The sequence below is a fragment of the Podarcis filfolensis genome (assembly GCF_964270895.1).
Source record: "Podarcis filfolensis genome assembly, chromosome: 4".
In the NCBI taxonomy this organism is placed as follows: Eukaryota; Metazoa; Chordata; class Lepidosauria; order Squamata; family Lacertidae; genus Podarcis; species Podarcis filfolensis.
In genome coordinates, this window is record NC_139607.1 from 87,971,900 (window position 1) to 88,260,257 (window position 288,358).

A 288,358-nucleotide genomic window follows, 5' to 3' on the forward strand; every position below is an offset into this window, starting at 1 on the left:
GAAGTTGTCCCACGTTAAAGGAATGTGCTTGAGGCCTGCTTGGAGATTTGATTGTCATTTGGATCCTTCCTTTTGTCCATTGTGGAACTTAAAGCAGAATGTTTGTGGTTCCATTTTGGCTATGTAAGGAATGGCACTCCCGTCCTGAACATCAGAAATAGAGAGGACAAGTGAGACCGGGTTTTAGCCAGCCAGCCGGCAAGGTCTTGTGCCAGGAGTCTCCGTTCCATTCTCCTGATTTTCTGTTCCCCTTCTCTCTAACAGGCAGCTAGCAACCACCATACCTGCCAAGTTTGCACTGCCTCAATTGAGCAGTGTGGGTTCCTCATTTTTTTTTCTAGTTCTGTAAACTTCCGAGGTCCCCCAAACCTGCTGCCACCTCCCTTTTGGCTGTAGGTGGTGGAATTTCCGAGACCAAAAGATTGACCCCTGGAGAGTCAGGTTCTCTGTTAGGTTAGGGTATGTGTCTATAAGCAGAAGTCCCATTTGAGTCTCTCATTTAAATTGCTTCCTGTCCCCTCTCTCCAGAGCAGGTGGATCTGCACAGCAGTCAAGTATTTTGGAGGAAGGTAAGAGGCTGGGTATAAATAATTATGTCCTCCGTCTCTGGAGATTAGCTGGAAAACTTCAGATGCCACAAGCATATGCACAATTATTTCACACAGACCACACGGTGCATCTGCCATGTGCGTTTTCAAAAAGAACCCTACTACAATCGACCTGAAAAGCCCAGGATGCCTCACAGCAGCCATAAAAGTGATGCTCCTTCAATTATAACGATATGCATAATTATCTGCAATAAATAGGCCAATTAGCTCTCAATCCACTGTGCCTGCAGCTGCTCAGGAACCTCGCTTGAACTATTGTTCCTGGCAATGAGTCCTGTCAGGGCTGACAGGCTTCCAAATTTAGAGGACCTGCTAGACGCAGTTTCGAAACCTATGTCGAGAACAGATGTTCCCTGCCTAAGACTAATGCAAAATTACCGTATTTTTCGCTCTATAGGATGCACTTTTCCCCTCCTAAAAAGTATGGGGAAATGTGTGTGTGTCTTATGGAGCGAATGCAGGCTCCGTGGCTTCAGCGAAAGCAACACGAAGCTTCAGGCGGCTATCCCTGAAGCCAGGAGAGCAAGTGGGATTGGTGCGCACCGACCCCTCTTGCTCTCCTGGCTTTGCTGGAGAGGCGCTGCGCAGCTTTCCCTCTCTGCGCAGAGCCCCTTCAGCGAAGCGGGAGGAGAAACAGGCTCCATTTCTGTCACTTCACTGAAGGGGCACTGCGCAGAGAGGGAGAGAATGTTTTTTTTCTTGTTCTCCTCTAAAACTAGGTGCGTCTTATGGTTGGGTGCGTCTTATAGAGCGAAAAATACGGTATCTCTCTGACTTGGTGTTCTGTGTTTTAAGGAGATGCCCTGGATCAATAATGTGTCCCCCACATACAGGACTCGGCACTTGCCATGGCAAGTGTTGCAAAATTTAGATCGGGGTGGCCACCCCCCAGTTGGGGAGCTGGTCGTCCCCACAAGATCTCACTTATTTTGGAAGCAACAGCAAAGAGAAAAAAAGGTTAAAGTAAACACATCCCTGGAGTTCATGCAGAGCCCTAATAGACAGTGCTGTTTTTCTAGAAAAAGGGGTGCTGGAATTTGCCATGAACGCCTCCCTTGTTCTCTTACATAATGGCAATGGCGCCCACCTGAGAGGTGCCGGAACTGAGTTCCGATGGGTTCCAGCTAAAAAAAAAGCCCTGCTAATATCGATGCAAATCATGTCTTCCCTGAGCATCAGATGAGCAGAGAGGGGGTGATAAACCTCAGCTGAACTGCATGGAGGCTTACAAGCCAACCAAAAGTATATTCTCCAACTCCAACAATAACTGTTGTCAGTTTTTTGGGGGGGGGATCAGTCTGTATGATGAGTCCCTTCTAATTCCTGGACTCCTGGATTCAGCAAGGGTTAAAAATCTAACAGAGGATTCCATTGCAGAATTAGTTAGGTGAGCTTCTTTGTGAGAGAATGGCCATAGCTGCCACTTGAGGGCCACCATTAGGACAACAAAAGAAGTGATGGTGCCCTGTGGGGCATCCACACCTGGCTGATACTCAGAAGGGCAATAGCTTGCTTCTCTGTGACTCTGCTCCATTCAACAGCTGTAATGTGCCTGCCTTTTAATTGCGTGGACAGGCGGAGTCCCCCAAAACCCTGGGCGGCCCCCGTGTGGAATAACGACTCAAGACAACGTGCTATGGGATTAAAATTGGCCACTACTTTATTATGTTTCAGATGTGGGTAGACCTTGGCTCAGGCATTGGGCGTTTATCCCTCCCAGTCCCCCGCCAGGGATCTAGGGAACAGCAGGGTTATCCAGAGTGTGGGTGGGGGGTGGTGGGAGGGCTGGCTCTGGAGAACATACGTTCAAGCAGAGAGAGTCCACCCCCGTTACGCCGCCGTCGCAGGGGAGAGCAATGACGACCTCTCGGCGTACGGCCAAAGCCTCCCCTCAAAACAACCCCTTTAATGGGGAACCCTGGTGCCGCCGCCACAAAGAGAAGGGGGGCGTGAGTCACCGCTACACGCCCACCCCCAATTTAGGGAAGATAGACTAAAGGATTCTGCCCAAGGCCTGATACCACCAAAGTTGTTACGTTTTGCTACGGGAAAAGCAAACCTGCCGATGCAGAAGAATTCCTTTCCGGCCCTTCAACAGCGACCCTGACGTAGCAGTTCCCACGTACCTGTGGAGAAGAGGTTAACCTGCAAAAGAAGTCTTAACTGAGGGTGGGTAGGGTGGGAGAAGCTCTGGAGCCAACTGATGATTCCCAGGTAAGATCCTCCCTCTATTGTGTGGGCAGGGTGGTCCCTCCCCCTACCTGGCCTGATCACCTTGGCAACGCCTCCCCAGGCGGGATTGGGCAACTGGCTGAGGTAGGCGGGGACCTCCAGGTACCCCACCGGGGGAAGGCGAAGCCAAACCTGTGCTAATGGTGCTGCATAGGGTCCAGGGGGCTGTGCGCGACCAGGCAAATCCCCCCCCCCATTTAATGTGAAGAGCGGTCATTCCTGAAGGAAGAAATTCCTCCCCCCTTGCCCACAGCCTCAATTCCTTCCTGTTTATTATGGCTTAACTAAATTCACTGGTAATAAAAATAATATTTCATGCTGCATTCATTAATTTGCCTGTTTTACCTCTGAGACAATAAAAATGCCAATAATCATTGATAGTTCTGCCAACATTTGACTGCTTTTAACAAGCTGCTCTCTGATCCTTCAAATTATTTCCGGTAATAGATGGGCTCCCCGCTGTCAGCACTGATTTCATCGTGAAGTGTATTAGTCTAACCGATGTAGGCACTCAAAGTAGGTGCCGTTTTGGCAACAGAACAACTGGCAAAACCTTCCGATGCGACCAGATTATGTTTGGACATCCTCCTATCCCTGCGAGGCTTGCAGAGGACAAAGTAGTAAGATTGGCATTATCCCTAATTTCCAAAGACTTCCCTGAAGTTGTATAAATACAGTTCTCACCTCAGTTGATGTTGAGCTTTTAACCGGGAAAGGAAGCAGGGAATTCAGAGGGAGAAAGTGAGCCAGGAAGAGGAGTTTGACTGCGTTCAGTCAGCATTTTATTCCAATGCCTGAAAATTTCCACATTTTATGTGTTCTTTCACATGTCATAAAAGCCACTTCTGGTAATCTAGTAGTATCTAGTGAAAGTTTACATGCTCATGTCACACACACAATGATTTTCAGTTTTATACATTTCAATAATTATACTATCATCTTAACATTTCAAAACTTGATTTCCTTCCCCCTCTTTCTGCAGTTACTTAAATTTATTTTTAATATTTTCTGCATATCCAAATTAACTTAATTTGCTTGTTTATTCATCTACTTTAAATATATACTCTTATAAAACTGCAGGTTATTACAATAATCCTGTCAATGTTCTTAAATGTTTACAGTTTGTTTGTAAATATTCCATAAACCATTTCCATTCTTTTATAAAATGTTAGTTATCTTGACTTCTTATTTTTCCGGTAAGTTTCTCCATTTCTCCACATCCATCCTTCCTTTGCTGGGACTTCTTTCCATTTTGGGCCAAGTAACATTCTTGCCACTGTAGTCACATACATGAATAAATTTCTATACAGTTTGGGGAGTTCTGTCCCTATAATTCCCAAAAGGAAAGCTTCTGTTTTGCATTTTTTTAAACAAAAGTTATTTTAAACATCTTTTTCAATTCATTATATATCATTTCCCAGTAAGCCTTAACCTTACTACAAGGTTTAACCTTACTGTAAGGTCACATGTTCATTTCAATGCTGTTTCCGGCTGGGGTCAGGAAGAGAGCCATTTGCAACCAAACCCTGAAACTCAGAAAAGTATATGTGTTTTGTGTTGTAATTTCACATAACGAGATTTGGGGTGGTCTCCTGGCCTAAAGTTCTTTCCCACCATTTAAAAGTTAGCAAAACACGGTGGAACATTGATCCCATAACTCAACAGGTACTATAAGTGTAAAAGGAATTCAAGTAGGTAGCCGTGTTGGTCTACATAAATCTGAAGAAGTGTGCATGCACACGAAAGCTTATACCTAAAACTACTCAGTTGGTCTCTAAGGTGCTAGATTATAATTTCTAAATTCTTTTGGAAGGGTTCTTTTAAAGACTTTCTTAGATCATATAACTTTTCTGAAGACTTGATTCTTTTAAGAGAGATTTTAAGAAGTCTTTTTAACTATCTTTTTAAAGGATTGTTTTAATTTATTGTAAAAGGAATGTTAGCAATTGGGCCAGAAATGCTATCATTGCAACCAGTAATAACCAGTATAACCTAGTAAAGCCCATTGTGGTACCCTACAAGCCCTTCCAGGGCTGTCCACTCTCAGCAGCTGTGATCCCAAGTGAGGCTCCATAACTGATTTTCTTAAAAACCCTCCCCAAGGATCACCCCCTCCCCTCATCAGCTGTTGAGCAGAGCAGTCGACCCCAATTTCTAACCTCCATTTCGCACAGGTGTGAGTGAATTTAGGGTGACAGAGTGGCATATAGGTTATGGTTACCAGACGTCCCCGTTTTCCAGGGACAGTCCCCGGATTTACAAATCTGTCCCCCGGAATGGCCCCAGATTTCATTTAATGTCCCCGGATTTATTTTTTAAGTGTTGTAGATTTATTAGTAGGGAATGAATGTTCCGTGATTGGTTCAATGGCACGAAACACAACATATGGGGACTTCCAGCAAGGCAAAATGGTGGGTTGCACGGCAGCAGGTAGCTCCTGAAGCCAGCCAGAGCCAACTGCGCCACCAGGCTGGCTCCGGGCTGCTGAGACTGCCACTGGGGGAACTACTGACACACACACCCCGTGACCCAAATTGAGCCGGGAGCGAGAGCGCCCGGTCACCCGGCTGACTGCCCAGTGTCGCTACGGGGCCAGGAAAACCCCAGAGCCAACGCAGGGAGAAGGAGGAGAGGAGAAGGAGAAGGAAGAGAGAGAAAGAGGAAGGAGAAAAAAGAGGAGATCCCCGATCTTGCCACGTTGCTGCCACTGAGGAGAGGTAGGAGAGCACCGGGAGGGCAAGAACACATGGCCAAGCCCAGGTCTGACCCTAGTCCATGGCGGCTAGCCCTCCAAGAGAGCAGGCCAGGGTCCAGAGGAAGGACATGTGACAGAGGAGACCACAGAAGTTGTCTTTTTTTTTAAAAAAAACCACTTTTTAAATAACTTTTTTCTCTTTTCAATAAAAAAGTGTCCCCGGATTCTTTGAAAAAAATCTGGTAACCTTAATATAGGTACCAAAGTGAGAAAGGAGCATTAGAAATGGGAACAGAAGCACTGCCATTATAATTAGTAAAACGAAATAAATGCCATGCTTGGATGCAGTCTTAGCGAGCAGGGAAAGAGGGAGGTCCCAAACAGAGGGAAGTTGGTGTGGTGGGAAAATCGGAAGCCGAGTGAGCAGATGAGCATTTGTGAGGGGAGAAAGGTGAGCAGAGATGCGGCGGGGTACCTATAAAGCACTTTAACCGTCATGGCTTTCCCCCCTCAAGGAATCTTGGGAACAATTGTTTGTTACGGATGCAGAGTGTTGTTAGGAGACTGCTGTCTCCCTCACAGAACAACTGTTCCCAGAGTGGTTTAACAAATCTATCTGCCTTCCTAAGGAACTTGTTAAAAGAGCAAACATAGTAAAAATATTGAAATATTACTTTAAATACATGTTTGTTTGTTTATTTAGCAAACTTTCTGTCCCACCTGATTGCAAGAAAACCTCAAAAGCATTTTTCTTCTCACTGTGCGCATGACGTCAGGGTAAGTTTGCCTAACCAAAAATGTTCTAGCAGGGGTTTACAACCATGCAATGAAGACACCTGCCTAATATCAATAGGCAGGAAGTTACAGAGAAAAAGCATTGCCACACTGGTGAGGAGAAAACCTGATTTCCTGCAAACGCAATCCAAACCTTGTTTTCACTGAATGTCTTAACCAGGTTAAGGCAACAAATCATGGCTACGTATGTGGCCCGCACCAGGCCAATGATAGTGTTACAGTACTACTTCCAAACAAAACGTGGCATTTCCGTACACAGAAATTGCATATCCGAGTTCAGCATAATTCAATTTTCTGCCAATTTAAATGACACAGCAGCCCTCAAAGAATTGCTGTTTGGTGAGGCTGTTGCAGCCTGCCTGTTAGAAATCCCCAGCCCTCCCCTTGCTGGCTGTTCCAACAATACCCCGTGGAAAATAAAATTACTATTAACAATTTAAGTCTGGGGTGTTTAGATAGGTGTGCTGAGGATGCCAAGAATTGCACGCTTCAAACTTCCTAGAGGGCGCCAACAGTCAGGCAAAGCACCATTGCGCCTTAACAGGCTCGTACGACGTGCTTCTTCCGCTTCAACATCAATTCTTAGCCTTGGGGCTCCCTAATATGACGTTCTTTCTCAGCTATCCACAGAAAGAGAGAAGCAAATGTGTGTTAAAGGGAATCTGTCAAAAGCAGCCTGGTGCTTTTGAGCTGGAGCCCAGACTGCTTATTTTCTCAGTTTGTTTTCCATCTCTCTCTCTAAGCCTGAATGTAAAGGAACTCCCTTTAGTCACTGAGGGAATTTGCGTGGCGTTTTTCATGCCAGCTCCAAAGTTTCCTGAAGACAGGGCCGGCCCACCCATGAGGAAAGGTGAGACGGGTGCCTCGGGCGGCAGAATCCACTGGGGCAGCAGATCCAGCCTCCAAGGAATGCCTCGCCTGCTGCTGCCACTGCCGTGTGCTCCTTGGGGGGCCGATTCTGCCCCCTCCTCAGCAGCCCCCCCTCCCAATGCCGCCTCTATAGCAGCGTCTCCACAAATAGGAGGTGCTGCTGGTCTCCCCCGTAATAAACGAAAATCTGCCCATATTCCCTTATGGGGGACACAAGAGCCGTTTTAGAGTCCTTTGCAGGTTCTCCATCGGTTGGAGAAAATAACAGAGGCCAACCAGAGAATATTGAGAAGCAAAGCAGCTTGTAAGCCTGATCTTTATTGAACTGTCCAACAGGGTGCCCCCTTCACACACAGGAGAAGAAAGAGGACCCAGAACCCAGGTGTGCCCGCCCTTATATAGACATTTTAAATTGCCTGCCTTGGAATCCAAAACCACCCCCAGATACATCATACCTACCGTAGTTCCTGAGCCAGATCACAGGCTCACCCTATTCATACACAGACATACCCTTAAGACAGGATTTGTGAATGAAAAGACAACGGGAAGGCTTTTCCATTTTCCTTTGACTTTGCAGAGAACATTTGGTCAGTTTGGGAGTCAGAATGGTTCCAGGGCTGTTTTCCTGTGCTGCTTCAGACATGTGGTTTATATATTTATGTACGAGTTTGCTTGGTACATGTATGAACATTTATTATATATATAAGACCTTAATTTATTTATTTCACCCCCCCTTAAATGAAATGGTGGGGGCTGCCCTCTGGGGACTTCTGGGTTTTGAGTCCCACTTCAACCATCAGGTAAAGTTGATTTGATCCCCCGCTTGTTCCTGAGGTAGAACCTCACTCACCTCTTCTTCCCTGGCAGGGGTGGCACTTTTTTGTGGTTTGCCTCAGGTGCCAAAATCTATTGGACTGGGAATGTCTACAATACAGGCAGCGACTGTTTTAGGTGTGTACCAATAGGCATATACTGTGCACATGAGCCTTGTGCCGAACCTGGAAGTGGCCAGAAAACGTTACAAAAACAGGTCGGACAGGGGCTGAACAGGGCAGGGAGGCCTTACGTGGGCTCTGCCGATATCTGTAGGGGTCCAGAACGTAACCCCCCTATACAAAACCATCACTGCCTGTATCCTTTCTGTTCTTCCTTTTTTTTTGGTATTTATTTTATTTATACTTTTCAGATTTATACATTTCACTGATTTTACAATCATTTCGACATTCCAAAACTTGACTTCGTTCCCCCTCTTTCTGCGATTCCTTAAATTTATTTTTTAGTATTTATTTATTTTTAATATCTTCTGCATATCCAAATTAACTTAATTTGCTTGTTTATTCATCTTTGAATATATACTCTTATGAAACTGCAGGTCATTACAATAATCCTTCCAGGGTTTTTATCTGTTTACAATTTATCTGTAAATATTCAATAAACCATTTTCATTCTTTTATAAAAAAAAGTTTGTTATCTTGATTTCTTATTCTTCCAGTAAGTTTCGCCAGTTCTGAATATCCCATAAGTTTTTGTATCCATTCTTCCTTTGCTGGGACGACTTCTTCTTCTTTCCATTTTTGGGCGAGTAACATTCTTGACGCTTTAATTGCTTACATGAAACTTATTAATGTATTCGTGTATCCATTCTGTTCTTCCTAATGGAATGGGAGTCATTGTATGAAAGCGCATCATGTGGAGGTATTCATGAACAGCAGGACATTTCAGCATAATCTCTTCAGCAATTGCCCTGTGTGCTAAGTACCGGTATATCCAGTACTGTGGCATTTGTGGGGTGGCTGCTTATCAGTATATTTTCTCAAAACCAAGCTTTGCAACATGAACAGCGAAATCCAAAGCAAGGCTGCTTGGATGTGAATCCCACAGAATTCCATGGGATTTACTCCGAGGTAAGAAAAATCACAGGGGAGAAATCAAAGGTGCAAACCAATACTCTGCCTTCCCTTGAAATTCATATTTTTTCGAATTTTGCCATGCAGTTCTCTGGCAAATCAATGTGTACAAAAATGCATATATTTACGCACATTTTTATAACATGTAGAAGTGCATTATATGAGGGGAAACTCCTTTGCAAAAAAATGTGCAAATCGGGCAAAATTGCGTACAAAAATGTGTAGTTAGGAGGAATCTGCAATAAAATGCTGATGAGTTTTCATGAGGGCTTACCAAAAAAAAGGCAAACTGATGAGGAAATGTGGAGAAACTGAACTTAAGACTCGAAAAATGAAAAATGGAGAGAATCAGAAATTGTCAGATTTGCCTATCTCTACTCTAAAGTAAGCTAGTGTGGGATCGCTGCCTAATTAGATTACTTTCACATCAGTATTCTGTGCTGCTAACACTTTACCCTCTACACAATGAGAAACTAAGGCGGAAGGGAATATTTTTTTCTGCGCTTAATAAGGTCAGCAGTCTGTGAAAAAACAAAGATGGAAAAATGCATCACTTTTTATGTACAGAATTCCACTTGAGCAGAAACGTGTCATTGCCCCCCACCCTGCATTTGTGTATTTATAGAGTTTACCATTTGGCAAAGAAACAGCATTAAAATGTTTTTCTGTGCAAATGTGTTGCGGGGCCCTGTATACTGGTGGAGTTGTGGGTGCCATTGACACAGTGTTGTTGTCGTTGTTTAGTCGTTTAGTCGTGTCCAACTCTTCGTGACCCCATGGACCAGAGCACGCCTGGCACTCCTGTCTTCCACTGCCTCCCGCAGTTTGGTCAGACTCATGCTGGTAGCTTCGAGAACACTGTCCAACCATCTCATCCTCTGTCGTCCCCTTCTCCTTGTGCCCTCCATCTTTCCCAACATCAGGGTCTTTTCCAGGGAGTCTTCTCTTCTCATGAGGTGGCCAAAGTATTGGAGCCTCAGCTTCAGGATCTGTCCTTCCAGTGAGCACTCAGGGCTGATTTCCTTCAGAATGGATAGGTTTGACCTTCTTGCAGTCCATGGGACTCTCAAGAGTCTCCTCCAGCACCAGAATTCAAAAGCATCAATTCTTCAGCGATCAGCCTTCTTTATGGTCCAGCTCTCACTTCCATACATCACTACTGGGAAAACCATCGCTTTAACTACACGGACCTTTGTTGGCAAGGTGATGTCTCTGCTTTTTAAGATGCTGTCAAGGTTTGTCATTGCTTTTCTACCAAGAAGCAGGTGTCTTTTAATTTCGTGACTGCTGTCACCATCTGTAGTGTTCATGGAGCCCAAGAAAGTAAAATCTCTCACCGCCTCCATTTCTTCCCCTTCTATTGACACAGTAATGATGTGTTAATGGTGGATTTGTACTAGACCATAGTTTCACTATGGTGCTTGCTAGTTGATGGTTCCCCACTGTTATTGTATTATCTTGCATGATTGGGGTGGCGGAGAATAAACCGGAAAATTAGTGGTAGGAAAATTTACAGAAATTCAGCAGGAAGTTGCAGGGAATGAACCAACTAGAAACGAGGCAGTATGTTCACCCCCAAACCTTGGTGGAAAGTACTGAAAACTGGATCGCCTATAAGCATCCCAATACCATTGCATGTACAAATTATCATGAATGCACAATAAAAAATACATCTCTGGATGGGCCCTGCTTTGTATTGGTTCCCCTTCTTGCACTCTGCTTATTGGAAACTGGAACACACTGAAATCACTGGGGGCAGGAAAATGCCCATTTAAATATCAATAAACACAATGTATTTTCATTTTGTGTCCATTCCATAATCCCAGTGGCGTGTTTCAGAGCATGGATAATATATGCAAGCTAGTTAATTGGACTGAGTTTGCTGCCATGACTTAAGAAAAAAGGGCATTGTGATTTTGCATGGCATGCAATATTTTTTTATTTTTTAAAAAAAATTATAAACCATTCCTGTAGGAAGTAAGCCCAATTGATTCCAATGGGATTTGCTTCCTAGTGATGATGCTCAGAACTGCAGATTCTTTGCGTAATTGGCTCTCTCCCTAGCCTCCAATTTTAACATGAAACTGAACAGTGATAGGCAACTTGGGTGAGAACTATAATTTAGTGGGGTTTTAGAAAAACATATATTTTAAATAAGATAACAATCAGCTGTCTGTAAACATGGTGTGTTGTGTGTTTCTGTATAGTGTAATTATAAGAAAGACGTCCATAAAATGCAAGTAAATAACGTTTTTGGATAGATTTGTACATGATAATCAAGACAGTCCATCACTGGGGTTATGCCTGACAAACTAATGGATGCCAAGGGGCTTCACAAAAGAACATTAGTGTTTCTTGATTATGGGATATCTCTCTCTCCTGCCTTTGGAATGTGACACCCATCAGAGTTTGGAGGAGGGACAGAAAGCAGTCATATATTATAACTTGTCTGGTGTCAGTATCTGTTAGTTCCTAATACTGAAAAGAGATGTGTGGTTATTTGTGCATTTGTTTTGGATGAACTCTTACATAAAGGTAAAGGGACCCCTGACCGTTAGGTCCAGTCGCGGACGACTCTGGGGTTGCGGCGCTCATCTTGCTTTATTGGCCAAGGGAGCCGGCGTACAGCTTCCGGGTCATGTGGCCAGCATGGCGAACCAGAGCAGCGCACAGAAACGGTGTTTACCTTCCCGCCGGAGCGGTACCTATTTATCCACTTGCACTTTGACATGCTTTCGAACTGCTAGGTTGGCAGGAGCAGGGACCGAGCAACGGGAGCTCACCCCGTTGCGGGGATTTGAACCACCGATCTTCTGATTGGCAAGCCCTAGGCTCTGTGGTTTAGACCACAGCGCCACCCGCCTCCCAAGTGAACTCTTACATACTAATGACTTTTATTCACTTCAGTTTTAATATGCTTGAGAAAATTTGCTTTCCCCTTTTTGTATTTGTTACAAATACAATGCATCATGTTCAACAACATATATACAACTTGCCATGTCTAGCCAATCCTAGGGTTGCCATATTTCAAAAAGTACAATTCCTGACACCTGCAAAGTTGTTGAACTTTTTTTAAGGTAGACCCCAACATGGTTGCTTTTCTTTAGAAACCCACCAAAATTGTTGGGTTTTGGCGGGGAACAGGCCCAAATTGTTGAGCTTTTTGGGCAAAACCTACCCCAAAAAAGCAATTTTAAGCTTTTGGAGCTGTTTCTGGGTTTTCCCTGACATTTTGCCACTTCAGCAAAATTCCCCCCAACACCGTTTTTACACCCGAATACCAGGACATGTCAGGAACTTTCCTGACATATGGGAAGCCTAGCCAATCCAGTATTTGCCTTCTAACCTGTCCATTAGTGGGGGACGCGGGTGGCGCTGTGGGTTAAACCACAGAGCCTAGGACTTGCCGATCAGAAGGTCAGTGGTTCGAATCCCCGCGACGGGGTGAGCTCCCGTTGCTCGGTCCCTGCTCCTGCCAATCTAGCAGTTCAAAAGCATGTCAAAGTGCAAGCAGATAAATAGGTACCGCTTCCGTGCGCTGCTCTGGTTCACCAGAAGCGGCTTAGTCATGCTGGCCACATGACCTGTACGCCGGCTCCCTCGGCCAATAAAGCGAGATGAGCACCGCAACCCCAGAGTCAGTCATGACTGGACCTAATGGTTAGGGGTCCCTTTACCTTTACCTGTCCATTAGTGGGCTTCCTCCTCCCTCCGGAAATCTGCTTAGATCAGTGGTGGCCAAACTTGGCCCTCCAGCTGTTTTCAGACTACAATTACCATCATCCCTTACCACTGGTCCTGTTAGCTAGGGATGGTGGGAGTTGTAGTCCAAAAACAGCTGGAGGGCCAAGTTTGGCCACCACTGGCTTAGGTGAACTGCAAGAGACATTGCCTTAAGGTATGCAGTTTTGCCTAATATGCGCATTTTTTTTGCAAAGCAATTTCCCCAAATGCATTTTCCTGTGTTATTTCCCCTTCATATAGGAACTGAATCAAATTTCTCACCAGTGCTACTATCCAGAGCCAGTCTGTTATGTACTGAAGTTCTCACCCTGGGCCAGCAGGGGGATACTGTAGATAGTTTTCACTCAGGTCCGCATATGCAAATAAGGAATTGAAAGTGACATTCAGTGATTGGATAGTTTCAGAAAGTTGTTACTGTTGCTTTGTAGCTGAGCTCTATGTAAGCAGGTTGGCTGAACCCTTCAGTTCAGTTCTGTTCTGGCCTGTGAATAAACAAGAGCTGTCTGAAGAATCGTTGTGTCGTCTGATATGTTCACCCACAACTTAACACAGCCCACTGACAAGGCAGAGTGAAGGACCTGCCTCAGGTGGTAGAAGTACAAGAGGCGGTGCCACACCTGCCGTGCCCCTTCTGCTACAGCTGGAACATTCCCCTCTCACTGGTGAGAGGGAGGCGTTCCGGGATATGGCATTGCCACTCGTCTTCCCTGCCCTGGGACAGAGAAGGCAAGTGGCGACACCTTGTGGGATGCCCTGTCTGTCATTTGGCAAGGGAGGGGGCATTTTTCGGCCTCAGATGGCAATATGGGGCACCACTGGGACAGCCCTCCCTTGCTACTCTCTACCCCTACTCTCACCATGGATATTAGACATTGGTAGTGTCAGAGCTACCCTAGGTCCCAGCTCACAAAGGACCAACGCTGCTTCGTTGTTAAGTACAAAAGTCTTTATTGAAGTTCAGTTTCACTTCCAGAGCCGCAGCGCGCAGCCCTACGTCTCAACTGTCAGACCGCTGATGCTCCATCTGAGTCTCCTCCCCCTTGACACCAATTTAAGATTCTAGCCTTGCTCCACCTTTTCCGCTGCTCTTTCCTCCTCTGGGTCCGCCTGCCCGCTGGGGTCTCGCCCCTTCTAGCCTCCTCTGAGGCTGATTCCCCTGAGCCGTCTCCCTCCCTCTGGCGGGCTTTAGGAGCTGGTTCCCCATCCGGGTCTCCTGCTGTCCCGCGCGCCTGCACATTTGAACTTGGCGCGCGCGCCCAGCCAGCAGCTTTCCTCCTGACCGTTTCACTGCTGCTGTCACTGCTTCCCCCTTCGGGGGGGCTAGCTGCAACTGACCTCCCTTCCGTTCCTCCACTCTCCGATGGAGGCGTGGTCAGCCCTGACTCCCTCTCTGGAGGAGACGCTGGCCCTGACACATGTGACTCTTCCCCCCCACTACGCTCTGGTGGGGAAACTGGTCCCGATCCTCCACTGCTGTTTTGGGGTTCCCCTCTGGCTCCTTGTTTCTGGTGCGTCCCCCCTGGGACCCCCCTTGCCCTGACCATCGGCGCCCCCTTCTGGGAATCTTCTGATTCGCTGGAGAAGCTCATGGAATCTCTCGGGCCACTGTCATACTCCCCTACGCTGCCCTCGGATTCTTCCCCTTCGCTCTCCCATTCCTCTCTCCCCATTGCTCCTGCTCCTGATTCCCTGACAGGTAGCCTTGTCCTCTACAAAATTTAATATCTACACAACTCTCCGCTTTTTCTTTCTCCTCCTCCTTCCTTCCCACTTTTGTTCCGACATTTTGCCTGATGAAGACTTCTTCGGGACTCAAAAGCTTGCAAACTTTATTTCGTTTCCTTTAATACACACTTCCGAAATTAAATGCAGGGCAGCAGCTGTAATTCATTTCAAGGTTTTAGTTAAAGACAAGGTTCCTCACTCCTCAGCCCTGCATGAAAATCTCAGGATGGAAGTAGTTCAGACATGCTGCAGATTTATTACTTGTAAAGTAATAGAAAATCCTTTTCACATTAGATTCCATCAGTATGTAAGTTCCCCGAGAAAACCAATTATGTAAAACTGATTGCAAGGCATTCTTTGGGCTAGGAAATTAAATCCACTTGGACTTCGGCAGAACTTCCTTGCTGCATATTTCTGATATTTTATCTCTCGTGGAAATGAAATTCAGGGCATGGAAGTACCCCCAGTTGCAAAATCAAATCCTGTGTGTCTCTGAAAGGAATCGGGGACGTGTGGTTAGGAGTTTTAGTTAGCATCTTGCTCAAACAGGTATAGGCAACACCTTGGGATGCCGAACTGGAATGTATTTGCACATCCCCACTGCTTTACACAGAACCACCTGGGACCCGTACATCTTAGGTAGTCTAGTACTGCAAAGATATGCTTGTTTACATGGGAATAAATCCTACTGTGAGCAACATGGGTGCTTACTCCCATGTGCACAGGGTTGCATCTTAAGCGCAGGGCTTGCATATTTCTTCCCAGATGTGTTGTGCATAGGACACAGTGAGTTGACTGTGCATTTTCCTTAATTATAGCTGAGCTTCCAGATTCCCGTTTTCCTTAGCCTACGTGAAGTCTTGCTGCAGGCCTGTGCTTAGTGCCCTACCAGGAAGCTATAAATAGCCGCCTTAGTCAATTTGTTTCATTATCAACACACGGGAGGAGTTTGAATTAAGGATATGGGAGAAGCCCTGCCATTCCAGATGGAGGAAATCTACAGTCAGGTGTCCTGTTTCCTACAATGGCTAACTAGATGCCAATGGGAAGACCACAGGCAAGACATGAGTATAATAGCTCCTGGTTCAGCAAACCACGATGCATGTATATTTCCTGTCTTGGGGGAAAGCTTAGCACTGCATCTTATTCCTTATGGACACTGAAGAGGTAGAACTTCCCTTTCTGTGTAAAGGTGTCAATAACCACACTAATATGACTCTCCTAGCCTTTCTTGCTGGTGGTCGGCTGTCACCAAGTGAATACCATTTTCCAGCAGAGAATGCAATTTATAAATGCCCAGACTGATTGACAGAGACATTTTTAAGCATGCACCTAAGAATAAAGCCAAACAATGCATTTGCAAACACATGTATCCTGCAGGGTCTGCCTCTCAGAGAGTCATACTGTATAAACCAGCCACAAGAGCCATGTTCTATTGCAGATGTTAATATTTCACAGCATGAAGTAACTGGATGCATAAAACAGACTCCTTCTGGAATAAAACATTGCCTAGACCCATGGATATTGTTCAAAACTTTACTTGCCCAAGCTTCTTCAAAAACAGGTACAAAACCATCAAAGACACACCCAAAATATTTCATAAGGTAATGTGCATGTCCAGCATAGTTTCATCTTCTTAGCAATAAAAGACAATTCCAAACAAACCTAGAAGCAAAGGTCTCTCTCTCACACTCCTTACTGCCTCCATTTTGCCTGGAGCGGTATTCATTAACATATCTTTACTCCCACAGAGCCTGGGAACAAAAGCCCAACTCCGCAAGGTGGCGATTTGCAACTCAATAGCCTCCCGTGTGATTTAAGGTTAAACACTTTGTGACATCTAGCAGAGAACAATAACAGTTTATTATCAACCAGTTAAAGCTCAGAGAGCACTTATTATAATGTAATGGGGAAAAACTCCAATGTTAGCAATACACATTTAGCCATACTCCATTTCAGTGTCGATTAAACAATTGTATTTAAAATGTTCTACCTCAACAGTCATCCTGGCATGTGATTCCCAGCAAATGGCATTCAGAGGCATACTGCTTGCAACGGTGGAAGGAGAACACGCTATGCTGCTGGATGCCTCCAGGATGTACGTTACCATCAGCAAAGGATGAATTGACATTAGGAGAATCCAGTTTAAAGAGAGGGTCTGGACCTTGTGAATGCAAAAGCCTGTTTGTAGATGAGATTAAAGGTAAAGGGACCCCTGACCATTAGGTCCAGTCGTGACCGACTCTGGGGTTGGGGCGCTCATCTTGCTTTATTGGCCGAGGGAGCCGGTGTACAGCTTCCGGGTCATGTGGCCAGCATGACTAAGCTGCTTCTGGCGAACCAGAGCAGCGCACAGAAATGCCATTCACCTTCCCGCTGAAGCGGTACCTATTTATCTACTTGCACTTTGACGGGCTTTCGAACTGCTAGGTTGGCAGGAGCAGGGACCGAGCAACGGGAGCTCACCCCATAGCGGGGATTCAAACCGTCGACCTTCTGATCGGCAAGTCCTAGGCTCTGTGGTTTAACCCACAGCGCCACCAGCGTCCCATAGATGAGATTAGGTGTCACCTTAAAACGTTTCTGGGAAAGTAAATACAGTACTTAAAAACACTAGATTTATTGTTAATTCATGTATAGCGGCTATTCGTTTCTCAAACCAGTGCTGCAAGTTTTCCTTTCTTGCAGCTGTGATTTTGAACACTTAGGGACATTTACTATGGGCTACCCAGTACAGGAATCTATCTTGAGCGGTAGTTGGAGGAGTTGGTGGGTCTTTCTTGTTTGAAGAAGAATGACAACCTCCTGCAAGTTAAACCTGTTTTGAAATCCGGAAATCTGCTTCAGGTGGAAGTGGCGGCTCAGGACTCCATGCAATCAGTGCCATGGCACAAAGGAAGTGCCTTTTTTTGGTGGCCTTTTCTCCGGTTTTTGTTTTTACACCGATGCAAAGAGAGGGCTTGTTAATCCTTTACACTCATCCTGGTGGCAGTTCCCCCACTGTTCTGCCAGACAATGCGGTTTTGATTGCTTTTGCATCCTGCCAGGCTTCCCAACTGTAAAAAATGCATAATCAAAAACGAAAAGACACGTCCAAGACATAAAACCGGAGACGAATGCATTGGGGGGAGTTATATATGTGGATGTCTGTTTGCAGGTAATTAGGGACCAGTGCCTATGAAGGAAATAAAATGAGGGCACTGCATAAAAGCTTTGATTAGCGCGGCAGGATTATAAACGGCTGCTAAAATAACACGGGGATAGAAGGAAAATGGGGGGGGGGGAGGGAATAAAACTTAAATTAGGAAAGGCTAAAACCATATGATGCAGCTTACATGGATTTCCATTTATAGGAAAGGCTCTTGAAAGAGCCTTTTCATCCGGCACAGAAACAAACATGAAATATTTCCCTGTTAACAGCTGCAGTCGATAATAAGAGCACCTGAGCAGACTCCTTTCTGCTGCTTTGGCCTGTTGCTGTGATGATCATTACGCGCTTTTGACCTCGAGCTAATGAAGCAAGAAAGAGAGGCAGAGCCACAGGGAAATGCCAATGATGGAATTAATAATAAATTAAAACGCGAGAAAGCTGGCACTCCTTTCTTTGTGACCCGCATAGAAAGCTGAAAGAATGCTCTCATGTGTAGAGATGAGGGAAGGGCCACGTGGCTCGGTGGCAAAGCGTCTGCTTTTTATGCAGAAGGTCCCAGGTTCAAGTCCTGCCAGAGATGTAGCGTGGGGGGTGCCATGGCCCAGGGCACAATTTTGAGAGGGGGAGCAAAAGGCGCCCCTACAGCAGGCTCCTGTTGGGTCTGGGGCCAGGGATGCTATGGATCAGCGTTTCCCAAACTGGAGTCTCCAGCTGTTTTTGGACTACAACTCCCATCATCCCTAGCTAATGGTCAGGAATGATGGGAATTGTAGTCTAAAAAAAAAACCCGGCTGGAGACCCAAGTTTAGAAAACACTGATCTGGCTAGAATGTGTTCTTGAATTCTGATAATGCCTCTTGCCTGCCTGGGTGGGAGACCGATAAAGGCTTGTGTAGAAACTCGCCTACTGTACGAAGGTAAAAAAATCCCATTCATTACTCCGCCCACTTTGGCCTCTGGCCACGCCCACCACTGGCATGTGGCCCCTGAAAGCTCTCGCAGGTGGGAAATGTGGCTTAAGGACTGGCTGGTGGCAAAGGTAGCCAGCTCATGTAAGCAGCCCCTCTATCAATCCTGGTATGCCCCGTGGAGGACCTTAAGGTCCACAAATGACAACATTCTGGAGGTCAAAAGTCACAACGTGGTTAGGTTGGTCTCAACTAGGGTCAGGGCCTTTTCAGTACTGGCCCCGACTTGGTGGAACACTCTGTCACAAGAGACTAGGGCCCTACAGGCCTTGACATCTTTCCGCAGGGCCTGCAAGACAGAGCTGTTCCACCTGGCCTTTGGTTTGGACTCGATCTGACCCTTATGTTTCCCTCCCCTTATGGTTTTGACTTTTAAAATGAGGCTGCATTTTAAATTGCATTTTAACCTGTATTTTATTTTTTTTGTTTTTCTTTTTTTTCTTATTATGTTTTTATTGAAATTTTATTGATGTTAGCCACCCTGAGCCCGGCTCTGGCCAGGGAGGGCAGGGTATAAATAAAATTTATTACTATTATTATTATTATTTACAGATCATTCATATTTGGTCAAGGCCTGTCCCTAAGAATGGAAAAAAACCTGTTGTGGATGGAGATTTATATTACGCGGAGGCTGAATTATCACGGCTGAGGGAACGTCAACCTATTGTTCCTTCTGGAGTCAGCAAACATGCTTTAAACATTGTTGTTGTTTAGTCGTTTAGTCGTGTCCAACTCTTTGTGACCCCATGGACCAGAGCACGCCAGGCACTCCTGTCTTCCACTGCCTCCCGCAGTTTGGTCAAACTCATGCTGGTAGCTTCAAGAACACTGTCCGGCCATCTCGTCCTCTGTCGTCCCCTTCTCCTTGTGCCCTCCATCTTTCCCAACATCAGGGTCTTTTCCAGGGAGTCTTCTCTTCTCATGAGGTGGCCAAAGTATTGGAGCCTCAGCTTCAGGATCTGTCCTTCCAGTGAGCACTCAGGGCTGATTTCTTTAAACATAGAAAATAACTAATGAGGGCACACTGTTTGTATTATGTACTGAAGTTCTCACCCTGGGCCAGCAGGGGGATACTGTAGATAGTTATGCAAATGAAGGATCGAAAAGTGGCGTTCAGTGATTGGATAGTTTTGTATGCAAATGAAGGATCGAAAAGTGACGTTCAGTGATTGGATAGTTTTAGAAAATGGCAACAGTCACATTGTTCTGGAGCTCTATATAAGCAGGCTGACTGAGCTCCTCAGCTTAGTTCTGTTCCAGCTTACAAAATAAAGAGCTGCTTTGGAGAAATCACTGTGTCGTCTGCTATGTCAACCCACAACTTAACAGTTTGGTTGTAGCTATAATTAATAGTGGAGCAGGGCACCTTTTTCTGTCCCACCTGTTCTGCACACTTAAATTGCTGAGTACAATACTAAGGACCATAATGGTCATTAGGCGCCAGGGACTTGTTTTTCTAGCTGGGCCTACCTATCGTTATGCTGAGATTACAATTAGCCGCATGATGTCCTGTTAGTTTTGCTCTGCTGCTTGCGCTGAATGGCTGGCTTGCTGGGTTAAAAGACGAAGGAATCGACCTTCCAGCTCTGAGATCCTTACCCTCACCAAGTGTCAGAGACCAGCAGGACGCGGATGAGTGTGTATTGGTAGAAGGGGAACTGGAATCTGACTTGGGAGAGAGGGGTCAGTGATTTGTGGGGAACTGTACTACCCAGGAGGCAAAAATCAGGCAAGGGGACCTTCAGAGCTAGAGGAAGAGGAGGAGGAGGCAGGTCAGGCAAGTGAAGATCCAGGTTCTTTCCCACCCTCTCAGACCCTCCAAGTGTCCCTATTTTTCATGGAAGTCCCTAATTTACAGAAGTTGACCCGGTTTCTGATTTGATCCCAGAATGTTCTGCTTTTCCTTAAAGGTAAGGTAAAGGGACCCCTGACCATTAGTTCCAGTCGTGGCCGACTCTGGGGTTGCGGCACTCATCTCGCTTTATTGGCCGAGGGAGCCGGTGTACAGCTTCTGGGTCATGTGGCCAGCATGACTAAGCTGCTTTTGGCGAACCAGAGCAGTGCACAGAAACACTGTTTACCTTCTCGCCGGAACGGTACCTATTTATCTACTTGCACTTTGACGTGCTTTCAAACTGCTAGGTTGGCAGGAGCAGGGACCGAGCAACGGGAGCTCAACCCGTCACGGGGATTCGAACCGCCGACCTTCCGATCGGCAAGTCCTAGGCTCTGTGATTTAACCCACAGTGCCAGCCGCATCCCTCCCTGCTTTTCCTTAGGATGTCCCTATTTTCATAGGAGAAATGTTGGAGGGTATCGAGTTATCCGACCCACCAAGCCATCTGAAGGCAATCCTGTATTGGAAAAGTGTTTTTTATGTTTAATGCTTTATTATGTTTTTGTATATGTTGGAAGCTGCTCAGAGTGGCTGGGGCAACCCAGTAAGATGTGTGGCGTATAAACAGTAAAATTATCATGATGGAATGGGACGTCCCTATTGTCACCGGAGAAATGTTGGAGGGTATGCCCTCTCCTGCACCACTGTCTCCCAGAACCAGGAGGGGATTGAAAAGGGACGAGCAGAGGAAGTTTCCAAGCAGGCCTAGTCTCTGGCTGCATGTGTGTAGCCAGTTGGGAGAAGGTACATAAACTGGCAGAGGACAAGTGGTCCCCAGTTACTGCAACTGCTCTGTAGAGCGCAGACCTGGGAATAGCTGCCTGGACTCCACAGCAGGTGCTTACCAAAGGAGGTGTGCTGGTCCCGGGGGGTTACCGTGCGGCGTGGTCCGAGTCCAGTCCAAGGTCGAGGGTGTGGTATGGAGGCTGTCCATCAAGGCTGAAGCGGGGTCCAAGGCAAGGAGTCGGGTGTGATCAGGAACTCTGGCAGAAGAGCAGGACAGCGTGCCTGCAGGAACAGGTTGCCAACAATGTTGCTCCCGCAACCTGGGACTGGGCTGACTGGCTTTTATCTCCTTTGAGGCATAGGGCGGTCCCAGTCCACAGGTGACTCTCCTCTCCTGGCCTGGAGGTGAGCGCTCCTCCTGCGGGAACTTAATTCCCTCCACCTCTCTGCCCTGAGCCTCTGCAGCTCAGGAGAGGCTGGAGGGTTACTGGACCCAGAGGCAACCTCACCTTCCCCTGACGGGACTGAGAGTGGAGCACCTGCAGGCAATGGGTCCTCGGTCACCTCCGGAGCCAGAGCAGATTCAGCTGGTGTCTGCTCCTGAGGATCCGGCACAGGTGAGGGCCCTTCAGGTTCAAGTCCCAGCCCCGGCTCAGTTGGTCCTGGAGGCAGGGACTCCTGTGCAGGCTGGGATTCCTCAGGTTCAGCCTCTGAATCTGATTCCCAGGCCATCACAGGAGGGAGGCAAAGCTGCAAAGAGGGCAGCATGGTGCTAAAGCAGCAGTATAGCCAATCCAGTGCTCTGGACAATGCGTTTGCACCGCGCCACCCTCCTCCCTTCCTTGCCTTCCTCTCCTCTTCCACTCCTTCCCCCTGCCAAACAACCAGTCAGATGGGCAGGGTATAAATAGTAATGTTGTTGTTGTTGTTGTTGTTGTTGTTGTTGTTGTTGTTGTTGTTGTTGTTGTTGTTGTTGGACATCCCCATTTTCATCAGAGAAATGTTGGAGGGTATGATACACGTCCAGTTTTAATAATCAAGGAAATAGTTCACAGTCTGCGAAAAGCTATACAGTGGTACCTCCGGTTACGAACTTAATTCATCCCGGAGGTCCGTTCTTAATCCAAAACTGCTCGTAACATGAGGCACGCTTTCACTAATGGCGCATCCCGGGGCAAAGTCCACAACAAGGGGCATCTACTTCCGGGTTAGCGGAGCTCATAACCCGCAGCATTCGCAAGGAGGTACGTAACACGAGGTTCCACTGTACGATGTAGAGCCAGCGTCGTGTAGTGGTTAAGAGTGGTGGACTCGTAATCTGGTGAACCGGGTTCGCTTCCCCACTCCTCCACATGCAGCTGCTGGGTGACCTTTGGCCAGTCACACTTCTCTGAAGTCTCTCAGCCTCACTCACCTCACAGAGTGTTTGTTGTGGGGGAGGAAGGGAAAGGAGAATGTTAGCCGCTTTGAGACTCCTTCGGATAGTGATAAAGCAGGATATCAAATCCAAACTCTTCCATGATGTGTTCAAGCTCACCTTCACCCCTTTGAATGTCCACTCCTCTTTCATTCTGCATCCTGCCCCCTAAGCAATGCATTTACCGCCATTGTTGAGCCAAGCTTGGAGAGAGCCACTTGTGTTGAACTTGCCGTGGTGATAAAAGAAGCAGAGGCCAGTCTTGTTTCATTTCCACGGGGGAACAGATCAGTTTACTCATCTGAAAATTGCTGCCGAACGCAAGTTTTCCTCCGTGCCAAGAAAATGGCTCGGGGGTTTGTTTCTGTTTTTCTGCAAGAAAGCAGGCCAGTTCGCAGTTGCGAGCTGCAGAGCGACTGGGCCGGCGGAGAACATTGATACTAGCTTTTTAATAGCCCGCTTGCTGCACAGTGAGCAATATCCCGTTCCCACAGTGCAAAGTAGCCTACAGTCATACTTAGCGAGGTCTAAGACACCTTCACGCAAAGCGCTGGCTGGCTAACTTAAATAAACTCTTTGAAATTTAGAATGCTGCCTTTTAAGGTGTTTCAGCCATCTGAAACAGTCTTCCTACCTACCCAGTTCCTTTAAATCTCTTGTTCCTTCCCGGCTCAAGCTGCTTTTCAGATGTGAGGGAGGGCAGGACAGTAGTCTGGCTAGGCAGCTAGGAATCAGGGTTGCTGTTTGGCCTTGAAATCAAATCCAAAGCTTAAACCCTCTCTAAAGTCCTCATAAAAATTCATTGACGTCTTAGTTCAAAGTTCTCCTAATATATACAGTGGTACCTGGGTTACATACGCTTCAGGTTACATACGCTTCAGGTTACAGACTCTGCTAACCCAGAAATAGTGCTTCAGGTTAAGACCTTTGCTTCAGGATAAGAACAGAAATCTGCGCAGAAGCAGCAGGAGGCCCCATTAGCTAAAGTGGTGCTTCAGGTTAAGAACAGTTTCAGGTTAAGAACGGACCTCCGGAACGAATTAAGTACTTAGCCAGAGGTACCACTGTACATTCTTCTAAGCTAGTTTGCCTAATATATAGATTTCCCCCCAAAGCACTTTTCTCTGATACAACACATTTTTATAGGTGTGAAGGAAATGGATTGTTTAAAAAAAAGGACCCTGTATTGTGGTTTGTTTGGGGATTATGGATTTAACTTGTTGAATCTTGTTAGTTCAGGGACCCCCTTCTGACTTGTTTTAAAAATGTTTTTTATAGAACCTTTCAGCATGAAAGATACATATCCTTTGTATCAGGATAGGGAGCCCCCAGTCTCTTGTCCTTTAATCTCTGTACAATGCTTTTTAAACATGTGGTGCTTTACAAACGAATAATAAGAATACGGTGCAGCCGCTTAAGAGTTTATTCTGGTACTTGGTACCAGAGAAAAGTACCGTATTTTTCCGTGTATAAGACTAGGTTTCCCCCCTAAAAAATAATGTCCAAAATGGGGGGGGCGTCTTATACACAGATAGATCTCCCCCCCATTTTCTTAAATCGGACTCTCCCAAAATAGGGAGCGTCTTAAACATGGGGGCGTCTTATAGACGGAAAAATACGGTACCTCTTTTGCTTCTCTTACCGAGTTGGGGGCTACAGCATTGCAATATTCAGAATTTTCCTGTGGGTGGGGACATAAATCATGAGTCTAAACTCAAATAACTGACCTTGTTTGAAAATAAAAAAAATGTGGTATTGCATGCCACATGTTCTCGAAGCTACCAGCATGAGTTTGACCAAACTGCGGGAGGCAGTGGAAGACAGAAATGCCTGGCGTGCTCTGGTCCATGGGGTCACGAAGAGCTGGACACGACTAAACAACTAAACAACAACAACAACAATTGCATGCCACCCCATTCCCTGAGTGGTGCGAGATTCCAGGGGTTCCGGGAGCGTACCTGGCGTTCGGTTTCTTTGGAATGAGTGGTATCTTTAGATACATGGATTTTTCATATGTATATATATAGCCTGAGTCCAAGATGGGGGAGCTCACAGCATTAACACCGCAGAAGGTCTTGCTTCTCCCATAGCTACAGTGGTGTGCAGTTCGTGGACTAGGGGAACTAGGCTAGTCCCCTAAATGTTCCCCTGGCGCCTCTTTCCCAAGCCCGGGAAGCTTCTGCCTGGCTTAAGGAGGAAGGCATGATGCTCCGGCGGGTCCAAGAACCCTTCTGCCACCTTCCCAAAGCCCACCCAGCAATGCTCACACCTGCGACGTCGCCCTGTTTAATCGCCCTTGCAAGCTGGCACCTCTGACCCTAACTGTTCCCCTACGATTCCAGCAGAAATCAAGCATTTCTCTCCCTCTCAGGCTTCTGCCTGCAGCCTGCTTCTAGCTTCAAGCACACAACTCTGGCTTTCCCTCCTTCTAATTACCAACCAGTTAAGGGAGGGAGGGGTGATCCATTTGCCCTCTGACACAGGGCCACTTCCTTTGTTATCCTAAAGACCCATACTTCGGGCCCTTAACCATGAAGCTGGTCTGCCTATTCCAACAACTGAAACCTTGTAATAATAATAATAATAATAATAATAATAATAATAATAATAATTTATTTATACCCCACCCATCTGGCTGGGTTTCCCCAGCCACTCTGGGCGGCTCCCAACAGAATGTTAAAACCACAATAAAACATCAAACATTAATAACTTCCCTAAACAGGGCTGCCTTCAGATGACTTCTAAAAGTCAGATAGTTGTTTATTTCCTTGACATTTGGTGGGAGCGCGTTCCACAGGGCGGGCGCCACTACCAAGAAGACCCTCTGCCTGGTTCCCTGTAACCCCACTTCTCGCAAGGAGGGAACCACCAGAAGGCTCTCGGAGCTGGACCTCAGTATCCGGGTTGAATGATGGGGGTGGAGACGCCCCTTCAGGTATACTGGGCCGAGGCTGTTTAGGGCTTTAAAGGTCAGCACCAACATTTTCAATTGAGCTCAGAAACGTACTGGGAGCCAATATAGGTCATTCAGGACTGGTCTGGATCCAGGAATTAGAAGGGATTCAGGCATACAGCCTAACCCCCTCTGCAGACTCACAACAGTGAGATTAACTTACTGTTGTGCTCCCCTGCTGAGTTTTGCGCAGCGGATGAATACTAAATAGGCAAAGAGCGCGAAGTCGTCGCGACCGACACTTGTAAACTTCTTGTCTGAACATCTGTCCGCAATCAGATAACCGCAGATGATGTATGGTCCGGGTGAATAGTACTTCCTCTTCTGCTTGGCATAGTGTTGTTAGCGGAAACAGTTCCAAGTACTGTAATTGGGTCTGCATGGATATATTCAAAGCTGCATGTGCCGTGCTCTTTCAAAGGGGACGTGTGGAGAGGCGATGCAAGATTCTGCAACAAGAGAAACAAACTTCCACACCAAACAGGTTCTGGATCCTGGAACCTGGCTGCATCACACAAATTATGCATGTTTGCTTATTTTGTATAGTGGGTTTTGATTCTGCTCGTTGATGGCAAGAAGCCATGGGAGGGTGTTGAAATGTTATCTGCCAACCGCTTGGAGCTCTTACTCATAAGCCTTTTTGAAATTTTATCATCTGTGGTGTATATATATTCTGGGAAATCTCTGAGGCCAAAAGGACTCGAAACTTGCATACAAACAACGTGTGTGAGAAAACAGGTTCTCAGAGTGAGGAATTTAGGAGAAGGAAAACTCTGATCTTAAACCTCTGCCTTATGGGTACAGTGGTACCTCTGGTTACAGACGCTTCAGGTTACAGACTCCGCTAACCCAGAAATAGTACCTCAGGTTAAGAACTTTACCTCAGGTTGAGAACAGAAATCGTGCGGCAGCAACGGGAGGCCCCATTAGCTAAAGTGGTACCTCAGGTTAAGAACAGTTTCAGGTTAAGAACGGACCTCCAGAACGAAATAAGTTCTTAACCTGAGGTACCACTGTATACTCATTCATGAGAAACGCTTTGGGAATAAACCCTGAGGAAAAACCCACACCCTCTGCCTTGCGGGACATCTTCAGGAAAAGAAAAGGCTAAGGAGTAAACCTTACAGAAATGCAGAGTGGAGTCCCTAAGACAGTTGGAGGGTGCCTTGTACGCCTCCTTCCAGCAACTCCTGCAGCCAAGCTGGTGCCAAATGTCTTGCTCTGCTTTCCTTCGGACAATATCAGCAAGGTCGAGAGGGGGTCTTGTCATCTGGGCAGCCCAGGACCTCCACACACACTGCCCAGGTTTGCACCCCGGGGAGGTCATTGTGGTGTGGTTTGACTTCACCTCTAGAGGAGCACTCTCAAGGCAGATGTATGCCAACAACATACAGTCAAACCTCAGGTTACAGATGCTTCAGGTTGCGTTTGTTCAGGTTACGGACCTGCCAAAACCCAGAAGTAGTGGAACGGGTTACTTCCGGGTTTCGGGGGTCGCACATGCACAGAAGCGCTAAATCGAGCTTTGTGCATGCGCCGAATCGCAACCCGCACGTGTGGAGACATGCCACTGCGGGTTGCAAACGCTGCGGGTTGCGAACATGCATCCCACACGGATCACGTTCGCAACCCGAGCGTCCACTGTACACACATACACCAACGTACAGAATACTTCTCTTTAGAAAATGTGCTGTTGAAGCCTCCCCCCCCCCCCCCGTGTCTGGTATCAGGGAGATAAAGGATGCAGTACAGTCGTTTTTAAGGCTGTTGGTTTATTACAATTAATGAACTCACTCGCTCTTGATGAACTCCTCATTGAAAGACAGTGAACTCAGTGGGACACCAGTTTAGGATCAGGTGGTTCACAGTGTGTCTATTCAGAGGCAAGACCCATTGTCTCCAATGGGGATTGTTCCCAAGCAATTGGGCGCAGGACTGTGGCAGCCAAGAAAAATCAAACTCTTACATGGGGGAGAAAAGGCAACAGTCAGCTCCAGTGCTGAAGACCCAAAATAGAGAAAAGAGGATGAGAGATGTCCTGTGATTTAATCCTCAGCATAAAGTGAGTCCAAACAGAGCCTCTGTGTTTTACAAATACAGGTTGGCTACCCTTCAAACCCCCCCCCCTTTTTCCATTTTTATTGACAGTACAATTATATCTGTATAGCTCATTCAAGTTTTCCATGACAACAGCCTGCACTTCTCCATATCTAGCCAGTGGTGTTCCAGAAAACAAAAAGTATAAGAATACAAAGAAACTCTCATAGCAACAGCACAACAGTAAGAATTTTAAGGAGGCAAAATTAGGTAACACACAGAGCTGTTCACGTAGGTAATTGTATTAGCATCAACCGAGCGCAACAATAATATCTCCTCCGTAAACACAAATCCCTTGCATGGCTGGTTTCCCCCCGCAGGTTAAATGCCTTGAATTTTGCCATTCCTGCTGTTGGGTTTCTGAAGAGGCAACACCTACATGAATATATGCAGAGAACATAGAGAGATGCCCTACACAGAGTCAGGCAATGGTCCATCTAGCTCCATACTGTCTGCACTGACTGGCAGAAACTCTCCAGGGTTTCAGACAGGGGGAGGGATAGAATCACAGAACTGTAGAGTCAGAAAGCGCCCCCAAGATTCATTCTAGTCCAACCCCCTGCAATGCAGGAATCACAGCTAAAGGCAGCTGGCCATCCAAGCTCTGTTTAAAAAACCTAATGAAGGGGCATAGGGACGCGGGTGGCACTGTGGGTTAAACCACAGAGCCTACGGCTTGCCGATCAGAAGGTCGGCGGTTCGAATCCCTGCGACGGGGTGAGCTCCCGTTGCTCGGTCCCTGCTCCTGCCAACCTAGCAGTTCGAAAGCATGCCAGTGCATGTAGATAAATAGGTACCGCTCCGGCGGGAAGGTAAACGGCATTTCTGTGCACTGCTCTGGTTCACCAGAAGCAGCTTGGTCCTGCTGGCCACATGACCCGGAAGCTGTACGCCAGCTCCCTCGGGCAATAAAGCGAGATGAGCGCCGCAACCCCAGAGTCGGTCACGACTGGACCTAATGGTCAGGGGTCCCTTTACCTTTAATGAAGGGGCAAGTCTCAATGGTTTTAAGTTGCATGATACTGCTTTAAATGTATATTACAGTCATACCTCATGTTATGTCCGCTTCATGTTACGTTCTTTCAGGTTGCACCCCGTGGCGACCTGGAAGTACTGGAAAGGGTTACTTCCGGGTTTTGCTGCTCGCGCAAGCGCAGAAGCACAAAATGACATCACGCGCATGCGCAGAAGCGGCGAATTGCAACATGCACATGCACAGACGCGCCGCTGCAGGTTGCGCTCTTTTCATGTTGCGAATGGGCCTCCGGAATGGATCCCGTTCGCAACCAGAGGTACCACTCTATTATTATTATTATTATTATTATTATTATTATTATTATTATTAATTGAATTTATATACCGCCCTATACCTGGAGGTCTCAGGGCGGTTCACAGAACAAAAGTGCATATGGGACTCAAAGTGGGCATTGCAAAACAAAATGCACATTTTTAAGAGAGATAGTAGGCTTCTGATGGCAGTGCGCCTTCGGGGGTGAAGTCGAACCACTGCGCTAGCAGCACCAAAGTGACCTCCCCAGGGTGCAAGCCAGGGCAGTGTTCGTGGAGGTCCTGGGCTGCCCAGACAACGAGACGCCCCTCTCGAGCTCTCTGGCGTGGTCCAAAGCAGAGCTATGCATTTGGCATGAGTAGCCGGAAGGAGGCATACAAGACGCCATCCCACTGTCTTAGGGACTCCACTGTGGATTTCTTTACCCCTTAGTCTTTTCTTTTCCTGAAGGTATCCACAAGGGAGAAAAGGTATGGCTCAGAGTTTGTTTTCCTTCTCCTAGATGGGCTACCTTCCCAGGTTGATGAACCCCATCTGCCCCTCATTTCCCTCTACAGCATTTGCAGAAATAATAATAATAATAATAATCATCATCATCATCATCATCATAATCATAATCATAATAATTTATTATTTGTATCCTGCCCCTCTGGCTGGGTTTCCCTAGCCAGTCTGGGTGGCTTCCAACAAAGATTAAAAATACATTAAAATGTCACACATTAAAAACTTCCCTGAACATAGTTGTTTATTTCCTTGACATCTGATGGGTGGGCGTTCCACAGGGCAGGTGCCACTACCGAGAAGGCCCTCTACCTGGTTCCCTGAAACTTTGCTTCTCGCAGTGAGGGAACCGCCAGAAGGCCCTCGGAGCTGGACCTCAGTGTCCGGGGTAAACGATGGGGGTGGAGACACAGTCATGGTTCCTCCAAAGCATTCTGGGAGTCGTAGTTTGTGAAGGGTTCAGAGAGTTGTTAGGACACCATCTCTCTTCTTTGGCGATCACTCGTAGCCGAGTAAGATTGTCTTCCATGAACACGGTCTTAACGGTGTGTCCGTAAGTGACTGTGGAGGCCAATTCTGGATCTGCACGTCCTTCCACAGTGGGGACAGAGGTTTCCGGGCAGAGATCTACAATGACCTGAGTTCCCTGAGAAGAGGGATGACTGTTAATTTGCTCTGAACATTGTCTGAAACAGACAAAGCAGCAAAGTGAGGAAGGGAGTGCACAAACCCACATCTTGTTTCTGAACCTTGTTGCCAGGTTCTTCTAAGGACACCAGACACCAGACTAAAACTGCATTCTTGTGCTTTACCCAGGAAGGTCTTCAGTGGCGACACAGCACTCTTAGAGATGCAGCTGCAAAGAAGGTGGAGAAAATCCATCAGGCACTGTCTGGAGAAGCATTACTTGCGGACCTCATGGGATAACTCTGTGGCCCCCTGAGGGGTCCGTGGCTCGCAGGCTGGGAGTCAATACTCCACAACACCAAATAATGCAAGCAACTCAGCAGGCATCCCAGAGAAGCCAGGAGAATTAAGTCTTTAATAGTCTATTTATTGCATCTAGGCAGAGACGGGGAAAATCTAAGTTGACCCCGTGGAGAATGTTCGCTTATTAAAGGCCAGACGCGGCTCTGTTTATGTTTCATAATTGAAGATTGCCCTAGTGTCACACAGACGTGTTGACACAAAATCTATGCAATCTTCACCTGAATGTTCAATCTGCCACGATAAGAGCGAAAAGTCGTCATAACAGCCCAAGTAAGAGATCTTTTTTCTCTCTCTCTTTCCTGGGCAGCCTTTCCTGCTGTTAAAAAGAACTGCCACCCATTTTAGGAACACGGGAAGCATCTCATACAGAGTCAGAGCTCTGGTCAGTCTAGCTCGGTCCTGTGGCGTTGTCACATGCATAAAAACACTGGCCATTTTCTCCAGAATGACCACCCCTAATATCACTATGAGAAGAACTAGCAGCTTTCAAAAAGAAACCAGCCTGTAAATTGTAGGCCTGCTTTCTTGGGAGAGAGACACAATAAATGCAACAGGACTTGATTTTGAATAGAGATATACCGGTATATAAGTGACACGGGTGGCGTTGTGGGTTAAACCACAAAGCTTAGGACTTGCCGATCAGAAGGTTCAAATCCCTACGATGGGGTGAGCTGCCGTTGCTCAGTCCCTGTTCCTGCCAACCTAGCAGTTCGAAAGCATGTCAAAGTGCAAGTAGATAAATAGGTACCACTCCAGCGGGAAGGTAAACAGCGTTTCCGTGCACTGCTCTGGTTTGCCAGAAGTGGCTTAGTCATGCTGGCCACATGACCCGGAAGCTGTACGCCGGCTCCCTCGGCCTATAGAGCGAGATGAGTGCCGCAACCCCAGAGTCGGTCACGACTGGACCTAATGGTCAGGGGTCCCTTTACCTTTTATACCGGTATATAGGTCTGCCGTGTTAACTCCTAGAAACAAGGACTACCTGCTATGTTCTCTTTGGATTTTGATGTAAAAGGAAGGGTTGTGTTTAGATAGATGATAGATAGATAGATAGATAGATAGATAGATAGATAGATAGATGATAGATAGATAGATAGATAGATAGATATAGATAGAATAAAGACCTACCTGGCCAACTGAATGATGGAGAGGGGTAGTTAGGATACTGAGATAAAGATGTTGGCTGCACAGCCTACTCTTATCACTTGGGCTGTTTTCCCCAAGCTTCTGATGGAATATAACAAAGAACTGCTATGAACCACTGTCACCCATGTGAACCTTTTTTTAAAAAAAAACATTCGACATTTTATTGAAAATTTTCAGTGAGAAATAATAAAAAAAAAAACCAAGAAGAAAAAGAAAACAGATACATTACAAAATATGGGTATATAAGTAATACTGTTATTCCAACTAATAAAAATCAGTAAAATGTTTTACATTTTATAAATGCATTCCAAATATCATTGTACTTATCAATGTACAATCTGTGCCTAAAAGCAATCTGTCCATATGTTGCGAGAGCTGTCATATCCTATGCAGTGCTCAAAGGGGGGCCATGGTATTATCTTTCCAACGAATCATAGAATCATAGAGCTGGAAGGGATACCCAAGGGTCATCTAGACCAACCCCTTCAACACATCTTTTGCCCAACGCGGGGCTCAAATCCATGACCCTGAGCCACTGTCAAACCCCATATAGTTGGTATGGGGTTTAAAATAACATTATCAATTAAAAATTTCAATCCCCTCCCTCGGCAAGTAGTATTTTTATTTTATTTTATTTTATTTTTTTAGAAAATCTTTATTAATTTTCACATAGACAAATATACATAACATATAATACAAAAGACAATACAAATGAATAAAAACAATAAATTTAGAAAAGTTAGAAAAACAAACAAAAAATACAATATATTACACTTGCATAACAAATTAAAATATGTAACTTCCAATAATTCTCATTATACTACTTATGTTATCTGTATTCCTTGCACAGATTTGTATTATTTTATTTTGTATATAGATATATAATCCACTATTACATTTTGAATAATTCTTGGTTATCGGTATCACTCTATTTCTGCAAGTATCTTATTGTTCGTACAGTACATTTTCAAGTATTCTTTACATATTTTCCATTTCCTAAATACCTTTTGGTTTGACACTCCTCTAATTTTTCCAGTCAATTTTGCTAGTTGCAGGTATTCTATCATAAGAACTTGCCACTCTGTGATCGTTGGTAAGGTTTCATTTCTCCAATTTCTTGCCACTATTATCCTGGCTGCCGTAACTGCGTACATAAACAATGGTCTTATATATATTTTAATTTCCATTGGTAGTATTCCTAATAGAAAAATTTCTGGGTTTTTTTTTAGAAACGTAGATTTGAATAGTTTTTTAAATTCACTATAAATGTTGTTCCAAGTAGTATTAATACACCCGAAACCTTCCCCCAAAATTTCGTACGTGTCAGAGACATACAGCAAACTCCGAATAGCTCAGTTGGTAGAGCACGAGACACTTAATCTCAGGGATGTGGGTTCGAGTCCTGCGTTGGGCAATAGATTCTTGCATTGCAGGCAGTTGGACCAGATGGGCCTTGTGGTCCCTTCCAACTCTATAATTCTATGATTGCGTAAACATATGCTTCAAAGAGGCATCATTTGTGATAATGCCTTAAGAGGGGGCACCAGAGGACTGCCCTTAATGGGCACTCAGTTATGTGATGTGAGCCAGTGTTGTGTGTTAAGAGTGTGTGACTAGGGCCTGAGAAACCCAGGTTCACATCTGGCCCTAACTTGGGTGACCTTAGACCACTCGCAGTCTCCCAGGGTGGCCTACCTCACATTTTGCTGTGAGGATAAAATGGAGAGGAGTACAGTGAAAAGCAGAAACATCACCTTGCCGACAAAGGTCCGTGTAGTTAAAGCTATGGTTTTCCCAGTAGTGATGTATGGAAGTGAGAGCTGGACCAGAAAGAAGGCTGATTGCCGAAGAATGGATGCTTTTGAATTCTGGTGCTGGAGGAGACTCTTGAGAGTCCCATGGACTGCAAGAAGATCAAACCTCTCCATTCTGAAGGAAATCAGCCCTGAGTGCTCACTGGAAGGACAGATCCTGAAGCTGAGGCTCCAATACTTTGGCCACCTCATGAGGGAAGACCCTGATGTTGGGAAAGATGGAGGGCACAAGGAGAAGGGGACGACAGAGGATGGGATGGTTGGACAGTGTTCTCGAAGCTACCAGCATGAGTTTGACCAAACTGCGGGAGGCAGTGGAAGACAGAAGTGCCTGGCGTGCTCTGGTCCATGGGGTCACGAAGAGTCGGACACGACTAAACGACAAGAGTGGTACCTTGGGTTACAGGCGCTTCAGGTTACAGACTGCACTAACCCAGAAATAGTACCTCGGGTTAAGAACTTTGCTTCAGGATGAGAACAGAAATCACGTGCTGGCGGCGCGGTGGCAGCGGGAGGCCCCATTAGCTAAAGTGGTACCTCAGGTTAAGAATAGTTTCAGGTTAAGAATGGACCTCCAGAATGAATTAAGTTCTTAACCTGAGGTACCACTGTAAAAGCATGCCCATCACCTTGACTTTGGGGAAGAATGCTGGGATGTAAATAAAATAAATGTGAGGTACCAACAAGAGAGAATACTTAAAGGTGACTTCTCTTCCCAGGTAGGTCTAACAAGCTCCCTTTCTTCCCAGTTTTGGATTCATGTTGCACCTACTGGACACACCGCTAAGACGGTGTTCATGGAAGACAATCTTACTTGGCTATGAGCGTTCGGCAAAGAAGATGAAGAAGATTGTTTTATTACAGTGAGCATTTTATAAGCAATTTCTGTGGTTTTAACAGGCTCCCCCCCCCCGCTGGTTTTTACTGCAGCTGTGGGTGGCTCTCCCCCCGCAAAAAAAACCTCGCTATATTTTTAAATATGTTTATTACTAGTATATTTTTATTTGGATGTGCCATGCTGCTTTGATTGCTTGGGCAAAACGCGGGATATAAATAATTCGAAAGGAACAGAAGTATTTTTAGATCCCGCGTTTGATTTCCTCTGCTCACAGGTTCCTTTTTGAAGTTGGTTCTGTGTTCAAATGTGCGGGGTGGACTTCAAAAAACAAATAAATCTATTCCTCCGCTTTAACATTTCACGCGAAGCGCCTTAATAAAGACCAGTGGGTGAGAGGAGACCGGAGACGGGTCAGGAATCTAAAAAAATAAAACAAAATCCCTGCGTGTTTCTTCTTCTTCTTCATACCTCTCTGCCTAAGACACCGCGATCGATCGCCTGCAAGTTTAAATCTTGGTGGGGAGCGCAAATGCGTTTTCCGCCGGAGGCTTCCCATTAAAAGAGACTTGGCGATCGTGCGCTTGGAGCAACAAGGAAACCAGGAGGAGGCGAAGCTTGCCAGACCAGAGCAGGCGGCCGCTCAACGCAGCGCTGGACTCGCTTGGGCAGGGGGCGCAGGCGGCGCTCGCTCGGCAGAGGGCGTCCCGCTTGCGGCTTCGAGCGGAGCCGGGAGGAGCCTCGTCCGTTGCGCGCCTGGGCCGGGGAGGAGCTGCGCCACCGCCGCCGCTTGTGCCACGTCCATCGGGCTGAGCCGAGCCGGGAAGCGGCTGGAGCGCCCGCACGTGCGCGCCGGTGGTGAGTCCAGGCGGGGTGGCAGGAGCGCGGCGATCTCCGTTCTTCTCTCCTCCTCCAAAAATTTAAAAAGGAGCCTAAGACCGACACCCGCAGCCCCGATCGCTGCCTGCCCGGGACTTTCTTTCCCAGCTGTAGATTCCGCAGTCGGCGTAAGTCGTGGGAGGGGAGCGCCTGTGCATGCTGGTTACTCACGAGTAGGAGCCGCGCCGAGCCCAGCAGCGCACTTTGCGCCCTGCGTAAAAAAAACCCCGATTGCAAGCCTCCCCAAAGCCTTTGCGCCAAAGGAGGTCCAAGTCCGGGCCCCGGGAGGAGGGTGGGGGGAAGAAAGTGCCGCCTGGGTTTGTAGCTCGAGACTACGTGGCGCGCTCTACTCGAGAGTAGAAGGTCGTCTGAACTCGTGCATAGGGCGCGCGCGTAGGATTTCACCCCGGTGTTTACTCGGCGGAGACTTCCGCGGTGCCGGCGAAGAAAAGCGTGCGTTAGGTAGGATTGAAGCTCCTTTTTTTGGAGGGGGGAGCCTAGGGGGCGCAGGAAAAGTGGCGCGAGGTTTCAAAACGCGTGGAAATCGGAGGGCAGAGAAAGAGTTTTGTGTGTTTGGGCGGGATGAGGCCTCTTTCGGGTTGCAAGGAAGGCGAGAGGCGGGAGTCCAGTTGGAAACTTTGCAAAGCAAAGGGAAGAGGCGTGTTTAAAGCTCGGAGGGGAGGTGGGTGGAGGGGAGGAGAGGGTTAAAAGGGGGTCGCGGATCAAGTTGCTGCCCTGATCGCGACCCGGAGACTAGTCCCTCCCTCCACCCTTCCTTTAAGTCAGTTTCCAGACGCGCAGCTGCTCGGCTTTGTAAGCGCCCTAGTAAGCGGATCTCCAAGAGACTAGTTGCTGTGTGGATCGAAATGGGGAGTCGTGCAGGCTGCAACTTCCTGCGCAACTTGGCCAGGACTTCCCCAGCCCGGATTGGGGGAGAGAGGAGGATCCGTACACGTAACGCCGCTTTGCTGCTGATCCAACAAGAAGCCGTCCCTCTCTCCTTTCTACCCCCACCAGCGTGTTTTGGACTCTGTTGCATGTCTGGGGCGATTTTCCCGGTCCCTTTTAAAGTAGGTCTTGGCTGCGTTTTGTGGGAGCGGAGATCAGGGCTGCACCTTGCTTGGGCAGGGGCGTCTCATGGGTGTTTTCCTCGGAAGTAAGCCCAGCTATGTTCAGCGACATATGTTACGCCTACTCGCGTTGCAATCCTAAGCACCTTTAAGATTTATTGCAGTTTTGGGGAGCAGAACTTGAAACAAGAGAGGTGATGAATATAGCAGCGCTGCATGAGACTCTGGGAGCTGTAGTTCTTTTAAAATTAAATTAAGCCTGGCCCTAAGAAATACGAGTAAAGGGGAAGAAGTCGCAGCGTAACAGCCCAATAAGTTGAGGTTAGTGGGACACCAAAGGGAGCTTTATAATTTTCGCTCCAGTAGCTGTGAAACTGGCGACTGCTTTTGATCTTTGGACACAGTGACATTCGTCAGGCACACATTTCTTCGGTTAATATTATGCTCAAGGTGTATGATTTTATTTATTGCATTTATATCCTGCCCTTTCTTCTGAGGAGGTCAAGGCAATGCACATGGTTCCTACTGTTTTATCCAGACAACAGCCCTGTGAGGTAGGCTACGCTGGGAAAGAGTGACTGGTCTGAACTCTCACAGTGAGCTTTGTGGTTTAGGATACAATCCTATAGCAAACTCCACCTGGATGAGTGGGTTTGGGGTTGAGCCAGGAAGTTCCTGGCACAGCTGGGCTTTATCTTCCCCAATCCCAGCTCAGCTTAAGCCAGCTCTGAAAAAAGGGGGCGTTCGGGGTTGTGAGGTGGTGGCAGGAACAGAGAGGGATCTTAGGCAGGATCCCACGCCACTTCATCTTGGTCACATGACCTGGCAACCCCAGCTACCTTTGAAGGTGACTCAGAAACTACAAGTAATCCAGAATATGGCTGCCAGACTGGTGACTGGGAGTGGCTGCTGGGACCATATAATACCAGTCCTGAAAGATCTATGCTGCCTGCCAGTACGTTTCTGAGCACAATTCAAAGCCTTTAAAGCCCTAAATGGCCTGAGTCAAGTATACCTGAAGGAGTGTCTCCATCCCCATTGTTCAGCCTGGGCACTGAGGTCCAGCTCCGAGGGCCTTCTGGCGGTTCCCTCACTGTGAGAAGTGAGGTTACAGGGAATGAGGCAGAGGGCCTTCTTGGTAGTGGCGCCTGCCCTGTGGAACGCCCTCCCATCAGGTGTCAAGGAAATAAACAACTATCTGACTTTTAGAAGACATGTGGAGGCAGCCCTGTATAGGGAAGTTTTTAATGTTTGGTGTTTAGTTGTGTTTTTCTATTATGTTGGAAGCCGCCCAGAGTGGCTGGGGCAACTCAGTCAGATGTAGTAGTAGTAATAATATAATAATAATAATTTTAAACCGGCCAAAAGGGCAGTGTCACTCAAAAACTACTTTAAAGGCTTGTTTTGCCTCTGCCAGGCTCTGCCACCCTAAAGCAACCCCGTTGCTGATCGGAGTTTGGATCTGCCAGCTTAACTTCCACTGACTTGATTTACATCAACTTATTGTGCGAAAGGTATTGTTCCTGTGGTGTGGATTTGAATTCGGGCATTGCCACCCTTTTTTGGCCCATGGGCACATTTGCACACCAGAGAATCTGTTGTGGATGCACCCCACTTCTCTTGCACACCTAGACAGGCGCTGCAACCTGTTCTATTGCCTATGCAGTAATGTAATGCTACTTTCAAAACTTTCCTGGTCAACTGGTGGGGTGAGAGCGGGGGTACCAGGAGGGCATTAGGGATGGCCTTAGTGGGCACATAGGTGCTATGTTGGCAATAATAATAATAATAATAATAATAATAATAATAATAATTTATTATTTGTACCCTGCCCATCTGGCTGGGTTTCCCCAGCCACTCTGGGCGGCTTCCAACAAAGATTAAAAATACATTAAAGTGTCACATATTAAACACTTCCCTGAACAGGGCTGCCTTCAGATGTCTTCTAAAAGTCTGGTAGTTGTTGTTCTCTTTGACACCTGATGGGAGGGCGTTCCACAGGGCAGGCACCACTACCAAGAAGGCCCTCTGCCTGGTTCCCTGTAGCTTTGCTTCTTGTAGCGATGGAACCACCAGAAGGCCCTTGGTGCTGGACCTCAGTGTCCAGGCTGAACAATGGGGGTGGAGATGCTCCTTCAGGTATACTGGGCCGAGGCCGTTTAGGGCTTTAAATGTCAACACCAACACTTTGAATTGTGCTCAGAAACGTACTGGGAGCCAGTGTAGAGAAGGCAACCCCTTCTCTGAGCATCGCCCCATTCTGGTTTGAAGGAGGGAAGCCTGCAGCTGGAAAAGAGAAGGGAATTTGTCCGTTCCCATTGACCTAAGAGTTATTTTTAATGTGCCGCCTGTGTTTTTGTACCAACGTTGTGTTTTTCAGTTGGGGAACCTGTATTGCATTGTGCTCGGGACTGGTTTCGTTTGGGGAGGTGGCAGCAGGCCCCTCATCCCTCTTTGCACAGCCATGATGGAAGTTCCACCTGCCTCCTCTCCCTACAGGCCAGGTGTGAGGAACCTTTGGCCTTCCAGGTGCTGCTGAACTACAACTCCCATCAGCCTCAGCTAAGCATGGCCAACCAAACAGTCAGGGATGAAGGGCATCCCACTTCTTTTTTCAACCGTGCTTTTAATTAAAGCATCCAATAAAACAAATGCAAGCTTCAAGGGAAAAAATTCAGCATCTGGGAGGCCAAATGTTCCCCATCCTTTGCCGAAAGTGTGTTGGGACATTGCTTCTCCAGGTCCCTGTTTTTCAGGCTATGTGTGGGAGAGGCGTGGGAGGCAAGCAAAGAGAATGTAAACCTGGCACCGAATACTTTATAAAGCTTTAAGTACAGGCAGGGCTCTGAGCTGGCAGCAGGAAGGAAGCTGAGGAGCAGGGGCATTTCAGAGATCTGGGAATAGTTGGCCAGGGAGCCAAGACACAGCCTCTTTTCAACATCTGAAGGGCAGAAGGCGGAGCAGACTTTTGCTTCCTGTTGTTCAAGAGGGCAGGGCCAGGATCAGACGGCTAGAAAGTCGTGTTTTTCAAGGTGAATTTGGGTTCCTGAAATTCGTTCTGATTGTGCAGCTAAAATACAACAGATACAGTGGTACCTCGGATTACATAGCTTCAGGTTACATATGCTTCAGGTTACACACTCTGTTAACCCAGAAATAGTGCTTCAGGTTAAGAACTTTGCTACAGGATAAGAACAGAAATCGTGCTCCGGCGGCACAGCAGCAGCAGGAGGCCCCATTAGCTAAAGTGGTGCACTTCAGGTTAAGAACAGTTTCAGGTTAAGTACAGACCTTCAGAACGAATTAAGTACTTAACCTGAGGTACCACTGTAGAATTCTACAGGCTGTGTTGCTCTAGCCTGTGGAAACAGTCCGGGTCCAAGGATCTCCAGGCATTCACTTCCAATGGTAGAGACGTCAGCTGCCATACTGGGCATCTTCACTTGGTCGCAAATGGCCAACAGCCAGGTGCAAAGTGCGCCTGTCACCGGGTGAATTACAATCGCTGCTCCAGATGTTTTGAACTTGCCGTGGCTGGTGCTGATGGGAACCGTAGTCCAAAACATCTGGAGGGTGCCACATTGACGATGTTCTAGAGCTGATGATGTGGCCGTGGTGCCTTTAAGACCAGCGTGAGTCTAAGGTTCTTGGCTCCCTGGCCCTGGTTTTATTGGACGCTGGGCAGCTTGACAACAGCACGTTAACCATGATTCAGGATTTAATCAAACCCTCTTTTCTCACTTCCTTTTTTAATTTCAGTCATTCGGCTAGCACCCCGTGGGGCTCCGCATTAGGGAACATGGGGAAAACAGTAGCCTCGGATTCTTGGCTGCCATCACTAACACAGATTAAAAACCCCACAATTTGCTAATGAGAATGTGGGGGGGGGAGTGGGCAAATCTAAAAGGCAGGCAGGTACTCCCTCCCAAAGACATTTACCTGGCTGCTGAATCCAGCACCCGTAGACATTTGGCAACCCGGGCAGTTGCACAGTTGGCCATGTGGTTGGTTTCACTCTTTAAATATTGCATATAAGGGGAACTCTGTTGCTTCTATACCTTTATTGAAGCATTGTGATCCGAAGGAGCTAATTATGGCCTGGAAGTGGAAGAGAATTTCACATACAGTGGTAATTTGGTTTGCAACCGTTTTGGATTACAACCATTTCAAATCCTGAAGTGTGTTTCCCTTTTTTTGGATTACAGTGGTACCTCAGGTTAAGAACTTAATTCGTTCTGGAGGTCTGTACTTAACCTGAAACTGTTCTTAACCTGAAGCACCACTTTAGCTAATGGGGCCGCCCGCTGCTGCCGCGCTGCCGGAGCACGATTTCTGTTCTCATCCTGAAGCAAAGTTCTTAACCTGAGGTACTATTTCTGGGTTAGTGGAGTCTGTAACCTGAAGCGTATGTAACCTGAGGTACCACTGTACAACCCATTTTTTGGGGGGGATTATGACCAATTCTTTTTGGAGGCCCCGTTGGCGAAAGCGCGCCTTGGGTCACGACCAGTTTTGGTTTATAACCGGACCTCCGGAACGGATTATGCTTGTAAACCAAGGTATCGCTGTAATTGCATTTTGAACATTGCAACGGAGTCAGATCATCGGCCCATTGTGCTCAGTGCTTCAGGGGTTTCCAGACTTTTTAGGCACCACCCCCTTTGTTCCCTACTCTCCCCCCAAAGACAGAGAAAATGTGTATGTGCTCCCTTTGCTTTTTCAAGAGCTCCGAGTATAAGATCCTGTAGATTTAACCTGAGCCTTGGAAAGCACATAGAGTTGTAAAAGGAAGTGGGAAAGAGGGTCACTCTTCCAACTTCCTGTTTCAGCACTTTGTAATTTTCAAGGGAGAAAAAAATGTAGACACCTCATGGCCAAGGGGGCAATGAGTTCTTCCAGCTGTTTTGGACTACACCTCTCATCAGGCCCACCCAGCATGGGGATTGTAGTCTAAAAAAGCAACTGGAGAGCCCCAGATTGGTGAAGATCTTGGAGAACTTCTAGATGTTGGAGAACATTGGTGGCAAAGCATTTTTCTTGCAAGCAGAAGGACCCAGGCTCATTCCTAGCCTCTTCAGCTGTGTCTGGGAATGTCCCTCTGTCTGAAACCCAGAAGAGTCACTTCCAGTCAGTGTTGACAGTACTGAGCCAGATGGATTAAGGTCCAACTCTTGTCTAAGATAGCATCCTGTGTTCCAGACCCGTTGCTTAAGATGAGGTTGCTAATCTAGCAAGCGTGCGTAGATCTGCTCTTTAGCTGTTTGGCGGTACAGTTGCCGTCGTCCGAAAATAGTTCTTAAGTGCTTTGAAGAGATTAAGCCGGGCGTACTTGGGAAAGAAAAAGAGAGCTCCATTGTTAGGCTTTAAGAATTAAATGTCCTAAACCGCCAGAATTGTTGTAATTGAAAAGGAAAAGGGAGGAGAGATCAGAAGGCTCCTATTAACACAGCCTACTAAAGAATGTCGGGAGATTATTAAAAGGAGAACCCTAATTATTGGCAGGATAATCTGCTCTGAATATGAGCAGTGCAGCTTTGCTTGAGTTTCTAGGCACAGTTTGGCAGTTCGAAGGGGGCACAGATGTGAATTGTTTATCGAGCCAAGTTTAATTTACAACTTTCCCTCCTTTTAAAAAATATTCCAAGTTTGACAGCTACCTGCACGAATGAAAAAAGAGCCCATCTTTTTTCTTTTTGTAAATCGCACACTTCCTTAATAGTAACAGATCTTACCCACCCGCCCCAATAATACTTCGGTTGTGCCAAAAGCCCATCGCAAAACATCCGGCCTGTTGGGTGAACATGAGTCCTTGTAGCTTTTAATGTCTGAAGGAGTGATATTGTCAGTAGCGCCAATTCCATCTGTTGTTGGATGCTTGCTTTGAACTGGAGGTTGATACTATCCGGGAGATTAAGTGTCTCTTGAACTCATAAACTTGAAAGATGTGGCTGAGTGCTTTAGATCTGAAAAGGAAATATGATTTGGTCCACTTGGGATACATAGTGGCTTAGGATTTGACTTACACAACTTGCGGCCCATCAAGTTGAATGCAGCAGCTGTCCAGCGTTTACTGCCAGGTATATGACAACACATGCGCAGCCTGTGTAATAATAATAATAATAACAATAATAATAATAATAATAATAATATACATTATTTATATGCTGCTTATCTGACTGGGTTGCCCCAGCCACTCTGGGCTGCTCCCAACAAATTATAAAACCACAGTAAAACATCAACCATTAAAAACCTCCTGATACAGATGTCTACGGAAGGTCCTAATAATCGTTTATCTCCTTGACCCAGAGGGCGTTCCACAGGGCGGGTGCCACTACCGAGAAGGCCCTGTGCCCGGTTCCCTGTAACCTCACTTCTTGCAGCGATGGAGCCGCCAGAAGGCTCCCGTAGGCTGCATTCAGTGTTGGAAATTAGCCTGGCGCCTTTTGCACCTGGCTGTAGGCAACTTGCAACAGTCAAGATCCAAGGATCTTGGTATGCATGAACCTCCAGATGATGGAGATGTTGGGCGCCAGGTTGGAACTAATCCCACATCCTGTGGAATTCTGCCTGCAATGTTTTATCGGAATGAATTTCAGGAACCCAATTTTTCTTTTCAGTACTAGAAACAGGGAGTAGCTCTAACAAGCCCAGCCTTGTGCTTCTGTTGCCTTTGGACCGCAGTGTGTTACTGAAGCATCAGAGAGGGAAGGCATAAGTGGAATGTGCCTGATCTACCCTCCCAGTCACTTAGTCGGGCGCTGCTTGTGTGTGCTTGGAAATGCAAGGACTGTTATTGTGGTGGAATGAGCAAAACAAGATGTGGGCTAAGCAATGTAATTACTTTTCCAAACACTCAAGGCCCCGGTTAGCTTGCTGGCGGGAACATACCTAGAAGTGTTTGTCATGCATCAGGCTCTGAGACGACGAAATGGGATCTTCTTGCCCCTAGATGAAAGAGGCATGCAAATGAGGTGCTGTGCTCAGGTGGACGCAATGAAGTGCAGTCTCCCCTTTGCTGTAGGCATCCCAGATAAGGACAATACCTGTGCTTCTGCAGTTGCCGTTTTGGAGTTGCTGAACTCATTCTTCTGGACTCTGTATCTACAATAGGGCGGCAGGTGTTGCAGCAAAGAAGTGTGTTCAGCGTTAGAAACTCAGGTATAGGCGTCAAATGGCTCCTGAAACCAGGGTTACAGTCACCAAAACAGAATGTCTAGTTGCAGTTTTGGGGCCAGACGGCTCAGAAGTCATATTTTTCAATACGACTTTTTGGTTCCTGACATTCGTTCTGATTGTGCAAATAAAATATCACGGGTAGAATTCTACAGGATGTGCTGCTAGTGTGTGAAAACGGCCCAGATCCAAGCATCCCCAGGCAGGCAACTCCAGCCGGTGGAGATGTCAGGATTGCCCTGCACACTACCATTTGGTAGCCAAGCTCCAAACCCAAAAGTCCTGTTCCGATGCATTTTGTCTTGCCTGCTGATGACATTGCTGATGCCTTTGCTCCTTTCGTTTCATGCCTCTTCTGGTTCTGCGAGACCAGGTGGGAGGGGAGCTTGTTACAGCGGGAAGGGGAGACACCTTGTCTTCTTCACCAGCTGGACCCATCTCTGCTTCTTGGCCTCCCTCCTCTTCTGCTTCCTTTTCTACCTCTGATTCCACACTTCCCTCTGCCACAGCCTCTTCCTGCTCACTAAAGCCGGTTACCTCTTCAGCTCCTGACACCTCCACTCCCCAGCCTTCTCCGTCTGACCGGTCATCGTCATCCTACCACCACTTCCCAGGATCTGAACCTTCTTCCCTTGGAGGTTTCCCAGCTGGTTCCTCCCATCATAACTCTGCATCCAACCAGTCTGAGACAGTCCTATCAGCAAACTCAGGAGGTGAGTGCCATTAAAACACAGGAACAATTTTCCAGGCTGAGGGCTGCATTCTAGAGGCCACTCCTATCTGGGATGGTCGTCCTCTTCCACTGAGTGCGCAGCTTAAGGAGGGACGCACATGGAGCGGTGAGGGAGGAAGGGGACACCCGCCTAGCCAGCCAGATCGGCCGAATCAACCCTGGTGATCAATGGGGTGACAGATGTCGCAGCCAGATCGCCCTCACATTACCTCACATGAGATCATTACCCCACTCTTACTTACCATCCCAGGCCGCCCATCTGAGGCCACATTGTTCTTTCTTTTATCAGATCAAAATGATCAGACAACAGCAAAGGTTGCTAGGTTTATCGAGGGTGCAGTGAGATTAAGGGCCACTATCTGAACGATAACCTTGGTCATTTAATTGCCCTGTTTACCCACTGCTGTTTTTTTTATTTGTATATATTTTATTTGTATATATTGCTTGTTTTATGTTGCTATGGCTGTTGGCTAACGTGACATAAAGTCTATCTATCTATCTATCTATCTATCTATCTATCTATCTATCTATCATCTATCTATCTTTTAGAGCTTCTGCCAACCTAGCAGTTCGAAAGCACGTCAAAGTGCAAGTAGATAAATAGGTACCACTCCGGCGGGAAGGTAAACGGCGTTTCTGAGCGCTGCTCTGGTTTGCCAGAAGCGGCTTAGTCATCCTGTACGCCGACTCCCTCGGCCAATAAAGCGAGATGAGCGCCTCAACCCCAGAGTCGGTCACGACTGGATCTAATGGTCAGGGGTCTCTTTACCTTTACCTTTACCTATCTTCTAGAGGCTACATGTCAGAGGTGGGCATGGCCAGAGGCCATAGTGGGCAGGACAACAGGTGAGCCTCTTAGCTTTGTGCATCAGTTGAATCCCTGACTAAGGACAGTGGAACCCCTGCACAAGGACTTTTTCTTGTGCAATGGGGGCTTCCCCCCATCCTCCCCCCTGCACCCCCCCATGAAATTAGTTCTGTAGAGGACGCTGGAGAAAAGCAGAGATCCAAACGCGAACAGTATTATCAAAGCATCAGTGACAGGGACGAGTCTTGTGAGTCAAGGAAAGAGATGTCTCTATGAGATATCCGAAGCGGCTGGTGGATACTGCTTCACTTTAGAACGTAAGTAGAGTTCTGTGCTGGATCAGGCCAGTGGCCCACATTCTCCAGAATCCTGTTCTCACAGTGGCCAGGCAGGATCTTGGCGAAAGCAGGGCACACTCTCTGTTCAGATTTCTTGGCCTGTAGACAAGCCTCATGGCTTCCTTAAAAAACAAAACATCGAGACCAATGACCGTCACTACCGTAGCAAATTAGATAAGTTAATTAAGACCAACTTGGCCCAGTTCTTCAGCGAGGCTGTGTTTCAGCCATCTGCAGCTTGCCTGCATCTCCGTAGCCATCTGGTTAACACATTTTGTTAATCCTTAACTCCTCTCCCCTGCCTTCTGTTTAGCGTGGATTGTAAAATCTCTGAGTGGGGACTGTCCGGGATGCGGTGCCTAGCAGTTGGTTCGTACGTGGGTAAAAGCGCCTGGCAATCCCCCCTCCCATGGGTCTCCCTATTTGTTTAGATTCAATCATTCCTCTCTGCGCAAGAACATTTCCCTCGGCACGTCACGGAGCTCCTCGCGTGCTGTTCTGGGATGCCGTGCCAAAACCAATTGTGCCGAGAGCTGTTGCGGTTGCCTGCAGCGCCGAGGGCTTCCAGACTGGCTTGAGCTTATGAGTTATTTTGGAAATAAATTAGCCTCTCGATGGCTGTCATCATGCCTATAGCGAGAAGCGATCGCAGGAGAGCCATCAGAATCTACGGGTGGAGGGACAAATGGCAAGTTTCCGGGCCCCGTCTGCATTATATAGTTTGTTAAGGGTGCCAAGAGTTGTCAGGGAGACCACCAACTGCATCTTGTGGCAGTGAGTGCCATAGGTCCCCTATCCGTACAGTGGTACCTCAGGTTACATACGCTTCAGGTTACATACGCTTCAGGTTACACACTCCGCTAACCCAGAAATAGTGCTTCAGGTTAAGAACTTTGCTTCAGGATAAGAACAGAAATCTGGCTCCGGCGGCGTGGTGGCAGCAGGAGGCCCCATTAGCTAAAGTGGTGCCTCAGGTTAAGAACAGTTTCAGTTTAAGAACGGACCTCCAGAACGAATTAAGTACTTAACCCGAGGTACCACTGTAATGTGAAAGTCATCCTTAAGTCCTGAGTCCATTGTCGACCAGCTTCAATGAGCGAACCAAATTTTTACGGTTAGAGAAGGGAGAAATAATTCCTGCGTTCATTGCCATTGTTAATCTTATAGATCTTTGCCATATCTCCTTTCAGACGCATTTCCCCCCAACCCCCTCCCCCTTAAAAGCTCACAGATGCTTTACAGTCTTTCCCTTAGGGAAGACGCTCCAATCTTTCTATCATTTTAGTTGCCCTTAGAACAACACCAGGAAGCTGCCTTAGACCATTGGCCCATCAAACTCCGTTCTGCACTGAGCCAAAGTCTGCAGTTCCTCTCTGCCCCCCCCCCCCTTTCTGCTAACAAACTTCATAGAACCAGCTGCATGGAATTATCAAATAAATCCTTAATCTGCAGGCTTAAAAAGTTTCTTTCTAAACGGATAAGATTATCAGAGACTGGCAGGGAGGAGGGATAAATTCTGTGGCAGGTTGAAGCAAAGTACACGGGGAGTGTGGGTATGGGTGCATTTTGCAAAAAAGCCTTAAGGGAAATGCTTTAACATTTGTGGTGAGATCCCAAGCAACAAGGCTGGAAAACATTGCAGCCTGAGACCTTGAATAGCCACTACCTGTTAATGTAAGCAGCTCTGGGATCTGTGGGCCAATGGTCTAACTTAAACTTAGGCAGAGCTGGTGCACATATTTTGTGCGCGTACAGACATACATCTTCTTCTTGGTAAGCCTACTGCGGATTTTTGCATATACCGAAGATTCATGCCTTGCAGGGGGTCAGACTAGATGAACCAAGGTGTCCCTTCCAACTCCGCAATTCTATGAAATCAGAAGTGCCCCTTCAGCTTTTGTGCTGCCCTGGCCGCAAGGAGGAAATTGGAAGCTTCCGCTTCCTGCCGTTTAGGGTTTGGATGAAACCCTAAGTCGTGTCTAGTCTTAATTATGGTTTGTTAGAACCACCTGCCGCCTGGGGTATTGCCCCCTCTTCTGGGTGCTGCTGTTTCATAAAAATATTGACGCACTGGAACATGTCCAGGAGAGTTTGACATAGTTGGTGATGAATTGGGAGATGGGAGTTCCATGAGGAGCACTGGGGATGTTTAGTCTGGTGAAGAGGTTAGAAGATAGTGTTTCTCATATATGTGAAAGCCTGGCTCAGAAGGTGGAGCAAGTCTTGTTTTCTATCATGGGTAGGAACAGGGCCGGATTTAGGTTTGATGATGCCCTATGCTACTGAAGATAATGGGGCCCTTTATATCTCCAGCTGTCCTATGTCAACAACAAATTGTCACTGTTTTTTTGTGTGGAATATATGCTATATGGTAATTTATGGACCTAATAGGTATCTAAAGCCATTTGCACATAACAAAATATGTATTTTCTCAAAGTAATTTGTTTTTTATCTTATATTTTGGAAATGTACATCCAGATTTTTTCCCCTTTAAATTTTTTGGGGGCCCCCAAGAGAGTGAGGCCCTAAGCTATAGCTTGTTTCGCTTATACAGTGGTACCTCGGGTTAAGTACTTAATTCGTTCCGGAGTTCCGTTCTTAACCTGAAACTGTTCTTAACCTGAGGTGCCACTTTAGGTAATGGGGACTCCCGCTGCACCGCTGTGCGATTTCTGTTCTCATCCTGAAGCAAAGTTCTTAACCTGAGGTACTATTTCTGGGTTAGCAGAGTCTGTAACCTGAAGCGTCTGTAACCTGAAGTGTCTGTAACCCGAGGTACCACTGTACATAAATCCAGCACTGGGTAGGAACCAAACCAGCAAGTTCAAATGACAAGAACTCTCTGATTGCACGAGTTGCTCAATAAGAGTGTACTGCCTTTGAAAGCAGCAGACCATTCTTGTTTAGATTTTTTAAAGCAGATTCTGGATGGCTGTCAGCAGGCACCAGGCATATTTCGCACCTGTCTTTCGACTATAATGGTACCTCTACTTATGAGCACCTCTGGTTACGTATCCTTCGGGATACGCATGTGGCAAACCCGGAAGTATTTTTCCAGGTTTCGCCGCAGGCGCAGAACAGGTACCTCCGGTTGCAAAAACCTCGGGATCCGACTGGAGCTCCGGTACGGATCCTGTCTGCAACCGGAGGTACCACTGTATTTGTGACCAAGTGAATGTGTTGCTCCAGACATCACCGCCATTTGGTAGCGTATGCCTAGGGATCATTGGATCTGGACTGTTTTCACACACTAATACCCCCATCCTGTAGAAATCTATCAGTTCTGTTTTACCTGCCCAATCGGGATGAATTTCTGGAACCAAAATGCTTTTTCTGTGCAGCCTCAGCAGGAGCAGTCACCATTAAGAAAAAGAGGTCGGAATAGGCCAATCTATATGTGGACTGTCCCTGGGTCAAGTGACTTTTCTTCTTTAAGTTCTCAAAGCTCTTAACCTAGCTCAAGGTTATCATCTGAACCAGCCAGATGTTTCACTTAGAATCAACCACAGTCAGTCCATCATTTGAAAAACAAGACTTTCAAGCCATCTAGCCCCAAGATGGCAACTAGACCAGGAGTAGGCAACCTAAGGCCCATGGGCCACAAGCGGCCCACGTGGGTTGTTTAAGCGGCCCACGACTCGCTTCTGCGGTGCCAGAAATCGCATCTGCGCAGACACCGGAAATCGCGGCCGCACGTGCGAAATCCAGCCCACGGAGGGATCGCCGCTGGAGTGAATCGGCCCAGGCGAGGTAAACCTTGCTGACCCCTGAACTAGACATTCCGTTTTGGCAACTATAACCTTGGTTGAAGAAGCCATTTGGCACCTAGCTCCTATATCTTGAGTTTCTAATACTGGCTGTCAGTCAGGGATTCTACAACATGGATTTCCTACATGATCAGGGAATCCAGCATCATAAAGCTGCGGTCAATTGAATGCAGAAGTGAAAGCCTCTGAACTCTTTGTGCACTGAGGGGACAGCCAGACACAGGCAGAGACCTCGGATGATATAGGTAGTCAGTAGCCTTTGGTTTAAGTGTTAGACATATTTAAAGAATATATTGTCTCGTGATATTATGGAATTGAATAAATCAGCCGTTTTGAGTCACAAGTAAATAAAATATGTAGCTTGTATTCACCCGAGATGTCTCCTAGCAAACCTACTTGACTCTTAAATGTCTAATTTCTTCATTTGCAGTACAAATTTGATGTACTGCGTTTTTTCCTTCTGAGAAAATGGCTATAGAGAGCCCAGCCCCTCACCATATCTCCCACGACAGTATAACTTCCCTGAGAACATTGGATACAAATTCAATAAATAATAATATTAATAACGAAAGCTTGAAATGCGGACTATTATTTCACCATTGCGGGGAGGGCTGTGACCAGCTGACCGGTGCACCTGATCATAGAATTGTAGCGTTGCAAGGGACCCCAAGGGCCATCTAGTCCAAACCCCCACAATACAAGAATCTCCTGTCCAAAGTGGGACTCGAACCCACAACCCGGAGATGAAGAGTCTCCTGCTCTATTGACTGAGCTATCCAGCCACAGCGCAATCAGTATGCATGGGTTGCCTCTAAGGACATGACATGCAAGTCCTAAAAAAAGCTGCATGAGCTTGAGAAGTCCCTTACACCCCTGGTCCAACCTAGCTCAGTTTGAGGGCATCTCTCCATGGATATTGACAGAGGACTTCCCCACTTCTCCCATCTGAGCTCCTTTCAACTCATGGTATGAGTGATACGAACCTGAGTCCTCTTGCATGCAAACCAGGTGTTTTACCACTAAGCTACATTCACCTCCTTGCCCGAGATCCTTCTGAAATATCTTGAATGCCTCTTGAGCTTTTCTTTCAGCGTGGATTAAATTGTTTCCCCGCTCAGTTTTCTTATAAAATTCCATTTTCTGCCCGCTAATTGTATTTCCACCCCCTCACTCCCCACCTTGGTTTCATGTTAAGTTGTCCCCCTTTCCCCAAGTGCTGCCTATTAGCCAGTCTTGCTCAATTTTTTTTGAAACGGCTAATCTCACGGTTTCTGCGGCTCCCCCCCCCCCAGCGTAGACTCTCCCCGTCTTAATTTTGTTTAGACTTCGATTTTAGACTTCGATTTCTTGCCTTTCATCTCCTTTATATATATACATTTCGACCCTCCCTCCCACTTTCAACTTTCATTCTCTCCCAGGGAAGGCACTTGTACTTCTTTGCTTTTAGTGAAACTCATTTGCATTCTTGAGACTCATTGTTTATGGCAGAGGACTAGTAATTTCTGAATAAAGCGTTCCCTTTTCTCTCTCTCCCGACACCACGCGCCCTCCGAAGGCTTTGCTCAAATTTTTCTCTGTTTGCACAAAGAAATCGCAAAGAATAAAGAGCGGTACTAGATTTTATTTATCTTATTTTCAAAAGGGTAAGGAGGAGGAGAAACGGTCTTCCGCCTCAATCAATGTGCTGGAAGCTTTGTCACTGGGAAAGCAGGAATGCAATAACTCGCAGTCTGCCTGCTCCCCAAATGATTTGATAGGGGTGGGAGCAATGCAGGAATATTTCCCCCCAGTTTTGGCTTCCGTGTTTTCATCCTGAGTTTGGGTTTGGAGAGTGGTAAAATTTGGGATAATTGATGTAACCGCATCTTTCCCTATTTTGAAGTCAATACAGTGGTATTGGGTTACATACGCTTCAGGTTACAGACTCCGCTAACCCAGAAATAGTACCTCAGGTTAAGAACTTTGTTTCAGGATGGGAACAGAAATCGTGCTCTGGCGGTGCGGCGGCAGCAGGAGGCTCCATTAGCTAAAGTGGTGCTTCAGGTTAAGAACAGTTTCAGGTTAAGAACAGACCTCCTGAACGAATTAAGTACTTACCACTGTAGTTGTTGACTTTTATCCTCCACTGTATTTGGCATGTTTGCAATGTGTGTATGGAAAAAGTGGAGTTATTACTATATTGTTGTTGTCGTTTAGTCGTGCCCGACTCTTCATGACCCCATGGACCAGAGCACGCCTGGCAGTCCTGTCTTCCACTGCCTCCCGCAGTTTGGTCAAACTCATGTTCGTAGCTTCGAGAACACTGTCCAACCATCTCATCCTCTGTCGTCCCCTTCTTGTGCCCTCCATCTTTCCCAACATCAGGGTCTTTTCCAGGGAGTCTTCTGTTCTCATGGGGTGGCCAAAGTATTGGAGCCTCAGCTTCAGGATCTGTCCTTCCAGTGAGCACTCAGGGCTGATTTCCTTCAGAATGGAGAGGTTTGATCTTCTTGCAGTCCATGGGACTCTCAAGAGTCTCCTCCAGCACCATAATTCAAAAGCATCAATTCTTCAGCGATCAGCCTTCTTTATGGTCCAGCTCTCACTTCCATACATCACTACTGGGAAAACCATAGCTTTAACTATACAGACCTTGGTCAGCAAGCTGATGTCTCAGCCGCTCTCTGACAAAGAGATTGGGCTGGTATATAGTAATATAATACAGTGGTACTTTGGGTTACATATGTTTCGGGTTACATATGTTTCAGGTTATATACGCTTCAGGTTACAGACTCTGCTAACCCAGAAATATTACCTCAGGTTAAGAACTTTGCTTCAGGATGGGAACAGAAATCGTGCTCCGGCGGCGCAGCAGTAGCGGGAGGCCCCATTAGCTAAAGTGGTGCTTCAGGTTAAGAACAGTTTCAGGTTAAGTATGGACCTCCGGAACGAATTAAGTACTTAACCTGAGGTACCACTGTATATTACTATATACCAGCCCAATCTCTTTGTCAGAGAGCGGCTGCGTGCTTCTCAGCCCTTTCCAGTTCCTACTCACCAGGGGAATTTAGAGGAGCAGAATGCAATTACCGGTGTTGAATTGTAGGCAATCGTTGATCAATAGGTATTTTCCTTATAATCAGTCAGATTCTCTTGTTTGCCTTCGTCTTGTGTGGCTCAGTCAGCGACAGGCTCCAGTACGGGGCAATCAAATTGCAATCTTGCTAACTACACTGTCTGTGCCACTCGCTGTCCGTGCTGTTGGGTTATCAAGTATTTGGGAGAAAGAAGTGCTAACTTTAACATCTTCAAGTGCCTAAGGTGAGAAAAGATGTGTTTTGCTGGGCTGATTCATACCCTAGTTGTTCGTTTGCAAGCATGATGCAGAGGTGCGTGTTTCTGAACGTGCGGCAGTTGTGCTTCTGGCATTAGTGATTTCTGGCACATGGCCACGAGCCTGCTTGAGAGGCACACTTCCTCTTACAGTCATACCTCGGGTTACAGATGCTTCAGGTTGCGTTTTTTCGAGATATGGACCGCCGAAACATGGAAGTACCAGAATGGGTTACTTCTGGGTTTCGGCGGCCGAGCATGCGCAGAAGCACTAAATTGCACTTTGCGCATGCGCAGAAGCACTGAATCGCAATCCGCGTGTGTGCAAATGCGCCGTTGCGGATGTGCATCCTGCGTGGATCATGTTCACAACCCAAGCATCCACTGTAGTTGGATATTTTCTGGTGTGGAATGTACCTGTATGAATAATGTGGACATTCCTGCTGCTCTAAAAGTACAGATTCATACTTGTGGCAGAGTGGCCATGTTTGCACAGCACAGTAAACCAGGGTTGCTGGCTAACCATGGCTTTCTGGTTATGAGCAAACGTACAGGCAGTGTTAGAAACTGGGATAGAAAAGCGAGGAGCCAAATGGCTCATGAGACCTGGGTTGTGGGCACCAAAACAGAATATTTAGTTGCCAGTTTTGGGGGGAAGTTGGCAAAAGACTTTTTATTTATTATTTTGATAAGCATGAACTAATACACAATTAACATAAGTGACAAATTGTTCATATCACGTTTTAAACAGAATTTGTTAATACATGTTTAATTCAGTGTTTGCAATAAAAAAAATTGGTACCATACAGTCATACTTCATGTTACGTCCGCTTCATGTTACGTTCTTTCAGGATACGTCCCACGGCGACCCGGAAGTACCGGAAAGGGTTACTTCCGGGTTTTGCCGCTTGCACATGTGCAGAAGCGCAAAATGATGTCATGCGCATGCGCAGAGGCGGCAAATCGCAACCCGCGCGTGCGCAGATGCACCGCTGTGGGTTGCGTTCTTTTCATGTTGCGAATGGGCCTCTGGAACGCTTCGCAACCAGAGGTACCACTGTACTTCAGTTTTCAAAATACTTTAACTCTTTATTCTTAAACTCCTTAACATATACTTTGAGGCTTCAGAGCACATAGATTTCAGTAATACAGTGGTGCCTCGCAAGACGAAATTAATTCGTTCCGTGAATTTTTTCGTCTAGCGAATTTTTCGTCTTGCGAAGCACGAAATCCCATAGGAATGCATTGAAAATCAATTAATGCGTTCCTATGGTCAAAAAAAGTCCAAACAAAGCCAAATTTGGTACAACAAGAGTTTATTAAGTGCTCTTTAAAGTCACACATACTGTAAAGAGCATTTCAAAATTCAAACCCAGAATTTTTTTTAAAAAACAGCAGAGTGGCCCAATGGTCACAGAAAATCATAAAAATGCAGAAAAAAACACACAAGCTTCCAGATTCTTGCAGACCCCTCCCCAACACCAAGTCCTTGAATTCCAAACACCCCAACCCAAAATCCAACCCCCCCAAAAAAAGTTTTAAAAGCTTAACTTACCAAATGGCTGCAAAAGAAGTTTTGGAAAAGCTTCAAAAATCACCAAAGTCTTTAAAAACCTCAAAAAAGGCTACTATGTACACTGCGTTCTATGAGTTGCTCCTCGAAGTCAAGTCGCAACTGTATTAATGGTGTTAAGAAAAAGGAAACAAACTTGCAAGACATTTTCGTCTTGCGAAGCAAGCCCATAGGGAAATTTGTCTTGCGAAGCAGCTCAAAAAATGGAAAACCCTTTCGTCTAGCGAGTTTTCCGTCTTGCGAGGCATTTGTCCTGCGGGGCACCACTGTACTTGAGTGTCAGCCAGGTGCAAAAAAATGGCACCCTGACTTTTGGAGGTACTCGCAAATGGAGAATCTTTAGGTGTGAAATGCTCCTGGTGCCCTGCTAATTTCAAACCCTGCCTACTGGTGGACCCTGCTTGGCTCTTGCTGAGGTATAAGTGGAATAAACTGACAATGGATGGCTCAGTGAGTGGAGCGTGAGACTCTTAATCTCAGGGTTCTGGGTTTGAGCCCCACATTGTGCAGAAAGATTCCTGCATTGCAGGGGGTTGGACTAGATGACCCTGGTGGTCTCTTCCAACTCTACAGTTCTATGAAATGCCGTTTACCTCCCCGCTGGAGCGGTACCTATTTATCTACTTGCACTTTGACGTGCTTTCGAACTGCTAGGTTGGCAGGAGCAGGGACCGAGCAACGGGAGCTCACCCTGTCTTGGGGATTCGAACCACCGACCTTCTGATCGGCAAGTCCTAAGCTCTGTGGTTTAACCCACAGCGCCACCCGCGTCCCTGCAACAACTCATAGCAGAACCTTAAAGTTGGCTGGGGAGCAAATTGGTAACTTGTGCAGCAGCTTCAGGAAAGGTGTTACATGTGTGTGAATGGGTCATAGAATTGTAGAATTGGAAGGGGACCAGAGCGTCATCTAGTCCAACCCTTAGCAATCTTTTTGCCCACTGTGGGGTTGGAACGCACAACCCCAAGCTTAAGAGCCCTGTGCTCTACCAACTGAGCTATTCTGCAGTAAGTAGCCCAGCTATGGCGTTCTGCCCTGGTTGCCGTTCCCAAACCAAATCGACAAGGGCAGCGTCACACAGAGACCAATTGCGTTGAATGATCTGTGTGGCTTCTCTTGTAAGAACACTAGATTGAGAGAAACACTTTCTCTGGGAGAAAAAGTGGCCTTTGGTCCTGCCGGGCACAAGCTTGAGCGGTCAAGTGATAACTTGCGCAATGGGTTTCAGATCATTTGGAAACTCCGTTCAGCTGTTATCGACCTTCCATTCAGCCCAAACTCCTGAGTTTAGTGCAGAAATAAAGGAGGGGAGATGGTGTTGTCTGTTGTATTACGATGACACAGCTGGGTGAATCGCTAGAAGATGAAACTCTCAAAGTTTGACCAGCGCTTGCTACCGAGAGAACATTGTTTCTTCAGCTGCAATGAGCCTTGAAATACCAATTGCCTAGTAAAATGAAATAAAGAGGTAGAATTTGTATCGTAGACAAAATAAGAAACACTTGAACGCGGGCTCCTTTTTAAATAAGATTTGTGAAGAGGATTTGCGTCTTGATCAAACATTTATATAGAGTGTTCATTAACTGCTTCTTATTGAAAGAATGCGGGGTGGGGTACAAAAGCATGAATAACAAGTAATCCCGCCCCCCTCCGCAGCATATTAATGTAATTTAAAACCAGCAAATAACTTTTAACAAAGTGCAAGAAGACAAAAGCAAATTAAAAATGCCAAAAAAACAACCCTTAAAGCAGGCATGCTCAAAGTCTATTATGGGGGCCTAATCTGGCCCTCTGGCTGGTTTGATCCGGCCCCTGCGGCAGTTTATTTATTGGGGTTAAATCCCAAAAAAAGCTCAAGAAGTTCAATCCTAAAAAAAAAGCTCAGCAACCTTGGTCGGCCCTCACGTATGTTCAGTTCATCAAATCTGGCCCTCTTTGGAAAAGTTTGGGCACCTTTGCCTTAAAGTGAAAAATCGGGCAAACAACTAAGGGCAGTATTCAACTAATTTATTGCATTAGTAGGGCGAGTACTAACACTAGTGCAAGAGGATTTCCCCCTCCAAAGAATCATGGGAACTGTAGTTTTCCCCTCATGGAGCTACAATTCTCAGCACCCTTTACAAATGGCAGTTCCCAGGATTCTTTGCAGGAAAGCTACACACTTTAAGTGCATGGGTGCGCATGCGGCTGTGGGTTGCTAATCTGGAGCAACAGCTAGAAGACTGCTGTTTCCTTCATTCTGGCAAGGCCAGCCCTAACAGTGGGTCGAATGAGGCGCCTCAGGCGGCAAATGCAGGAGGGGAGAAGCACAGGTGAGGGGTTGGTGTGTATGTGTCACATAGCTTGCCCCGTGCCCCACAAGCAGAGGATGTGGTCTTGTCGCCAGTGTTGAAGTAAGGTCCAGCTCCGTCCAGTTTGCTCCAGATACTTGGGCGTCATATCCTCCGCCTCAGGCAGCAAAATGCCTTGGACCAGCCCTGTTCCGTTTAGCTGGAGCTGCCCTTTTGGGAAGGGATCAGAGCTCTGTGGGGCAAAGCACACGGTTTGCATGTGGAATGGGTTGTGGGCACCCCAAAAAAATACCCATTCCGCAGAAGGAAAAGCGGGCGGTGCTCAGAACCCTTGCCTCCAAACAGGCAACACATCTACTACACCACACTTGAAAACAGATGAAACAGACCCAAAAAGCAAGCAGCATCCCTTAAAACAGGCAACCTTCCCAAAAAATAAAAAATGCAGTTGTAGAAAAATGAGAGGGGCAGACAGAACCGGAGGGCGCCATGGCGTTTTGTTTTGCAAGTGGGATTTATGGACCTTAACCCACCCCACCCCCCGATGCTGGTGGCTGTTTTTTTTGCTGAAAAGCACCTTAATTTAGAACGCTGGCTCCCTGCGTCGGAAAACCTCATCAGTATACACTGGGCAACTGAAATCGCCACAGGAGCCTGGGATAAGCCTGTCCTCCTTTAACTCCAGAACAGTGCCCATGATTAATATTTATACGGAATGCTTTCATGTTTCCACAGCAAAATTGTCTTTCTATCAAAGGAAGTGGTGACTTTTCCCTGTTGAATCTGGGGTGTGTGTTGGGGGGGGGGAACAGGGGGGTGGAGAAGGGATGAGATCCTTTTATATATATATAAAAAATGGTTTTCTGTATCTGAGACAGACATCAAGCCAGGGAGGGGGAAAACACACACATACCAGGCTTTTCTCTAATTTGGTGTTTCATTTTGTGAAATTGCCTATGCGGAGAAAAATAAAGCATTTACATGTATATGAACCAATGTTCACCAGCTCTTGGAAGGATGCCAGCACTCCCCGGGCCCCAAGAATGCTCTACGCTGAATGAGTAATAATCTACTGTTGTCAGTCCTGATTTATGGAGGGCTAGGCGAGAGCAAGTGTTTGCCGTCTCAAGTCGTCCCGCGCTTGGCGCGTCATCTCTGCAGTGCTGGCTTTCAAAAGTAGGAACTGGGAAAGACCCGGATATGCTTCTGTAGAGCCAAGAGGTAGTTACAGGGAACTGATTTCACATGTGCATGTAACGCAACAAGGTGAAGCTGTGCATGCCAATTGCCGCTTGCTTGGAACAGCCTTGCGCCTTTTATTTGTGTTATTTTGCGTGCTTTGTGGGTACGGATTTTTTTTAGCAGGGGAGAGCGGCAGACATGTGCTCAGCATCAAAGAACCCTTTGGGATTCCTTTTGAGGACCAGAACTGAACTCGCAGTCCTTTCTACACAAAAAGTTCCTCGCCAGAGCTTTCTCCATCTCGCCTGAAGAATTGGAGGAAGTGCTATTGTTTCCGTAGCGAAGCAGTTTGGAATCAGGTCCTTGCCAGCCTACTTCAAATCACCCAGAGTTCCTAACCTACCTTCTGTTTTAAAATGTGTTCTGAAAGCCGTGAGTCATAGCCTGTGATAGTCATGATATTAAAAATCTGCCTGTAGTAGCTATTTTCACACATTCGGGATATCACTTGTGGATAATTATTGAGTAATAAGCTGACAGGTGTCATGACTCGCCCTTAGAAATAAGTTCTGTTGGAATTTTAATTGTTTCCTTTGTTTATAATATCTCCTTTTTGTGTGTGTGTTCAGCCCCCAAAAGTCCCTCTGTTGTCTTTCAATTATAAGCATATATAAACACACACACAGAGACACACACACGGTATTATGATAGAGCCATTTAATACACACTCAGAAGGAAACAGAAATTTGATTCAGATCAAATGCCTGGCAGAATAGTAAACCTGCCCATCAAGGATGAAGCTAGCTGGAGCTTGCGAGGAAGGGTGTTGGACCATCTTGGGTCCCACAACAGAACAGGCCCTGTTCGGAGTCCCAGCCCACTGTGCCTCTGAAGGTTACAATAAAAGTCTCAAATGCAGAATGCAGTGGGTTGTTGTTGTTGTTTAGTCGTGTCCAACTCTTTGTGACCCCATGGACCAGAGCACGCCAGGCACTCCTGTCTTCCACTGCCTCCCGCAGTTTGGTCAAACTCATGCTGGTAGCTTCAAGAACACTGTCCAACCATCTCGTCCTCTGTCGTCCCCTTCTCCTTCTGCCCTCCATCTTTCCCAACATCAGGGTCTTTTCCAGGGAGTCTTCTCTTCTCATGAGGTGGCCAAAGCATTGGAGTCTCAGCTTCAGGATCTGTCCTTCCAGTGAGCACTCAGGGCTGATTTCCTTAAGAATGGAGAGGTTTGATCTTCTTGCAGTCCATGGGACTCTCAAGAGTCTCCTCCAGCACCAGAATTCAAAAGCATCAATTCTTCGGCGATCAGCCTTCTTTATGGTCCAGCTCTCACTTCCATACATCACTACTGGGGAAACTGCAGTGGGTAGAAAAGCTCATATGAAGGAGAAGTGGTCCTTTAGATATCCTGGTGCCAAGCCGTTTAGGGATTTGTGGATAGTAACCAGTTCTTGGAAACGAACTGAAAGCCAGTGGTGTGTTGAACAAAACTGGATCAATACACTTCAACCAGTGCTGTTTTCCAAGAAAAAACAGGTGCAGGAACCCACTGTGAAGTTGTTGCAGTAAGCCTGCGGGTGACTTGGGGAAGACCTTGAACAGATGCTGGTTTGACAACAGCCACGTTCACCGCCTAGCTGGTTTGGGAGTCGCCCCTGGTTCTAGTGAAGGCCAAATCAATGTGTCCCCAACTCATTCTCTTAGATTTGGGTGGATGGCTAGGGCACCTCAGAATGGCCATTGTGCAAGTGCGCACATATGCAACAGCAGAGGCCTGCCTGGAAAGCTTCAAGCCCACCACTGCTACATGGGAGACGGGTGGAAGAAAAGGAAATATGAATTGGCTCCATCCTGTAGCTTGGAAAGGAGCAGCCAGGAGCAAAGTGGAGTCCTAGATTTTGAAAAAGTGTAGACTCGCACACACTGCCTGTTTTGACTTGGAATGCTCGTTTTGGGCTTCTCAGAAGTTTGTAAAGGCAAGAATCAGACGGGGGAAGCACCTGCCTGCAATGGCACCTACCTGCGAGGTGCCGCGACTGCGTTCTGGTGCGCTGCAGCTGAAAAAAAGCACTGGTGGCAGCAACGCCTGAACATAACCCTGTGACTGAGCGCATGCTGTATAATCTAAACTGGATGTGACCTGGAAATGATGAAAGTCTTAAGTGTTAGCTGCAGGATAATTTTGATCAGATGAAATATTGGCGCACTGACTTTTGCCTGCTTTTCCACTCTGGGCAGCTTCCAACAAAATATTAAAATACAGTAATGCATCAAACATTAAAAGCTTCCCTAAACAGGGTTGCCTTCAGATGTCTTCTAAAAGTTTGGTAGTTATTTTTCTCTTTGACATCTGGTGGGAGGGCATTCCAGAGGGCAGGTGCCACTACCGAGAAGGCCCTCTGCCTGGTTCGCTGTAACTTGGCGTCTCACAGTGAGGGAACCACCAGAAGGCCCTCAGCGCTGGACCTCAGTGTCCAGGCAGAAGGATGGGGGTGGAGACGCTCCCTCAGATATACTGGACCAAGGCCGTGTCCAGCGTGTTGTTGGAGAGAGATCACAAATGATGGGTGGAATGTTGTTGTTGTTACACTCTCCCCCCGCTTTCCAAATACATTTGCTGTGCAAGAACCTATTGATTTGGATTATTTTATTTTATTTTTTTAGAAAGCATATTGGTACTCCCACCTGGGTGATGATTGCAGCCATTTCAGATAACCGCACTATCCGAAAGCAGCTTGTGTTTTAGCACGTTGCCACAGAGAGCCAGATCAGAAACGTGTACTGTTCTGGCGTGCATCTGCGTGTGTGATGCAGAAAACCTATTGCCTTTTAAAAAAGGAGAAAGGCAGCCACCCTCATTTCCATGCCTGAAGCCAATTGGATGGAGCTGTTCTGATGCCTCTCCCCTGTCAAGCACAGGATTCCACCTGGAAATTCCAATCCTGGCAACAGATTACCTCAGCAACCAACTATCCGTAGCTCAGTCTTTTTTGCATCCGTTAAGAGTCTCTTCATTCAAATTCAGGATAAATCAGTCGCGCGGACCTCATGTTCGCTGTAGGTCAGTCTATATCTGCCTTTAAATATATCCTTGTATTTGGCAAGGTTTGAGGTGTTCCCTGTGCCAGGTAGCTCAAGCCCTTGACACAAACACCCGAGGAACTAAAAATATTATTTCCGTTCACCTCGATATATAACCGGTTTGCAAGGCAAGGTTGAGGGAGAGTTCTATATCTGGCGCAGCGGTTGAAGCCGCAAAGCTTTTGGAAGACACACTAGCCCAAGGAAGATGTTTCCTGTCAGCCTTGGCTTAGCCTTTGAAGCGCTGGGGATTTATAGCAGAGAAGAAGTGCTTAATAAATGCGCCCTTGTTTTTCCTTTTAACGAGGATTGTGCTGGAATAGAAACAAGAAAAATCGCCGCAGGCCGTGAAGTGATTCAAGTGTGACACTGTGAAAAGGCAGAACAGAAATCCTTAGGTCAGCTGTGGGAAACTTTGTCCCTTGGGATATTGCTGAACTACAACTTCCATCGTGCCTGGCAAGCATAGCCAATGGCCAGGGATGATGGGAACTGTAGTTCAGCAACAAAGGTCCCCCATGCCTTCCTTAAAGGTTAAGAGGCCTGGAGAATGTATTGTTGCATTAGTGCAGGGTTTGCCAAACTTGTGTCTCCAGCTGCTTTTGGACTACAAGTCCCGTCATCCCTAGCTAGCAGGACCAGGGATGATGGGACTTGTAGTCAAAAACACTACTAATGGCCTTAACATACACATGCAAGCTATGCTTTAGGTTAGGAGTAGCCGACAGGGTTCCTTCCAGAGGCTCCGGGCTAGAACTCCCACCACCCTCTACCAGTGGGAGTTGTAGTCCGAAACGCCTGGCGGACAACCAGGTTGGCAAAAGCTGGCTCAATATCTGTGAGCTGAGGAGCCGTTGCTGCACAGCCAGTGGGAGGTAATTTTCTTTCATTGGTACAGCGACAGGGCGGACGGAAGAATGAGCTGCGGGATTTTGTTCCAAGCCTGCTGCTGTTCTTATTAAAGGGCAATTATGTCTCTGCCTTACCTGTCTATACCAGGCAGAGTCCTGCTGCTTGCTTATTTTTTCTTCTTCTGAGAAAAAGGAATGAATTTCAGCAAAGGGGATTCGGTTTCAGTTTTTGATTTAGTTTTTTTTTTTGTTCTGTACTGTCTTTATGTGTAGGATTAAGAGAGACTGGCAGGGATTTGATTGGCCACCTCCCTCTTTTTCTCTCTCCCGGTGCCCCCCCAAATCTGTTCTGGGCTGGAGGACCCCCCAATCCTCTGGAGCAGATTTGTGGGGCATGGGGCAAGGGGAGAAGAGAGTAAGAAAGAAAATCTTGTTGCACAGGTGGAGGTCTGTACACCTGTAGATGTGGTTGGAAACACTCCAGCCTAATGTCTGCATTAGATTTCCCCCTCCCCACTCCCACCCCCAGCCAGTTTCAAAGCATTGGCATGTCTCCAGTGCTGTATGTGTGGAGTTTCACTTGCATGGCGGGTCTCCCTCTCCTCTCCGTGCAGGCCCCCAAAATCTACTTTGCAGGGTCCCCATACCCTCTGGATTTTGAGGGGTTTGCCAGGGGGGGCTGCAAGGGAGAGGAGGGGCCAGTTCTGATGCTCTAGCAGAACAGCACTGGGTACTACCCACTGCTGCCCATATAATAATAGTGACAATAACAGTAGTATACCCCACCCATCTGGCTGGGTTTCCCCAGCCACTCTGGGCGGCTTCCAGCACGTATAATAAAATGTCAAACCCAGAGACCCAGCTCTCTTTCCTGGGTCGATGATGCTTAGAGCCAAGCTACACATGATGTGTCTGAAGCAGGCATAGGCAGACTCTGGCCCTCCAGATGTTTGGGACTACAATTCCCATCATCCCTAGCTAACAGGACCAGTGGTCAGGGATGATGGGAATTGTAGTCCCAAACATCTGGAGGGCTGGAGTTTGCCTATGCCTGATCTAAAGCAGGGCTTCCCAGACTTGGACCTCCAGCTGCTTTTGGACTACAACTTCCATCATTCCCTAGCTAGCAGAGCCAGGGATGATGGGACTTGTAGTCCAAAAACAGCTGGAGGTCCAAGTTTGGGAAACCCTGATCTAAGGTGTGATGTATATGCAACCTACTCTGTCTGTCTAATAATGTGTGGAACTGGTAATTAACAGAATCCAAGCAGGTGTGGAAGGGGAAATTTAAGCCCCTGCCCTCCACACCTGCTCTGATCCCATTTATTATCAGCATCCTTACCAGCCGATGCAATAATAGGCATTTATAAAAACGAAACAAAAAACACCTATTTCCAGCCTTTGAAGTTGCATTATTTTCCTGCTGATAAATTGGCTGCTTAATTTGCTTTAGAACCAAACAAACACTTTTATTAGGTCCTTTCCACGCAGGCTCGGGGCAGGGGAGAAAGATGAGCTTCACCTCTTCCTCCTTAATAAAGCTAAACCCCGACATCTCCCCTGCCAATCTGACAAGCTGGAAGAGACTAATCAAACAAGCTTTCCTTCCAGTCGGGAAGCTCCCTGCAGGCAGCTGCCTAGGCATCACTTGGTAATTAGGGCTGAATTCCTCCGTCTGCTCACAGAGGAAACTCCTATCCAGGTGAATCTAACCGTTCTTCTTGTTCAGTTCTGCTCTCGCCGGCCTGTTACGTGTGGAGCAGGAATCAGGTGGCCTGCATTTCTGTGCCAGTCTCCAAAAGTCCTTCTCCATAGATGGCGCTGAGCTGCCCTTGGCATGAGTGCATGGGAAATAAAACTTGAATTAATAAGGATGAGATTCTCCTCCATCGTGTACAATGTTCGAAATCAGACAGGCGTGTTTTGCAACCGGCGCATGACCAGTTGCGACTGTGGAGATCTCTAGATGTTATGTATTTCCACCTGGCTGGTGCCCCCAGCTTTCTTAAACAGGTAAGCAGAAGAGCTTATTCATTGCATTTACCGTATTTTTTGCTCTATAAGACTCACTTTTTCCCTCCTAAAAAGTAAGGGGAAATGTGTGTGCGTCTTATGGAGCGAATGCAGGCTGCACAGCTTTCGCAGAAGCCAGAACAGCAAGAGGGATCCCTGCTTTTGCTGCGCAGCGATCCCTCAGGTTGTTCTGGCTTCTGAGGTTCAGAATATTTTTTCTTCTTGTTTTCCTCCTCCAAAAACTAGGTGCGTCTTGTGGTCTGGTGCGTCTTATAGAGCAAAAAATACAGCATCTCCCACCTTTTTCTCCAGGGAATCCATGGTTCACCCCCCCCAGTTAATCCTTACAACAGCCCTGTGAGGTAGGTTAAGAGCAGGCATAGGCAACCTCGGCCCTCCAGATGTTTTGGGACTACAACTCCCATGATCCCTAGCTAACAGGATCAGTGGTCAGGAATGATCGGAATTGTAGTCTCAAAACATCTGGAGGGCCAAGGTTGCCTGTGCCTGGGTTAAGAGGCTGCGACTGGCTCCAAGGTCAGCCAGGGAGCTTCCTGACTGAGTGGGGATTCGAACCCCGATCTCCCAGGTCTATACCATAAATTAAGTAGGTAAATAAATCCGGGGAAAGCAAAATGTCAAAGAGAAGGAGCTGAAATATTTTCCTTGAAGCTTGGAATTGGTTTTATTCTGGATTGTTTTATTTGATGTTTTAATGTGTTGTAAACCACCTTGAAACTTTTTCTTTAAAATACAAAGAGACATAGAAATGAAACGAATAATAAAAATAGAATTAATAAACCTCACTGATTTATTTATTTTTATTAAAAAAGGCGCGTAAACATTCTGTTTTGGCGACCGCAACCTAGGTTTAAGGTGCCATTTGATGACTAACTTATATATGTGAGTTTCTAACTGCTCAGTGTACCCTTTTCCCCTGGCATGCGAGCAGAGAGAGCGATTTCAGAAACCAGTATCATCAAGGAGGTTGGGAACATCTCCATAAGGCAGGGATGGGGAGCCTGTGACCTTCCGGGTGTTTCGGATTATTTGTGTTGCCAGTTAGGTACCGGGCTAAGTTCAAGATGCTGGTTTTGGTACACAATTTGGTACCAGGATACCTGAAAGGTTGTCTCACCCCATATATACTACCTAATCGATCATTGTGCTCTGCTGTTGAAGGCCTCTTAGTAAAAGTAAAGGGACCCCTGACCATTAGGTCCAGTTGTGACCGACTCTGGGGTTGCGGCGCTCATCTCGCTTTATTGGCCAAGGGAGCCGGTGTACAGCTTCTGGGTCATGTGGCCAGCATGACTAAGCCGCTTCTGGCGAACCAGAGCAGCGCACGGAAACGCCGTTTACCTTCCCACCGGAGCGGTACCTATTTATCTACTTGCACTTTGATGTGCTTTCGAACTGCTAGGTTGGCAGGAGCAGGGACCAAGCAACAGGAGCTAACCCGTCGCAGGGATTCGAACTGCCGACCTTCTGATCGGCAAGTCCTAGGCTCTGTGGTTTAACCCACAGCACCACCCGCGTCCCTGAAGGCCTCTTACAGGTGCCCTTGTACCTGGAATCGGGCCTCTAGCGTTGTGGTATCCATCTACCCTTTGCAATTCCCTCTCCTTGAAAATCAGACAAACATAGTCTTGGTTGTGTTTTCACTGTTGGCTGCAGAGCTCTCTCTTCCAACCAAGCTTTTATGAGTTGACCTCTTTCCCAGACTGCATCTGTATTGGAATTGCTTTAAAGAGGTTTTTACAGTTGTTTTATCACTTGTTGCCTGCTACCCTGGGCTCCTTTGGGAGGGAGGGTGTCTCATAAATGCAATAAATACATGACTCAACTCCCCATCATTCATGACCTGGCTGGGGCTGGCGGGTGGTGGACTCAAACTTCATCCAGAGAGCAACAGGTTAGTTCCTTTTGGCTGTAAGGAAAGGTTCTTCTAGTGCATTTTTCATGGAGAAGCCTTCCAGCTTGCAAACTCTGTGCCCTACAGTTTGCAGTGGTGCGATCCAGGAGCGGTTTCACCAACCTGTGCAATGGGTTTGGATAAAATAATTAGCTTGGGGCAGTCACGCAACCCACCCCACAAAAAATAGATGGCTGTCTTAAGTTGGCTCTCAGTCCAACTCTTTTCATGCTGTCTGGATTAAATCGGCAGTGGGCAGTTTCTTAAAATGTGCATCTGTTGGCCGGAATTTATGTAGACTAGGATATTGGGAGTTTGGGGTGGTGTGCAGGAAGAGAAAGGCAGGGCAGGGGAGAATGTGGGCAGCCCAAGATGGGCCAGAGCTCTTTTGCTGGCTCTCTTGCCCTAAAGTCCTGGGGCTTGTTTTCGTACTGCTTTTCTTCCGTGCCAGAATCCCCTTTGGTTTTGTGGTTTTAGAATTAACAGCCCGTTTCTGCTGTGGGCCTGGTCCTGCCAAGTCCGGAGCCTGAAAGGGAATATCTGTGCCAGGATTTTAATGACCAACTGAGATCAGAATCAAAAGCGCCGATGGTTCTTTATCTGTGCTTTTTCCCTTTTTTGCAAAACCATGAAGGCAAATGAGGCCAACAAATTCCTTGCACAGATGCTGCATTGCATAGGATGAAAGAACTGGTATAGCTGTGAAAGCGTGTGTGTTTGTGTGCATTTTTGCAGATATGTGGAACCAGACGGGCGTTTTTGTCTAGGCTGCTTGTTCCCTTATCTCCAGTGCCCATTTCCATCAAGTGTGTTATCCAGATCTCCAGCGATGTGCTACAGTTCGCATGCATGCCTTGCCCGCTTCCATAAATGCTGTTGGGACAACAGTTGTCTTTGTTCGGGTGAGCAGGAAGCTGCTGGGCCAGCAACTTGCTCACGAGTAGCCCAACCAATAATCAGCTCAGCCCAGCTGGTCTGCAGGTAGACAAAGATGGAGCTGATGAGAGGTTGCAGGCTTTCAAATTCCTTCTAGTGGCTTATAAACCCTCAGAGGGAATCTGGAACATAGGGTGCTGCCCTATAGGGAGTCAGACCACTGGTACGTTGTGTAATACCTACGGTACCGCCTCTCCTGGTGTGCCCCATGGAGGACCTTAAAGTCCACAAATGACAACATTTTGGAGGTCCCAAGTCGCAAGGTGGTTAGATTGGTCTCAACTAGGGCCAGGGCCTTTTCAGTACTGGCCCCGACTTGGTGGAACGCTCCGTCACAAGAGACTAGGGCCCTGCGGGACTTGACATCTTTCTGCAGGGCCTGCAAGATGGAGGTGTTCCGCCTGGCCTTTGGTTTGGGCTCAGTCTGACCCTTATGTTTCCCTCCCCTTACGGTTTTGATCGATGGGCTACTTTTAAAATGAGGCTGCATTTTAAATTGCATTTTAACCTGTATTTTAAATTGGATCCCCCCCATTATGTTTTTACTGTAATTTTACTGGTGTTAGTTGCCCTGAGCCTGGCTCTGGCTGGGGAGGGCGGGGTGTAAATAAAATGTATTATTATTTATTATTAGTAGTAACTCAGTTGGTAGAGCATGGGACTCTTAATCTCGGGGTTGTTGGTTTGAGTCCCATGTTGGGCAAAAGATTCCTGAGCTCTGACCTTCCTAGCAGATATTGGTCAAGTACAGACAATTGTGTAATTATTTGGCAAGTCACACTATTCTCCTCACTTTATGTAGACAAATACTTTTAAATGATGGCATGTCTCTTCCACACACACACCCCTTTTGTTGCTGTCAGTCATAAGTGGTTTAAGTGTCTTTTGCTAAGTGCAGTGGTTTGGTGGTATTTTGGTGGTTGGTCATCTTCGCCCCCCCTTACTTTTGAGACACTGAGTGAATTTGAGCAAATAACTGCACCGTCGAGACAAATTGCTCTTTTTCAAAAGAATCCTTCACAGTTGTTGTAGATTTTAAACTGGGAAGCACTGACAAACACGTGATCCCCGAGTTGTGTTTGCATCGCGTAGTGGGTGTCAACGTGACGCCTTGCAATTTAGACTTAATCATCACAGGTCGATAGCAAAGTGCAAATGGTTTTCCTTTCCTTTGCAGCCCCTCCTTTAAAGCACACCTCCCCCCCTTAAATGCATAGGGTTTTGTGGGGTATATAAGAAAGGAAAATGTTTAAAAGCCAAGCTAAACCTGCCCTCAATGGTATCTGCATCCCCCTGCCTTCTGCCCATGAAGCCGTGCGGTTTTAATTTGGCGCAAAATTGCACCAAAGCCTAAAAAAGTATAGATTGTCAGGCTTCTGCATTCTAACGACTTCCGAGCATCACATTTAGGAATTTCCAGTAGAAGTGGCTCAGTCTCCAAGGGAACAAACAATATCCATTCTCATGTAGACGTCCCTCGTGGCTGCTCTGCACCTGTTTTTCTACATAGAAGTGGCATTTGTGTAGAAACTGCGCACATCATTAGCACATGACTTACGCATCATTCCCCCTTTAGAAGAGCAGAGTAGCTTGTTGTGAAGTAACATGCTTTTAGGATCGTGGCCCTGATTTTTGAACAGGTGTCTTGCATGTGAATGTGCAGAGTGGGAGAACTGGGATGGGGAAAGATAGGCCAAAGGGGGGGGTGTTGAACACATAGGGAACGCTTTTTGAAAAATTGCTCCCCCACCCCAATTTATTAAAGGGTCCTCCAAAACCCACAGGGGCCAGGGACTGTACAGGTCGTGACTGTAGAGATCTATGCATGCTAAGTGTCACGGTCCGGTCTACGGGCGATTGAAGTCCCGGCTGAGGACGTTGGGACCAGGGGCAAGATGGCGGGGTGGTAGCAGGAACAAGAGTCCAGAAGCCAGGGCTCCGAGGGTCAAGAAGCAAGGAGTCACAAAGCCAAGGTCCGAGGATCAGGAAGCAAAAAGCCAACCACAGCAAGGCAGGGAACGTGTTGCTGTGGCAAAGAGCCGAAGGGAAATGCTGACTTTATATCCCTTCCCAGCTCTTGCCACCAGGTGCAGCAAGTTACCAAGCGGCCTCACCTGTGCGGCCGCGCCTTGCCTCTCCAGAACAAACTTAGGAAGGCCCCAGTCCTGCGAAGCCCTACTGGTCCCAGGGTCTGGCTCCTGTACGCACTCCTGACGCACTCCTGACACTAAGGGCCTGTATAACTTGCTGTTGAAATGGAATACACAGGATGAGACGGTTAAATCAGCTATGATTAAATGGGCACAAGACATTGGTCATGACATTATGTTTGCTGACTGGGAACAGTTATGGACTACCGGTATAAAGTTTACGGCATGTAATGCCTTAAGAGAGAACATTATGAAAATGATTTATAGGTGGTACATGACCCCAGTCAAGCTTGCAAAAATCTATCACACGCCCAATAATAAATGCTGGAAATGTAAGGAAACTGAAGGTACTTTCTACCACCTTTGGTGGACGTGCCCAAGGATCAAGGCCTTCTGGGAAATGATCTATAATGAAATTAAGAAGGTACTTAAGTGTACTTTTCATAAGAAACCAGAGGCCTTCCTCCTGGGCATGGTAGGCCAATTGGTGTCAAGGAAAGATAGGACGTTCTTTATGTATGCTACAACAGCAGCAAGAGTTCTTTTAGCAAAGTATTGGAAGACACAAGAACTACCCACGCTGGAAGAGTGGCAGACGAAGGTGATTGACTATATGGGACTGGCTGAGATGACTGGCAGAATCCGTGACCAAGGGAAAGAGACGGTGGAAGAAGATGGGAAGAAATTTAAAGTTTATCTTAAGAACTGTTGTAAAATTATTGAGTGCTAAAATGTTATGGGTAATGTAAAATAGAATTGCAGTGATAAGTAATTGGATAAGAGAAAAAAGATCAGAAATTGTATTACAAGTATTGAAATTAGGGGTTGCTGGGAAAATTTAAAACAGGGATGCAGAAAAGGGAGGTATGGGGAAGTCGTTGAAACAGGGTTTAAGAAAGAGAGGTTAAGAAATTATATGTGTTTATATGTTTGTTTGTTAATGTGTTATGTTGTGAATTGTTAGTTGTCTTGTGTGTTAATATATGTTGTAAAACCAATAAAAATTTATTATAAAAAAAAAAACTAAGGGCCTTACCAGCAGGTGCGCTGGGATTCAGGTGGAACGGTGAGCAACTGCTTGCATCCTAGCCTGGGTCCAGAGCAGAGGGAAGGAGTTGAAGGCATGTTATTATTTTTCTGTATAGGCCCATCGGTCTCCCGGTTCCTGCCCCAAGGAGCTTACAATTTAAAAGTCATTGTAGGGAAACAACAGTAGTGGTAGACTCCCCTCCCTTGCAGCATTTTAAGCAGAGGTTGGATGACACGCCTGTCCTGTACGATTTCTGCATTGGACTTGGGTAAAGATTTGATGGTGAATGTGTTTCACACACTTATGCTTGTGCAAGGTTATTTCAGTGTGTTCATCAGAATGCATAGGAACACCAGGAAGCTGTACTGTATGGAGTCAATCTAGCTAAATATTGTTTGCACTGACTGGCAGCAGCTGTCTGAGATTTCAGACAAAGGCGTCTTTTCCAACCATACCTGGGGACACCAGGGATTGAAACCTGCATATTTTGCAAGTAAGGCATGTCATAACCTTTCGCACAAGTGCTGTGTCACAGAGACGATATACGTGTTGAATTATAGTCAGGCATCCCTAAAATTTTTTTGGGGGGGTTAATTAAAAAAACAAACTGCAGTATGACAACAGTGCTTTGAACCAATGCACACACTATGCATTTCAAATAAAACATATTTGCAGATTGCATTTCATTGCAGAGCAGAAAAGGAATGATGGTGAAAGAAAGCTTCGCAGAAGCGCTCCACAAATAAATTCCCAGTTGGAACGCAGAGTTCCTTTTTTCTCTGAAAGGTATCACAGAGTGCTTCTCCTTGCTGCGAGCTCGCAAGGTAAATCTATTTCACAAATTCAACGGTGCAGTTCAATTTTAGCCATCTCCTTAGATCTTTTAAGGTGTCTGAAAGGTCTTTTTAATGTTCTACTTGCCAATTCTAGTCCGGCAATCTCCAAGCCCGTGCCGATGTCTTTCCGACAAACGTTTCAGATTTTGTAGCAGCATCACCACGGAATTCAGAATGAGCCACGAGGGCTGTGCGCCCCCTCAGCTGTTCAAGTCAGTACAGTGGTACCTCGGGTTACAGACGCTTCAGGTTACAGACTCTGCTAACCCAGAAATATTACCTCGGGTTAAGAACTTTGCTTCAGGATAAGAACAGAAATTGTGCAGTGGCAGCGGCACAGCAGCAGCAGGAGCCCCCATTAGCTACAGTGGTGTCTCAGGTTAAGAACAGTTTCAGGTTAAGAATGGACCTCTGGAACGAATTAAGTTCTTAACCCGAGGTACCACTGTATGCATCTGAATGCCAGTGGCTTGGAACTGCAAATTTTAGCTGAGATCCCTGCATTGCAAGGGGTTGGGCCAGATAATAATAATAATAATAATAATAATAATAATAATAATAATAATTTTTTATTTATACCCTGCCCATCTGGCTGAGTTTCCCCAGCCACTCTGGGCGGCTCCCAATCAATTGTTTAAAACAATACAGCATTAAATATTAAAAACTTCCCTAAACAGATGATCCGGGGGGGGGGGGGGAGGTCCTTCCAACTCTACAATTCTATGATTTTATAAAAGCGCTCAGGTTCTGGTTTTGGGCTTCCCAGAAGCATTTTTCTGGCCACTGTGAGCGCAGGATGCTGGACCAGATCGGCCACTGGGCTGATCCACCAGTCTCTTCTTGGTTCGCAGCTTGGGGAGGTGGGGGCACCTTGATCCAATTTGGAGACTCGTGGCCCAAATCACCTCTGTGTCAAGGAGTGCCTTCTCCCAACAGCCTGTCAGCTGCAACCATTCCTTGCCCAGAGTAGCCTGATCTTCGTGGTCCATGCATTGGTTGCTTCAAGACTTGATTACTGTAACACACACTGTGTAGGGCTGCCCTTGGAAGCTGTAACTGATGAATAGCTTACTGGTGACACGTCACTCCGTTGCTGAGAGACCTGTTCCGGCCCCCAGTAGGCTTCTGGACCAGGTTCCATTTCCTTGTGTATAATTCACAAATCTCAAGGTCGTGGATTCAAGCCCCACACCGGGGCAAAAGGTTTCTGCGTTGAACCTCGTGGTCCCTTCCAATTCTATAATTAATTCTGCAACGTGGACCCAAAGTATCTCAAGAGTTACCTGATTCTGGCAGGTGGAACTCCTTGCCAATGGAAGTATGGCCGGAGTTAATCCATGCCGTCTTTTATATGTCTTTTGAAAACTGTATTATTTAGGCAGGGCTTTGAAGCATGATTCCCTCCCCCCCCCCCTTTAAACCAACTAATGTTTATTGATGTTTTTATTTATGATACTGAAATGTTGTGTTTTATGTTACAGGCTGCCTTGTTATATTTTTTATGAAACTGCTGTATACATATTTGAATAGGTAGAAGGTTCCCTGTTATTTCTATAATATTCTTCTCCTCAACTCCCCAAATATAGGATTTTTTAACAAAATGTGACCACAAACAGTTATCGTATTCTGCATTCCTCAAGGCACACTTCTTACATTATTGATCTGCCCTGATTTTGCAGGCGTTAAATAATGTCTAACCCCAAATTTTATGGAAATTTCCTCTTTTATAATTGTGGCAGTTGGGGATTGCAAATTCATCCCCTATAAATCCCTACTTGGAGACTTATTTTGATGCCTTGCCTGTGAGCCCATAAATCTCTGTGTTTGATTAGCGGATTATTGGCTGTTCTTTGGATTTGTAAACGATATACGTTGCTCAAGAGACCCTCGGACCCTCGATAATACATGCAAAGGTTTTATCAGATAATGCCGGCTTTCTGGCAAGTTCCGTTTGTCTGCCAAGCATTTTTTTTTAAAAAAGGAAGAGAGCCTAATTTGCAGGAGTTGATAAAGGGTGGCCTTGAGATTAATCGTGAGACATACATAGTTATAAGTTATTAAATTATTCCTGAGAAAGAAATCACAGCATAGCACTTTTCATGCCTTCAATACATGCATCCCGTCAACCAGTGGGAATTGAATGGGGCTTTAGAAATGTAGGTCAGGGTGGAGAGATTTGGTTCTGTTTCATGTGGCTGACCATACCTGTAGCATTCAGAAGCCCTTCCCCACATTCCACAGGCAGTTTCAGATTTATAAGCCAATAACCACATTTCAGATTTATAAGGGAATAACCAAATGGCACCTTAAACCTAGGTTACGGTCGCTACAACGGAATGCCTAGGTGCTGTAATAAATGAAATTTATTACAGTGTTGTTATTGTTCATTTCATTTCTCTGCTTTATTGTTCAGGTTCATTTCTCTGCTTTATATTTTAAAGAACAAAATACCAAAGTGGTTTGCAACGCATTAAAGCAGAGCTTTCCCAACCTTGTGTTGCTACACGTTAGCGTAGGGGCTGGTTTAATCTCTGTTTCGCTGGTAAAACTGTAATTACCGCATCACGAAATGATGCGTGTCTACAAAGTGCGTCACTAACACGAAAAGTTTGGAGAGCTCTGCGTTAAAACATCAAATAAAGCAGTCCAGAATAAAACAAATTCAGACTTCAAGGAAAAATATTTCAAATCCTTCTCTGAGGGACATTTTGCTTTCCCCATATTTGTTTTATCTATAGCTGCCCCAGAGCAGAAGTACTCTAGGGAACCCGGGTGCTGTAATGGTTAGAATATCAGACCAGGACCTGGGTTCAAATCTCCACTCAGTCAGGAAGCTCCCTGGGTGACCTTGGAGCCAGTCGTAGCTTGTTAACCTCACAGGGCCGTTGTAGGGATTAACTGGGGGGGGGGGTGAACCATGGACTCCTTGGAGAAAAAGATGGGAGATAAATGCCATGAAAATAAGCTCTTTTGCTTACCTCAGGCATCCCCAAACTCGGCCCTCCAGATGTTTTGGGACTACAACACCCATCATCCCTAGCTAACCGGGGACCAGTGGTCAGGGGTGATGGGAATTGTAGTCCCAAAACAACTGGAGGGCCAAGTTTGGGGATGCCTGGCTTAGAAAGAAAGCTGGAACGGCCAGCCAGGTGGAGATGTCAGTCGCCTACTTGGCATTCAGAGATCTCCATGTGGTCGCAATTGGACCCCCTGCCAGATGCAAAACGTGCCTGGCCCCTGGCTAATTTCCAACACCGTTCTGTTGGATCCATGGAGAGAGTAGGGTGGGGATAGGACCAGTCCTGCGCTTTTTTCCGGACAATTTTTGCTTACCAGAAACCTAACTCTGCTTGTGCAAACTGGGAAGGAAAGAGCGGGAAAGTTGTATTGCTTTTCACTTTTCATAATACAGTGGTACCTCAGGTTACAGACGCTTCAGGTTACAGACTCCGCTAACCCAGAAATAGTACCTCAGGTTAAGAACTTTGCTTCAGGATGAGAACAGAAATCGTGCTCTGGTGGCAGCAGGAGGCCCCATTAGCTAAAGTGGTACCTCAGGTTAAGAACAGTTTCAGGTTAAGAACGGACCTCCAGAACGATTTAAGTTCTTAACCTGAGGTACCACTGTACTAGGTTCTGCCATACGTCCGGAATTTCCCAGATAGAGCCGGGATCCGTCTGTCGAAAATGGCGTCCGGGCGGAATTTTCGAAAGGCGGCTAAAATGTCCAGGGAGGCCGTGGACATGGAGACTCGGCTTGCACCGTTAGCGCCCTCCCGACTCGTGAAGGAGCCTTTTTAAAGGCTACGGATCGGGTGCCGGGGAGAAGCGTGGTGCCTTGAGTTTTCTGCTTCCCCTGCTGAGCGAAGCCGCATGCCATCCGGCGGAGAGCGCTGACTTCTTCCATTGAAAATTCGGACTTTTCAACAACAACCCGTGAGTAAATTTGGAAACCGGGCTCAAAAGGAGGAAAAAAAATTTTTTTTTTCGAATTGGATACGAGCGGGGGGGATCCAAAAAGGAAGTCAGTCCCCTCCCTATTGTAAACTTTCCAAAACAAGGACGGGGAAACCAAGACCCAAAAAGGCTTGCATTGCTGATAAAAATCCAAAATTTCACGATGGGGAACTACAAGAACTGTGCTGGAGGAGGAACTGGAGAAGGGAAACGCAACCCCCCCCCCTGGGAACCGGGGCGACTGAAGAGAGAGCCTGGTGAAAGGAGTCGGAGATTTTGACAGCTGTCAAAATAGCTGTCAAAGTCGAAAAGCGGAGTGGATTTTATTATGAGAACTTGGCTGGTTAAATTTGATACAATTTGCTACAACTTGTTAAAATTTGGATACAAAATGGCGAATATGGATAACAAATTGACTTTTGGATCAGAGGAAACAAAGTCACAACAATCCCCCTTGAGGAGCTTCGGGACATTACAAGGATTGGGAAAGTGGAAAAACACCAATGGAACTTTACAGGACTGGTTATCTTCTGGGAAAGCTGCAAAACGGAAATAACATCTCGTCTTCAGGGTGTTTTTTTTTTTGTTTTTTTAAAGGAGACAATAGATTTTTCTATTGAAGAAAGGAAGGGACTGAACGTAAGGTTTTGCCCCTGAATAACAACCATCCCTGCAGACTTACCAAACTTTCGAATTACAACGTTTTAGCAGCGGAACAAAGGGAAATTAGACTACAACCTGGAAAGAACAATGGAGGGAGTTCTATTACAGTTTTATTAAAGACTGAAGTTAAAGTTTTGAAAAATAATGATAATAATAATAATTTTGATTTTCAAAAAAATTTATTTTTAATTTTAAAAAGAAATAGCCAGCAAGGAGTTGGGGAAAAGTTGTGATTTATGGCCTTAAGAATTCCAGGCAGACACTAGGGGTTGATGGTCAGGGGGAAATTAAACCGGAGACAGGGGGGGGAGAACTAAAACTCCAAAGGCTTGCCAACTTTGTTATTTTTTGCTGAATTGGTTTATTATTCATTATATTTTTTTTTTATTTTCTACCTTTTTTGTTTTTATTATCTGGGGTGCTTTTTTTATTAAAAAATGGAAATTGTGGAATGACATGGGGTGGGTCTTGGGGAAAGAACATTGGGTTTTTTTCTTTTTTTTTTTTTATTATTATTAAGGGTAAAACAAATTAAGTTTCAATTTGAATGGGGAACTTGTTTGGCCAACAATATGAAAGGGGAATATGGTAGGGGTGGGGGAAGGGGGGAGTCCCGTAAAGTGATATTTTTTGTATTTTTGAAAAATTTTAATAAATATTATTTAAAAAAAAATAAAATGTCCAGGGAATCCCAGGCGTATGGCAGCCCATGTTGGCAGTGTTTGATTTGGGGGTGAATTTCCTAAGAAACACGTAAAAAGAACTTCATGGGGGGGCAGGGAGATTTTGCAATACTCAACAGAAAAAAGGTTTTCTTAGGGTGGCTCCCTCCCTGTGCCATTCTCAACCTATTCCCTGTAAACAGACGGTTTCAACAGCAGAGAGGAACCACATACGCCATGGAGTATTTCCTTGAAGGAAAAAGATTCCTGCATTGGGGTTGGACTAGATGACCCCTGTGGACTTGTAAAAGTGTAAGAGTATTGGGAAATAATTTATAATGAATTGGAAAAAATGTTTAAATGTACTTTTCCAACCCCAACCCCCACCCAAAAAAACCCCAGAGTCCTTTTTGTTGGGGATAATTCAGATAGAAATTCCCAGGTGTCAAAAAAGGCTATTTATGAATGCCACCACTGCAGCCCGTGTTTTCTTACCCCAAAAATGGAAAACGAGCGAGGTCCCTACTAAAAAAGAATGGCGACTCATAGATATTACAAGCTACTGTATTTTCCGCTCCATAAGACACACTTTTTTCCTCCTAAAAAGTAAGGGGAAATTTGTGTGCGTCTTGTGGAGCGAATGGCGCTGCGCAGAGATGTAGAGAGGTTTTTTTCTTGTTTTCCTCCTCTAAAAACTAGGTGCATCTTATGGTTGGGTGTGTCTTATAGAGTGAAAAATGCGGTAACTGCTTCTCAGCCTCTTTCTCCCCCACCTGTAATATGCAGACCATAATAATAGCGGCTTACCTTACAGGGGCGTTGTAAGGGTAATTGAGATAATATATGTGAAAGTGCTTTGAGCACTCAGAAAGCTGTAATGCGAATGCTAAGTAGGGTTACTGCATATGTGATGGCCGCAGGCAGTGATCAGGGCAAAAAAAATATCTTCTTCCTTCATCCCCTGCTATAGAAGAGATGTCACCTGTGAAGTAGTCCCGAGACACTTGGAATTATTAAAACCTCATTGAAATAGCTCTTTCCTCCCTTTTTCTTTCTTTCTTTTTTTTACTTCCTGTCATTCTGGCAGAATGTGGAGATTATTTTCATTTCTTCCAAATGCAATCGGAAAGCCCGGAAACTTTCCGAGCCGCACTTAACTGTAAAAAGCGATGTTTTTGTTAATGGCAGGTCAATTTTGATTTAGGCCTGTAATTTGGCGGGTGCGGGTGGGGGGGGATACCTATCTCCCGTCTGAAGGATGGCAATTTCATGTGCTCTCCTAATACTCCTAGAATTGCCGTGCATATAACTAAAAGCTTTTTACCCTTGAAAATAACGGAACCGGGGAGGGTGGAGGTGGGGGGGGGGGAACGAACAGATCATAATACTTCAGTGGTATGTAATGGGCTGCCGGAAATTTCTGTGATATGCTAGAAAATTTTTCTTCATGCACTAGAGGAAAGTTTCTGCTCTGTGTTGCAGTGCAGACAGAATGCTAACAGCCACTCAGCCATTTTTAGGAATTGGGGAGTGTGTTATGGGGTCTTCCGCTCCCTCCTACTTCCTTTGCGGTTCCCTCACTGCAAGAAGTGAAGTGACAGGGAATCAGGGAGAGGGCCTTCTCGGTGGTGGCACCCTCCCTGTGAAACACCCTCCCACCAGATGTCAAGGAGATAAACAATTATAGGACTTTCCTTAGACATCTGTATGATGTGTCAACTTTTTTTATAAAAAATTGCATTTTATTTATTTGCTAACATTCTTACATTGGTAAACGTCATATTACATTACAGGACTTACTATAATTTCCAACATGTATACAAAAATTATATACAAATTTTATATACCTAGAAAAAAAATGAAACAAAAAAAAAGAACAAAGAGGAAAAAACAAAAACAAGCCCCACCCCAAATCATATACACACTAGACTTCCTGTCTTTCCTGTTGTATATTCCTTTTTTTAACAAATGAATGTACTCTTATTATTGTATATTTATTTACATTTTATTTAATACATTCCTATATCAATATGTGCTCTTAGTCTTATTTCTCAACTCAGTGTCACTCCAACGTCAATCAAATGCTAGCATAGATAGCAAACCTTTACTGTATTTTTGAACATACGTTTTATATCTATCCCATTTTTCCATAAATTTTTGTTTTGTATTGCCTCTCAGGGTATTTCTTAACTGCGCCATTTCAGCAAATTCTTGTAGTCCGAGTCATGTGTCAACTTTTAATGGTTGTTGTTTTACTGTGGTTTTATAATTCGTTGGTAGCAGTTCACAGTGGCTGGGGGCAACCTGGTCAGATGGGCGGTATATAAAGCATAAAATTATTATTCTTACAAATTCCCTTTGTTAAGTGTGGTGCATTATTATTACACCTGAACCAAATGTGAAAGGGCACAACATAAATGGCTTCTGAGAATAGGTTTTCCTCCCCCCACCTCTTATAGGTATAATTCTTCAATACATTATTTTTAAATGATGCTTCAGATACATTTTATTTTTTAAATCCAAACCCTACTGATCTTGATAAACAAGAACGTTGTAAGTATTTTTTTTTTTTTAGAAAGAAAGAAAAAGTTCAGTAGCATTCAACGCAGTGACTTGAAAATTACAAGTATCTGGTCTTTTAAAAATGCATAGTGGAACTACTCAAGGACAGTTCTTTATTTTCCTGGTCATTTATTTCCTTTCAGCATTTGCTTGTAGACTGAGCCAGCTTTGGGGATAAAATGGAGCCGCTGGCATCAAAAGCTCCTTTCTGGGTTGTGAGCACTTAATAAAGCGAAGGAACGTCTAGCTTAGAAGTAGGCTTCATCACCACCAACCTTGTAAGAGACAAGACACACACAAAAAGCTGCCATTCTGACAATTCCAGGGCTTATTGGCACTTTGCAATACCTTCGAAAGTGGTGAATTTCATCCATTGTGGGGCTTATAACCCTCTTTTTAAAGCCTTCCATATTGGTGACCACCACTAGGTCTTGTGATGGCAAATTCCATGCATGGTCTTGGGTAATCCAGTAGTTCCTTGAGGGAAAGACCTCAAGTTATGGACCTCAAGTTAGAGAGACACTGGAGGAGACAGTACTGAGCTGCATAAGGCAGTTTTTTCCCTTATAGGAAGGGCCATAGCTTAGTGCTAGAACATCTGGCCTGCATGTAGAAGACCCCAGGTGTAGTCTTTGGTATCTCCAAGGTAGGAATGGGAAATGTTCACAGTCTGAGACTCTGAGCTTGATGGAGCAATCTAAGGCATCTTCCTCTGTTCCTCTGTTTTGACTGCTTCATTTTCTTCTCCAGTCTGATTTCCACTGTATGTGTTGGAATCATAGAGTCTTAGAGTTGGAAGGGATCCAAGGGTCATCTAGTCCAATGCAGGAATCTCAGCTCAAGCATCCATGGCAGGTGGCCATCCAACCTCTGCTTAGAAACCTCCAAGGAAGGAGAATCCACAACCTCACGAGGGAGTCCGTTCTACTGCAAAACAGCTCTTACTGTCAAAGTTTTTTCCGAATGTTTAGTCGGAATCTCCCTTGTTGCAAGTTGAAGCCATTGGTTTGAGTCCTACCCTCCAGAGCAGGAGAAAACACGCATGTTCCCTCTTCCATTTGACAGCCCTTAAGATATTTGAAGAAGGCTATCATATCTCCTCTCAGTCGCCTCTTTTCCAGGCTAAACATACGCTGCTTCTTCAAGCATTCCTCATAAGGACTGGTTTCCAGACCCTTGATCATCTTGGCCACCTTCCTCTAAACACATCCCAGCTTGTAAATATCCTTCTTAAATTATGCTGCCCAGAACCGGACACAGTATTCCAAGTGTGGTCTGACCAAGGCAGAATACAGTGGTACTATTATTTCCCTTGATCTGGACACTAGACTTCTGTTGATGCAGCCTAGAATAACATTAGCTTTTTTTTGCTGCTGCATCACACTGTGGACTCACATTAAGCTTGTGTTGTGTTTCCATACATTGCAAAATAAGTATAGCAACACCGCAGCTGACTTGGAACAACCATATTGCAAGTCTTGGCGCACACATGTGCAAACTCCACAGAAACTGGCTTTGCTCTACTTACGAAGCAAATCCTTTCATGGTCTCTTTTCCTCACGCAGATCCCTCCTTTCCATCTCTTGGTTTGCTTTCTGCTATCTAGATAACAGCCATGCGCCAACTGAGATTTGTTTTTTGTTTTAAAGAAGCTTTCTCTAAAACGGTGATTTTTTTTAAAAAAAGTAACTCAGCCATATTCTCTCACCCGGTGTAGATTTCTGCGCAACCATCAGGCATCCGCTGATGGCAAGAGTAACATTGTCTCCCATAATATGCTGCCGGGGCGGGCGGGAGATAGAGGTATTTTGACAGTAGGTACAGTTCCTTCTGAGGGACACAGGTGGCGCTGTGGGTTAAACCATAGAGCCTAGGGCTTGCCAATCAGAAGGTCGGCGGTTCAAATCCCTGCGACGGGGTGAGCTCCCGTTGCTCGGTCCCTGCTCCTGCCAACCTAGCAGTTCGAAAGCCCGTCAAAGTGCAAGTAGATAAATAGGTACCACTCTGGCGGGAAGGTAAACGGTGTTTCCATGCGCTGCTCTGGTTCACCAGAAGTGGCTTAGTCATCCTGGCCACATGACCCGGAAGCTGTACTCCGGCTCCCTCAGTCAATAAAGCGAGCTGAGCGCCTCAACTCCATAGTCAGCCACAACTGGACCAAATGGTCAGGGGTCCCTTTACCTTTACCTTTACAGTTCCTTCCAAAACCCTTGGTTGAACTGAGGACAAACCCCTTCTCCATTCCAAGACTGAGAGGAAGGGAGAATGCATGCCTGTTTGATACAGGAGCGTGCATAGACACCTGTATCTGCTGCATTGTAAACCTTCCAAGTTTGGTATGGCAAGAGGCTCTGAAGGGATCGGCTCCCTGGTGGTGGTGGACCCGACACAGACAACTGGGAAACACTTGCCTGTGAGCGCTACAACTGGAGAACAATCTTAACCAAAGCTGTCATGGGCTTTGAAGGTGCTTGAACTCAGGACGAAAGGGAGAAACGTGCTAAGAGGAAGGCACGCTTGGCAAACCCTCACCGTGATCAACTCTCGCCCAGAAACCTATGTCCCCACTGTGGAAGGACGTGTGGATCCAGAACTGGCCTCCACAGTCACTTATGGACTCATTGTTAAAACCATGTTTATCAAAGGCAATCTTACTCGGCTACAAGTGATTGCCGAGGGAGAAGAAGAAGAAAAAGAAAAAGAAGAAGGTGTGGACGCAGCCCAGGAGATGTGGAGAGCTTGCCAACATTGCAGGAAACACTGACAGAAGGCGCTTGCTTTGAATTCTTTCAGGAGCCTTTGTGTGGATTCTTTCCTGCTACGTTCTTTCCCCATATGAGTCCAGAATATTTGCTTACTCCTTTACAACTTTTCCATTTGGCCTCTCTCACTGTTTTGATGCTGCTTAACAAAAATTATTTAAAAAACAATGTGCTGCAAAAACCAGCACTTTGGGGAGAAGAGAGCGGGGAGCAAGCTCTCACAGCCAACCGCAAGCTGCAGATCCAAACCACAACACTGCTCAACACCCCAATTTGGACTGCCAGGGGTCCCCGTTCTGCAGTGGGAACTGCACTGAGAACTCATTCTGTGCGTGAACAGCTCGCGATATATCTGTTTGGCCACCGACTTCTCAAAATCGTGGGCGTACGACAGCGCATTCTGCAGATACACAATTATGGATGCTGTGCGAACATGTGAGCCAATGAACACCCGATCCCGTGTCTACATCTGTGAAATTTTCCTGACAAAGCCTGTTCTCTTGAAACTCCAGGCGTGACCATTCTTTTGCAGCAAGCTTTAATTCTCCTGCCCTTGCCAGGGGGGGAAATGAGCTAGGTTTTGAGCTGTCCACAGAAAGCCCTTTGATTCCTGCTCCTCCTGCCTTCAGAGATGATGAATGCACCTTGGGTCTGAATGCAGTGAGAAAAGATCCATGTTTCCTCCTTGCACCGTCTGCCTTGCATATAAGCAGAAGGCTGTGGACCTCTGGCTGGGACCTGTTGTTCAAGATGGCAGCCGAGGGCCCCGTTATCGACAGGACACTTAATTCTCCTTATTGCCATCAAGCCCTTAGCTGGTGTTATCTTGTTTGTCCGGCTGCCTGGAATGAATGGGGTCCTGCCTTGTAGCTGAATTAAACTCGGCCACAACTTTGGTGGCCTTGGAGAAGTGTCTGCCGCATGATGAAGTGCTGTAATTTTTTCACAAGGAGAGCATTGTTACGGCTGCCTGGGCCTTGGTTTCCCAGAGAGACAGCCTGGCTTTTTAGGAATGCTTTGGGTAGAAGCTCCTGAGCTATTCTAGGTATTCACAACAATGTCGGGGGGGGGGGGATTCGGGTGAAAGGAGCACAGGGCTCCTATGATTTCCTTAAAAAGAAAAAGAAAAGTCATGTACAGTGGTACCTCAGGTTACATACGCTTCAGGTTACATATGCTTCAGGTTACATACACTTCAGGTTACATACACTTCAGGTTACAGACTCTGCCAACCCAGAAATTGTGCTTCAGGTTAAGAACTTTGCTTTAGGATAAGAACAGAAATCATGCTCCGGCAGTGCGGCGGCAGCGGGAGGCCCCATTAGCTAACGTGGTGCTTCAGGTTAAGAACAGTTTCAGGTTAAGTACGGACCTCCGGAACGAATTAAGTACTTAACCTGAGGTACCACTGTATCGGGAAGTTTTTTATTGTGATGTTTTATTATGTTTTTATATTTTACTGGAAGCTGCCCAGAGTGGCTGGGTAGAATAATAATCATCATCATCATCATCATCATCATCAGGGGAAGACATGTTTAATTTACTGTTACTTATTTTGCAAAGCCAGCGTTATTTTACAAAATAAAGTGATTTGTTTGTTTTACATATTGTACAAAGCCAGCCTTCGCCAGCATGATGTTGTGTACTACAACTCCCATAACTGTGCTGGCTGGGACTGATGGGAGTTGTAGTCCCAGGAGTGCACCTGGGGGAGAAGGCGGCTCGTAAGTGATGTATAGGCAAAGGAGATTTAAAACCTGAACGCAACCAATGCAGACGGTTAATGAATCAAAATGCACCAAAAACACGAAAGAAAAGGGCTTTCTTTTGTCCCCCTGTTGTTCAACAGGAGCATCAAAAAGTCTCCCCTCTTTCCTCCCCGAGAGTTAGGCTGCTAAAATGAAGAAATCTTTTGGGGGGGCACAAGAATGGGAAACCCGGAGTAGATTTTGCTGAGCTCAGTTTGGGTGCAGAGAACAAATTCTCGGGACGAACATGTGCTCAGTTTCTTAATTCTGGTTATCTGCCCCTACTTCCCAAACCACTAGTTTTCACACGACTTAGGGTTCATGTTGATCTCCACAAGCCTCACGTCTGCCCAACCTTCCTGTAGAAAAAAAAATCAGTCTAGTTGTGATTGTAATGCTGTGTTTTATATGGTTGCGACCTCCCCTGGGACACTTGTGGGATGTGCAGGGCCTTTGTGGGATGTGAGCTGGGGGGGGTTAGTTCCAAGGGCCAGACAGAGCAGCTTTGAGGGCCGCATTCAGCATCTGGGCCTGAGGTTCACCACTCTCCCCTATAAAAGCATTTACTCCTTGTCCAACACAATGGATGGAAGAACCTACTATTATCCAATATGGAGGAATGGTGCTGGGAACTAACAGAAACTAATTAATAACAAGAAAAATTTGGGATTCCCTCTTGGGCTTCTCGTGGGAAGAAGAAGTGAATGGCACTTTGACTATAGTTGAACAGAAAGTAGAAAAGATGGATGGACTTAAATAATCATCTTAAATAAATATCTTAAATAATCATTTTCTAATGTAACCGGCAGATGGAAAAGCAGAAGTCCCCACCCCCTTTATCTTTAATGTTTCTTATCTCTCCTTTCTTCTTTTCCTCTGTTTTCTTTCTCTCTTTCCCCTCTTTCTTGTCTTTTGATTCTATCTGTTCCAGATATTGTATTGTGAAAACCGTAATGAAATTTTTTAAAATCTCTCCCGTCCTTGCCTAAGAATCATTTTTTCTCTTCTGTTTCTTTTCCAGATTTTAAATACAAGAATTCCTCGGAATCGGGAGGGAAAGAACTTTTGGCTCGAAGAGGCGCTTCTTGGTTCGCATCCCGGCACAACCTTGATTCCCGTTTGTTCGTTTTGGCTGATTGACGGCGAGTCCCGGAGGAGGAGAATGAGACAGCTGAAAGGCAAGCCCAAAAAAGAGACGTCGAGAGACAAAAAGGAGCGAAAACAAGCCATGCAGGAAGCGCGACAGCAGGTCACCACCGTGGTTCTCCCTACGCTGGCCGTGGTTGTGCTTTTGATTGTGGTCTTTGTGTACGTGGCGACTCGCCCAAACACAACGGAATGATGTGGCTGTCGAACTCTGCCACAACTTTTGCCTCCTTTTCTGCCCAATGCCAAAACCAAACCAAAATGAAAAGTCCCCGAAAGGAGGAAGAGAAAGACAGCCTTTTCTCTATCTCCGAGTTTCATAATAATAATAATAATCCTTTTGCAGAAAAAAGGAATCTTCTTTCTTTGACTTGAACCAAACTCCACAGTAAACACAGAACCTATTTGCCACCATGGCACAAAATAATTTTTCTCGCCCAGCTCATGTGCCTTTTTGACTTTGAGGGGGGAGCGCAAGAACCCCTCCCCATTTTCGAACCCTTTCGTCGTAAGGGGGGGCGGGCGGTTCACTGTTGCTTTCAAAAATTTCTATAAATCGAGTTTGAGCCTATCAATTTGTCGGCAACATTGCTAGTGTGGTTACAGTGAGTCGTCGTACGTTGGCTTCGCAACTTTCCAAAGAAACGAAATTGCCCCCCCAGCCCCTTTCAGAATGTTATAATGGCATTTGGAAAACTTTGACTAATATATATATATATACACATATATTTATTTTTGGAATAAAGAAGATGAGTCTTGCATAAAAGCTTTCTTTTTGACTTAACCCTCAAAAAACACAAAACCCAGCTCCGTTATGTAACGTTTTCCATCAAACACACGTCAGAGGGCAAACAGAAGGCTTCCCCATGAGGCTAAACTGCTGTTAAGATAGTTTTAAGATTTTGAGGTTGTCCTTGCAAAACTGCTTGTAATCAGTGATAATCGTAGCTTTAAGTGGTGGCTGGAATGGTTTGAGAAGCAATAAGAAATAGCATTTTGGAAAGTGGTCCACATGCAGGTGACTTAATTTTTTCCTAAATAAAAATAAAAATGAAGTGACCTTACTTCCAACGTTTACTGAGGGTCTGCTCAAAACACGGCGTAAAAACCACATACAGTGGTACCTCGGGTTACAGACGCTTCAGGTTACATACGCTTCAGGTTACAGACTCCGCTAACCCAGAAATAGTACCTCGGGTTAAGAACTTTGCTTCAGGATGAGAACAGGAATCGTGCCCCAGCGGCGCGGCAGCAGCAGGAGGCCCCATTAGCTAAAGTGGTGCTTCAGGTTAAGAACAGTTTCAGGTTAAGAATGGACCTCCGGAACGAATTAAGTACTTAACCTGAGGTACCACTGTACATTAAAACTGAGAGCAATGAAATTTATCAAGCTGCCTCACACTGGCTCCAATTATTTGTCCATCTGGTTGAGTATTGTCTTGATTGGCAGCTGCTCTCCAGGGTCTCAGCCTAGAAACTTTCTCCACCGCCTCCTACCCAACGCTTTTAAGTGGAGATGCCAAGGATTGAACCTGAAACCTTCTGCATGCAAAGCAGATGCCCTCCTCACTGATCTACATCCCCTCCCTGAGCCTCCTGAGACTTTGGTGCCTAATACAAAATGGCGCAAAGGAAGGAAAGGAGAACGGGTGATGCAAAACTTTGGGGGGGCTTAAGAGTTCCAAGGAGGGCGCCTTCCCAGCCCTATCAGGGGATTGAACCTGGAACCTTCTGCATGCAAAGCAGGCTCTCTGCCACAGAACTATGACCCTTCCCCAACCATCGGTGGTCAGTTTTCAGGTCCATTAGGCCGTAGGAACATACGTAAGAACATAGGGATCTGCTCTCTAATGACCAGGCCCTTCATTCCTCTAGCTCCCACCTTTCCCAAGCTTGGGTCTCCAGCTGTTCTGGGACAACAATTCCCATTGGTGGCAATGGTTGGTGCATGAAATACTTTTTAAAAATACCGTATTTTTTGCTCTATAAGACTCACTTTCTCCCTCCTAAAAAGTAAGGGCAAATGTGTGTGCGTCTTATGGAGCGAAGTGAATGTAGGCTGCGCAGCTATCCCAGAAGCCAGAACAGCAAGAGGGATTGCTGCTTTCACTGCGCAGCAATCCCTCTTGCTGTTCTGGCTTCTGAGATTCAGAACATTTTTTTTCTTGTTTTCCTCCTCCAAAAACTAGGTGCGTCTTGTGGTCTGGTGCGTCTTAGAGCGAAAAATACGGTATCTTCTGAACTCACACAGATGAGAAAGAAGCAAGTGCAGTGTGTGTGCCTGCCTGAGCGTGCATTCTCAGAAGTGATTCTACAAGGGGATCACTAAACTCTCCAAACATAATAAAAATAAAATATATATTTATTTTGAAGATTTGCCTCCCATCGTTCATCTCCAGGTGGTATACATGGGGTACCCTGGCATCTCCCACCCAACCACTGTCTAGACCAGCATCCCGAAACTCGGCCCTCCAGATGTTTTGGGACTACAATTCCCATCATCCCTGACCACCGGCCCTGCTAGCTAGGGATGATGGGAGTTGTAGTCCCAAAACAGCTGGGAGACCCAAGTTTGGGAAATCCTGCTCTAGCTCAAGTCTCGTTTACACTGACTGGTAGCTGCTCTTCACGGTGCTCCAAAGGAAACATTTCTAAGAGCGGGGGCCAAATGGTAGCTCAAGTATCTTCTGTATTGCAGTACGTTTCTGACTGCACATCGCTTGCCCTTTTAACAGGGTTTTCTCCTACGGTAGAGAATCAAACAAGAGATACAGTAAAGCTGTATGGCAGGTGTGAATGTGGGGGAAGCTTTTGCTCTTCAGATGTTAGTTCCCATAAATGCTGGGTGATGGGAGTTATAGTTTGGCAACATCTGGAGGGCCAAAAGTTTGCTCTGCTGTATAGAAAAATAGTAACAGCAAGTGATAAAAGACATCGACTTACAAATTTGCTGGTCATAGGTCTGTCTCTCTTAATACTCATTTAAAAAAAAATTGCATACATTATTCTGGTCAAAAACTTTTCTAAGTGTTTCAGCAATAGGATTTCAAACTGTTTCTGGGCGTGAAGAGGCGGCAACAGAATGGAATGATTTATTAGAATCCTTTTAGCAGGGAAAAAAATCACACTGTGCTATTTCTTCGAGCCCCATCATGTGATAAGCCACCAAAGGTTCTCATTACCTGATAAAACCATTTTGCATATATTCTGTCAGCCCTCCCTTCCCCACAAATCCATTTATAGCCGTGGTTTTATTAGCAGCAAAATTTTCTTAGCGTGAATCCCATCTCGGTGCAAGATGTTTATAAAAGGCCAAGACTTTAATGGAGCTCTTGCAAATAAGTTTTTCTTTCCTTTTCCTTTTTAACTATTTTTGTTTTGAGTCAGAAGAAAATAAAGGGGAAAAAGAAGGACTGGGCATTCCCTCTTTACAATGCTGAGAATACTTAGCTCTTTCAAATGAGAGGTGCTTTAAAAAAACACAGCCGTAGCAATTTGAAACTGCCAGAGGACTCGAGGGATTCCTGTTCGTTTGTTTAAAGTTGGACGCATTACTAAGGTAGCAGAATATTTGACCTCTGAGGTGGATCATGCTGAATGACTTGCGTCCCCCAAGAGAACCTTGCTATTTCAAGCTCTCCCTCCCACAAAAGAACAGCATTGTTGAGAACCATATGCTAGGAAGAAATGGCTCAAGGGTGACTGGAGAAGAAGTGAAGTTGAGAAATCTAGGTCAGTGGTGGAGATCTTGTGGTTTCTCCAATTCCCCTCATCCCCAACCTGCATGGCCAGTGGTCAGGAATGATGGGAGACAACGGGGGAGATGTCAAAGGATTCTTTACCCCTGCTCTAGATAACACTGGTAAAAGGTAAAGGAACCCCTTGACCATTAGGTCCGGTCACGGACGACTCTGGGGTTGCGGCGCTCATCTCACTTTATTGGCCGAGGGAGCCGGCGTACAGCTTCTGGGTCATGTAGATAACACTGGTACTCAGTTGTTAATGCTGTTTTACTTGCACTTAAACCAGGGGACACGGGTGGCGCTGTGGGTTAAGCCACAGAGCCTAGGACTTGCTGATCAGAAGGTCGCGGTTCAAATCCCTGCAACAGGGTGGGCTCCTGTTGCTCGGTCCCTGCTCCTGCCAACCTAGCAGTTCGAAAGCACGTCCAAGTGCAAGTATATAAATAGGTACCGCTCCGACAGGAAGGTAAACAGTGTTTTTGTGCACTGCTGTGGTTCGCCAGAAATGGCTTAGTCATGCTGGCCACGTGACTCGGAAGCTGTACGCCGGCTCCCTCGGCCAGTAAAGTGAGATGAGCGCCGCAACCCCAGAGTCGGCCACGACTGGACCTAATGGTCAGGGGTCCCTTCACCTTTACCTTTAAACCAGGGGTCAGCAAACTTTTTCAGCCGGTCCACTGTCCCTCAGACCTTGTAGGGGGCTGGACTAGATTTTTTTTTTTTAAATGAATGAATTCCTATGCCCCACAAATAACCCAGAGATGCATTTTAAATAAAAGCACACATTCTACTCATGTAAAAACACCAGGCAGGCCCCACAAATAACCCAGAAATGTATTTACATTCTACTCATGTAAAAACACGCTGATTCCCTGACTGTCCGCGGACTGGATCTAGAAGGTGATTGGGCCTGATCCGGCCCCCAGGCCTTAGTTTGCCTACCCAGGACTTAAACTAAGCCCAGTGTAATGGGTGGGAGGGAAGAGAGAAAACCTAAGTTCCCAGTCACGGGATTAAATAACAGAAAGGGAAATTTAAATCCTGCAAAGATTTAGTTCTCCCCCAACCCTAATCCCCATATAGGATGTAAATCAGTTTGCTTTCTGCAGAACCGATATACTTGGACAGGATCTGTGCTTCCTTTTTTTTAATCCTACCTTTATTTTATTGCCGCTTCTGGCTTTTGGGGTTGCTATTTGAAAACCCCTCATAAACAAAACTTTTAAAAATATTCTCAGTGGGGAGCTCTTAGTAGAGTGAAGGCTGCATTCTTAAACCCACTTCATGGGAAGGATGTTCTCTTGTTGACCCAAAAAGGAACCACAAGTAAACTTATTTAGGCTCCCGTCTGCCAGGACAGGAACCGTGGGGTGGTTATGGGGAACACGACACACTATGAAGCGCCATATGAAACCAGTTTTAATTCTACCTTCTTCCACTACCTTGCAGGACACCTTCGGGAGAAGAAAAGGCTAAGAAGCTTTTGGAGGGATAATTTTTGGGACAGATTTATTGGGGGAGATAGCTGGAAGGGACACTGTCTCTGGTGCCCTCTTGCCCCCGTGCCGCCTGGTGCACCCTGTCCGTGTCCCCCCCCCCCCGCCCCTGCCTTCCTACACTACTGGCTGGTGCCAAATGTATTGGTCTGCTTTCCTTTGGACCACATAAGTGAGGCCAAGAGAGAGGTCTTGTTGTCTGGGCAGCCCAGGACCTCCATCCACACTGCCCAGGCTTGTCCCCCAAGGCTGTCACTTGGGCACTGCTAATGCGGTACAGTCATACCTCTTGTTACGTTTGCTTCAGGTTGAATCTTTTCAGGTTGCATCCCGTGGTGACCTGGAAGTAACGGAACGGGTTACTTCCGGGTTTCGCCGCATGCGCAGATGCTCAGAATGACGTCATGCGCATGCGCAGACACAGCGAACCGTGATGCGCAGACACGGATTGCGTTCTTCTCATGATGCGAACGGGGCTCTGGAATGGATCCCGTTTGCATCCAGAGGTACCACTGTACAGTGGTACCTCACATACGCTTCAGGTTATAGACTCTGCTAACCCAGAAATAGTACCTCGGGTTAAGAACTTTGCTTCAGGATGAGAACAGAAATCGTGCTCCAGCGGCGCAGCAGGAGGCCCCATTAGCTAAAGTGGTGCTTCAGGTTAAGAACAGTTTCAGGTTAACAGACTTCCGGGTTGGCGCCATCGCCGAATGGCGGACTCCCTCCGAGCTCCGGAGGGAGCCGGCTCGGCAGGGGCTGGGTTTTACCGCACCGGCGATGCGGGGACCCTTAGAAACCACGGCCACGGGGGCCGTGGACTTGGAGACTCGGCTAGCACCGCTAGCGCCCTCCCGACTCGTGAAGGAGCCTTTTTAAAGGCTACGGATCGGGTGCCGGGGAGAAGCGTGGTGCTTTGAGTCCTCTGCCATCCCTGCCGAGCGAAGCCGCATGCCATCCGGCGGAGAGCGCTGACTTCTTCCATTGAGAATTTGGACTTTTAACAACAACCCGTGAGTAAATTGGAAATCGGGTTTAAAAGAAGAAAAATTTTTGGGATTTGAGACGAGCGGGGGGGGATCTAAAAAGGAAGTCAGTCCCCCTCCCTATTGTAGACATTTTAAAACAAGGATTGGGAAGCCAAGGCCCAAAAAGAACGGTATCTTTGCTAAATTAAGAATTCCATGATGGGAAAGTACAAGAATTGTGCTGGAGGAAGAATTGAAGGAGAAGGAAAATGCACCCCCCTCCCTGGGAACCGGGGCGATTGAGGAGTGAGCCTGGTGAAAAGAGCCGGTGATTTTGACAGCTGTCAAAGTAGCTGTCAAAGTCGGAATATTAAAGAGGATTTTATTACAAGGACCTTGCTGGTCAAATTTGTTACAACTTGATATAATTTGTTAAGACTTGAATACAAAATGGCGAAAATACGGAGAACAATCGGATTTTTGGAAACAAAGTTACAACAACCCCCCTAGAGGAGTTTCGGGACATTACAAAGATGGGCGTAAGCTGGGAAAAATACAACACTCCGGAATTTCACAGAACTGGTTATCTCCTGGGAAAGCTGCAAAACGGAAACTGAATCTTGTCTACAGGGTGTTTAGACTAAAAGGAGACAACAGAATACCTTACTGAAGAAGGAAGGGACTGAACGCAAGTTTTTGTTCCTGAATAACAACAACCCATGTAGAGTTACTAAACTTCTGAATAAGAAAGTTTTAGCAGCGGAACAAGAGGAAGCTGGACTATAACCTTGAAAGAACAATGGGGGGAATTTTATAATTTGACATTTTTAAAGATTTAGGAATTAATTTTTAAAGAAAGTAATCCTAGAAATGGGAAATAATTCTGCAAGGAGTTGGGGGAAAAATGGGATTGATGGACTTAAGATTTCCAGGCTGGAAACATAGATTGGAGGATAAGAGAAATTAAACCGGGGAAGGGGAGGGAGAATTAGAATCCAAAGGCTTGCAACTATTTTCTGAATTGGTTTTCTTTTTTCTAATATATTTTTTATTTTTTTATACTTTTATTCTGTGTGCTTTTACTTTAATGGGAAAAAAGGGGGACATTGTGGAAAGAAAAGGGGGTGGGCTATGGGGAGAGATCTTTTGCTTTTTTTTTTATCAAGGGTGTTGCATAAGGTTTGTATAAATTTAAATTTGAACAATGGGGTATATAAATTGTGCTTTAAATCAGAAATAGAACTTGTGGAAACAACAATATGAAAGGGGAATACGGTAGGGGTGGGGGAAGGGGGGAGTCCCAGAAAGTGGATGTTTGAAAATAAGGTTCTGAATGTATCTTCATAATTTCTTTTCTTCTCTTTCTGTATTTTGGAAACTTCAATAAATATTATTTAAAAAAAAAAAAAAAAAAAAAAAGAACAGTTTCAGGTTAAGAATGGACCTCCAGAACAAATTAAGTTCTTAACCCGAGGTACCACTGTAGTTTGACTTTACCTCTGGAGGCGCACTCCATTTTCTCTCGAGGCGGACGGATGCTAGCCACAACAATTCTACCTGCAGCAGATTGTGGAAGCGGGATGCTTCATAGAATCAGGGAATCATGATTGGAAGGGACCCCACGTGTCATCATGTCCAAACCCCTGGGGTGCAGGAATCTCAACTAAAGCATCCATGGCAGATGACCATCCAACCTCTGCTTAAAAACCTCCGAGGAAGGAGAGTTCACCACCTTCTGAGGGAGTCCGTTCCGCTGTCAGAACAGCTCATACTGTCGGAAAGTTTTCCCCGATGTTTAGTTGGAATCTTCTTCCTTGTAAATTGAAGCCATTGATTTGAGTCCTACAAACTGGAGCAGGAGTAAACAAGCTTGCTGCCTCTTCCACGGGACAGGCCTTGATATTTGAAGATGGCCATCATATCTCCTCTTTCGCTGCTGTTCTTGGGTGGAAGGAGATATGCATGCGAATGACATGAAACATAGCCCCGAGCTTTGGTACCTAACTTAAGCAAGCTGCTTTCAACCTGATTCAGTTGTGTTAAATTTATTTATGCTCCTCCAGGCTGCGTATTAATGACCATGCTTGGGGAATAGGACTTGCGGTTTGGGGCATTCTGTCTGGTGTTGCTAACTCAAGACTTGCCCTGGCAAGCAGGGCAGCCATCAAATCCGCTAGTTGTTATTGCTGCGGAAACCTCTTCCTTCAGGAAAGGAACCTCTTTGATAATTGCTACACATGCAGAGGAATGGGAAGGTTCCTGCCAGAATTCTAATGCGACGGAGGTCCGTGGAACCGGTTCTCTGCTGGAAGAAAAGCACAAGGGGAAATTAACTCTCTATATCTTTCTGACGGCTAGAGGCTGTTGGAGTTTTGACAGCTCTATCCTGTGCTTCCGTAAAGGATGCTGGCGGTTTTCTCTCGCAGCCCCCTGACCTGGAAAGCTCTCCTGGATAACCTACGGCAGTCCTTTGGAGGTCTTAGCCCGGGTCAGCATGTACAATGGTCAGGGATGGGAAGTGCTAAAGCTTAACAATGTGTGATGGACCAGTTCCTGCATCCCTGGCTAATGCTATTCTTTGCTCCATCTTTGGAGTTCTCTCTTCCTTAAAGCCCTTCTCAGTAGCCCTCAAACCAAGTTTTTTTTTTTTTTTTGCACTGATAGGAGTGTCAGGAGTTCAGCCTACACTCGAGTAGGACCCTGGTAGAGACACATGCCCAACTGGCATGTTCCCTCCCTCTTGGTCAATTGTTCAGGAGCTTCATAAGCTTTCTTCTGCCTGAACATCACAGAGACTGATGCCAACCGACACCGGCACACTTAGGGATCTGCAGAATCTTCGCAGCTTGCGTGACAGACCTTAGCAACTCAGCATTTTGGCTAATCTATTTTATTTACATATAAACACACACAGAGCACTGCAACATGGCTCCCTCTTTAGCATCAGACAGCAAAGAGAAAAAGAACAAAGGACAATAGTCCCACTTCACAGAACACAGTAACACAAACATCCTGTTTCCGTCACTTCCCACTCTGTGGAGTCAAAACATATACCGTCATGTGAAAGACAACAATCCCATGACTGCAATCATGGATCAGGAATTCTAACAAGGAGAACCATTTTGTTTTAAAGGGGTGGGTGGACAAGCATTGGTAGGAGACACTGCAGGCCTGACTGAAGATAATTGACCCCACATATATATATTTTTCCCAACAGTCCCCTTCTTGTAATAATAAATAATGATTGTTTGGGGTAAAGGTGGCAGAGTCAGCTTACGGTGCTAATGGATACACGTGGGAAGGGTAACAATTTTGTTTTTTGTCTTTTGAATCCCTTGTGGATGTCTAAAGATCGTTTAGTAATTATCGGAATAATGTCAAGACTGCATCATAATGTACAGGGCAATTCACTTTCTGCACCATATACTTCTCATAATGTGTTTTGCATTTTAAAAAAAGCACTTTAGGCAACTAGCAGCATTTTAGTGGCTTTCAGGAATTTGGCAAAGGAGAATTCCTGGAGGCCAAGATTCAAGTTTAGGACAATATTCTTTGTTGAGAAAACCCCAGCAGAGTTTTAAAGTCACAAAATATGCATGGAAATAAAAGCTGTTAGGCCTTTAAAATGTGCCCTTCTAAGTGAGTTCCAAAATGCCCTCTTAAAAAGTTTCTTCCTAAACTTTCCTTCTTCTCCCAGCATAGGAAAAAGACCACATATTTGGTAAGTTAAAAATGGGCTTACCGTATTTTTCGCCCCATAGGACGCACTTTTCCCCCTCCAAAAATGAAGGGGACATGTGTGTGCGTCCTATGGGGCGAATGCAGGCTTTCGCTGAAGCCTGGAGAGCGAGAGGGGTCGGTGCGCACCGACCCCTCTCGCTCTCCAGGCTTCAGGAAGCTATCAGCAAGCCTGGGGAGCCCGCAGGAGTTCCCGCGGGCTCACAAGGCTTGCGGGCAGCAGCCTGCAGCCCCGGCGAGTGTCCGCAAGCCTTGCGCACCCGGCGAGAGGTCCCACCGAGCGCGCAAGGCTTGGGGTGGCAGCCTGCCACCCGAAGCACACGGAGCCCTCCGGAGGGTGCCACGTGCTTCGGGCAGGTGTGCGCAAGGCTTGGGGCGGCAGCCGCGGCTGGGGGGAAAATAAATTTTTTTTATTCATTTCCCCCCCAAAAAAACGAGGTGCGTCCTATAGGACGAAAAATACGGTACTTACCAACTCTTCAAAGGTCAGATTCACATGCTTCAGATGCACAGGCAGAAAAGCTTAGCTTAGTTTCATCACTTTATAAAGTTCCTAAATTTTTGGTATAGGAACTCAAGAATGGCTGATGAGAGCCATGCGGCTGAGCTGGAGCAACCAGCTCAGTCCACTTTACATGCTGGGCATATCAGACAGAGGATAGGGAAAGCAATAGGCTTGATGACCTATTTCTTCCAAAGGTAAGGGGAAGTGACCTAGCAGGTCACCTTACTCTGTGGTATTAACCCCTTCATGCATTAATTAGACCATGCTTCCTCAAACTCGGCCCAGGACCAGTGGTCAGGGATGATGGGAACTGTAGTCTCAAAACATCTGGAGGGCTGAGTCTGAGGAAGCCTGAATTAGATTTAAGCATGCTGGTTATATGAGGCTGATTATCACAGAAAAAGCAGTCACAACCTTAGTACATGAACAGAACTGCAAAGGTGTAGGTCTTGGGGTAATTGTCCAAAATCCTTTAAACATGGGCTTCCACTTATGACTGCTCAGGGTTAATAAATATTTATTTGAAGAACAATGTAAATAAAATTAACTGTAGAAATCACAGTGTGAACCTGCATGGTATAGTGCAGTAATTCTCAACCTAGGGTCTCCAGCTGTCGTTGGGACTACAACTCCCATCAGCCCTAGCTAGTAGGAACAGTGGTCAGGGATGATGGGAGTTGTAGTCCAACACAGCTGGAGACCCAAGGCTGAGAAACACTGGCGTACTAGATAGAATACTGTAGCATAGCTGGAGAAACCTGGTTTCTAATCCCTACTTGACCGCGAAGCCAAATGGGTGACCTTCGGGAAGTCGTGATCTGTCGGCCTAACCCCCACCCCCTCACAGGGCTGTTGTTGTTCATGCTTTGTAATTTCTTTGTCTTGTAAGGCACCTTGAGTGTAGCCGCGTACACAAATTGAAAACGAAATAAAAAGGAGGTTCCTTGAAGGAAGTGTGTAATTAGGAACGTAATTAATAACCATTACTCGTCTATTCTTTTTGCCCTTTCTCCTGCGCAAGTCTCCTTCATGCTCCGAGTCAGCATCCGCTCCAGGTTATTGCTCTTTGCCTGCCAACCCCTGGATTTACCTTTTGAATAATACAATACTCTATCCACATTTCCTGTAGTTACCTTCAGGTGTCTTATTGAAGCTGGGTCATATCCCTTTCCGAGTACATCTCTCCTTGACTGTAAAAGCTATCTCCTGCAGGTACTCATTAGTTTTATCTCCCAGTTATTATTTCTGTATAGCACTGCTCCACAAATCATTTTCTCGAGAGTCGCTAAACGCTGTCAAAAATGCATCGCATTCCAAGTTGCCCAGATAGTTCTGGGCTGCCTCCCTGTCCTTTGCTAACCTGACGCAGGCGGTTCCAGCTCATCAGAGTTTCTGTATGGCCTTGCATCCCTAAGAGGGGAAAAAATGAAAAGCATTCTTATGAACTTACAAAGGGTTCTCCCCATAGCATTTGCAGACAAGCAACACTGGCCTTTGACCGCACTCGGAGCACTGTGTACCGTTCTGGTAACCTCACTTCAAAAAGGAGCTGGAAAAGGTTCCAAACAGAGGAATCAAAAAGATCAAGCAACTCCCTTATGAGGAATTTTTACTTTTTTTAGCTTAGAAAAATGGAGGTGTTTAATATTATGCGTGGTGTGCAGAAAGTGGGTAGAAAAAGTTCTCTTCTGCTTTCATAGTACTAAAAAGCGTGTTCTCCTTCATGGAGAGCATGTGTTGTGGTGGGGGCCGCCAGGACATTCCCAAGTTGTGGGGCAGGCTAATTGACCGTTGGGCACTGATGCGATTGGGCTTCCTTTGTCATTGGGAAGAAGTTAAATTTGCCATTTGTTGATTGACAGCCAGAAATGCTAAAACTCCTTCCATGAGGCTAGGGCTTCCTCTTTTCACCCGTGCATCGGATTGCCCCCCCCCCGCCCAGAATTAGGGTTGTTCGCTTGACCTTGCTATGCCTGTCATGGGGTCGTCTGCTCTTGGGGCAGGGGCCCGGTAGGAATTTTGTCCATCTGGCTGATTGGCTGGGGCCATTTGGTTTTTGCCTACTGCATAGCAAATCGTCACAACTTGTAAGGTTGCGGTTAGGCATTGGTTTATGGTTTGGTTGGTTGAGGGGCATGGATTGGCTGTGCCTGCCCCTCTAATGCTGCTGCTGCAAGGGATTCTGTTAAAGGAATTGGGGGCTAACTATTGCTTGTCCACCCTGTCAAGGGGGCTCGGGCCATAGCAATGAGCTCCTGGCTGCATTTGGGGTGGGCTGAGGGCAGGTTCCCTGCTCCGTCGCTAGCCCCAAGTGTAGTCCCCTTTTCTGACTTTCACAAGCGTGCGGAATGTCAGACTGTCCCCCACGGTGGGGGCAGCTAGTCGCAACCAATGCCTAAGCAACCACTCACATGTTTGTATTTTAATAAAGTTGTGGCCAAAATTATGCCAAAAACCTTAAACAAAAATATTGGTGTGATGTGTGAGTTATTGGGGTGGCCCTGGGGACCTCGACACGCAACTTGTTGGCCACCTAGTGAAGCTGAATTCAGGAAGATTGAGGACAGTCAAAAGAAAGTCCTTCTTCACACAGGGCATGGGCAGCTTGGACTACTGCAATGCACTCTACTTGGGGCTACCTTTGAAGGTGACTCAGAAACCACAACTAATCCAGAATGCGGCAGCTGGACTGGGAGCAGCTGCCGGGACCATATAACTGTCATTTAAATTGCTACTCATTATTGATCCAGAGGAGATTCCAATGTACAGTTAACAGAGTCAAAACTTAAACACGTTGCAGGATTCCCCAAAAATAGACCAGAGGCGTTTCATCTAGCAGCGCTTTACTGCTACTGAAGGCAAATGAGCATAATGGTCACAAATCCAATACAATCAGGATGGCACTGTCCATAAGAAATCCATTTGCAGCAGACTTAACTTACAATATCTTATAATAAGTCTAAACCTGAACACTATATACGGAACACCACACCAGTTCGAAAGAGAGACAGAGAGAGAATGAACGGGGAAGTTCTCACCCTGGGCCAGCAGGGGGATACTGTAGATAGTTTTCACTCAGGTCCGCATATGCAAATAAGGAATTGAAAGTGACGTTCAGTGATTGGATAGTTACAGAAAGTTGTTACTGTTGTTTTGTAGTTGAGCTCTATATAAGCAGGTTGGCTGAACCCTTCAGTTCAGTTCTGTTCTGGCCTGTGAATAAACAAGAGCTGTCTGAAGAATCGCTGTGTCGTCTGAGATGTTCACCCACAAATTAACAGAAACCCAGGCTCCTTCTGGCCTCACTATTCTAGTCAGCATGACCTTGACAGAAAGAGATAACAGAATCAGTTTAAACCAGCTGTACTCAGCTTCTCTGAAGGAATAACCCAAACATAATTACAAAGAAAAGCTTCCAGAACCCCCTGAATTAATTAGAATAGGAAAGATCTCTACACATCAGATCAATACTTTCATAGAATACTTACATAGAAATGCAAACTGACAATAACAGCGATCCTGAAACACCTACATTGGCTCCCGGTATGTTTCCTAGCACAATTCAAAGTGTTGGTGCTGACCTATAAACCCCTAAACAGCCTTGTTCCTGTATACCTGAAGGAGCATCTCCACCCCCATCATTCAGCCGGGACACTGAGGTCCAGCTCCGAGGGCCTTTTGGCAGTTCCCTTACTGCAAGAAGTGAGGTTATAGGGAACCAGGCAGAGGGCCTTCTTGGTAGTGGCACCTGCTGTGTGGAACGCCCTCCCATCAGATGCCAAAGAGATATGTAACTACACAACCTTTAAAGGTAAAGGTAAAGGGACCCCTGACCATTAGGTCCAGTCATGACCGACTCTGGGGTTGCGGAGCTCATCTTGCTTTATTGGCCGAGGGAGCCGGCATACAGCTTCCGGGTCATGTGGCCAACATGACTAAGCAGCTTCTGGCGAACCAGAGCAGCGCACGGAAACGCCGTTTTCCTTCCTGCCGGAGTGGTACCTATTTATCTACTTGCACTTTGACGTGCTTTTGAACTGCTAGGTTGGCAGGAGCTGGGACTGAACAACAGGAGCTCACCCCGTCACAGGGATTCAAACTGCCGACCTTCTGATCGGCAAGTCCTAGGCTCTGTGGTTTAACCCACAGTGCCACCCGCGTCCCACACAGCCTTTAGAAGACATCTAAAGGGAAGTTTTTAGTGTCTAATGTTCGTATTATGTTTTTATATATGCTGGAAGCTGCCCAGAGTGGTTGGGGCAACCCAGTCAGGCGGAGCGGGTACAACTAATAATAATAAAATAGTGTGAACTTTGGAATTGTCTCCTCAAATATGCAGTGATATTCTACCAAATCATTTAAAAGATGATTAGACAATTTTCTTGGAGGACAAGGTTACTGAGCAGGTGATGCCTGTCAGAGGCAGGATGCATCTGAATACCACTTTTGGGAATCACAAGTGGGGAAATTTCTGTTGGACTCTGTTTCTGCTTGCTGGCTTCCCAAGGGCGTCTGGTTGGACACTGGTTGGAAGAGAGTGTTGGACTTGATGGGCCTTTGGCCTGATGTTCTTAGCTTGTACAGATCCATATCTTAATCCTTTTTGGTCATCACCTTCTGGATTCACCAGTGTAATAAGATGGCGTGCATTTGACAATCCAGTGTTTCGCGAGACGCTTCCTGGTTCTTCCCGTGCTTGTGGCTGAATGATCACCCACTCCTTCACTCTCAGCTCTAACAGGGGCAGGAGGGCCAATATCAGATTTCTCTCTTTTTTGGCTTAAACGCCCTGTCTCTGACATAGGAGGGGAATATCAGATATATCCTATGGCCCATGAGATTCACTCCAAGGGGCAAAGAACATTGCACCTCTAGTTAGCTGGACCTTTCGCTTGGAAAAACGAATCATTCGTAATAATAACTTCCCCGTTTTTTAAACGCTGGACCTTAGATAACCCATTTACTTAACTCTAGCCTCCGCAACTCTCCAGTAATTGACTGAAATTGTTTCTCAATTTCTGTGCAAGTTCACCGACACCTCCCAGCTGTATCACGTCTTGATATAAGATTTCTGGCTTGACAACGTTCACATACTTGATCATTTTCTTTTCCTTTGCCGTTTGTTCCTCTCTAGTGGTTCCTAATTACCTCCTGGAGTTTCCCTATGTGCGGGTCTTTGATGTCCTCATTACCGCAGTTCATCTTGTACAGAACGAAGGCAGGGCTGAATCGTTCCCGGTGTTCACAAAGGGCTTGGAACACATAGCAAAACCATGATGAAAAGGATTCCTTGTCCCTTCCCTGTGAAAACCCACCTGCTTGAAATATCGGCATTATTCGGAGCTCCTTGAATTGCTCCCTGAATGCCGCAGTTGCAAAGATTAGGGTAGCAATGACGGCGCTCTGTTATCCTGTCATGGCTTTGCTAAACGTTCAAAGAATTTTGAACATATAGCCATGCAAAATGGACTCCTGCTTTCATGTTTCCAGACTTGGGTTTTAAAGCAGCACTAGGAAGCTGGCTCTCGCCTTCGTTTTCGTTTCCCACAATGCCTTGATGTAGCGTTCCTCTGGGGCATTGTGGGAAATTAAAATGGTGGCTAAACCCACCTGCCTGGTGCTGCCTGTTCTGTTGCTGACCTCTGCCATTGCCAGGTAAGCCTGACGCTGGCTACCTACCTAGAGTTGTTGTTGTTTAGTCGTTTAGTCGTGTCTGACTCTTTGTGACCCCATGGACCAGAGCACACCAGGCACTCCTGTCTTCCACTGCCTCCCGCAGTTTGGTCAAACTCATGCTGGTAGCTTCGAGAACACTGTCCAACCATCTCGTCCTCTGTCGTCCCCTTCTCCTTGTGCCCTCCATCTTTCCCAACATCAGGGTCTTTTCCAGGGAGTCTTCTCTTCTCATGAGGTGGCCAAAGTACTGGAGCCTCAGCTTCAGGATCTGTCCTTCCAGTGAGCACTCAAGGCTGATTGCCTTAAGAATGGATAGGTTTGATCTTCTTGCAGTCCATGGGACTCTTAAGAGTCTCCTCCAGCACCAATTCTTTGGCGATCAGCCTTCTTTATAGTCCAGCTCTCTCCAGCTCTCACTTCGGGGACATATCAGAGGCACTATGATGCGCCCTCAAACTTGGAGCTGTCTCTAGCCATATAAACCTGCTTAACAGCATCACATGGTATCTAGAGGACCACCTTCGCCCATATGAGTCTGCCCAAATATTGCAGGCGCTGCTCCGATTTGTCTTGGTGCCATAGTTACATAGGACAAGACACCATGGTACATAGGTCTCTTGTCCTACGTAACTGATTATTGTATCCCATGACTGGCAGTGGCACTCCAAGATCTCCAGCAAAGGTTTTTAAATCCTGCCAAGATCCTTTAACTGAACCCTGGACCTTATTTATGGGCGCCAACACAGAGCTGCAAAGTCTCACCATTATTATTGCAGTCCTCATTCGGCTTTGGTTGCCATCAAGTTTTGCCCAATGTGCGATTTAGTGAAAATGCCCTTTTGGAAAAATACATGCACAGGGACTTAGCAGAGTTCATAGATGTGGGGTGTTCAAGTTTCCCAATGTATGTGTTGTGATTCTTGGGGCAGCACCCTTTGTATTTAGTGTAGCCATCTCTTTAGGGAGGGGAGACAAGGAAACTTTCATTCTTGCTGTCCTAAACAGCTTGCCAAGAGGTTTTTAGGTTCTTGTGTGTGCAGACCTTTCCTACGGCCGGTGCGAACTGAATCAGAGAAACGGTGGTGTTGTATGAACTGATTTGACTGGAATAAGTCTGGAATGGCTGGTACTGGTAGGGAGAATTCCACTGGAAAATGGGAACAGAAAATCAGATGTTCCCCTAAGGTCACGAACAGAAATCATGCCAACAAATATCAGTTGTATTCAGTACTATTGTTTTAAGTCCACTAATGTTAGGTAATTAATTACATTATTTCGTGCATATATATATATATATATATATATATATATATATATCTCGCTTCCATTGAAATGCATTTAAATTAAATTATGTAGCTAATTAATTACATGAATTTTGGCCATAGGGAATAGCAAGATGAATAACTGAGGTTTTAGCGGAAGCCCAATGGAAACAGCAATGATGGCGATGAACCCACGTCATGGCAGAAATGGCTGCCTCTTTACACTCCTATCTGTTGGTCACACTTTTCTGGATGTAGCAAATGCAATGCCTGAGAGCTTTGCGCAAGGCATGTGCAACAGTTTTATATATAACAACTTATCACTGCACATGTTCTCAGTGTCTTTAAGTAGGTCAACATTGTTCTTCAAATATGAACATTCCTTTCAGGAAACATTTATTTTTACATAAAGACCTTTTATTTTCAGTAGTGCATAAACTAATTTTTCTCCACAAGAGTCTTTGCTATAGCTGAGTTCTGAGAGCATAAGTTGGCTCTAATGTGTCAGTGCAATGCAACCTGGGAGGAAGATAATGTGCCATCCTAATTCAAAGGTATTATTTCATTTCGTTTTCAATTTTGAATACTGCCTTTCTACATTTCTGTATTCAAGGCATTCTCCATTTTTTCCAAAGTGCGGGAAGAAGTTTATTGACAGCTTAATGGGATTCATTTCCTTTGTCGAAGGAAGTACGGGCAATGTGAAAGAAGTCTTGCAATAATGCTTCTTGATTCGCAAATGTGTATGTTTGGCAGGAAGCAATTCTGCAGAGAGGTGCTACGCCAACTCTGTATTAGTCTCCAAAAACAACAGTCCAGCATGTCGTTTCTTTCTACAAAAGGCTTGACATTTGGAAACAGGAGAACAAACTTGGAGCACCATTGAGGCTGCAATTCCATGCCCCCTGTGATCGCATCCCGGAGATGACTGTGGGATATCAGATCTTGCTCTTGAACCTCATCGAGTCTGGCACCAGAGAGGTAGAACGAATACCAAACCGTCCTCCCTGCCACTGCGAAATTCTGTCCCAACCAACATTGGTGGGACCCCAGAGTGTATCAGGAAGAGTAGCAAGTGTAGAAGAAGAAGAGTTTGGATTTGATATCCCACTTTATCACTACCCGAAGGAGTCTCAAAGCAGCTAACATTCTCCTTTCCCTTCCTCCCTGGCCTTTCCCTTCCAGCTGCCTGGCCTAAATCTTTCCCTCCCCTTGTTTCCAATGGGAAGAAAGACGTTGTTTGAGGAAAAGCACTGTGGCGTTTGCCCTCCTAGGTGTGTGACATCATACTGGGTTCATAAGGAAAGGGTGAACTAATTGTAAAATAACTAAGCAACAGGAACCTAAGGAAAGGAGTTAGAGTTGTTAAGAAGTCAGAGAAGGGATAAGTCTGTGGGTTGGGCTAGTCTGATGTGAGAGAGTGAGAGAATCTGTTAAGAGGAGTCAGTCAAACAGTTGAGATAATCAGTCAAAAGGTATTAGGAAGGTCTAGGCCAGTAAAGAAACTAAAGTTAAGAAACTGACAAGAATATTATCTGAGAAACCATAAACTTGTTAATGTTTGTAAAATAAACTTGGTTTTTTTATTCACTTTTAACAACTGACCGGACTCATTGTTTTACCAGAGAGTAACTGGTTGGTGGCAGCGGGGAAGCGAGCGCAGTGGGTGGCACAGGGATCAATAGACCGTTAAACGTCCGGGGACCCTGTGTGAACGCCATAAGCACCTTCAAAATGGGCAGAGGTGGGCAATTTCTTAATGTTGTACTTTAATTTGTTGTGAATCTCTCTGGGGCCTTAGGGTGAATGAAGAGTGGCTTAATAAATAGGCTTTGAATGGGTGGGTTAAAATGCACTCAGCTTTACCTCCCCACACGCCACCGCCCCTGCACCCAACTTCAGGATCACAAGGTAAATGCTTTTGTTTGTATTTAATGCGGCACATTTTTCAAAACTGCAAATAGGAGTGGCTGGGGGCTGAAAATTACTGGGATTGTAGCAGATGGGGAGGAGGGATTTACCCTTTCCTAGCCTGCTGCCTTCACTTGAAGCTGATCTTTGAACTGGGAGGAAATAGATTATTTTATTTAGTCATTCACATCATTTTGATGATACTGTCCATTAATAAGCCATCTGGGCACTTTACGGGGGGGGGGGGAATGCAATGCAAATAGCAGCTTCAGGGGAGCAATGTTCATCGGAGCCCCAGCAGATTGGCAACCACCCAAATCACAGACTGGATTTTGGCAAACTTCAATAGAGTGATCCGTCTTGGAGGTGGGAGGAGGTTAAGCTGCGATTTTGTTTTTGCATTTCTTTTTTTCTAATTGTTGTCATATAATGGAAGTCAATAAAACTGTATTTATAATAAAAAGCCTAACCACAATGTGCAAAATAGATCAGAGAATGGCAAAGGACACGTGAGGGCCTTTACTGAGTCAGACCATAACCAGCTCAGCATTGTCTACAGGGACGTGGGTGGTGCTGTGGGTTAAACCACAGAGCCTAGGACTTGCCAATCAGAAGGTGACGGTTCAAATCCCCGCGACGGGATGAGCTCCCGTTGCTCGGTCCCTGCTCCTGCCAACCTAGCAGTTCGAAAGCACATCAAAGCGCAAGTAGATAAATAGGTACCGCTCCGGCGGGAAGGTAAACGGCGTTTCCATGCGCTGCTCTGGTTTGCCAGAAGGGCCTTAGTCATGCTGGCCCCATGACCTGGAAGCTGTACACCGGCCCCCTCGGCCAATAAAGCAAGATGAGCGCCCCAACCCCAGAGTCATCCACGACTGGACCTAATGGTCAGGGGTCCCTTTACCTTTACCTTTATTGTCTACTCTGACTGGCAGCTGCTTTCCAGGGTTTCAGACATTGAGAACCTGGGACTTCCTGCATTTTAAGAGATGCTCTAACTCTGAGCTACAGCCCTTTTCTGAGACTGTGCCTTTATGTTGCAACGTTCGGGGTTTCCCATATCCAGCCCTACACAGATTCCTAATCTGCAACAGATCATCTGTTTCTCAGCCTAACCTACAGGGTTAATATGAAACTAACACAGCTTTGAGGACTTTGGAAACAGGATGGGATAAATAAATAAATGAAGGTTTTTTAGCCGAGCTACTGTTTGCTCTCTCTGTATATTTGCTTTACGGTGCAGCGAAGGACAGACAGAATCCAAGGTGAGGGAGGAGAGGTCTGGGACCCTCTTGAATTATTATATTTTAGCATCTGCTGCAGTTGGCTGGGTTTGTGAACAGGGTGCATCTTTAATAAAAGTTCAATATATTGTTACGGAAATTACGGGGGGGGGGGCACATCTTTAAAGTTAAATGTTACAAATATTATGCCTGAATGTATCCTTTTAACCATAGCTGTCAACTTACAGATTTGAAAATAAGGGACCAGCAGCCTTGAAAATAAGGGACCAGCAGCCAAAATAAGGGACCTGCAGCCTCACCTGTTCCAGGCACGCCAGTCTTCCTGTCCTCCTGCAGTCTGGTCAAACTCATGCTGGTAGCTTCGAGAACACTGTCCAACCAACTTTGTAACCAGAGGTTCAACTGAATAGAATCTGAATCACATGCACCACAAGGCCTATGCAGCCTCAATTTAAGATGGCTCCCTGGCCTGGCTTTGCACTGCAAAGTTTGCAGCAGCACGTGCAAAAAAATGGCGTCCAGCATTCAAAACCCCCCTCAGCTTGCATTAACTAGCCACACACAAGGCATGCAAGCTCCACCCCACAGTCGTTCTTAGACTTTTTATTGGGTGAGCAACACAGCCAAGCAACACAGTTGGAGCCTCCCTCCTCCCTGGCCGGCAGGGAGGGAGGGAGAGGAGCTGCTTCCTTTGAAATTTAAGGGACATCATTTAAGGGACATCCATCAATAAGGGACAACAGCGGGACATGGCGCTGGAATAAGGGACTGTCCCTTCAAATAAGGGACACTTGACAGCTATGCTTTCAACTTGACAGCTCAGGGAAGTTACCTAGCTTTAAAAATAATATAAAATCAACCCCTTTGCCAGTTTCCTCCATTCCAAAGCTATTTTCCCCTTGAAAAAGGTCTCCAGGAAGTGCCCAGAGGTGACACTTGCTGAGCTGATTGTTGGCCAAGGAAAGCCTAATCCCATCACCAGACTTGCCAAGGAGTCCAGACATGCAAAGGAAGTTCTATTGTACTTTGGGTGGTGGGACTTCAGAGGTGTTTGCCTATGCTAATCTTATACCTGAGTCTTGCCCTGCCATGCCTGCTTATGCTAATCTTGTACCAAGACATGTTTGCCAAGGTTAAACTAGTGTAACCCCTGTCTACCCCTCCCCTTTTGTGACATGTCAGTGATGTAGCAATGATGCTGTACGAACTGTATTCTGGGATATGGTGGGAAAGTTTTAAAAGTCTTTGTCACCGCATCCTCGGGGTTCAAATTTCCTCTTTGAACCTATTGCGGAATAAACTTTGGTCTACAGCTATTTGCTCCGGTTGGTGGTTGGAATCCTTCCTTTATTCCGCAGGGACCCACGAGCTCTGCCCAACGAGCAGGGTGACTGAGCAGCTAGATTTTTCCGTAACAATATGGACATCTGGTATGCATTTAAAGGTTAAAAAGTTTTCATATTTAATTTCCAGGTTTCTTTTTTTTAGATCTCATACACTCTGCAATACACAATATTCCAAATTCATGTTGAAATGAAATCCACAGTTGAAGTATATACAAAATCTCACATTACAAACACTTCTTTGCATAAAGGCAATTCTTTTCCCCCTTTCCCCCTTTTATAAAGCAGCAGCTGATTATTTATTCTGGGATTGTCACTTCGTTTTTCTTGTTTTCCAGGCTCATCTGTGCCTGCTTTGCTTGAAAGCGGTGTACTTCTTTATGGTGTTCTCCGACTGCCTTTGCAGCTCTTCAATGTGAGAGTTTAAAACCTGCTCAAAATCTCTCGCTCGCTTCTCCTCCTCCTGTAGGAACTTCTCTGTCACCGTTGCAGCAAATGGAGTCTCTGGGGAAGCCTGAACGACACAAAGAATTGGCACAATTAGGACGGGGTATAATTAGCCAGCTTTTCTTATTAGCTTTCACACTGACAATACTGCACTGGTGAAACAATCTCTCCTTCTTTTGCACATTCTGTTCCACAGAGTACTTAGCCCAGCCAGTGGTATTATATCCCGCTGGGATAAGTCCGTGTCTATATCGGGACGCCACTGCCATCAAATTGGAAGAAGAAAAACTACAATAACCATGCTGGGACGGATCCCTTATTTAAGGTTCCTTACTATAAAAGCGCATGAAAACCAGTATTTTAACATTACTGAAACTCTGCCTCATTTCACATCTTAAATTTTAAGTCTTGATTTTTGTGTTTTTTATTCCAAAGAGGTATTTATCCAATCTCTGCATTTGTCTTAAAACCATATGCATCACCATTTTTTTCATAAGCTAACTTAATGCGGCTTAGAGTATAAAGGGTCATGTACGCGAATTAAACCACAGAGCCTAGGACTTGCCGATCAGAAGGTCGGCGGTTCAAATCCCTGCGACAGGGTGAGCTCCCGTTGCTTGGTCCCTGCTCCTGCCAACCTAGCAGTTCGAAAGCACACCAAAAAGTGCAAGTAGATAAATAGGTACTGCTCCGGCGGGAAGGTAAACGGTATTTCTGTGCGCTGCTCTGGTTCGCCAGAAGCGGTTTGGTCATGTTGGCTACATGACCCGGAAGTTGTACGCCGGCTCCCTCGGTCAATAAAGTGAGATGAGCACCGCAACCCCAGAGTCGGCCACGACTGGACCTAATGGTCAGCGGTCCCTTTACCTTTACCTTATAAAAACATGCCCATTAAAAAAATAATCCTATATCACAAAATAGCAAGCATGGAGGTACAGCACTAAAATAGCATAGCTAAGAGATCAATCAACTAAAATCCTCCTGGAACAACCATGTTTGGGCCAGATCCCGAAAAGAACGACGCGCTTGGGACAGATCAGTTTCCCAGGAGAGGGCGTTCCACAAAGTAGGCCATCGTCAAAAAGGCAGCAGGTGTATGCTGAATCTCATTTATCCAAGCGATCTGGAGCAAGGCCTCAGATTTTTGAAAGGCGTGTGTGGGGAGGAACATATCAAAAGAGGCAGCCCTTGGGGAAATTTAGGATTTTAAAGGTTAAAACCAACACTCTGAATCGAACCTGAGAAGTTTCTGAACAGTTTTCAAGGGCAGATCCTCTCTCTCTCTCTGTGTGTGTGTGTGTGTGTGATTATGGCATGAACCAAAGTGGCGTGGTTGTGGCTTAGGCAGGAAGGGTTGTTGTAGCTAGTGTACCACCCAAAGCTTGGAAAGAAAAGCGTACCTCTCACCACTGATGTCAGCTGCACATGCAGCCACATCAAGGAGGACTCCCAAAGCTGTGAACCTGATATTTTAGGAGCAGTGAAATCACATCCTAAAAAGGGAGGTCAGCTAACCCTGTAGGTTAACCCACTAGCACCGAGGGTTTGTCCTCCCTCTGCTGCTGCCGCTGCTGCCACCTGATCTCCTCAAGAGTAGGGGAACAAGCAGCAGAATCCAAACCTCTGGTTTGGCAACTTCAGCCCATCTACACTCCGCTCTCCCAGCACCGTAGACCTGGCAGCCTAAACCACATGGCCAGCCCCTGAGGCCAGTACAGCCCAGAAAGCCGATTTAAGCAATTTATTCAAAAGGAGGATGTGTAAATAGAAAGAGGGGAAAGAAATAGCAAGGGTGCGGCTCAAACTTGAAATAAAACATTATAGGTCTAACTAACACATCACTTGATCCAAACTAACATTGCTAAACACACGGTCACCTCTGGTCCTGGCAGCTTCAGAAATCAGTTGCAGGTTAGACGGGATCAAGGGGAACAAGAACAGCCTCAAAAGAGTAACCTTCTAAAGAGCCCCTGAGCCAGGTGGGTCTTGATTGACACGTGGCCATGTCCTGCCAATCATCTCTCAGGTCAAGATAGTCAGCTTGACACCTTTTTTTATAGGCTGGTGGTGAGGAGATGGCAGACACCTCCTGGGAGCAGGAAAAGATGGCTGCCGAAGGTGTAATTCACTGCCAGGTTTCTCTATCTCCTTGCTAGATAGAATTTAATTAGGCACTTGTCAGGGCCATCTTAAGCATATCCAGCGCTGTGGTGCAAAGAGCCCTCCTGCGCCCTCCCCCCCCCCCCGGTTTCCCAGAGTTGCCAACCTTTTTTAGGGAGGACGGCACTGCCAGCGATGTGCCCAGTTTCGTGGGGCTGGAGGAGGCGGGCAGCGGCTGGAGGGCAGCTCCTCCGGTGGGGAAGAGGCGGAGGCTGGACGCGGCGGCTCCCGGCTCAGCTGGCTGCTTTGTGCCATGGTGGCCACAGCAGATGGAAGCTCCGGGCGCGACGCTGCATGGTGGAGGTGGGCGAGGGCGGCGAGCTGATGCAGGGAGGCACTGCGTCCACCCTCCGCCTCTTCCACTGGCACCCCCCAGAACTTGGTGCCCTGGTGTCCTGCGCCACTAGCCTCTATGGGTAAGACGGCCCTGGCACTTGTGTATTTAAGAAAGGACCTGTCTTCTTGGCCAAAGTATAATGGAGGACAAGAGACCAAACTTCCTCACAGGCTGAACACCTAACTCTGAGTCAGATCATCCATCCACCAACAGCATTTCCAGCTTGTCTGGATTAAGTTTCAATTTGTTCTGTCCCATCCAGTCCTTTGCGGCTGACAGACAGCATTTAAGGGCTCCATTACCTCCCCGTGTTCAGAAGGAAATGATCGAGCTGGGTATCATTTACATACGCAGCCAAATCTCTGAACAGCTGCTAAGCAGCATGGGGAGAAAAGAGAAAAACTCCAGAGGCCACAAGCCAAAGGAAAGAGCAGCGAAGTCCTAGTGCTACCTTCTGGGTCCTAGCTTACAGGCCTGAGCAGAGCCAACTCAAGATGGTGCTCCTAATAGCCACACCTGCCAAGGCATCCCAGAAATGCACCACAGTTAATGGTGACTAAACACCACTGAGATGGCCAGGAGAATCAACAGGATCACACTCCCTCTGTCCCAGCACAAGTCATGGACAAGGGTAACCAAAACAATTGCAGTCCAAAGCCAGAGAGGAAGAGTTCCTGATAATCGGTTTTACCCAGAAACCCAGAACTAAGTTGCAAAACACACACACACACACACACACACACACACACACTTTGCCAACAGGTAACAGTTCAAATCAGAGCGTTCCTATTATTATTTCCAATAAAAGCTACACTACACTTTACTTCAGTACCAAAGGAAGGAAGCCTTCTCTAAGGGAAGTGTTCATCACTGAGCTGTTTTCACAAAGTGAGGGTCAAGTAGACACAGGATGCCCCGCACTTCTTCAAGAATCTTGTTCATACCTTGTGCGCTGTTTTAAAGGTTTTGAAGCTAAGTGCTTGTTCACACACACATATTAATTGTTTTTTGATTGCAGCATCAAGTGATGCCCTATTACAGGTTAATCACCACACAAGATTTTTCATAGCACTTGACCCCTCTTCCAACAAAATACTTTTGTTGAGAGTGATCCGGAGACCAAGGGAAGCAAATATATTTGTGAGACTTCAGAACAGCTTGAAGGTGCTTCCATTCATAAGGCTGGATTCAAGAAAATAGTTGCACAAGGAGAATCCAGGCCAGTAAGTCCCACTAGTGCAATGGGACTTTCCTCTCCTCTCCTCTCCCCTGCCCACCCCCACAAATGGCTCAGGGTTCAAATTCAAGTGGCATCAGCATTACGAAAGATGCGGTTTTAAAAACTGAACATCATCATCGTTATCATTCCAACAGTTTTCTGTACTAAGTTTGTTTGTTTATTTCAAATCAAATTTGGCAAAGCAAGGAAGGAGTCAGAGTAGCCTAAGGGGTGATGCAAATCTAGTTTGTGACTAAACCTTCACCTGCCAATTAAATCAATTAAAGCTTATATCCCTGCACCCACCACACGAATTCTATCTGCTTTTAATTCCCAGGTGCTTGTGGAAATAAAAGTCCTGTAAAGTTGGGGGCTGAGACATGCCGGTGATTAGGACTGTGGTGCGGGGCGGTAGTTTTGCACTGGATTCAGCCTCAATGTCTGTGGCGTTTTCTGTACGCCAGAACTCCGAGGGTTAAGCAGCCCCCAAGGACCTGTAGCACAGATGGGCAAGATGGCTGAAGCCAACGTGTAATGGCAGCTGACCTTGCCTTATGCTGCAATCCCACCTGGGTGGGGTGCAGAGCTTATTTTCAGCCAGAGGACTCTGGAGCACAGTTCCGGCACCTCTCAGGTGGGCGCCATTGCAGGCCGGCGTACCCCCTGCCCGCTTCTTGCCTTTATGTGTTCATGGGCTGGGTGTTCATCAGTATGCAGATGACACCCAGCTCTACCTCTCCTTTAAATCAGAACCAGTGAAGGCGGTGATGGTCCTGTGTGAGTGTCTGGAGGCGGTTGGAGGATGGATGGCGGCTAACAGATTGAGGTTAAATCCTGACAAGACAGAAGTACTGTTTTTGGGGGACAGGGGGCGGGCGGGTGTAAGGGACTCCCTGGTCCTGAATAGGGTAACTGTGCCCCTGAAGGACCAAGTGCGCAGCCTGGGAGTCATTTTGGTCTCACAGCTGTCCATGGAGGCGCAGGTTAATTCTGTGTCCAGGGCGGCTGTCTACCAGCTTCACCTGGTACGCAGGCTAAGACCCTACCTGCCCGCGGACTGTCTTGCCAGAGTGGTGCATGCTCTAGTTATCTCCCGCTTGGACTACTGCAATGCGCTGTATGTGGGGCTACCTTTGAAGGTAACCCGGAAACTGCAATTCATCCAGAATGCGGCAGCTAGACTGATGACTGGGAGTGGCCGCCGAGACCATATAACACAGGTCTTGAGAGATCTGCATTGGCTCCCAGTACGTTTCTGAGCACAATTCAAAGTGTTGGTGCTGACCTTTAAAGCCCTAAACGGCCTCGGTCCTGTATACCTGAAGGAGCGTCTCCACCCCCATCATCCAGCCCGGACACTGAGGTCCAGCTCCAAGGGCCTTCTGGCGGTTCCCTCATTGTGAGAAGTGAGGTTTCCTGTAACCTTCTCAGACAGAGGGCCTTCTCAGTAGTGATGCCCACCCTGTAGAACGCCCTCCCTTTAGATGTGAAGGAAATAAGCAGCTATCCTATCTTTAAAAGACATCTGAAGGCAGCCCTGTTTAGGGAAGTTTTTAATATTTAATGCCGTACTGTTTTTAACATTTGATTGGGAGCCGCCCAGAGTGGCTGGGGAGACTCAGCCAGATGGGCGGGGTATAAATAATAAATTATTATTATTATTATTATTATTATTAGTAGTAGTAGTAGTACTTCTGAGAAGCCCCAAATGAACATTTCAAGTCAAAACGGAAGCTGGCCATCTTGCGCAAGTCTACACTTTTTTTTTAGATCTCTGACTCTACCTAGCTCCTAGCTGCTCCTAGCTGCAATTGGTCAAGCTACACGGCGGGGCCAATTCATATTTCCTTTTCTTCTATCCATCTCCTGTGTAGTCGCAGTGGGCTTTAAGCTTTCCAATTAGGCCTTTACCTTGGCATGCATTTTTGCGAGGGCCCTTCTGAGCTGCCCATGCCATCTGCCTGAATCTAAGAGAATGAGGGATGCTTCCTTTGCACAAGCTGCCTGAGTCTGATTCACCCCCATCTCTACTCTGCTCCCTTCAAACTTTTCCTGAACATCCTCAGGAGAGACTTTTCACAGGACCGTCAAGAATGGCGAGAAAGCTCAATTGCACAGCAACCTTCCACTCACCCAAGTTGTGGATGCAACCCAGTGTTTCTCTTACAAAACAAGATCTGGAGATCCTTACCATCCGGATTTCATCTGCAACATAGATTTGGCTCAGTAGCGTCTCAGACTTGTTCTTTTCAGAGAGGCAGCTGCTGTAATGTGCTGGATATGCCTCTTGGGGTGATGGAGACCTGCCATCTGCTGTGGGTTCTCGGGTTCTGCTTGGTCTTTGAAGAGGCAATGTGCAGCTGCTCTCGACGCTGATGATGTCGCCTTGGCCATGCCAGGCAGGAACCTGCGTCCTGTAGTGCCCGAAGTTTTCATAAGCTGCAGGTTGTGGTGCCCATTCACTTTCGTTCTGCGCAGGTCTAAAAGACGAATTAAAAGGTTTACAAGCTGGTTTATCGCCATGAACTATTTGCTGACATGAAACAGTCTTTTTTAAAATGTCCCATGGAACGTGGCTTTACAGAACTCAGAGTGAGGCCTCCTTTTGGGCTGGAGGGCAGAAAAAGCTTTCAACTTTGAAATTTGGCTTGACTTTTGCCAAATTTGTGTGGGATGTGAAACACAAGAGCAGTCAAGTACAACATTCCTAGAGTGAACATGTTTACACATGGGGAGAAATGTTTGTCCAGCCAGCAGGTAAACTTCCTGTTTCCTTCTGGGCTGGGACAGACTTCCTCTGCATGTGACTAGAGGTGGGCGTGGCCTCACCTGCACAGGTAACGACAAAAGCACAAGGCAGGGCAGCCATCTCTCTCTCTTTGACTACATGCATTGAAGAAGCAACATCTGCTTAGCCAAAGATGTCATCTTGGCTCCAGCCAAGAGAGGACAAAGGGACTGTCTTCTTATGAGATAGATTCTAGGTATATGTTACTTTTCTAAGCAAAATCTACCTTCTGGGATCCTATTGTGAACAGAATGATATGTGAGTAAACTCTTTTTATACTTTTATAGAAGACTGTGTCGTGTCTTATCTTTTATGAGGGAATAAGGGGAAAATACCAGAACAGTTATTATAGAGGCTTTAGCGAGCCTAAGCAAACACATACGCTGTAAGTTTAAAAAGGGGAATGTTCCTCTGCTAAATTGTGAACTTGTTAACACAAGTTGGAAAGGCTATTATCAGATAATATATCCTCCCCTGCATCCCTGAACATTCCCACAATTTGCAGTCCAACGTTTTCCTTGCATATGCAAGATGCTGCCCATACATTTGAATGGAAATGCCATGGGAAGGCCAAAGTATTCACAGCCCATTTTAAATTGTACGGATGTATTAAGTCAGACCATTGGCCCCGTGGAATCTAGTACAGGCAAGAGCCTGGGGGGCCTTTGTGCTAGCATGCCCCTTTGACAATTGCCAGGGCGCCTTCCCTAACTCTTGGAGAGCCTTTTAACTGGGGATTGAGCCTGAGGCCTTTTGCATGTCCAATTCCCCAAGTTCTTCCATTTGAGCTAATAATCCACTGCGCAGTGCCCACCCCGTAACAAATATCATGCTTAATCTGGCCCTAACTGCGTTTCCGAGCACAATTCAAAGTGTTGGTGCTGACCTTTAAAGCCCTAAACGACCTCGGCCCAGTATACCTGAAGGAGCGTCTCCACCCCCATCGTTCCACCCGGACACTGAGGTCCAGTGCCAAGGGCCTTCTGGCGGTTCCCTCGCTGCGAGAAGCCAAGTTACAGGGAACAAGGCAGAGGGCCTTCTCGGTAGTGGCACCCGCCCTGTGGAACGCCCTCCCATCAAATTTCAAGGAAATAAACAACTATCTGACTTTTAGAAGACATCTGAAGGCAGCCCTGTTTAGGGAAGTTTTTAATGTTTGAAATTTTACTGTGCTGTTAATTTTCTGTTGTAAGCTGCCCAGAGTGGCTGGGGAAACCCAGCCAGATGGGTGGGGTATAAATAAATTATTATTATTATTATTATTACTATTATTATTATGAAGTAGTGGAGAGAAAGCGGAGACACACTTTCTACTCTTTATTCTGAAGTTATTTCTAATCAGTTTCTGCCAGGTAAGTCGTAGGGATCGATCTGTCAGTTTCTGTTCCCTCCGCTTTCCATTTTTTCAATCTTAAAATCAATTCTCCACATTCCTGCAGCAATTTGTGATTTTTTGAAGAGAAATCCTCATGAAAATTCTTCAGTATTTTATCCTAATAAACGTATTTTTGTATTCAGTTTTGAACTGTGTACGCATTTTGAAGGCAAATTTTCCTAATGCTTTTTTTGCATGTCATTTTCACTTATTCATTTTTTAATGCACATCCCCCCCCCCCCATCGTAAACACTGTTTGGAGAGATGCATTGTAAAATTCAGATAAGTGCAAATTTCAAAGGATGGCTGTGCTTCGGTTCTTACACTGTTTAAGAACATGCACATTTGATTTGGCTTTAAATGTGAACCAAATTCAATTTCTTTCCCCTCCTTAGTGAGTGTTAGCCTTCAGTAATGCCTGCTGCAAATCTCCCACGGAGGCTTTCTTGGAGATTACACACTTCTGATTCTATACAGCTACAAACTGAAGGAAACAATTGTGAAGTTACTAGCATTGACTCAATTTTTATTTTTGCTTTCCACTGGGCAAATGTTACCAAGACGCATAAACATAAACAGCACAAAGACATTAGCATGGCATCTGGAAATTGCCAATTACCAACTCATTTCCCCCAAAAAACCTCACCACATGTTTTCTATTTTTACTATCTCAAAGATATCCTTTTACCCTTCATTCCTTGGCATAATTGCCATGGAAACAGAACAGCAAATTAAAATAGAAAAACATGGTTTATGTCCGCAATAAAATAAAACATACCCTAGAGTCAAAATAAGCTAGCAACAATAGCTTGATTTGTTGCTTCTCTTTGATGTTTGAGAATATAACTGAGGCTTTTGGGAGAAAATATTGGTGCCTTTCCTGATTTACAAAACCAGAACCTAGATACTAGGATTTCTGGCATATGTTTAAAACTATGTATGAATTTTCATGTTGAGGCACCACAATTTGCAGATAAACTATATGGACTTGACATCCGCATTAAATCAATCCATATTCATATTTGCCTAGCGATCTCTGCTGTGGTTTTAACAATTAAGTCTGGATTGTGTGCTCTACCAACAACCCAGTTGTGGCACCTTATTCTCATCACAGCACGCTCCCAAAGTCAACCACTGAAACTTTGCACAACTCACAATAGTCTATGGAATAACCAAGAGGTCCATAGCCCACATAGGAACTCCTTGTCCGTTCTGACAACCAGTTGTTAATTAATAATAACAATAACAATAATAACAATAATAATAATAATAATAATAATAATTTATTTATACCCTGCCCATCTGGCTGAGTTTCCCCAGCCACTCTGGGCGGCTTCCAATCAAGTGTTAAAAACAATACAGCATTAAATATTAAAAACTTCCCTAAACAGGGATGCCTTCAGATGTCTTTTAAAAAGAAGATAGCTGCTTATTTCCTTCACATCTGAAGGGAGGGTGTTCCACAGGGCGGGCGCCACTACTGAGAAGGCCCTCTGTCTGGTTCCCTGTAACCTCACTTCTCACAGTGAGGGAACCGCCAGAAGGCCCTCGGTGCTGGATCTCAGTGTCCGGGCTGAACGATGGGGGTTAAGATTTTGCTACCCCCAGATCAGAGAACGGTGTTGCACGATCCAGGTAAGCGATCTTAGCATATACATTTCTGTCTACCAATCAGCCTGGCCCTATTTCGCAAAGGAAAAGGAATTAGTAGTCCCTTGGGAGATGTTCGAGGTAGGGCAGTTTTGCGGCACAAATTCTGAGGACCAGGTGCAGGTGGGGTCATCCATGGGATGTTCAAGCAAAGGTAAAGGAATTCTGGAAAGATTTCAGCTGGGGTTCAGCTTGGATTTGGAAGACAAGTAACCATTTGTGTTGCTCTGACAAGTCCCCTCAATGGGCAGAGAGGGTGTTGTGCGAGAAAGGAATGGGTGCTAGGAATTCAAGCAACTTTGGAAGGCGAGAAATCGCTGGAGTTTGACAGCAGCAGCAGATCTGTAGGGTAGCAAGGCTCAGATGGATTATTGGGGGAAACTGCAAAGCCAATACCCCCCCAAATCAGCACTCTCTGGAAGTTTTTATGGGTTTAAAGGTAAAGGTAAAGGTACCCCTGCCCGTACGGGTCAATCTTGACAGACTCTAGGGTTGTGTGTTCATCTCACTCTAGAGGCCGGGAGCCAGCGCTGTCCGCATACACTTCCGGGTCACGTGGCCAGCGTGACGAAGCTGCTCCAGCGAACCGGCACCAGAGCAGCACACGGAATGCCGTTTACCTTCCCGCTAGAAAGCGGTACCTATTTATCTACTTGCACTTAATTGTGCTTTTGAACTGCTAGGTGGGCAGGAGCTGGGACCGAACGACGGGAGCTCACCCCGCCGCGGGGATTCGAACTGCCGACCATGTGATTGGCAAGTCTTAGGCGCTGAGGTTTTACCCACAGCGCCACCCGCGTCCCTCTTTTTATGGGTTTACAGGTCCTCAACTGAGCCCGTCTCTCTGGTACATCTCAGACACAGGGCCTGTCCAATGAACATGGCCCCAGTACAAATTCTCAGGCATTTCACATATTGACATATTTCTACCTCCCAGAATTACAATCAGGTTACTTTTTCTTTTTCCTCCTTCCCCTGTGAAATTTTGGTCCTCTGCCTTTCTCGTTTTAATTAAAAAAAATATCAGTGTGATTTTTCCTAACATGAACATTTTTGCAAGCAGTTTCCCCTAGAATAATTCATTTTTATATGTTGCCTTTACAAATATATGCATTTTGATGCACACGTTCTCATAATATGCACAATTTTCTACATCTTATTTGGTTAGAGAAGTACACTACAAAATTTAGGGAAAATGTGAATTTCAATGCACAGCTGTCTTCCAGTTTGTATATTGTTTTGGAAAGAGCAAATAGCTTTGCCGTAAAAGCCAAACTAGAATGAATTTCTCCTCAACCCCTAGCTCTTCTTCCTACCATTTAAAATATTTCATCTTATCCAAACTTCATACCTTCCTCTTTCGCTTTAAGTGAGCAATTCAGGATTATTTTTAAACTGTGTGTGTCAGTATCTATGAAGCATTTAAGGTAATTCAGTGGGCGACTGGCTAAAAATGAACGAGCCAGAGATATATTTACAAATTATTTCTTTCTATTGAGCTCAGGACATTGTTATATATTGCGCTGCTCTTTCATGGCGCGCATGAGTTTAATGTGATATTAATTTATTCAGTACCATCTGAAATTCTGCAGCTTTTCATGTCGACTCAATGGGGAGCACTAAAAATCACAAAAAAGCATTGAAACACTTTTAATGAAACTTTAAAAAAACTGAAACTGGCAGGAGAGAAAGAGATGATAGATGGCAGGTGTAGTTCAAGATGCTTATTAAAATAATCTCCTGCTGAGCAGTTTACATCTCACACTGGTTTCTCTGGCCCTCGCTTAATTTTTTTTTTTTATTAGACAGTATTAACATATTCTCTGTGGCTTGTAAAATGAAAAGCAAGGGGGAGAATCAAGATAATATATTACAAAAGGTTGCATCCATAGTAGTGCTGAGAAGCAGGGCAGCGGGAGTTCTGTTGCAGTAGGGGAAATCCTTTTGCTGATGGACCGTCCCATCCAAAAGTTTATGTGGCTATGACACAAAAGGTTATGTCTATTTCTAAGATTTGGAAGCACCTGACTTGTCACCAAAGACCTCTTCTGAAATATCGTACATAGTTCTGGGCTGGATAACCTTAGATATATGGCTCTGAGAGCAGATCCAGTATTCAAGATGTGTTGGTGGGGGAAAATATAGAAAAGAGAATTTCCGTATGCCAAGATCCAAGGACAACCCCAGCAGAGAATAAAAAAACCAGAAGACATGCAGCAAAGCAAAGAGTAGAAATACAGTAGTACCTTGGGTTACGTACGCTTCAGGTTACAGACGCTTCAGGTTACGGACTCCACTAACTCAGAAATAGTACCTTGGGTTAAGAACTTTGCTTCAGGATGAGAAAAGAAATCATGCAGTGGTGGTGCAGTGGCAGCGGGAGGCCCCATTAGCTACAGTGGTACCTCAGGTTAAGAACAGTTTCAGGTTAAGAACGGACCTCCAGAACGAATTAAGTTCTTAACCCGAGGTACCACTGTGTAGGCTGTTAGACCTTTAAAATATGTGCCCCTCCAAGTGAGTTCAAAAAAGGTCCCCTTAAAAAGTTTCTTTCCAAAGTTTCTACCTTCTCCCAGCATAGGAAAAGACAACACGTTTGGTAAGTTAAAAATGGGTTTACTTACAAAGGCTTCAAAGGTCAGGTTCATGCACTTCCGAAAAGTTGTGCAGACAGTAGAACTTAGCTTAGTTACAAAATGGTGTAAGTTTCTAGATCATTGGTATAGGAACTCAAGAGAATCAGGGAACAACCAGCTCAAACCTCTCCACGCGCTGAGCATCTCAGGTAGACAATACAAAAGTAGGCTTGATTACAAAGTGGCCTGGCAGGACAGCCTGCTCTATGGCATTAACCCCTTTATGCACTAACTAGACATGTTGGTTATATGAGGCTGGCTATCCCACAACATGAGACTAAGGAAATCGTAAAATATCTGTTCTTTCTCATCTTGCAATTCAATTTTAGAGAATCTGCAATAACGCATACAATATTCTTTTTGAGGTAATCTCTTAAGAAATACCCTTAATGAACTAAGAAAAAGCTTGAGCTTCAGTAAGGTTAACAAATCCCAGACAAAGCTGATCTCCTTCATCCCAGGCTGGGATAAAGAACGCAACTTCCCCCAAAGAATCCCGAGAGCTGTAATTTATCCTGCACAGAGCTACAATTCCCAGCATCCTGAACAAACTATAGTTCCCAGGATTGTATGAGGAAAGTAATGCGCTTAGGAAGTGAGAGAGGCTGAAATCTGTCCCATTCTTGTTCATCACTGCAGCCGACAATGGGCCAATCAGAACACAGAGAAGAAAAACTATAGAGGTAAAAAAATTTAGAGGAGCAACTATCCACATTTTATCAATAAGCCAAGACCTGCAACTGTGGTTCTAATGCCTGTAGTGTTGGTAGTTTTCCCCAATGGGTAGATGCTCCCTGCTTCTGCCATATACAAATGGAAAATTAGTACAGTCGTACCTTGGAAGTCGAACAGAATCCAACTTCAGAAACGGTTCGGAAACCAAGGTGTGGCTTCCAATCGGCTGCAGGAAGCTTCTGCAGCCAATCGGAAGCTGTGTAAGCTGCGTCGATCATTCGGGTTCCAAATAACGTTTGCAAACCGGAACAATCACTTCTGGGTTTGCAGCGTTTGGGACCCAAAACGTTCGACTCGCAAGTCTTTCGAGATCCAAGGTACGGCTGTACTGTGGAAGAAGAAGAAAAGGATTTTCCATTAAATGTTTTCAGAATCAGGACAGCTTCCATGTGAACCTTGTGCCAAATTCAGTAACAGTTAGAAATCATTGCTACACAGATAAATAAAAATAAATAAATTCGCACGCCAGACTTCTGAAGTTTACAAGGGGTGAAGCTTGTTGCACCACCTTTGCAGAATGCAGAGGTAAGGCAAATTGGTTATTATTTTGAAGAAATCCTAGTAAGATGCCTAAAAGCAAGAAATAGCAGGTGTTCAAGACAATCAAAGGCAATTTAATAAGAATAAAACACACACGCCCATGTGTTTCATCAGGAGTTATCATAAAAGCTTCATAGCTCGGTTAATATATATGCCATTTTTTCACTCATCTACAAGTCTATGTCTAGACCTCAGCGATGTGCTTCCATTATTAACTAGTTGCTGTACAGATTACGTTTCCAATTCTGATGGAGCGGTGAAACTGATAATAGCGTGTAGGGCAGTACTGATGCGATTGTCATGGAATTTACTCTGGGTGCTTCCAGTCTGTCACAGTTTCCGGGTGGGATTCAGTCACGCATTGGCAGGTTCAGGTTGTGCAATTGTAGTTGGGATGCCTTGCATAGCCAAAAGATCAGTCCTTTTTTGTGATAAGGAAAGTGATGAGAAAATGCTCTGGAAAGGAGGAGATGCTTTGACGCAACGTCATCTAGCCTCCGCCAACAAATCAGACCCAAATTCTCATTAAGCAGCCGACATTGTCTAATCTCCCTGCAAATAAATCAGGATGAGTGCTTCATAAACAGGGCTAGAGCAATTCCCCTGTGAGGGGGGGAAAGGTAGTAATAACTGGGCTTTTTTAGTTACAGGTAGGTAGCCGTGTTGGTCTGCTGTAGTCGAAACAAGATAAAAAAATTCCTTCCAGTAGCACCTTTGTTGTTGTTTAGTCATTTAGTTGTGTCCGACTCTTCATGACCCCATGGACCAGAGCATGCCAGGCACTCCTGTCTTCCACTGCATCCTGCAGTTTGAGCAAACTCACGCTGGTAGCTTCGAGAACACTGTCCAACCATCTCGTCCTCTGTCGTCCCCTTCTCCTTGTGCCCTCCATCTTTCTCAGCATCAGGGTCTTTTCCAGGGAGTCTTCTCTTCTCATGAGGGGGCCAAAGTATTGGAGCCTCAGCTTCACGATCTGTGAGCACTCAGGGCTGATTTCCTTCAGAATGGAGAGGTTTGATCTTCTTGCAGTCCATGGGACTCTCAAGAGTCTCCTCCAACACCATAATTCAAAAGCATCAATTCTTCGGCGATCAGCCTTCTTTATGGTCCAGCTCTCACTTCCATACATCACTACGGGGAAAACCATAGCTTTAACTATACAGTGGTGCCTCGCAAGACGAAATTAATTCGTTCCGCGAGTCTTTTCGTCTTGCGATGTTTTTCGTCTTGCGAAGCACGGTCCGTCGCAACTGCGCCTCTTCAAGCGGCTTTAGGAAAAAAGTGAACAAACTCGCAAGACGTTTTCGTCTTGTGAAGCAAGCCCATAGGGAAAATCGTCTTGCGAAGCGACGCAAAAACTGAAAAACCCTTTCGTCTTGCGCCTTTTTCGTCTTGCGAGGCATTCGTCTTGCGAGGCACCACTGTACGGACCTTTGTTGGGAAGGTGATATCTCTGCTTTTTAAGATGCTGTCTACGTTTGTCATTGCTTTTCTCCCAAGAAGCAGGCGTCTTTTAATTTTGCGGCTGCTGTCACCATCTGCAGTGATCATGGAGCCTTAGAGACCAACTAAGTTTGTTCTTGGTATAAGCGTACATGTGCATGTATCTGAAGAAGTGTGCATGCACACGAAAGCTCATACCAATAACAAACTTAGCTGGTCTCTAAGGTGCTACTGGAAGGATTTTTTTTATTTTTTTGGGCTTTTTTAGTTTTGATAAAAAGCAAGTAAGAGGGGAGGAGACATGACAGAGGCATAATAAAAAAATATGCAACGTGTTAGAAAATGCTAGAATCTGGTTGGAGGATCCAGGACAGAGAAGGTTGGAGGATCCAGGACAGAGAAAAAGAAGCAGCTTGCCTTCATACAGTAAATAAACTACGGCATTGGCTATCACAAGATGCAGTGATGGCCACCAACTTAGATGGCTTGAAAATGAGATTAGGCAAATGCATGGAAGGCATGGATCAAGCCTTGATCCACCCTTGATATGGATCAAGATCGCCAGCCTCAGAGACAGTGCTGTCGGCATCCAACTGGCTTGGGAGAAAATGATGGAGTTTGCCATTAGGGGTGAAGTCAAACTGTTGGAAGATTTCAGCGCCTGCTGTGGCTGTAGAGACCAATATGGGAGAGACATGTTTTGTTGCAGCTGGGGCAGAGGAAGGTGTCCGGTTGTGCTGCTGAAGATACACCATGGTGTTTCTTCTCTTTGCACTCCTCCCAGCAGTCATTCTGCCTCTGGTCACTGCTACGACAGCAGAACCTGACTGTCTCCAGGCACCGCGGTCACCTGCAAAGGATTCCCACGGTTGATGTCACCAGCCTTCACGTCGCATTTGCAGACATCTTGGAAATACCAGGATTGGTCTGGTGGCTGAAGCCAGCTCCCCGTCCATGGGGACCCTGCCATCTTCCATTCTGTGGACCCGACCAAGCCAGTGTAGACGTCGCGGAGCCAGGAGTGCGAACATGCTGGGAATGTGAGCACATCTTTGTTTGAGACTCTGTCCTGCCATGTGATGCCCAAAATCTTCCTGATGCGACGCAAGCGGAAGGCATTGAGGTGTCACTCCTGGAGGTTGCAAGTTGCTGATGACTCACTACAATAAAGCAGCATGCTTGACATGAAAGGTTGGTAGACCTTCATCTTGGTACTGGACGTCAGAGACAGTATGTTTCCGTTTAACCGCTGATGGGGCAATTGTATTCAGTTTAACAACTGGGAGAGGGCAATTGTGCTCACATGCTGCTTGTGAGTGTGCTGGTCCCGGGGGGTTACCGTGCGGCGTGGTCCGAGTCCAGTCCGAGGTCGAGGGTGTGGTATGGAGGCTGTCCGTCAAGGCTGAAGCAAAGGTCCAAAGCAAGGAGTCGGGTGTGGTCAGGAGCTCTGGCAGAAGCGCAGGACAGGATGCCGGCAGGAACAGGTTACCAACGATGTTGCTCCCGCAACCTGGGACTGGGCTGGCTAGCTTTTATCTGCCCCGAGGCATAGGGCGGTCTCAGTCCACAGATGACTCACCTCTCCTGGCCTGGAGGCGAGCACTCCTCCTACGGGAACTTAGTTCCCTCCGCCTCTCTGCCCTGAGCCTCTGCAGCTCAGGAGAGGCTGGAGGGTTACTGGACCCAGAGGCAACCTCAGCTTCCTCTGACAGGGCTGAGAGTGGAGCACCTGCAGGCAGTGGGTCCTCAATCACCTCCGGAGCCAGAGCAGATTCAGCTGGTGTCTGCTCCCAAGGATCCGGCACAGGTGAGGGCCCTTCAGGTTCAAGCCCCAGCCCCGGCTCAGCTGGTCCTGGAGGCGGGGACTCCTGTACAGGCTGGGATTCCTCAGGTTCAGCCTCTGAATCCGATTCCCAGGCCATCACAGTGAGCTTCCCACTGGCATGTGCTTGGTCACTGTGAGACCAGAATGATGGTCTAGAGGTGGGTCCTTGTTCTGATCCAGCTGGGCTCTTCTTGTGTTTTTATGTCACCCTTTTTCTGCCATGAAAGAAACCCATTAACGGAGAGCTGTTCAAGGGGGCAAGGCCCCCGTTTCTCCTTGGCAGAGGTCTAGAGCTGAGCAATCCCATCAAAGATGCATTTTCTTTCAGGTCATGTAACCCATTACGATCGCATTATAATTGTCCCCCGACTGTTGTGGAATGTCCTGCTCCCTTGGTTAACGTATGAAGGATAGCAGTGTTCTCAGCTTCCCTGGCTTGCTCCCTGCTATAATGGATATAATTGCAAAGACACTGTCAGACAGAGCCTCCCAATAAACTACAGTGTCCTGAAGTGTCATTAGAGAAGAGCAAATGGGGTCAAGCTCACTTTCAATATGCTGCCATCTCCAAAGCAGCGGGGATGAGGGAGGGATGGAAAACAGCCACATAAACCATGAGGCTCTCGGATAGTCATTATAACACCTCACCATAACAGGCATTCTACAGATTGTGGAAGGACTCCCTTTTCCTCCTGAGATGTCCTATCCCTTGGTGAAAGAATTGTTTCCCAACTCTGCATTTCCAAAGAAGAACCGCACAAGACGGCAGGGCACAAAAATATTTTTGCATGTTGAAATCTTTTATTAAAGTTTTTCATGATAAGAGAATAGAGAATGAGCAGCAAAAGAAAGGAAATGGAGAAGAAAAAGGAAAGGGGAAAAGAACAATAAAGAAAAATAAAAAGGACTTCTGATGTTCCATTTCATAAGAAAAAGGCATTTAAGACATTCAGTCCACAAATAATAATAATAATAATAATAATAATAATAATAATAATAATTTATACCTTGCCCATCTGGCTGAGTTTCCCCAGCCACTCGTTGTGGCTTCCAACCAAGTGTTAAAAACAATACAGCATTAAATATTAAAAACTTCCCTAAATAGGGCTGCCTTCAGATGTCTCTTAAATATAAGATAGCTGCTTATTTCCTTCACATCTGAAGGGAGGGTGTTCCACAGGGCGGGCGCCACTACCGAGAAGGCCCTCTGCCTGGTTCCCTGTAACCTCAGTTCTCGCAATGAGGGAACCGCCAGAAGGCCCTCGGTGCTGGATCTCAGTGACTGGGCTGAACGACATCTTCTGTTACGCAATATTTCCTTTAAATCAAAGCATCTCAAAATCATTCATTTCCTTTTCCCATGAAAAGTCCAAGAGGACTTTCCAAATTATTACTACTAATAGTAAATGTCAACTGTGCTTCTTCTTTAATATCAACTTGACCTCCGGTAATTCCCACCACCATGCCCTCATACTGAGTGACAGCAGTAAATTATTCCGCCTGTGTCTGTGTTAGTATCTCTCCGCTGTGATCACATATTGAAACAACATTCCTTAATTGCAGAGCACAAAAATATTCAGTACAAAACCCTGTTAAGAACTGTGTGCCATGGAATGTTGAGAGACTGACATTTCTTTCCACTTTTCACAAATTCTCCAAGTGTGGGCAGGTGACACACATGCCAAGTCTGCCTCCGGTATCCTAGGGCATGCTGCGCCCACCTCCTTGAAGTCCCTGACAGTCCTTGGGCTTAGCAAGGCTAGCACCTTCCCGCCCTCCTCAGTTTTACAGCTGCAAAGGAGAACTGTGTCTTAGATGCTAGGACCCAGGCTGCTGGTGCTGATGCTAAACAGCTGCTTGCAAGCTAGAAGCATATGGTTTAGCTCATAGGTAGGCAAACTAAGGCCTGGGGCCGGATCCGGCCCAATCGCCTTCTAAATCCGGCCCGCGGACGGTCCAGGAATCAGCGTGTTTTTACATAAGTAGAATGTGTGCTTTTATTTAAAATGCATCTCTGGGTTATTTGTGGGGTATAGGAATTTGTTCATTTCCCCTCCCCAAAATATAGTCCGGCCCCCCACAAGGTCTGAGGGACCGGCCCCCTGCTGAAAAAGTTTGCTGACCCCTGGTTTAGCTGTTATTGGAAAGAGAGCGTTGACCAGGTTGACCGTTTGGCCAGCAAGGCACCTTGTCAATCACAGAGCAATTCCCCTTCACTCGCCATGAAGACGTCAGAGAAGAAAAAAGAATAGCTTCGGAGAGACAAAGTGCAGTTATTTGTGTACAGTCATGCACCTACCTCTCTTCTGTCTCTTCCACTTTTACTGCCGTCTGCTTGGCACAATTTCTTCCAAAGTACATAATGGGGTTCACTCGCAAAGGCATTTCTTTGTCCTTTGGCAATTTCGCAAGGTCATTGCGTAACATTCCACTCTCGCACTCCAGCTTATCGATGGAATCGGAATAGGCCGTGTGTTCTTTCTTGGACAAATCTATCATCTGTTGAAGGAATTGTCTTGTTTTTTGTTTCTTTTTTTAAAAAAGATCAGTTTGTTTACAACTTCATCTTAATTGAATTCACACAATTCAACAAAGAAACAGGCACAGGGCAATATTTTCACCGCTTATTTACCATATGTAATCATACAGCATTTATTGTAAATGATAACCCTCACAGAACTGCCTCCAGAAACTGCAAACAAGACAAATGGGTAGAAAGGATAATAGCCTGTGTAACACAAAAAAGCACCATATTACAATTGCTCAATGAACCCTGCAAACTGCGTTTTCATTTTCTTTTTTTCAAATCACTCAACACATTTGAACTGCTTGCCTCAGAAGTCTTAAAGAGGCACAGAAGACATCCTTAGCTTCCAGAGTTGTAAATATTTTCATTATAATGCTCCCTCAAGTTATGCTTCCAGAAAGGGAGAATTGTAGAAAAATGCTGAAGTTGTAACTACATAATTCCTTCAAAATCTTTATGTATAAAATTGCAATATCCTCGTGTCAATGAGAAAAATTGCCTTAAAAGTGCTGACTAAAAAAGCATAACCAATGCCATGTTAAATATTTTGGAGGCAGTTTATTAAGGAAACGGGAGATATGATCCCACTGATTAAAACAGAGCAAACTCTCACACACAAACTTTCCTCTTCCATTAAAAAGCAATGGGACTTTTACAAAATGTTTAATTTGCTTAGTTGCTACAAAGTTAAATCATAGATTTGCAGCGACACTAAGAACTACAAGGGGAGATGGTTTTTCATGGGATGGGATATGAAATATGCAAGGGACACACACATATATATTTATTTTGTAATGCAATGAACTCTTCACACCTCAGTGGGAGTTAAAAGAGGGAAAAAGCTCAAATTTTGCTCTCACACACTCCATTATCATTCAACTGTGCTGGATCTGAACTTCAAGCACTTCGTATAAACAGCCTAATTCACCATACACTTAAACTGGAATACTTGACTATAAGCTGATTTACAGCACAATCCTAAGGATGTTTATTCAGAAGTTGGAGCTTGATGGAACTCGCTCTCTAGAGTTTAGAAAGTATGTTTAGGATTACAGCCTACATCCCATTTACTTCAGACCTGAAGTCTCTCTCGTAATAGGCTTGTGGGTTTTTGCATTCCTTAACAAAAACAGTTCTTCAGATAAAACATCTTTGCAGGTTTATCTGATCACTGGGGCTTTTATTGAATGGCAGATAAAAAAAGGGAGACATGAATGCCAGCGGGCTCTCCAAAGCGATATTACTGGCTGTTAAGGACAAATATAATATTTTGAGTCTGCATTTCTTTTCCAGGTTGGAAAGCACTTGATGGTGGAGACAAGGGTTTATTCCCATATTTCCCCCTTGATTTATCAGAGAGGTAGAAGCTGTGGCCCTCCATATATTGCTGGACTCCATTTCCCAACAGCTACATCCAATATATCATGGAGTGTCTTTTACCAGCTGAAGTTGTGGATGGAGATAACTTGGTCTTAGTCGTTTGTCTTGTTCCACTGTTTTTATCGAATAATGGCTCTTTCATGCTGGATTTTTTAAAAAACATTCTACTGTAAGTTGTCTAGAGCAGGGGTCAGCAAGGTTTATCTTGCCTGGACCGAATCAGTCCCGCAGAGATCCCTCTGTGGGCCAGATTGTGCGCCCGCCTGCAATTTGCGGCGCCTGCGCATGCACAGACGCGATTTCCAGTGCCAAGTCCCCGTGCCACGCTGCACCGGTTTAGAACAGCACACAAGCAGCTGGCTCGGTTCAGGGACGGCTTGTAGGCCAGTCAAACGACCTCCGTGGGCTGCTTCTGGCCCATGGGCCTTAGGTTGCTGACCCCTGGTCTAGAGGATGCACCAGTAGTGCTTAAGAAATTGAATTTTTTTTGTTTTTTGTTTTTGTTATTACTACTAATCATAATCATCATACAAAATTATATGATTCTATTTATGATTATATGATTCTATTTGCAGATGATTCACTGCAGATAGTGACAGCAGTCATGAAATTAAAAGACACCTGCTTCTTGGGAGAAAAGCAATGACAAACCTAGACAGCATCTTAAAAAGCAGAGACTTCACCTTGCCGACAAAGGTCCATATAGTTAAAGCTATGGCTTTACCAGTAGTGATGTATGGAAGTGAGAGCTGGACCATAAAGAAGGCTGATCACCGAAGAATTGATGCTTTTGAATTATGGTGCTGGAGGAGACTCTTGAGAGTCCCATGGACTGCAAGAAGATCAAACCGATCCATTCTGAAGGAAATCAGCCCTGAGTGCTCACTGGAAGGACAGATCGTGAAGCTGAGGCTCCAATACTTTGGCCACCTCATGAGAAGAGAAGACTCCCTGGAAAAGACCCTGATGTTGGGAAAGATTGAGGGCACAAGCAGAAGGGGACGACAGAGGACGAGATGGCTGGATAGTGTTCTCGAAGCTACCAGCATGAGTTTGACCAAACTGCGGGAGGCAGTGGAAGACAGGAGTGCCTGGTGTGCTCTGGTCCATGGGGTCACGAAGAGTCGGACACAACTAAATGACTAAACAACAACAGCAATTTGCAAAGGGGGTTGGGAAGTTTCACAAACTTTAAATGGAGGCCTTGAACAGCTCAGATTTGTTAATTAAACACATCACTCTGGAGCTAACTAACTAAATTCTTGTTTCAATATCAAGATGCTTTGTGTTTTCCAAAAAGACAAGAAGTAATCAGCATAAATCTATCAAGTGTAAAAAATTCATGTAATATCCTCAAGCTTAGACACTGTGCGAGTGATTTCCTGTGGGCGGAATGGAAAATAAAAGCAAGTTTTGATAGACAAGATCTGTGGCCATTCTGCTGTTACTTCCCAAAGCGGCCTGCCCAGACTATAAATATAAACAACTTATGTGATTTAACAGTTCCTTGGTGTGCTGTATGCCCTTGATTTCCCCACCCTCTCTTTGAAAGCTGATTCAGGTACGCTACACTCAGACACAAACACTTCAGCATGGTGTGGTCTTAGGCTGCAGGGCACAGGACTGACCATGCTCACATGGTTTTATGTTATTCACACACATGGTCCTGCAGGGTGGGATCACACTACGCTGAAATAGTTCCGACATATGGTTAGGAAGGCAAATATGTGTCAAAAGCAGCACTTCAGAGCACAGGTGGGGAACCGCACATTTAAAGGTTAACACACACACACACACGTATATATCTATATGCCTCCATACACACTGCCCAGGCTTGCGCTCAGGGGAGGTCAATTTGGTGATGCTAACACAGAGATTTGACTTCAACCATGTAACTGCAACTCCCCTTGCAATTTCTGGTGGTGCAGGAAGAACCGCAGCGCTGTTAATTGCTTATTAGCACAATTTGAACTGCAAGGTCTACAGGTGTCATCATGGACATAGCCACAACTATTTTTGAAAAGCATTGAAAGTACTCAATTATCTGAGGTTCTCCCCTAGCCCCCAGCAGAAGCCTGACCCCCCACAATGTCCTATTTACGGGGTATTTTTAACCGTGATTTTCCAAGAAAAGCTTGACAACTTGGATTTCCTTAAAAAATCTCAACAACTTTGGCTGCCCCCCCCTCCCCGTAACAAAAATACTGGCTATGCCCATGGGTGCCACACCTAAATAATCTTAACAATAAATTCAGAAAAGTATGGTAATGCAGATCAGCAAATACTGCTAAGAAACTGCAGGTTATAGGGAAGAGACATGAGCAGGAACATTGGAAAGATTTTCACGTGTATGCTATAAACCCCAGAATGCTTGGTTCTATATGATAAGTGTAAGATTAGTGCTATGTCAAATGGTCTTATTTCTTGCTGTAGTCTTGTCCGCCCCCCCCCCCCCGCACTTCCTGCCCATATTCTATGAGGCAATCGCTTCCTTAAACGTCAATAGGTGCTAATCTCTGTAAGGACCAAATGACCTGCGCTGCTTTTTATTCTGTTTGCATACCTGTTGTTTCCCTAACATTTTCTCTTTTATCTCTAACTCCGTTTGTAACTGCCTTTCCAGTAGAGCAGCTTTCTCCATGATAGTTGCTATAGTAATCTCCTTCTGATGAAGCTCTTCTGTCAGGTCAGAGATTTCCGTCCTCATTCTTTCCACCTCAGAGCGATGGGACTGTTCTTCCTGATAAAGGCGGCCCCTTATCTGCAGCAAATAGGGAAGAATGAGCGCTGTCATTGCAGATAGCATCGTTTTTTTCACATACCACCAACTTTTGGGGTTCTCTGTTTCCAACACAGCAGGCCTACCAGCCATGCTAGCGATAGCGCAGAGATTTAGAAAGGCTTACGATTCAGACCAGCTTCTCTGTGTTTCAGTTTAGAGTTCACGCTTTCCACCTCCTCTCTTGTTTAAACGCTACATGCCAAGAATCATAGGAGCCAACTCTGAGTGGGCATGAGGGCTTCGGCCCCCACAATAAAATATTTGAGGAGGCCGAGCCCCCACAAAGTTGACTAGCATTCCCATTCAAATGGTGTGTGTATACTGTGTCATGTGATTGATTTTGCGGGGCGGGGCTTACCTGGGCCCCTACAATATTTTATTCAAGTTGGCACCCCTGCCGAAAGGAAGTCAAGTGAAAGAAAATTTACCCACCAATGTTAATGTACCCGGCAGTCCAACCTCTGATATTTTATAACAGTGGGGGGGAACCTTTTTCAGACCAGGGGCCACATTTCCTTCTATACAACCTTCTTGGGGCCACATGGCAATGGGGCGTGGCCAGAGGCAAAAGTGGGTGGAGCAACAGATGCGGTCAAGTTGTATCATTGTTTGTAGCCAGTGGCCATTATGATATAAATATAAAATGAAAATGCAAGTTAAATTATCCAGGGAAGCAAACTTCTATTTGACAGAATGCCTGGTTTTAATAACTGTGTTGTGCATTTTATTTTCATAGAACCATAGAACTTTAGAGTTGGAGGGGACAATGAGAACCATCTAGTCCAACCCCTTGCAATGCAGGAATCTATTGCTCAATGTGGGGCTCAAATTCACAACCCCGAGATTAAGAGTCTCATGCTGTACTGACTTGAGCTATCCCAGTTATATATCTTGTTTGTTTGTTTTCTAATGGTTTCAGCTACACAAATAAATATTCGTAAAAAACGCAAATGTGTGAATCACAGAAAACGCGATGAATGTAAGTTTTTACCTTTGTACAATAGGCTAGTACATCCTAAATATCTTCGCAGATGCTTACGAAAAGCTTGGCTTGTCACTCAACATCAAAAAAAATAAATCAAAGTGCTGCACCAACAAGTACAAAATAACCCCTCTGCAGCGCCACAAATCCAACTCAGTGGTTTAACATTGGAAAATGTTGATCACTTCTCCTACCTAGGCAGTTATCTTCCCACAAGGGTCAACATGGATGCCGAAATCCAGCATCGCCTGAGCTCTGCGAGTGCGGCTTTCTCCCGATTGAAGTGCAGTGTTTGAGGACCGGGACATTCGCAGGGAAACCAAAATGCTTGTTTACAAAGCTATTGTACTACCAACCTTACTGTATGCTTGTGAAACATGGACCATTTACAAACGCTGTCTCCAACTTCTCAAAAGATTCCATCAAAAGTGTCTCAAAAAAACTTACACATCACTTGGGAAGACAGGCAAACTAATATCAGTGTACTGGATGAAGCAAAGATCACCAGTGTTGAAGCAATGATTTTTCAACATCAACTTCATTGGACTGGTCATGTTGTGCGGATGCCTGATTATCGTCTTCCAAAGAAACTACTCTATTCCAAACTTAAAAATGGAAAGCGTAATGCTGGTGATCAACAAAAGAGGTTTAAAGACTATCTCAAGGGAATTCTAAAAAAATGTAGTATAAACACCGACAACTGGGAAACACTGGCCTATGAGCGCTCCAGTTGGAGAACAGCCTTTACCAAAGGTGTCATGGGCTTTGATGACACTCGAACTCAGGATGCAAGGGAGAAACATGCTAAGAGGAGGTCAAGCTTGGCAAATCCACACCGTGATCAACTCCCACCCAGAAACCTATGTCACCACTGTGGAAGGACATGTGGGTCCAGAATTGGCCTCCACAGTCACTTGTGAACTCATTATTAAAACCGTGTTTATGGAAGACAATCTTACTCGGCTACAAGTGATCACCAAAGAAGAAGAAGAGGAAGGCTAGTTTCTAACACATTCCTCTTTATCTACCACCCAGATGAGCAAGAGGCATTTTCAGAGGTCAAGGACACATCCCAGCCAGTCAAAAACATTCAGAATTTGGAGCAGGATTGTTATGTACTGAGTTGAATAGGATCCAAACTGCAGCAGTCTGATTGGTCCTAGAACAATAGGATCCAAAAGGCAGCAGTCTGATTGGTCCTAGAACAATACAGCAGTATGATTGGTTGGCAGGAACCACCCAATCATGCTCCAGATAGAAGTGAATCCACAACCTGATTGGCTTACAGTAGAATTCCGGAATTAGCCAATCATGTGCAGCCCATTCATTCATTCCTCCTCACCACTATGAGCTGAATAAAGAGCATGAAATCACTTTGCGACTCTGAGTATATTTCAAGGATGCAACCTGGGGAGATTTCTGAGAGGCATGGAGACACGGAGGTCCCTATTTTGCTCCCTGCTTACTACTGTTTTAAAACATTCATAGGATGAAAGTGGTTGGTGGGCTATCAAGCTGCATATATTGCCTTGTTGGTCCTTCACTTTACTGTGATCACCACACAGCAAACGCGACTTGTTCTGTTCAGTTCTGAACAGAATTGCAAAATGCCATTTTTGGCATTCGCAAAAACAGAAGGATATCTGCATCAGCAAACAAATGCTCAGAGTATGTTCCGTCAATGCTGTTGATGTCACAAAGTGTAACGTTACACTGTTTGGACATGATGTTGAGCAATTCGTACCCTGGAGAGTGAGCATCAGGCAAGCAGTTGTATGTAGATTCCCTTCTGCACTCTTATTTACGGAGAAAACTCAGACACAGGGACATCCTTCACCTTGCAATTCAAGGTATTCTCTTATCCCTGCCGCGAAGAGAGTGGGAAGGAGTTTGGGATAGCAAGCCCAGAAGTCAAGGGCCCACCCCCAAATTTTCTCCAAGGAGAATCCGGAGAGGCAAAGGAATTTTCCAAAAGGGCTAAATGGTTAGAAACTACTTATATCAGCTTTAAAAGCAGGTTGCAGGTAGTAACTGGAGTCTACTGTTCCCCCTCTAAGCAAGGAAAGTCAATAGTTAAATTACCAGGTACTACCAGAAATAACTTTTAGCAGCTCACTAAAGAGAAAACATGATAAAAATAAATAAAGGCTATGCTGACATAGTGTTACCAAAAAAAAAAAAAAAAGGCCCACTCTCAGAGAAAATAAGCTTGCCACTAGTGTTATTTAATGGGTTGTTCTATGCTATTAGCTTTGAAGGTCACATTTCCTGTACCGCTTTGCTCTCCCCCGAGAGTATAAAGAAGCTTGTGGGTTTTCATAAGTTTTCTGCCAATAACAAATAGCAAGATGCCAATAAATCCTCCTGTTTCTTAGAACAATACAGCCCTTCTGGATGCCAATATAAAAAGGGCCAATCAAGCAACGTTCAGTTGTATTCTGTTTCCTTATGAATTGCCATTGATTTTCATTGCACTCTTACATGCAATTTGCCCCTTTGGCGATATTAAGGGTTACTGGGCACATGCTTCATACACGCTGGAGATGCGTTTCAAAGTCGCTAAGAACCAAGGATGTCTCTCGCTAAGAACCAAGGATGTGGGGGACTCCCTGGTCCTGAATGGGGTAACTGTGCCCCTGAAGGACCAGGTGCGCAGCCTGGGAGTCATTTTGGACTCACAGGTGTCCATGGAGGAGCAGGTTAATTCTGTGTCCAGGGCGGCTGTCTACCAGCTTCACCTGGTATGCAGGCTAAGACCATACCTGCCCGCAGACTGTCTCGCCAGAGTGGTGCATGCTCTATTTATCTCCTGCTTGGACTACTGCAATGCGCTCTAAGTGGGGCTACCTTTTAAGGTGACTCAGAAACTGCAATTAATCCAGAATGCGGCAGCTAGACTGGTGACTGGGAGTGGCCGCCGAGACCATATAACACCGGTCCTGAAAGATCTTCATTGGTTCCCAGTACGTTTCCGAGCACAATTCAAAGTGTTGGTGCTGACCTTTAAAGCCCTAAACGGCCTCGGTCCTGTATACCTGAAGGAGCGTCTCCACCCCCATCATCCAGCCCAGACACTGAGGTCCAGAGCCAAGGGCCTTCTGGCGGTTCCCTCGCTGCGACAAGTGAGATTACAGGGAACCAGGCAGAGGGCCTTCTCGGTAGTGGCGCCTGCCCTGTGGAACGCCCTCCCAGCAGATGTGAAGGCAATAAACAACTATTTTACTTTTAAGAGACAACTGAAGACGGCCCTGTTTAGGGAAGTTTTTAATGTCTGACGCTGTACTGTTTTTGATATTCACTTAGAACACTTGCATTAACTGGTACAAAGCTGGAGAAGAGAGATCTGAGACCCACAATTAGCCCAGAAAGCAGCTTTCTCATGCTCCAATGTCCTTCTACAGCCTGGATCATAGTTTTTCCTTAATTGTGACCCACGGAATAAGATCAGAACATACCTGGTTCAGCTCTTTCTGCTGATTTTCCTGCTGTTGTTCCAAGGCACGTATCTGAGCTTTTTTTATTTCCAGGTCCTTGATGCATTGTGCATAAGCTGACTGAAGTCTTGAAAGAAAGAAAGCTATTACAAGTCCAGATTTCCCTTCTTAAAAAACAAACAAACCCAAATTTATTGCCTTATTATATGAAACACATTACATTATGTTTATATGACACTACACATAGTGTAGGCATTCCCAAACTGTTTTTAGTAAATACTAGTGTGCTGAGATGGGATGCGGGTGGCGCTGTGGGTTAAACCACAAAGCCTAGGACCTGCCAATCAAAAGGTCGGCGGTTCGAATCCCCGCAACAGGGTGAGTTCCCGTCGTTCGGTCCCAGCTCCTGCCTACCTAGCAGTTTGAAAGCACCCCTAAGTGCAAGTAGATAGATAGGGACCGCTTTCTAGCGGGAAGGTAAATGGCGTTGCTGTGTGCTGCGCTGGTGCTGGCTCGCCAGATGCAGCTTCGTCACGCTGGCCACGTGACCCGGAAGTGTCTTCGGACAGCGCCGGCTCCCGGCCTCTTGAGCGAGATGAGCGCGCAACCCTAGAGTCGGTCACGACTGGCCCTGATGGGCAGGGGTACTTTTACCTTTACCTTAGTGTGCTGAGAGGGTGAAAAAATTGTAAAAATATTTAGAGGTTCCTACAAGTTGCTTCTTCCTATCAGGGGCCACACTCAGGTCAGTGGACTCAAGACAGAAACCATTCAGGGCATAAAGAATGAAATGTGCCCCCAATTTTGTCAGAAAGAAAGTGTGTTTCAAGCATCAGCAATTGTGAAAAGCTAGGTTGGCAAGTATTGTTTACAAATACATTATTAGACTGGGTTGGGGGTGGAAGGCTGCTGTTGCAAATACGCTGGCAAGGGAGCGAGTCCTATGGAACACAGTGAGACTGACTTCTGAGTAGCGCAGTAGGATTGTGTCGCGCTGAACTCAGCCCAAATGAGGAAGCTTTGCAACACACTTCGGAAAGCTGTGGCTGGTGCAAGCTCTAGGCTACGGGGGGACCTTGGGCAAGTCCTCAGTGGGCCCACTGCCATATATATATATATATATATATATATATATATATATTCACAATAACCTTCAAATCAAATAATTACAGTATTACAGAAGCTTACTGCCCACCCTCTCCTCCACAGCGTTTTCACTCAAACCTTTTCTACTGTTATACAGTGGTACCTCATGGCAGATGAAGGTGATAGACTACATGGGCTTGGCAGAAATGACGAGCAGAATCCGAAACCAGGGAAGAGAGGCAGCGCAAGAAGAATGGAAAAAATTCAAGGACTATTTAAAGAAATATTACAAAGTTAATGAAAGTTAGAATGATGTTGGACTGGAAAGTAAATGGTTACTATTAGCAATGGTTAAGACAAGGAGAATAAGGAAGAATAGTCTAAATTTAAATTAAAATAAGGGAAGATTTGCTGAACAATCGATAAGAATTTGGAATACAGAAAGGGGAGGCATGAGGAAGTCGGGGAAGAAAGGTATATGAAATTAGGATATGAAATGATACATGTTTCTTGTTCTGTTTTTGTCTTTGTATGTTTATGTTTGTTGTGTTGTGTTTATATGGAAAAAATAAAAATATTATAAAAAAATATATATATATATACAGTGGTACCTCAGGTTGCATACACTTCAGGTTACAGACTCCGCTAACCCAGAAATATTGCTGCAGGTTAAGAACTTTGCTTCAGGATGAGAACAGAAATTGTGCTCCGGCGGCGTGGCGGCAGCGGGAGGCCCCATTAGCTAAAGTGGTGCACTTCAGGTTAAGAACAGTTTCAGGTTAAGTACAGACCTCTGGAATAAATTAAGTACTTAACCCGAGGTACCACTGTATTGTTATCTATTACACAAAGTTACTGTCACAATTATTTTGTCATTTTTCATCTGCTGCTTTTATCTCAACTCCTGCCCGCTGTCATGTGTTTTTTTTTTAAGTAGTCCGTGAAAGGCCTCCCCATTCTTCTATAAAAAGTTCCTCATTTTGATCTCTTAATTTTGCTGTCCGCTTTTTGCAATTCCTGCATAGCCCACTACTTTCAAAAGCCACTCCTCCTTTGCTTCCTCTCTCTTAAAGGTAAAGGGACCCCTGACCATTAGGTCCAGTCGTGGCCGACTCTGGGGTTGCGGCGCTCATCTTGCTTTATTGGCCGAGGGAGCCGGCGTACAGCTTCCGGGTCATGTGGCCAGCATGACTAAGCCGCTTCTGGCGAACCAGAGCAGCGCACGGAAATGCCGTTTACCTTCCCGTCGGAGTGGTACATATTTATCTACTTGCACTGGTGTGTTTTCAAACTGCTAGGCTGGCAGGAGCAGGGACCGAGCAATGGGAGCTCACTCCATCGCGGGGATTCGAACTGCCAAGCTTCTGATCGGCAAGCGTTTAACCTACAGCGCCACCCGTGTCTTAGGTGGCCCAAACTGCAGCATCGCCCAGAGGCAGAGAGAAGCACCCGGCTCCAGCACCTTCTCCTTGCTCCACTGCCTGTTGTTTATTCAGAGAGGGCAGGCAAACTGGCAGCAATATTAAGGACAAAGGGTAGCAGCAGTAGCCAGCAGCAGATGTTGGCAACAGGCCCCTTGCTGGGTCATGAGCTCTAACAGGGGTTCATCAGTGCTGATCCCCAATAATGGCTCTGGCTTATAACCTTAGGCTTACTAGGCATTTGGCCACAAGGGAGAAATACCAAGCACTCAGCTCCTGCCCTTTAAATGTAGTAAAATACTCGTACTGGCAACACACTGTCAGGTGCCCTGATGTGAACACAAAAAGCAACCTTAAACAACACAGTTCAGAAGCTAATTATTTCAAGGCCGAGTGCTCGAGGTTCCCAGTTATCTGCATAACGCCAGACCCCTCCGATGAACCACCGTCGCGCATGCTATCAAACAAAAGGTGTCACAAAATACAGCTATTAAACTGTCCATCCCTATCGATCAAGCTGCAAAAAAAAAAAGAATTCAGGACTCTCTTGATGACAGCTTCCCCTCCTATATTTGAAAGTGTATTAAAAGCAAATTGCTTGGTTCTTTTTAAAGTAAGAACCCAAAGAGAAAAAGGGGACAAAATTATCCTGTTCTTCCCATTCATTTGTGCTTGGGGGGCCACCTCCACTCGATTCAGTGTGGTTGCCCATCCAATTCAACGCGGCATGTGCAGGAGAACTTCCCACTGTACCGTGCCTATATTTACAATAGGAACAGTGTACATTGCTGTGCGCGTCACTATTCGCGTAGCGAACTTATATTGAGTCAGACCACTGGCTGGTGAATCCAATAAAACCAATGGACAGGTTTATCTATTTCAGTGTCTCTGCTCTGAGCAGGTCTAATGTTTGCTATCGCCACCCAGAAGCATTCACTCTCATGTCAACATGCACCAATTCACGCAGGGGAGACTTGTATTTTAAATACCTACTTCACGCGGCTTTCTTCGTTATTTTTATACTCTTCCATTTTGGCGACTTCGTTGCGCAGCTGCTGGCACTCCAGCTCGACCATATTCAAGAGATCCTCGCGTGACTTCAGTTCGTTTGTCACTTGGGCGAGCCTTGCTTCAATATTCTGAACAAAGACAAAGAAATGCGTTCAAAATGGCTACCCAGTGATGGCTTAACAGAAGGTGGTTCTGTCACACTAAGAACCCCAGTGTCTGTAAACTAGCAATTCACATATGCCATGGCTTGTAATAAACTTTTGAAAGATGTTATTCCGCTCTTCACCTCTTTTTTTAAATTTTTGTTTCCCTAAGATTTTCCACTTGCAAACTTCTCTCTGCAGAAAAGTCTCTTGGAAACCAAACAAGTCCACTCACCTCTCTTGGTGCAGGACGGCAGAGGCTTCACTGGGGCCCTGACGAGGGAACTGGAACAGCGGCTCCCTTCCTGGTAGGCGGTGGGGGCTTAAGCCTATCAGGAACTGGATCCTAGCCTGAACCCGGCTTTGAAGAATGGGGATGCAGGCGGTGCCAATGGAGCAGGTAGGCTTCCATCGGATCTGCCCCCTGCCCATTTAAGCATTGGACGTAACTGGCTGTACGTTTGAAAAAATAATATATACCATTCATTGTATTGAATTGTAGATTTCAACAAAAGTAGAAGACCCAGTGGATCAGTTCATTCTCTAATCAGTTTATGCATAAGGTCCATATATGTGAAAGTGTCTATTCCACCTGTCTGTTCATAGAGTCCAACAGTCCACAAGAAAGGTTGTTGCAGTTCCACAGAATTAGCCTTGTTTCGCCGTCAGTTTGTACTACAGTGGTACCTCAGGTTAAGTACTTAATTCATTCCGGAGGTCCGTTCTTAACCTGAAACTGTTCTTGACCTGAAGCACCACTTTAGCTAATGGGGCCTCCTGCTGCCGCCGGGCCGCCGGAGCACCATTTCTGTTCTCATCCTGAAGCAAAGTTCTTAACCCGAGGTACTATTTCTGGGTTAGCAGAGTCTGTACCCTGAAGCGTATGTAACCCGAGGTACCACTGTATCCTCAAAGTAGTTAACAAACTTTTGTTGAAATCTACAATTCAATACAATGAATAGTATATATTATTTTTTTCAAACGTACAGCCGGTTACGTCTTGTGTGTTTATTGAATATGTTTCATGTAACCAGAGGTTTGTTGTTGTTTTGCGCATTTAAGCACTGGGGCAATCCTTTGTTTTGGATGGAGGGGAGGTTGTAGTGTCTGCCTGCCCCTCCAAACGCTGGGGTATCCTGTTAAAGGGAACTGGGGGGAGTGGCCATGTCTGCATCCCTGGGGGAGGCATGCGAAGGCACTCCCCCAGACGGTGGTCCTTGCAGGGGTCATCCTATTTGACGTAAGTCTTAGGAACCCCCCTCTGGATTGAACACATGGCAGGATCAGGTTAAGATTATTTTTTTTTATGCCACCGTGTTAGGAAGATAAGAAGCTGTCTGATATTGAGTCAGGCCAAGGATTTATTTTTTATTTATTTCATAAAATTTATATTCTGCTTGATTGTAAAAAAAAAGAAAAGAAATACAGTGGTACCTCGGGTTAAGAACTTAATTCGTTCCGGAGGTCCGTAGTTAACCTGAAACTGTTCTTAACCTGAAGCACCACTTTAGCTAATGGGGCCTCCTGCTGCTGCTGTGCCGCCGGAGCACAATTTCTGTTCCCAGCCTGAAGCAAAGTTCTTAACCCGAGGTACTATTTCTGGGTTAGCAGAGTCTGTACCCTGAAGCGTATGTAACCCGAGGTACCACTGTACCCTCAAAGTAGTTAACAAACACAATCCATCTTGCTCAGTTTTTACATTGACTGGCAGTGACTGGCAGTGAGGGCTTCCTACAGAGGACACTCTTAGCTCTACCCAGAGACGCCAGGGATTGAACCTGGAACCTTCCATGTTGAAAGCAGATGGTCAACTGTTTTTATGTGATGATCACATGGAGGCTTTTTGGGGGAAGAGTCAACATACAGACACACTGGGCACAATGCAATGCAGAGACAGACTTGGAACCTGGTGTTTTGAGAAGTTCCATGCAGAGACTGCTTCTCAGTCCCTACATTCAACATCCAACTCTCGTATCTGCGTTAACAAGACATATATAGGTTTTATATCAGTGGCTTTCACTGAAGAACCCTGGGAACTGCAGCTTGGTAGGGCAAGAATTTCTTCCTAGAGATCCCTAGTCCTCCATCACATAAATACATGCCCAATATTTTCTTGGGAAAGGGAATGGCTGTTTAAACCAATTTAAGTCTGTAATTTAGAAGCAGCCCCCTCAAAAAAAAAAAAAAAAAAAAAAAAGATCTCCCAGAAATACATTCACCATATTTGGAATTATATGTTTTACTGTTATGGTAAGTGGTAACCGTGTTATCCACAAGGCAAGCTATACCATATGACGGTAACAAACTAAATTATATCAACAGCCATATCATCCGTCAACAGGAGAAGGAGAAAGGCTGCAGATTTCAGCACTGGAACGTGCAAGTGTGGGAGTTATTGCTTCCATTTATTTGACTACATTTCAAACTGAAATGCCAAACTTTTGAAAGCTTCTGAAATAGTCATGGTGGTGACTCACAACTCCAAAAATGATCTGCTGCGATATGGAAAACAAGTGCCTTGAGAGGCAGAGAGGCTTTTTGGAGACTTTTTCGAAATGGTAGAAGGGGAAGGGAAGAGAACTAACTACACTGAATGAATGGAACATGCATCCCATATGAAAATTAATGAAGAGATGATTCACTGACCACTGTCCTCTACAATTCAATAGTGGTTCCATCATAACCCTACCCAAACACAGGTAAGGAGTTGCACAGAAGCAATCTACTCATTATTAGAAAAAAGGGGGTCTCTTTAAAGGGATGCCGGTCTCACAAGATCATGGGAGACCATACAAAGGCGAGATGTTTTAGTTTGCTTGTTCACTTCTGCCCCAAAGTGAGAGAAGGGGGAGGAAGGAAGTGAGCCCCAGGGTCATTCTTCATCTCCAGTGTGGTGTAGTGGTTAAGAGCGGTGGACTCGTAATCTGGGGAACCGGGTTCGCTTCCCCGCTCCTCCACATGCAGCTGCTGGGTGACCTTGGGTCAGTCACACTTCTCTGAAGTCTCTCAGCCCCACTCACCTCACAGAGTGTTTGTTGTGGGGAGGAAGGGAAAGGAGAATGTTAGCCACTTTGAGACTCCTTCGGGTAGTGATAAAGCGGGATATCAAACCCAAACTCTTCTTCCTCCCAGGTACAATCCCAACTCATAGACCCTATGAGCAAAGCCAGGTCAAGCTCATTTGCGGCCACAGGTGAAAATGACCCTCCTTTCCAATGGCAACCACTTCCGGCTATTTTGAAGGGGCTGTTGGGCCATTTATTTGCAAGAGAAAATGGAATGCAATTAGCAGAAGAAGGGAGGGGGTACAACTCCTTCAGGTGCTTCAAGGAGCCCAGGCGTGACTGTACCATCTTCACAAGGTCATCTTCTTAATTAGCCGGGAGCCACCTGTAGTTCTGCTACTCAAATGCTTTCTAGGTTTCCCTCTTGCCTTACTCCTTTCCTGGGGAAAACCCACTCTTCAAAGGAAACATCTATCTGGAGAAAACCCAAATTGCAGTTTGCACCAATTGAGCGTTAAAGAGCCGTTTTCCCAGGGGCGGGTGGAGCTGAGAGCCAAGAGGAGGAGCACCCCAGAGTTCAAGGGCACGTTCCAGCCAGGCAGAAGCACCCAAGGAGGGTATGAAGCAAAGCTGGAGAGGGGCTGTGCCAGGGACAAGTCCAAAGGTTTCTAACATTTGCACTAGACAATACTGGGGAGAGAAAAGTCGGACGTGCATAGCTATTTTTAGAAGCATTCCTACCATCTACTATAATACCTAGACGCAGCCATCTGTACTATATGGTGTCTTGGGTAGCTGCTGTTGCTTCGCCCTCTGCTGGTCCTTTTATTTTATCTGAGCTTTAAAAAAATGCAGCTGCTTCGCAAAGTGGAGTCGGGTGGGGAAAGTACACATGGTTATAGCTGGGGTACTAGAGTCTGTTAGTGAATATTAGAAACTAAAGAGCAGTAGTATTTGTATAATATTTGGGATCTGAAGGGGAAATGCAAGCTGCACAACTGGGCCAGGCTGGCTGGGCTAGCTGAGTGCAGAGCTATTAAGCCAGAGGTTTTCAACCTTTAGAGTCCACGGCTCCCTTGGCCAACTACATTCTTTCTGTGGCATCCCTGTGGGGTTCAGGAGCCCAGTTATGTCACCCCTTGCCTGCAGAGCGGGCAGCCTCTTGCCCTTTTTCAAACACCCTCCCTTGCGGAGTTTTCCCTCAGCCTCCTCTCCTTTCCCCTCTCCCTTGGGAGTCCCTCTGGGCGGCCACTGCTGCCACCCGGTCTCTGAGCTGCCGCCTCCCCCCGCCCCAAAGAGAGGTGCCTCTTCCCACTGCCCCACAAGGGCCTGGGAAGCACTCTCTGGCTAGCCCCAGAGGCACCATTCGCCTGGGGAGCTTGTAAACCAGGGCCGTGGCAACAAACAGCTGTGCAAGCCTTTGGGAGGCAGAGATGTGAGAGGGCATCAGAGGAGGGAGGGAGGGAAAGAGGGAAAGAGGGACAGAGGCCAGTGTTGCCCACGGCACCCCTGGCCATCATTCAAGACACCCCAGGATGCCACAGCACACTGGTTGAAAACCCTGTATTAAGCAACAATGGGGAGACAGGTGCTGGACCATTTAGGCCAACGCAAAAAGCTATCCTCCCCAGGAGTGATAGGAGATTTGGGAGGTTGCCGGGGGCAGGGCGTGGTGTTACAGGAAAACGTGTCCATTACTTTTCCGTCTGCACCTTCTCGTGGATCTTTCTTACAAAATCTGGATACAGTGGTACCTTGGATTAAGAACTTAATTCGTTCTGGAGGTCCGTTCTTAATCTGAAACTCTTCTTAACCTGAGGTACCACTTTAGCTATTGGGGCCTCCCACTGCCACCGTGCAATTTCTGTTCTCATCCTAAAGCAAAGTTCTTAACCCGAGGTACTATTTCTGGGTTAGCGGAGTCTGTAACCTGAAGCGTCTGTAGCCTGAAGCATATGTAACCCGAGGTACCATTATATATTTTAGATTCAAAACTTATCTTTTCCCCACAAGTAAGCTTTCGGTGAAGGTGGCGGGAATGGTTGCATCAGAATTGGCAAATAAGGAGCAAGTGAGAGGTACCAACCCCCCTGTTTCCGACTCCTCTTTTGACTTGTTCCAGCCATATCCATCTACATTCCAAGGCAACCCTGGGACCATGGATTATTATTACTATTACCAGTGCTTTCCCCCCCTAAAAATGCGTTTAGGGGTACTCTCATTTTGACTCAAGAAAACCACCATTTTATAGTTCAAATTGGGGAAAATAAATACAGTAAATGGACAAAAGTACAAAGATTCACAAAATGTTTAAGCGTTTGCATACCCCTGCGTACCCCCAGAAAAAAAGCACATTATTATTATTATTAACCCGTCCATCACCCTACGGTGCCAAGGTCGGCCACAGCAATTTAAAATCAAGAGCAGTTTAAAACAAATTGCAATCACAAGAGTAGGGTACACACCATAAAAACATAGCTCTCAAGTGTCAAAGGCCAGGGTAAATTAATGTAATTTCAGCATAGGACAAAAAGCGTGCAGTGAAGGTGTCGGATGCACGTCTGTAAGGAGCGAGTTCCACAGCTTAGGGACTGACCACAGAGAATGCCCTCTCCTGGCACACGCACTCCAGCTTCTGAGGGTAGTGGCACTACCAAGAGCCCCCCCCCCCACCCCGCTGATCTTAACACCTGGGAAGGTCCTTATTACAGCCGCTGGCTCTTTACCTGGCACTTCCTTTGGTACATTTTCACTTCCTGCTGGAGCTTTCGGTTTTCCTCCTGCAGCCTGTTCCTGCTCACGGCTATTTCGCTCACGGTCGACTTCAGTTTTTCCATAAAGAGCTCACTCCTTTCGGTGGGTTCCGCAAGGACGTCACGCTGAACGCCGGGCTGCTCGGTTTGGCACTGGCTGCAGGTACCCGCGTCGTCTTGGCTTAGCTTCTGGCACTGCGTCTGGATTTGACAGTGCTGCGCTTGCTTCTGGCGAGACAAGGAAAACGGCCTGCATGAAATCCATCTCTTTTGCACAGAGGTGCCTCTCCCTTTCTGTGAGTTGCCTTCTGTTCAGAAATTTAGAACTTTGAAGCAGAAATCCAACACTGGAGAAAGTATTACCGTATTTTTCGCTCTATAAGACGCGCCAGACCATAAGACGCACCTAGTTTTTGGAGGAGGAAAACAAGAAAGAAAATATTCTGAATCTCAGAAGCCAGAACAGCAAGAGGGATTGCTGCACAGCGAAAGCAGCAATCCCTCTTGCTGTTCTGGCTTCTGGGATAGCTGCACAGCCTGCATTTGCTCCATAAGACGCACACACATTTCCTCTTACTTTTTAGGAGGGAAAAAGTGAGTCTTATAGAGCAAAAAATACGGTATTTTTTTGACAGTAGGTTTCTGACATAAGACTCGCTACCAGACTTGTACGCTCCTGAGACTTGGGCCAGGCTACCACTGTGGTCCCCAGTGGTCCCCACACATTTGAACATGGGGAGGCAGGTTACACAGGACAGATCTACACAACTGCAATGGGTCGCAGGCAATTCCCTATAAAGTGAGAGTGGGGTGGAGATTTAAAAGATGGCACGGTGATGCCCCCTACAATCACTCCTTCCCCGGTTAATTTTTCTCCTGGGACTACATAGGAAGCTGCCTTATGATGAGTTGGACTATTGCTCCATCTATCTCAGTGCTGTCTGCACTGACTGGCAGCGGCTCTATAAGGTTTCAGACAATAGCCTCTCCCACCCCGACCTGGAGATGCCAGGGACTGAAATAGGACCTTATACCACTGAGATGCAGCTCACAGTTTCAGGGATTAAAAACAGGGCTGCGGAAAAACTTCAGCTCCTGCTCCTGTGCTTTTAAATCTCCCTGTCCTCCCACTTTTTTAAAAAAAACCAATTAATTGTTATTAGTTTTCAAAAAATTTAATGAATCTACACCCAGCTAATTCAATACAAATTACAGTGGTACCTCAGGTTAAGTACTTAATTCGTTCTGGAGGTCCGTTCTTAACCTGAAACTGTTCTTAACCTGAAGAACCACTTTAGCTAATGGGGCCTCCTGCTCCACCCCGCTGCCGGAGCACGATTTCTGTTCTCATCCTGAAGCAAAGTTCTTAACCTGAGGTAATATTTCTGGGTTAGCGGAGTCCGTAACCTGAAGCGTATGTAACCTGAAGTGTATGTAACCCGAGGTACCACTGTACAAAGTTGACTTCCCCTCCTGTTTTCCGCGGTGTTTCCCTTCTCCTCCCTTCTTGCTGCATTGTAGTGCGCACAATCCTTTGCTTAAAATAGCTTAACATCTTATCATTAATTATCTTTTTCCTTCATCCTTTTCTATTGGCTGTTCCCACTTTTGTGGCGATTTGCACAAGCCGCAATGGACTGTGCTGCTTTCGTGTCCAGCCGGTGGAGGTTGGACCATTACGGCAAAGAAGGCATTCCCCCACCAATTGCAACCCCAGCTGACCACGTCTACTTCCCTCCATTCCAACTGTCCACTTCCTCTTCCTTAGCCTCATTGTTGCCCCCTGTGGAACTCAGCATGGAGGAGAATGGAGACAAAACAGGAATGAGCTGGCCCTGCCTGCCATTGCCTCTAGCGCCACCTACTGCCAGTCTCCCTGCCTTCTGCCCTACCAGCCCTAATGGGCACCAGCCGCCGCCCGTGCATGCTATGAACGCACCCACACCTGCAATTGTTGCCTGTTTTGAGGAGGCTAGGAAAGCTGATGACAAACAGTAAGAACATCCCAATACAAATGTGACAATAAATGGCTACGTGTAGTTAAACCCATTGCACAACAGAGGCACATAATTTAGCCGTATAAAAATAAAACCCTCATCACCTGCTACCTTTGTTTTGTTTGATTATGTTCCATTGATTTCGCCGAGCGTTTCTTACATGCCTTTTTTCGAGGGCAGAAATGCACTCATGGCTCTCTGATTGACACCCAACAAGCCAGGCAGGAAAACGATGTTACTATGGTAATTGTGCTGCTCTGAGAATGCTGGACATCTGCTTTATCCACATCAAAGGCAGAGTCCATTAAATCAGACAAAAATATGAAAATGAGAGTGACCCAGTCCATTATTCTCAAGCTCGTTCTTCTAATCCAATACTCTGTAATTTAGTAAACCCTACAGAGTGCACTGAGCAACAAAAATGGGGGGGGGGTGGCTAATTGAGCCCAAGTATCATAGGAATTTTAAAGGTATTTTAGACTGTTCCAAGGCCATTTCTGCACGAATTATTTTCATGCGGTGCTCTTATCCTCATAATCTACATAGAGCTCTGGCTTAAGGTTACCAGACGTCCCTGTTTCCTGGGGACAGTCCCCGGATTTACAAATCAGTCCCCTGACAAAATCCATCTATTTAGTAGGAAGTTGAAAAGAGTCCCCAGATTCATTGAAAAAAAATCTGGTAACCTTAGACTCGGGCTGGCGTTTCCCATAATTCTTAAGCACTCCCCCATCTCCTTGAATGAACATGAGTTGCTGCTTTGTCCTGAATCAGTCCACCTAGCCTGGGATGCCAATAAGATACAATACAATATTGTATATAGCTTGCTCCCCACTGCGATCTATTTACAAGACCTGCTGCTTATGTACATATATTAGCATAGCCTACCTCAAAGGGCTGTTGTTGCCGATATTGATATTATTCATTTATTATTTGATTTCTTACCTGCCCTTCCCCTGTAAGGTCCCAGGGCAGGTTATAATGCTGTAAGATTCGTTTTTTGTTTTTTAAAAAACAATTTAAAGGACAAATTACAGTCACAGGAATAAGGCAGATTCTCTTGCAAAGATGAAATCATGGGGAGGGGAGGATAATGTGCAGAACCTTCAGCCCAAGAGTGGAAAAGCAAGGCATATACCATAGACTCCGGTGTATTAGACGACTGGGTGTATAAGACGACCCCTGCCAATTTGGGGGGTCGACTTATATACCCAGTCTTATACGCGGCAGCTTCGTTGGGCAGCGGCAGTGGGCGGCGGGCTCCGCGTTGGGAGGAAGCTGCCTGGCGAAGCTGCCCAGCGAACCCATACCCGGCGTATAAGACGACCCCCGACTTTTTAGAGGATTTTCTGGGGTTAAAAAGTCATCTTATACACCAGAATCTACGGTATATACATAACGTCATCCACAGCAACCCCTTTGCTTTAACTGCAACATTTCTTGGTTCTGGTATTTACAACAAAATACCCCACAAATGTTTGGTCCCAGCAAATGGTAGCACTCCTGAAGCTGCTATTAGCTGCAGAGAGAAAATACATTTGCACACACACACACACAGACACAGACACACAAGCCCATCTAAGGAAACCCGGAGCCAGGAGATCTGATCACAGATGTCCAACGTCACCTATAGTTTGGTCTTGAGAGGTAGAATCAGTGAAAATGTACCTGCTCCTGAAAGAATATGTAACATCCTCAAAACATACCCACTCCACACCTACGTGACTCCCCTGGCACTGCTCGTGAGCAGACAACAATATCCAGCACCAGTTATTTCACAAGAGAGATTGAGACGTTTACATTTTCTTACAACACAGAGACGTTTTGTGTACTTATATCAGAAAATCCTTTAACAACACTGCGTTTCAAACATTTAGAGCCTGACTTGCAATGATCTCCACATAGCCATTTCTAAAACGGTGTGATTTTGCTATCCAGACCTGCACAGTTTTAGGTACAATTTCTCTATGAAAGTAGAAACAGCAGCATGGTACCTGAAAGAGATTGCATTTCTCAGACAGCAGTTTTCGCTGAGCATCTAATGAAACGAGGTGGTTCTGATACAGCGTTTCTTGTTTATCCCACTCTCTTGATTTTGCTCTAAATTCCTGAAAAATGAAAAAAAGAGAAACCCACAAAAGAAATGAATCACATCTCTATATATGTATACTCTCTGTATACGACCAGAAAAATAATGTATGTTGCAATTTCAATGAAATACACTCAGAGTCGCAAAGTGATTTCATGCTCTTTATTCAGCTCATAGTGGTGAGGAGGAATGAATGAATATCCCCTCAAAGTATCTGCTTTATATACATTATTTACACAATGGGCTGCACATGATTGGCTAATTCCAGAATTCTACTGTAAGCCAATCAGGTTGTGGATTCACTTCTATCTGGAGCATGATTGGGTGGTTCCTGCCAACCAATCATACTGCTGTATTGTTCTAGGACCAATCAGACTGCTGCCTTTTGGATCCTATTGTTCTAGGACCAATCAGACTGCTGCAGTTTGGATCCTATTCAACTCAGTACATAACATTCAAGTATAAAGCTATTTTGGTTATTTATAACAATTAGCAACAGGGGACAAATATTGGTGGGGAGGAAGAAGTAAAAGTATAAAATGAGAACTTGAAAAGCACATTGTACATAAAGAACATAAATGGGTCAATATACATGGCTATTGAAGTAAAATGTCAGGAGCACTTCAAGTTATTGCATTAGATACTGTTAAGCTATTATTTATATAGTACTTACAAGGTACAAAGCACTTTCACAACTATCAATAATTATTAGTATTTAAATCAGGGAAGGGAAGCTTCCACCCTTCCCTCTGCCCTGCAGGGCTGTTTTCAGGAAGCCCCACCCATCTCTGATACCATACCTGATGTCAGGTGTGGGACAGGTAAGGGCAAGATTTCAAAGGAACAACTGAAGGCTTCAAAGGGCAGCATCACCTGACACCACTATTGCTTCTTTAAATAATATTAAACAATATGAATACTGGATCTATAGGATGGCAACACTGGGGAGGCCATTTTGCCAAATATTCGCCAGGAGAGGGCTAAAGTCTAACTGGCTGTCACATGGAAGATGGACCAAGCCTGCTTTTCTACTGCTCTGGACGGTGGGACCTGAATCAATGGCTTCAAGAAAGGAAATTCCTCCTAAACACTGAGGTCCAGCTCCGAAGGCCTTCGGGTGGCTCTCTCACTGCGAGAAGTGAAGTTACAGGGAACCAGGCGGAGGGCCTTCTTGGTGGTGGCGCCCTCCCTGTGGAACGCCCTCCCATCAGATGTCAAGGAGATCAAGAACTACACAGCTTTTAGAAGACATCTGAAGGCAGCCCTGTATCGGGAAGTATTTAACGTTTGGTGTTAAATTGTGTTTTCATATGTGTTGAAAGATGCCCAGAGTGGCAACCCAGCCAGATGGGTGGGGTAAAAATAATAAAATAATGATTATGATCCACCATAGCTACATGGCGCCTCCATGCTCAGTTCATGTGAACATCAGTTGTGGCAGACAAATAACACAGAAGCACTGCTGCCTTCACATCTTTATAAGCATCCTACCTGGCTAGTCAATGTTGGAAAAAGACTAAGATGGACCTTTGGACTGATCTAGCAGGGCTCTTTTTATATTCTCATGTTACGATACAATACTCTTCATTGTCATTGTCCCATACAGAACAACGAAATTGAAAAAAATCTACATAAGACATTAAGAAACCAACAAGCCTGCTATCCCAGCTATCCCAACCTGGTTAGCCCCCTAAAAACTCTGATACCCCATTTTTAAATACAATATACTCCCATAGAGACTGCTTATACTGCGTTTAAAATCAAAATGCATTTGGATAGATTTTCAGGCGGCTAGGCCTAGTCTTTATAACCCTGTACCTTCTTCCAGAAGGCAGAAGCTGAAAGAGATTATTTCCGGGGTGCGCACTATCCTGCACTATCTCTGCAGCTTTCTTATGGCACCTGGAAGCATAGATTTGATCCAAGGTGGGAAGAGTGCACCCAATTATTCTCTCCGCAGTCTTTACAACCTAGGACAATGTCCCATGAAACCTGGGGCATTTATGAATGTGTGCCTTCAAACGGCAGTAGCATATCCCCGCCATGAGGTTCTTCCCCTTCTATACTTTTCCATGTCTGCTTCGGAAGGGAATAAACAACTGCTGCTCTTCCTTGCTTTGCTTTCAGACTAAGAAGAAAATACCGTGTTTACTCTCTGTTCTCTGTATTGAGCAAAGGACAAAGCTGCCTAACTCAGCTGTTTCAGCCCAGGACAGCTGAAGTGGCTGCCCTCTGTTCCAAAAGCACTTTCTTTCGGAGGAAGCCCTGGGAAAGCAGCAGTAAATTCCTGGTGGCAAAAATGTAGGCTCTACAGTGACAAAGACAGATCCAGAGAAAAAGCCAGCAGTAAATCGGCAATTAGGTGGCAATGCGCACACCACTTCAGTAAGAAATGGTCACAAAAAGCATGTGTTTAGAATCGTAGCTAGTGCCAGTAAATATTCCCCTATATCTGAAGAACACTGTGCACCAAAAAATTCTCTATAGCCAGGGTATTTATAGCCTGTTGTGACAAACTACAGTTGGAGACAAATGATGATGATGTTGTTTCCCCCCAGAGAGCGGAAGTATATTCCTTGTGGTGTGTACACTGGTTGAGCTTCTGCTCCTGAGAAAAAGGGGCTAAGCAGCTTTTTGCACATTTCTAAAGGCGAGCAAGGGGCGCGGGTGGCGCTGTGGGTTAAACGACAGAGCCTAGGACTTGCCGATCAGAAGGTCGGCGGTTCGAATCCCCGCGATGGGGTGAGCTCCCGTTGCTCGGCCCCTGCTCCTGCCAACCTAGCAGTTTGAAAGCACAAAGTGCAAGTAGATAGATAGGTACTGCTCCGGCGGGAAGGTAAACAGCGTTTCTGTGCGCTGCTCTGGTTCACCAGAAGCGGCTTAGTCATGTTGGCCACATGACCCGGAAGCTGTACGCCGGCTCCCTCGGCCAATAAAGCGAGATGAGTGCCACAACCCCAGAGTTGGCCACGACTGGACCTAATGGTCAGGGGTCCCTTCACCTTTACCTAAAGACGGGCAAAGGGGGGGTACAATAAAGGAGACTCCGACGAAACATCAGGAAGAACTTTCTGACAGTAAGAGCTGCTCCAACAGTGGAATTGTCTCCCCCTCGGGAGGTTGTGGACTCTCCTTCCTTGGAGGTTTTTAAACACAGGTTGGATGGCCATCTGCCATGGATGCTTTACTTGAGATTCCTGAATTGAAGGGGTTGGACTAGATGACTCTTGGGGTCCCTTCCAACTCTTAGATTCAACCCAAATACCACACTGGTGGCAAGGAACAGTCCCAACCTTCCCCTCGGCAGGATTGAACCTGGCACCCCTGCCCATCCCCTGACATTGCCCAGTGATGATAAACAGGTAGGCCTGGTTTGGGAGAAAATGGCCTTGTAGGTCCAATGGGACCCTATGATGGGCTAAGACTGGCCCTTAGGGGTCTTCCCGCCCCCCCCCCCAGCAGAGTGGGTGGTAGTGCAGAGGGACACAACTGAGAAGAATCCTGTGGTCACAAGGCCTACTTTTGGAAATAGAAGAAGAAGAAGAAGAAGAAGAAGAAGAAGAAGAAGAAGAAGAAGAAGAAAGACACTCCTTTTAATACAGGAACTGACCTCCAATTTCTGGTTCAAACTGCTCAGCTGAAATGGGGCTTCTTGATTTTCTGTACATTTCTCCAAGCTGTGAGCTTTTTTTTGTTTTAATTGGTGCAGCTGTAGCTTTTCGTAGCTTTGTGTCAGCTTGGCAAACTGGAATAGGAATGAACGTCACAAACGCCTTATTTTTTTGCCTCGGTTTTGGAGGTGTAATTGGCAAAGGCAGTTAAGTTTAAATGATCTAATCAGCCATCTAATCTGGGTTGCTGGTTTTTTTTTTCTTCATTAAAAAAAGTACAGTTAACTTACGTGCATTCAAGTACAGCAACTTAACGTGCATTTAACTGGTGCACATTCGTCTTTACACACTTGGTAAATTAAAGAAAATAGGGAGGCAGAAAGGAAGGGGGCAACCGGGAAGAAAGTCTTTGGCAATCCCACCCCCCATTGAACCCAATACATTTCGACTATATTTGATTTTGGCTTTATTTGCTATCCCAGGAATGCAATCCCAGCAGAAATGGAGAGCCACCTGTACCAGCTATTACAACTAAACAGTTAAGGGTGAACAAGCCAGTGCTGTCATATAACCTGTGGTGTTAATTAACTGCACTTTAAAACACAGATTGCCTGGATATTTGCTTTATACATGTAGAGTAGAGCTTTCCAAAATCTGCGTTATAACACGTTAGTGCATCAGCTGCAGTGTGTAGGTGAGTTGTGTGAACGCTCCCTGTGCTCCTCCCAGGGCTGGAAAGGGGGTAGTTTAACATGTGGCTTGCTAGTAAAACTGATTTACTGTGTCGCGAAACAATGCATGTTTAAAAAGCGTGTGCCCAACATGATAAGTTTGGAAAGCTCTGATGTACAGGGATGTCTTGCCTGGTGTTTGTAGGAAGTGTTTTGCATCAGTTTAGCGCCATCTTGTGTTGGTGCTTTAATGGTTCTTCAGAGTTAGACAGCGGGGTTAACTAGCTTGATCCTGATCTAAAAAAATAAAAATCACCTTTGTTATCAGTTTTAAGACTGACACTTGGGTGGGGTGGGGACTGCACTAAGCTGGATAAATGTGTCACTTGTTGAAAACTCCACTAGGGTTGGTGCAAGGAGCAGGAGAACACAGACAGTGTGCCTATATGCACTCATCCTCTCTCTGTGTGTATATCCTGTGTGTTTGCACACATGAGGGGATGGGAAGGCTTATCAGCCCCTGTCCCTGGTGGGTTTGGCGAGAATGAATTGGACCCTCAGGGCGAAAAAGATCAGCCACCACCTGACTCAGTACATCACAATATAGGCAGTCATTGAGCTAGTTACAAAGCAGCCCGCAATCTACTAAACCTAGCTTGAAATATTATGAACTGTAAAATAGGAATGAGATTTCCCCTTCCTTACTTGATTCTTCAGGGCTTGAAGCTGCGTGTCATAGTTCTGAGCCATCTCATATTTTGTCTTTTGCAAACTGTCCAGTTTCTGCCTCAGTAGCCCAACCTGTATTTGAAGTGGACATGATATTGGGCATCAAAAGAGTTCCAAAAGCCAAAGGCATTTTTAAAAGCATAAAGATATCACTGCTAAAAAAAACAACAAACAGCATGCTATCAACATGTATTGCAAGTTACAGGCACGACATAATACCCATTCCACATTTGTAAGACCTTGATATTTTAGTGCACACCTACCCTTGGGAACTCCCTGCATATTGATATCAGGCAGTAGCCTTTGCTGTATGCTTTTCAGCACCTGCTAAAAACATTTTGGTTTTGGCAAGCCTACCCAGATGCATGTTCTGATCCATTTTTGTTGGACTGCGAGAATTTTACGACAAGTTGATCATAAAGGGAGATCTATGAATCTTCCGAAAAGTTTCACTTTCCCCCTACAATCCTTTTGCATTTGATTAAAGCTCAAGTCGTTACAATTCATGTTCTGAAGCTGCCTGACCGCAGCCTAAGAGACTAAATCAAAATAAGTGGTTTTGAAGTCTGTGTCTGAAAGGCACACAGTGATAGATTGAGACCATATAAGAGTGCAGCTGAGATTATCCTAATCTAAGAGGGTTCTCACGGGACGCGGGTGGCGCTGTGGGTTAAAGCCTCAGCGCCTAGGACTTGCCGATCGAAAGGTCGGCGGTTCAAATCCCCGCGGCGGGGTGCACTCCCGTTGCTCGGTCCCAGAGCCTGCCAACCTAGCAGTTCGAAAGCACCCCCGGGTGCAAGTAGATAAATAGGGACCGCTTACTGGTGGGAAGGTAAACAGCGTTTTCGTGTGCTGCGCTGGCTCGCCAGATGCAGCTTTGTCACGCTGGCCACGTGACCCGGAAGTGTCTCTGGACAGCGCTGGCCCCCGGCCTCTTAAGTGAGATGGGTGCACAACCCTAGAGTCGGACACGACTGGCCCGTACGGGCAGGGGTACCTTTACCTTTACCTTTTTAAGAGGGTTCTCACAATCTAGTAAATGTATCTTATTTCTTCTCTTTATGAGGCTATAAAAATGCTACTAATTTTACTTGTAATGAAAATAGGATCTTGGGGCAAGGGGATTTTCGTCAGGGCTATGTCAGAGCAGAAAGGGTTAAGCGCCCCCTCTCCATCCTATTGGCCCTGATCCTGCCTGCCTCTCCAGAGGCTGCTATTTGCAACTATAAAAACATTCATGCAATTGTTTGGCCTTAAAGAGTGCCTAGGAAGTTCTGAACTAGAGCTAATGTATGTAGACATGAATGAAGTGCATGTCAAATCCTTGGGTATCACATGGGTACACATAGCGCAATTCAAAAGCCATGCTGTAATAGCTGTGCACTTCAAAACAATATATTTTGTTAGGAGTAGGAACAAGCCACTCCTCCTAATTTGGAACATTCTGCTGCTGCTGCCTTTAAATGCCCTTCCCAGATGGCAGATTTGCAAGGACAGCAATGGACATCCCAGCTGGAGATGGCTCCATTTTGATCAGGAGACAGGAGCCCTCCAAGCCAACAGAATGGATCTTCCATGTGATGTTGGATTTTCTGCAGAGCATCACCAGGAAAATACGAGTGCATCTTCAAAGAGAAATTTAAAGGCAATGGGCACCTGCAGATATGGTGCTGCTCAGGTATGTTGAGTTCTCAAAAGAAATGGGATAAGTATGGGGGAAAGGCAGGAGAACGATTTGATAGGCACCCCATACAAAGAACAAACAATGGTTGGCAAACAAACAAAATTCTAGAACAAATACCTAGTGTAGCAGCATACTTACTTTCTCTGAACCAAGCTTAGAAAGGAAGCAATTGCTCCTTCTGGATTTCGTACAAAGAGTACTGATTAATAGATCTGAAGGCGAGGTGAGCGAGAGGAGAAACTGGTGAAAAAGCTTCCCCAATACATCTAATGCATTACTGCAATGGTTAGATATAAATGTGGGCTTAACTGCTTTGTGAAACTTTACGGCTGGGGCAGATGTCGGCTTGATTTCAGGTCCAAGGTAGGTAGTTTTTCACAGTTTATTATAAATTGGGTGACTTGTCCAGGATGGTGGGTCATAGTGGAATAGCTGCAAAGGGAAGGTCTATGCGTTGCAAATACCCATAGCCATTGCTTTTTTGGTAAAAAAATAAAGTAAAATAAAATGAGGTGCTGGTATCTAGCTGGCAGCAAAATAATGAGACGATGGTACTCTGCGCCAGTGAGTAAAAAGGTAAAGGGACCCCTGACTATTAGTTCCAGTCATGGCCGACTCTGGGGTTGCGGTGCTACTCTCGCTTTATTGGCCGAGGGAGCTGGCGTACAGCTTCTGCGTCATGTGACCAGCATGACTAAGTTCTGGTGAACCAGAGCAGCGCATGGAAACGCCGTTTACCTTCCCGCCGGAGCGGTACCTATTTATCTACTTGCACTTTGACGTGCTTTCGAACTGCTAGGTTGGCAGGAGCAGGGACCGAGCAACAGGAGCTCACCCTGTCGCGGGGATTTGAACCGCCGACCTTCTGATCGGCAAGTCCTAGGCTCTGTGGTTTAACCCACAGCGCCACCCGCGTTCCCTGTTCCAGTGAGTACCACCCCCCAAAAAGCACTGCTGCCAGGGTTTCAGTTGATCTTGGTGCACTTTGCAAACAGACACACTGCACTCCCTGGCAGGATTCTAGTCTGCAAGGACTAGACCATCCGTGTCAGGATAGAGGGTAACCCCATCCTGGGTTCCTGGTCATACCCGAGTGGCAAAATCTTGGGAACTGACATATAATACATAATGCAAACACATGTATGTTACATCTGTACACACCTAATTCCTCCCAGCCAAATCTATATGCAGTGAACAGATCTCAGGCATATTACTCTTCCAGATATGGATTGGATTTTGCAAGTTAGGGAATTCCCAGCTTCAAACCAGTGTCGTATATCCCAGCCGAGCCATTACATTCTACACATATACCCAAGACAGTGCAAAAGAGTTAGAAACTCAATTCTGATCTCACCATGCACAGAGGGTCTGGGGTGGGGGTGGGGAGAATTATGTGTACTCAAATGTTCATGGCTGGGTACAGGATTAGAGCTGTTGATAAGTGCATGTATGTTAATAAAGTGAGCAATTAAGTAGTACCTCCAGGCCAATGCTTCATTCACAAAACAGAAGGCGTCCCATACCTCTAGACCTTTCTGATCCAACCTGCTTTGGGCACTTGCCAATTCTTGATCCCGGACAGTCATTCGTGCTTCTAAAGCCTGCAATTTCCTTTCCCATTCTCGTTTCTTGTTGTTTACCATGATATCAATCTGATGCATTAATTCTTGAAGCTCAACATTGCAAGGGACAGATCTATAAAAAAGAGGTCTTTTTTAAATGTACTACATAGAACAGATTGAAATACAGTGGTACCTCGGGTTACATACGCTTCAGGTTACATATGCTTCAGGTTACAGACTCCGCTAACCCAGAAATAGTGCTTCAGGTTAAGAACTTTGCTTCAGGATAAGAACAGAAATCAGGCTCCGGCGGCGCGGCAGCAGCAGGAGGCCCCATTAGCTAAAGTGGTGCTTCAGGTTAAGAACAGTTTCAGGTTAAGTACAGACCTCCGGAACGAATTAAGTACTTAACCCAAGGTACCACTGTATTATTCTTCAGGCCATTTTCCCCTTCCAGTGAGCTCATATTCGACTTGAGAATAACCAAATGGCTTATTTTAATGTTTTTCCCCCCTTAGTCAATGTTTCTTTGGTCCAGTTTGGATGTAACACTAAACCATGATTTGTTTAGCTGAACTACAGGTGATATCCTACTAAGTTTTACTCCTAGTAAAACCCCTTAAAATTAATGAACACGCCTAAGATAGGTGCATTCATTTCAACAGACCTACTCTAAATAAAACTTAAGTTGAATACCACCCTATGGTTTGGTTGTACAGTCATACCTTGGGTTGAAGTTGCTTCAGGTTGAGCGTTTTCAGGTTGTGCTCTGTGGCAACCAGGAAGTAAAGCGTTTCACCGCTTGCACAGGCGCAGATGGTAAAAATGATGTCACGAGCATGTGCAGAAGTGGCGAATTGTGACCCGCGCACACGCAGAAGCGGGTTGCGTACGCTTCAGGATGCGAACGGGGCTCTGAAATGGATCCCATTCGTATCCAGAGGTACCACTGTATATTGGAACCTAGGCCCACTCACAAGCTATGGTTTGTTGGAGGCTGTAAAACCAGGATTTTAGATTTGAAGTTGTTTTATGAATCCTGGCTTGCTCTAACTGTGGCCTATCATTTACATCAATACTTGTTATCCTGGTGCACAAACAATGTATTACAGTGTCTCATCCTAGCTAACCACCTGGTCAGAAACATAAAGAGCAGCAGCTCAAAAATGGACCTGCCCATGTGAGTCATGGCCTATCAAAAAAACACCCTGTCCCACCACACACTGACTGGGCTACAGACTCCTTTCGCTCCATTCTTCTTGCTGGCAAGACTCTGCATCACCAAGATGGCTTGGCAGAAGAGGGAATATGTCAGAGGAGTGCAGCGAATTTTTTTGTAAGGGAACAGTTAGGGCCAGAGGGCCAGCTTGTGAGGGCGATTGGGGGCCTGATATCACATGCGTAAGCATTTTGCCTCCCTCTCTAAACTGGGCATAAACTCCCTGGGGTTTGGGAAGGAGGTGCCAGGGCTCTGATTGAAACTGAAACAAATTGAAATTGAAATACTTTATTGTCACTTGTACAACTTGTATACAGTGAGATTACTCGAGCACTCCCCACTCAGCTCTCTTAATCTTAATTCCCCTCGTTTACTGACGAACACCCACCAAACCCAAAAGTCAATTGCCCTGTTGTTATCTTTTCATTCAGCAGCCTAACAGCCCATGGATAGAAGCTGTTCTTTACCCTGTTGGTGCAACTAATCATGCTTCTGTATCTTCTGCCTGATGGCAGGAGATCAAGAAAGTGCCGGCCAGGGTGTGAATCATCCCTTCCCAGTATGAAAGGACACTTTCTATTGTTGACCAGTAGAAGGAGATCATCAAATGTTGATTGACATACAGTGGTGCCCCGCAAGACGAATGCCTCGCAAAACGAAAAACGCGCAAGATGAAAAGGTTTTTCGATTTTTGCGTCGCTTCGCAAGACGATTTTCCCTATGGGCTTGCTTCGCAAGACGAAAACGTCTTGCGAGTTTGTTCGCTTTTTTCCTAAAGCCGCTTGAAGAGGCGCAGTTGCGACGGACCGTGCTTCGCAAGACGAAAAACATCGCAAGATGAAAAGACTCGCGGAACGAATTAATTTCGTCTTGCGAGGCACCACTGTAGTTCTTCCGCAAGACTCTGAGGAGATGGAGTCTCTGTTGGGCTTTCTTAACCACTTGGGTTGTATATATTTTCCAAGTAAGAATGCTGGAGCCTGGCTGCCGCTTTCCTAAAGTCTTTGGGAAGGCACCTGGACCCCTTTGGAGCATCACACCTCCCTCCCTAAGCCAGGCAGAAGCTCCCCAGACTTTGGGAAGGAGGCACCAGGCTTTAATACATTAATACTCTAATTTACCCCTATTTAAGGAACTTGCCTAGTCCCCCTAGTCCACTGACTGTGTGCCACTGGTATATGTGGAACTTCTATGCCACCGCTACAGTGGATAGAAAGAAAATGCCTATTAAGTAGTTATTAGGTGCCATATAGAGGGACGCGGGCGGCGCTGTGGGTTAAACCACAGAGCCTAGGACTTGCTGATCAGAAGGTCGGCGGTTCGAATCCCCGCGACGGGGTGAGCTCCCGTTGCTCGGTCCCAGCTCCTGCCAACCTAGCAGTTCGAAAGCACGTCAAAGTGCAAGTAGATAAATAGGTACCGCTCCGGCGGGAAGGTAAACAGCGTTTCCATGCGCTGCTGTGGTTCGCCAGAAGCAGCTTAGTCATGCTGGCCACATGATCCGGAAGCTGTACGCCGGCTCCCTCAGCCAATAAAGCGAGATGAGTGCCGTAACCCCAGAGTCGGCAGCTTAGTCATGCTGGCCACATGATCCGGAAGCTGTACGCCAGCTCCCTCAGCCAATAAAGCAAGATGAGCACCGCAACCCCAGAGTCGGCCACGACTGGACCTAACGGTCAGGGGACCCTTTAGCTTTTTAGGTGCCATATGGTGAACAAGGTTTCATCTGGTCCTGTAAACGCTCCAGGTGTGTCCCCCCAAAAATAGTCTTTAGAAAACAGACATGTCAGCTTGCATGTGCCCAAGCGCTGGTCCTTTTGCCTGACCAGATTCACCTCTCTCAACCTGCCTGCAACCCGCCTTGTGTTTTGATGGGGCCCCCAGATCAGCAGCTCTCACATCACCTGCCAGGGAACGCTGCAATTAAGAGCAGAGTTAAACAGGGCTGCAGGCCCCGGTGCCAAATCTCCTTGGCATCCTCTCTGTCAGGGATCCTGAACTGTGCTTTCAACAGCCACAGCGGGGCTCTGTTTGCTCACCGGGTCAGACAGCAAGCTGTGTGCGGACAAGACCTGCTGCGGAAATGTGACAGCACAAAATGGAATGAATTAAAGCAGCTGAGTATGCTAGGAAAGAGGGGAGAGGAGAAGCAGCCTGCTAGGAGAAAACGCAATTTGCTAAAACTATGCTGTCGAATCTACAGTTGCTTTCATATCCCTGTGGAGTAGCTTCCTCACAAAGGAAACTGCTCCGGAGGCCAGGAATGAAGGTGGCCGTGGATTGCTGCAGGAAATTGCCATATTGCAGACATAATTCCTGCCTTTTCACCCGTATTCCTTCAGCTTTTATATGTGAGCATTGGGTTCTTGCGAGTGACAGCAGGTTAGGGAGGGATGGGCAGCTTTGCCCTTTGTTGTGATGCTGAAGCCTCTGTTAGCGATTGAACTAAAATGCCTTAAGGTTAAAGAGGGGCAGGAGGAGCAGAAAGGGGTCTGGGTGTCCTTACTGGTTGAGCTGCTCAGGTTTCACAAAGGAATAGGAGCAGGGCGGGCAGAAGAGCCACAGGGGAAAGTAGTGACAGGAGGAGAGGCTTATGGAGGGAGGGTGCAGTAGGCAGGCAAAGTGAGGCTGGATAGGCTATGGAAGGAGAGCATTAAGAGGGAGTGGTCCAGTGAAATGAGAGGAGGCAATGTAGGGAAAGTATATGCCCTGCCTTCTCTGAAAGGTACCAAATTTAAACCTTGACATATAGTTACCAGATTTTTTTCAAAGAATCCAGGGAGAATTTTTTTTTAAAGAGAAAAAAAAGTTATTTTTAAAAATTATTTTTTTAAAAAAATTAAGAAGTAATATCTTCTCTTTTGTCGCACGGCTTTCCTCTGGGCCCCGGCCTGCTCTTTTGGAGCGCTAGCCACTGTGGAGCCACGTGTCCTTGCCCTTCCGGTGCTCTCCTACCTCTCCTCAGTGGCGGTGGCGTGGCAAGATCCCCTCTTTTTTCTCCTTCCTCTTTCTTTCTCTTCCTTCTCCTTCTCCTCTCCTCCTTCTCCCTGCGTTGGCTCTGGGGTTTTACTGGCCCTGGAGCGCCGCTGGGCAGTCGGCCAGGTGACCAGGCACTCTCGCTCCCGGCTCAATTTGGGTCACGCTGTGTGTGGGTGTGTGTCAGCAGTTCCCCCAGTTGACGCACCGGGCGTCCCCGGTTTCCCCCTGGGCAGTGGCAGCGGCAGCCTCAGCAGCCCGGAGTCAGCCTGGTAGCGCAGTTGGCTCTGGCTGGCTTCAGGAGCTGCTCGCTGCCATGGCGCCCGCCATTTTGCCTCACCAGAAGTCCCCATATGATGTGTCTTGCGCTGTTAAACCAATCACACAACATTCATCCCCTACTAATAAATCTACAACACTTAAAATATAAATCCGGGGACATTAAATGAAATCCGGGGACAGATTTTGTCTGGGGATGGATTTGTAAATCCGGGGACTGTCCCCAGGAAATGGGGATGTCTGGTAACCAGGCATCTACAGTTTAAAAGATATCTGGTAGCAGGTGATGTGAAAGATCTCTGCATGAGACCTGGAGAGTTGCTAAAAACAAACAAACAAACAAACCAAACCAAACCAAACCAAACCAAACCAACCAAAGACACTAATCTGTCAGCATAAGCCATCAGGAAGTATCAACATTCAAAGAAAAAGGTGTATGTTGGAAGTGTGATGAAAATGAGGGATCTTTTTTCACATATGGTGACCCTGTAAAATAATTAACGAATATTGGGAAACTATATATAATGCATTAAAAAGGATACTTAAAAAAAACTTTCCCAAAAAACCCCTGAGATTTTCCTCAGCCTAGAGCAATTAGATATATTTTAATTTAGGTAACCTATGTAATAGGCTTATGTTAGAAAATGAATATGGATTTTGAATTTGATGTTTGTAATTTTTTTGGTTTTGAATTTTTTTTTAAAGGAGGGGGAAACAACCCCCTGAGAGTTTCCTCTTGGGGATGGTAACAATGTAGACCCCCCCCCCAAAAAACCAAAAGGGTTTATTACTATATGCCACCACCGCAGCTAGAACCTTATTGGCACAAAGGTGGAGGACAAGTATAGTACCCACTAAGGAAGAATGGCAGTGTAAAATGTTTGAACATGTTGAACTGGCTGGTCTGATGAACAAGTATAAGAGAAAATGGAGATAAGGAATACAAGAGGAACGGATCATGTTTATTGAATATTTTCAGAACCAGTATAAACAAATACACAGCTTAGCAGGTCTCAAGTAAATCCAGCAGAGTTGAAATAGATAAAAGAGCTTTTAATAGACAACAAATTAGATGGTTAAAAAGATGTGGATTACGCAGAGTAGCAGAAAAGCAAAGGAACCAGGAAAAAGGTGGAAGTGAAGTCATATGGCATATGTATATATGCTGTATTTGGTACGAAGTTGTAGGTAGGACAGGGGGAGGGGGGAGGGAGGGGGGTTAAAGATGCTCTCTGTTCCTGTTTTTGAAAATGCAAACAGAAAAGCAAATGAAAAGAGAGAGAGGAAGTATCGACAGTCAAGTCTGTGATGTTCATAGCAGCCAGAAAGCTTGATGTGCTGCTGACAGGCATATCTGCATTTAATCTTCACTTGCATGAACAATGAAACAGTGCTACTATGCCAGAAAAGAATCTTTATATTTGTTCCTTTGAACCATGATGATTAGATGGTTTGTTAATTTTTCCACCAAAGTGACTAGTTTGCTCCAGGTTTTTGTGGGCACTTGGGCAACAAAAAGTATCTTTGGTCCCCTAAAACATCACTTTTTTGCCACCTCTGCTTCCTCCCCGACAAACTCCCCACCCTCCTCATCTAACCGCCCTCCTCCAACCATTGTCTTAGATGGAGATAGAAGGGAGAGAGAGAATGAGTTTTGCATGATCAGGAACTGCAAAGGTCAGAAACGATGTTTTCACATGTTGATTTGCAAATAACCAGCCCAATCTTTGACTCTGGGCAGTTAATTGTATTGAATCACTATAAAACTGCAATCTCACTAACGCATACATCAGAGTAAGTCTCAGCAGGACTGAGTCAACACGCATAGGTTCATGCTGTGCCGCTGATAAACATTGCAATCAAAATGTCAAAAAGATAAAGATGGAATCTAGACACACATAAAATTGTGAAAATGCTTTTTTACAAAAACGTTCTGAAAATATATATTGAATTTGCCATAGGTCACCATCGCTATCTAGTGTCACGTTTGTAGAATGCACTTTACAACACACTTAAAACATTTTATTTGTGTATAACTGAGCCCAAAGAAATCTCAAGCAGGTTGATGACATCACTTCTGCAGAAAAAGATTTTTTGTTTAAAAAAAGTGTTTACATAAGGCTTCCAAACTACTCTAATTAGGTAATGATTTTAAAAAAGCTTTCCCAACAATAGTCTTTTGACAGGGGTGAGTTTTACAGTGCAATTTCCAGATTGTAACATTTTCTAATTGGAAAGGTTATGCACTCTGAAGGTTTAAAACAAAAGATGCCACTACTGCTTTGACCAGGCCTGAAAAGTAATTTCAGTAACAAATGTAGGTCAAATAGGGGTGCACTCTTCATTAAAAGCAATAAACCACATTACCGCTTCATGGTTTGCCTAATATACAAAATAGTAAACTCATCAATGTCAAGCATCACGGTATGGCTAAGAACAGAGTTATTACGTTTTACCACAAATGATTAAGTGATGTCTGTTTTTAACTTTTTAATATGGTTTTCATTGTACTGTTTTATTGTTGTAAACTGCTTTGATTTTTTAAAATGACATAGTGGTATATACATATTTTTATAAACAAACAAACAAACAAGGTGGCCATTCCTGTTCAATATAGTTGCTGCCTGAGCAGTCTAGGCCTGGTGTTTCTTTATGAGATAAGCAGTAATGAAGAATCAAAAGACCACAGAACTTTGAAATCTTGAAGTGTAAGGTTTTAAGTTCTACATCATATTGAGCGTATAGGTGTAAATAAGATAAGATAAACCAGGAATGACCAGGAAATTATTATGCGTCAACCTACCTAGTCATCATTTGTTCCTGAAGTGCTTCTATTTTCTTCTCCATTTTAGCATTTCTCCAATCTATTAAGAATATTTTGGGGGTGGGTGGGTTAATGTTTTTCCCCTTAATTATTCATTTACATAGAAGACTCATAGTTAAAAGAAGAGACTTGAGAAACAGCAGTAACAGAGTACAAGAGTCTTACTCTCAGGGTTGTGGGTTCGAGTCCCGTGTCAAACAAACAATTCCTACATTGGGGGACTAGATGACGCTCATGGTTTGTTCCAACTCTACAGTTCTATGATTCCAAGTGCAAACATGCCAGACCAGAGGGGTGAGAATAGGGCTGTTTGCTGTGGCTTAACTGTTAAGCTAACATCAATGTGCACGTAATATGTGGTCTTCAACTGATGGGACTATTAATCTGCTTTGGAAATATCTTGACACTAAAGGGTGGGGCATAACTTCATTAAATAAATAAAACATCCAGCCCAGTGGTGGATTTGTGCCTGATCAGAAACTGATGGGTCAGGGGAAGCAGGGAGAGATAAAATACTCACTGCTTTGCAGAATGAGCTAGTCACTATGTGGCATCATAGAATCTTAAGAGGTGGAAGTGCACCTAGGAATCTCAATGAAAGCATCCATGATTGCCTGTTTTCAAATGGTGAAAAAAGGATCCCCTCAAGAGACCTGTGCGAGTCTCTGATAGTCTTTTGGAATCCTCTAATGGTGATTTCATTAGCAAAAGCTATACGGTCGTACCTTGGAAGTCGAACAGAATCCATTCCGGAAGTCCGTTCGACTTCCAAAACGTTCGGAAACCAAAGCTCCTGCAGCCAACCGGAAGCCGCGGAAGCCCCGTCAGACGTTTGGCTTCCAAAAAAAGTTCGAAAAGCGGAACACTCACTTCAGGAGCCAAAATGTACGAGTACCAAGGTGTTCAACAACCAAGGCAGTCTATGTGAGATGGCTTTTGGGAGGCTGCAGTTTTACATATACAGTGGTACCTCAGGTTAAGTACTTTATTCGTTCCAGAGGTCCGTACTTAACCTGAAACTGTTCTTAACCTGAAGCACCACTTTAGCTAATGGGGCCTCCGGAGCCCGATTTCTGTTCTCATCCTGAAGCAAAGTTCTTAACCTGAAGCACTATTTCTGGGTTAGCGGAGTCTGTAACCTGAAGCGTATGTAACCTGAGGTACCACTGTACTCTTTAACTGGAAATATGTCCTGTAGAAACCGCGGGAACCTATTCATGTTCTGAGTTAAACAGGCGCAGAATTGAGCTGCCAAGCAGCATGTCACTGGGGTATACTGATGTGACAATAATTAGCATTTATAGTGCAAACGGGGGTGGGGAGGTGGAGGCTGACAGAGAAAACAGCTTAGTCTAAGGCTACCTAGCGAGTCAGAAGAGCCAAAGCTCAATGGAGCGTGTTAAATGAAGAAGGTCCTGGGTTCAATTTCTGCTCTCTCCAGGGATGGGGGCGGGAACCCTGTTTGAAACCCTTGAGAGCAGTTCCCAGTAGACCATACTATGCTAGATGGACCCATCGTCTGACTTGGTACAAGGCAGCTTTCTGTGAACATTGAGGGGCATACCTTGTCCTGGAGTGTGTAGGACTCCAGGGGGAATGTGCTTCTGAGCATATACAGAGGGGCTTCCTTAGTTCAGACTCAGTCAGGGAGGCAAACCTGTGACCTTCCAAATGTTAAACTACAACTCCCACCAATGGTCGCAGATTAAGGGAGCTGGAATCCAATGTAAGAACATAAAATGAACCTGTTGGCTCGGGCCAATGGCCCAGCCAGTCCAGTATCCCGTTCTCACAGTGGCCGACTAGAGGCCTGCAGGAAACCTGGAAGCAGGATGAGAAGGGAACAGCACTCTGCCTCAACAAAACTGCTAGCACATTTGCAAAGCTAAGCAGGGTCCTGTATGGTTTCCAACTGGATGGGAGACTGCGTGTTGAGATCCCTGCATTTCACGGGGTTTGACTACATGACATTTGGGTATCCTGTCAACTTTCCCACTCTGATTCTATGATTCCCAGCAACATACTAGCATTATGTGGAGTGCCACAGATAGACCCTCCCTGCTCTCAACGGTCTGCCATGGAAAATGTGGGAAAGGGTGGAATGGTTCCTCTGAACATATGCAGAGGGGCCTTTTCCCCCAAACTCTCTCCATACTCCATCCTGGAGCAAGTGGGAAAGGAAGAGATTAAAAAAACAGCCTCTGAGCATGCACAGAACAGCTTTGTCCATCCTCTCTCAGCATGCCGCCAAGGTGCACGCGTGGCAATGTGAGGCAGAGGGGAAGGGCCTATGAGCATACCTAGAGGGGCTTTTTTTTGCAGGATCTCACTACTCTGCCCAGAGCATGTGGGAAAGGAAGGGTGCCTCTGAGCATATGCAGAAAGCCTTTCTCCTGCCTCCTTGGGGAAGGAGAAGCAGAGAAAATGCCTCTGAGCATGCACAGAACAGTTTTCTCCAGGCTCTCTCAGCACTCTGCCCTGGAGCTGTGTGGGAAAGGGAGGAAGGAAGGGTGCCTCTGAACATGCACAGAGGGCTCTTGACCCCTACAGTTATGAGCATAACTAGAGAGGCTTCCTCCAGACAGTCAATAACTCTGGAGCACGCAGAAACCGGGCAGTAGAAAGAGGGCCTCTGAGCATGCACAGAGTGCCTTTCTCCAGAGGAAGACTCCCTGCCTGCCCGCAGCCCTAAATGCACAGCTCTCATAAACCGAGCATGGGTGGGTGCGTGGGGGACAGCTTACCTTGCCCCTTCCCCTGCTGCTGCTGCTGCTGCGAGCCGCGGCTGCCCTCGCTCTGGCGGGGAAGGACCCCGTCCGTCCCGCCGACCCCCTGCCCTCCCGCCGCGGCTGCCGCCTTGCGCAGGCCCCGCCCCCTCCGCCCGGGCGGCAGTTGCGGGGAGGGCCCGGCTGGCTTCTCCCGTTGCCGGGGCAACGGGGCGGCCTAGGGAAGAGACTCCGTGGGCGGAGGGAGCGAGCAGGTCTGGGGAATCCCCCGATGGAGGGGCGGGGCCAGAGCGGAGGGGCGGGGCCTGAATCAGAGGAGGGGGCGCCCTTCTCCCGTTTGCCTGTGTGCCAAATATGCATTGCAACAAAATAGACTTTGGTAGCTCTCTCACTGCAGATGGTGACAGCAGTCACGAAATTCAAAGACGCCTGCTTCTTGGGAGAAAAGCAATGACAAACCTAGACAGCATCTTAAAAAGCAGAGACATCACCTTGCCAACAAAGGTCCGTATAGTTCAAGCTATGGTTTTTCCAGTAGTGATGTATGGACGTGAGAGCTGGACCATAAAGAAGGCTGATCGCCGAAGAATTGATGCTTTTGAATTCTGGTGCTGGAGGAGACTCTTGAGAGTCCCATGGACTGCAAGAAGATCAAACGCATCTATTCTTAAGGAGATCAGCCCTGAGTGCTCACTGGAAGGACAGATCGTGAAGCTGAGGCTCCAATACTTTGGCCACCTCATGAGAAGAGAAGACTCCCTGGAAAAGACCCTGATGTTGGGAAAGATGGAGGGCACAAGGAGAAGGGGATGACAGAGGACGAGATGGTTGGACAGTGTTCTCGAAGCTACCAGCATGAGTTTGACCAAACTGCGGGAGGCAGTGGAAGACAGGAGTGCCTGGTGTGCTCTGGTCCAATATTGACATCCTGCGCATCAGTGAACTAAAATGGACGGGAATGGGCGAATTCAGCTCAGATGACCATATCTACTACTGTGGGCAAGAATCCCGTAAAAGAAATGGAGTGGCCTTCATAGTCAACCTCTGCTTAAAACCCTCCAAAGAAGGAGAGTCCACCACTTCTCCTGGGAGTCCACTGTTGAACAGCTCTTACAGTCAGAAAGTTCTTCCTGATGTTGAGTCAGAACCTCCTTTCTTCCGAGTTCCTTTCTAGCAAAATAAAGCGATTTTTATCTCAAGCATTCCAGACTGCCAGAACCCTAGGGTACCCTAATTATTTAGCAACTGACAAAGATTAGTTTTATCTCATTGCACCGAGGTCTTTAAAGGGAAGCAGGGCTGATAGCAGCAAAGGGAGATGAGCTCAAGACTGGGGACTCGGTTTCTCTCTGTTTTGTTTCCAGAGTGACATCATGCTGCTTTTCTTGTCTGTTGCTATTTCTGTGAAAACTGCAAATCTCTGATAAAAGATCCCATCAGTTCCAGGTCTATGAAGGGGAGCGAGGGAAATCTTGGACAGCTTTTAAAGTGATCTTATTCCCCTCCAACAAACTTCAGGGTTCCCCCTAAGTTTGCCACCCCCTTTCCCCCCTGTAGCCACCACATTCCTCCAGCTCAGGACGGGGCAACAGAAGAGGGAGGTGAGCATATAGGAAAATAAGGGGGCAGGAGAAGGATTAAGCATCCCTCCAGCAGCAGCACCCTTACCACCCAGCGCCACTTTTTAGACTGTGTCAAATTCAGGTCTTTGTCACACAACACGGCCCCATCTGCACTGTAGATTTAAAGCAGTATCGCGCCACTTTAAAAAGCCCCTCAAGAATCTTGGGAACTGTAGCTTGTTATTTGCTTATTTGCTCTCAGCAAGCTGTGTAAGGACATAAGAAGACCCAACTGGATGAGGCCAATGGCCCGTCTGGTCCAGCATCCTGTTGTCATAGTAGGCAGCCATAGATGCCTGTCAGAACTGGGCAAGCAGGATCTGAGCACAAGAGCTATTGCCTCCGACTGTGAAGGCAGAGCATAGCCACTGATAGTAGCCATGGATAGAGTTATTCCCAATGGATTTTTCCAGTCATTTTTTAAAGCCATCCAAGCATTGCAAGGGGCTAGACTAGATGACTCTTGGGGTCCCTTCAAATCCCCCCGGTTTACTATCCCTAGTACTTCAAGACTCCCATAAAAGTGCCTGGCTTAAAACCGTCTATCAAAAACTTCACTCTTGTGGCCTGTCCCCACAACACCTACTCACTATGGGCCTCACTAAAGCAAACAGTCTAATTGGTCAACGTCTAAAAGATATCAAGCATCAGAACAACCTGGCCACTATAAGGAAATTCTGCCCTTGGTATGTCCAGTTTCCACCTCTCCATTTTGATTCTCTGGCCCCATATCTGCACAAACTTATTATCCCAAAATACAGATGTGCTTTTACACTTGCAAGACTGGATGTTTTGCCATCTGCGGTAATTGAGGGTCGATTCCAAAAGATCCTGCCTGAGAAACTTCTTTGCCCCTGTGGAGACGGTAGCACCGAAACAGAGGCACACGTCCTCCTGTCCTGTAGTCTCTACAAAGACCTGGGGAACGAGATCATCACCCCACTCGTACTAACCATCCCAGGGCGCTCAACCACTGCCACAATGTCCTTTCTTCTATCAGATCAAAATGAGCAGATAACAGCAAAGGTTGCTAGGTTCATAGCAGGGGCAATCAGAATAAGGGCCACTAACTGACTGCTGATTCAGGACTTTAAATTGTGCTCTTATATCAAATTTGCTTTTCTGCGTATACTGTAATGTTTTACTGTTGCTATGGCCATTGGCTAACGCGAATAAAGTTTTTTTTCTCTCTCTCTCGGAATCCCTTCCAACTCTACAATTTTATGATTCTAAGTTGGCTGGCCATCACTGGCTCCAGTGGGAGGGAGTTCCATAGTTTAACTATGCCCTGTCCTGAATCTTCCAACATTCAGCTTCATTGGATGGGTTCTAGAGCTATGAGAGAGGGAGAAAAACAATTTTTTTCTGTCCACCTTCTCCATATGATGATAATTTTATAAACTTCTTTTATGTTACTTTTTCTCCAAAACTAAAAGATCTCAAATGCTCCTAGAAGTATAGTCTCCAGATCAACAGAAGTAATAAAAAGGTAAAGGGACCCCTGCCCATTAGGTCCAGTCATGACCGACTCTGGGGTTGCGGTGCTCATCTTGCTTTATTGGCCGAGGGAGCCGGCGTACAGCTTCCGAGTCATGTGGCCAGCATGACTAAGCTGCTTCTGGCGAACCAGAGCAGCGCACGGAAATGCCGTTTACCTTCCTGCTGGAGTGGTACCTATTTATCTACTTGCACTTTGACGTGCTTTCGAACTGCTAGGTTGGCAGGAGCAGGGACCAAGCAACGGGAGCTCACCCCATTGCAGGGATTCGAACCGCCAACCTTTTGATCGGCAAGTCCTAGGCTCTGTGGTTTAACCCACAGCGCCACCCGCGTCCCGAAACAGAAGTAACAGTACTGCTCTATTCAGTCAGATCCCACCTGGAGTCCTGTGTCCAGTTCTGGGCGCCGCAGTTTAAGAAGGATGTTGACAAGCTGGAAGGTGTGCTGAGGAGGGTGACCAAGGTGATCAAGGGTCTGGAAAGCAAGCCTGATGAAGGAGCTGGGTATGTTTAGCCTGGAAAAGAGGAGACTGAGAGGAGATAGGATAGTTACCTTCAAATATCTAAAGGGCTTCCACATGGAAGATGGAACAAGCTTGTTTTCTCCTGCTCTGGAGGGTAGGACTCAAGCCAATGGCTTCAAGTTACAAGAAAGGTGTTCGGCAGTGAAATGGAAACTCTTGGGAAGTTGTGGTGGACTCTCCTTCCTTGGAGGCTTTTAAGCTGAGGTTGGATGGCCCTCTGTCATTGTTGAGACTCCTGCATTGCGGGGGTTGGACTAGATGACCCTCAGGGTCCCTTTTCAACTCTATGATCCTATGAATGTTCTCCAATAGTTCAAGAGCAGCCCCAGAAAAGATGTGGGTGGGGGATTAAAAAAATATATATCACCAGAAAATTATTTTTGACTCAGTTTGTCAGGGAACAGCTGCTCACTGCCCCCATGTGGCAAACTCTACAATTCTATTATTATTGTCCCACTGCTATTTTTGTAAAATTATTATTATTATTAATCCAAGCTGCTTGCTTTTGTATGTGTTCATCTCTTTTTTTCATTATGTCACATATACATACCATCTCCCCCCCCCGCCCCCCGTCATATGGAAACATAAATTTTATGGGCTGCGTGTGTTTAAACCCTGTATTATTATTCCCATTCTACTCTCTCCATTTTCGAATGGCGATTGAAATTGCCACCTAAATATGTTCTTAAGCTGCTCAGAGGGCTTTGAAAATAGTGACCCAGAGGTTGAATACCATCAGCAACCAGGAATACATTGCCTTTTCATTACAAGAAGCATTTATGAAAGCAGACAAGGGAAGCAGAACCGGAGATCAGCAAGGAGGCTCTGTGATCTGCGAATAATAACACTCTTTTGTCCACCAGAGTTTGAAAAATCTTCAGCGGTGCCCCAGATCTCATGCTCTGGGTACAGAGTTAAAAATAAAGCAGTTTCTGGGTGAGTCGAATAGCCATGCCTTGTTCACACACATTTTATGAGGGATCCAAATGACCTCTCTATCTTTGAATAATCAGCCTCTTTTCTCAACAACCACCCCCTGTTTTCGCTCACCAAAGAAAAATGCAACATTTTAAAGGAGCAGATCTATAGTAGAATCTCCACAGGTGATTCCTGTTCCGATCACTGTTTTTCATTTTTTTTTAAAAAAAAGTCTCCTCCTGCTGGTTTCAATCCAATTAATTGCTTCCTCTTTCCACAACTGCTACACTTTCCCCCTTCTAATTTGCTGTTTCCTGATGTGTGTGTTTTTAATTATTCTGGCTGAAAAGAGGGAAGGGCAGATTTTGAACTTTTTTTAAGTACAGAAAACCAGGACTGGACCATAGAATCATATAAGCAGGAGTCTTTTAATTTCGTGACTGCTGTCGCCATCTGCAGTGATCATGGAACCCATGTCATCTGCACGTTATACACGTTATACATCAGATGTCAAAGAGATAAACAACTACCTGACATTCAGAAGACATCTTAAGGCAGCCCTGTTGAGGGAAGTTTTTAATATTTAACGCTGTACTGTTTTTAACACTTGATTGGGAGCCGCCCAGAGTGGCTGGGGAAACTCAGCCAAATGGGCGGGGTATAAATAATAAATTATTATTATTATTATTATTATTATTATTATTATTATTCAGAGCTTATAACCCACCTACTCTCAGCAGCAGCCAGACACTGGAGACACCTGTCAGGAGTAAACTTGGACCAATGGTATCAAATTGTATGGGAAACGACCTTACTAGAAAAGCTAACCAATAAACTGAAACTGACATGGGGACAAATAAAAGAGGACCCCAGTATGGCTCCCCTTTCTCACATACACAGCCCAACAAGAAGAATCCACTGATAGCATATGAATCAATCTGGCTTGCCTGACCCAATAAGTCCTCTCCCACCTCACAAATGCAGACAAACACCACTGCAGCCAACCACAGTCAGCCAACAACACCCTGCCCTACAATACCTCTCGCTACCAAGGAAATGCAATAAACTAATAGAAATAGAACCGACCCCAAATGCTGACCCCAAACCCCACATGTACATTATATAAACACCCCACCCCACCTCTCCTTTCCCCTAACCTTATATTGTACTCAACACTAATGCCTCACAACAAATGTAACTGATTTGTAAGAGACTGTACAACCCGAAAAAAAGAGACAAGGTTGGGTTTACTTTCATAAACCAAGAAAATCTTTAAATAAAACAAAGAAAGAAAGGAATAGAATAACTGGTTGTGTAGTTCTTCATGTTCCAGACTATAGCTGCAAAGTCAGTAGAGCCTGAGACTCAGGTTTTTGGGTTTGAGCCCCACATCGGGGGCATTACAGGGGATTAGACTAGCTAGCCCTGGTGGCCCTTCCTAGCCCTACAATTCTATGATTCTAATATGTCAGGCTGTGACAAATACGGTTCTATAAAATGTGAGAATTTTTTTGGCATTCCACATGGCGGCAGCAAAGCCCAGAGTAATGGGACTGCAGCAACTGCAAGCAGAAAGGAGAGAGAGAGAGAGAGAGAGAGAGAGACAGGGAGAATAAAAAAATGGGAAACTAGAAAATGTTTGTGCAATCATGACATTCCAACCCAACCAACAGCATGATGTCTGACATAAAGGTCCCAGGTTATTGCTGATTTTTTTAAAAAATTGTAAACTGCCTGGAACAGATATATGAAGGATGATATAAAATGCCTAAAAAAAGAAGCTCAAAGACATTTTGATCTAAGTAATGGGCTTTTAAAAGAGACCTTGGGAGTGCCAACATATGGAAATGGTATATGGGCACTGGTGATTTCATTTTGAGGAAGGCTTTTGAGCTAAGAGAGGTTTTTCAGTTCTTATTGAATTGTTTCAATTGCCGGAAGGAAGCTGTGTTGCTTTTAATGGCCTCTTCTGTTATTTCCCCCTTTTTCCTGCTGTTTGGCATGGTTTGCTATGTATTAATTGTATCCGTGTCTTGTCTTTTGTGCCCACTCATCTCCCCCTTGAAGATGGGGAATGATGATCAGGGCCTCAGTTGTTGGTTGCAGGACAGAAATAGGTATATATAATTATTGTGCCTTATTTGTCTAAAGATACAAAAGCCCAGCAAACAACACTTAAGATGGGTAGATTGAACTAATTGATATATCCTGAATCAATATAAGGTGATCTCCACAATCATCAATGGCATGGACAGCGACATTTCACGATGTGCAGGGAAATGGGGAACAAAATGGGGCTTGCAACACAATGTTGCAGTGTGGAGCGATTAAGTTCAGGGCTCTAGCAAGGGAGCCATTCCCTCTTTCCCTCTGTTTTCCCTCAGCAGTTATGCCCACTGATCATGCTGCTCAGTCCTCATTCCAGTGTGGTATTTATTTATTTTTGGCTGGGGGTGTGGCCCCCTTAGGTCTCTCTCAATTTTTTTTTATTTCTTCAAACTTTGGGGTTCTCTGCTTTCTAAGTAAACAGGTGAAATAAAAGATTTAAGGTCATATCTATCTATCTATCTATCTATCTATCTATCTATCTATCTATCTATATCTATCATCATCTAAATGTTCATAAATGTACCAACCAAACACATACATAGATGTGTGGACCACATGTCTGAAGCAGCACAGGAGGACCGCCCTGAAACCATTTTCACTCCCAAACTGACCAAATGTTTTCTCTACAAGGAGGGAGGAGGCGGGGGAGCCTTTCCATTGTCTTTTTGTTCACAAATCCTGTCTTAAGGGTATGTCTGTGTATGAATAGGGTGAGCCTGTGATCAGGCTCAGGAACTAAGTATTTATCATTATAAAAGACTGGCCAGGTTCCCCAGGGTATCCAATCAAGTGAGCATTAACAGTTAACCTGCCAGACAGGAAGTAAACAATGCACTCAGATTTCTGTAGTAGACCGCCCTTTCTGTGATGTAGGTATGATGTGTCTGGGGGGTAGTCTTGGACTCCAGGGCTGGCAATTTAAAATGTCTATATAAGAGCGGGCACACCTTTGTTCTGGGTCCTCCTCCTTTCCTGTCTGCGAGGGGAGCACCCTGTTGCAACAGTTCAATAAAGATCAGGCTTACTAGCTGCTTTGCTTCTCAATAATTCTCTGGTTAGCCTCTGTCATTTTCTCTGACCAATGGAGAACCTAACTTCAAGGAAAGTTCCATTGAATGTATAGAGGCTTACTTCTGAGCAAGATCTGTAGGATCGGGCTGTAAGTTCAAAAGTGTGACAGCAGAAATGGCTTAAAAGTATGGAAAAAAGGATGCATCAAAAGTCGAGGTATCATCCCTGCCCCCTTGGAACGACTCAAAAAGTCCTTCACACTGGAAGAGAGCAATTTCAGATCAAGATAATTGCAGGTTAAATGCAAGATATTTACCAGCTGGAGTTTGGCATCTGCCAGGTTTATAAAAATGACATGCACATCTTGTTAATTATGTGCAACTAAAAGAGCAAATTAGTGGAGGCCCTGGGGCTTGCAATGTCTTCCCAGCGTAGCGCTCTTGATGTTGAATGAGGCTGCCCACACTGCGATTTAGATCTGGATTCACATTTAGTCACGCAGAATCTGCCTGGCTTGTCATCTGTGCCATATTGCTGGCTTCTTTGCACCGTAGAAGGAGCCAGCTCCAAAGAACAGTCGCTGATGCCCTCCCTCCAACAACTCAGGCTTCCAGAGGAGAGGGAGAAGAGAAGGAGATGCTAAATGACAGTAGAGAGCAAAAAATCACACCATTCAAGTGGGAGTTGTTCTTTATCAGCAAGAACGTGATCTGCACCGACTTGGCAGAGTATCAGGCCGCTAGGTCTTGCCCCGTGGATCAGTTGCTGAGACTGAAAGTCCCTGTTTCCCCCAAGCAATTGGAGACTGTGCCTACTCGTACCTACGGGACCGCCTCTCCCGGTATGCCCCACGGAGGACCTTAAGGTCCATAAATAGCAACACCTTAGTGGTCCCGGGCCCTAAGGAAGTTAGATTAGCCTCAACCAGAGCCAGGGCCTTTTCAGCATTGGCTCCGGCCTGGTGGAACGCTCTGTCTCATGTGACCAGGGCCCTGCGGGATCTGATTTCTTTCCGCAGGGCCTGTAAGACAGAGTTGTTCCACTTGGCCTTTGGCTTAGAATAAGTTTGATTCCCTCCCTCTCTTTCTTTTTCCTTTCTCTTCCTGTGAAGAGGCTGCATCCTAATGTTTTAATGTTGTATTTTAATCTTGTTTTTTAAATTGTATTTTAATCAACTTGTTTTTATTATTGGTTATTAGCCGCCCTGAGCCCGGTCTTGGCTGGGGAGGGCAGGGTATAAATAAAAATTATTATTATTATCATCATCATCATCATCACATGAAGCCAACCTCTACTCTGCGCTGTTCATGCCTCTTTTGGTTCTGGGAGACCAGAGGGAAGGGGAGCTTGTGGCAGCAAGAGGGAGAGACACCCACAAATCTTTAAAAAGAATCTTAAGGAACCTTTAAAAAACAAACAAACCTAGACTTGGAGGAATACTGAGGAGAGAGAAATCCTGAAGAAATACTTCTAGGGTCGGACAAATCTGTCAATTTTGGTTTCTCCCACTTTCTCCTGTTCCCAGTCTTAAATTTAGATCTCCACATTTCCACAGCAATTAGCTGTTTCTTACAAAAAAATCCTCTGGAAGATTCTTCCCAGGAGATGTCAAGGCAATAAACAACTATTTTACTTTTAAAAGATAACTGAAGGCGGCCCTGTTTAGGGATGTTTTTAATGTCTGATGCTGTATTGTTTTTAATATTCAGTTGGAAACTGCCCAGATTGGCTGGGGAAACCCAGCCAGATGGGCGGGGTATAAATAAAAAAATATTATTATTATTATTATTATTATTATTATTATTATTATTATTTCTCATTTCATGTGTTTCTCCTAATCTACACATTTTCCCTAATACACGTATTCTGAAAGCAATTCCCCCCGATAACAATGCATTTTTGGACGTTATTTTCACCAATGTATGCAGCTCCATGCACACTTTTGCCTGGTGTATGCATTTTTGCACACATTGCTTGGGGAAGGGCATTTCAAAATTCAGGGATGTGTGAATGTTGAAGGATTTCGGTATTCTTGTGTTGATTTGAGAAGTGTGAATTAGGTAGTTTCTCATTAAAATGCAAAGAAAAATCAAAATTCTTCTCCATCCCTTTAAGAGGAAACAACCCCACTCATCTCATTACGGAGGTCTGCCTCTGAACGCCAAAATCTGGGGACAAAAACACCCCCACCAGAGACTTGTTGCCTTCATGTGCTGCTTGTGAGCACCCAAAAGCAGCTCCTAATCCCAACCCCATTCATCACCTGCCTTTTTGTGGCATTATTTTCCCCTGAAGAAAATGGGGGAATATCGATGTACTGTAATAAAGAAATTAAAAGGCTCAAGAACTGAAACCTGCTGTCCTTGTTTGTTTCAAATCACCTCATCTCTGTTTCCCCCTCTTTAACTGTTAATTGTTTGCACCAGGAACTCAGTTCCAGTTTCCTGGAAAATCAGAGATGTTTGTAGTTTTAACATCTGACAAATGTTTAAAAACAGTGCAGGCCCACAGACCCAATAAAAACCCTGCCCAGTGTATAATTTTCTTGCCAAACCAGAAAATCACATCTCAGCTCCCTGCCTCCCAAAGTCCTTTGAGCTAAATTGTCCACCCAAACGAATAATTACCATGACAGAAATAGGATTTTTTTTTGGAGGGGGGGGAATGCTTTAAATATGTTGCAGTGACACACTGGATCATGCCGCTGCCACCCCCGACACGAGTAGGTGGCCTTATCCCTGTCCTCAATATCGTTGCTGGGAGGGGGGAGCTGTCAAGAGTCTCTGACCAAATTTCTTATGCAGGAAAAGCAGCACCTTAGCATTCGGATTGATGCTTTTGAATTCTGGTGCTGGAGGAGACTCTTGAGAGTCCCATGGACTGCAAAAAGATCAAACCTCTCCATTCTGAAGGAAATCAGCCCTGAGTGCTCACTGGAAGGACAGATCCTGAAGCTGAGACTCCAATACTTTGGCCACCTCATGAGAAGAGAAGACTCCCTGGAAAAGACCCTGATGTTGGGAAAGATGGAGGGCACAAGGAGAAGGGGACGACAGAGGACAGGATGGTTGGACAGTGTTCTTGAAGCTACCAGCATGAGTTTGACCAAACTGCGGGAGGCAGTGGAAGACAGGAGTGCCTGGCGTGCTCTGGTCCATGGGGTCACGAAGAGTCGGACACGACTAAACAACTAAACAACAACAAGCATTCAGATTGCTTTGCGCTCTCGAATTGAACAGGAGCATGTATTACAGGGTGTCTTTTACCAGAGTGTTCCCCTCCACCCCCTGTGTAAGGAGAGGGAACTACAAACTATTTTTCATCTTTGCAGCTTGTTTAAAAATCCATGGGGGGGGGGCGGACACAAATGTCCACCCACACAGAGTTAGTCTCTCGGTGTCGCCACTTGGCATTGTGGGGTGAACAGCCAGAGGAGCTGACAGCAGTGTGGCCTAGTGGTTAGAGCACTGGACTAGGGAGACCAGGGTTCAAATTCCCCACTAAGTCATGAGGCTTGCTGGATGAGTCTCTCTGCTTCTCTCTCTCCACCGAACCTACCTCACAGGATTGTTGTGAGGTTAAAATGCCGGGCGGGGGGGGGGAGAACATAAATAAATACTGATTGGTTAAAAGAACAAAGATCATGTTTTAAAGGCCTGTCTAAACCATGTCTTTTCAAAGGATGTCTAATGGAAACAAGGGATGGTCTTTGAGCCATCACTTGCATCAAAGAAGCATACTTGCGTGTCGAGGTCCCCAGGTCCACCCCAATAACTCACACATCACACAGAATTTTTTGTTTAAGATTTTTGGCATAATTTTGGCCACAACTTTATTAAAATACAAATTTGTGAGTGGTTGCATAGGCATTGTTTGCGACTATCTGCCCCCACCATGGGGGACAGACTGACATTCCACACGATGCGAAAGTCAGAATAGGGGAATACACTTGGGGTAGCGACGGAGCAGGGAACCTGCCCTCACCCCAAATGCAACCAGGAGCTCATTGCTATGGCCCGAGGCCCCTTGACAGAGTGGACAAGCAATAGTTAGCCCCCAATTCCTTTAATGGAATCCCTTGCAGCAGCAGCATTAGAGGGGCAGGCACAGCCAATCCATGCCCCTCAACCAACCAAACCATAAACCAATGCCTAACCGCGAACCTTACAAGTTGTGACGATTTGCTACGCAGTAGGCAAAAACCAAATGGCTCCAGCCAATCGGCCAGATGGACAAAATTCCTACCGGGCCCCTGCCCCAAGAGCAGACGACCCCATGACAGGCATAGCAAGGTCAAACAACCCTATTCTAGGGAGGGAGGGACGGGCAATCCGATGCACGGGTGAAAAGAGGAAGCCCTAGCCTCGTGCAAGAAGTTTTAGCATTTCTGGCTGTCAATCAACAAATGGCAACATTAACTTCTTCCCAACAACAAGGGAAGCCCCAATCGCATCAGTGGCCAACGATCAATTAGCCCGCCCCCCAACTTTGGAGTGTCCTGGCGGCCCCCACCGCAACATGTGCTCTTCATGAAGGAGAACACGCTTTATGCCAGTACAGTACAGAACAGCTAATGCCAGTAATGTTTTGAGGGGCAGAAAGGATCCAGCATGGATCCAGCTTTACCAAAAGTCCTGAGGTAAAGATAAAGAGCCTAAAGAACAGGGGTCTTTAAAGTTTACATCTCTATGTAAATTATATGTATGTTTACATGTTTGTAAACCATATGTAAAATCATAATTTTATAACACCTCTGCTTTGGAACTCCCTGCCTATTGAGATCAAGCAGGCACCTTCACTGTACAGTTTTTGGGGCCTGCTAAAAATATTCTTGTTTAGACAAGCCTTATCCAGATGCTTAGAAAGTTGAGGTAATTTTAATTTTAGTATTTTAATATGTTTTAAAGCAGGGTAGTAAGAGCATTCTTTATTTTCTTGCCTTATCTTTCTGTAAACCGCCTTGAGTGTATGTGTGTGTGTGTGTATGACAATCAAGAAGTGTATAAATGTTATGGAATAAATATACAATTATAAATATGTACACGTTGACACCTGCAAATCATATGCAAACCTGTGCCCTGTGTGTGTGTGATGTATTTCCTTGTCTTTGGCCATGTATAAGCTTGCACAATATTGCGACATTTTGCTTGGCCTAATGTAAAGATATTGCTGTAAAATGGAGCTGTTTATATTGACGAAGTAGAGCCCCACTCCCGAGTTCCTAGGTGGCTTCCCAAACTCTTTGTGGCACAACTTGTGGGCCTTTCAATACGAAATAAGCAAAAGCTTAGGAAACTTCATTTGCCCTGGCATTAAGATATCAAAGAGCGGAAGAGTGCATCCGTGTCAGTTTGATCCCTCCAAAGATGATGTTCCTGTGGTGAGACGCCTTTTATCTTGCTCAGCAAATTACATAACGGTCAAATTGTACAGATATTCCCCATTCACTGTGTTTCTAATGGCTGCTGGTTAAAAGCAAGGCATATAAATTTTACCTGCTCTCTGACGTAGGTCCATGATATTCTGCTGCTATTCAGATAACGGGACTTAAAGATTTAGATAGAAAAGGGAGACTGGTATGCATATCTGCAGTGTAAGCCTATATGGGTCTACTCAGAAATAAGTCCCATTGAGGTCAACGAGGTTTATTCTCAGATATTTGTGAGCACCAGGAGTGGAAACCTCTGGCCTGCAGACTTGATATGGCCCCCTCAGGCCTTCTTATATGGCCCCCAGTACCGTCAACAGGCCATGCCTCATTCCTGAGCCACAATCCGCACCGACTCTGTTCTGAGATGCTTTCCCCCCTGACTGGAACTGTGACAATGCCCCTTGCCTGACCGGGTGGGGGATAGAGATGGGGGTGTGTGTTTGTGTGTAGAAACTAGCCTGCTGTACAAAGGTAACATTCACATTCAGCGTTCCTCCCATTTCTGCCTCTGGCCCCACCCGTGCCTGGTCTGCTCTCAGCAGTGAGCCAGCAATAAATCACAATGAGTAAGTGAAGTTAACTCTTCAGTAGGAGAAGCAGGGTCTGCCCAGGAGTGGCAGGCTAAAGAGCACAGCAACTCTGCTCAGTAGGTCTTGCCCCTATAAGGCATTTGGGGAGACTGACGCGACCTGCCTTCCCACAGCTGCCTAAGCCTCCTCTTCTCCTGCGTCTTTCCCTTTTTTTAAATAGAATATTTATTGAAGTTTTCAAAAAATTTAAAGAAAAACAAAACACAAAAAGAAAAAAAGAACAAAAATCAAACATAACTTTCAGTGACATATTTCCTTGACTTCCCCACATCTCTCCTTCTTGTATTCCAATTCAATTTTTAATTCAACAAGTTCCTATCCCCAAATTTTACCTTATTATATTTAAATCCTTTTAACCAATTTTAACATAAACCTCAATCTTTATACATCAAAACTTATTCTTAATACCTTTTTCTAAAGTCAACCCCAATTCCATTTCACGATTTCCCCATTTTAGTCTAGAATAGCAAAACAAATTATTTACAAGAAAAAACAAAATATATTTGTACCGCCTTTGGATACCCAAAACCCCACTCCCCGCTTTTCCCGGTTTCAATCTCCAACCGATGTCCATCAATCCACCTGGTATCAGCCTGCGTCTTTCCCAAGCAATATGAGACTGTGCTGACGTACCCGTCTCTGCACCGCCCTCTTCATACCTCTTCTGGTGCTGGAAGACCAGGGAGGAAGGGAGCTTTGTTGGAGGGGGATTTCCAGCTGGTGGCAGAGAACAGAGTGACTCCAGGAGACATAGGTGTAAAAACCCAAACTAAAACTAAGACTTTATTACTAAACAATAAACACAAACTCTGGTGGGTGTTATTCCTGCAGGCAGGCTACAAAACTCAGCTTTTTTCCTTTATAGCAACGGCCAGCTGCAGCCAATTAATCCCAGAAACTTCTTAAAGGTATACACACATGTTTCTATGCCGAATGTCCTCTAACACCCCCTCTCATTCAAACAGAAACAGAAACAACAATACTTTAAACATATACAGAACATATTTACACATCATGCACAACAATTCCTAATTTTGCCACTAGTTGTGCATGTTTCTCAAAAGTTAGCGCTTTTGTAAATATATCAGCCACATTTTGCATACTCTCACAATACTTTAGCATTATCAGGTTTTGCTTCACATTTTCAGCCACATTTTGAAATTTAATTTCTAAATGTTTGGATTTGTTTCTAAACTGCTCAGACCCAGCCAAAGTTATTACGGCTTGATTGTCTTCCCATATTTGAACTGCATAATCACATTGTATATCTAAATCCTTGAGGATCTGAACATAAAATTTTATTTCATTACACAACTCTGATAAAGCACAGTATTCAGCCACGATACCTTGCTTTCTGGACTTCCAACCTATCAAGGAATCCCCAAATTGAAATACCATTCCACAAATTGATTTTCTATCAGACAGGTTGGCCCAATCGCTGTCAACGTAACACTGCAATTTTGTAGACCCTGAAGATGGTAATCTCAAACAATAATCAAGTGTTTGCTTTAAATACCGGAAAATACGTTTTAAACCTTTCCAGGCATTTTCTGTGGGACAGCTTACTAGTCTGCTCAGTATTCCAACTGCATAACTCAAATCTGGTCTACTCCACAATGAAATGTATAGTAAACTTCCAACTATTGAATGGTACATTTCAGGATTTACAGGTTCTGTGCATTCTCTTTCATCCTTGAAAAAACCTATTTCCATTGGGGTTTTTACTCCCTTGCAGTTTTGCATATTGTTTCTTTCAAGTAACTCAGTTATTTTGTCTTTTTGACTCAACAAAAAACTTCCATCGTTTGTTCTTTAAATTTCTAGACCGAGATAATTTTTTACTGGACCCAAATCTCTTACTTTAAATTCCTTTCTTAGTTGTTCTGCAAACTTTTCCACTTGCTTGTCACTTTTTGTAGAGTAAAGGAAATCATCAACATAAGACAAGCATAATTCTTGTTTATCACCCTTTCCTTTAGTGTACAAGCAGTTATCAGCTAAGGTTCTTTTAAAGCCAAGATTTTTTAAAGCATTATCAAGACACTCGTTCCAATCAATTTCTAGCTGACTGTTTGAGCCCATAAATTGCTTTGTTCAGCCTATATACAGAATTCTGTTCTCCTGCTTCAAAACCGGGCGCTTGATTCATAAAAATTTCTTCTTGCAGATTTGCGTTAAGATAAGCTGTCTCAATATCAAAATGGTTTACCTTAAACCCACGTTGTGCTGCAAGAGCTAGCAATAAGTGTACACTTTCACTCCTTGCAGTAGGAGAAAGGGTTTCATCAAAGCTTTCACCTTTTCTTTGAGTAAAGCCTCGTGCTACCAGCCTAGCTTTGTACTTAACACCACCATCTGCCAAATGTTTTATTTTATACACCCATCTACAGCCCACTGTCTTTTTTCCTTCTGGCAATGGCTCAATGGTAAACACATTGTATTCTGCTAAAGATTTCATTTCTGCTTTCATTGCATTTTCCCACATTACTATTTCCTGGTGTGGTAACTTTAAAACCTCCTCATAATCACAAGGTTCTTTCTTCACAGCAACAGTTTTAACTTCTTGTATAGTAAACCTTTCTGGAGGTACCCCCTTATTGCTTCTTTGTGATCTTCTAACTTGAACACTCTCCCCCTCTGAACTATCTTCCCCTTCTGATTCATCTTGCTCAGGAGAAATTGGTTCAGTTTTAGGAGATTGTGTACTGGGACCCTCATCCCCTGAGTCCTCACCACTATCACTTTTAGAACTCTCTTTAATTTGTGGCTTTTCTTCCTCAGATTTCACAAATTTATCTCTATCATCAGAAGATAACACAACTTCTGAATTCCCATGTAAATGAGCCCAACCATCTTGCTCGCAAAACTCTGCATGTCTTGATATCACAACTCTGCCACGCCCTAGTGCAAAACGATACCCCTTTGACCAACTTTGATAGCCAACAAACCTAAGTCTCTTTGCCTTGAGTTCTCCTTTCCTTCTCTGTCCTTTTGGGATGTGAACCCAAGCCCAGCAACCAAAAGTTTTAACATGGTCTAAAAAGGGTTTTTTTCCATAAAGCAAAAAATGAGGGGTATTGTTTATGGTAGAATGAAACAATCTGTTCTGTACGTAGTTAGCACACAGAATTCCTTCCCCCCAAAACTTCCTGGATAAACCAGAATCACATAGCATAGAATCTAGCATTGTTTGCAAAGACCTTATCTTGCGTTCTGCAACTGAATTCTCTTCAGGCGAAAACGGACACGATTTACGGTGACTAATACCACGCTTTTTCAACCAGACCTGGAGGGCTTCAGACATGAACTCGCCTCCACGGTCACTCTCCAATTGGGTAACTTTGTAGGGAAACTGCCTTTCTATATAGTTGACCCAATTCTTAATCAGTTGACCAGTTTCACTTTTGTGTTTTAACAAGTATACCCAAGTATGCCGGCTATAATCATCCACAAGAACAAAAAAAAAAAACTTTGCTCCTCCTTCAGACTCTGCAAATGGCCCACAAAGGTCTGAATGTACTAAAGCAAATGGCCTCTTGCTAATTCTAGTATTTTCAGGATAAGGCCCTCGCTTACTTTTAGACTCCTTGCAGGTATTGCAGTCTAGAAAAACTGAGCATTTTTTCATTTTAATTCCCTTACTTAATTCTGGCATTTTTGCAATACTGCGGAAATTGGCATGCCCCAAATGACGATGCCACAGATGCTGGCACTCATCATGCAAGGCTCTATTACAGGCTTTAACACATGCCCCAGACTCACTTACTAGCTGGTCTTTCAAAACAAACAAACCATTTTTTACTAACGCTGTAACCACTTTTCAAGCTTTCTCTATGTTACAGCCTGAACCAGAGAAGGTTACTTTAAATCCCTGCTTAACAAGACTTGTAACTGAAAGCAAATTATTTTCTAAACTTGGTACACATAAAACATTGGTAAACTTGGTACTTAAACAGTTGATATTCACACTACCCTTTCCAGCTGACTCATGCACTGTTCCATCAGCTAGTACTACATTTACAGATTTACAAGGCTGCTTTTCTACAAGGGTTTGTGCAGACTTATCAAAAATGTTTGTCGCTGCTGAGTCTAAAATCCAGTCTTGTCCAACGTCGTGATTGGTGCCTCGAACTGCTGCAGAAACATACTGGACTCGACTCTTCCTGTCTCCTCGCTTCCCAGCAAACGCAGGCTGCCCTTTTCTTGTGTTTTCTCCCACAGACACAGTGCACTGACGTACTAAATGCTTGGTTGACCCACAACAATAGCATCTTCTGACTGTGAAAGCTGCTTCCTCTCTGTGGTCTACAACCTCTTTAGGTTGCTGCTCCTCATCAGTTGCATATCTTTTACTGGACTGCCTCCCATTTCTGGAGTTACGGTGAGGGGTTGTGGCCTTCCTCTCATGGCGTCTTTCCTCCTCATCAAGCAAACGCCCAGTTAAGAAATGCATTGTTAATTGGCTTTCTGGAATTGCCTCCAGAGTCATCACTAAATTGTCCCATGACTCAGGAAGTGAAGACAGCACAATATAAACCTTTCTCTGTTCAGAAAAATGTTCCCCAAGTTCATTTAACTGTGAAAATAAATCACGCATTCTTTGAAGGTGTGTTGAAACACATTCACCCTCACTTAGTCTGGCTCAGTACAGAGCTCTCATTAGAGTAATTTTGCTGCCAGTAGTGTCTCTAATATGTATTGCTCTCAGTGCTTGCCAAATCTCACTTGCTGTTTCAAGGTCTCGCACATGAGAGAACTGAGACTTTTCTAAACTCAAAATTAAATTGGCATAGGCTTTGTCCTCGAGCCTTTGGTCTGCTTCATCTACTTCTTCATCCTCCTCTTTTACAGGAGGGTTAACAATAACAGCCCAACATTGTTCTTTCTTTAAAAACGCCTGCATCTGTAAACTCCATGACATATAATTGGACTCTCCCAGTTTCTCTACTGGAAAATAGGAAGCTCCCCCTTGAGCTCCAGCTCCAAGTCCAGCCATGGCTCCACCCAGCTTTCAGCTTTCCACTCAGTCCTTACTCACACGTGGCTTGAAGAAATGTTCGGCTCCTGGTCTCAAACAGACACTCCCTGCCGACGCCTTCACACAGCCAGCTGCATGAGAAATGCTGAGTTGCTTCCAGTCTCTGGGTTCTTTTCATGCTCTGTCTCTGCCCACTCAGGACTGGGGACTGGGGACTGGGGACTGGGCCCATAACCTGTTGGAGGGGGATTTCCAGCCGGTGGCAGAGGGCAGAGTGACTTCAGGAGACATAGGTGTAAAAACCCAAACTAAAACGAAGACTTTATTACTAAACAATAAACACAAACTCTGGTGGATGTTATTCCTGCAGGCAGGCTACAAAACTCAGCTTTTTTCCTTTATAGCAATGGCCAGCTGCAGCCAATTAATCCCAGAAACTTCTTAAAGGTATACACACATGTTTCTGTGCCAAATGTCCTCTAACAAGCTTGTCACCAGCCTGGCTCATCTCTGTCTCTTAACCTCCCTCCTCTCCACAGCCTCCACTGTGAAATGCAGAATTTCTCCCCTCTCTGTTCTGAAGGCTGCACTCCACCTTGGGGAGCTTCCAGAGGCCACACGCTAGGGGTGGGCAGGGTCAGAGGAATGCAGGAATCTCAACTAAAGCATCCATGATAGATGGCCACCCAGCCTCTGCTTAGAAACCTCCAAGGAGGTTGGACTCCCTTCTCTTGGATCTCACTCAGTAGTTCCCTATGCTTTTTGAAATCAGCTTGATTTCATGCAGTCCAGAGTGCGTGCCTTGCTTTGTGCTAGATCTAGAGCTATGACTAATGGAGGAGCTGTTAGCAATTTCGTTCTCTCATTGCTGGATCATGTGATCCTTATTTACATTCCACACTTCTGGAAGTGTGAGAACGGAAACTCGGACACAGAACTTCTGCTCTTTGATGTCTGTGTGAGCTGCTCCTCGCACTGTTGTTATATTCTTGATTATGATTTGTTTTGTTTTGTTTTGATTTGATGTACAGTCATACCTGAGGTTACAGATGTTTCAGGTTGCGTTTTTTTGGGTTACGGACCTGCCGAAACCCGGAAGTACCCGAATGGGTTACTTCCGGGTTTTGGGGATCGCACATGCGCAGAAGCGCTAAATTGTGCTTTGCACATGCGCAGAAGCGCCCAATCGCAACCCGCGTGTGCGCAGACGCGCCACTGCGGGTTGCGAATGTGCATCCACTGTACAGCAATAAATAGCGATGCTACATACTTCCAACAGCTCAGCTTTCATTTTCTCTGCTGTTTGCATGCTCATCTGAGCAGATATGAGTCGCTGAGATACAGGACTGCTGACGAATGCTTCATTAGTGTCCTGTTACCAGAGGGGGAGGCCTCCATAGGAGCAACATCTCCTGGGAGTGTTAATGCTGCGAGCCCCTCCAACCTGTTGTACATATGTGTAAATAAAACCATGTATCCAAGAGACAACACAGTCCCTGCTGACCTTCATTCCAAGGAAACCAAACTCTGGGTAAAGCACTTGAAGCCCATGGAGTCTTCCACTGCTTGGAAACGGGCTGGTGCGTTACAATACAAACTAGCCGCCTATCAAAAGGATTATGAAACAAACCTAAGCTGCACTGGCCATCAAACCCAATAAAAATTGTATAGGACTGTATTTGACTGTACTGGTTACAGTCTGACATCTGGTATCGTTTTTATATGTGGCAGACACTGGGTTTAATTATCTTACCAAGTTTACTAACATCATGTTTATTATTTATCGCTATCTAAAGGCAAAGGTAAAGGACCCCTGACAGTTAAGTCCAGTCGCAGATGACTCTGGGGTTGCAGAGCTTATCTTGCTTTATAGGCCGAGGGAGCGAGCGTTTGTCCGCAGACAGTTTTTCTGGGTCATGTGGCCAGCATGACTAAGCTGCTTCTGGCGCAACAGAACACCGAAACCAGAGCAGCGCATGGAAATGTCATTTACCTTCCTGCTGGAGCAGTACCTATTTATCTACTTGCACTGGTGTGCTTTCGAACTGCTAGGTTGGCAGGAGCTGGGACCAAGCAACGGGAGGTCACCCCATCACAGGGATTCAAACCGCCAACCTTCTGATCAGCAAGTCCAAGAGCCTCAGTGGTTTAGACCACAGTACTACCCGTGTTCTTATTGCTATTTGCAGCATTAAATTGCTCTTCGCAGATATTTGGTAACTTGCTTGTGATTTTAGGTTTGACCCCAGCCTGTTGTTTCAGAATCGTCTTGTCTGTTGAGGTATAATTCCTTTTTGGCCAAAATCATACAATCATAGAGTTGGAAGGGACTCCAAGGTTCATCTAGTCCAACCCCCATGCAATACAGGAAACTCAGCTAAAGCACCAGGTTCTGGGTATGCTCAGTGCCCCCTAGAATCTCTCACACAGCTTGGAAAAGAGGGGTATGTGCAACAGTGGGAAATTAAATGGGGGCTGGATCCAGCAGCCTCGACTGCTGGGTCAGATAAAAATTAAGATGGCTGCAGATGGCAGAGGTGGGGTGAGGTGTGTGTGTGTTGGCCCTGCCAAGCACTGGGGTCTTATCTGCCCAAGCGATGCCAGATGCCGATGCCGATTTCTGATGCTTTTTCATCCATCCTGGGTTGAATTTCAATTTAGCAGATGTTCCAGTTTCCCAGAAGATGGAAATATCGCTTGTGAAACAGGCTTTTGAAAGTATAAGTGAATCCCAGGTATGCATATGAATAAGCGTTGATGGGATGTGGGGTGTGTGTGATTTTTTTTTAATGTTGTACCCCCCCCCGAAGCCATTTGCATTTTCTTTGTCTGAAGGAAAACAGCTTCTGTTATTGCTTTTCATTGAACTGTGATGTCAAGTAGAAATAAAAACAATAACAGCACCTTTTCCCACAGCATTAAATTGTTAACTTCACAGCGCAGCTTCTTTCAAAGTGGCTGCCGTCATGCTCTTAAGTGCTGTATGTTACGCTGCAGAGCATTTTTCTCCGTTCAAAAGCGGCTGTGGGATGTAAAAACAGCTGTGGAAGGAGGGAGGTGGGTAAAATAGTCTCCTTCTCTGCTCCTACCCACCACCACCCCAAAATGAAAGCTTATATAAGTGACATTTAACAACTCTACGTAAGCAAGCAAACCTGATTGCTGACATTCAGGTATTAGTGTAGGAGGATAGAAAGCTCAAAGAGGACTGCAAAGTTCAAAAAAAATGCAAAGCACAAACTTCTTGATGCTGTTGGGAATAGGTGCATTTCTCCTTATTGCAATTCGACAGTAGGAGGAGAAACCCTTTGAAGGAGCATATTACAATATAATTGTTCAATTATTGAAGGACATGCTTAAATGTTACATTGCAAATGGGCCTCTCGGAATGTCTAGCTTGGGCAGATAGAGATAAGGAACAAGGATTTCTTGTAATACCAGGATGAGGGAGGTTGCAGGAAGGATGGAGAGAAGACCAAGACCTTATATGGTAATAGGAACGTGATAAGTTTCGATTTCCCAGAAATCAGGTGACTTACAAGAGATCAGGTGGTATTCTATTTTGCAAATCTATATAAAGGGGCGCACCCTGACTACTGTGTACAGGTTGCGTACTGATCGCCCTGTGCCTTTGTTCTGCATATGCACTTCAAATAAAAAATCCTGTTAATAACCTGCAAGAGCGTTTTGCCGCTTTGTGTGAATCTGTGCTTCAGGGACCCAAATAGCAGATATGTGTGGTCCTTCACCTTCATCTCCCTTCACCTTTCAATTCTGACTCTAACTAAGGATAAAGATCCATATAGTAAAGCCATGGTTTTCCCAGTAGTGATGTATGGAAGTGAGAGCTGGACCATAAAGAAGGCTGATCACCAAAGAATGGATGCTTTTGAATTATGGTGCTGGAGGAGACTCTTGAGAGCCCCATGGACTGCAAGAAGATCAAACGCATCCATTCTGAAGGAAATCAGTCCTGAGTGCTCACTGGAAGGACAGATCCTGAAGCTGAGGCTCCAAGACTTTGGCCACCTCGTGAGAAGAGAAGACTCCCTGGAAAAGACCCTGATGTTGGGAAAGATGGAGGGCACAAGGAGAAGGGGACAACAGAGGGTGAGATGGTTGGACAGTGTTCTCGAAGCTACCAGCATGAGTTTGACCAAACTGCGGGAGGCAGTGGAAGACAGGAGTGCCTGGCGTGCTCTGGTCCATGGGGTCACGAAGAGTCGGACACGACTAAACGACTAAACAACAACAAGGATAAACTGCTTTTCAAGTTGTAGGGACCGCCTATAGTCCACAAGCTTCATTCACATGGTCTGTGGCATGTCTGTATTCAGTATTCATATCAATTTTTAGTGGCATTTTCATCACTTCCTTCCTTTATTTATTTTTTTACACTGTATTTTATTGTGTTGCAGTTTGCACCCCATTACGTTCAAACTGCCATGTAATAAAATATAATCGAAGAAAGGGACGAAGCAATAAAAACACAATTAAAAATTATATAGCATCTAGCACAGTGTGTTCCCATTGGTACAAGCAAAAAAATCATTAAGGGGTCCATCAGTAATTTTCAAGAGGTCCATTGGCAGGGAAAGGTTGGGGACCACAGCTTTGATTTACACCTTCATCTTAGAGGTTATGGAAAGCCACTCTAGGATACATTGTCAGTGTTTGTAAGGAAAAAAAGGTTCTGACCTCCCTTTGTTGCCTCAGCCTGGTCCTCGGACCCTTGTCGGCATAAAAGAGTCCAGGAGAAAAGTATCCTTGCAGAGTACTTTCTGCTTTTCTTCTTAAAAGTCTTTCTGCAAAAGCGACTGACCAACAGTACACACATCAACACTACCAGCTTTCACTAATCAACCAAACAAGCAAACTAACCAACTAACATTTCTCACTCTATATATACAAGTACAATCCAGTGCAGGCCGCTGACTCATGCTGACCCAACTTTCTTAGCATTAAAGGAACAGCGGCCAATTTTTAGCCGTGACAGACATAACACTTCACTTAATTATCCTGAGCACCTCTTCAGGATTTGCTAAGAAATAGTTACAGGAAACACCCCCCCCCCCCCGTTTACATGCTTGCAAACACTCCATTCCACTGCTCCTACCCTACCCCTGTTCTGCCCCTTGAAGGACGTTTCAGGGGTGTCTTTATGACCATAGCTGCCAACTTTCAGATTTGAAAATAAGGGATCAGCAGCCTCGAAAATAAGGGAACAGCAACCTCACCTGTCCCGGAGACAGTCTATGGGATAGCTAACAATCTGGGACAGCAGCGGGAAGCAGCGGGAAATGGCGCTGGAATAAGGGAATTTCCCACAAAAAACGGGAAGGTTGACAGCTATGCATTATGACATCTCCCAGTCACTTCTGGGTTCGGCGTAATGCGCGTCTACAAGGTTGCACACATTTTGAATGTGTGTCAACGGTGGGGCTGCCTGTATAAGCATTGCCAGAAAAGAAAGCATTGAGGAAGTCGTGCGCATGGAAAAGCGAGTAGCAGAAAATGACAACTGATCTACCCCAAACACAAAAAACAAATTGTCTGCAACCCTGAGTGGAGCAGTTTGGAGCCCGATTTCCCCAAACGTATTGGATTATTCACATACAGTTGTACATTGGAAGTAGAACGGAATCGGTTCCAGAAGACCGTTCGACTTCCAAAACGTTCAAAAACCAAACTGTTATGTACTGAAGTTCTCACCCTGGGCCAGCAGGGGGATACTGTAGATAGTTCAGGTCCACATATGCAAATAAGGGATCAAAAGTGACGTTCAGTGATTGGATAGTTACAGAAAGTTGTTACAGTTACGATGTACTGGAGCTCTATATAAACAGGCTGGCTGAACCCTTCAGTTCAGTTCTGTTCTGGCCTCTGAATAAACAAGAGCTGTTTGAAGAATCGCTGTGTCGTCTGATATGTTCACCCACAACTTAACACAAACTGCGGCCAATCAGAAGCCCCTTGGATGTTCAGATTCGAAAAGAACGTTTGCAAACTGGAACAATAACTTCCGGGTTTGTGGCGTTCGGGAGCCAAAACATCCGAGTTCCAGGGCGTTCGGGATTCAAGGTATGACTGTATTTGGTAAACCTGAATTTAAAAAGGGAAGTGTAAGAGGCGTGTTGTTTGAGGGTAACTGTTATGTACTGAGCTGAATCCTAGAACAATAGGATCCAGAATGCAGCAGTCTGATTGGTCCGCAGGACCCACCCAATCCAGCTCCAGGTGGAAGTGAATCAGCGACCTGATAGGCTTGCAGGAGCAGCCAATCAGGCTCCTGGATGAAGTGAATCAGCCAATCAGGCTTCTGGAGGAGGTGAATCCACAACCTGATTGGCCTACAGGAGCAGCCCGGAATTAGCCATTCACACGGGGCCCATTGTGTAAATAATGTATATATAGCTAGACGTTTTGGGGAAAGTTTCATTCATTGCTACTATGAGCTGAATAAAGAGCATGAAATTCACTCTCGATTCCAAGTATATTTCTGTAACACTACATGGACTATGCAAATCAGTGCATTTTTTCTGGGGGGTACAATATCAGCACCTTCCTCCCCCCCAAAAAAATGTTACAAGTGTGGCACTTCCTGTAACAACTTCATGGTGAGTACCGGCACCTTTTTTCCTTAAAAATAAAGCACTGATGCAAATTAAATAGGAACACAAACAGCAGCAAACACAGAGTACACTCTGGTGTGGACAAGCCCACAGAGACTGATCAGGATAAAGGAGCTGACCCATGTATGGTTTAGAGTTTGGGAGAGGAAGTAATCATGGTGGGGTCAACCAGGATGTTGGATGCTGAGCTAGTGAATAGGAAAACACACACACTACAGTGGTACCTTGGGTTACATACGCTTCAGGTTACAGACACCACTAACCCAGAAATATTACCTCGGGTTAAGAACTTTGCTTCAGGATAAGACCAGAAATCATGCTCCGGCGTCGCGGCGGCAGTGGGAGGCCCCATTAGCTAAAGTGGTGCTTCAGGTTAATAACAGTTTCAGGTTAAGAATGGACCTCCGGAACGAATTAAGTTCTTAACCCGAGGTGCCACTGTATTTGCCCAAGTTCCAGCCATAAGCAACAAAAACAACCCATCCCCAGTGCTAGAACCAGTGGCGTAGCGTGGGTTGTCAGCACCCGGGGCAAGGCAAATAATTTCCGCCCCCTAACCCGTGGATTTGCGCCCCCTAACCTGTGGATTTGCGCCCCCTAACCCTAACCCCCAGATGTTGCGCCCGGTGCGGCCGGCCCCCCCTGCACCCCCCACGTTACGCCACTGGCTAGAACCCAGTTGATTGCACAAACATTTTCTATTCATATTTCTAGTTACATTGAGTAGCCTGGAATGACTCAGAATGCCAATAAGCTGTACATGTGCATGAATAATCCCTAATAACTTTTGAGTCATGCAAAAAACTGAATGTTAAATACAGGTTCCAAGGGCTGGTACGGAGCGCAAGTGAATTGACCGTGCTGAAAAGGAACACCGCCCCTAGGACTTCACTTCCTCCCCACTTGACACTTCTAACACAATTACTCCAAAATTGTTTGTGCCTAACTTGTAATTGGGAGAAAATTGGAATTGATTACTTATCCACCTTGAATTACAGCTGCTTTGAGAAGAAAATGGCCAGTCCACTTCTGAGTCACCGTTTTTCACCTTGAAGGTTGGTGTTAGGATGCAAGCGGCACAGCTGAATGTTTTTTCCAAGAGATCTTTTGTAGAGAGGTCTACCCAAAGTAGCTGTGCTTTTCAGAACAGGGTGATGGGAAGTAGAATCATAGAACTGTAGAGCTGGCAGGGGCTACAAGAGTCATCTAATCCAACCACCTGCAGTATGAGAATCTTTCACCCAATGCAGGGCTCAAACCTACGATCCTGGGATTAAGAGTCTCATGCTCTCAGCGGTCAGCAAACTTCTTCAGCAGGGGGCCGGTCCACTGTCCCTCAGACCTTGTGGGGGGCCAGACTATATTTTGGAAGAGAGAGAAAAAAAGAACAAATTCTTATGCCTCACAAAATAACCCAGAGATGCATTTTAAATAAAAGCACACATTCTACTCATGCAAAAACACCAGCCAGGCCCCACAAATAACCCAGAGATGCATTTTAAATAAAAGGACTCATTCTACTCATGTAAAAACACGCTGATTCCCGGACTGTCCGCGGGCTGGATTTATTTATTTATTTATTTATTTAAAAAAATGATTCATCCTTTATTATTTTATTCACATAATATACATTCTTTACAACAAACAACTCCAAAATAAACAGACAACTCCAAAATAAAACCATATGTAACAAAACCACCAGTCTTATGTTTTCATTTACACTGATCTCCTCTCCGATACCTTTACTTGATATTTCTTGCTGCTTTCTGCTTTCCTTATAGACTCTTTATGAAAATTTAAATCTCTTAAATCCTATACCAATCTTTACCAGTTTCAATTAATCCCTTCACCTCCCTCCCCAACAGCCCAGTACTTCCCTCTACCTGTGTACAGGCCGGATTTAGAAGGCGATTGCGCTGGATCCGGACCCCGGGCCTTAGTTTGCCTACCCATGCACTACCTTCTGAGTACGTTCAGGTTTTTGGCGCAGGAATCATTGTGCCCCCCCCATCATGGCAACCCTTTCAAACTTCTAAATATCATGTCCAGTTTTTCCTGTGCTGTAGGAACTGCGCTCTCTCTCTCTCTCTCTCTCTCTCTCTCTCTCTCTCCTTTCCTTCATCCTGCAACATCTACATGTACAGGAGGTGGGGAAGTTAATTTCAAGCAGTCCTGTCATGTAAGGTGTAGAACACTGCTGCTGCAATGCTTTCCCAGCTGCAGAGGTGAGAGACTGCACTGTTGAGAGCAGAAGAAATGCTAGGTCAGATGGGTGCACCTACTGCCGCCAGATGTCACAGACGGGCTGGATGCAGTTGGGGAACCCGCAGGGGAAGAAAGCTCAGAGCTGAGGGATTGGTGGTGGGACGATGATATGTGGTCAGAAGGAGAAGAGGGAGACGACAGGGAGGAGGAGGTATCAGAAGCTGAAGAGGCAACAGGGTTTAGTGAGCAGGAAGAGGCTGGAGCAGAGAGCAGTCCAGATTCAGAGGATGGAGAGGAGGGGTCAGTGGTGGACCAACATTTTGAGGGCCCTGAAGCTTGAACTCTGCAGCCAAAAATGAGGTTGGAGTAACTACTGTTATCTTCTTCAATGGGGTTGTTTCATGACAGATCACCACATTTTTTAAAAAAACAATTAACTACTACACCCCAGATTTTGCTTAAAATTCCTGTACTGCACCTTTACAACATTTGTGCTATTGACTCTTGCTGCATTTTTTCTTTTAACAAGTGGTTGAAACTTTTTGGATAGAAGATTTTAAAAAAATGTTTCAGACTCTCATTTTAAAACATTAACCTCTGCCAAATCTAGTTCTGTTTTTGTTATGTACTAAAGTTCTCACCCTGGGCCAGCAGGGGGATACTGTAGATAGTTTTCACTCAGGTCCACATATGCAAATAAGGAATTGAAAGTGACGTTCAGTGATTGGATAGTTACAGAAAGTTGTTACTGTTGCGTTGTAGTGGAGCTCTATATAAGCAGGCTGGCTGAACCCTTCAGTTCAGTTCTGTGAATAAACAAGAGCTGTTTGAAGAATCGCTGTGTCATCTGATATGTTCACCCACAACTTAACAGTTTTTATACGGGCAGTTTATCTCTTTGGGATGACTCTGTTTTTAACTGCTGCAAAGAGTTCCAACTGCATTGGAAGGCTGGGGTGTAAGTTTTCTGAGCAAACAAAAAGGAATCCTTGTTACAGGAAGCCAAATATTTCTAAGAATCCTTAAAATGGCGGAGGAGTGCAGAGTGAAGAAATCATTGGGCAGTTGCTGGAGAATGCCATGTGCCTTATTTGGAGCACCTAGATTGTTTGCAGGAAGTCAAAGTGAGCTTAAATTAAACCAGCGAGAGAGTTCAATATTGGTCCTGGCTGCTACTACACCAGGTGCCAGCTGAAAAGTATCTCAAAATGCTGTCGGCAACAACAGCAGATTGGCAACCGTGAAGGGAACTAGCTGGGGGACTCGTCGGTTTTGCTTCATTAAATAGATAAATAATGGTTGATTGTTTTTATTTGGTGCATATGCCGGCTTGCATCAATTGCTTGGACAACATGGCTAAACTGTTGTGATGTCTGTTCCGGTGGGAGCTCATTACTGATGGGTTAGCCGCTCAATGAATGCCTTCGGATATTTTGTTTAGAAACTTTTGATTTTTGAAAAAGAATGCTTTTCCAAAGAATTGCTGCTTAAATTTCTGTCTGATCATGCAGAAAGCACAAGGGGGGAGGGGCAGGAGAGAGATAGTGCAGCCTTTTTGTGAATGAAAGATGATTTTTTGTGAATGAGTTCTGCAAATGGAAAATGATCACTTTTCTCTTTGTGTCCCTGCTATGCAGCAAAAGGTAGCTAAAGATCTTTTATCCCGGGTTTTCCTTGACCCATAAGATTGTACCCTGTTATTACTAAATTGGTATCTGTTTGCATCATACTGTTTTAGTGGGTTTTATTCTTTTCTTCTTTAAAAGAGTTAAATAAAGCATAACCTACAAAAAATAAAATTAAATCTTGCATCCTGTTTCACACGATGACCACCAGATGCTTGCTACACATGATGTGACTGTACCGTACTTTTCTTCTATAAGACACCCCTATGTATAAGACGCCCCCTATTTTGGGGGACTAAAATTTAAGAAAATGGGACAGAGATGGCACAGAGTTGTTGTGGTTTTTTTTGCGGAGGATTGCCCACATGCATCGCTAAATCTGCCTCCCATCTGTCCCATCGCCGGCAGAGGCTGCCAATTGCCCGCACAACTGCCGGAGCATCAGCCAATCAACACCACCCATTGATGCAGCAACCAATAACATGCACAATAGCTGCTGACAGCCTCGGAAGCAGCCAATCAAACGTCCACCCTATGCACTACCCATGTGTAAGACAACTCCCACTTTTTAGCATGATTTTTGATGGAAAAAACATAGTTTTATACATGGAAAAGTACGGTATTTATGTAAAGGTTCAAAGTTTTCTCCCCTCACCATGGAAAATACCTTCCCTGCAGATGTTTTGTAATACACCAAGTGACCCTGGCTATTTCATACTATTACATGCAACCCCAAATCTCCAAGTGGTGTGAGATACCAGGAGTACCAGGAGCACTTGAATCCAGGGTCTGTGTTTCCTTTTGGATAGTGAGGGGCAGTGAAGACTGTGGTGTTTTTGGTTTATTTACACATAAGTCTACCATGGAGAGATTTCCACCACTATATTCCAAGAAGCTCTGGCTTCTCCCATAGCCAAAGCATTGGATTCAAAACAGACATCAGCATTCTGCTTTTTTTACTCTCTCTGTCTCTAACCCACTGCTGAGTAACTTTGTTCCTTAGCTCCTGAATGTTATTCTAAACCAGGCTTCCTCAACCTCAGCCCTCCAGATGTTTTTGGCCTACAATTCCCATGATCCCTAGCTAGCAGGACCAGTGGTCAGGGATGATGGGAATTGTAGTCTCAAAACATCTGGAGGGCCGAGGTTGAGGAAGCCTGTTCTAAACCCTAACTTCCCCTAAAACACTGACATTTTCTTTTAAACCAAACCCTCAGTTGAGGGGGGGGGGAAAACTGACACATTTGCAAATCACCTCTGTTAAGTTGTGGGTGAACATATCAGACGACACAGCGATTCTTCAAACAGCTCTTGTTTATTCACAGGCCAGGACAGAATTGAACTGAAGGGTTCAGTCAGCCTGCTTATATAGAGCTCCAGTACAATGTAACTGTAACAAGTTTGTAAAACTATCCAATCACTGAACGTCACTTTCGATCCCTTATTTGCATAACTATCTACAGTATCCCCCTGCTGGCCCAGGGTGAGAACTTCAGTACATAACAACCTCAAAAGGAAATTACCTGAGTTTGTTAGCTTTAACGCTTGGCTTAATTAAAGGATTAACAAGGCCTAGCACACAGCTTAAATCTTCTTCTCTGGCCATCACTTGTAGCCAAGTAAGATTGTCTTCCATAAACACGGTTTTAACAATGAGTCCGTGTGGTGTAGTGGTTAAGAGCGGTAGTCTCGTAATCTGGGGAACCGGGTTCGCGTCTCCGCTCCTCCCCATGCAGCTGCTGGGTGACCTTGGGCTAATCACATTTCTCTGGAGTCTCTCAGCCCCACTCACCTCACAGAGTGTTTGTTGTGGGGGAGGAAGGGAAAGGAGAATGTTAGCCGCTTTGAGACTCCTTAAAGGGAGTGAAAGGCGGGATATCAAATCCAAACTCCTCCTCCGTAAGTGACTGTGGAGGCCAATTCTGGATCCACACATCCTTCCACATTGGGGACATTAGTTTCTGGGTGGGAGTTGATCACGGTGTGAATTTGCCAATGTGCCTTCCTCTTAGCACATTTCTCCCTTGCGCCCTGAGTTTGAGTGTCTTCAAAGCCCATGGCACCTTGGGTAAAGGCTGTTCTCCAACTGGAGCGCTTGCAGGCCAGTGTTTCCCAGTTGTCAGTGTTTATACTACATTTTTAAAGATTTGCCTTGAGAGAGTCTTTAATCCTCTTTTGTTGACCACCAGCATTACGCTTTTCATTTTGACGTTCGGAATAGAGTAGTTGCTTTGGAAGATAATAATCAGGCATCCGCACGACATGACCAGTCTAATGAAGTTGATGTTGAAGAATACACACTGGGTTTGGCCTAATACACATATGAGTAGCTACCACCTCCAAGGAAATTAGCATTGACACCCCAAACCTTAATTAAATTCTAGCACCTATAAATCTGTAACAATACGTCAGGGGTAGGCAACCTAAGGCCCATGGGCCACAAGCAGTCCACAGGGGTCGTTTAACTGGCCCACAAGCCTCCCCCAAACTGAGCCACCTGCTCGGTGAGTCCCCGCCCACTGCGCTAAACCGGCGTTGTGTGGCACGGGACCTTGTTTCCGTGGCGCTGAAATCGCATCTGTGCAGACGTCGACACTGGAAATCGCGGGCACTTGCGTGCAATCTGGCCCACGGAGGAATCTGCGCTGGAGTGAACCAGCCCAGGCAAGGTAAACTTTGCCGACCCCTGCAATACGTCTATTGAAATCACCCGGGGATGTGACCTGGATTTAGCTGAACCAGATCAAAACTCTATACACGTTCCTTTTAGGGAAGATGGAGGGGAGTAAGAACACAGTGATCTCTTAAGCAGGTCAGGCTAAGGAAGACAATGGACTCCGGCTGTGCCAGGAGATTTCCGCATCCTGGTTGAGTGGCAAACAATTTGGATCAGTGGGAGGTAAATTACTTTAACAGTCTTGACTCTTGGGGGAGTGCCATATTTGCAAAGATCAAACAGTGCCCCCTGCAAACTTGTGGACTAGAGTCAATGGACCTGCAGTTGTGCAGCTCCTTTTTCTAGACATGTGAGAGGATGGAGAAGGGAAGAAGAGACAAGGCCAGACAGAAAAAACGGGAATGAGTCACGTGTAGATATCATATAATATTGAGGTCTGTTCCCAGAGTTCCTTGAGAAGAGGAGCTCCTTCACTGCTGTTGAGCCAGTGTGGTGTAGTGGTTAAGAGCGATAGACTCATAATCTGGGGAACCGGGTTCGCGTCTCCGCTCCTCCACATGCAGCTGCTGGGTGACCTTGGGCTAGTCACACTTCTTTGTGTCTTTCAGCCCCACTCACCTCACAGAGTGTTTGTTGTGGGGGAGGAAGGGAAAGGAGAATGTTAGCCGCTTTGGGACTCCTTCGGGTAGTGATAAAGCGGGATATCAAATCCAAATCCAAACTCTTCTGGCAATTAAACCACTGTGAGAACTGCAGTTCTCTGAGGGAAATAAAGGTAAAGGTAAAGGGACCCCTGACGATTAGGTCCAGTCGTGACAGACTCTGGAGCAGCGCATGGAAACACCGTTTACCTTCCCGCTGGAGCGGTACCTATTTATCTACTTGCACTTTGATGTGCTTTCAAACTGCTAGGTGGGCAGGAGCTGGGACCAAGCAATGGGAGCTCACCCCGTAGCGGGGATTCGAACCGCCAACCTTCTGATCGGCAAGCCCTAGGCTCTGTGGTTTAACCCACAGTGCCACCCGCGTCCCTCTCCGAGGGAAATAGGGAATAATAATAATAATAATTGCAATTTATATACCGCCCTTTATCAGAGGATCCCAGGGCAGTGTGCAACATTGAAGAACATCAATGATAAAAACATAATAAAAAATAATTTGATGGACAGCCTAATAATAATAATATAGTCATCGTAACAGTCCACTCACTCCTACTTTCACAAGCCATAGATTATTTAATAGCCATAGGCTTGGGTACAGAGGAATGTTTTTGGCTGGCACCTAAAGGCATGTAAGTGATGACACCAGGCGAACGTCTCTGGGGAGAGCATTCTGCACCCAGGGAGCCACTACAGAAAAGGCCCTCAGTACCCTCAATAAACTACAATTCCCAGGATTCTTTCGAGGAAGCCCTAGCTGTTAAAAGTGGTATGTGATCTGTCTCTTTTATGTATAGAGTTCTACAGAGGCTTGATGACTCTAGTGACGTAAGCATGTTCTGCTTCTATGTAACAGGGATGGTGACAACCTTCTTCCAGCCTAGGGGCCACGTACCCTTCTGAGTCAACTTCCTAGGGCACAGACCTGAGGTGGGTGGAGCCAAAGGCAAAAGTGGGAGGAGCAACGGATGGAAGCTTCACCTTTGTTGAAGTAGCTTTCTACTAGCAAGCAAGAGGCACTGAGTTCAAGCACCTATGCCAGCTGGGCAAAGACATTCAAGGAGGGCATAAAGTAGGGTTGGGAGAGGAAAGAGTTCCCAGATAGGAAGATCGACATTCAGCCCCTGGCCATGATGGTCCTCATCCCTGCTCTATAATACCAATAATAAAGAAGCGTGATTCATCTTTTCCCACGCAATTCTTTTTAATAGTCCAGAGTTGAGTCTAGTTTTAAGTGTTAGACATACCCTAATTACTGTTTACGATTCTGCAAAATACAAGGCAAAATTCATGACAATATATGGATTATCCCCATCATTAACGCCAGAGGCTTTTATGAAAATAAGAGAATTCGTTGTTGTTTTTCAGAAAGAAGGCAGAAGCAGAAGAGGTGGTTCACTGCATGCATCGGAAGCCAATTAATGTTCCACCAGCAAGACAATAGATGTCAGTGCATCTTTTACTCTGCATATGTGGGTTGCCAACACACCCCTTTATGTAACTGGCATTTGTGAGCAAAGACCACAGACCAGGGAGAATTAAAGCTGTGGGGTGACCGGATTCGTTAGTGTGTCAGGTTTTAATAGCCTTTGCTGTAGCATTCTAATTACAGGGTAATGTTGTTCTTCAGGAATGATGGTGGGTGAAGAAACTCTCGCATACAGTGACTTTGAATGCAGAGACCGTGAACCCTCTAAAATATCAGTGAAATATACTCAGAGTCGCAAAGTGATTAAACCCCCGGAAATTCCTTGCATATGGCGTCCACGTCCACTTGTAAGCTAGTGTGGTTCACCCCGGTGACGGCTAGCCCCAGTGGTCCAAACCATGCCAATCCCAGTAAGCTAATGCAGGGGCCTTTGACCACAAGCAAGTCCAGTTGCCGCGTCCGCCCTCGGTATTGCACCCTGAAGGTCCCCACCCCCATTGTGGGGACCTTACGTTTCTGGAAGTCCCGGAGTGTGAATGGGGCCAGCCTGAGTTTGGGACCCCTAGTAGGACACAGTTTCTTTAAGGTCCTTGCCGAGATTATGGATAGAGTTGAACCCGTGTCAAGCTCCATGCGGCATGGGGCCCCCTCTATCTGTACCTCTACATAAATTTTCTCTACGTTGGGGTGGGGCAATTGGTATACCTGGAAGTCCGTGAGCTCCGTCGAGTTGCCTTGGTGCGTTGGGCCCCGGGACCTGGGTCTCTTGGATTGGTCATCTGATGCCTGGCGTCGGGTGGGCCGAGCCCGACACACCCGGGTGATGTGTCCCGATTTTCTGCACTGCCTGCACTCTGCGTTGCGGAAACGGCAGGTCTTCCTCTCGTGACTTTCCCCGCAGCTTGCGCAGTTCCCTCCTTCTCGTCGAGACAGCTGTGGTATGTGGGCTGCTTGAGTGCGCTGCTGTACTCGGTGCACCTCCTCCCTGTCGGATCCTGAGTCGTCGGTGAGGTCTTCGTGGTGGACCCTCAGTTGGGACGGCAGGCTCGGCCGTGCCTCTTGCGTCGACCTCTCGGCAGCTTCCGTTGCCAGGGCCTCCTCCAGAGCGACCTGGAACGTTAGGTCCTTCTTAGCGTAGAGACGTCGTTGCAGCTTCTCATACTTCAGGCCACCGATGAGGCGGTCACGAAGCATGTTCTCCAGCTCTGAGAAGTTGCAGAACCGGGCGGCTTGGCGGAGAGAGGTCACAAACCCAGTTATGGTTTCCCCAGGGGCTTGCCGCTTTGCGTAGAAGGCATTTCGACAAGCCACCACTGAGGGCTGCGGCGAAAAGTGCCCCTTCAGCTGTTCCATTACTGTTTTGTATGGAACAGTAGCGACATCTTCGGGCGCAAGGAGAGCCCGGGCGATTTCAAACGTCTCCTCTCTGCAGACGCTGAAGAATATCGCCCTCTTCTTGGCGTCTTCTTCGTTGGTGACCCCTTTGGCTTCTAGGAGGAAGGTGAAATGGGAGGCGTACGCTTCCCACTCTCCAGATGCTGGGTTGAACGGCGAGAAGCTGCTTTCGGTTGCCATTCTGAGTTCCTTGTGTCCCGGAGCTGAAGCCTGGATACACGGTGCGAGGCAGCGGTGCGGCAGGTGGCGGTGCTGCGGTGCTGTGTGTGGCAGTCAGCGCAGCGGGATCCCACCTTCGTCGCCAGTGAAATATACTCAGAGTCGCAAAGTAATTTCATGCTCTTTTTTCAGCTCATAGTGGTGAGGAGGAATGAATGAATGTCCCCTCAAAGTATCTGCTTTATATACATTATTTACACAATGGGCTGCACATGATTGGCTAATTCCGGAATTCTACTGTAAGCCAATCAGGTTGTGGATTCGCTTCTATCTGGAGAATGATTGGGTGGTTCCTGCCAACCAATCATACTGCTGCACTGTTCTAGGACCAATCAGACTGCTGCGTTTTGGATCCTATTGTTCTAGGACCAATCAGACTGCTGCAGTTTGGATCCTATTCAACTCAGTACATAACAATCAGAAACTGCTAGAAGTGTTCCGAAGATGGGGCATGGAGTCAACAAACCCATTTCACAAAGAGCTGGAGTTCTACAAGGGGGACGGAGGCAGCTTCTACAAATAAAAAAAAAAAAAGAGGGAGACAACTTATTTATTTCAAGCATTTTGTTTTACTCCCCTCTTCAGCTGAAAAGACTCCCAGAGAGGCTTGCTTAAAACCAGACGGTTCCTGCCCACAAACTTACAATAATAAGACATGGTGCAAAAGGGGAAATGGATGGAGAGGGAAAGGAAGGGGGGAAGAAAATCAAATGTAGGCACCAGTTCTTTCAGGCTTCCCAGGGGTATTTGGTTAGTCACTGTGAGAACAGGAGAACAGGGATAGCTCAGTTGGTGGAGCATGAGACTCTTAATCTTGAGTCGTGGGTTTGAGCCTCTTGTTGGGCAAAAGATTCCTGCATTGCAGAAGGTTGGACTAGAAAATGACTCTCGTGGTCTGTTCCAACTCTATGATTCCAAGTCAGGTCTATGTGACTTCCCTTACATAACTTTATGACCACTGCTCCATAGCAATTGTTGCTATACAATTCCATTCATCATATAGATGGGTTTATGAAGCATTTCTGTATCCTTCTGCTGTGCTGAAGAAGAATTCCACGAAACAGTGGGTATATCCGGAATCGCTGTTCACTACGTCTGTTTGCAGACCACTTCGGCAGCGTTGGACGTCATAAAACAAAGCTTTATGGCTTGTTTTCACCAGATAAGAATCTGACCCATTGCTTCTTTCAGAGACTTGCATAGCCTACAAAGACTTTCAGAGACCTTTAAGACTTATGTTTATTTGGTTCTATGTTTTCAAGAGAATCCATCAAAAGTGCATATTTTGGGACTTTCAGAGATTTTGAAGATTTCTGTTTATTTGGTTTTGCAGAGAGTGCATATTTCATATATTTCATATTGTTCAATGTTCAGTATAGATTATATAAAGAGTTTATATTGACATCGTATTGTTGTATTTGGTCATCGTGTTGCCTTTGGATATTACTACTATGTGACTTCCCAGCTTCAGCGGACACTGGTCTAAGTCTCTTGTACTCACCAGTGATATCACCCCCTTCTGGAAAAATCTCCAGTTAGTTTCCGTGGCAACCAGCCACTACTCTTTGGTCATGCAAAGAGATACTTAACAGATTGGGCTAGAGCCTTCAACTTACCAAAGACACTGATTTGACCACTTTAGTAGCCTGCCTTGCTACAGAATTCCATCTTAGATATAAAACCACACGCTTGACTAAGAACCCAAAGATGACATCCAGACTCACCTTCCAACCCTAACAGTATAAATGTCCATTTAGAAACACATTTAGAAGTGGATCTGTTTGGTTTTTATGTGTTGTAAAATCCTAATAAATATATATTAGAAACAATTACTAGAATTTAATTTTCACAGAAGCCAATTAATTTTACCTCCAAATAAACTCTTCAAGTTAGTTTGCAACCCACCCCACATTGCTTCCAATTAATTTGTCACCAAATAATTTTCCACTCAAATCCTGCTCCAAAATCAATTCCCGTTCATTTATTTATCCCCTTTCATCATTACACCAGTCCACAAATCAAAAAAGAAAACAAATAGAGTGTAAATTTCCATTTCGATGAGGAAACAGGAGAAAACATGAAAGTTACAGTACAAAAACCTACAAAAGATTAAGCAACAATGAAAAGTATAAAATAAGCAGCAGCAGCAACAGTACATTCATTCCAATGACTTAAAAGATAAAAGACCTGAGGGTCAGTTTGGAAGCAATCATAGGTTATCTTTAGAATGTGGAACAAAGCCAGTTCAAATAGTTTCTACTTTCCTGGCTTGGGAGAAAGGCTGTGAGTCAGCAGCCAGCCTCTGACTGACAGCAGCTCTTTCAGTCATTGTTTCTACATTTGCATCAAGACATATAAATCAGCAGATACATAATTTTTGCAAATCTGTGCCCTCATATCTCATCTCTTTTGGTTCTGCACTTCCGGAGGGGGGGATTTGTAAGTGGCCACCCTAACCTTAAGAAGAAGAAGAAGAGTTTGGATTTGATATCCTGCTTTATCACTACCCGAAGGAGTCTCAAAGCGGCTAACACTCTCCTTTCCCTTCCTCCCCCACTCTGTGAGGTGAGTGGGGCTGAGAGACTTCAGAGAAGTGTGACTAGCCCAAGGTACATGTGGAGGAGCGGAGACGCGAACCCGGTTCACCAGATTACGAGTCTACCGCTCTTAACCACTACACCACGCTGGCTCTCCACATTAAGGAATGTGGAGACAATGGGATATCCAAAGTTGCTACCATATGGAACCTGACACCTGGACAATGTAAATGTATTCTTCGTGCCCTTACTATGGCCAAAAGAGTGATACTGATGCACAGGAAAGCTAAGTGTACAACTCCATTTAATCAAGCATTGAAGATAGGACTACACTTGTGATTTACGAATGGATTTCTTATAGACGTAGCCTTTGCGTGGACAAGTATAATGACATTTGGAAAGCGTTTATACATAATGTAGTAGCTTAAAAATAAACACAAATCTATTGGGGTAATTATAATACCTATACATTAGATAAGTACATCTGGAATTGGAATTGTTAACGTTTAGAAATTTGCACTAAAATGCTGATGGATTTCATGAGGTTGTTACATATATATATTTCCAAAGTTGCTACCATATGGAATCTGACACCTCAGTTTGCTATGTATTTTTATTGATTGGGGGGCAGCTGCCCCTCCATGCCCCCTGGCTACACCCATGGCTCAGTATACTCCTGTTCCTTTAAGAGTAGCTTATTATACTTGCACCCAAAAATTATTGTGCACAGGACTTGAGCAAAATCCCTTTGGATTCAGCATGGCTTATTTCTGAATGATTGGGTTGCAAGCTCACAATTTTTAGTACACTTGTTTAGGAAAAACACCCATTGAACATCTGTGCAGCACAGTTTATGCACTGAACTTAATGGGGCTTGTTTGCATGGTTGAATAAGCGCATGGTGCATGTACCCCTCTTTCCCCCCTTTTAGGTTTTAAAAAAGCCAGGCTGTTGTACAAATCCTATGCACTTACCTGGGAGTAAGCCTCAGTTAACATGGAGGACTTATTTCTGAATAAGCATGAGACCGTCCTATAAGTGCAATAATGTTACCCCACAGCCTGATAAGCACTGAAAATTAACTGGACTTTGTGTTTACAAAGCAATTGCCAAATCATATACAATAGCTAGCATTAAACAATTAAACAGCATACATATACTTCAATAAGCCTAAGCAAACTTAGACAAACACTGTACTAAATATGTATAAAATAATTACCAATTCCCCTGCCCCAGCCCCCGGTATGATATAAGGTTTCAGAAGAGTTTGTTCTAAAATGCATATAGTTTAAAATCTGGATGGACCTATGCTAGTCCTTTTTAAGACTACGGCTTATTCTCTCATTTCCCTCTTACAAGACATCCTGGCCACCTTCATGTTTCATTACTTGTGGGGTGAGTCTCCTCCCCTGAGAAAGATGTCTACCTGTTTGTGGGGTTGAGATTTCCCATAGTACTTTGAGCTATAAGTAAGGTGAGAGTAGCAGCTCTTTTGCAGAGATGCTTTTCCCCGCGCTGATAGTTTTCATTTTGTTGTGCTTTCTTCAACTGATATGGCTTCTTCTGCAATTCTCTCTGAAGGTAATCCCGCAAATTAAGTGGGTTATCTATTTAAAACAGTTTGGGGCCTGTTGCTGTTGCTAGTATTTTACATTTTGGTTCTTTGTGTATTCTCAAACAAGCCCCTGGGCTCATCCACAAATTTAACACTAATTAAAGGGGTCATTGTTTTGCTTGTTACTATGTGACGTATTTGTGCGTTTGTGTGTGTTTACATTGCAAACTGCCCTGTGATCCTCGGATGAAGGGCTCATAGAAATTTAATAAATCATTGCTTGTCTTTTTAATTTTTTAAAAAATATGTTTCAGTTGCCAAGTCGTTCTGGCTGCTTGTGAAATGGGAGATTTATTTTCCTACACACACACACTTACATAATACAAATGTATTTGTGTGTATATATGTATAAAATGTATGTGAGAAACAGACACTAGGGAAGTAGCACAAAGTATCCCTGAGATTTGGAGTTGGATGTGTGAGAGAAAACAGCTGTCTTGGGCCACAACAGCCAATAAAAAGAAAAGGCCCTTCTAGGGTTTACTTCAAAGAGCCTCGGTGGCTGTGGAATTTTCCTCCCTCCACTACACAGAGAGATGGCCGTCTCTCCTGTGCCCTCTCTAGCCCCCATGCCGCCTCTATGGTAAGCCGCTGCCCGCGAGCCCAGCGGGAGGGGGGAACCTGAACCGGCTTTGTAAACGCATGCGCAGCAGCTGCTGCGGCGCTGGGGCTCCACATTGGCGGAAGGAGTCGTGGAGCGAACCATAGAGAGGGCAGAGATGGAGACGGCGGCAAGAGAAGAATTAGGTACGTACCTTTATGTTTGCCGGGTGGCGGAGGGGATTGAATGGGTGGTTGGGGGAGTAACTCTGATCGTTAATGGGGAGAAGTACGGGGAGTGGGGGGGGAGTGTTTTTATCTCCCCTTTTTTGGTTTCCATATCACCCCTCTCCGCCCGTCATGGTTTGCCCCGTTCGCGTTTGCTGTATCCGAGGAGTCGGGAGAGACCATTCTGTTTGGAGGGGTGTGGGGGACTCAGGTTTGAACCGAGCCCCTTCCCCAACTTAGCCCGGGCTGGCGCTGCAGCCTCGGGAGGGGGAGGGGAGGCCGGTGCGTTGGAGTTAGCAAAATCCGCCTTTGCTTTTAACTCTTGCAGGGGGATTGCAGTGTGTTTAAAAAAAGGGGGGATGGGGAACCGTATTTTTAATGTATTTATTTCATTTAATAAGATTTATACTCCTCTTGATTGTGAAAAATAAAACAAAACCTTCAAGGCGGTTTGCAAAACCCTCAAGGGCGGTTTACAAGAGGCAAAACTGTAAAGGCAGCTCCTTTTAAACGTGCAAAAGGTTGAACTCAGATTAATGGGACCTCAGCTTTCCGAGCACCTGGGTAGCTTTGCCTGAACAAGAATGTTTGTAGCAAGCGCCAAAAAACAGAGCAGTGAAGGTGCCTGTTGGATCTCAATAGGCAGGGAGTTCCGAAGTGCAGGCGCTGCTGCGCTAAGTGAATGGATTCCTTCCAGTAGCACCTTAGAGACCAGCTAAGTTTGTTATTGGTATGAGCTTTGGTGTGCATGCACACTTCTTCAGATACAGTGGATGTGACTTTTCAGCTTTGTGTGTATACTTCTTTTGCATTGTCAGTGCTTAGACTACATAACCTTTTGAGGGCACGTCCAGCTCTGATTCCGCATGCCGTAAACTCTCAGAATCACCTTAAATGTGGGGCAAGGAAGGAGACAGTGAGTGTTGATGGATCTTGCCATGTGTGATTGTGTTCATATGAGGTGTCGCTGCACCAGCTCTTAACACACACCCTGCCCCTGTTTCACAAGGTGTGGCTTCGCCATCTGAGCAACTTGCCTTAACCCAAATTTCAATGGAATTCTGTCTTTCCAATGGGTTAAGGGTTGTGTGTTTGTGCGTGAACACCATAGCTAGGACTTATGCCCTGTGGAGGATACGATGGATGTAATAGCCACAAGGTTTACTTTGGAAATAGTACTGAGATGCAATTAAGACTACTGTATTCCTCCTTGGACCTGATCATTCAGCATTGTGAAAGAGGGAGTTGGGTAATGGAAATCTACCCTTGGCTTTTACTGTGGCTGCAAGGAAGGAAAAAAACCATCAAACAACCTGCACTGAGCTACACAAGCAGCTGAGACAATAAACTATTTATTTATTTATTTAATGAAATTTATCCACAGCTTGATTGTAAAACCCCTCAAAGCAGTTTCCCCCCCAAAGATAAGCCCAACTGCTTTTGATTTATTAACACGCAAGCTTCTCCTATGCTTGTTTCGCGTGCAAGAAATTCTATGTACAGTGGTACCTCGGGTTACATATGCTTCAGGTTACAGACCCCGCTAACCCAGAAATAGTGCTTCAGGTTAAGAACTTTGCTTCAGGATAAGAACAGAAATCATGCTCTGGTGGCGCGGTGGCGGCAGGAGTCCCCATTAGCTAAAGTGGTGCTTCAGGTTAAGAACAGTTTCAGGTTAAGAACGGACCTCCAGAACGAATTAAGTACTTAACCCGAGGTACCACAGTACCGTATGTTCCAACTAGCTTCCCACTAAGAGAAGTGCCGGATCGATTTCTGAATTCAAAATATTTGCATCCTCCTTTTCCACCTTGACACTCTAAGCCTTTTCACAGATCTTAATTAAAGTAGCATTAATTAAAAACACAATCTGAGGGAGCAATCCTATACACAGAAAGGTGGCGTGAAGCAAACTGGCTTAAAATTACATCAGATTCAAACTGGGTTCAGCAGTGGGGCTACTGCTGGCTTAGTGCTAACCTAATCCTGGCAGAGAGAAAATGAACATTTTAAATATGGTCTGTTTTATGCCACCCTTTTTGCTGGCTTAACTTGTGTTCACATGACCAAGCTGAACGGGCTAAGCATAACTGATCAGTCTTCCAAAAGAACACTTGAGTTACTTAATTCAACAATTGAACATGCTTCTATCCAGGGCTTTCCTCCGCAGCTGGAGCTCATTGGAGCTCAACTCTGGCACCTCTCAGGTGGGCGCCATTGCCTTTCTAAGAGAAAAAGGGAGAAGTTCATAGTGAGTTCCGGCACCTCTTTTTCTAGAAAAATAACACTGCTTCTCTCCATTTCTGAAACACTGGTGTGGTTGACTTGTTCATCCAGAAGCTTTATATGAATCTTCCACATTTCTGAAAGGCTTTACATATTTGGCTTAGCCACATGACTGCGTTTAACTACAAGCCTTGTTCCTTGACCTTTCAATATACCATTTAATCTGGTGCTCTGTAGACCTGAGCAACACGGATTGCTGTTATAATCATAGTCCCCATCCCAATTCATGTATGATCAATTGCTCTTTCAGACAAAGCATTTATCCATCTTCTGACTAGCCAAGATACCAGGCTGGATAAAAATCAATGATTTAAAAAAAAAAATCGGATTTTTTTAAAAAATTAATTGGATTTTTAAAATAAAATGCTTTTGGAGGAAAAATCTTTCCAAAGATAGTTTTCTGTTTAAGTTACATTGTAGTCCAAAGGCTAGTCATCAGGAAATAAAGATTTGTTTTAGGTTTTTCATGTGTGCTAAAACTCAGTCTAAGTTGTTTTGTTTTTTTAAATCGTTTAACTACATCAGTTAACAAACATGGATACATATACTATGTTATTGTTTTACTTAAATTGTTTAAATTGTTAAGGAATGGTTATTTTTCTCCTTCCAATAAAGTACAGCAGAAAAGTTGTCCAAATATAAAGAATAATTTCATAATTACCTGTCTATTAGAAACAAATTTCTAATAGTATAACAAAATTAGTATTTTTTGATATAACTGTAAAAGCTACTCTGAAAATTTATTGTTCCAAAAATGAAACCTTCATCTGGATGTAAATATTAAGATTATACCAGCAAGAACGAGTCTTTCTGTAAAAAAATGATTTAAATCAAGACTTACTGACTAGTGATTTAAATGGATGATTTAAATCAAATCCACCCTGCTAGATACTGCAACGAGCATGTGATTACAAAATTGAGAGACAAATACTTCATTGTGTATCGCTGAGATAGCAAAGGATGCCTGCCTTGTCATTCAGTGGGTTGGGTTTAGGCCATAAAAAGTGCATTCTGTTACAGTAATATGTGGGTCTTTCTTTAATACAGACCGTACAGAGCTAGTACATTAATATTAATAATCTTTTCCAGGACTGCTTATTTTATTACTGGTATACTTGGCATGGTATCTAGTCTTACCTGTTTATGGAACACTGGCTGAAGAGTTAGCATGAAGTTTTAATTTGGTTCTCTTCACCCATCTGTAAGTACGGGAAGAGACTGTGCTTGCTTGATAATTATTTTTCCACCTTTGCACTAAGAATTATCTGCTGGACAAATTATATGATGGACTTAATCATTTTAATCAGTGGTGGGGAGAACCAGTGGCGTAGCGTGGGTTGTCAGCACCCGGGGCAAGGCAAGTAATTTGCGCCCCCTAACCCGTGGATTTGCGCCCCCTAACCCTAACCCCCAGATGTTGCGCCCGGTGCGGCCGGCCCCCCCTGCACCCCCCACGCTACGCCACTGGGGAGAACCCCTGGCTCATGGGTCAAATTACGCCTCATACTGGGAGGCTGTTTCCCCTCAAACCTGTCCCATAGCTGGCATCATATGTGACACCAGGTGCAGGGCAGGTAAAAACACTTCCTCAAAGGATGGATCTGGAAGCCTTAAAAGTGTACTCTCGATTGCTCTCAATTGTTCATTGACAAATGAGGCTTGCTGTGGGTGCCAAGCAGTTGATTGACACTTAATAGCAGCTGATACTGATATAATACATCTGGTTGTTGTCCAAATTGGGCTTGCTCAAAGCGCCAATCAGCTGACCGGTGCTCCTAAGCCCTGCAGCGAAATGCTACCTTTGCACACATGAAACAAAATTTTAAAAATCCTTTCAGTAGCACCTTAGGTAAAGGTAAAGGGACCCCTGACCATTAGGTCCAGTCGTGGCCGACTCTGGGGTTGCGGTGCTCATCTCGCTTTATTGGCTGAGGGAGCCGGCCTACAGCTTCTGGGTCATGTGGCCAGCATGACTAAGCCGCTTCTGGTGAACCAGAACGGCGCACGGAAACGCCGTTTACCTTCCCGCCAGAGCGTTACCTATTTATCTACTTGCACTTTGACGTGCTTTCGAACTGCTAGGTTGGCAGGAGCAGGGACCGAGCAACGGGAGCTCACCCCGTCGCGGGGATTCGAACCGCCAACCTTCTGATCGGCAAGTCCATGCACACTTCTTCAGATACCTGTGCATGCTCACGAAAGCTCATACCAATAACAAACTTTGTTGGTCTCTAAGGTGCTACTGGAAGGATTTTTTTTGTTTTGTTTTGACTACGGCAGACCAACACAGCTACCTACCTGTAACTTTGCACACATGGTTTGAAATCAAAGGAAGTGGGACACACAGGTAGTGCAGATAGGCTGACTTGAGCTCAGTTTGGTCTGCAAAGGAAAATACAATAATTTTATGCATCATTTTATAAATTAGCTAACATACAGCATTGTACTATTCGTTAATAGCTGGATCTTCGTGATGCTTATTTTGTCAAACAAATGGCTTGTTGTTGATCTCTGCACTGGTAGATGCTTCATTCAGAATCTGTTTGCAAGAGCACCGTCCAATTTCCTCTAGGCATGCACTTTTACAACTGTTTGCAAATCTTGGAAAGTGCCATTCTGGTATTGGCTTTTGAGCAAATGCCTGATTCAGCAAAGGAGTCTGCTTCTGGCCCTGCCTCACTTGCTGAGCCAGTTGGGGCACTTGGGTAAATGATACATAAAGTCAAATCTCTGGATGGGTCTGGATCCTCAGACTGCAAGGATAAGAATATTCAGGCATTTGCCTGGACATGCAGATTCTCCAGGTAAGGTTGGGGACAAGGGTGTGCATTAAACTCCACCCCAATGTTCTTGCAGACAGGTGGAAGACCCCTGGCAGGGATGGAGGGGGGCACAAGGGATGGGGTGGGGCTTGCATGTCCCTGTCTCCATTGACCCTGTGATAATTTGCATGGTTAGGCAAATGTTTCAACTTAGAATCACAGAACTGTAGAGTTGGAAGGGTCCACGAGGGTCATCTAGTCCAGCCCCCTGGAATGCAGGAATCTTTTTATAGCTCGAACCTACAACCCCTGAGATTAAGAATCACATTCTCTACCGCCTGAGCTATCCCTTGCCAACTGGAGGTTTCGTCTAGCTTCTCTTATTTTGTGCCCCCCTCTAATTCCTTTTTTTTCTTTCCTGTTCATTCTACCCCAGTCTTCCACACCAAATGCTAATATAAGTGCTCAGCAGCAGCATTTTAGATTTCTTCCCTGTCTTCCTGTGTTTTTCCTACCCCATTTGGTTTTATACCAAAGAGGCTTTTTCTTGCCCATTCAGAATGAGGGCAGGAGTAATGCCCTCGCTCTGACTTGGCTTAGTTACGCTCGCCAAGCAGCAAAACCTCATGTTATATGGCCTCATCAAGAAGCCTATGCAGAGTGATAGTGGCAATTATTGCCTTCATTCTGATTTGGCTTCATGCCATAGCCAAATCGGATTGGTTGGTTCCTGGTGCTGGTATAACCCTTTAATGAAGTGACATATATATATATATATATATATATATATATATATATATATATATATAAAAGAACCAAAGCCATAGATTAGGAACAGAAACAGCATGGAACTGATGGTGACCAACATAAAGAAAAGTAAGTGAGTGAAGACTTTCGGAAACTGTTGCTGGGCAAAAATGTAGTTTGAAGCTACAGGGGTAGCTCCAGTTACAAACTTAATTCCGTTTGTAACCCAAAACCGTTCTTAATATGAGGTGCGCTTTCACTAATGGCGCCTCCTGCTGCTGCTGCTCCACCGGCGCACGACTTCCGCTCACATCCCGGGGCAACGTTCGCAAGAAGGGGCGTCTACTTCCAGGTTAGCGGAGCTCGTAACCCGAAGCATTTGCAAAGAGGGTGATACGTAACACGAGGTTCCATTGTACGCTGATTGAATCCATTAGTTGAAGACCAAAATAGAGGGGAGGCTAAATGATGCAGAAGTGTTGACTTTGTTCCTGAACACATTTCCCCCTCCTCTTTACACCTGCATTTCCATCAAGGACCTAAATGGATTACTTTTACTTGTTCTCTTGCTCCCACTCCCTGAAATCAAATTCAGTGCCTGAAACATTTCCTCTGAAATGTACCAAGTTTGGCGTCATTGCTGTAAGATTTACCCATCTTAATGGATAAAGCGAGTCAGTTATATTGGGCAACCATAATTTGGGATCGCATTATAGAGATACCATTTATATTGATTTCACATGAAGAAACTTTAAAAAGAGTCGTTACTATTGTGTGACTCCTTTTTGCACTCTTGTGGAAAGGAAATTGGAAAGGATTACTAGCCATTTGCTAGGGAAATGGATGTTTGTCAGCTGGGAAAGAACTTTTTGCCCATCAGCTGAGGAAAATGAGAGTCAGCTTTGTCCGAGGGAGAATTGGAAGTAAAGGTGACCTGAGAACAATCTCCCCAAATTTCGCAGGTGGCTTTGGAAAAACGGGAAAGGAAGTTTTAAGTTACGGTTCTACAGGGAGAAAGGTCGCATCTTCTAACCAAAGCGATCAGAAGCATATTTCTGTGGCATGAGCAAAATAAATAATTCAGGACAGATGACATCCACATATATGCCCTATTGATAGTCATGGCTTCCCCCAGAGGATTCTGGGAACTGTAGTTTAGCAATGCTGCTGACCCCAGAAAGCCACAGCTGCAGCAGCCTTAACAACCATTCCTGATAAAATTGTATAAGCCTGGTTTAAATATTGTGGCCATAGTGATGTCTTGTCTACTCATGAACACATAGAGCTGCCTTCTGAGATGCATCCTTGAGGCAAACAGGAGATGGTCCCTCTACCCTAGATTAGTCCCTGTTTCTAAACTCCCTTATGTTGTTTTCTAGTCTAGCATTATGCTGCAAGAGTAAATGAGCTGAAAACTTGATGAGCCAGTTTTATGTTATGCCTGTGGGGCTTTGGATTTTTCTTGTGGTTTTAAGCAGAGGTTGGATGGCTATATATGTCATGGATGCATTAGCTGAGATTCCGGCATTTGCAGGGGGGTTGGACTAGATGACCCTCGGGTCCCTTCCAACTCTGTTATTCTATGTCTCCGGTTGCTATTTTCTGAGGCAGAAGGGGGCTAAGTTCACCTCTGGAAGCTTCTAGAACTCCAGCAGCCCTTTTGTGGGTGCCTGAAAACATTAGCTTAATGTTTAGCTGACTGGTGGCTCACATGCATTGTTTCCTGACAGTCCAGCTGCGACAGGACCAAACAATGGTAGATTTCCCAGCTGCTTCTCCGGAGAAAGAGAGAGAGAAGTCAGGTCGATTGGTTGGGTCTGGCTGCAGATTTCACAGCTGATAAATGCAAGGCAAGTGGGTTACCTGGCTGTAGAGAGGCCAGATTTGTGTGTAGCCAAGACTTTTGATTGATTGGGAGAAATGCCATGTAATCCAGCAAAACCATCTTATCAGAGTTCTGAGTGCTTGAGCTGATATGCCAGGGCTACAGCTGATCGCGGAAACCATCCCTGCGGCGAATGTTGTTTAGGAATTGCCCTTCCTCCAGAGGGGGCCAGAGCAATGCACAACCACCAATAAGCAATAAAATACATCAATGAATAAAGCATATGTGAAACAAAACAGGAGCATAATAATGCAAGCTCACTTGGAATTGTAGAGTTGGAATAAGAATAATATTAATTTATATCCCACCCATCTAGCTGGGTTTCCCCAGCCACTCTAGGCAGCTCCCAACAGAATATTAAAAACATGATAAAACATAGTTACAGGTAGGGAGCCGTGTTGGTCTGCCGTAGTCGAAACAAAATAAAAAAATTCCTTCCAGTAGCACCTTAGAGACCAACTAAGTTTGTTATTGGTATGAGCTTTCGTGTGCATGCACACTTCTTCAGAGACACTGAAACAGGTGTTACTGGAAGGAATTTTTTTATTTTGTTATGATAAAACATCAAACTTTAAAAACTTCCCTAAACAGGGCTGCCTTCAGATGTCTTCTAAAAGTCAGATAGTTGTTTATTTCCCAAGCATCTATCCCAGGGGTCAGCAACCTTTTTCAGCCGTGGGCCAGTCCACCATCCCTCAGACCATGTGGTGGACGGGCTATATTATGGGGAAACAAATGAACGAATTCCTGTGCCCCACAAATAACCCAGAGATGCATTTTAAATAAAAGCACACATTCTACTCATGTAAAAACACACTGATTCCCAGACCATCCGCGGATCGGATTTAGAAGACGATTGGGCCGCATCCAGCCCACAGACCTTAGGTTGCCTACCCCTGGTGTATCCGGTCCAACCCCCTGCAATGCTGGAATCTCAGCTAAACCATGCATGAGAGATGACCATCCAGCCTCTGCATAAAAACCTCCAAGGAAGGAGTGATACTGCTTTTAGTGATCAAGCCCCTCTGTTGCCAAACTCTTGAAAAGCCTGGATAAATAACAATCGCCTAGAGGACCTCACTTCAGGGAGTGAGGGTCATTCTGGAGCTGAGACCCCCACTATAGAGAAGAGGGCCCTTGCTTATAAACCCAAGTGGGGACTAGGATCAGAGCCTCTAGCCAGTTTTAAGATTTGAGTCGGCTGGTATTGGAAGAGGCAGTCCCAAAGATATTTAGGGCCCTGAGTCATTTTAGGGCTTTATAACGCAGCACCTTATTGCCTCTTGCTGCTATCCAGCGACTGAGGATACCTTTCTTGCATTATGTGACATCGGGCCTAGTCTTCCTGTAGAGTTGCTAACCAGTAGAAAAGGATTGGGGCATGGAAAGGTGTTAAATTTTCCCCAAGCTCTACCACATGGGCCACCAGGTTGTTCCCTGGCTCCACCTTCTCACCTGAGGGTGCCAAAATCCTTAAAATCAAGATCTAGTAGCTGTGGGAAAAAGCACTGAACTGCTTTTGCATCTCCAGCTTAGTAAGACTCAAAAGCGTTTGATTCTTACTGTTGTTATGCCAAAGCAGAATGTGCCATTGTGATGCACTGATGAGGAAATACTTAAAGCTATCTTTGAATAGGAATTCATCTGTAATTAAGGCATAGATAAGATGGCACTGAAATATGACCTTCAACTAATGTGTTTTTCATGAAGAGGGTATGGGGTGATCGCAACTTCTGTATGCTGTATTATTTCAATCTTCATACTAGCTAATGTAAACTGCACAGTGAAATTTAATATGGCAAGGTTAGGCAACATGGTGTTATCCAGATGTTGGTTTACGTCAGTGTTCCCCAAACACTCCAGCTGTTGTTGGACTACAACTCCCATCATCTCTAGCTGGCAGGACCAGTGGCCAGGGATAATGGGAGTTGTAGTCCAAAAAAACAGCTGGAGACCCAAGTTTGGGAAGCCCTGGTTTGTATCTCCCATAAGCTCCCAACTGTCATGCTGAACGGACAGGGTTGATGGGACTTGTAGTCCAGCAAAATCTGGAAGGAACCATGTTGGCTTCCCTGTACTATGAGGGTGATGGTCTAGTTCATTCAAAGAGCAGATGAGGTACAAACCCTGTTTCTAAACTAGCCTTTCTCAACCTTGGGTCTCCAGGAGTTGTTGGACTACAAGTCCCATAATCCCTAGCAGGACCAGTGGCCAGGGCTGACGCAAGTTGTAGTTGAAGAACATTTGCAACTCAAGAGTCTGCACCACTCATTTTATTTAAGCTTCCCATCAGAAAAAAATGTCGACCTTGGCTTGTAACAAAACTAATAAAAAAAAAAAAGGCAACAAGTCAAATAGCAAAAAGCACCAGTTGAAAATATCCTATAAGATTCAGAGGTATGGATTGCACGAAAAAACGCAACTAGCTGTATGATGATAAGCCAGTGTAAACAGAAAGCTTTGCCTGGTTCCAAATGATGTCATAGTTGGTTCCAGGTCAGCTGGTCTCCCCCTGCTTCGTGAGAAGGTGCCTAGAATAATGAGAATGGTTGCAACTCAGTGGTAGAGCATCTGTTTTGCATGCAGAAGTTCCCAAGTTCAATCCTAGGTATCTCCAGGCAGGCCTGGGAATGTCACCTACCTTGAAGCCATTGTGACTAATAGCCATGGGCAGTCTTATAATCCGCAAACTGGGATGCGGGTGGCGCTGTGGTCTAAACCACTGAGCCTCTTAGGCTTGCCGGTTGGAAGGTTGGCGGTTCGAATCCTGGTGACGGGGTGAGCTCCAATTGCTCTGTCCCAGCTCCTGCCAACCTAGCAGTTCGAAAGCACACCAGTGCAAGTAGATAAATAGGTACTGCTGCTGCGGGAAGGTAAATGGCATTTCCGTGCGCTCTGGCACTTGTCACAGTCCTCCATGCACCAGAAGTGGCTTAGTCATGCTGGCCACATGACCCAGAAGCTGTCTGCGGACAAACGCCGGCTCCCTCGGCCTGAAAACGAGATGAGTGCTGCAACCCCATAATCACCTTTGACTGGACTTAACTGTCCAGGGGTCCTTTACCTTTACCTCATCCACAAACTTGTACATAATCCTTTTTTAAAGCCATCCAAGTTGGTGGCCATTGCTGCTTCCTGCGCTGCCTGAAGAACCTTTCTGGCAGGATGAACGGCTTGACGACCTCAAAACGTATTGGGTTCTTCCCTCTTCCCCTCATGTTTTAATAGATCTGGAAGTAATGAAGCCTTTAATAGCAGAGCAGAATTCGGACAGTGAAGATGAGAATGAAAATGAATTGCTACCGCCAGAGAAGAAGTATCAGCTCGATAACCAGGACAGCATTTCGTAAGTACCGTATTTCTACTTAAGAAAACACATATATGTATATAAAATACTATACATTTATTGCTGGGATGCGGGTGGCGCTGTGGGTTAAGCCACAGAGCCTAGGACTTGCTGATCAGAAGGTCAGTGGTTCGAATCCCCGCGATGGGGTGAGCTCCCGTTGCTCGGTCCCTGCTCCTGCCAACCTAGCAGTTCGAAAGCACGTCAAAGTGCAAGTAGATAAATAGGTACCACTTTGGCGGGAAGGTAAACGGTGTTTCCATGCGCTGCTCTGGTTCGCCAGAAGCGGCTCAGTCATGCTGGCCACATGACCCGGAAGCTGTACGCCGGCTCCCTCGGCCAATAAAGCGAGATGAGCGCCGCAACCCCAGAGTCCGTCACGACTGGACCTAATGGTCAGGGGTCCCTTTGCCCTTTACCTTTTTACATTTATTGCATTTATATCCCACCTTCTTCTCAAAGGAGCTCAGGGTGGGGTACGTAGTTCTCTCCCTCCTCATTTAATCCTCACAACAACCCTGTGAGGTAGGTTGGGATGAGGGTGTGTGACTGGCCCCAGGTCACCCAGTGGGCTTTATGGTTGAGTTGGGGGGATTTGAACCCTGGTCTCCCAGCACCTAGTCTGACACTATACCACACTGGCTTTCAATTGCAATTTAATTGTTGAAATCATTAAATTAAATAAAATTCCTTAGTGCCCTCCCGTCTTCCCTGTAGCTGCAGGGAAGACCTATCCTCTGGGGCACATGTGTTCTAGTTGTTTTACATTGTCCTAGTTTACAGATAGGGACGCGGGTGGCACTGTGGGTTAAACCACAGAGCCTAGGACTGGCTGATCAGAAGGTTGGCGGTTCGAATCCCCGCGACGGGGTGAGCTCCCGTTGCTCGGTCCCTGCTCCTGCCAACCTAGCAGTTCAAAAGCACGTCAAAGTGCATGTAGATAAATAGGTACCGCTCCGGCGGGAAGGGAAACAGCGTTTCCGTGCACTGCTCTGGTTCGCCAGAAGCGGCTTAGTCATGCTGGCCACATGATCCGGAAGCTGTACGCCGGCTCCCTCGGCCAATAAAGCGAGATGAGCGCCGCAACCCCAGAGTCGGTCACGACTGGACCTAATGGTCAGGGGTCCCTTTACCTTTACCTTTACCTTAGTTTACAAATGTTGGTCTCTCTCTCTCTCTCTCTCTCTCTCTCTCTCTCTCTCTCTCTCTCTCTCTCTCTCATTTTTAGGTTTGTACAGACACTCACTCATCTCCTCAAAGGAAACGTTGGAACTGGACTTCTAGGCCTCCCGCTTGCAATAAAAAATGCAGGCCTTCTGGTGAGTGGCTCATCAGTTCCATTGAGGGGGGAACGTCCTGTTTAGATTTTGTTGTGGACAGCTGTGCGTTAGCAGTCTCCAAACGGGTCCTGCAAAAAAGGGGTTGCATCTAATGTGAGTCCTACTTGGAACACACCCATTGAAATTAACATGCACGGTTCGCTTGGGTCTACTCGGATTAGGAGTCATGCAACCCAAAGCACTGCAATGCGGAGTCACTCTGATCAGGGTTTGAGGCACTTGTCCAGCGTATTCTGTTCCCCTCCCAATAGCCTGGGAGCATTCCACGGCTACAGAGTATGCTCAGTCTTCATTTAGCTGCGTTTGGTGGCCATTGTCTTTTTTTTTTTTTTGTCCCCTTGGGTTTCCCCCTGAAATATTACTACTACTACTTCTTCTGCAAACCTTTGGGTCACTCCCAAGCCTGCTGGCCATGTGTGGATGGTGCTGTTTTGGCAACGTCCGGATCAGCACCAGGAGGAATTGAGTTTGCTGTTAGCGTACAGGGTTATGGACTTGCAAGCAAAGGCGCCCTCCCGTTAAACAATTTCGGACAGTGGTGGGGAATCGTTCTTAAGTCCGAGGGCCACATTCCCTTCTGTGCAAGCTTTCAGGGGCCGCATGATGGTGGTCGGCCTGAGTAAAAATGGGTGGAGCAATGAATGCAAGTTTTACCTTAGTACAGCAGTCTAGTCTCTCTCCCTCTCTCTCTCTCTCTCTCTCTCCCACACACACACCCACCCTCTATCCTCCATTCAGAAAAGCAAGAAGCATTATTAGACACATTTCAGCCAGGTGAAAAGCACAAAACAGGGGCAGTGAGGGGTGGGACCTGGGGGTGATGGCCTGGGGAGAGGGTGTGGCCAGAAGGGGTGTGTGGCCTGGGGAGAGGGCATGGCTGGAAGGGGTGTGGCTTGGGGAGAGGGTGTGGCCAGAAGGGGTGTGTGGCCTGGGTAGAGGGTGTGGCTGGAAGGGGTGTGGCCAGAAAGGGTGTGTGGCCTGGGGAGAGGGTGTGGCCGGAAGGGGTGTGGCCTGGGAAGCAGTTCTTCTTACTGTGCCTGTGTTTCTCTCTTCCACACAGCTCGGGCCATTCAGTCTTTTGTTCATTGGGATTGTATCCATCCACTGCATGCACATTTTGGTGCGATGCAGCCATTACCTATCCCAAAGGTAAGCGCTTGTCGATGGCTCAAGGGAAGCCAAAACCTGCCTCCCCTCCCCTTTGCAAGATAACCTTCCTTAGTTTACGTCTCGGTTTCTTGGAAGCTTATATTTAACTTCAGAGTGTGCCGCAGTGGCCATACGGCTGGGGCTGGCTTTATCTGCATTTCTTGGCGTTATCCGCTCTCGATGGCCCTACTTCAATTAGCCTGCTTAATTTGAAATGCATGTTAGCCAATTTGGACTTTGTTTGCTGGCTGAGTGCTCCCCCCTTTTTTTAAGTGAGGCAAAACTCATTTCTGCAAAGTTGCATCTTGTTCAATAACCGTAGTTGGGAAATAATCAGTATTTTCTTTTCTCGTTGGTGCCAGATTGAAAAAAACTACCTTAGGGTACAGCGACACAGTTAGCTATGCGATGGAAGTGGGTCCCTTTAACGTGTTGCAGAAACGAGCTTCTTGGGGAAGGTAAGCTTCTACAAGAATCTGAAACTGATCTCCCTCCTCTATCACCCTCCACTCTCCTTGCCTCTTCCTTTTCAGTTCGTAAGTCTGATTGTAGAGCCCCTCAATACCAATATGAGCTGCTTTGGGAGGCAGTCCTTTTCTGAAAAGTATTATAGAATCATAGAATTGTGGAGTTGAAAGGGACCCCTGAGGGTCATCTAGTCCAACCCCCTGCAATGCAGGAATCTACTTGTCTGACTCGGAACTCGAACCCATGACCCTAGGATTAAGAGTCTCATGCTCTACCAACTGAGCTATCCCATAGGATAAGAACACAGTAGATAAAGAACAGTACATAGAATTTATATCGTTGCTATTCATTTATTTCTATTATTTGCTTTCTTGCCCACCTTTCACCATAAGGTGGGGTGAGCAGTGCAAAAATATAATGTTCCGATCAGATAAAAACCTTTTACAATCAGAAGGCTAGGGTGGGTCATGAAAAAATACTGTATCTCGGGCGTTGAAAGCCAGGGTAAAGACATGTTTCGTAGTTTGCTAAAGTTATGTAATGAAGGTGCCCTTACGTGTTGGAAGGAAATTTTTCAGCTCATATAGGTGTTGTTGTGTTTCTGTTTCATAAAAAATAAGTATGGGGGGGAGGGGTAAGTTTACTGCAGGCAAAATCCCCAGGCTCTTTTGTCCCCGAAAAAGGCATCCATCAAGATCTCCAGGGATCACGATAACCTAGTCACTTTACCTTTAATCAAATGCAGACGCATTTTAGTTAATAGAGTTGGCATTCACAGCCTACCGATGCAAACGGCGGCAAAAGTGATATTGCCATTGCAGGCACTGTGGCGGTGTGACCTAGAATCATAGAACTGTCATCTAGTCCAGCCCCCTGGAATGCAGGAATCTTTTTGCCCGAGGTGGGGCTCGAACCCACAACCCCCGAGATTAAGAGTCTCATGCTCTACCGACTGAGCTATCCAGCATCTAGCGTGTTCCAGTTACCAAATGGTATGGCTCTGGGAATGGAAAGCAGGGGCGAGCAGAGAATGGACGTATTCTGAATCTTCTGACTGCTCTGCCCTGAGGTGGGGTCCTTGAAGGGTTAGAACTGTATTGCCAACAAAATGCGGTACAGTGGTACCTCGGGTTACATACGCTTCAGGTTACAGACTCTGCTAACCCAGAAATAGTACCTCGGGTTAAGAACTTTGCTTTAGGATGAGAACAGAAATCGTGCTCCGGTAGCACGGCAGCAGCAGGAGGCCCCATTAGCTAAAGTGGTGCTTCAGGTTAAGAACAGTTTCAGGTTAAGAACGAATTGCCGTATTTTTCGCTCTATAGAACGCACCCGACCATAGGACGCACCTTGTTTTAGAGGGGGAGAATAAGAAAAAAAATTTCTCCCCCTCTCTGCTCAGCGCCCCTTCAGTGAAGTGGCAGGAGAAACAGAGCCCCTTCCATTTCTCCTCCCGCTTCGCTGAAGGGGCGCTGCGCAGCTCTCCCTCTCTGCTGAAGCCAGGAGAGTCTTGCTTTCCCAGCTTCAGCAAAAGGAACCCGAAGCCTGCGGAGCACATAGCGAGTTCCTGCTGCGCTCCAAAGGCTTCAGGGATAGCCGCCTGAAGCCTTTGGAGCACAGCGGGAACTCGCGCTGCGCTCCAAAGGCTTCGAGTTCCTTTCACTGGCTTTGCGTTAGCACTGCTGCACCAGTATTTGCTCCCAGGCCTTCTGCTGAGTCGTCCCTGTCTGATTTGCCCTGTAAACCAAATGCTGCCTCTGTCTGTGCACAACACCATCCCGTCAACAGACTCTCTTGCGCGGGTGTGAAATCTGCCTGGAGACTTCATGGAACGCTTTGATCCTTGTGGTTCAGGGAGTACTAACAGGTTTAGGAAAGCTCGACGTCAACCTGGATTTCATGCCTGTTTTAAGAGAAACATATCTCTGTCCTTGCACTGACTAACTAGTCTGTTTCCATTTCCCTTCCTTAAAAAGAGAAAGAAAAAAAGGGAAGATTTGCCCACCACTATATTTTGATTTTATGTACGTTGCCTAGTCAGTGTAGGCACTCCAGAAGGAAGGTAGCAAATTGCTGTTTTGCAGGGAAAGCTTCATTTGATTGCATGCGACTCCTCAGTGCATTGGATGTGACCTCCAAATCTTTGCCTCCCCGCAGATAAACACTAGTTAACTTGAGTTTTCTCTCTCTCATTGTGCCACTACAGATACGTTGTGGACTTCTTCCTTGTGATTACACAGCTGGGGTTCTGCAGCGTTTATATCGTGTTCTTGGCAGAAAACGTGAAACAAGTAAGCCAATAAATTTATCCGTGGAATTGATATTGCACCCGTCTTCCTGAAGGAGCCCAGGGTTAAAAAAAGGATGCAGAATTTGAAAAACAAAACAAAACACATTCTGAAAGCTGTTACAGCTGAAAACGTTATTCCCTCCAGTGATCTTGGGGTTGCTAGGAAAAGTATTCTTCAGCCATCCAATCCCTGGGTAGACAGGAATGTTTTCAGATTCCTTCTGATAAAGGTACAGCATGCTAGGAAGGCATCCCACAAACAAGGAGCCACTGCTGAAAAGGCCCACCTGAGAAAGGTCACCACCAGTTCAATCCAGTTCATGTTTTACTCGGAAGCAAGTTCCACTGAATTGAGTCAGCGTGAGTGTGCGTGGGATGTTTGGCGGTCTCTTCTTCTCTTCTTTGGCGATCACTCGTAGCCAAGTAAGACTGTCTTCCATAAACATGGTTTTAACAATGAGTCCGTAAGTGACTGTGGAGGCCAATTCTGGAACCACACGTCCTTCCACAGTGGGGACATTGGTTTCCGGGTGGGAGTTGATCATGGTGTGGATTTGCCAAGTGTACCTTCCTCCTAGCACCTTTCTCCCTTGCGTCTCCCTTGAGTTCGAGTGTCTTCAAAGCCCATGACACCTTTGGTAAAGGCTGTTCTCCAACTGGAGCGCTTGCAGGCCAGTGCAGTTTGTTGTTGGTTGTATGTTGTCCGCTATTCGGTTGCTGACCAGACCACATCTCAGTGGGAAAAAGTCATAGCTTAGTGAAAGGGGATGTTCTTTGCAAGCCAAACATCCCAAGTTCAGTTCTGATTCCTGTGTGTGACTCTGGAGTGCCACTGCCAGTCATCATGGATAAGATTGGCCAGTTCGTATTCATGTCAGAAGATTTGCTGTTATGGAATATTCACTCTGTAGGGGGAGCCAAAGGGCTAGCTATCAGAATGGCTATTCAATGTAATTCTATTTCTTAAAGGGAAAACTTTTTTTTTTTGCAGTGTGCACTTGTCAACCACAGTAAACTAGCCATAGCAAAAAAAATATAAATTGCTGTTCCACATCCTTGTGTCACAGTATCTCTATTCGAAACCATGCGTGCCTTCTTTCTCTGCAGTGAACTTCTGTGTGCTGGTAGAGACTCTTCTGTTTGCAAAGCAAATGCATGGTGAACCTGTAATGTCTGAGGAATCGCTCTCTTCCTTCTGCTTTCTCTGATGTACTGGAAGGAGGAACCTAGGGAGTAATGGAAGTGTTGCTTCTGAATACCTGTTTCTGGGAATCAAAACTGTGCTCAAGTCCTTCTTGGCCACAGGATACTGAACTAGATGGCCTTTTGGGTCTGATTGAGTAACCAGGCTGCTGCTCCTCCTCTTCCTTTATACAGTGCCATTAATAATAATAATGGAAGAGGAGGAGCAGTAGCCATTAATAATAGAGTGCCATTAATAATAATAATAGGGACGCGGGTGGCGCTGTGGGTTAAACCACAGAGCCTAGGACTTGCCAATCAGAAGGCCAGCGGTTCGAATCCCCACGACAGGGTGAGCTCCCGTTGCTCGGTCCCTGCTCCTGCCAACCTAGCAGTTCGAAAGCACGTCAAAGTGCAAGTAGATAAATAGGTACCGCTCCGGAGGGAAGGTAAATGGTGTTTCCGTGCGCTCTGGTTCGCCAGAAGCGGCTTCGTCATGCTGGCCACATGACCTGGAAGCTGTACGCCGGCTCCCTCGGCCAATAAAGCGAGATGAGCGCCACAACCCCAAAGTCGGTCACGACTGGACCTAATGGTCAGGGGTCCCTTTACCTTATTAACAACAACAACAACAACAACAACAACAATTAATGTTTATACCCCGCCCATCTGACTGGGTTTCCCCAGGCCACTCTGGGCAGCTTCCAACACATACAAACACATAATAAAACATCCAACATTAATAGGAATAGCAAAAAGTCACAATAACTTTACAGTAAACAAATTATATCAAACAAACCAACATTAAACAATCCATCAGAATCTATAGTAATAGTAAACAGTAAAACTAAACACCAGTGAATAATAATTAAACAATTATTGGACATGGACCTTTGCAAAGTAGTAGAGGATAGGTCCCTGTCCTGAGGAGCTTATAGTCTGAAATGCAACACAAAAGGAGGGGACCGGTATAAATAGATGGAACAGTTATACGAAACGGAGAACAAGGGCTGGGTGATACCTGGTTTTCAACATTGCAATATATCACCAGCTAAACATGGCGATATACCGATATACTACGATGTCTGAAATAAGGATGGAGCTACAGTATGTAGAGGCACTGGGTGGCTTCATGGTTTTTCCCCCTTTGCGATTTTAGCATAGCACACACAAACACACACACGTCATGGTTTGTGATCTATTGCCAGATCAGAAATCATGCAACTGATTCACAATATGGAGTACAAACCAGTTTTGGGTGATATATCGCCCAGCCCTGCTGAGAACTTGAAGGGGAGGGGAGAGCACTTGAGCGCATGGCTTGTTCCCGATCATCAAACCATGGCTAGGAGGCTGGCGAAGGTGAGGCCTGAATGCAGCCCCTTGTCTTCATAAAAATGCCCTGCAATTTTGCCTCCTTTGTTTCTTGCTGTGGCAACTGCGCTGAAATTTGTGGGTACAGTTTAGCTCTGGCTGCTTCGTACACCTGCTGTTCAAAAGAGCTGTTGCGTACGCCCACACGTAACACCGGTGAAAACTGTCTGTGTTGTTCTTCTGAACAGCGTCTTCAGCTTGGCTTAAGTGTTGGCTGTTCCTTTTCCATTTTCCTTTTGTGTTGAGAAGGTAAGCGGCAGCAGTTGCTGATTACTTGCAAAGAATAAGAGGGAACAGAGTGGGCCCTTTCACCAGCTGTTCCCACCCAAGCAGTGAAGAGTGTTGCTAGGTCCTTACAGTGTTTTGGGCACAGACCTAAAGACTTCATTTTCATAAAATTTGAATGCTGATTTGTATGTATAGGTGGAAATTTGAAATAACAACTGTCGCCAAAGGCAAACAGCTACCTCTGCAAATCGCCCCCAAGCAAGTTGTTCAGTTGACACCCCACCCCAGTATTGGATTTGTGACCATTATGCTCATTTGCCTTCAGTAGATGGCCAGAGAAACACATACCAGAGATAAATCAGTATACCTGAAGGAGCGTCTCCACCCCCATCGTTCTGCCTGGACGCTGAGGTCCAGCGCCGAGGGCCTTCTGGCAGTTCCCTCATTGCGAGAAGCAAAGCTACAGGGAACCAGGCAGAGAGCCTTCTCGGTATTGGCGCCCGCCCTGTGGAACGCCCTCCCATCAGATGTCAAAGAGATAAACAACTACCTGACATTTAGAAGACATCTGAAGGCAGCCCTGTTCAGGGAAGTTTTTAATGTGTGACATTTTAATGTATTTTTAATCTTTGTTGGAAGCTGCCCAGAGTGGCTGGGGAGACCCAGCCAGATGGGCGGGGTACAAATAATAAATTATTATTATTATATTATTATAAATCTATTCTCTGACAGCATGCAGTCTGCTTCACTGCAGAAGTTGGAGATGGGTACTAAGACCCAGATGGTCCCAAGTCACTTCCTCTTAATTTCCTCCCAATAAGTTCTGCTCCAAAATCAATTCAGTTCCCCCCTCCCTCCTTCGTTGCTTTTAGATCAGTGTTAGATCAGTGTTTCGTTGTCTAGATCAGTGTTTCACAACCTTGGGTCTCCAGTTGTTTTCGGACTACAATTCCCATCATCCCTGACCACTGGTCTAGCTAGCTAGGGATGATGGGAGTTGTAGTCCGAAAGCAGCTGAAGACCCAACATTAGGAAACACTGGTCTAGATGAAGTCACCTTATTTCCCCAAATTACAGTATTTTTCCGTGTATAAGACGCCCCCTATTTTGGGGGACTCAAAATTAAGAAAATGGGGGGAGATTGCCCCCATGTATAAGACTACCCCCCTTTTTAACATTATTTTTTAGTAAAAAACACCCTAGTCTTGTATATGGAAAAGTACGGTAATTCCTACCCAGGAACCAAGATCGCCTCCATCCAACTTTTCCCAAATTCATTACCGATGTGGAAACACTTGGGGGCACATAGGAAAAAATGGCAGGTTGCGCGTATCTGTAATTCCCCGTGAAGAGCCCAGCTGGGTCAGGTCAAAGGTCCATCTAGGCCAGCAGCCTGTTCTTCCTGTGGCCAGCCAGATGCCCACGGGAAGCCCATTGGCAGGGCCTGAGTATGACAGCACTCCTCACACCTGCAGATCCCCACACCTGGTGTTTGGAGGCATGCTGCCTCTTTAACAGTGGAGAGGGAACCTAGCCATTGTGGCTGGAAGCCGTGGATTCACAGCCTTTTCCCCTGCGAATTTGTCTAATCCTCTTCCAAAGCCATCCAAGCTGGCAGCCATCACTGCCCCTTGCAGGAGTGAATTCCGGAGTTCGGCTGTGCGCCATGTTCTGCAGACCCACCCCAGCATTATTTGTGTCAAGCAAAGCATCGTGCCTCTTCTCTCTCTCCCTCCCTCCCTCCCTCCCTCCCTCCCTCCCTCCCTCCCTCCCTCCCTCCCTCCTCTCTGTCTTTCTCCAAACTCTCTTTGATATACCACTTGTGGTCTTGCTTTTGATGCTGCTGCCATTACTGACTTGAATAAGAACCACAGACAGTTCCACTTACGCAGTGGGTCTCTCTAGACCCACCCGTTCCCGCTGCAGCCCTCTGAAAAGTTGTTCCTCTGGAAGTCCAAGGGACTTTCTGCAAGGGTGTGCTAACGACAAAGATCAAGGGGCTACTTTGGGGGATGAAGGAAATCGGAGACCCCCACTTTGCACGAGCAGAAGGCTCCTGCGTGGGCAAGGGCTCTTTCGCTACCAAGCCGCTGTCTCCTTTCTGTTCTTCAGGCAGTGTGCTGCAGTATTCTGCTGTTCTTCTGAGCTACCCGAGAGTGAAGGCTGCACATCTATTAATACTAATAGGTAAAGGTAAAGGGACCCCTGACCATTAGGTCCAGTCGCGGACAACTCTGGGGTTGCAGCGCTCATCTTGCTTTACTGGCCGAGGGAGCCGGCGTACAGCTTCTGGGTCATGTGGCCAGCATGACCAAGCTGCTTCTGGCGAACCAGAGCAGCGCACGGAAATGCCGTTTACCTTCCCGCTGCACTGTGTTGCTTTCGAACTGCTAGGTTGGCAGGAGCAGGGACCGAGCAATGGGAGCTCACCCCGTGGCAGGGATTCGAACTGCTGACCTTCTGATCGGCAAGTCTTAGGCTCTGTGGTTTAACCCACAGCACCACCCGCGTCCCTTCATTAATACTAATAGCAGTCCATTATTCATCTGAATGTTGCTCCAAGCCTCCGTAAGGTACCCCAACGGCTTCAGAAAGCCATCTCCGTTCTCCTTTTTGCCATTGATTGCTCGGGAAGAAGGTTGCTACCTTTCATGAGTGTTGAGCTCCTTGAGAGCCTTTCCTGCAACTTGTAGACAACCCTACTTGAGAGCCATTCTTGGGGCTGCCTGCCTGTTGGGTTGCTCGCGCTACAGTGGTACCTCGGGTTAAGAACTTAATTCGTTCCGGAGGTCCGTTCTTAACCTAAAACTATTCTTAACCTGAAGCACCACTTTAGCTAATGGGGCCTCCTGCTGCCGCCGCATGATTTCTGTTCTCATCCTGAAGCAAAGTTCTTAACCCGAGGTACTATTTCTGGGTTAGCAGTGTCTGTAACCTGAAGCGCCTGTAACCTGAAGCGTCTGTAACCCGAGGTATTTGCATGCTGCTTTTGCTCTTACCGCCATTGGCTACCTTAGGCGGTACAACTGCACAGACGGCATAGAAGCTTTTAAGTACAGTGGTACCTTGGGTTACATACACTTCAGGTTACATACGTTTCAGGTTACAGACTCCGCTAACCCAGAAATAGTACCTCGGGTTAAGAACTTTGCTTCAGGATGAGAACAGAAATCGTGCGGCAGCAGTGGGAGGCCCCATTAGCTAAAATGGTGCTTTAGGTTAGGAACAGTTTCGGGTTAAGAACGGACCTCCGGAATGAATTAAGTACGTAACCAGAGGTACCACTGTATAACGTTTGGAGTAAGTCATTTGAAAAAAAAGGAAACCCTCTGTTTTACCATTGCAGGGTTGGAAATCTTGCATGGAGGAAATCACAAAGTTGGAAGCTTGTTTTGTGAAGTTACTTCCGACTATGTTTCTTTTTCTTCTTCTTTTTTTGTGTGTGGGGAGAGCGGGATAATGTTTACCATGGCCTGGCCCACGATTACTAACTCTGTGATGTGACGCACTGGAGGAAATTGCCATTGCTTCAAAGTGATGGTGACCGAGTGGTTGGAGATGCTGATGATATTGAGTCTGACATTGCGAAGGAGGCTAGGTTAGGCAGAAGATGAGTCACACGTCTACCAATCATCTTATCGCAATCAGCAGTAAACCGCTGCTCGGCCCCAGACGAAATGTGGGAGAAGGAGGAGGAGGCCGGTTGCTCTTTCATGGTTGTTTTGTTAACTTCCTGCATGCGTGTGTCTCTGTTCAGGTTGTCTGCTTTTCAGTCCTGGCTGTGCTGCAACTGGCAAATCGGATATTTTGCCCGTCTTGTAACATGGCATCCTTGAAGTTAGTGAAGTGCTACCATTTTGCTTAACAGCAGCAGCAACAACGACATTCTTATTATTTGTACCCTGCCCATCTGACTGGGTTGCCCCAGCCACTCTGGGCAGCTTCCAACAAATATAAAAAGCATAATAAAACATAAAGCATTAAAAGCTATTCGTTCCAACCCTGTGCAATGCAGGAATCTTTCACCCAATGTGGGGCTTGAACCTTTTAAAGCTGACTGTTAGCTGACATTGGTTGATCATAAAAAGCTTTTTAATGAATGAAAGGCATCACCTATTCTTCGGGCAGCATGTTATTTTTACACGGTTGATATTTCAAAAACATTCCGGTTTCTGCACCCTGATAATCATCATTTCAGTGAATCGTTATTAACACACACATGCCTGGTGTCTGCTACCGGAAAGTTTTTATGTCTTAGAAGAGCATTCTCCCATCCCAGTGCTCTCCTGATATTTTGGATGGCAGCTCTCATCAGCCGAACCAGCCAATGCTTGCTGTTTTGTTCCAAACATCTGTAGCACACCAAAATGGGGAAGGCTATCTCAGAGGCACTCATCCACAGGAGCTAGTTCCTCTCCTAAGGTCCCGTTTGGTCTGGGATGCATGTGTCAAAACACCGTATGCTTTCCTCCTTCGAAACTTGTTTTTATTGTCCAGAATCAAATGTGTGCAGGTTTCATGGGCAAAAACTTGCTTTGGTTGACCAAGATTTCTTGGGTTGTATGGCAACTGTGTGGAAAACACAAAGGCTGCAGCTTGTCAGTGATTGATCGGGTATTTAAGAGGTGAGACGATATTTCAGGTATCCTTGCCCCAAACTGCAGGCCTTTTTACACCAAAACCAGCATCTTTAGCTTACCCTGATAGCTAATTGGCATAAAGGAGGTCTAAGACGCGGTTGGCAAAGTTTTTGTGGCTTGGGCTGGTTCACGGTCCTGCAGACGCTGTGGTGGGCCGGAGTGTGTGCGCACACACGAATGTGCAAACGCTATTTCAGTCTCTCCTTCTGGCATGGAGGAGGCGGGCGCAGCTTCCCATTGGCTGCAGGAACTTCCTGCAGCCAATGGGAAGCCGGGCAGCATCATGGAAGGCGGTCCCTGCTGTGCTCTGCACCAGTTTAGTGCGGTGCATGGGAGCCAACTGAACGGGTGGCGGGGGTCCATGGGCCAGTTAAACGACCCCCATGGGCCGCTTGTGGCCCATGGGCCTTAGGTTGCCGACCCCTGGTCTAAGACCTGAACATAAAGGTGCCCTATCCTGGGAAGACAAGGCATTTCCCTCATTTTGAAACTGTACTAATTGACTAATTTCAGTCATTTAAAAATAACCTGTATTGTTTCTTGCAGGTTCACGAAGGGATTCTTGGAAATAAATCTGGTGTGAACACCACAGGAGTCAGTGGCCCCTCAGACAAAATGACTACTGATCTGCGAATATATATGCTGTGTTTCCTCCCTTTCACTGTCCTCTTGGTCTTCATCCGCGATCTTCGGAGTCTGTCTGTGCTCTCACTCCTCGCAAACATAGCCATGGCCATCAGTCTTGTAATCATTTATCAATATGTTATCCAGGTGAGTAAGGACCTGCTTCTGCACTCATTTTTCTTTCCTTCCTCCCAGCGTCACACTTGGGGGCTGCACTTTGGCTCGCGGGTGGTAATCCATTTTAGCACTGCTTTAGCTGGAAGTGTACACAGAGCTAGGTGTGAAGAGCCCTGCAAGATGCAAGCAAAGGCTGATCCAGTCCACCATTCCTTTCCCCACGTCTGGCAACCAGATGGCAGGTAAAAAGGTAAAAGTTAAAGGACCCCTGGACGGTTAAGTTCAGTCAAAGGCAACTATGGGGTTGCAACACTCATCTTGGTTTCAGGCCGAGGGAGCCGGCATTTGTCCACAGACAGCTTTCTGGGTCATGTGGCCAGCATGACTAAACCGCTTCTGGCACAATGGGACACCAGGACAAGTGCCAGAGTGCATGGAAACACCGTTTACCTTCCCTCCGCAGTGGTACCTATTTATCTACTCGCACTGGTGTGCTGTCAAATTGCTAGGTTGGCAGGAGCAGGGACCAAGCAACGGGAGCTCACCCCGTCGCGGGGATTCGAACCGCCGACCTTCTGATCAGCAAGCCCAAGAGGCTCAGTGGTTTAGACCACAGCAAGCGGGGCATAAAGGGAATAGCCTTGTCTTGCTGCTGTTCCCAAAGAACTGGCATTCAGAACCATGCTGCCTCTTCTTCTGGAAGCACTCAGTAGCCATTGTGACTAGCAGCTTCTGATCAATAGCCTTATCTCCTGCAACCGAAAAGGTCTCGGCTTAATTCCCAGCCCACCTTCATTGCATACGTGTAATGAAACTTTCAGCCCCATGTTGTGTGTAGGTTTGGGGGTGGATGGAGATTAGTGAAAGCAACAACAGAAGCTGACAGTTCTGAGTGATGCATCCGGTGGATAGCCAGAACCAACACTGCTGAATGACAACGACCTTTTAGTCGACTTGTTCAGATTCACTCATCTGTTTAAAGGTCATCGTGATTCACCACCGCATCTCCATTACTTAGGAAATACAGGGCAATTACCTTTTCCTTTGTGCGTTTTTAAGGGTCCGGCGCAGGGGCAAGGCTGACCTGTCCATTAGTGAGCCTTAAGGGGCCCAAGATTTCAACCACAGGATTATGTGCTTCTTGCCTTGCACGGGAATCCCTCTGCCCTACTCCCCAATTATAGTTTTTAACAGGTAAAATACAAACCTGGCATGTTCCAAACCCACGCATTTGGCATGGATGCTACCAGTCTACCTAGAGTAGGGCTGGGTGATGTATTGATAAAGGTAAAGGGATCCCTGACCGTTAGCTCCAGTTGTGGCCGACTCTGGGGTTGTGGCGCTCATCTCGCTTTATTGGCCAAGGGAGCCGACATACAACTTCCGGGTCATGTGGCCAGCATGACTAAGCCTCTTCTGGTGAACCAGAGCAGCGCACAGAAACACCGTTTATCTTCCCACCGGAGCGGTACCTATTTATCTACTTGCACTTTGACGTGCTTTCAAACTGCTAGGTTGGCAGGAGCAGGGATCGAGCAATGGGAGCTCACCCCGTCATGGGGATTGAAACTGCCGACCTTCTGATCGGCAAGTCCTAGGCTCTGTGGTTTAACCCACAGCACCACCCGCGTCCCATCGCGATGTTTAGCTGGTGATATATCATGATGTTGAAAACCAGGACTCACCCAGCCCTAGGTAGAGTATAATTCAGGTATACTAAATAATAATAATATTTTTTTATTTATACCCCACCCTTCCCGGCTTAAAAACTGGGCTCAGGGCGGCTAACAACAAATATTAAACATTGATTAAAATGTGACTTAAAAACAGCATAAAATACAACATAAAATGCAGCATCAGTATCAATAAAATTCAAAAATGACTCCACATAAGAAAAACCTTGGTGCTGGATAAGACCAGTGACCCATGCATCTTATTCTTGCCAATGAGATACCTATGGGAAACTTGCAAGTAGAACCTGAGCATAATAGCACTTGCCCCAGTCGCGGATCCTTGCAGCTGGTACTCAGAGTCTTCCTTTCTCCAGCAGTGGAGATTTTTTGCCGTTGGGCTGTACTAGTGCAGTCAAATGGCCCGGCTCTTCCACAAATACTCAATAGTTTCCCACCTACTAACGCATCTAGAAGATGTCCGGATTTGTCTTTTACCTAAGGTAAATGGACCCCTGACCATTAGGTCCAGTCGTGGCCGACTCTGGGGTTGCGGCGCTCATCTTGCTTTATTGGCCGAGGGAGCCGGCGTACAGCTTCCGGGTCATGTGGCCAGCATGACTAAGCTGCTTCTGGCGAACCAGAGCAGCGCACGGAAACGCTGTTTACCTTCCCGCCGGAGCGGTACCTATTTATCTACTTGCACTTTGACATGCTTTCAAATTGCTAGGTTGGCAGGAGCAGGAACCCTGTCGCGTGGATTCGAACCGCCGACCTTCTGATCGGCAAGTCCTAGGCTCTGTGGTTTAACCCACAGCGCCACCCGCATCCCTTTTTACCTACTATTATCTAATTTCTTGGAGAAATCGGGCCTAACTTCAGTTACTCATGCCTCAGGCTGCAATCCTAGCTGTGCTTCCTGGGGAGTTAGCCCAATTGAATCCAGCGGGATTTTACCTCTGAGAAGACATGCTTAGGGCTGCAACTGTAGTTGTTTCCAGGTTAGATGGCTGTAATACCCTGTATATGGGGCTGTCCTTGAAGTCTGTCCAGAAACTTCAATAGTCCAGAAGGCTCCAGACAGGCTTGTATCGGTTTGGCATAATGGACTACAGAAAGTCAGTATTGTTTTCGTTATGCTGTCTCTTGCCAGGGTTTATCCATTCCTCGAAAACTGCCTCTAGTGGCTGACTGGAAGAGGTACCCGCTTTTCTTTGGCACGGCTGTCTTCGCTTTTGAAGGAATAGGAGTGGTAAGTGCCGTTTTAGAATTTAAGATTGTTACCTAAAGGCAACGGCAGTTGAAATGCATCTCTTCACCATCTCGGGAAAAATAGAATTGGCCTCTGTTTTACTCCAGTGGCCAGAACTAGACCTTCAGGGTAAACGAGACCCCCAAATTTGTGTGTGCCTTTGATAGGGAAGATTCTTCCCACAATTTTCAGTGCATTTCCCCATTGCAAAAAAATCTGATTCTTTTCAGTGGTTGTGTTGTGCCAGGTCAGCAGGGTGCTTTAATCTGTATTGATTGTGCAAACCTAAATTTCCAGTATGCACTTGAATCACTCCCGCAAAACACTGACAGCCTGGAGCTAGAATGGTTGCTAGTGCTTTTCCATGAAGGCACAAGAGGCTTTTATTCTAAGAGAAAGGCTTCAGCTGAGTTGTAGAGCATGCACTCTTGTCTGCAAAAAGTTTCCTGGTTCAATCCCTGGGATCTCTGGGTAGAGCTGGAGGAAAACCTTGCATGAAACCCTGGAGAACTGATGGCAGCTGGAAAATAATAATAATAAATTTTATTTATACCCCGCCCTCCCCAGCCAAGACTGGGCTAACACCAAATATAAAAACAATTGATTGAAATATAGCTTAAAAAACAAGATTAAAGATTGAAATACAGCTCTAAAACAAGATTAAAATACAACATTAAAATGCAGCCTCATTTCAGTGGAAACTCAATCAAAAACTTTTTTGGGGATAAAAACGTCAAGTCTTCACCAAGGCTAACTATCCAGACTGGTCCTACATGGGCCAGAAAAAAGCCAGGGAAGTCCCCAAATAGGAGTTCCAACACAGAAGGAGAAAGGAAAAAAGAAAGAGGGGGAGGGAATCAAATTGATTCCAAGCCAAAGGCCAGGCAGAACAACTCTCAATCAAATCGTATAGATGATTATGAACAAGATGCACCAATGGCCTGAGCTGGTATACAACAACTTGCCATGCTAAGGGTGCAAGATGGACGCCAACCTTCCTTGCCTAGCCTCCTCCTTTTCTTACCTTTGTGAACTTACCAACTTTGTCAAAAGTTATTAACTCGTCTTTTGCCCTTCGAGCCCAGATCACGTGCCGTGTGCATGCCGCGAAGACTTAGAAGCGCTGAGTGTGGCACCGAGTTCAGAATCCAGGTTCCTAAGAACCTAAAAAACGACGTGGTTTTTTTTTTTAAGTGTTTAGGGCTGAGAATAGCGTGCTTCAAAAATGCGTGGGCAGAGAGTGGAAGAAGCTGGCGGGAAGCAGATTGTGCCAGCCTCCCCTTCTCTCGGTGGAAGCAGATGCTGTACTGTAGCTTCCACAGGAGGCTGCAGATCTCTCCTGGAATGAGGGAAAGCGCTTTGCTGTTTCTCCCCCAGGACTCCCTGATAGCAGGCCGGGGCTTGGTGCTACTGTAAGGTCTCCAGAGCAGCTGGGCTCAGGTGGGCTCAGACTCTGGTGTGCCGCTGTGCTGGGAGCGAGGCAGGAAGGTGAAACTTTAGTCAAAACATTGGAAGGACTTTGGGCCAAAGACTAGAGATGAACGCGAAGTTTGGGGACGAGAGGTAAAGAAAGGAGGAAAGAAAACAATCCAGGCTCTTCCACAGGAGATACCTGTCTTCCTGTAATAGACTTGAAAGCTAGAAACTGACCAGTAAACCAGGCAAATAGAATAATAGCCTCATTGTAAGAGATTCGTTGATCATTTGATAATCCACGTGCAGGTTAGATTTTGGACGACAAGACCGAAAAGTCTCCTATATGTTTCCAAAGCAGTTATGTTAGACGTTATCTGTCTGAAATTACCTCTATCCAGTGCTTCCCCCCCCAAAAATATATATATTTAGGGGTACTCATTAAACCCTCGCTTTCGTCTGAGACTCACGAAACACCAAGACAGGAAATGAGGCCGCCATCGGGAGTAACAACAGAACTGACGATTCACCATGCTAGAGAATAAATTAAAAATTTTAAAGTTTCTTCTTCCATTAGATTCACCAAATGTTTAGGGGTCTGCGTCCCCCCAGAAAAAAAGTACTGCCTCTATTTTCTAACCTCGTACCAGACAGAGTATTGTTAAAATTCTAGTGTCTGTCTTCCAGTGTCTGATGAAGTTTGGGCTGCCTGTTCTTTCAATATTGTATTCAGTTAGGCTTATGGGATTTTTTTGGGGTTCTTTTTACTAATAACTGCTTTTAATGAGGTAAATAAAGTGGAAGTGGTGGCTTCATCCCATTCAGTTTCTTCCATTTTACTGAGCCTCTGTGTTATGTCTCAAAATTTGCTGATGCTGCTTCAATTGCTGAGTTTATTCGGGCTCTTCCTCATTTAAAAGCTTTCTCCCGGATTACCGCTCCTGTTTCTCTGGTTTCTTTCATGAGTTTGGTTATTGCTACTGTTATGTATTCCAGATTACGGAAATATATGGAGTTATCTCAAAATGTGTTGCTGTCACAGTTAATATTTATTGACAGCAAAGGTGGGGAACTTATGACCTTCCAGATCCGTTGGGACTTCAGTTCCCATCATCCTTGGCTGCACTAGCAGGGGCTGATGGGAGTTGTAGTCCAGCAATTTTTGGAGTGACACAGCTTCCCCTTCCCTGCTTCACAGGATAGAATGCATATACCACTTCACTTAGGTATTTAGATGCATAAACTTAGCATCTGAAACTAAGAGGGTTGGCAAAGTAAATCATGAGACCTTGGCTCAGGGAGTAAAGTCAGTCTCGGAAAGGTGGAACAAAATTAAACATGTCCCAAGAGGACAAAATTTATGCCTTTTAAAATGACCGTCCTCTCTGTAACTCAGTTTTTTGTTTGTATCGTTGTTTTCACTTGTTGATCTTTCTGAACTGGAAAGTTGGCAGAAAATGATAGACAATTTTATATGGCAAGGCAAATAGCCCAGAGTGGAAGGTAAAGAGCGTATCAAAATAAATAAAGCAAAATAGCAGAAAGTGCTGCATAGAGAATAAGAGAAATTGCTTAGACATGGCATAACCTACTTGGGGAGCAGAATTTGGATGATGATGATGATGATAATAATAATAATAATATAAATAAATAAATAAATTATTTATATCCCACCCTCCCCAGCCGAAGCCGGGCTCAGAGCGGCTAACAATAATAAAAGCAACACGGCATTCTAAAATCATTTCATTTTAAAATCAATTCAAAATCAAATTAATGGCAACCATTGGTCTAGAGTTCTGTGAGGATTACCAAAGGAGGGGGTCAGGCTGCGCCCTGACCAAAGGCCTGGTGGAACAGCTCTGTCTTGCAGGCCCTGCGGAAAGATGTCCGGTCCCGCAGGGCCCTAGTCTCCTGTGACAGAGCGTTCCACCAGATCGGGGCCGCAGCCGAAAAAGCCCTGGCTCAGGTTGAGGCCAGCCTAGCCTCCCTGTGGCCCAGGACCTCCAAGATGTTTTTGTTTAGCCAGGGTGCAACCCTCTGCCCCCTTCAAATGCAAAATACAGAGAGGGCTGCTTATGCAGAACACCTTGAGACCATTCAGAAGCTTGCGAGATCTGTTTTGGAGCCCAGTGATAGAGCAGGACTTTAAATTGATGCTCTTTGCTTGGTCCCCATCTGCACTACACACGTAAAGCAGTATTTTACCACTTTAACTCTCATGGCTTCCCTGAAATAATCCTGTGGACTGTAGTTTGCTAAGACTCCTGTGAGACTCCTATTACCCTCGAGGAGCCTGGAAAGGGTGGTTGGTTGTGAAACCATTGAGGGAACTGCTTGCTTGGACCTCTTCCATCTCTGTAGGTCTTGGAAGCTGACTCACCCGCTCTCTCCCCTCTCTTGTTTCTGCCAGGCCACATTGCTTAGCAAAACTTCACTGTTGGAATAAGAGGTGCCAGAGCTTAAATGCTGGATCTGTGCCTTTCAACTGACTGCTTCTGTTTACAGGACTTGGCACAGCCTTAGGATGTGGCTGCAGACTTAAATTGGCTTTCTTAAATCTCCATATTTTGAATTGTATATAGGGGGGCTCTGGGGGGGGGGTGCTGTCACCGCAGAGTGACGGGCAGAGGTTACCTGCTGACCTTAACCTTGTAAATGTCATGACAATGACTTGAAGGGAGTATTGACGGTAGGAGCTGACAGCAGTGTTGCAGTCTTGTCAGCCTTCTTTAATTTTTTGCATGCAAATTATAAGAGGGGAAGGAGGAAGGGTGGGACGGGAAACTAGGGAAATAAAAGATTTTAGTGCAATATATTCCAGCCATACTTGGAAATAATTCTTATAGTTGCACCCTTTTATTTGGGGCTGTTCCAGACACCTGACAGTATCTTGCTTAATATTTTTGACAGCTAATAAGAATAGTAATTAACAACAACAACAACAAATTATTTATACCTCACCCATCTGGCTGGGTTTCCCCAGCCACTCTGGGCGGCTCCCAACGGAATATTAAAAACACGATAAAACATCAAACATTAAAAACTTCCCTAAACGGGGCTGCCTTCAGATGTCTTCTAAAAGTCAGATCATTGCCTGATCAACAGTCAAGTGGTCCTGCTGCCCTTGAAGAATACTGTCTCAATCCGTAGGTCGTGGCAAGTGGTATATTTTTAATGCCCTCTGTAAGTAGAAAAGCAGCAAGCGAGGATTGATCTTCAATTTTTGCTGTCTTCCAATCCACATCTTTGAGCTGGATTAAATAAGTTCAGGTGGCCTTATGAAGACCACCCCTCCCCAAAGCATGTAATAGCTAACTTTCACCGTAAATGATTCCCAGCAAAGAGCTATTCCTAGATATTCATATGGGTTAGGTTTCCAGAAAGCGCTAGCCTGCCTGCGAAATTTGCACGGTGTTCGTTCTGCACAGGTGAAGTCTGGCAGATTATCTTTGTAAAGCGCTATGTAGGAATACCTTGTTCCTATTTTCTGAACTTGTGCTGAGATACGCTTTTAACATTCCTAAAGGCAGCTCCTTCCTGCTGAAAGGAACTCGGTTGATCTTTGCATTCTGTTTAAAAGTGAATGTTTGCAATTCCCTGCCCCTGCTCCCTGTGCGGTGTTCTAGATAATGATGAGCTAAGCAAAAGGAAAATGTTTAATTTCTTTTAGATGTGAACCTTCTTTGAATCGGATGCCTCAGTTTCATTTTTTTTAAAAAATGGGGATATCTCTGCTTTTCAGAGAGAACATGTTATTTTGTAGAAAGCAAACAAGCGCTGGATTTGTTGAGTGGCTGCTAGATTACTTTTTTCTTCTTCCTTCCCTGTCTTTTAAAGAACAGGATTATCATCTTCAAAATGCCACTGACTTGGATCTTGACAGATGATGCAAACAGTCTTATTAATGCTTAGAGTTAAAAGCAAGCGGCCACTTGTCAGAGTTCCCTCCCCTTTTTGGACAGCTTTATATTTTATCCCTGCAAATGACTCTCTTTTCTCTACAATCGTCTTTTATTGGTGCCCTAAGATCAGGGTAGGAGGCTTTCCACTGACAGCTAATCTCATGTTACCTGATATCCACCAATATGTTCTTGGTCTTTTGAGTCTGGTGGTATATTATCTGATGAGCCATGAGAGAGAGAGAGAGAGAGAGAGAGGGAGGGAGGGAGGGATGGTGGTGAAATTTCCCAAGTGGCCTAGTTCACACATAACGCTAAACCATAGTTCACTGAACTAGTTTATATTATGTGTCCCATCTGCCTGGCAGCTTAACTATGGTTTCTTCACTTTCAACAGACTGAAACGATGGTTTGTTGGTTAATAACAACAACAACAACAACAACAACAACAACAACAACAACAACAACAATTTATTATTTGTACCCCGCCCATCTGGCTGGGTTTCCCCAGCCACTCTGGGTGGCTTCCACAGAGACCAAAAATACACTAAAATATCACACATTAAAAACTTCCCTGAACAGGTATAAATAACTGTAAATATGAAAAGAGACAAAGTACCGCATTTTTCGCCCTATAGGATGCAGCGTCCCATAAGGTGCACCTAGTTCTTTTGGGGGGAAATAAAGGGGAAAAAATTATTTCCCCCCCCAGGCGCGGGGCTGGGGTGGGGGAAGCCCGAGCTTCCCCCGACCCCAGCCCCCAGAACAGGCAACTCTCCGCAAGCCACGGGAGCCTGGTTCTCAAAATGTGTAGCAAGAAACATTAAACAAAAAAGCTCTTCTTTGATCATTCATTCTCGCCTACCTTTCCTCTCTCCCCCTTTCTCTTTCTTTTTTTAAATTTTTTTATTGATTTTAACATATAAATTATAAAATGTACCACAAAACTTATCACTTATACAATCTTTTTAGACTTCCATCAGCACCTCTGATCCACCGTTTTAACCACTTCTTATGCATTTCTTAACTTTATATTGCCTTTACATCTCTTAACAAATCATCCTTCCCCTTCTCCATTTTTGCAATATTTCCAATAATACTCCTCACAAAACTTCTTGCAAACCTACAAACGTCGTCTGATCTTCACAAATACTTTTCAAGTAGTCTGTAAATTTACTCCAGTCTTCCATGAATTTCTGGTCCCGCCGGTTTCGAATCCTTCCTGTTAGTTTATCTAGTTCTGCATAGCCCATTAACTTCATTCTCCATTCTTCAATCGTCGGTAATTCTTCTCGCTTCCATTTTTGGGCCAGTAATATTCTTGCTGCTGTTATTGCATATAAAAAGAGCTTACATTCCTCCCCCTTTCTCTTTCTTAGGTCCTTCCCCTCCAGAATAGGATGAAAGAAGTCGACCGCTTCCCCTTGGCCCTCAACATTGGCATGGCGATTGTGATGACCTTGTACGTCTCGTTGGCCACCCTGGGGTATATGTGCTTTGGGGACGAAATCAAAGGCAGCATCACTCTGAACCTGCCGCATGCATGGTAAGCGGAGGCATAACTTTGCAGAACTCCAGTGTCCTTCGGGGATCTTAATTCGCCTCCTGCTCCTGAATGCTAATCTGAATGCTACCCATCAGTGTGTAAAAAGTGCATTGGGAAGATGATGAGTAGGAAGATGAGCGGTGGCAGGGGAATATAAGGACAAGGTCAAGTTTTCAACCACGGGACTTGATCAGTGTAGACAACTGTGTTATGGCATAACTAGGACCTGTAATTACCGGAGGGAAGAGCGTATTAAAGGGTCTGCCTGCTGAATCATAGTTTTTATGTGATTCAGGAAGTGGATGTGGCTCTATAAAAGAGATTAGTTTTGTAGGGCAGGGGAACAGACTGCGGTCTTACCAGAAACAACTTGTTTCTCCTCCCTGCTAGAATCCTAGCGTCTACCCATCAGAGCCTGGGTACGCGGGTGGCGCTGTGGGTTAAACCACAGAGCCTAGGACTCGCTGATCAGAAGGTCGGCGGTTCGAATCCCCGTGACGGGGTGAGCTCCCGTTGCTCAGTCCCTGCTCCTGCCAACCTAGCAGTTTGAAAGTGCAAGTAGATAAATAGCGGGAAGGTAAACAGCATTTCCGTGTGCTGCTCTGGTTTGCCAGAAGTGGCTTAGTCATGCTGGCCACATGACCCGGAAGCTGTACGCTGGCTCCCTCAGCCAATAAAGCGAGATGGGCGCTGCAACCCCAGAGTGGGCCATGACTGGACCTAATGTTCAGGGGTCCCTTTACCCATCAGAGCCAGCTGCCCTTAGAATGACAAAACAGAAGGTGTTCAGTGCTGCAACTGAGCTGAGCTCACAGTTCTTTCATGCAGAAGTCCTCTCCTGGTTAGCTTTCTCTGTTTCAGCGTCCTAATCCAGGTGGGGAAAGTCAGCTTGTTGGGAAACATCGAAGCTGCTGGGAGTTGGAAACCCTTGCCCATATGGCTCAGGGATCTGCCATTTGATCCCAATCCACCTTCTACCCAGTCCTGCTGTAGAATGAAAGGAAAGGAAGGAAGGTGCAGAGGCAAGTATTGTTCTCTCTTTGCCAGCAATGGGCAGAGACTTGCTTTTCCTTTGCTGCCATCCCAGGCCATAGTCCGAAGGCATATGAGGCAGCCCAACGTCCTGAAGCTAAGCAGGTCAAGGCCTGGTTGGCGTCTGGATGGGTGACCACCTAGGAACCCCACGTACTTACTTATTTTTACTCATTCTGCAAAATTTGTACGGTTGTAACAAAAACTCGAAGCGGTTTTCCAAAAACAATAAGATTGCTAGTGAAAAACAACTACAGTATTTAAAAGATCCAGAAGATCAGTGCTGGTGATCACATTTGTACCAAAATCACAGCAAAAAATAAATTTGATCTTCAGGGGTTTTGCAGAAATGTATTTGTACTACTGCTTAACTATGCAGTTTTCTGGGTTTGGGAGTGAAGTTTAATTGACTAATGTTCTGAATATTCAGTCTATTGCGCTTCTAGTATAAAGAAGAGAAGCTGGAAACTAATGTTACAGTGATGCTCAAACCTTGTTTGTCCTAATGCTACACCTAGTTTTTCATCACTCAATAAAGTTTTTGTCATTTAAAAATAAATAAATAAACAAATGATCCAGAAGAATAATTAAAATCATTGAAAAGATGCAAACCTGATTTAAAACACGTGCCAGCGTTTTATGTGTCTGGATAGGATTGCCTGAACAAGAATGTTTTCTGCATGCACCTTGAGTTCCCTGATGGAAGAAAGGCAGGATATGAAAGTACAAGGTCCTGTCAGGTTGCTTAATCCACAGGGCTACTTGAATTGGTAATTTCTGGCTGTGGCTTTGAGTCTAGCATAGCTGCATAAGTTGTGTCAGGGTTGAGGGCAACCTGTATGGTCCATCTGCCTCCACAAATAATGGAAATTCAGATAGTAAACACACGTTTATTTCATTTTCTGAACCAAGGTTGGAGGCATGTTTCACTGCAGGAAGCCAAGCTTGGAAACACTCAAGCAGGCTACAGTTGGTCCTAAGGCAGAATACAGAGAGGGTCCCTACGTATAAAAAACGGATTAGCAGTGAGACCTACAAATATGAAAATCTACTTGTGATGTACTTTAGAGAACACACACATGAATGGAGGACTATAATACTCCCAAACAACTGGCTATAGCTCTGTTTTGACTGCTAAGTCTTTTTCAAATATGTCCCAATCAGTCTCGAGTCCTCAGGAAAGGTATTCTGAAGAAACTTTTTTGTGGGGGGTGGGGGGGTATGTCCAAATAATTCTTCTTTGTGCATCAGTGGCTGATAATATGCCTTTTCACAGAGTAGTTTTCTTTTTGTTGGAAGGCTGTTCTCTGCAAACCTAACTCTGTTGTTGTGTCCCATATTCTCCAGTATTTGATGCTGATATAACAGCTGTAAACTTAGCCAGGAGTTAATGGGACTACTCTGAGTTAGCTGAATGCCACCCAGCGTGTTTGCATTGCTCCAGGTGAGAGTTGGGGAGGAAATGATTGGGTCTCGTGCTATTTATGTTTCGGTTTTGTACGTGGTTATTGGTTGCTAAGTGTTCTGCTGAAGTGAGAATTGAGTGGCTGGTTGCAAGGAGAACATGGTCGTTGAATGAGTGGGTATGACAGTAAGATTATTGAGTTCCTGATTTGTGTTATCTGCATGTCAGGGTCCTTTTTTTTTTTGTATCATTCACATTCATTAATTTCATTGGGTCTACTTTGAGTTATAACTCAGTTGAATACCACCTCTATTGTATTCTATCGATGCATTCTTGTTTTTAGTTTACATACGTACATCTTTCAGAGATTCATTGCTTACTTATGTTAGTTAAGGTACCGAATTTTAAGATTACTGTTACTATTAGCTGTTTCAAATGTGAAATACACACACACACACACACACACACACACACACACACACACTGGCAAGTAGAAATGAATCTGTCTGGAATGAAGAGATTAACAGTCACAAACAAAATTTCCTTTGTATTTTTTTTTTTAAAAAGCTTGCTTGGAAGCAGCTAATAAATCAGCAGTCAATTTTAATTTAATACTTCTTAAAATAGTTTCCGAATATGGAGACGTTTTTCTCCTGAGTGCTTTTTAGTGCCGGAAATATGCTTACTCTGTTAGAATGGAGAGTTTTGCTCGAAGTCAGCTTGTACCGTCATCAGCTTTGAAGTCTTTGTGAAGTTATTTCTTTTTCAGGTTAAGAATCCTAATGAGCTTTCATCCATCTCCTTCTCCATCCTCTTCTCTGTCCCCTTACAATATCTGCTGCAAACAACCTTGGATCTACCTTTGCCCTATGGCAGGGGTGGCCCCAGATGTTTTGCCACCTGAGGTGAAATGGCCTGCTGCCGCATGACGCTCTCCTTGAGGAAAAGCCCTCGCAAAGTCTCACCTTCTGGCAGTGAGGCTTTGCAAGGGCTCAGCAAGAGGCGACGTGTTCCCCAGAGCTTTGCCATGAGGGGTGGCAAAGCTGGCCAATGAAATACTGTGCTGCTCTTCCACTACCACCTTCCTTACCTGGGTTGCTTCTGTGGCGGATGGGTGCTGCCTCTTGACTTTCTGCTGCCTGAGGCAGCTGCTTCATCGCACCTCATGGATGGACTGGTTTTGCCCAGGGCTATCTATATGTGTGCCATGCTTGTCTAGTCCATCTGATTTTTGTTTGCCCTGTTGCAACAATCTGCCTAGATCAGTGCTGTACCCAGGGCCGGATTTAGGTTTGATGAGACCCTAATCTACTAAAGGTAATGGGGCCCTTTATATGCCCAGCTGTCCTTTGTCAACAACAAATTGCCACTGTTTTTGTGTTGAATATATGCTATATGGTAATTTATGGACCTAATAGGTATCTAAAGCCATTTGCACATGTTGCCATATAACCAGACCATGCAGAATGTAGGCACCCTATATTTAGAAATGAGCAAACCAGTGATATTTTAGGGAGCAGGCTAGCAGGCAGGGCCGAGGTGCTATTTGTGGGTTAGCGGAGGCTGTAACCTGAAGCGTCTGTAACCTGAGGTACTACTGTACATGCCTGGGTACGCTTGCTAGACCAAAAAAGTTCTTAGCAGCCGGTGAAAACAATACCTTGAAGGCAGGAACCTTCCTAATACCAATGGACAGGGAGTTCCAAAGTGTAAAAATAAAAATAATTTCTATGTCGCCCATCTGACTGGGTTGCCCCACCCACTCTTCCGACACATTAAAACACTAAAAGATTGATTTCTTGCGAGTGCAAATGAGTAATGTGTGTCATTTGTAAAAGTGCCAGTTGCACAGTTCTTAGCGGTCAAATGGGCAGATTTGTAGTGAGGTGATCCTTCAAGTAAATGCTTGGGCAGGTGCTTAGACTATTCTTTGTGAAATTACGCCTTTTCCTTGAAGCAGACTTGTTCATTGTATCCTTCTGACCAGTGTGAGTTTTGTCCAAACGTGTGGCTTTCTCTCCTCCAACAGGTTGTACCATATGGTCAAGATTCTCTACTCTTTTGGGATTTTCATTACCTATTCGATTCAGTTCTACGTTCCGGCTGAGATCCTCATTCCGGCAGTTGCTTCCCGAGTGCAGCAGAAGCTGAAGCTGTTCTGCGAGATGGCGGTCAGGGTCCTCTTGGTCTGCTCAACCTGTAAGTACGAGGCTGTGTGCAAGGCAGACCTCCCCAACTTTGTGTCTTCCAGGTGTGTTGGACCTCAGTTCCCATCAGCCCTGGTTGATGCTGGTCGGAATTGCAGTCCAGAACATCTGGAGGGTCTTAGGTTGCAGAAGGCAGCTATGAAGCTAACTTTTTGGGTTTCCCTTGACAAGCCGTATCTTGGGCAGTGAGGAAAGGGTTCACTGGGGCCTGGTGAATTTAGGATTTACCGTATTTTTCGCTCTATAAGACGCACCAGACCACAAGACGCACCTAGTTTTTGGAGGAGGAAAACAAGAAAAAAATATTCTGAATCTCAGAAGCCAGAACAGCAAGAGGGATCGCTATGCAGTGAAAGCAGCAATCCCTCTTGTTGTTCTGGCTTCTGGGATAGCTGCGCAGCCTGCATTCGCTCCATAAGACGCACACACATTTCCCCTTACTTTTTAGGAGGGGAAAAAGTGAGTCTTATAGAGCAAAAAATATGGTAAATTGCATTTACTGATATTTGACTCAACTTTAAGCCCCTATAAAGTAGCCAAATGCCCACAGATATCCTATGAACACAGACACATCAAAGAACGTATCTGGATTCATGTGATTTGCTGTTATCTTTTGGCCGTTGAGATGTTTCCATGCAATGTTTGCAGCGTGCCGTTATAATGTCGTCCTGCTCTGAGCTTAAAGCTAATTCAGTTTTAAACCAACCTTGCAGCTTTGTGGCTGTGTGTACTATATTCATGTGACCTGCATTCAGTTTTCATTTTTTATATACGTATAATGAAACACCAGTACCCCATAGTTTGCAATAATTATATATAGATAGATGCACAATAAAAACCACACTAAATTTTTTTAAAACAGATCACTAGCTCATGTGGGCCTCTTCAAGGAGAGCCTTGTGTTGAGTTCATTTCACTGGTCCAGCCTGGAAGATTCCAGTGTGTGGATTTGCTGTGGCTAAGTTTTCCCCATCCACGAAGGCCCCTCAGGATTGATAAAACGAAGATGCTCAGCTCAAAAGAGAGTGAGAGCGAGAGCGAGAGAGAGAGAGAGAGAGATGTGATAATTCGTAGGAATTCTACAACGGCTCTTCTGCTGTTCCTTTTGTTGCTCATCTGATGGTGCCGTGTTAAATAAGATAAAGGCTCGATCGTGACTTCTCTTCTTGCAGCTGGGCAATTGGCACAGTCGTGAAGCCCTTTGAAGAAGAGGTGCCGGTCAAGTATCTTTCCACTTTGCATTCAAGCTGTTCTGGTTTCTGCGCAGCTTAACTCGTTTATGCTGTGTGCATTTGTGTCAAGATGATTTTCTAGGGAGACGTGATTGGATTTGGCATGGGAGGAGGGAAGCTTTTACCTGCTGCGTAGGCCGTCAGATACACCCAGATGCGTCAACAGCCTCTCCAAACCATCAGTGATGCAACCAAAGTTCAGGCGTGACGTACGAGCCTCGCCTCGCGCTGCCCTTTTCCCCCCCTTCCAAAAGGAATGAAGGAAGATCAAGGGCAGTTAATGCATAATCCATACATTCTGCCCAAGGCCTTCACACTGGTGTAAATGGGAAGGGAGCCAAATTTTATTTATTACTCATTTAATTTATCAGCTGCCCATTGCTGGCAGTTCTCCGGGTCGTGGGTGAGGGTGAACAGCAACGTTATAAACCGTAAGTGCGTAAAATGCAGCTGAAACGCAGGAAACCCTGCAGCTATAAGATCAAACAAACTGGGTTTGTTAGAGCAAGAGAAAATTAAAAAAACACCAAGGGACAGCACAGAAGCTAAACCCATTGCAAAGCTAAAATAATGTTGGACCCATTGCACAGTAAAAAGCTCTGTATCTGGTGCCAGAAATACACCAATCAGAGCCAGGTGGTGCCAGTAATACACCAGTCAGAGCCAGGTGGTCTTCTCTGGAGAAGACATTCCATAACTGAGGGGCCACCACCGAAAAGGCCTGAACTCTTAGCCAGCCACCATTCCTCATTTGGTACTTGGAATAGGGACTCAGGCAGTGATCTTACAGCATAGGAAAGGGCAGAGGTGACACTGAGCAGTCTAAACTGAATTGTGAACTGCGGAACTTATGGCCAAAGTAACTGAGCAGTATCCAGCTAACTCGTTCCATCAGCAAAAGGATTACTGCTTGTGCAGTAGAACTCTCCTCCCTCACTCCCTGTTTGTGCCCCGCCCTCCTCAGATCTGTTCCAGAGCATTGGGGTATCCCTTAGAATAGATTATGTGGAATGTGGAGGGTTATTATTATTCAACAAAGGGACAAGGGAGGTGGGCGGAAGCAACAAGGCAAACTCGGAGAAATTATCTACCTAATCTTCAATGCGTTTGCTGGGATAAGCTCCCTGTTGAAATATCTACATCGCTGTCAGGGAACATGTGTGCTGCACGCGTTTTGCATGAGTAGAACACCAGAGGGTGCCAAGAATTTATTTTCTATCCTCTCCCCTTCTGTCTGCCTCCGTCGCTCTCTCTCTTTGTGCCTGTCCCCCCCAAATATCTTAACAGTTTGCTCCAGACGCATTTCACGGTGATTTGATTTGAACCCGGCATTTGAACACTGAAGCCCTTATCTGTGTAGCAGGTTTGACTGACTTCCAGGCAAGTGCTTCAGAGATTTCTTACCATAAAGATCCTAAACTGCGGAGCGGGTTGGGCAGTCTCTTCTGAAAGTTGGTTTTTCACTATGGTGGCACAGCTTCTGGTAACCATCATTTTAGCAGCACAAGGAGTAGTCTGTAAGGGTAGTCTGTAAAACCTAAATTAGGCATACCAATAACACGCCCAGTAGCCGCTGACAGCCAAGGCAGCAACCAGTCAAATGTCCACCCTATGCACAATCCATGTATAAGACAACCCCCACTTTTTAGCATAATTATTAAAGAAAAAAGCCTAGTCTTATACACGGAAAAGTACAGTATTTAGAAAGTGAGGGATAACATATTTGTGCAAGTAAGCAGACGCCTGGAAGCACCTTATTTATTTGCTTCTCCAGCCATTATTTCTCAGTATAATGTTCTTCTTTCCCATCACCGTAATGCTTACAGAGCTTGCTCGCCCACTCCACCATTTAATATTGCTTGCTGATGCAATCGGCGTAAGTTTTGTTTATGATCAGTTCACACGGAAAGTGGTAAAGCATCTATCTGATGTGCATGCAAAAAGTCCAGGGTTCACGTATGTCCTGTTTTCCAATGCTCTTTTCACAAAGCAATGCCTGTTTGTGTTATGAAACTGTGACTTTTTGACTGATATGTCGCACTAAATTTCATTCACACCAGTGGGCATAGTGTAGCAGAACAACAAACGTCGTTGAACAACTTTGCTGTCGTCGTCGTCCCACCTTTCTGCACATGTAATATTCCTCCATGAGTCACTCACGAAAACAGCAGGAAAGAACTGTATGCTGGGATACCACCCCAAATTCTGTCACTTTACTCTTCTCATTTTCTGGGTTAAGGGGGCTACAGATGTGTCCCACCCCCCAGAAGCAATTAACACAGAAATCCACACTATACTTCTCCAATATTCTGCTGGATTTCTGGAAGTGATTCTCATGTTGCGTGAAACTGCAAATATTATGTGGAAATTAAGAGTTAGAGAAATGTTGGGGAAACTGAATAAACTTCTATGTGAATGCAGCCTTAATCTCATCAGTGTTTGGATAGGAACTCTGTCTGCTACTTTGTCTTGACGTTGTAGAAGACAGGCAGGATGTAAATGTGATAAGTAAACCGAGAGATTTATTGTTTCAGAAAGGGAGATGTGGGAAAATGTTTGAGACTCTCCCCCCCCCTAAAAATCCTCACCATCACCATGAATCATTCACATAAAGTATGCAAAACTTAACTTCAATTGTACTCCCACCATCTCTTTATTTAATGCTACTTGAAAGTACTGAGTTCGGTAATTCTCTGTGCGCTTCTTATGAATGTTGCAAATATGCTCTGAGCTGGGGGCGCAGGGCGGGGAACTATCTGAAAAGTATACTGATAGAATTTGTGCATGTTCAGGAAGCAGATGTAAAATTATTTTTGTAATTGTTCTGGGTTTTTATACTAATATTTTGATCTTATCGGTTGAATTGTGGATTGTTCTATATTCTGGTTTTTATTTGAACTGTAGTGGATTCTCCTTTGTTGTGGACTCTCCTTCGTTGGGGGTTTTTAAGCAGAGGCCAGGTGGCCGTCTGTCAGGGATGCTTTAGTTGGGATTCCTGCATCGTAGGGGGTGGACTAGATGACTCTCAGGGTCCCTGCCAACTTTACAATCTTGCGATTTATTTATTTGGAGGTAGTTGTGATGCACGCTTCACCCAAGGTTATGAGGGTGGCACAAAAGAGACCTTACGATGACAATTAACAAGAAAAAATTAAACAACACCCCTTTAGTAACTGGCTGGCATCTATCTGTCTCGGGGGACAATGGAAGAATGCGCCTTTGGGGTAAAGTCAAACCGTTGGCGAGTTACAGCTCCTGCTGTTGCTGTAGAGACTGATGTGGGAGAGACATATTTTGTTGCAGCTGGGGAAGATGAAGGCATCCACTTGTGCTGCTGCAGATGCACCAGGGCGCTTCTCCCAATGGGCATTTCTCCTCTGGTCACTGCTGACCTGACCGCATGTCTCCAGGGGTTCCCAGTCATCTGCAAGGGATTCCCACATGGCAGGGTTGATGTTAATAGTCTTCATGACACGTTTGCAGAAATCCTTGTAACACAGAGTTGGTCTACTGTCATGGACATAACAGTCCAAAACCAAGAAGGACAGCCTGAGATAGAAGGCAGGCAGGCAGGCAGAAGGAGAACAGAGAGACTTGCAGATTTCTCAGACAGCTGGAACCAGTGGGCTGACGCCTCATCCTCCCTCTGAAGCTGCCAGGAATGAGGCTTAGCAGCTCAGGAAAGGCGGGCTGGATGAGAGCCAGATGAGATTCCTCTTTGAGGAATCACAGTCACTCACGGCACCAGGGAGGGAGAGCATTTCCTCACCGGAAGAGGAGGTAACTGAACCCATCAGTCCTAGGACTAGACAAATGGGAAAAGTCCAAGACAGAAGACGACCCCCAAAACGTAAGGGTAGGAGGTTCAGGATATTCTGCAGTAGCCGGAAGTGTTCTTCAGAGGGGTCAACTTGATTGTGATGGATGCTCGCAGAGAACGGTTGGAGGCTAATTGCTTGTATGCAATAAATCTTCTGTTAATGAACTCTTGTGTGCTGTTTTCTCAAGCCGGCAGCCGGTAAGCTCCTGACATCTACTAATGGGCCTGGTGCCTGAAGCCAGCTCCCTGTAGAGCATGTCTTTGGGGATCCTGCCATCTTCCATTCTGTGGACATGACCAAGCCAGTGTAGAGGTTGCTGAGACAGGAGTGTGAACGCGCAGGGAATGAGGGCTTGGGGGAGAGCACCTCTTTGTTTCGGACTCGTGTCTTGCCATGTGATGCTCAAAATCTTCCTGACACAGCACATGTGGAATGTGTTGAGTTGACGCTTCTGATGGGTGTAAGTTGCTCATATCTTACTACCATAAAGCAGCATGCTCAACGTGCAAGCCTAGTAGACCTTCCTCTTGGTATTGGACGTTAACGTTGCATTTCCATTTGGAGAGACGGGCCATTGCCATAGTCGCCTTGCCAACACTTTTCTCCAGCTCAGCATCGATGGAGAGGTTGCTTGTTATGGTGGAACCCAGGTAGACAAAATCATCTACCACCTCCACCTTGTGGTCACCAATGCTGATGTGCGGAGTGCTGGCAACATCTCCTGACCCATGTTGTTGGTGTTTTTCCGTCTAATGGTAAGGCCAAACTCCATGCACACTTGGGCAAATCAATATAGTAACAATCACAGATAAATCATGCAACAGAAGAGGAATTAAAGTATTGCCATACACTTCACCCCTCGCCAAAACTCTGGATGGAGAGGTACATCTTTACCTGTTGTCTGATGCAAAATAATTTAGGGAAACTGCACTCCTTCAGTTTCATCTGAAAATAGTTGGGATATTCCTGGAAAACATATATACAGTAGTTTTCTTTATTCATTTGTTGCCTTGGCTAGAACGTTGAATGATTGAGCTACAATGTACTCCCTTCCCTCAAAAAAGGACTTTAAGGGGCAGAGGAAAAATCAAAGTCATCAATCGAATTATAACTTAAAAGAACTCTGAGTAATACAAGGCCCTGTTCTTAAGATAAACATACTCTTTTTCTCTGTTTTATAGTTAGCTGCTCCTTGCTTATGAATTATTCACCTTTTGCAATATGTCTTATTAGATAACATAGTGCTGTGGTTGTGTGTGTGATACTGCTAGAACAATCCTGGTTTTCCTCTAATAAAGGGCAGGCACTGTGACCGGTTTCTTCATACCCGCTTGCTGAGTCTGTCTGGTTGTAGATAAAAGCGATGGCTCAGTTTTGCACATCACAGTAAACCGTAGTTAATGCTTTACTTTGAACGCAGAAGTCATTCCCTAAGTGTGAGTGGCAGCAAACTTTGATTCTTGGCTTACCGGTTGTCATTTGTTTGACCCGCTCAAGGGAAACCATAAACTAGGGTTTGATGTGACCTGCGGTTTACTGTGGCATGTGAACACAGCCTCTGTATGAGTCTTATGTAGAGGAAATGTGGCAGCTAGACTTGGCTGGCTTTCTTTTTTAAAAAGAGGGTAAACAGCACAAGTTGAATGAGAAAACTTCTGTGTTTGGGTAAAGGTAAAGGGACCCCTTGTTGAATGGTTTCTTTCAATGTAAAGGTTCATCATTGTTCCACCCGATGTGTATGTCTTTAAGGGGCCAGAGCAAATAACGAGACCCAGTCTTACAGCTGTGAAACATAACAGGTGCTGCTGAGTTGTGTTAATCAAGCTGTGTCAGCAATTGGGTGTAGTATATAAGGAGCAGCACCTAGCTCTCCCATTACCCTGGGGGATGGGTTGGTGGTTGGGTCTGGTTTGTTGTTGATGTATTTAGTGTATAAGGAGTTTTTGTTTTTCTTATTAAAACCTTGTTTAAGTTATTTTTTAGTCCCTTTTTAATGCATGGTCTCCCCAGCAAGCTCTCTGCAGCGTTACTATACTGCAAAAAGCCAACACCCCTGACCATTAGGTCCAGTCGTGGCCAACTCTGGGGTTGCAGCGCTCATCTCACTTTACTGGCCGAGGGAGCGGGCGTACAGCTTCCGGGTCATGTGGCCAGCATGACTAAGCCGCTTCTGGTGAACCAGAGCAGCGCACAGAAATGCCGTTTACCTCCCTGCCAGAGCGGTACCTATTTATCTACTTGCACTTTGACGTGCTTTTGAACTGCTAGGTTGGCAGGAGCAGGGATCGAGCAATGGGCGCTCACCCCATTGCGGGGATTCGAACCGCCGACCTTCTGATCGGCTCTGTGTGTTTGGGTAGAAACTATCAAATACAACAAGTGGCAATAACAAATACATTGGGTTTCCTATTCTAGTGCCTGAGGTTGCTATCAACCCCTAAGTCTTAAGTTTCACAATCTTGCAAAAACAATTCTATTTCCTTAGACTTGTCTCCCCCAAACTCCTAATGTACAGAGTTTCTTTCTACAGCCCTGTTTAGGGAAGCTTTTAATGTTTGATGCATTACTGTATTTTAATATTGTGTTGGAAGCCGCCCAGAGTGGCTGGGGAAACCCAACCAGATGGGTGGGGTATAAATAATAAATTATTATTATTACCTAAAAACTGAAGGCACCGCTTCAGCCTTATGCTCCATATGGTGTGTGAATGCAAACACATACACATTCTCAAACATTGCATGCATTTTGCGGCTGTAGGATAACTTGGTTAACATTGCATGGCCTTCTTTTCATTTGCCTGGTTTAGTTTTATCCTGAACCCTGACACCATTGGGTTTTGTTTTTTTGCACAGTGGTGATGCTTCTGGCATTCCCTTCAGTCTGTTAACCATAATTCAGGCTGCCATTTTGCAATTCTGTTGACGGTGCCCTTGCTTCTTCCCTCAGCATGGCGTTACCGCCCATGACATTGGCGAGGGGCGACTGCGCCCGTGATCAGAAAACATGCCTGCATTTTGTTTCCTTTTTGTTTAACGAAATGTATATTACCACTTGTAATAAAACCTCTTAAGTGGGTATTATCTCGCATGGCAGCATGGTTTTTTCAAGGCGCAGTCCAGCAATTCTCCTACCTCTTGTGTCGTGTGTCCCAGAGCGTAGTTTAGGAATCACCGCCTTGGAGCCTTTTAGTATACAGTAAGAGCTGCCTCAATGGGACGTGGGTGGCGCTGTGGGTTAAACCACAGAGCCTAGGACTTGCCGATCAGAAGGTCGGAAGTTCAAATCCCCGCGACGGGGTAAATCTCCCGTTGCTCGGTCCCTGCTCCTGCCAACCTAGCAGTTCAAAAGCACATCAAAGTGCAAGTAGATAAATAGGTACCGCTCCGGCAAGAAGGTAAACGGCGTTTCCGTGCACTGCTCTGGTTCACCAGAAGCAGCTTTGTCATGCTGGCTACATGACCCGGAAGCTGTACGCCGGCTCCCTCGGCCAATAAAGTGAGAAGAGCTCCACAACCCCAGAGTCGGCCACGACTGGACCTAATGGTCAGGGGTCCCTTTACCTTTAAGAGCTGCCTCTAACACCACAGCTTTATTCAAAGGAGAAAATATCAGTGAAAGTAAATCGGAATCTACCTGAATGTATCAACTACAGTGTTTAAACTCTGAAAAGCGATGTTGGATTTCAAGGAAACCCAGGGGACTTGCTGTCATATTTAAAAGCTTTGCCGGCTAAATGAATCCACTGAGAATTCTACTCTGGACATTTCATTGACATACTCTATTTCAGTTTTGCCACTTACTACTATTACTATTATTTATTAAACTTGGCCTTTATTGTAGAAAGCTGTTACATATCTGAATACTGGATGAAATTAAAACCTGGTATATAATTATGTAGCTTTACTTTAAAGCAGTGAGGAATTCCAAAATGTGAATTTAGCAAGGCATTCTGAATAGACTGGGGGTTTTTAAAAATAAAAATTATTTATGCTTTTCATATTTGTACATTTCACTAATTTTACAATCATTTTTACATTTCAAAACTTGACTCCCTTCCCCCTCTTTCTGCAGTTCCTTCAATTTGTTTTTAATATCTTCTGCATATCCAAATTAACTTAATTTGCTCATTTATTCATCTGCTTTAAATATATACTCTTATAAAAGTGCAGGTTTTTACAATAATCCTGCCAATGTTCTTATCTGTTTACAATTTATCTGTAAATATTCAATAAACCATTTCCATTCTTTCATAAAATGTTTGTTGTCTTGATTTCTTATTCTTCTGGTAATTCGCCATTTCTGCATATTCCATAAGTTTTTGTATCCATTTTTCCTTTACTGAGACATCTCCTTCTTTTCATTTTGGGGCAAGTTACATTCTTGCCATTATAGTAGCATACATGAATAAGTTTCTATACAATTTAGGTAGTTCTGTCCCTATAATTCCCCAAAGAAAAGCTTCTGGGTTTTTAATATATTTTTTTATTTTACAAAAGGTATTTTAAACATCCTTTTCAATTCATTATATATCATTTCCCAGTAAGCTTTAATCTTACTACAAGACTACCACATATGATAAAAAGAACCTTCTTTCCAACACTTATTTGATTTAGATTTATACACTTTTGCCAATTTACTTTGTGTTAGATACCATCAATATATCATTTTTATATAATTCTCTCTTAGAGCATAACATGCTGTAATTTTTATATCCATATTCCACAATCGTTCCCATGCGACCATGTCTACTTTATGACCAATATCTATTGCCCACTGTATCACTGAGGATTTTACTTCCTCATCCTTTGTCTCCCATTCCAATAATATTTTATACATTTTAGACAGCACTTTTACATTACATTCCAACAGGTCTCTCTCCAGTTGGATTTCTTTTGATACTCTTACGGCTTCCTTCATATGCTTTTCCAACGCCATTGGGAAATGCCTGAGCTGTCAAGGAGAATCCTTAGCTCCCCCAACTAATTAGTCAATTGGTTTAATATGCATTTCTGGATTACCAATCCCTCTTTATGATACTGAAGGAAGTGTGCTGATTTGCAGGTTAACCACAAAGGATGTTGTTCATCACCATCGTAAATACTCTCCTTCATTCTGTATTAACATTCACACTGTGTAGAATCAAAACAGCTTTTCCTCTCAACTAAATAAAAAGGTAAAGGTACCCCTGCCCGTACGGGCCAGTCGTGTCCGACTCTGGGGTTGCGCGCCCATCTCGTTTAAGAGGCTGGGGGCCAGCGCTGTCTGAAGACACTTCCGGGTCACGTGGCCAGCGTGACGAAGCTGCTCTGGCGAGCCAGCACCAGCGCAGCACACGGAAACGCCATTTACCTTCCCGCTATAAAGCGGTACCTATTTATCTACTTGCACTTAAGGGTGCTTTCGAACTGCTAGGTGGGCAGGAGCTGGGACCGAACGACGGGAGCTCACCCCACTGCGGGGATTCGAACCGCCAACCATACGATCGGCAAGTCCTAGGCACTGAGGTTTTACCCACAGCACCACCCACGTCCCCTCAACTAAATAACCTAGCCCTTAATTCACAGGCCCGTTGATAATTTATCAGTGTTCAGTTAACATGTCGGTTGACCAAAGCTCAATCTCCTACACTGTCCCAAGGATTTAACTCTTTGTTAAGAGAGCCAGTGTGGTGTAGTGGTTAAGAGCGGTGGACTCGTAATCAGGTGAACCAGGTTTGTGTCTCCGCTCCTCCACGTGCAGCTGCTGGGTGACCTTGGGCCACTCACACTTCTCTGAAGTCTCTCAGCCCCACTCACCTCACAGAGTGTTTGTTGTGGGGGAGGGAGGGAAAGGAGAATGTTGGCCACTTTGAGACTCCTTCGTGTAGTGATAAAGCGGGATATCAAATCCAAACTCTTCTTCTTCTTCTTTGGAGTTGCATCCTATTATGCATTCTGTTGCTTGCCAGTCTCTTCCTTTAAACAACCACTTGCTCAGCCTACTTATGGGTAAAGAAAACTCCAATTATTGGAGATGAGACCACATGTGTCCTGCATGCAGTAGGTCTCAAGTTGTGGAACTGGCTTGACAGATGACGAGAGCAGACTGTTGTTTTGCACCAGGAATATTACGGCGGTAGAGAAATGATTGATCACAGATTAGTGCAGATTGGCAGGCTACATTTGGAACATTTTAGTTTCTTAGAGCACCATGCAGTTTCTCTGAACAATTTTATGTGTAAGTGAACTCTTAAAAAAGAGAGAAAAGACAGAGCTTTTTTTACTTGCATTAATTACAGGTTTTGCCAGGTCCTCTGTTTCCCTCCAGTAATGCTCCCAAAAATTATTTCAATACATTATGATTGTTTTCTGTCAGTTTGAAGCCCTCTTGGGCAAAAGGTGTGAAACCTATAGCCCCAAACTGGATATTGCGCTTTTTGGCTATTTCCCCCATAATTAAGGTGCTTTTTCAGTGAAAACCTATCCCTTACCGATGACCAGAGAGGCTGGTAATTTTATTAGGGTCATAGGCTATCAAAAGCAACAACAACAGGCGACTGCATTGGTTCACCCCAAATGGGGAAAACCACCCCATTTTTAGATGCCTGGACCATAGACTAATAAGGCTGCTATCTGTTTTTTTTCTGCTTACAACACTTTTATTTTCCAGCCAGCTAAGAGAGAAACAGAACATTCTGCTCCCTCTGCAGACATCATAGCAATTTTTACCCTCAGTGGAAGGCAATAATAATAATAATAATAATAATAATAATAATAATAATAATAATAATAATTTATTATTTGTACCCCGCCCATCTGGCTGGGTTTCCCCAGCCACTCTGGGCGGCTTCCACAGAAACCAAAAGTACACTAAAATGTCACACATTAAAAACTTCCCTGAACAGGGCTGCCTTAAGATGTCTTCTGAATGTCAGGTAGTTGTTTATCGCTTTGGCATCTGATGGGAGGGCGTTCCACAGGGCGGGCGCCACTACTGAGAAGGCCCTCTGCCTGGTTCCCTGTAGCTTTGCTTCTCGCAATGAGGGAACCACCAGAAGGCCCTCGGCGCTGGACCTCAGCATCCGGGCAGAACGATGGGGATGGAGACGCTCCTTCAGGTATACTGGGCCGAGGCCGTTTAGGGCTTTAAAGGTCAGCACCAACACTTTGAATTGTGCTCGGAAACGTACTGGGAGCCAGTGTAGGTCTTTCAGGATGGGTGTTATGTGGTCTCAGCGGCCGCCCCCAGTCACCAGTCTAGCTGCCGCATTCTGGATTAGTTGTAGTTTCTGGGTCACCTTCAAAGGTAGCCCCACATAGAGCGCATTGCAGTAGTCCAAGCGGGAGATAACCAGAGCATGCACCACTCTGGCAAGACAGTCCGCGGGCAGGTAGGGTCTCAGCCTGCGTACCAGGTGGAGTTGGTAGACAGCTGCCCTGGATACAGAATTGACCTGTGCCTCCATGGACAGCTGTGAGTCCAAAATGACTCCCAGGCTGCGCACCAGCAGCAGAAAAAAAAGGCCAAATCAGGGTACTTGGGTGGGTGATGAGGGTTTAATCCCTCTCCCTTTCTCTCTGTTTGCTGACAGAATATCAGTCTTGAAACTCAAATCTATTGATGACGAAGAAGGAGGAAAAAAAACAAACCCTGTGCAGCTTGTAAATTAGGTAACGATTCGATTAAAGGAAAATTTGCAAAAGTCAGTTCAGTTATGAACTGCTTTCTAAAAGAAACCCACTGTTTCCTGCCTATTTGGTAATGAAGGATATTTGGATCCTGAGCCATTTTATGGTGTTGCAAACCACTGCTAATATATTGAATTGGGCTTGGTGGCACACGGTTCTGGAGCTACTAAGGGTGTTTCCTAATGTGCCTCTTAGGGAAATGTATTTCTGAACACATATGCACATGGTTTACAAAGCTGAGCATGAGTTCTGGGGCTCAGCACTTTTCCTTCACCCCTCTTCTATCATCTATGATCACATCCTGATTCGTTTTTCTGGTTAGTTGCCAGTATTAAGCCCAGGGTTCTCTGGTTCAACAAGCGCAGCTGGAAATTCCATGTTAATGCAAGGCAGGATCTTTGTACTAAAGTCAGGGAAGGAGAGGGGAGAGAGAGGGAGGGAGGAGTGCTTTGTTCCTGATCTTGGCTTCACAATCCATGGTTTATGAAGCCAGGAACGATTATGCAAACCACATCAAGGAAACTAATTGCTTTTGTCCAACCAGTTGATCGTTGAAGTATATATTTATTGTAACAAACTTTATTTCTATAGAAATACCTCCCCATTGTTCGACAGGTTAGTTGACCAAATCTTTTTTGACTGGTCAGATTCCTAACGGTGGGTTTTGCATCCTTACTGACCACATGGACTTTTCAAGTTTTTTCCACCCATGAATTTAATCAGAATAAGGAATGTGTCTTATTTCCTTAACTCAGGGAGATCATATTGCTGTTTTTTGCCCTTCTTTGTATGTCACATGACACACATTCCTAGACGTAAGGATGTTTACTTTGAGGAGCTCTGCCGCAAAACTTGTGTGTGTGTGTGGGTGTGTGTGTGTGTGACAGTGATTTGGAAACTGGAAGTGCCATTATCCCTTAGTGGAGTTGTGGAAATGTAACAATGGCGTTTTCAAATTCATCAAATCATTCCTCCCAACCAATCTCTGGTAGAATGCTAATGATAAAATAATTGGCAAGGCTCTAATAAACATAATTTAGATTTTGTGTCTGAATGAAAATGAATATTGAATCTACACTTTGATCGTCTTTGCATCTTTGGTAAGCTGTGCTCTTTCTGAGCTGAGAAAATGTGTGATGATTGCAGCGAGCTCAGAAATTATTTTCCATTGTTTGAAATAGGCCTTATTTTTAATTTTTAAAAAAAGGGGGAAGGGAAGAAACTTTAAGGAAATAATGGATTCGTAAGCATGATGATGATAGCAGACAATGAACTGGGGGCTTGGAAATTACTTGACAGATAAAGCTTGATGGACCAATTGCTTGTCGTCAGACATCTATGTCTGATTCAGAAGATGACTACTATGTAGGTCTCTGGTGCTGTCATAGAACCACAAATAAGTGGCAGCAGTGTGTTTGTGTGTACATGAGAGAACTACAAACTCCAGAAGTCTTGGAATCTTGGAATACCCTCCTTTTTCCAAGGTAAAGGCTAGAGCATTTTGGGCTTTTAAGGTTTTATTTATCAGTGTATTAATTTTTAACCTTCACCATGCAATTCCAGAGTATCTAATATACTGTATTTTTCGCCCTATAGGGTGCACCTAGTTTTTTTTTGGGGGGGGAAATAAAGGAAAAAAAAATATTTCCCCCCCAGGCACCGGGCTGAGGCGGGGGAAGACCCCAGCCCCCAGAACAGGCTGCTATCCACAAGCCTCAGGAGCCCGGCGGGAACTCCCGCGGGCTCCCCAGACTTGCGGATAGCTTCCTGAAGCCTGGAGAGCGAGAGGGGTCGGTGCGCACCGACCCCTCTCGCTCTCCAGGCTTCAGCGAAAGCCTGCATTCGCCCCATAGGACGCACACACATTTCCCCTTCATTTTTGGAGGGGAAAAGGTGCGTCCTATAGGGCGAAAAATGCGGTATATAAAACTTTACTGTGGGTAGACATAGTTTATGAAACTATGAATGGTGAGGGTACATCTCTCCTGTGATTCTAGAGTATATCAGTAGTTTCCCATCTTATCTGCAGAAACTTATTTTGGCATTTATTTAGTGCAACATGAGCCGGCGCTATTTTCCAACTTGCATTTTTTGTTTGTTTTTGTTTTATAAATTCCTTTTCTGAAAGCTACCTTGGTGGGTTAAATGTTTCAAAAATAAATGGGGTGTGCCAAAAGCACATTTGAGTCCAGCGTCGTCTTCTGGCAGTGACCAGTCTGAAACCCATAAATAGGTACTGAGTGCTCCCCTGCCCCGCCCCCCATATTTCTGGCTCCCAGCAACTGGTGGTAGCCATTGTGAATTTGTGTCATTCTAATCTGTTACAGTATTGTAACTTTTGCATGTTTTAAAATACAGTCATACCTTGGATCACGAACACCCTGAAACTCGTCTGTTTTGGCTCCCAAACGCCGCAAACCCGGAAGTGATAGTTCTGGTTTGCGAACGTTCTTTTGGAACCCGAACAATCCAACAGGGCTTCCGTGGCTTCCGATTGGCTGCAGGAGCTTCCTGCAGCCAATCAGAAGTCGCGATTTGGTTTTCGAACGTTTTTGAAGTCGAATGGACTTCCGGAACGGATTTCCATTCGACTTCTAAGGTACGACTGTACGGTTTTGAATTTTGTGGTTTTGTCTCTTTGTAAACCTTTTTTTGAGGTTTGTTTGTTTTTTTACAATCCAGCGGTATATACATTTTATGAAATAAATAAATAACCCTCTTTTAAAGCCATCTACATTAGTGGCCATCACTGCATGCAATTGGAAGAAATTCTGTGCTTGAACGATGTGCTGCATCTAGAAACTTTTGTCTTTAATCTTCTGACATTCAGCTTTATTGTTTGTTCCCGAGTTCTTGTATGTATTATGAGACAGGGAGAAAAGCCTTCACGTCTTCCCTTTCCCCCCACACCTTGCATAATTTTAAACATCTCGATCATGGCTGCACTTAACACGCCTTTTCTCTAAGCTAAGACACCCCAAATACTGACTGGCTTTCCTGCATCTTTTCCAAGCCCATAATATCCTTTTTAATACCCAGAATGGTGCACAGTATTGCAAGTCTGGTCTCGCCATAGATTTGCATAATGGCAATGTGGGGTGCGGGTGGCGCTGTGGGTTAAACCACAGAGCCTAGGACTTTCCGATCAGAAGGTTGGCGGTTCTAATCCCCATGACGGGGTGAGCTCCTGTTGCTCGGTCCCTGCTCCTGCCAACCTAGCAGTTCGAAAGCACAAAGTGCAAGTAGATAAATAGGTACCACTCCGGCGGGAAGGTAAACGGCGTTTCCGTGCGCTGCTCTGGTTCTCCAGAAGCGGCTTAGTCATGCTGGCCACATGACCCAGAAGCTGTACGCTGGCTCCCTCGGCCAATAAAGCGAGATGAGCGCCGCAACCCCAGAGTCTGTCACGACTGGACCTAATGGTCAGGGGTCCCTTTACTTTTAATACAATACAGGCAGTTTTCTGTTTATTCCATTTCCTAATGATCCATAGCATGGATTTTGCCTTTTGCATAGCCATTGCACACTGGGTCAACATTTTCATCAAACTGTGCACTATGACCTGCCCCCACCCCGGTCTCTCTTTCCCGGTCAGATGCTCCCGGTTCAGACCCCTGAGCGAATATGTGAAATTATGAATTCTTGTGCCCCAAATTTGCATCTCTTTACATTTGTTTACATCAAATCAACTCCACTACACATGCATTCTTGCTCTCTCTTCTCCCCCCTCCACCTCCTTTATTTCCTTAATTAATATTAAATGTGCAGCCCAAGTACTTTAATTCTCTTTCTCTTTAAAAATCTAAATACTTTCAACACAGCTCAGCACTTGAAACTTCAAGATGCGGGCAATTTTTTAAAAAATAAAAAAAATGCTTGCTTTGCTTATTGGGAAGTTGGGAGGGGGTAGTAACTTTCTCCCCATAAATGTAAACTTTGCTAATCATATTTAAAAGAAATTGGCGTGGGATTTTTTTTTAATTGAAATGAGCCCGTATAAGGAAATTTTATTTAAGAATTGTTGCCTGAGGAAAGGGGAATTCTAAAGTAGTTTGCATCCCTTGGAAGCAGCACGAATGTGCAGGTTTATCAAGTTTTGAAAGCTGTTCAGTGCTACTTTTGCCTTGGCAGAATTTTTATCATGAATTTTTATTTGTTCTGTTCATGTATTTTAATTAGCAAACTGCGCAACCAGCAGTTAATGCTGGTTAGGGATGTGAGGAGGGGAGGTTATTAAAATCCTGTATAATATGGTCTCGGGCAAACTAAAGGCAGGGAATGTACACTGATGCTGAAATCGCTTTGTGCCTGTCATTTGTGGAAGGGTAGAAAATATGGGAAATTAGGACTTCATTCCCCAACATGGTGCCCTCCAGCTTATTTTGGACAAGAACTCACATCAGCCCCATGCAACACAGAGTTGTAATGCAATATCTGGAAGGCACCAGATATTTTATTTGCTTTTAATCAGTAAGTTTTTTCATATATAAATGGGTGTCTGGGCATCCCTTGTACAGTGGTACCTCAGGTTACAGACGCTTCAGGTTACAGACACTTCAGGTTACGGACTCCGCTAACCTGGAAGTAGTACCTCGGGTTAAGAACTTTACTTCAGGATGAGAACAGAAATCATGTAGCGGCGGCAGTGGGAGGCCCCATTAGCTAAAGTGGTACCTCAGGTTAAGAACATTTTCAGGTTAAGAACGGACCACCAGAACGAATTAAGTTCTTAACCCGAGGTACCACTGTACTTAAACCTATAAATCTTACTATGAGCTATGGCGGGATTTTTATTTTATTTTTACTGCTGGAGTGGCGAACTTGAGGTTTCATTTATTAAAAGGCTTGGGATATGAATGTACCAGTAAATAGGAACCAGTATGCATTGAGGCTTCAGTTTGAAGTCCTTGAGAGAACTTAATTCATCTGTGCAACAGTGGGAGGCAACTAGGAACTGTCAATGGAACTGCTCATTTTTGACGGCTCATTTTATGCTGGCATCTGTAATAGGAATAGAATTCATTTAGTTTACAGATGAATGACCTAAAGAAAAGAATGTTGAGCAGAAAGGGTGTAAAGACCTTTCAGAACTTAAATAATTACAGTGTGGGTAGAGAATTTGTGAAAGATTTGTTTTGAGACCAAACTAGATGTAGATTTTCTCAAATAGTTTGGTGGAGTCTATCTGTTGTTGTTGTTAATTTATACACTGCCCATCTGGCTGGGTTTCCCCAGCTACTCTGGGTGGCTCCCAACAGAATATTAAAAACATGATAAAACACAAACATTAAAAACTTCCCTAAACAGGGCTGCCTTCAGATGTCTTCTAAAAGTCAGGTAGTTGTTTATTTCCTTGACATCTGATGGGAATCCGTTCCACAGGGCGGGTGCCACTACCGAGAAGGCCCTCTGCCTGGTTCCCTGTAACTTGGCTTCTCGCAGCGAGGGAACCGCCAGAAGACTCTCGGAGCTGGACCTCAGTGTCTGGGCTGAATGATGGGGTGGAGAAGCTCCTTCAGGTATACTGGACCGAGGCCGTTTAGGGCTTTAAAGGTCAGCACCAACACTTTGAATAATAATAAAAAATAATAAATAACATAATAATTAATAATAATTACTAAAATAATAAAAATAATAAAAATAGAATAATATATATTGTAATATATAAATTATTATTATATATAATAATAATAATAATAATAATAATAATAATAATAATAATAATTACTACTACTACTACTATTTCTTATTATAGTATACCGAGCCCCAGCCCCAGACAAATCTAGTCTGTGAGATAGGGAAAGAAGGTTTTAACTCTCTACTGCTATGTTACCGTTCAGAACTGGAGCCTCCCACACCTAACTGTTTGCAACTAGAGGAAAGCTTCTAGAGGTTTTTAGGTTAGATGGTTTTGCATTATAATACCTCACGTAAGGGATACTGCAGAACAAAAATCCAAAAAGCTACAGTTCCGTGCAGCCTTGCTTGGGAATAATTGCTGTGGAACTTGGCCAAACTTGAGTCTGAGCAAACACCCCCGGATTTATGTGGCGATAGAGAGAGGAGCCTTTTCAAGCATCACTTCAGACAAGTGCCCTTATTTGCAGCTTGGCGGGTCATAGCTCAGTGGTGGCACTTTCATTCAGATGGTCCCAGGTTCAGTCCCTGGCCTCTCCAGGTAAGACTGAGTTGAGTGGACTTGACTTGAAACCCTAAGGGAGCTGCTTGCAGAAAACTATAGGTAAAGGTAAAGGTACCCCTGACCATTAGGTCCAGTCGTGACCGACTCTGGGGTTGCGGCGCTCATCTTGCTCTATGGGCCGAGGGAGCCAGCATTTGTCCGCAGACAGCTTCCGGGTCATGTGGCCAGCATGACTAAGCCGCTTCTGGGGAACCAGAGCAGCGCACGGAAACGCCGTTTACCTTCCCGCCGGAGCGGTACCTATTTATCTACTTGCACTTTGACATGCTTTCAAACTGCTAGGTTGGCAGGAGCAGGGACCGAGCAACGGGAGCTCACCCCATCGTGGGGATTCGAACCGCCGACCTTCTGATCAGCAAGTCCTAGGCTCTGTGGTTTAACGCACAGCGCCACCCGCGTCCTTTACAGAAAACAATACTTGAGGTAGATAGACCAGTGGTTTGACTTGGAATGAGGCAGCTTCCCATGTTGCTAGTGAATCTCTCACTGAATAAGTGGTGTTGAGTTGTGAAAAATGCCCATAGTTGGCAACGAGTGCCTTCAATTTTGATACAAGGCAGTCTTTTGTCCGGTCTCATGGATTTAATGTATTGAGCCAGCTAGAATCTTCTGGAAGTTGGCTGGATTAGAAAGACACCTGTGAGGCTTGGACAGTGTCCCTCCTTCCCCATCTGATTTTTCTAATCTCTTCCTGCTTTAGATACTTCTATTCCCTCTCTCCCGCACTCTAGTTTCTTCTGACTCCCTGCCAAATTCTTCTTCGGATTGGTGGTTATCTTAGGTTAGCATGCGAGAAGGCTGCGGATTAGTTCTCCGTGCTTATGCAGATAAAAACCTCGTCAACTTGAGTATTGCTTGCTCTTATACTTTGCATATGCAGAATAACCAAGGCTTGCAGCTGAAGAGAGTTGTCCATATGAATCTTCAGAGGGTGGTAAAAGCCAGCTTTTATTCACACATGACACACACAGCCCCCAAATAGTTTCCCCCAGCTTGCACTGGACCTTAAACTGCCTGTGGATCTCCTAGTTTCATAGCACTGCTTTTGTCATGTGGCAGCACACTGGATTTTATAAGAGGCATGTGAAATTAGGGTTGGTTTGGCTGGAGAGTTTCCTTCTTCCATTTGTGCTGGAACCTTGTGGTCCAGCGGGATTGGCAGAAGGCTCAGGAGAGACAGAAAAGATGTACAATACCACACAAGACTTGCGCACTGGGTCCAGAGCCATAAGTGGATGACTCTTACCTTTGTATTGTAGGCCACTTCCCAGCCAATGCACACACTCTTTTCTCTATCCAAGTAAGCATGAAGCATTATAATAGTGCAAGGGCCATTCAACCCAGGCAAAAGCACTCAGGGGGGAACTAGAGTAAGCCACTGTGAGGGGTTTGGCCTGCATAGAGTCCCGAGAGCCTGACAGATTGCCTGGAGGGCACATTTGCCATGGGCTTCCCCATCTCTGGTATAGTGTTTTAGCATACCTCTCTCATCCTTCTGCACACAGAAGAAAGCAAACTACTTTGCTGGAGAATGGTTCGTGGAAATGGCATGTGTAATGTGACAAATAATAATAATAATAATAATAATAATATAATTTATTATTTGTACCCCGCCCATCTGGCTGGGTTTCCCCAGCCACTCTGGGCGGCTTCCAACAAAGACCAAAAAGTACACTAAAATGTCACACATTAAAAACTTCTCCGAACAGGGCTGCCTTCAGATGTCTGCTGAATGTCAGGTAGTTGTTTATCTCTTTGACATCTGACGGGAGGGCGTTCCACAGGGCGGGCACCACTACCGAGAAGGCCCTCTGCCTGGTTCCCTGTAACCTCACTTCTCGCAATGAGGAAACTGCCAGAAGGCACTTGGTGCTGGATCTCAGTGTCTGGACTGAACAATGGGGGTGGAGACGCTCCTTCAGGTATACTGGGCCGAGGCCGTTTAGAGCTTTAAAGGTCAACACGAACACTTTGAATTGTGCTCTTCACCAGGAACTCACTGGCGCTGGGATAGCTCAGTCGGTAGAGCATGAGGCTCTTAATCTCAGCGTTATGGGTTTGAGTCCCACATGGGGCAAAAGATTCCTGCCTTTTGGGGTGGGGTGGGGGCTTGGACTAGATGACCCTAATGGTCCCGTCCGACTCCACGATTCTATGAACCCAGAACAAACCCCCTAACCTAAGCAAGGGTTCTTGATCTTTCCAGTATCTAATAAGACTTCCATATTGACTCGTCTGGTGGCATACTCCTTCAGTAGTTGCCATGGAGCATGCTTCGGTCTCACGTTGGTTGTTGGGAAAGCGGCTTGCAGATATTAAATCAAATCGGATCAAGCATGAAAGTGAGGCGAGAGAGGAATTGATAATTAACACAAGATCTGCCATGGCAGATGACCCCTTCTTTTAAGTCAAACTGTTGTTGATCTATGGCAAATCCCCCAGCGGTGTATCTACAAGAGGAATCCATTCTGCCTTTCTTCTGCCCTGAATATTTCAAGGGTGAAAGAGCTGTGGTTTGGAAAAGTGTCCTTTTGCACAGGAATCTGCCATGCATAGAACCAGGAGTTTCTCGGCTCTTTTAGCTGGCTGGTGAAAGGTCATATTGGACCAAATCCAGGATAATCTTATCTGCCACTAAGCCATAAAAGTAAAGGTAAAGGGACCCCTGACCATTAGGTCCAGTCGTGACCGACTCTTGGGTTGCGGCGCTCATCTCGCCTTATTGGCCGAGGGAGCCAGTGTACAGTTTCCAGGTCATGTGGCCAGCATGACTAAGCCACTTCTGGCGAACCAGAGCAGCGCACAGAAACGCTGTTTACCTTCCCCCCGGAGCGGTACCTATTTATCTACTTGCACTTTGACGTGCTTTCAAACTGCTAAGTTGGCAGGAGCTGCGACCGAACAACGGGAGCTCATCCCGTCGCGGGGATTCGAACCGCCGACCTTCTGATTGGCAAGTCCTAGGCTCTGTGGTTTAACCCACAGCGCCACCCGCGTCCCCCACTAAGCCATAAACTTCCACAATTGTAAGAGTAGGAGGCTAAGCGCCTGAAGACCACCAGAGTCCCCCAATACTCAGTTTGAAAATCCATGGCTCCAAAGCCCTTTGGACTTCTAGTTTCCTGGTTTACTTTTCCTGCTTGGTGCTATAAATCTCTCAGAACTGTAGATTATGTTCCGCACCGCTGAGGACGAAGAAGTCATTGTGACTCTCAGCTGTATTAAGGGCAGTTTTAATTATTCGACATTCAACTTAACCACCATTTGATTACACAGTATTTATCTCTTGAGCCTGCTTTTTAATGCCGTCTCTCGCCAGACATTCTGCTGTGTGAAATAGCAGAAATTTACAACGTAATTGCATGGTTTTGTTTTCTCCAGCGCAAATTCCTATGCTTTAATGGCAGTTCAGCAATGCCGAACTCCACACTCATTTCCCCCTATTGTACACTTTCTTTCTGCTTCTTTTGGCAGGTTATCCTTGGAAAAAGGGTGGTTGGTGTTTTTTTTTTAAGGTGTCTTGATTCAAACCTCAATTGGAATCTATGCAAGATTCTATGGAGAAGGGTCTTCTGTACCCTATAGGGATCTGCCAACAAATCTAGTTGTCTCAGCTGTTGCACCTCCTATAAATCTCTAGTCTCTTGAGTTTAAACCTGGGGTGGCATATAGGTACTGTGCAGAGAACCAAACTGTGACTTTTGAGTTACTGGTCTACAGCCTTTAGTCATTAATGGGCAGAGCAATTTATGATTCAGATTCAATTTAGGGAGAAAATCCATCCAATAAACATTAGGGCTAGTTGGCTAAATTAGTCCTATTTGGGCCAGCGAGGAGACCAAGGGAGAATTAACTGTGGGATCCCAGAGTGGGTAATCTTCATAAAAAGGGGAGGGGGAGGGATTGAAAGCCAGGCGGAATAGCTCTGTCTTACAGGCCCTGCGGAAGGAGGTTAAATCCTGCAGGGCCCTGGTCTCATGGGACAGAGCATTCCACCAGGTTGGAGCCATCACTGAGAAGGCCCTGGCCCTGGTGGAGGATAATCTGACTTCCTTAGGGCCCGGGACCTCTTAACTATGATTATTCATGGACCTTAAGGTCCTCTGCGGGGCATACCAGGAGAGGTGGTCTCTGGCCAGCAGAGTGGCAGGGTGGTGGATGCCACTCCACCTAGATCTCCTGCTGCAGGCCAGTGGTTAGGATGGCAGCCTAAGGTGCCAGGAGTGTTTTTAAAAAGTTAGTCAATTAAACGCACAGAGCCGAGATGCCTCCACGCCCAGCTTGGTTTTTCTCTTTGATTTAATAAGTGCCTTTCTCATGGAATGCCGGCTGCCGCAGAAAAGTTAGCTAGCTCGACTTAATGATATGCTCCCTCTAACATTTCCTGCAACAGATGCATGTGTAGGAATAATGCTTTTGTCTTTTGGGAGCGTTAGCGATTGCGAGCACACTGCTTTGGGTGGCTTATCCCAGGACTTAATTTGGATTTGGATCCCTCCTCCCATGTTTATATTAGCCTTGCAGGGGAGAGAAGTCAGCCTGCAGAGAAGCTGTTTAAAGAAGATAATGTATTAGGCCAAAGCTTGAAGATACCTTAAGGGTGGTACCTATTCTCTTGGCAGTTCTTTCAGCTGTTCCCTCGTCCTCCTTCTCCCTGCACTTCTCTCAGAATTCTTTCGATGGCCTCCAATACCATATTTTGATTTGTTTAAAAAATGTATTCAACTTGCGATTTGGCTGGTTGTGGTTTGGACATTTCTGATAGGGGTGCACTTAATAGCTGATGCAGAAAAGTTGCAGTGGAACTTTTAACACTTAAAAAAGAAGAAGTTTTCAGCAGTGTGTGAAGCGTATTTGGAAAGCTGAGTGACCAACAGTTCAGTTAAATTCCCTGAAGTCTTAGTAAGGGGTCTGCAAATGCACTTGTCACTTGACCACTGGTCCTTACTACAAAGATGCTCAGTTCCAGACGTGCGAGAGGAACCACAAGGTCTTGCTTGAAGCTTGTATGAAACCTCGCAGAGTCTCAAGAACCAGTGAGACATCTTGTTGGTTTTAAAGCGTTCTTCAGCTGAAAACATGGCTGAAGATCAGCACAAAACATGTCAATCCCTGCCCATAGACTAAAAGCCACAATACAGAAGGGAAAGGGGGATGAGGAGAAAAGAAGAAGATGAGTTAAGCTCAGACACCGTTTCTTCAAAGTTAAACATAATGGCAAGCTAGAATGGAAATTGGGTAGGGAGAGGAGAAGAAGAAGAGTTTGGATTTGATATCCCGTTTTATCACTACCCTAAGGAGTCTCAAAGCGGCTAACCTTCTCCTTTCCCTTCCTCCCCCACAACAAACACTCTGTGAGGTGAGTGGGGCTGAGAGACTTCAGAGAAGTGTGACTAGCCGAAGGTCACCCAGCAGCTGCATGTGGAGGAGCAGGGAATCGAACTCGGTTCACCAGATTACGAGTCCACCGCTCTTAACCACTACGCCACACTGGAGACAAACAAAGCTGGTGTCCCTCAGCAGAGCGGATGGAGTGTACGTAACTGCTGTACTGTATTAATCTATGGTTTGGCTTAGTATGGGGCCATGGTTTAGCATTCTCCAGATTAACCACAAGCTGTAACCAAGGTTTGTCCAAGGTTTGGGGTAAGCTGAACCAGTGAATCATGAGCCCAAAATAAGCACAGAGGAGCCAAGCAGCCATGTTCTCCTGCCCTGGAGCCTGCCTGTCTGCTTGCACATTCACACAAAACTTAGTGTGAATTTGGCTTAGCATGCCATGTGAACCAGGACATGACTCTTACCCGGATTTCAAATGGACCATCTGTGCATCATGTGCTTGGCTATCTGCTTTTCAGTTTTTAAAAATATGCATTAGTTTGCAAACTGCCCTTGTGAAGGAGTTAAGCATTTTCATGCTTAATTTTCTGCATGTGAGAAAAGGCTTACAGTGAAGCATCATGTATGGGATGCCTTTTATTATTAATGCCCAGAAGCTGAATTTTCGTTGGATGCACATTAAAATGAGTTGTTTGTGCCTTACCAGTTAGGGTTGGATTGGCTTTTCCTTGAGGGGCCCAGACTGTATAATTGCTCTCTTAGTTAAAATTTTAATGTTGTCAACAGGCGATGTAGAGGAAAAGGGATGTAGCAACCTCACTGTATAGAAACTCTCCAAGCTAATTTATTATTTGGCATGGCTGGCGGCATACAAATCGAAACTTCAGGAAAAGTCCTCAAAGGAGGACTGCAAACCGGCTCTTTGAATGCGTCATGTTTAAAGCTCTAGAGGACTCATCAGTATGGGTAAGAAGCAGTTCTAATTTGGTGTGAGTTTGATCTCGTTGCAGCATTTCAGTGGCTTTAAACACACACAGATGCCATCAGTTATTTCACCAAAAACCCAGGCGTTCAGAGTGCTTTATTGACAGGTGTTGATAGTTCAGTTTTGCTTGGTATGGGGCCTTGGAGTACTCTAAGCAGATTTAGATCCTACGCCTGTCATCCTCTCTAGGGGCAGTAATAAGAATGGGGAGTTTCTTAGCCAAATGCAGGAAAAATATGTAATTCCCCAGAGAGGGCAAGGGTAGCGGCAGCAAGAAGAAGAGTAGAAGAAGAGTTTGGATTTGGTATCCCGCTTTATCACTACCCGAAGGAGTCTCAAAGCGGCTAACATTCTCCTTTCCCTTCCTCCCCCACAACAAACACTCTGTGAGGTGAGTGGGGCTGAGAGACTTCAGAGAAGTGTGACTAGCCCAAGGTCACCCAGCAGCTGCATGTGGAGGAGCGGGGAAGCGAACCCAGTTCACCAGATTACGAGTCTATCGCTCTTAACCACTACACCACACTGGCTCTCAGTGGTGAAAGCAGGTGAGCTAGGGCTTGGTAGCTGCATATAAAGCATATAAAGCTGCCTTGTACTGTACTGAGTCTTGCCTGGTATCATCTTCTCTGACTGGCAGAAACTGTCCAAGGTCTGCAGCTGGTGTTTGAAATTAGCCAGGTGCTAGGCGCATTTTGCTCCTGCCTTTCGACCACTTGCGACCAAGTGAAGATGCCTGGGTGCCAGGATGGCGCCTGACATTACACCATCTGGGGATCATTGGATCTGGACTGTTTTCACACACTAATACCCCATCCTGTAGAAATCTATCAGTTATATTTTATCTTCACAGTTGGAATGAATTTCTGGAGCCAAAATGCTTTTTCTGCGCAGTCTGAGCAGGAACAGTGACCATTAAGAGAAAGAGATAGGAACAGGCTAATCCAAATGTGGACTGTCTCTGGATCAAGTGACTCTTCTTAAGTTCTCAAAGTTCTTATCCTAGCTGAAGGTTGTCATCGCTGGATCAATCACACTCAGACCATCATTTGAAAAATAAGACTTTAGAGCTGTCTTGCCCCCAAATGGCAAGTAGACATTCTATTTTGGCCACTGTGGTTTAAACCACAGAGCCTAGGACTTACCAATCAGAAGGTCGGCGGTTCGAATCCCCGCGACGGTGTGAGCTCCCGTTGCTCGGTCCCTCCTTCTGCCAACCTTGCAGTTCAAAAGCACATCAAAGGGCAAGTAGATAAGTAGGTACCGCTCCGGCGGGAAGGTAAATGGCCTTTCTGTGCGCTGCTCTGGTTCTCCAGAAGCGGCTTAGTCATGCTGGCCCCATGACCCGGAAGCTGTACGCCCGCTCCCTCGGCCAGTAAAGTGAGATGAGCGCTGCAACCCCAGAGTCGGTCACGACTGGACCTAATGGTCAGGGTTCCCTTTACCTTTTCCTTTACCCAAACACAGAAGTTTTCTCATTCAACTTGTGCTGTTTACCCTCTTTTTAAAAAAGAAAGAAAGCCAATCAAGTCTAGCTTTCACATTTCCTCTACACAACAGTCATACAGGGGCTGTGTTCACATGCCACAGTAAACCGCAGGTCACATCAAACCGCTTTGAAGGGCAAAGGGCAAGTAGATAAATAGGTACCGCTCCGGCGGGAAGGTAATTGGCGTTTCTATGTGCTGCTCTGGTTTGCCAGAAACGGCTTAGTCATTCTGGCCACATGACCTGGAAGCTGTCTGCAGACAAACACCGGCTCCCTCGGCCTATAGAGCAAGATGAGTGCGCAACCCCCGAGTCGGTCACAACTGGACCTAATGGTCAGGGATCCTTTACCTTACCTTAACTTTAACCTTGGTTTAAGGAGCCATTTGGCACCTAGCTTATATATATGAGTTTCTAACACTGATTAGTCTGCAGCAGAGGAATACCTTTCTCACCATCTCTCACCTATGATGATGTGCACTGGATCTGATCTGGGACTCTTCTGCATGTGGAGCATGTCCTCTGCACTGAGCGATGCAGCTGAGTGTTGTGTGTGTCCCCCCAGGGTCCAGGCAGAGAGTCTTTCCCGTCGCCTGTTGCTTGGAAGGTTTTAACTGGAAATACCAGGGATTTGGCCTGGGACTTTGTGCCTACAAAAGCACCTGCTGTGTCACTGAGCTGTGGCCCTTTTGCCTCTCTTGCTAAGAGGCCTTGGTGTTTTCTGAGCAATAACTTAGCAGCTCGGCTGGTGCCGTAATGAGACGTTCTGTTTGTGCAGCACCTTGGGTTTTCAAAAAGCTACATTTATCATTTAATGCAGAGATGCTCTGCCAACCCTTGAAACAGCTTCTTTTCTTTTCCTTTTTCAAAAAAACATTGTTTATTCACAGCATTCTCTATATTGTTTCTACCATGCAGCTGTTGCGTGGAAATGCAGTATTCCAAAAAAGAGGAAGAAAAGCCCAGGCACAACTGGAAACTCCTCAACATGCTGATTATGGCTTGTTGAGCAGTTGAGGCTGGTCCTCTATACTTAACTAAAATATACGGAGCAGTTTCCAGATATAGAGATGCCCAGTAGCATCAATTAAGCTCCGGAGGAGGGTGGGCTGTAGTTTCTCTGTTGTCTGTTCATGGTGTGTGTGTGTGTGTGTGGGGGGGGATTGTTGGTTTCTCCAGTGCAGGTGTAACATCTCAATTCAGCTGCAAGCATGGCTTTTGTGTCAGGAGATTGTTCTCAGGTTGGCAAAGTGGCGACGTTTTGGGTCTTTTCCAGTGCGGCCCCCGAAAAGAGTGCCCGCCATGTACATTTCTAGACCACCGCTGAGTTGAAAAGTGGAATAAACTCCCCACCTCTCTCAGCATTGTAACAGCAATATTGAAACTGATTTCAGATGCATGTGGTGGTCCAATAATGGAAGTAAAGGCTGTGTGTGTCTGTGTTTGTGTGTATGTGCACCATATACTAACTAGTTTGGTACAGTTAAAAGGTAAAGGGACCCCTGACCACTAGGTCCAGTTGTGGCCGACTCTGGGGTTGCGGCGCTCATCTCGCTTTATTGGCTGAGGGAGCCAGGGTACAGCTTCCGGGTCATGTGGCCAGCATGACTATGCCACTTCTGGCGAACCAGAGCAGCACACGGAAACGCCGTTTACCTTCCCGCCGGAGCGGTACCTATTTATCTACTTGCACTTCATGCTTTCGAACTGCTAGGTTGGCAGGAGCAGGGACTGAGCAACAGGAGCTCACCCCGTCATGGGGATTTGAACCGCCGACCTTCTGATCAGAAAGTCCTAGGCTCTGTGGTTTAACCCACAGCGCCACCCGCGTCCCTTGGTACAGTTAGTTCACTGTTAATAGAGTTGAGTTGAAAGGGACCCCGAGGGTCATGAACTTCTAACACACCACCTTGCCTTCCCTCTAAACCAGTGTTTCCCAAACTTTGGTTTCCAGCTGTTGTTGGATTACAATTCCCATCATCCCTAGCTAGCAAGTCAGGGGTGATGGTAGTCCGAAAACAGCTGAAGACCCAAGTTTGGGAGACACTGCTCTAAAGTAAAATGTCCCCAAAGCTGCAGCCGTTCCCCATAGGGGAGTTGCTCCATTCCTTTGATCATTTCGGTTCCCTTTCTTGAACCTTTCCCAACTCTGCAGTATTCTTTTGGAGGTGAGGTGACCGGAACTCTACACAGTTATTCCCATTGCAGTCTCGCCATAGATTTGGGTTAATGGTATTATGACATCTGGAGAGTTTTATTTCTGATCACGCCGCTGATTTTCCCTACTGTGGCATCCTTAGGAAAGGCCAGGGAGCAGCATGGCATCATTAGCAGAGTGGGGAGAGATGAAGAACAGAATGGGGCATTATCAGAGACTGGCCGGACGCTGGGGAGGGGTGGCTGGATTCTGGGCACCGGGAGAAATGGGGGTTGGAGGCTGACTTGGAAGAAGGGATCAGCGAAATGGGGAAACTTGTAACAACTGGGAGACGAGAGCCAGAGGCCGGAGAAGGTGCAGGATTGGGGAGTGAAGAACAGGTGAGGGAGGAGGGAGGGAGAGGCCAGGTTAGTGTGGAATCTAGGGCTTCCATGCCTCCTCCTGCTGCCCTCACTGCCCTTACCTCTCCTGCTCCACTGTCTCCCAGGACCAGTAGAGGACTGAAGTGAGAGGAGCAGAAGGTTACACGCAGGCATAGTCTTCATCTGCTTGCATGCAGCTCAGGTGGGAGAGATACCTAAGCTAAGGTTAGGGGCGGAGCCTCTCTGTTGCAGCAACAGCCTCATTGGGTGCACACCCAAGAGTAGCTGACAGATGTGGAACTTAATGGGCATGCCTCTTTCTAACTTGTAAGTGTACTTTTGACAAGATTTAATTCCGTGCCTGCCAGCATCTGCAGGGAAAGGGTCTGGCTGGCTGGCAGCAACCCTGAACTGGAACACACTCTGCACTGCAGCATTTTCTTACAGGTTCCACTTTAAAAAAAGCAATGGGGGAAAAAAACTTACTTGCTGTTTTGTAGCACCAAACAAAAGATCCTGTCAGCTTTTGCTTTTGTTCGCGTCTTAGGTGAAATTCTAAATGAGTGATCAGCTCCTGTTTGTTTCAATTTTCAGTTTCAGTTTGAAACACTTAGAGCTATATAAATACTGCTCTCCAGAGAGTTAAGAAATGCTTTTGTTGCATAGCTGAAGCTCTTAAATGTTTCGGGAGAGAGGGGGGGAGAGAAGGCGCACCTCTAAGTATTCGTCACTGCTTTTGAATACGTCTCATAATCTGCAATTCCGGGCAATGCTCTTGAGACATAATCAATTTAGGCTTTCTAATGTATCTAGGAGAATTCTTGCAAATGTACTGTGACTTGCTTGTCTTTTAGTCGGTGCTTCACATCTTCCAGTGAGGGTGGAGTGTTGCTGCCAAATACCCAGATTGGTGCCTTTCTCCTTTTTGCAGCCTCTGCATTTATGCAACTTCACACTTCTGGCTTTCTCTGCAAGTTGATGTGAGCAAGCTATGTGCAACTACTTAGCTGAACTGGCTTGCTTCAGGAAGCCATAGTTCAGATGAACCACAGTTTAGGAGTTTGGACCTAACACTAAACTGTGGATAAACAAAAATGGAAGCCAATAACTTCCAGTCTCCTCTTAATGGCCATGCCGGGGGGGGGTAGGGAAGTTGGTGCAATGGGGGGTTTATTTTTAATTTTTAAAGAATATGGGGAAATACTGAAGATAGAGAAACTTAAATCTCAGCAGAAACACAGGAGATGATACAATCTTCTAGAGCCACGGACTCTTTGACAACCTGTCGGGAAGCTTCATATCGCTGCCTCTGCAACTCCCCCTCAGACACTCCCTCCTTGCTCCTTTTTTTTTAATTGCATATTGCCGCAGGAGGAAATTAAACCTTGTCTTGATTCTGTTCGCTTATACACTTGCGCTGGGAACCTCAGCTGAACTGCGGCAAAGAATCTCGAGCAAGAAAGTTAGCTGAACTTCCTGCATCAAAGACCTGGACTATGTGAGCGAGGGATCACGCGGTAAAATGTTTCCTGAACTGTTCCGCTTCTGATGGCGAGGGGGAGATGGCATGATCGAACTGCTGTTCCTTGCCCATGGAAAACTAGGTGCCAAGGAAAGGACTGTAGCCTAGCTTACTGCTGCTGAAGAGGTAACAGGGCTTAGTGAGCAGGAAGAGGCTGTGGCAGAGAACAGTCCAGAACCAGAGGCAAAAGAAGAGGCTTGACAGGAGAGGGAGACAAGAGGTAGAGTTGAGTTGAGCTGGTGAGGAAGCCAGGCTGTCTCCCCTTCCTGCTGCAACAAGCGCTGCCACCACCATCTTGGTCTCCCAGGACCAGGAGAGGTATGAAGAGGGCGGAGCAAAGATAGGCAAGACCTCAGATTGCTTGTGAAGGAACAGGATGAGGAGGTTGGTTAGGCTGAGAAGCAGTGACTGGGCCAAGTTCACTCAGTGAGCTTCATTCTAGAGTGGAAATTTGAACCCTGGATTCGCACATCCTGGGCCAACACCCTAACCACTACACCACACTGGCTCTCATTTTTGGACGTTGCTACCCAAAATTATGGTGCTGGAGGAGACTCTTGAGAGTCTGATGGACTGCAAGAAGATCAAACCTATCCATTCTGAAGGAAATCAGCCCTGAGTGCTCACTGGAAGGACAGATCCTGAAGCTGAGGCTCCAATACTTTGGCCACCTCATGAGAAGAGAAGTCTCCCTGGAAAAGACCCTGATGTTGGGAAAGATGGAGGGCACAAGGAGAAGGGGGCGGCAGAGGACGAGATGGTTGGGCAGTGTTCTCGAAGCTACCAGCATGAGTCTGACCAAACTGCGGGAGGCAGTGGAAGACAGGAGTGCCTGGCGTGCTCTGGTCCATGGGGTCACGAAGAGCCGGACACAACTAAACGACTAAACAGCAACAACAACCCAAAAGTGATATTAACAAGCTGGACACGAAGTTCAGAGGATTCTAAAGGATCTAGAAAAATAAATTGTTAGCCTGAAATCCTGTGAGGATAGGTTTATTGCCCAGAGAAAATATCAATTAGGGGTGGGCTTCGGGGGAATGATAAAATGTGCTTATGGATATTTAAATATTTAACACAGGGATTTAAATGGTTTAGAAATTAGGAAATTAGCTGTTTAGAAGTCTCTCAAAGAAGAATTGAAAATGCCTCTGCCTATGTCCTTGAGGCATAATAAAATGAAGGCAGAGTGATCTTTCTTCATTCCAGATCATTTCTACCCTGCTCACGTTCAAGGGCCTGGGTCAGCTTGCAACTGCTAATTTAAAAACTACCAGCAACCGTGTAATATTACGTTAACAATATTCCCAAAAATTACATTAAAAATGCCTCGAAGCATTAAAATAAGCTTAGCGCAGTGCTCTGTAATAAGATATACAGGCCAGCTTGAAACTATTTCACTTACATAATACTGAATGGGGTTAAACGTAGAAGAAAGCTTCTTCATTTGTGTCCTACCTTGGAATTAACCATGCCTTCAACCCGCCTTCCCCAGACCATTTTGTGCCAGATGTTTTGAACCCAAAGTCCCACGATCCCCATCCTGCACAGCTAGTGGTCGTAGACGGCGGAAATGGGCGTCCTGAACATCTGGAGAGCACCAGCTAGGGAAGGGTGGCCATAAACAGACAGAGATGCCTAGGAAACAGGACACTGTCGGGTCTTTTTGTCTGGAGGGTTCAGGATAAGGCTGAATAGGGGTCTTCTGGCAGTTCTTTACATGGGGTCCCTTTTTCAGGTTTAGACCAGAAGGACCATGTATTGCTCAACTCAGAGTCCATCATGGCATGAAGCCTGGCGTTGTATTCAGCTAACGTTTACTCAGACTAGACTCGTTTAATTTAATTGCCATGGCTAACTTTGGTGCATTAATTTCAGTAGGCCTGCTCTGAATAAAAGTTAATTTGTAAACACCGTTCTCTCCCCCACCCTTCTCCCTTTTAGCTGTATTTTCCAGTTTTCCTTGGTGACCAACCAAGAAATCGCTGATAACCCCCACCTTCTGTTTTTGCTGGAGAGAAAAAATTCAGTGAAAAGGCCACTGTTGGCCGATCCCTCTCTCTGACCCAGGCACTCTGTTGCCTTTGTAGCTTTAATTTACATCGTCCACATCCACTGGCACACAGCTATTGGTGGGGGGAGGTCCTAGGTAGTAGCACTTTGATTATTAACGAAATTGGAGGAATTTTATCATTTGTGCATGATTAGTTTCTGGGCCCGATTAAAAGTGCTAGTTTTGACCTACAAAGTCTTAGATGACTCCAGACTCCAATACTTTAAGGACCACCTCTCCCCGTATTCACTGACCCGGTCCCTGTGATCACCATCTGAGGCCTTTCTTTGTGGGCCTCCGCCACGTGAGATGGCAACACGAGAACGGGCCTTTTCTGTGGTGGCTCCCCGCTCGTGGAATGCTCTCCCTGGAGTGGCATGCCTGGCGCTTTCACTACATATCTTTAGGCACCTGGCGGAAATGTTTCTCTATAACCAGGCCTTTGGCTGATTAAACCATCCATGGCCTTTTAATTGTGTCTGTGGGAGCGGTGTTAATGGTTTGTTTTTGCTTCATTTTGTAGCATTCTCATTTTGCATTTTTATGACGTGAGCCTTCAGATGAAGGGCGGTATACGAAACTAATGATTAATAACAACAGCTCATAATAATTTGTGCTCTGTGTTTTAACATGAGCTAGTTCTGATGACCGTTATAAAGGTACTGACTGTCTGGTAGCATGCTGATTATTATTTGATGTATCTGCTGAGATGGTTAAGGTAAAGGGACCCCTGACCATTAGGTCCAGTCGTGACCGACTCTGGGGTTGCGGCGCTCATCTCGCTTTATTGGTCGAGGGAGTCAGCGTATGTCATGTGGCCAGCATGACTAAGCCGCTTCTGGCGAACCAGAGCAGCACATGGAAATGCTGTTTACCTTCCCGCCAGAGCAGTACCTATTTATCTACTTGCACTTCGACGTGCTTTCGAACTGCTAGGTTGGCAGGAGCAGGGACCGAGCAACGGGAACTCACCCCGTCACGGGGATTCGAACCGCCGACCTTCTGATCGGCAAGTCCTAGGCTCTGTGGTTTAACCCACAGTGCCACCCACATCCCTTTGCTGAGATGGTAGTGTTGTGTTATCTGGAATGCTATGCAGTCGGTGTGCCAGAGGGTTTAAGAGTGTTGTGTGCCTCTTAAGACCCGTGATTGCAGAGCTACACACTTCACCTAAGTGTGGGTACAAAGTTAATCTTGCCTTTAAATAATTGAGGAACTGGGAGTCAGCAGTTCAGTTCTTTAAATACTCCCCTCTCCTCTTTGTGGAGGGCAGGAGGGACGTGTAGCTTTCCCCTTGTCCACCATGAGTGTGTACACAGCTGAGTGGACTGGCAAGGGAATCCAAAGAGATGTGAGGTTACACAGAGGACAGGAGGGGTGTTCGAAAATAACCACAACAGCTTATTAAAGTCTAGCTTCAACAAACAAGGTTATCCAAGAAAGCTGCAGAGACCTTATGGATTTTGTTACATTTACTGCTTCAGATAATCTATTTTTGTAGTAAGCTATTTATACAACAACCATTGTAAGCTAATACAGTGGGAAGCCAAAAATATGAACTGACTCGCGCTGGAAGCTTTTCGTCCTCTTCCACGCAGGGGGAGAGTGCTTTACTCTCAAGTTTCTCATGGAGAATGGTTTTTTTCCATACTGAAAATAATCTCATTCAGTGTTGGATTGTGCTTGCTTTCCATAGTGAGGGGGCCAGAAGAATGGTGTACGTGGTAGAGAACCTGCTTTCGATGGTTCAATCCTTGGCATCTCCAGTTGGGCTAGGAAAATACCAAGCTAGATGGAAAAATGGTCTTGCCATAATACAAGGCAGTTTCCTAGGCTGTCTTTCTTTTGCCGGTGCAAAAGAATTCATACAGATAGCTCAACTGGTTAGAGCACGAGACCCCTTAATCTCAGGGTTGTAGATTCAAGGCCCATGTTGGGTGAAATATTCCTGCCTTGCAGGGGGTTGGGCTGGATGACCCTTGTGGTCCCTTCTAACTCTGCAGTTCTATGATGCTGTAGTAAGGGAGCTCTCCTGCCAAGTTAGGTAGTTCTAGGAGAGCACTGGTTCACCATTCCATAGGCTTTCCTGCTTTTCAGGAGCTGAGCTTCCTAAAGCAACAATTTGCAGCTGCATGGCCCTTTGCTCTACATTGCTGTTAGAGAAGATAGAAGGTGCATCTAGAGAACACTACCCAGGAGTGCCGATGTGCCAAGTCCATGATCGTTTTTTAAAACACTTGCTAGCAGAAGACTGGGAGTCTCGGGAGATGTTTTGGGTGCTCAGATCACCATGGAAGCCTCTTTCTTGCCTGGGAGCTTTCCAAGGTCCTGAACCTGTGCTTCCTATTTGGACTTGCTTCTAGGAACCTGGTTTTAGCAGTCCATTAGTTGCTACTCAGTCCTGAGCCATGCGTAGCTACAGCCCGATGCCCTGTAGTTCCCTGGGTGGCCAGCCCAAGGCCATGCATGTAATACACTTGTTTGAATTTCTATCAAGACAGCAACATGCCTTGTGTTGGAAAGTGTGCATGAAAGGCACAAGCCAGATTAATTCATAGTCGTTACTGTGCAGTGTTGACAGTATCATACCCGTGCAGAGTAATGTGCGTCTCATGCCATAGCAATTTTCTGAGTCAGGGCATAAACGATAGCAAGCCACTAAAAATGGATTGCCATTCTGTAATCTGGAAGAATCAAGTTCTTGTTATAGCTCCACGCTGCTCTGGATCGCTAGCAGGGTTTTAGGGTTAATTCCCAAGTGAAGTTCAAGACCAATATGTTGTGTCTTGTAGAACAGAAGCTTAAAAAAACATTTCCCCTACTTTTGTATTTTGTTGGTGGTATGCTTCAGGTGGTGAAGAAGATGGCATGAAAGACAATAAATGTAAGACATACCTTGCCATGACCAAATCAATAAACAGTTTCTTGCTTAAGTGGCCTGTCATAGACCATTTTTGCTGTGGCCTAGCCAGGCTGGAAGAGGGTGATGTGTCAAAGGTTTTCCCAATGAGATGCAAGGCCGAGTAGGCATTTGAACAGAGGTCTAATTACCCAATCCAGTGGGACAGGGGCAGCCAACATGATGCACCCCCAATGCTGATGGACTCTCTAGCCCCAGCCAGCCTGGTCAGTGGTTGGGATAATGGAAATTCTGGTCCAGTTCCACTCATAGGAACTCCACATTGGCTATCCCAACCTAAAGTAATGCTATTGCCTCTTTTGTTATTGGGTTCGTAGAAACTCTGTAAATTGAATGTACTAGAAACACACCAAGTTGCTTTTTAGAGCCATAAGATTAACTGTTCTTCCATTTAAAGTGTTCGCAATGTTGTATTTCTATGATTATCAGCTAGCTTTAATTTGACTGTATTTCCCAGTGCTGTGCTACGTTAACACTGAAGCAACTCTGCGGTAGTTAAACTACATGCTTGAGTACCGGTCGAAGTGAATTATAAGCACAAAGCGATTCCATAAGACACTCTTACTTTGTAAAGCTAAAGTTGTTGCACGGGTAAGCTTGAAATCGTTATTTGTTTATTGAAGTCCGTTAGAACTTAGAAATGATGAAGTGATGGTGAAGCTTATTGATCGGTCCTCAACATGGTACATGCCACTGAGGGGCATGTTGCTTAGCTGTGAAGTTTCAGTAAAGTTTTGTCAGAACTGTAGTCCAAAATTTATTGGCGTGAGTTGGTGGGTTTGCAAAAGGCTACATGGGAACAGTGTTCGGATACTGCCAGGGAGACAAAGGCCATCATGCCTCCACGCTGTCTCCCGGTCTCCCATGGAAACAGTATCAGTCGATTAGCAGCACGAGCCTCAGAAATAGCTGTCCACATTCCAGGACTCGTGCACGCCCTTTTTGCAGAGTTTCCACAACGAAAGATTCACCCAGGAGAGCATATTTTGCAGATTTATTCAACGTTGGTCAGAACAAAGGAAAAACATGACTGCTTGCTTCGATGTCGAGGAAACAGACAGAACAAAAGCTGTATACAAAATGGAAACTGCCTGTGAGCAGGAAGTATGCAGGCTTGTGACACACAACAGCCTGCTCCCTTTTTAAGGTGGAACGGAAATATCCTAACAAAGAGTACAGTCAGCTAGTGCACAATAGCAAAACCCTAAATATTAAGACCATCCCTTGAACGTGATGCCACAGTTTCATTTTCTATGATACACATAGGAGGCTGTTCAGTTTTGTAGTGTTCTGATTCTTAATGAGTTGATCAAAGCTGGCAAGGATAAACTAGGCTGTGGCTGGATGATCCTGTTACAGATTCACTGTCTTGGGGTGTTGCAAGTGCCACGTGACTCGGTCTGTGGGTTTGGACAAAATCTAAAGGGTAGAATACAGTGATGCAACATTCCATCTGGGCAAGCATTGCATCCTGATCCCACCTCTCTCCTCTGTGAACTATTCTGGGGGTTCTCCAGACTGCTCCCCACTTCCAGTTTCAGAGGGCGTTGCAGGGGGTAAGGAAAGGAAGGGAAAGCCCCTTTGTGTGAGCAGAGGTCCTTGCACAGGTTCTCATTAGGTGAATCCTGTCCACAGATTTTTCCCACCACACGATGCGTTGTGTGTGTGTGTGTGTTTTTAATGTCCTAATTAACTTTGTAAAAGTCAAGGCTGCAGATCATAAATAACAAGCATGCAAGAGAATTTCCCAGGATTGTAATAAGGGTAAGTAATAAATACACACACAAATACACACACACACACACAGTGGTACCTCAGGTTACATACGCTTCAGGTTACAAACTCCGCTAACCCAGAAATAGTACCTCGGGTTAAGAACTTTGCTTCAGGATGAGAACAGAAATCGTGCTCCAGCAGCGCGGCAGCAGCAGGAGGCCCCATTAGCTAAAGTGGTGCTTCAGGTTAAGAACAGTTTCAGGTTAAGAACGGACCTCCGGAACAAATTAAGTACTTAACCCGAGGTACCACTGTATTCAGAGATAGATATACTGATCCCCTCCACATGTTGATGTTCCCCTCCTTCCCGTTCCCCACTTGATATTCTCTCCTTCCCCTTACCCACTTTGATGGTTAAATATATAGAATTAAATCTTTCTGCCCTTTTAGTACTACCCTCTACATAAGATGAAGAGAGGTGCTGATTCTGCATCTGTGTACAACTCAGTCCTGCGAATGACTCAGTCACTGGAAGGAGAGTTCATATTCTGAAGAGTTGTTGCTTTTTGCACACTGTTGACTAGCTGCATCTTAAATGAAAACGGTTCATTCTTTCTGCATTTTTAAGAAGATTCAGTTAGGTGTGGAAACATGAAATATTTTAACCAACATTTGTCTCTAGGCATATCTCTGATACTTGTTCAGTACTTGCATATAAGCCTTGTAAGAGCTGTGAGAATTTTGGTTACCAGGCTGCTAAGACTGATTTTCAAAACCTCTGTTCATTTGTTTTATTTTTAATGGGGTGCGGTGGAAACAACTTGCTTTATTGCTTTTGCTTTCTCCTAACATGCCTGAAGTCACATTCTTCTCATCTTCTGTTGTCTCCCTCCGTACCACAACATCCCCAAGCCATGCATGAGGGCGCTAGAAATAATATTGCATGTGTCCTTAAGATCCTTACAAAAGTATCTGAAATCCGAATCCTCTTAGATAATGCGTGTTCTCCCTTTAAAAAAAGTTAGAAAAGGCTATTTTTCAAGAGGCTGGCTTTCCCACGAGCTCTCCCCAGCGGCCTTATTCTTTTTAGTGAATTAGCTGGGCTTACGAGAGTTGGAGTCCCACAACACCTAGAGCAGCGGTTCTCAACCTATGGGTCCCCAGATGTTGTTGGACTACAACACCCATCACCCCTGACCACTGGTTGTGCTGGCTAGGAATGATGGGAGTTGTAGTCCAACAACATTTGGGGACCCACAGGTTGAGAACCGCTGACCTAGAGGGTCACAGGTTCCCCAACCGTCTTATTTTATTATCCTTGCAACTCTACATGTCTCTCCCATATCCGTCTCTACAGCCACAGCAGGTGCTGTAACCTTCCGGCAGTTTGACTTCACCCCAAAGGTGCACTCCTCCGTTGTCTCCTGAGACAGACGGATGCTGACAACAACAGAGCACTCTACATCTATCTGGATCCTGAGTTATCATAGCCCTGCACAATTTTATGACTCACCAAGGTGAATGCAACCTACTGATTGTGGGTGTGACTCCCCAGGAGCTGGGTGGACTTCCTCTTGTTGCTGTTTCCCTATGCGTTGAGCACCTGGGAGGCCATATTGAAGGACTGGTACTCTCTGTCTTGATGAGTCATCCCTCCCCACTCTTTTTTTTTTTTTGGTAATAGCAGGGTTTCCAGAGCTGATAATCTCCAGCCACTCTTGAGACCGCTTTTTTAGCCGATACTTCCCCACTATTCAAACACCCGTGCTGAAACCAAACACTGGCGTAATTGTCTCCTTTTAACATGTCCTTTTATGTTGACATTGAACTTCAGAGTCGTTTATATCAGCAAAAAAAAGTGAGAGAGAGCGCAAAATCCTATTACCTTTAACTGTCTGTTCATTGATTAATTATTCAGGAAAAGTAAATATATAATACTAGATTTAAATTAAACTTTAATTAAAGATTTTATCTGAAAACCTGCCTCTTCGGGGCCTTCTGATGTTGTGTGGTGCTTTAAAAAAGAAAAAGGAAAAAAAGAAATTCCTTTTAAAGAAGGGATTTGAAGCTTAAATGTTTTTAACTGCAAGGTAACTGTTAGAAATTCTTTTAAAGGTTTGCTCTTTGTGTGGGTGTACCAGTCTCTTGTTTTTGTACATGTGAGATTCCCCTTTTGGCTTCACAAAGTTTGTATCCAGAGACTGAAAATGGGGCACACTGGTATTGAATTTATGTCTCTCCTTGGAACCATAAACTTCTGCTTTTGTTGGTAGTTTCCATGAATGATAAATTCTCGCATTGCGTTGATGAAAATGAGGCCTCTGAAACCCAGTTTCTAGTCTGGGTCTGGTCAGTATGTGGATGAGAATTTGAGGGCTACTGGAGAAAGGCAAGATCTGTATATAATAATATCGGGGCTGCTGTCCAATTAAAGGAATCTTAGTTTACACATCATAGGAGACTGCCAGTTCATCAGTTAATTGATTGCATCTGCATAAAGGTTCTTGTGAGGAAAGGAAATTGTAGGAATGAGGCCACTATACATTGAAACAGTATCATATCACTTTAAACAATCATGCCCCCCCCAAAAAAAAATCCTGTGAACTGTAGCTTGTTAGGAAGTTGATTGTTGTGAAGAGACCCCTTTTTCCATAACAGAGCTATAATTCTCTGTGTGGTTCAACAATCAAATCCCCCTTCCTGGCAAATTGTGGCAATCGTAGCTCTGTGAGGGGACCAAAGTTCAGACAAACTTTGTACCACAGCTTCATTTAAAGTGTGGTGGGGGGACACAGGGTGGGTGTCCTTTGGAGGTTAGTTCCAACCTGTGGGCCACCATTTGGTATTTTCTGGACTAGGGTGTTATTCAACTGATCTGCAGAAATCTGCTGCAATCACAGGCACAATTACCTGAGAATAAGTCCATTTGAATGCCAAGGATCTTCTTTCTGAGTAAACATGCCTAGGTTTGAACTGTGTGGGCAAGGTCCAGTGTTGGGCCAGTGGATTTTCCTTTTCCACTCCTCCTGCCATAATGCCCTGCAGCTCTGAAGGGATCCGTCAACCCTCTGGAGTTTGTTGTGCAAGTGGGATGCCATAATTGGATATTGAACCTTCTCCGGTTCACCCATTTGCGTCATAATTTGGGGCACATGTGGAACTGGCACAGACCCTTAAGAACAAATACATATCAATTTGCCTGTTTGTTTTCACACAGGTGTAAGGAAGCTGTGTTTTAATCCATTGTAAGTCACGGCGTGCCGGTTTTCCGACAGAATGCCCCAAGAGGCCGCATGCTGGCGTAGTTGTGTTCCCCACTTTTTAATGGACTCCTCCGAGTGACAGCGAAGAGAGTTGAAGGTTAATTGAGTATTAATGAGTTGGGGGGGCGTTTCTTGCCAGAGGCTCCCAGAGAAGTCCTTCATGTTTCAGAACACTTAAAAAAAAAATCTCCTTATCTTATTAAATACACATTACTCCTAAGGTGGCAATTAGAGAAAATAAATTATCCACAACTATCAACATCACTTTCCTGGCTACTCTTATAATAATCTTCTGCTAGTGAGAGAACTGGGTAGAAGACTTTTTTTAAAAAAATTAATCTCCTGTTCTCCTGTTATTGGCTTCTTTTTAATTACCCCTAATAGGAAGAGATGTAAAATTTTTGGTTATGAAATGATAATGTAAGAAGCCTAAGGGATAAATGATGGTAATTATAACTCCTGCTGGAGGTGTTTTTCACCGTCACTCTGCCCCCACACGAACAGTACTTATGGAATAAATGTATAGTGCTGAATATTTAAAAGTTGAGCAGATTGAATTAATTTACTCCCTTTGAAGGACATCTAGCAAAGATGCTGTAATCTTGAAAGAGAATATAGATTATGTGGGTGGCCTCCCCTCCTCCTCCTCTTTTCATTCTGGGCTTGGATGCTTCATGTTGTCCTGAAGACAAGTTATGAAACTCAGCTTCCTTGGTGGGGAGCCTCTGGCCCATAGCTGTCTATGTTTCCCCCCTTTTTAAGGGAAATTCCCTTATTCCGAATAGGATTCCTCGCAAGAAAAGGGAAACGTTGACAGCTATTTTCTATGCTCTGTCTAGCTATGCTAGATGCTAGACAGCATCTTAAAAAGCAGAGACATCACCTTGCCAACAAAGGTCTGTATAATTAAAGCTATGGTTTTCCCAGTAGTGATGTATGGAAGTGAGAGCTGGACCATAAAGAAGGCTGATCGCCGAAGAATTGATGCTTTTGAATTATGGTGCTGGAGGAGACTCTTGAGAGTCCCATGGACCGCAAGAAGATCAAACCTCTCCATTCTTCAGGAAATCAGCCCTGAGTGCTCACTGGAAGGACAGATCCTGAAGCTGAGGCTCCAATACTTTGGCCACCTCATGAGAAGAGAAGACTCCCTGGAAAAGACCCTGATGTTGGGAAAGATGGAGGGCACACGGAGAAGGGGACGGCAGAGGATGAGATGGTTGGACAGTGTTCTTGAAGCGACCAGCATGAGTTTGACCAAACTGCGGGAGGCAGTGGAAGACAGGAGTGCCTGGCGTGCTTTGGTCCATGGGGTCACGAAGAGTTGGACATGACTAAACGACTAAACAACAACAACAACATGCTCTGGCCCCACAGGCCTAATAATGCTCAACTAGCTTCCCAAGAACTCGGCCTATGAGGCCATTTTGACCAAGCCACACGCACCTTCTCTATACCTGACACCTTGCTCAGACCCCACCTGGAATACTATGTCCAGTTCTGGGCACCACAATTTAAGAAGGATGTTGACAAGCTGGAACGTGTGCAGAGGAGGGCAGCCAAGTTGATCATGGGTCTGGAAACCAAGCCTGATGAGGAACAGTTGAGGGAGTTGGGTATGTTTGGCCTGGATAAGAGGAGAGGAAAATATCATAGCCATCTTCAAATACAGTGGTACCTTGGGTTAAGAACTTAATTTGTTCTGGAGGTCCTTTCTTTAGCTGAAACTGTTCTTAACCTGAGGTACCACTTTAGCTAATGGGGCCTCCCGCTGCTGCTGTGCCGCCACCGCCACACGATTTCTGTTGTCATCCTGAAGCAAAGTTCTTTTTTTAAAAAAATAATTTTTATTCATTTTCCAAACAATTTTATACAGTCAACAAATAATTTAACACTCATTCTTCGATTTTTGACTTCCCTCAGTTTCTCTGTCAATCTTTCATAAAATTTCTATTTGTTAACGCATTTCTAAACATAATATTGTCTTTTAGAACTCCTTTTCCTCTTACTCTCTCTTTTGCAGTATTTCTTACTATCTCACAGAGTCTCTTCAAAACCAACAAGCGTCTGTACATCACATATGTTTTTCAGATATTCTGTAAATTTCCCCCAGTCCTCGATAAACTTTTGGTCTTTCTGATATTGAATCTTCCCAGTCAGTTTGTCCAATTCTGCGTATTCAGTCAATTTCCTTCTCCATTCTTCCACTGTTGGAATTTCTTCCTGCTTCTATCTTTGGGCCAGAAGTATCCTTGCAGCAGTCACTGCGTATTGAAACAGTTTACAGTCTCTCTTATTAATTTGCAAAGTTCTTAACCTGAGGTACTATTTCTGGGTTAGTGGAGTCTGTAACCTGAAGCGTATGTAATCCGAGGTACCATTGTATCTAAAAAGCCATGCCACTGAGGATGGAACATGTTTGTTTTCTCCTGTTGTAAAACTCAGTGCAAAAATGGACCATTGTCATGTCAAGCGATGGACCACATGCCAGATTTGCCCACAGAGATGGGGGAGATAAGGAATTGTCCCCCCTGGCTGGATCCAGTTCGCTGCCCCTGACATATTTTCAGTGTTGGGGCTCTTATTGAAGTA

General features: G+C 45.4%; 3 protein-coding genes and 1 long non-coding RNA gene across 11 annotated transcripts in view; 3 read left to right on the forward strand and 1 right to left on the reverse strand.

Moving 5' to 3' along the window:
• Nucleotides 1-35,117: 35,117 nt before the first annotated feature.
• SMCO4 (single-pass membrane protein with coiled-coil domains 4) lies at nt 35,118-84,569 on the forward strand. 4 transcript variants are annotated; one of them, XM_083610239.1, is made up of 2 exons: nt 35,118-35,217; nt 83,679-84,569. In XM_083610239.1, the coding sequence occupies exon 2, from the start codon at nt 83,820-83,822 to the stop codon at nt 83,997-83,999; it is 180 nt and encodes a 59-aa protein (XP_083466365.1). In that variant the 5' UTR covers nt 35,118-35,217; nt 83,679-83,819; the 3' UTR covers nt 84,000-84,569. The 4 variants fall into 4 exon arrangements, 3 of the variants coding, with proteins under 3 accessions (XP_083466365.1, XP_083466364.1, XP_083466363.1); XM_083610238.1 differs by having other exon boundaries at nt 35,171-35,366; XR_014547125.1 differs by lacking the exon at nt 35,118-35,217 and adding an exon at nt 59,910-60,552 and having other exon boundaries at nt 83,679-83,815.
• Nucleotides 84,570-105,783: 21,214 nt separating this feature from the next.
• DEUP1 (deuterosome assembly protein 1) lies at nt 105,784-165,879 on the reverse strand. Of its 2 annotated transcripts, none has more exons than XM_083609908.1 (13): nt 165,754-165,879; nt 162,989-163,049; nt 155,673-155,844; nt 152,442-152,537; nt 151,065-151,199; nt 147,360-147,473; nt 143,342-143,596; nt 137,450-137,595; nt 133,971-134,076; nt 129,315-129,512; nt 125,144-125,343; nt 112,044-112,332; nt 105,784-106,203 (listed from the first exon to the last, which is right to left on the reverse strand). In XM_083609908.1, exons 2-13 carry the CDS (start codon nt 163,030-163,032, stop codon nt 106,030-106,032), a joined length of 1,929 nt encoding a protein of 642 aa, XP_083466034.1. In that variant the 5' UTR covers nt 163,033-163,049; nt 165,754-165,879; the 3' UTR covers nt 105,784-106,029. The 2 variants fall into 2 exon arrangements, with proteins under 2 accessions (XP_083466034.1, XP_083466035.1); XM_083609909.1 differs by having other exon boundaries at nt 143,342-143,593; nt 165,754-165,873.
• A 14,902-nt stretch (nt 165,880-180,781) lies between these two features.
• Nucleotides 180,782-184,044, forward strand: LOC310761802. Its single transcript, XR_014547720.1, has 2 exons — nt 180,782-181,509; nt 182,026-184,044. It is a non-coding gene; the product is annotated as an uncharacterized lncRNA (long non-coding RNA).
• Nucleotides 184,045-206,054: 22,010 nt separating this feature from the next.
• Nucleotides 206,055-288,358, forward strand: part of SLC36A4 (solute carrier family 36 member 4) — a 100,795-nt gene continuing 18,491 nt past the window's right edge. The window contains exons 1-11 of one of the 4 annotated variants that reach the window (XR_014547121.1): nt 215,548-215,593; nt 217,087-217,204; nt 218,433-218,523; nt 219,605-219,693; nt 220,056-220,151; nt 222,368-222,452; nt 230,422-230,646; nt 233,440-233,538; nt 240,230-240,396; nt 244,863-245,032; nt 270,089-270,268. Coding sequence is in view for 3 of the 4 variants with exons in the window: in XM_083609955.1 (XP_083466081.1) it covers nt 215,563-215,593; nt 217,087-217,204; nt 218,433-218,523; nt 219,605-219,693; nt 220,056-220,151; nt 222,368-222,452; nt 230,422-230,646; nt 233,440-233,538; nt 240,230-240,396; nt 244,863-245,032 (1,171 nt within the window). In the remaining variant the exon portion in view is untranslated. Of the gene's footprint in view, nt 206,158-215,547; nt 215,594-217,086; nt 217,205-218,432; nt 218,524-219,604; nt 219,694-220,055; nt 220,152-222,367; nt 222,453-230,421; nt 230,647-233,439; nt 233,539-240,229; nt 240,397-244,862; nt 245,033-270,088; nt 270,269-288,358 lie in introns of those variants that run through there. The other 3 variants (XM_083609956.1, XM_083609955.1, XM_083609957.1) reach the window with 3 other exon arrangements.

Bases quoted from the DNA above. Each gene is read 5' to 3' on its own strand.
- DEUP1 (XM_083609908.1), bottom strand. From the start codon at position 163,032: ATGGAGAAGAAAATAGAAGCACTTCAGGAACAAATGATGACTAG. The intron at 137,596-143,341 runs GTAAAGAGCCAG...GTCTTTGTTCAG, and splicing joins TGTACCAAAGGAAGTGCCAG to AATATTGAAGCAAGGCTCGC. The intron at 129,513-133,970 runs GTATGTTCTGAT...TATTTGCTGCAG, and splicing joins AGCAGAAAGAGCTGAACCAG to ATAAGGGGCCGCCTTTATCA.